At 44.2% G+C, this 243684-nt stretch overlaps 5 protein-coding genes across 10 annotated transcripts; 2 read left to right on the top strand and 3 right to left on the bottom strand.

Annotated features, from left to right (window-relative positions):
• Nucleotides 1-3534: 3534 nt before the first annotated feature.
• On the top strand, nt 3535-35392 carry cib3 (calcium and integrin binding family member 3). The gene is made up of 6 exons (XM_043720858.2): nt 3535-3816; nt 17823-17857; nt 26701-26812; nt 31392-31539; nt 32898-33093; nt 33832-35392. The coding sequence occupies exons 1-6, from the start codon at nt 3766-3768 to the stop codon at nt 33851-33853; spliced, it is 564 nt and encodes a 187-aa protein (XP_043576793.1). The 5' UTR covers nt 3535-3765; the 3' UTR covers nt 33854-35392.
• Nucleotides 35393-44654: 9262 nt separating this feature from the next.
• Nucleotides 44655-89278, bottom strand: LOC122565077 (uncharacterized). 2 transcript variants are annotated; one of them, XM_043720710.2, is made up of 6 exons: nt 89170-89278; nt 72385-72517; nt 62726-62815; nt 60601-60766; nt 57324-57695; nt 44655-47244 (listed from the first exon to the last, which is right to left on the bottom strand). In XM_043720710.2, exons 2-6 carry the CDS (start codon nt 72498-72500, stop codon nt 45127-45129), a joined length of 2862 nt encoding a protein of 953 aa, XP_043576645.2. In that variant the 5' UTR covers nt 72501-72517; nt 89170-89278; the 3' UTR covers nt 44655-45126. The 2 variants fall into 2 exon arrangements, with proteins under 2 accessions (XP_043576645.2, XP_087832377.1); XM_087976251.1 differs by lacking the exon at nt 89170-89278 and adding an exon at nt 78618-78634.
• Nucleotides 89279-98742: 9464 nt separating this feature from the next.
• Nucleotides 98743-121184, bottom strand: LOC122565163 (ras-related protein Rab-8A). The gene is made up of 8 exons (XM_043720864.2): nt 120900-121184; nt 116909-116969; nt 114814-114874; nt 114050-114127; nt 112954-113043; nt 106896-106961; nt 104616-104666; nt 98743-102748 (listed from the first exon to the last, which is right to left on the bottom strand). Exons 1-8 carry the CDS (start codon nt 121021-121023, stop codon nt 102656-102658), a joined length of 624 nt encoding a protein of 207 aa, XP_043576799.1. The 5' UTR covers nt 121024-121184; the 3' UTR covers nt 98743-102655.
• A 60-nt stretch (nt 121185-121244) lies between these two features.
• On the top strand, nt 121245-208256 carry LOC122565162 (uncharacterized). 5 transcript variants are annotated; one of them, XR_015751877.1, is made up of 15 exons: nt 121245-121407; nt 122483-122910; nt 134071-134423; nt 140806-140935; nt 141228-141352; nt 147588-147794; nt 153155-153540; nt 154500-154707; nt 159891-160467; nt 165042-165162; nt 182669-182767; nt 191027-191122; nt 191371-191468; nt 192020-192189; nt 196380-196498. XR_015751877.1 is itself a non-coding variant. In XM_043720862.2 (15 exons), the coding sequence occupies exons 2-14, from the start codon at nt 122507-122509 to the stop codon at nt 196495-196497; spliced, it is 2847 nt and encodes a 948-aa protein (XP_043576797.2). In that variant the 5' UTR covers nt 121247-121407; nt 122483-122506; the 3' UTR covers nt 196498-196517; nt 206841-208256. The 5 variants fall into 5 exon arrangements, 4 of the variants coding, with proteins under 4 accessions (XP_043576797.2, XP_043576794.2, XP_043576795.2 ...); XM_043720862.2 differs by lacking the exon at nt 192020-192189 and adding an exon at nt 206841-208256 and having other exon boundaries at nt 121247-121407; nt 154500-154632; nt 196380-196517; XM_043720859.2 differs by lacking the exon at nt 192020-192189 and adding an exon at nt 206841-208256 and having other exon boundaries at nt 121248-121407; nt 196380-196517.
• Nucleotides 208257-213998: 5742 nt separating this feature from the next.
• Nucleotides 213999-238760, bottom strand: LOC122565164 (tetraspanin-3-like; the record flags this gene model as incomplete). Its single annotated transcript, XM_087975926.1, has 6 exons — nt 213999-214602; nt 214879-214962; nt 224203-224355; nt 227188-227289; nt 228550-228624; nt 238563-238760. Coding segments are annotated over 6 exons (696 nt in total), but the record flags the coding sequence as incomplete, so codon positions are not given.
• Between the last annotated feature and the right edge of the window lie 4924 nt (nt 238761-243684).

Raw genomic sequence — 243684 nt, 5'->3', positions numbered from 1 at the left:
GAGATGAATTGCTTCAATATCTGAAAATTACGCTAATTGTCCAATCAGTGAATATTCCCTCTTCTGATCTTCTCGGTATTTTTAATCAACCTGTTCACTTCTGGAGCATGTGGGACCTGAACCCAGGCCTCCTGGCTCAGAGGTAGGGATACTACTACTTCATCACCAGATCTTTAGTTCTGAGGGAAGGTCATAGAATCATATAATCATAGAATCCCTATAGTGCAGAAGCAGAGCATTTGGCTCATTGACTCCACACCAACCCTCCGAAGAGCATCCCACCCAGACCAAACCTCCCCCCCCACCCCCAACTCTATTGCTATAATCTTGCATTTCCCATGGCTAATCCACCTAACCCATACATACCTGGACACTATGGACAATTTAGCGTGGCCAATCCACCTAACCTGCGTCGTTGATGAAGCAGTTAAGTATGGTTAAGCCTGGGACACTACCCTGAAGAATTCCTGAAGAGATGTCTCAGCATGGACTTGAACTCTTGGCCTCAGTTCAGACACGGAGTCCTGGCCTCAGCTCTTACCCGGTGTGGCTCTGTCCCGGCTCAGTGTGGCAGTCCCCCAGGCCGGCGTGGCAGCCTGGTGTGGCCATCTGTCCATGGCCCAATGTGGCAGACATTCGGCCCAGCATGGCCTCAGCATTGACTTCCAGCCTTGATGATTCCAGAGCAGTCTCCGGAACCTTGAGGTGAAGCCCAGCACAATCTGGAGTCAAGGCCTGGAGTAGACTAGAGGTTAGGGGCCAGCGTGGACGAGGTTGGAAGGACTGTTATTCTGAATTTCTTTATTTTTCTAATTTATACCTACAATCTGTAATGCTGGACCTTTATAAATCGGAGAAAGTGAGGACTGCAGATGCTGGACATCAGAGTTGAGAGTGTGGTGCTGGAAAAGCACAGCAGGTCAGGCAGCATCCGAAGAACAGGAGAATAGACATTTCGGGCAAGAGTCCTTCATCAGGAATTCCGTTGCCCGAAACATCGATTCTCCTGCTCCTTGGATGCTGCCTGACCTGCTGTGCTTTTCCAGCAGCACACTGTGGATTTTTAAAATTCCTTTATTTTTCTAAAATTTTTACCTTACAAGACATTGGTTAGGCCACTTTTGGAATATTGCACACAATTCTGGTCTCTTTCCTATGAGAAGGATGTTGTGAAACTTGAAAGTGTCCAGAAAAGATTTACAAGGATGTTGCCAGGGTTAGAGGATTTGAGCTATAGGGAGAGGCTATGTAGGCTGGGGCTGTTTTCCCTGGAGTGTCGGAGGCTGAGGGGTGACCTTATAGAGATTTATAAAATCATGAGGGGCATGGATAGGGTAAATAGACAAAGTCTTTTCCTTGGGGTGGGGGAGTTCAGAACTAGAGGGTGTAGGTTTAGGGTGGGAGGAAAAGATATAAAAGAGACCTAAGGTGCAACTTTTTCACGCAGAGGATGATACGTGTATGGAACGAGCTGCCAGAGGAAGTGGTGGAGACTAGTACAATTGCAACATTTTAAAAGGCATCTGGATGAGTATATGAATAGGAAGGGTTTGGAGGGATATGGACCAAGTGCAGGTGGGTGAGACTAGATTGAGTTGGGATATCTGGTCGGCATGGACGGGTTGGACTGAAGGGTCTGTTTCCATGCCATACGTCTCAATGACTCTATAATATCAGCATTGATTTTTTAAAAAGCTGTAAGACAGAAAATAGGCAGTTGTGGAAAATTGGTTATTTTTCAGACTCAGGCATGGTTGACAGTGGTTTCCCACCACCCCCCACCCTACCCCAAAAGGAATCTTTAGAGTTCTAACTGGTCCACAACAAGAAAATTGTGTCCAATTCTAGCCACCATGCTTCCATTGGGATGTGAGGGTCCTTGGAAAGGTGCAAATGACCACAATGGCTCCCAGGATGGAAGGAGTTTAGTAACAGGATCAAGTCAGAGAAACTTGAATTATTCTCCTTGCAACAAAGAAGTTTGGGTGAGATTTGGGAGAAGTGTGCAAAAGTTTGAACAGGCTTAGACAACAGATAAACCAAAACTGTTCTAACTGGCTAGTGGCACAAAGACTAGAAGACACAAATTTAAGGTTTTGGACAAAACATACAATGGAATATGAGGGAAGAACACTGTGCCACCAACACGTTCACTTGTAGCTCATGTTACACACATCTAAAGCCAAGACAGCTAGACAGTAATATTCCAACAATATTCCAATTCATTATTTACAAGGATCTGACATTAACTATCTGTATACTCCTAGCTCTGAGACTGTACCCATCCGTGGCAGTTACTATGGTACTGAATGTGATCACAAGGAGTCCACAAAAGGTAAAACAAAGTCTAAAATTTGCCTCCAATAACTCAAAGCCCCATTGGAAACAATAAAAGTCTAGTATTTGTGTCCAGAACACAAGAGATGGGACTGGTATCTGTAGTTGCTGCCTGCTGAATACACTGATGTCTGTAGCCAGTCAGTGCTACTTGTGCTATTCATTGGCTGGTTTAACACAATGAATGTTAATGATCTGCATTGCACTGCCTATCAATCACAGAATCCTTACAGCAGAGAAGAAGGCCATTTGGCCCATCATGTCTGTGTTTGGTGCTAGACGTGGAGCTGATAAATGATTTCAAAAGTAAATTGATTGAGCATTTTGAGGACAGTAAACTAGCAGCCTGTAGGGATAGATCAGGGGACTGGCACAGACCAGATTGCATTCCAGAGAACTGGCAGGAACTTGATAAGGCATGCAACTATAAATGATTCCATGACTCCATGTATGTCTAGGTGCAGTTTCAATGCAAAATAATATTGGACAGGTCAAGTCTACTCAATGAACCTTTCCTGAATTATGACCATGACTTTCTGGAATACTTAAAGCATCAATGTATTCAGTAATCTCCTCCCGGTACCTCTCAAAGTAAGTTTGTGGAGGACATCCTGACCACAGTTATAAAAGACTGTCCATTCCCCTCTTGACTGCAGCTTGAACAAAGACTTTCAGCTCATCATTAAAGAATGCCACCATCAGTTCTGTCCCTCCTTCAGTGCAGTTCAGGTTTTACAGCCTGAATTACATCTTCTTTAACAGAGGTATTAGTTGTCCTTAACCATTATCCTGGTCTCTGTATTACCTGTTCATAGGTCAAGAGGTGAGCAGCCAATGAATAGCACAAGTAGCACTGACTGGCTACAGACATCAGTGTATTCAGCAGGCAGCAACTACAGATACCAGTCCCATCTCTTGTGTTCTGGACACAAATACTAGACTTTTATTGTTTCCAATGGGGCTTTGAGTTATTGGAGGCAAATTTTAGACTTTGTTTTACCTTTTGTGGACTCCTTGTGATCACATTCAGTATCATAGTAACTGCCACGGATGGGTACAGTCTCAGAGCTAGGAGTATACAGATAGTTAATGTCAGATCCTTGTAAATAATGAATTGGAATATTGTTGGAATATTACTGTCTAGCTGTCTTGGCTTTAGATGTGTGTAACATGAGCTACAAGTGAACGTGTTGGTGGCACAGTGAGAGGTATGTACACAGGGTCAGCCAGATCACATGCTTTGAGTCAAAGCTTTTTATACAAAAGAATGGATGAAATGATGCCATTATCATTCAGCATTAGCAGGCCAATGACGGCAGCAACCTGATCATGCGGTGAGCTCCATCCTTGTGTTTCTTTCATATCTCAACATCGAAAGAAGAGCAGGGAACCGGGAGGTCGTAAACAGTTCATGTACACCCTGAAAACATGGGCAACAAACAGACCATCTTCACAGCTCAACAGCTTGATGCCTATCAGGTAGGAAAATGCCCACTTTTCCTATCGTGGTCCTGTCACCTGTAGCTTACTGTAGTGATTGGAATGAGGTCAGCCAGGTGGACCTCATAGAATGAGTTCTCTGATTGGACCAGATTAACAGCTCCAATAGGGAGATGTGGCTGACTGATAAGAATCAGAATGACAAAAGTTCTGTTCTCTCAGAGCTGGCTCAGTGTCAAGGACCCTCCATCTGGAAATAGTCATAGAGATGTACAACATGGAAACAGACCCTTCGGTCCAAATCGTCCATGCCAACCAGATATCCCAACCGAATCTAGTCCCACCTGCCAGCACCTGGCCCATATCCCTTCAAATCCTTCCTATTTATATACCCATCCAAATGCTTTTTAAATGTTGCAATTGTACTAGCCTTCACCACTTCCTCTGGCAGCTCATTCCATACATGTACCACCCTTTGCATGAAAAAGTTGCCCCTTAGGTCTCTTTTATAACTTTCCCCTCTCACCCTAAACGTATGCCTTCTAGTTCTGGACTCCCCCGCCCCAGAGAAGAGATATTATCTATTTATCCTATCCATGCCCCTCATGACTTAATAAACCTCTATAAGGTCACCCCTCAGCCTCCGACGCTCCAGAGAAAACAGTCCCGGCCTGTTCAGCCTCTCCCTATAGCTCAAATCCTCCAGCCCTGGCAGCGTCCTTGTAAATCTTTTCTGAACACTGCCAAGTTTCACAACATCTTTCCGATAGGAAGGAGACCAGAATTGCACATAATATTCTAAAAGTGGCCTAACCAATTTCCTGTACAGCCGCAACATGACCTTCCAACTCCTGTACTCAATACTCTGACCAACAAAGGAAAGCATACCAAACGCCTTCTTCACTATCCTATCTACGTGCGACTCCACTTTCAAGGAGCTATGAACCTGCACTCCAAGGTCTCTTTGTTCAGTAACACTCTTCCAGGACCTTGCTGTTAAGTGTTTAAGTCCTGCTAAGATTTGCTTCCCCAAAATGCAGCACCACACGTTTATGTAAAGAGTGACTTGGTGATGGGATACCAGCCTTTGTGGAGTTATTTCACTTATGCCTCAAATGCATATCGAAAGATTATTTTTGATAAGTTGAGGGTTTTAATCTCTGCCATTCTTTCAAGCAGAGAATTCCAGGAGCTCACTACTGAGTGAAACAGTTTCTCCTCATCACTGCCTAACCCCCACTCCTAAACCTTCTACCAATTACTTTCAATCTGTGACCCTTCCCATTTGTTCTAGTTTAGCCCTTCTTAATTTTTATACATCTCAGTTAAATCTCCACTCCACCATGTCTGTTCCCAAGAAAAGCCTATTTGATTTTCCCTCACCACAAAATTTTCCATTCTTGGCCACACCTGCAGCCTTTCTATGGCAATCATTTACTGTATTCCTTTTCTTTTATCCTATTTTCCAACACTAACTTCCAGGGAGCTCAGGCTTTGTTTGCACCACCTTTCCCTTTTAAGGCACTACAACTTGACTGTGTTCAAAATGCCTCTTCTTTGAAGATAGCCCATTGGCTGGATAAATTGCAGCTGACCAATCAATTTATTCAGCCCAGGTTCTTACTTACCCCATTGAGGTTGGCTGTTTCCCTCGTTTCATCATTTTCACTCAGGATTGTACTTCATATCATAATGTTTATGAAAAGGACAATGTTCGCTGTCCCCTAAATATCCTTCTACCGGCACTTGATTATCCTCAATTTATTTTTGTCAAGTGTCCATCTGATTTCATTTTGAAATCATTAATTTTCTCCAATCCCACTACTCTCACACACAGTGAGTTCCAGGTCATTGACCATGTGGTGTTTAATGCTTCGTCCTGAATCTTTGGCTAAAATCTTAAATCTGCACACCACCCCCACCCCCCCCAACCCTTGTCCCATCAACTATTGGAAACAACTTTTCTTTCTTTGTCTTATATAAACTAGCCATGTTTATTTACTCCTCTAAAATCTCCTTAACCCAGAACTAAGGGGTCACAGTCCAAGGATACAGGGTACGAGATCAGGACAAATTTCTTCACCTCAGTGGTTAGCCTGTGGGAGTTCTCTGCCACAGAAAGCAATTGATGGCAACTCATTATATGCTTCAAAGAGGAAATAGATATAGTTCTTGGAGCTGAAGGGATCAAGGGGTATGGAGTCAAAACAGGAACAGGGCACTACATTGTAGAGTTAGCCATGATCACATTGAATGGCAGAGTAGGCCTGAAGGGCCAAGTGGCCTCTTCCCGATCCTGCTTCAGTAAAAGTCAATCTCCACTGTGCCTCCCTTCCCATTTTTGGTTGCTTAAACAACAGGAATGGCAAGCTAGTTATTTGTTACTGACCTGTGGACTTAGGAAGCAAACAGGATCTTACAAAGGGAGTTTGACACAAGCTCATTGAAATAACTGCACAGAGACCAGTATCCTGTCACCAAATCACCCTTTATTTACACGTACATGATACACTGGTTGTGACCAGCCAGTTCAGAGTCAGTCCCTCAAATCAGGAGATTCTCTGAATCTCTTGTTTGTTTTTTTTTTGAGACTGATATCCTGTCACCAAGTCCCCCTTTATTTACACATAAAGAGTCCATGACACTGAGCCAGCTCTCAGAGCGAACAGGATGTCTGACACTCCTGTTTATTTATTTTTTCTTTTCAGGATGAAAGACACTTTCTTTTTTCCCCCCCATTTTACCGCCTGACAGCGGTAATGCTTATTTTTCCCCAGCAACCATGTTGCTTGTGTGCAGGTGTTGGACGTAGTGGAAAAACGTGTGTAACTCTAATCTCCTGTTTATTTTTTTTTTATTTCCCTTAATCCTCTATTTATTTTTTCTTTCCTTTTTATCTTTTTTTTTAATTTAACCCCCACACTACCACCTAAGTGCGGTAGTGCTTATTTTTTCCCCAGCACCCATGGTGTGTGTGTGCAGGTGTGAGACACAGTGAAAGACACAAAGTGCACGAATCTTTATTCAAATTCCGCCACCAGGAAGATAGGAAAACACCCGGGTGGCCAGTGACAAACACTGCCCTTCACATCAAAGGGCAGTGCTGTGTGATCAAAACAGTGAAGGGGAGGGTAGGGACTAAATCAAGATAGAGTTGGAGGGAGAAATGTTGCACTCCACTCCCTGCGGCACCCACCTCTCCCTGAACAACTCCAGGGTGTTGGTGGACACCATGTGCTCCTTCTCCAAGGACACCCGGGCTCTAACGTAACCGCGGAAGAGGGGCAGGCAGTCGGCCCTAACAACCCCTCCACGGCCCGCTGCCTGGACCTGTTGATGGCCAGTTTGGCCAGGCCCAGGAGCAGACCCACGAGGAGGTCTTCAGACCTGCACTCCCTCCTCCGTACCGGGTACCCAAAGATCAGGAGCTTGGGACTGAAATGCAACCAAAAGCAGAGGAGGAGGTTTTTCAGAAAATCAAAAGGGAGTGCAAACACCCACACCCAATATACACGTGGTCCACAGACTCCACAGCGCCACAGAACAAGCAGTTGGGCTGGGAGTCCGTGAACCACCGCAACCTGCGGTTGCAGGGGACTGCTGCGTGCAGAAAATCTCCTGTTTATCTTTTTTCCATGGTGTGTATCACTCCTGTTCTTTTTTTTTATCGCCTGTTTATTTTTTTTATTTTTTCTTCTTCGTTTTTTTCTTTTTTTTTAACCCCCACACTACCACCTAATTGTGGTGGTGCTTATAAGACTTCTGTTTATTTTTTTGTTTTTTAAATTTTTTTTAAACCCCCACACTACCACCTAAGTGCGGTAGTGCTTATTTTTAATTAGCACCCATGGTGTGTGTGTATACATGTGAGACACAGTGAAAGACACAAAGTGCACGAATCTTTATTCACATTCCACCACCAGGAAGATAGGAAAACACCCGGGTGGCCAGTGACAAACACTACCCTTCACATCAAAGGGCAGTGCTGTGTGATCAAAACAGTGAAAGGGAGGGTAGGGACTAAATCAAAATAGAGTTGGAGGGAGAAATGATGCACTCCACTCCCTGCAGCGCCCACCTCTCCCTGAACAACTCCAGGGTGTTGGTGGACACCGCGTGCTCCTTCTCCAAGGACACCCGGGCCCAATGTAACCGCGGAAGAGGGGCAGGCACCTGTTTATTTATTTGTTTTTTTCTTTTCTTTGGCCAGTGACAAGCACTGCCCTTCCCATCAAAGGGCAGTGCTACAAATCTTTCTTTAATTTTTTTTTCTTTTTTTTTTAATCCCCCACACTACCACCTAAGTGCGGTAGTGCTTATTTTTTTCCCCAGCACCCATGGTGTGTGTGTGCAGGTGTGAGACACAGTGAAAGACACAAAGTGCACGAATCTTTATTCAAATTCCACCACCAGGAAGATAGGAAAACACCCGAGTGGCCAGTGACAAGCACTGCCCTTCACATCAAAGGGCAGTGCTGTGTGATCAAAACAGTGAAGGGGAGGGTAGGGACTAAATCAAAATAGAGTTGGAGGGAGAAATGATGCACTCCACTCCCTGTGGCACCCACCTCTCCCTGAACAACTCCAGGGTGTTGGAGGACACCGCGTGCTCCTTCTCCAAGGACACCCGGGCCCTAACGTAACCGCGGAAGAGGGGCAGGCACCTGTTTATTTTTTTTTCTTTCTTTTTTTTTAATTTAACCCCCACACTACCACCTAAGTGCAGTAGTGCTTATTATTTTTTTTTCCCCAGCACCCATGGTGTGTGTGTGCAGGTGTGAGACACAGTGAAAGACACAAAGTGCACGAATCTTTATTCAATTTCCACCACCAGGCAGATAGGAAAACACCCGGGTGGCCAGTGACAAGCACTGCCCTTCACATCAAAGGGCAGTGCTGTGTGATCAAAACAGTGAAGGGGGGGGTAGGGACTAAATCAAAATAGAATTGGAGGGAGAAATGATGCATTCCACTCCCTGCGGCGCCCACCTCTCCCTGAACAACTCCAGGGTGTTGGTTGACACCGCGTGCTCCTTCTCCAAGGACACCCGGGCCCTAACGTAACCGCGGAAGAGGGGCAGGCACCTGTTTATTTTTTTTATTTTTTTTCCTTTTCTTTTCTTTTTTTTTCTCTTTTTTTTAAAAATTTAACCCCCACACTACCACCTAAGTGCGGTAGTGCTTATTTTATCCCCAGCACCCATGGTGTGTGTGTGCAGGTGTGAGACACAGTGAAAGACACAAAGTGCACCAATCTTTATTCAATTTCCACCACCAGGAAGATAGGAAAACACCCGGGTGGCCAGTGACAAACACTGCCCTTCACATCAGAGGGCAGTGCTGTGTGATCAAAACAGTGAAGGGGAGGGTAGGGACTAAATCAAAATAGAATTGGAGGGAGAAATGATGCACTCCACTCCCTGCGGCGCCCACCTCTCCCTGAACAACTCCAGGGTGTTGGTGGACACCGCGTGCTCCTTCTCCAAGGACACCCGGGCCCTAACGTAACCGCGGAAGAGGGGCAGGCAACCAGAATTCCTTGATTGGCACAAATTAACAACCCTAATCTTATCGTCAATGAGATCCACCTGGTTCTAAACACTATACCTTCCCCCACCCCACCCTTCTGCCCTCAAGTCTGGGGATGTAGGCCTGTTCTTTCTCATGTAGCTTCTCCTGGAACTGTTTTGCTCTTCCATCCAGAGCATTTCCTCCTCTTCTGGCAGTAACAGTATTGAGGCTGCATTCGTCTTGGACTCTGAGGTTTCTTCGATGTTAGACAGAGTGGGAGAACCCACAATTTCTGACAGGCCTTCTAGCTGGTCTGAGGGGCCAGTTATGCGTTGCTTTTGCTCCATTTGCATGATAGCAGCTTTCAGGTGATCCACATGTTTGTTCAGGCATACCTCACCTACCTGAACTTCATATGTTATGGGGCCTGACCTCGCACTGAGCTCTCCTCATACGCAAACAGAGCCATTTCCACGGTTTCTTCATCCTCTGATTAGAGGAAGCATATGTCCAGCATTGGCGTTCCTGCTGCTGTTTTATTGTCCCCGTCCCAAGTCCAGGGATATCGGCATTAACCTTGTGCTGTCTCTTCTCCCCATCAGCAACTCTGCTGGAAATGTCCCATTAGTTGCGTGAGGGGTGATGCTATAATCTAACAGGAACCGAGACAGTGTGGCATTGAGTAAAGCTGTAGGCTGTTTCTTTAAGCCTGCCTTCAATGTTTGGACTGCCCTTTTCTCCAGACCATTGGACAATGGATGGTATGGAGCTGTCTGAACATGCCGAATACCATGCAACTTTAGGAAGAACTCTCATTCCCTGCTGGTAAATGGCATTCCACTGCCAGTGATCAATACTTCCATGTATTGCAAATGATACTAGCAGCTTTTCAATTGTCATCCCCGAGTTTGCCAACTTTGAATGGGCATCCACAATGACCAGGAACATTGAGCCCATGAAAGGGCTGCCATTGTCAACATATAACTAAGACGAGGGCTTACTTGGCCATTCCCACGAATGTTGGGGCACCGGTGGCAATTTTTGTTGGCACTCTGGGCACTGCCCCACCAACGCAGCAATGTTAGCCACCAATCCTGGCCAGCAGGCATAACTTCTTGCCAACATCTTCATTTTGGAGAGCCCTCGGTGACCCTGGTGGAGTTCAGCCAGTATCTGGCAGTGACCTTTACCTTGAGGCAATGACCCTTGCTCCCCACAGTACTTTGCTGTCCTCTACAGTGATCTGGTCTCGCCAAGTCCAGAAAGGTTTCAATTGTGGTTGTGGTGGCTCCTCTGTTTTTCCCCATTACAGTCAGCTGTTTTAGTTTTGCCAGCATGGAATCTTTGTGTCCACAGTCAGCTATTATCAGTGACTAGAAGCATGTCCATAAAGTATCGAATCAGAAGGGACTTTGCATTAACCAAAAGCATTAGCCACTTGGTCTCATGGGCGGTGTTCCAACTTGTACTTGTATGCACTGAGAATAAGGGCCCAATGCTGAATTCCATCAGAAAGTATGGGTGGCACCGCATTGTCTTCTTTAAGTGGTCCTAGCAGGGGTTTGCGGTCTATTACCATGGCAATTTCACATCTGTAAAGGTGTTGGTGGAACTTTCCCACACCAAAGATGACCGACAAACCTTTCTCCATCTAGGTGTATTAGCATTCAGCAGCAGCCAATCTGGGCAGCATATGCTATTGAGCGTTCCTCTGCCAGTGAGCCAAAACTGCCCTGATATCATAAGGGGAGGCATCATATATCAGTAAGACCTCTTGCTTTGGATTTTAGTGGGCCAACACCTTCAATGACGATAGCAGCTTTTTCACTTCCCCTAACGGCTAATTAGAGTCATGGAGACGTACAGCACAGGGACAGACTCTTGGTCCAACTTGTCCATGCCAAACAGATTCTCCATTAGTCTATCCCATTTGCCAGCATTTGACCATATTCCTCTAAACCCTTCCTACTCATACCCATCTGGATGCCTTTTAAAATGTTGTAATTGTACCAGCCTCATTCCACACACACACACACATACATACATCCCTCTGTATAGAAAAAGATGCCCCTTAGGTCCCTTTTAAATCTTTTCCTTCTCACATTTAAACTTGTGCCCTCTAGATTTGGACTCCCCCCCCCAACTTCAGGGGAAAGACCTTGGCTGTACACCCTCTTAATGCCCCTTGTGATTTTATGAACTTCTATGAGGTCATCTGTCAACCTTCAATGCTCCAGGAAAGGTAGTCCCAGTTGACTCATCTTCTGCCCATAGCTCAAATGCTCTATCTCTGGAAACATCTTTGTAAATAGTTTCTGAACCCTTTTCAAGTTTCACAACATCCTTCCTATAGCAGGGAGATCAGAATTGCACACAGTTTTCCAAAACTGGCCTCACCAATGTCCTGTACAGCCATAACATAACCTCCCAACTCCTGTACTCACTGAATGCACCGATGGAATCAATAAAGGCAAGCAGACCAAATACAGCCTTTGTTGCTCTATCTACCTGCGACTCCACTTTCAAGAATCTATGAACCTGCACTCCAAGATTTCTTTGTTCAGCAACACTTGCCAGGATATTACCATTAAGTGTGTAAGTCCTGTCCTGACTTTCCTTTCCAAAATTCATTTATCTAAATTAAACTCCATCTGCCACTCCTCGGCCCATCAGTCCATCTGATCAAGGTCTGGTTGTACTCTGAGGTAACCTTCTTTGCTGTTCACTGCACCTCCAATTTTGATGTCATCTGCAAACTTACTAACCATACCTCCTATTTTCACATCCAAATCATTTATATAAAATGATTAAAAAGTAGCTGACACAGCACTGATCTTGTGGCACCCCACTGGTCACAGGCCAGCAGTCTGGCAAGCAATCCGCCACAACATTCTATTGCTTACCTTCGAGCCAATTTTCTATCCAAATGGCTAATCTAGCCTTTATAACCAGTCTGCCATGTGGAACCTGGTCAAATACTTCACTGAAGTCCAAATAGGGAATGTCCACCACTCTGCCTTCATCAATTTTCGTCACTTCTTAAAAAACTCAATCAAGTTAGCGAGGCGCTATTTTCCACGCACAAAGCCAGGTTGACAATCCATAATCAGTCCTTGCCTTTCCAAATACATGTACATCCTGTCTCAGAATCCCCTCCAACAACTTAACCATCACTGATGTCAGGCTCACTGGTCTATAGTTCCCTGGTTTGACTTTCCACTGTTCTTAAATAATGGCACCATGTTAGCCAACCTCCAGTCTCCCAGCACCTCACCTGTGGCTACTGATGATTACAAATATCTAAGCAAGGGGCCCAGCAATCACTTCCCTAGCTTACCACAAAGAGTTCTGGGGTACACCTGATCAAGTCCTGGGGATTTATCCATCTTTTTTGCATTTTCAAGCTATCACTATTTGTTTCCCCAAGTTCTTCCATAACTTTTTCCACAGTGAACACTGATGTGAAATACTCGTGAAACACCCATCCCCTGCAGTTCTACACACAGGCTGCCTTGCTGATCTTTAAGGGGCCCTATCCTCTCCCAGTCCTTAATGTAGTCATAGAATCCCTTTGGATTCTCCTAACCCTATCTGCCTGAAGCTATCTCATGTCACCTTTTTGCCCTCCTGATTTCCCTTTTAAATATGCTCTGACTGTCTTTCTACTCTTGGGTGGCACGATGGCTCAGTGGTTAGCACTGCTGCCTCACAGCGCCAGGGACCCAGGTTCAATTTCTACCTCAGGCAACTGTCTGTGTAGAGTATGCACTCCCTGTGTCTGTGTGGGTTTCCTCCGGGTGCTCCAGTTTCCTCCCACAGTCCAAAGATATGCAGGTTAGGTGAATTGGCCATGCTAAATTGCCCGTAGTGTTAGGTGCATTTGTCAGGGGTGAATGTCGGGGAATGGGTCTTGGTGAGTTGCTCTTCAGAGGATCAGTGTGGACTTGTTGGGCTGAAGGGCCTGTTTCCACAGTGTAGGGAATCTAATCTAATCTTCTAGGGATTCACTCGATCTCTGTTATGTATACCTGACCTGCGTTTCCTTCTTTTTTTCTTGGCCAGAGCCTCAATTTATCTGATCATCCAATATTCCTAACCTCTACCAGCCTTGCCCTTATACTAACAGGAATGTACTATCTCTCATTATGTCATTTTTTTGAAGGCTTCCCACTTTCCAGCCATCCCTTTACCTGCAAATATCTGCTACCAATCAACTTTTGAAAGTTCTTGCTGGAGACCATCAAAATTGTCCTTCCTCTAATTTAGAACTCTAACTTTTAGATGAGGTCTTCTTGGCTATGTGAGGATTTTCAAGGCTGACCCTTTTTCAATGGCCAATGTAAGGGTGCCAAGATAGAGGTCAGATTACATATGAATTTTCTGTAATAATTCACCAACCCATGGAAAGACCTAAGCTCTGGTTCAGATGTGGGAGCTAGGGCACATTTGATCACTGTCACTTTATTCTCCAATAGGTGTAACCAGTTTTGTCGACTCTGTGACCTGTTATGGTCCAGGCCAGATCCCCTCAAAATATTTCAAGAAAGCAGTCCAGACCCTAACTTTGCAAGGTGTTTTAAGCAGGTGTAACGTGGATATCCCAGGAGAGAAGCAGCTGGTCAAACACAGGATCTTACAGGAAAGAGGACCAGCTACCTTGTGTCCATCAGCTTCAAAACTGCCTGACTGCTTTCAGTGAATGGGAGAAAGTGAGGACTGCAGATGCTGGAGATCAGTGTCTGATTAGATTAGATTACTTACAGTGTGGAAACAGGCCCTTCAGCCCAACAAGTCCACACCGACCCGCCGAAGCGCAACCCACCCATACCCCTACATTTACCCCTTACCTAACACTACGGGCAATTTAGCATGACCAATGCACATCTTTGGACTGTGGGAGGAAACCGGAGCACCCGGAGGAAACCCATGCAGACACGGGGAGAACGTGCAAACTCCACACAGTCAGTCGCCTGAGGCGGGAATTGAACCCGGGTCTCTGGCGCTGTGAGGCAGCAGTGCTAACCACTGAGGAGCAGGAGAATCAATGTTTCGGGCAAGGAAATTCAGGAATTTCTGATGAAGGGCTCTTGCCTGAATTGTCGATTCTCCTGCTCTTTGGATGCTGCCTGACTTGCTGTGTTTTTCCAGCACCACCCTCTCGCCACTGCTTTCAGTGAATAGCCAGACTAAAACCAAACCAAACCACAGTAAAGCTGTGCTGGGAGAACTGGCCACTCCCCTTTCATTGTACAAGTGCTTTTTCCCCAAAAAAACCTGAAAGCTTTTCCTGAGGCAGTATGTGTTAGCTATAATTAAACTGGCCCTAAAACCCTTCAACTTAGACTTTTCAGAGTATGTGTCTTTTATGACCTCTCTAAACAAAAAAACCACCAAGGACAACATAACCTTGTTAAAGGAGCAGCATCGTCCTATACGCAAGTCGGTCACTTGGGACACCAGGAACGCACACTTCTCTTCTCAGGCGTGTGCCCTCCTGGGAGAAGCATTTATACACTCTGTCCGCGTTCTCCAAATGCTCTTTATTGCTTATTTACCATTTATCATTTACCATCCAGATAAATGGTAACCTAGGGTGCCCTTGTAAAATGTTCTTCATCGTCTGCTGGAAAAGAGCACAGGCTGATGCGACCCCAAATGGCAGCCTTGTATATTGGTACACACCCATATGGGTCTCAATTGTGGCATACTTCTGGGATGAAAATGTGTTGCTGGAAAAGCGCAGCAAGTCAGGTAGCATCCAAGGAACAGGAGAATCGACGTTTCAGGAATCCTGAAGAAGGGCTTATGCCCGAAACGTCGATTCTCCTGTTCCTTGGATTCTGCCTGACCTGCTGTGCTTTTCCAGCACACATTTTCAGCTCTGATCTCCAGCATCTGCAGCCCTCACTTTCTTCTCGCATACTTCTGGAACTCAATCTAGTTGCAATTGTAGATAGGCATGGCTCATGTCTCGCTTCATGAAGAACTACCACTTTTGTGTACAAGTCCTCTATGTGAGGGATTGGGTATTTATCCAGCTACAAGAAGCTGTTTAACATTTGCTTAAATTGCCCACAAAGGCAAACCAACCCATTGGGTGTCACAATTGGAAATGTGTTGCTGGAAAAGCGCAGCAGGTCAGGCAGCATCTAGGGAACAGGAGAATCGACGTTTCGGGCATTAGCCCTTCTTCAGGAAATTGTCACAATTGGTACAACTGGTGCTGCCCTTTTCACAAACTACACTGGTTTGATGATTCCTTCATTTTCCAGCCTCTTTATTTCTGCCTCTACTTTTGCCCAGAAGGCAAATGGCACTGGGTGGGCCTTTCAAAAATCACGGAATTACGTCCTGGTCAACGTATAAAGTGGCTTTGGCCCCTTTGATAGTCCCTGGTCTTTCCTGAAAACGCCTGGGTATTTCACTAGGATTTCATTCAGGCAGCCATTTTATAATCAAAAAATGTTGAGCCAATCAAGGTGAATCTTTCTTAACCAATTCTGCCCCAATAGGCTTGGGCCAGAGCGTCTTAGAGAGAATCAGTGATAACTCCACTAACTGCTTCTCATAGGAGACCGGAACTGAAGTCATACACTTAATCTGTAACGGTTCCCCATTGTATGTTCTCAGTCTGGCTGAAATCTTGGGCATACTTAAGGGTTGGAGTCCAGAGTGAATCTTGTCAAAGACCACTTCTGCAAACACTGAATGAGCTACATCATTATCAACCTCCATGAGAACCAGGTGACCATTTAACCATACCTTAATTTTAACTGAGTCTGATTTGGATGTTGCTAAGCAATTTAACTGCACCATCCTACATGTAGGCGGACTTTTCAGGGTGTACATTCTCCTGGATGCTAGCCTCTAAGTTCTCTTACTTAAGTCAGACCTTGCAGGACTCCTTTGCTGTACAATGGCTTGTCAGGACAGATCCTGAAGAACCTTTTAGCCATTTGTCAGAGGGTTGGTTTTATTGTGGAGTTTTGATGTGGGCTGACCAAGGGTCCCTCTGCTCTGAATGTGCCCTGCGTGATGTTATGCAGTTGCCTTCACCCAAGCTCAATCGGATCGATGAGGTGATTGACTTCCATTGGGACGCCCTGTAGCCCGCACGTTCTACTTGCTGCATTTTCTAATGACAAGGCCAGTTGCAGTGACCATTTGAAGTCCAGTCAGACTTCAGCTAGAAGACACTTCTGCATGGTTACATTAATCCCGCAGACCAAATGGTCTCTCAGCATTTTATTCAGGCTTAACCCACAATCACACGCCTCTGCCACTCATCTTAAATTTCGTCAAAAATCCTGATACGGATTTCCCAGCCGAATAAAACCGATAGCATCTCAGAATTGGAAGAGGTTTGGGGCTATAACATTCCTTAACCAAATCTGTCAACTCTTGGAAGGTTTCAGTGTCTGGTGCCTCTGGGAAAGTTAAGCCCCCAGAATCAAAAATGCTGGGGTCTGCGAGCGGTCAGAGGGATTACTTGCTGGTTTTCGTCTGCCCCAATGTCACTTGCCCAGAAAAACATATCGCATTCTTTCCACCTAATGGCTCCAGTCTTCAATAGCAAGATCTAATGAGTTAAGCTTCCCAAATAAAAGCATGATGCCAGAAATGCTTACCCCCAACTCAAAGACGATTGCAGCCAGCAAATGTTCTTCAGGCATGTACTGATTCTCCTGTTGCCACTGAAATAACTGCATGGAGGCCAATCTCCCATCATCCTTTATTTATATGTGTACAGCACATTGGCTGTGACCAGCTAGCTTGGAGTCAGTCTATCTGAATCTCCTGTTTATAGCTGTATGCCAGAGCTCCATGATTGGGGTTGTTAACCTGGGTCAGTGAGATCCACCTGGTTCCAATCACTACACCTAGCAAAAATAAAAGCAAATTGTGTGCTGGAGTTAAACTTGCGAAACAGGAAGCCCCCAGGGTTTGTTACTTGAATGGCCATTCAGTGTATCCAAACAGTGTCAAAGTGGTAATAAACAAAGCATTAAAACAAGAACAAATAAAGATTTTTAGGTTTCTAAACCAGTTGGGTTCCCTGAAATTATGCTGGAGAGTGTCTGACATTGTCTACATTTCTTGTAAATGTGACCTAGGAGACTGGAGATTGTGCTTTTTTTTAAATTCATGGGAGGGAATGTCTAAAAGGCATATAAATCACCTAAAGGTATAAAGCTGCAATATTCTTGCCTCAACCTCAGAGAGGAAAATGATTGTATGTGTTAGCTCTGTGCCAGTGACTATTTTAAATTATTGTTCCCTCATTATTGCCACTGTATCCAGAGGAAATAATCTTTCCTCAGTCACTGCATCAAAACCTCCCCTGCTCCTGTGTGGTTCGGCCCTAACTTTCCTCAGAGCTTCCCCTTCCTGGTGTTAAGAGAGTTGTTACTCTGCAATAAATGTTTAAAAGATTCTCCAGAATCCAAATCCATGATATCATGTTCATTGTCATTCATTGATTGTGGATTGACGATTTTATTTTAATAGCATGTTCAATATCTTCTTTTTTAAAGGATTGTACCTTTTTCACACGGAAAGAAATCCTGAGGTGAGTAGTGCGCATCAGTTACCTGTGCTAGCGCTGGCTGTCAGCATCTGAAACTGCTTCTTGTGTCTGTGTCCTCAAACACAGGCATCTATCCAACTACTGCTCCTGCCTTAACCAGTTAGTGTCAGTACATGAGAGGTGATATAAGGAACTGTCAGCCCCAGTTCCCAGTGGTGTCAGTCAATAACATGGGTATGGAGAAACTCCTTGGGTCATGGCAGAAAGGTAGGAGAAAGCAGAATGTTGGAGCAGGAATCATAGAATCCCTACAGTGTGGAAGCAGGCCCTTCAGCCCAACAGGTCCACACCCACCCTCTGAAGAGTAACCCATCCAGATCCATTCCCTTAACCTATTATCCTATATTTTACCCCTGACTAATGCACCTAACCTTCACAATTTAGCATGACTAATTCACCCTAACCTGTTCATCTTTGTGACCATGGGAGGAAACCAGAGCACCCTAAGGAAACCCACACAGACACTGGGAGAATGTACAAACTCGACACACAGACAGTCGCCTGAGGCTGGATTCGAACCCATGTCCCTAGCGCTGTGAGGCAGTAGTGCTAACCACTAAGCCACTGTGCCCAGGAGAGGTGAAGGCTGTTAGTTGCCTTATGATCTAATGTGGTCTGAAGGAATGCTTGAGACCTGATGGATTGAAAGAATACTTGATGGATATATTAATTGAGTTAATTTGGTTTAAGTTGCTTGTACACATATGGAAGCTCATAACGTGAGATTTATGGAGTGTAGCTGACTGAAATAAAGCTCTGACATTACAGTGTGGACTTGAATTCTGTTTGAATGCAGTTATCTTTTGGAGTATAACATTGGTAGCAGAGGATGGTTGAGTCAAAATATCAAGTCTTAGGATATGATTATCCATCTTTTTTATGAAAATGAGTCTCATGACCAGGGAAGAATAAGGTTGCAGTGGAGACATGGGTTTACTGAAGAGGAAACAATGTATGGCCTTGCTTTTTTTTAGAACTGGAGCTTGATGGTTTAGTAATGATTGGATAGATTGATAATGAGTTGGAGGGTAGGGTGGTAGTTTGCTAATGATGAATTCAGAGATACATGTGTGAATATGAAATAATAGTTATAAATACAGCAGCAGAAAGCTTTTTTAAGCAAAGGAACGTGAAAGGAACCATCAATAGTAGACAAAAAGGTTCAAACGATTTTGGCAATTCAGCCAAACCATAATTTATCATTTGCACGAGTGTGGGCTGCACATGGTAAGAGTTTGTTGAAAATGGTGGGAACATTTTGTCCATATCAATGAAGTTTTGGTGGAATCCTCAGTTCCAGTAGTAATAAGTGATCAGCCCCTGGCTTGTGAAAAGTCAACAATTAGAGGGTTTTTTTTCAGAGCATTTGAATGCACTGCATACAGATAGAAATGCTTTTACTAAACCAAAGTCTCAAAGAATTCAGCAAGCCTTAAGGTGAGGATATTGGAAACCATTTTCAACTGGGATATATGGTTAATTATGGGAGACAGGAACTCAAAAATTGGAGAGGTCAGGGGTGAGTGGTAAAGATGGAAATCAGAATGTTCAGGTTCGCTGTTCAAGTTTGCTTGGTATGGATTTCAAATTTGCAGATTCTGAAGGAGTTATGGCCGATAGTGAAATTCCACATTCCTCACATATCTGAATGTTACACAACCACAAAGGTTAAACTGCCACAGTTGACAGTGTGCCTGATGATGGACAGATCAGTTCTGATATCAATAGGAGGACATCAGTTCCAAAGGAGAATACCAAAGTCAAAAATCTACCAGGAGGGACTAGTAAAAAGAGAGATGAGATTATTATGAGCAGGCGGGATGAGGGGTATGGGGTTAGGCTCATGGATTGGGAATATGAAGTACAAAGATGGAAGGCAAGAAAGCATAGTGTAAGCTCAAATAGTGTGTTTGAGCAATGAACATAGGAAAAGATGTGGAAGAAACTGTTGAAAGAAATCCTATTAATGGAGGGGGAGGGTGGCCAAACAGTAACAATCCAGAAAGAGATAGAAGGAACAGTAGAGGGGAAGTTGGAACGGGACAAGAAATGCAGTGCAAATCAGTGAGTGATTGATAAAAGCAGAAGAGAAGCAATGATGATTGCACAAGGAATGAAGTGACTATACCAGTAAGCTTCTATTCTTTGTTTTAATGTAATTACTTAATCAACTATAATATAAGACAGGCTCAAGTAGCGAGTGTAAAATTAAAGCCAAAATTGATGATTTATCTTAATTACAGTCATTCCACTTAATTAATCAGATATAGAGAAAAGGGTAGATTGAACAGAAAGGGTTAGCAACATAGCCAAATGTCATGTATGGAGGGAAGAATTACAAAGAACCACTTCCATGAACTCCCTGTAACACAAAGTGACTCCTGCCTGGGTCTTTTTCTTAGACTGTGGAGAAATATTTATGATTCCTTTCCAGATCCTCTGGAATTAACCTCTCATAATTCTGATAGCCTAAACTTTCTCAGTTTTAGCAACTTGAAGAGTTTGGATAGAAATCTTCTGGCTTGAAATCTCCACAGACTAGAAACCATTTCAGCTCAGGTCAATGGTTCTTCTGCACTATTAGCTTGATTCTCCTGCTTGGAGAAAATTGTTCTTTCTTCTGAAGTGAGCTCCTGATTCTCTGAACTGAACTCAAATGCTAGAACTAACAGCTTTCTGCTCTGTTATAAACTCAACAGTCATTAACATCACCTCCACTAACAATATGAGGGCTCTTCCAGACACTTATGGAATCATAGAGTCATAGAGACGTACATGGAAACAGACCCTTCGGCCCAACCCGTCCATGCCGACCAGATATCCTAACCCAATTTAGTCCCACCTGCTTGCACCTGGCCCATATCCCTCCAAATTGTCTGCAGTCACATCATTTCTTGGAATGGATGCAGCTTGGTCACCATTCCAAATGACCTTCCAACCTATTCAAAAAATTACTTTCATAAGAACTGACTGTCTTCCATCCACCTCTAGTTTAAAATCCAAATCCTAAAGCATATCTAATTAACCTATCAGTAGAATATTCACTTTATTTTCATGGCATAGACTAGAATCCCTACAATATGAAAACAGGCTATTAAGCCCAACGAGTCCACGCCAACCCTCTGAACAGTATCACACCTAGACACATTCCCCTACTTTATATTTACCCCCGACTAATGCACCTAACCTACTCTCCCTGAACACTATGGGAATTTTAGCATGGCCAATACACCTAAGCAGCATGTTTTTGGATTGTGGGAGGAAACCCACACAGACACAGGGAGAATGTGCAAACTCCACGCAGACAGTCACCCAAGGCTGGAATCGAACCCGGGTACTGGGCGCTGTGAGGCAGCAATACTGACCACTGAGCCAACATGCTGCATGTCTGCTAACTTCACTCAAGTCTGTGTGGCACTGTATTAAATACCAATTTTATCAAATATTGAAAGTCCATGTACAGCACTTCAACAGCATTACACTCATCAATAACGTCTGTTTCCTCAAAGAGAAACTTACAGCAAGTTAGATAAACATGGCTTTATATTAAGAAATTCTTGTTGACTTATCAACAAACCAGCACTCTTTCTTTTGTAGTGTAAATTGTACTTTTGTATTTGTTCATGGGATGTGGGCTTCACTAGCTGGGCCAGCATTTGTTGCCCATCCTTAGTTGTTCTGACTGTGCCTTGTAGATGATGGCTTGCCTTTGGAGTGGTAGGTGAGTTAAGTGCTGCAGTATTCCTAGCCTCTGATCTGTCCTTATAGCTACTGTATCTATTTGGCTGGTCCAATTTAGTTTGGTCACTCCAAGGATATTGATGTTGGGAGATGCCAATGAATGTCAAAGGGTGGATTCTTTCATGTTGGAGATTGTGCTAGAGAATGACAAATGTGATATGCCACTTGTCAGTCCAAACCTGTTTCATTGATCAAGACAGGAAATGTTTAAGGTTGCGGACATGGTGCCAATTAAGTGGGCTGCTTTGTCCTAGATGGTGTCAAGTTTCTTAAATGTTATTGGAGCGACACTCTTCCAGGCAAATGGGGAATATTCCACTACACTCCTGACCTGAGCCTTGTAGATGGTGGACAGGCTTTGGGTAGTTGGGAAGTGAGTTGCTCATTGCAAATTTAGCTTTTGTGCATTTGTTCTAATGGGTGCAAGACAATCTGCTTTTACTTCAGCTCAATCTGCCTCTGAAAAACAGATCATAGAATCATAAATCATAGAATCCCTGCAGTGTGGAAGCTGACTATTTGGCTTTTCGAGTTGACACTGACCCTCCAAAGAGCATCCCACCCAGACCCACTTTGTCCCTACAACCCCATATTTCCCATGGCTAGCCCACCTAGCTTATACACTAGGTGGAATAGCCGTGTTAAATTGCCCATAAACTGCAGATCTTTGGATTGTTGGAGGAAACTGGAGCACCCAGACGAAAGTCATGCAGACACTGGGAGAAGGTGCAAACTCCACACACGACAGTCACCCAAGGGTGGAAATTGAACTCAGGTCCCTGGCACTGAGGTAGCAGTGCTAACCATTGATCTCATCGAAGTTCTGAAGAAGATTTGTAGCGCAGGTTGTTGACTTGATTGCTGAGCTGGTAATTTTGTTTGCAGACGTTTCGTCTCCATTCCAGGTAACATCGTCAGTGCGCCTCTGGTGGAGTGTTGGTGCTCTGTCTGTAACAGGGCCAAAATTATTCCCTCTGGTCCTGGGTTCTCCCACAAGGAGAAACAATCTTTCCATATCCACCCTGTCTAATCCTGTAAGAATCCTGTATGTTTCAATAAAGTCATCTCTCATTCTCCCACCAATGAGTATAGGCCCAATCTACTCAACCTCTCCTCATTAGACAGTCCCCTCATTAGATCAGTCGAGTGAAAACAGCATTAACGTTGATTTCACCAGTTTTCAAACCGCCCCTCCCACACCTCATCCCAGATCCAACCCTCCAACCGGGCACTGCCCTCCTGAACTGTCCCACCTGTCCATCTTCCTTCCCACCTATCTGCTCCACCCTCCCCACTGACCTATCATTATCACCACCTATCTGCATCTACCTATCACCTTCTCAGTTACTCCTCCCCCCCAACCCCCAGCCCTACCTCCCAGTGGAGTGCCACAAGGATCGGTGCTGGGTCCACTACTTTTCATCATTTATATAAATCATTTGGATGTAAGCATAAGAGGTATAGTTAATAAGTTTGCAGATGACACCAAAATTAGAGGTGTAGTAGACAGCGAAGAAGGTTACCTCAGATTACAATGGGATCTTGATCAGATAGGCCATTTGGGCTGAGAAGTGGCAGATGGAGTTTAATTTAGATAAATGTGAGGTGCTGCATTTTGGGAAAACAAATCTTAGCTGGACTTATACACTTAATTGTAAGGTCCTGGGGAGTGTTGCTGAACAAGGAGACCTTGGAGTGCAGGTTCATAGTTTCCTGAAAGTGGAGTTGCAGGAAGATAGGATAGTGAAGGCGGCGTTTGGTACGCTTTCCTTTATTGGTCAGAGTATTGAGTACAGAAGTTGGGAGGTCATGTTGCAGCTGTACAGGACATTGGTTAGGCCATTTTTGGAATATTGCAAACAATTCTAGTATCCTTCCTAGCGGAAGGATGTTGTGGAACTTGAAAGGGTTCAGAAAAGATTTACAAGAATGTTGCCAGGAATGGAAGATTTGAGCTATAGGGAGAGGCTGAATAGGCTAGAGCAGTTTTCCCTGGAGCGTTGGAGGCTGAGGGGTGACCTTACAGAGGTTTACAAAATTATGAGGGGCATGGATAGGATAAATAGACAAAGTCTTTTCCCTGGGGCGGGGAGTCCAGAACTAGAGGTCATAGGTTTAGGGTGAGAGGGGAAAGATATAAAAGAGACCTAAGGGCAACTTTTTCACACAGAAGACGGTGCATGTCTGGAATGAGCTGCCAGAAGAAGTGGTGAAGGCTGGTACAATCACAACATTTAAGAGGCATTTGGATGGGTATATGAATAGGAAGGATGTAGAGGGATGTGGGCCAAATGCTGGCAAATGGGACTAGATTAGGTTAGGATATCTGGTCAACATGGACGAGTTGGACCGAAGGGTCTGTTTCCGTGCTGTACATCTCTATGACTCTGTGATCTCCCCCCCACCCCACCCCCTCCAATTTGTCTCTCAGCGCTCCCCACTCATATTCCTGATGAAGGGCTTATGCCCAAAATGTCAATTCTCCTGCTCAAAAGCTGCCTGACCTGCTGTACTTTTCTAGCACCACACCTTTTGACTCCTACTCTCCGGCATCTGCAGTCCTCACTTTCTCTTTCATACTCTCTCTCTCTTTCTCTCTCAAACAATATCCCATGTAAAGACTGCCACAAACATTACATAGGGCAAACTAGAAGAAAACTAACCATCAGGGCACACGAACACAAAGTAGCCACCAAGAGACATGATCAACTATCACTTGTGTCCACACACACTGACGAAGAAGGACACCAATTTGACTGGGACAACGTATCCATCCCGGGGCAAGCCAAACAAAGACATGCACGGGAATTCCTGGAGTCAGGGCACTCAATGTGGAACTCCATTAACAAACATATAGAGTTAGACCTTATATACCAAATATTAACAAACATGTAGAGTTAGACCCTATATACCAAATATTAACAAACATGTAGAGTTAGACCTTACATACCAAATATTAACAAACATCTAGAGTTAGACCCCATGTACCAACCATTCAGAAACAAAACTGGAAATGATACTACCCACTTCAGCAAACCCAGCCACATCAATAGCAAGTGGGACGGAACACCAACGCTTCACTGGATGATGATGATGTTACCTTGTACGGTGAAGGAACATCTGCAAACAAACGTACCAGCTCAGTGAGCACATTAACAACCACACTGATCTCATCTCAGTTTCATTTCCACCATTTTCCTTCTGTAGGCATTGCCTTGTTGGGTAGTTTCTGAAACTCTTTTACTTGAAAAGTATCAAACTGCAGAAATGTAGTTTTTAGATTAAATAAACTGCACACCAGTCAATATGTACAAAAAAAGAGCAAAGGAGGTTTTGAAGATGACCTTTCCGGTTGTGGGGAGCTTTGTTGTCAGTTGGCATTATTGTGACATTTCAGCAGTTTTGCTACTGAACTGTCACAATTACATCATTTCACTGAGAGATATGGTGGATGCAGCAATTCTGGAATTTCTTGGACAGTGCGGTCACCCCAATGATGAGTATCATCTGTACGGAATAAAGGTGATGTGCAAATTACGTCATCTCATTTTGCACTTTATTTGTGAAGTGACTTGGCATAATGACTGATGTCATCAGTGATGTGTATCTCTGCGTAGTGATTCTTGCAAAGGATAATACCACAGTATTGGCTTTCAAAGACCTAATATTATTCATAAAACCATAAGAAATAGGAGCAAAAGTAGGCCATTCAGTCCATCGAATCTATTCTGCCATTCAGTGAGATCATAGCTGGTTTAATAATCCTCAACTTCATTTTCCTGCCTTTTCTCCATAACCCTTGATTACCTTATGGATTAAACGTCTACTTACCTCACTCTTGAATTTACTTAATGACCTGGCTTCAGCAGTCCACTGCCGTAAAGAGTTCCTCAGATTCACTACTCTTTGAGAGAAGATATTCTTCCTCATCTCAGTTTTAAATGTGTAATCCCTTAATCTGAGATTATGCCCTTGGTCCTAGACTCTCCCACAAGGGGCAAACAAAATCTCCACAGCTACTCTGTCAAGTCCTCTAAGAATCTTGTATGTTTCAACTCAATTTCCTCTTATTCTTCTATATTCCAATAAGTACAGGCCAAACCAACTCAACTTCCTGTCATACGACAGTCACTCCATATTTAGTATCAGCATGGTGAACCTTCTCTGGACGGACTCCTTGGTCAATTTATGGAGAATAAGGAACAAAGTGAAGTAAAGGGTGGAGATATCTCTGCTGCTGTGGTTTGGTAACAGGATGTGAGCTCACTACAATTTCACACTCACACCGCTGGCACGGTGGCTCAGTGGTTAGCACTGCTGCCTCACAGTGTCAGGGACCCAGGTTTGGTTCCCGCCTCAGCTGACTGTATGAAGTTTGCACATTCTCCCCGTGTCTGCATGAGTTTCCTCCGGGTGCTCCGGTTTCCTCCCACAGTCCAAAGATGTGCAGGTCAGGTGAATTGCCCATAGTATTAGGTGCATTAGTCAGGGGTAAATGTAGGGGAATGGGTCTGGGTGGGTTACTCTTCGGAGGGTTGGTGTGGGCTTGTTGGGCCGTAGGGCCTGTTTCCATACTGTAGGGAATCTAATCTAATCCATTTTGGGATCGACTGACTGGGATCAAGTGCTGCCTATAATGGGGAGTCTGTTGAGAGGCTCCTCCTAAAAGATGCTTTTTATCAAATAATTAGCAGTAACTTGTGATGCTATCTAAAACCAGGACTGTTTTGTACCTTGGTTTGTAAAGTTCTGTGTTTGGAATCGTAGGGGTGGCAAGGCAAGTCAATGAAGGAGTGACAGCCAAACTCCTTTTTTTGGTCTTTTTATTAAAATGTTGAGCACCTCTTTCTCTCTCTCTCTCTCTGTCTGTCTGTCTCTCTCTCTGTCTCTGCCTCTCTCTCTGTCTCTCTCTCTCTCTCTCTGTCTGTCTCTCTCTCTCTCTGTCTCTGTCTCTCTCTGTCTGTCTGTCTGTTTCTCTCTCTCTCTGCCTCTCTCTCTGTCTCTCTCTGTCTGTCTGTCTCTCTCTGTCTCTGTCTGTCTGTCTCTCTCTCGCTCTCTCTGTCTTTCTGTCTCTCTCGTTGCAGGTTGTTCCACCGCTACCGAGACCTGGCTCCACATCTAGTACCACTTGATTACAAGGATAACCCTGATGTAACCATCCCCTATGAGCTGATTGGCAGCATGCCAGAACTGAAGGTAGCCAGAGTGCAGGAAACCGCAACTTGTGCCAACAGTACTCTCACTGGCCCACAATGAATAATTCAGCCTGTACTAATTGACAGGAGACTTTGAGTATTTTTCCAGCAACATGACACCCATCAATGACTGGGAGACATGGTCAAAAATGTAACACATCCTCTGTCTGTCAGGAGGTGGAAGTTGAGATGAATATCAGAGCAGTTCATTTACTGGTCATGTGTGTGCATTGCATTCAGTTGGAATGCTTTCCATTTATCAATTCATTTGTCCATTTATTAAAATTGCATCAGGTTCAGGCCTTAAAAAACCCAACACTTTCAAACTGCTTTGAATTCCAAACAGCCTGACACAACGTCAGTATTTATTGTTCACCCATAATTCTCCTTCAAGCTCAGTGGTTTACTTGGACATTTCTTGGGGTCAGTTAGGAGTTAACCACATTACTATGGAGCTGGAATCAAATGTAGGCCAGACTAGATAAGGACAGCATAATTCATTTCAAAACCGACAACAGTCAATCAGATGTGGGCTTTCCAATAATCCAATAGTTTCATGATCATGACAATTCCAGAGTTATTCATGAATTGAATTTAAATTCCCACCAGCTGCTGTAATCAGATTTGAACTCATACCTGAAGCATAGAAACATAGAAACTGGGAGCACGAGTAGGCCATTTGGTCCTTTGAGCCTGCTGTATTCTTCAATATGATCATAACTGACCCTCTATCTCAATGCCAAATTCCCACTTTCTCCCTAAACCCTTGATCCCCTTAAAATCTAGAACTTTGCCCGTCTCGCAAATTTGAATGCGGAATACAGGGCTAAAGGCGGGATTCTTGGCAGTCTGGAGGAACAGAGGGATCTTGGGGTCCATGTCCATAGATCCCCCAAAGTTGCCACCCAAGTTGACAGGGTTGTTAAGAAGGCCTATGGTGTGTTGGCTTTCATTAGCAAGGGGGTTGAATTTAAGAACCGTGAGGTTATGCTGCAGCGCTATAAACCCTAGTTAGACCATACCTGGAATATTGTGTTCAGCCTCATTAGAGGAAAGATGTGGAAGCTTTAGAGAGGGTGCAGAGGAGATTTACCAGGATACTGCCTGAACTGGAGGGCATGTCTTATGAAGGAAGGTTGAGGGAGCTAGGCTTTTCTCATTGGACCAAAGAAGGATGAGCGGTGACTTGATAGAGGTGTACAAGATGTTGAGAGGCATAGATAGAGTGGATAGCCAGAAACCTTTTCCTGACACAGTAATGGCTATCATGAGGGGGCATAATTTTAAGGTAATTTGAGGAAGGTTTAGGGGAGATGTCAGAGGTAGGTTCTTTACACAGAGAGTGGTGGGTGCGTGGAATGCACTGCTAGTGGTGGTAGTAGAGTCAAATTCATTAGGGATATTTAAGTCACTCTTGGATAGGAACATGGAGGATAGTACAATGAAGAGTACTATGTCGGTTAAAAGGCCGGCACAACATCGAGGACTGAAAGGCCTGTACTGTGATGTATTGTTATTTGTCCTATGTTCTATATTTATCTATCACTTTCAAAGTTTGTGTGAAGATTTGTAGCTCGGGTGCTTGTTGCTGTGGTTCTGTTCGCCGAGCTGGAAGTTTTTGTTACAAACGTTTCGTCCCCTGATTAGGCGACATGATCAGTGCTTGGGAGCCTCCTGCGAAGCGCTTCTTTGATGTTTCCTCCGGTGTTTATAGTGGTCTGTCCCTGCCGCTTCCGGTTGTCAGTTTCAGCTGTCCGCTGTAGTGGTTGGTATATTGGGTCCAGGTCGATGTGTTTGTTGATGGAGTTTGTGGATGAATGCACTCCATCAACAAAAACGTCGACCTGGACCCAATATACCAACCACTACAGCGGACAGCTGAAACTGACAACCAGAAGCGGCAGGGACAGACCACTATAAACACCGGAGGAAACATCAAAGAAGCGCTTCGCAGGAGGCTCCCAAGCACTGGTGATGTCGCCTAGTCAGGGGACGAAACGTTTGCAACAAAAACTTCCAGCTCGGCGAACAGAACCACAGCATGTATCACTTTCTTTAATGTATTCAGTGACTTGATCTCCACAGCCTTCTGTGGGAGAAGAATTCCATAGGTTCACTACTCTTTGGGTGAAGAAATCTTTCTTCATTTCAGTCCTAAATGGTCTACTCCACACCCTGAGACTGTGTTGCATGGTTCTAGACTCCCCAACAGAGAAAACATTCTCCCTTCATCTAGTCTGTCCAGCCAATTTAGGGTTTTATATGTTTCAATCAGATCCCCTCTCATCATTCTAAGCTCTAGTGAATACAGGCCCAGTCAAACCAATCTCTCCTCATAGGACAGTCCTGGTATTAGCCTGATGAACCTCCACTACACTCCCCCTATGGCAAGGATATCCTCTCTCAGGTAGGACGTAATACTCCAGGTGTGGACTCCATAACCCTGTATTACTGCAGTAAGTAATCCTACTCCTGAACTCAAATCCCCTTGCAATGATAGCTAATTTACCTTCCTAATTGCTTGTTGCACTTGCTCATTTACTTTCATTGTCTGGTGTACAGGGAACAGGTATTTCCCTCCCCACCCCACCTGCGTTCCACAGAAACCATTCCCTCCATGACTCCCTTGTTAGGTCCACGTCCCCCCACCAATCCACCCTCTATATCCGGCACCTTTCCTTGCCATTGATGAGGTGTAAAACCTGTGCGCACACCTGCCTCCTAACCTCCATTCAAGACCCGAAAAGATCGTGTCAAATCCGGCAGAGATTTTCCTGCACATCCAAACACCTCATCCACTGTGTTCGTTGCTCTCGATGTGGACTCCACTACATCGGGGAGACAGAATGCCAACTCGCAGAGCGGTTCAGTGACCATCTCTGGGACACACTCACCAAACGACTCATCGCCCTGTAGTCAACTACGTCAACTCCCCCTCACACTCTTCCAAGGACACACAAGTTCTGGGCCTCCTCCACTGCCAAATCCTAACCACTTGACAAGTGGAGGAAGAATGCCTCATCTTTTGCCTCGGAGCCTTACAACCACATGGCATCAACATTGACTTCACCAGTTTCCAAATCTCCCATCCCCCCCACCTCATCCCAGGTTCAACCCTTCAACGGCACCACCCTCTTGACCTGTCCTATCTGTCTATCTTCCTTCTCACCTATCCGCTCCAACCTCCCCACTGACCTATCACAATTGCCTCCTACCTGCAAACACCTATTACTATCCCACTTACCTTTCCCTCCCCAATCCCACCTCCTTATTTGTCTCTCAGCCCCCCCCTTCTGCTGCACAATGCTGATGAAGGCTTATGTCAGAAATGTCAACTCTCCTGCTCCTCAGATGCTGCCTGACCTGCTGTGCTTTTTCCAGCACTGCATATTTTGACTCTGACTCTCCAGCATCTGCAGTCCTCACTTTATTCTGGTATGCAAGATCACCCAGATCCTTTTGTACTTCCACACTTTTCAATAGATCACCATTTTAGAAGTACTCTCCTTTTCTGTTTCTCACACCAAAGTATAACTTCATATTTAACTGCATTAGACCTATGTTTGTCCACTAACCCAACTTCACCTTCAAGCCTCCTCAAAGAATGTTAGAGCCAGGCATCTAGATTATAAATCTAGTAATATTGCTACTAATTTCTCCAAAGATAAAACCCAAGAAAACAAAAACAAATTGAATAAAAAAAACAGGTAGTTCTCCTATAATGCTGTAGTTGCATTCCAGTGAAACCTCACTTATTAGGATTTGGAGGTGCCAGTGTTGGACTGGGGTGTACAAAGTTAAAAATCACACACCAGGTTATAGTCCAACAGGTTTAATTGGAAGCACTAGCTTTCAGAGCGCTGATGAAGGAACAGCGCTCCGAAAGCTAGTGCTTCCAATTAAATCTGTTGGACTATAACATGGTGTGTGATTTTAACTCCCTTATTAGAAAATGGTTTGATATAAATAATGGGGCCTGTGGGAAAAGTGAGGTTAGGGGGTAGATTGGCAAAAGATGTCACTGTCAATCGCTCAAAAATCATCCAAAAGTCTAACGCAAAGTATAGCACAGCCCTGAATGAAGATTGAAATCATATTTATTAACAAGACAAGAGTCAATTTAACACAGTACATTTAAGAAAAGTAAGGAAGCTGCTCTCTGTACAGTACCTCGCACATAAGACCTCGCACATGTGCAGAATGGCATGGAGATTTTGGCGCGAACATTGGCACATGCGCAAAACAAAGCGCACGAGCCAATCCCGCTGGAATAGCGCTATTGCGAACGGAGGTAAGCGTTCTCGAAAATACCATCCCCTAATTCTTCAGTGACCGTTCTAGCCAAACGCGCATCATCCCAGAACTACCTGCAGCTTGAAATCCTTTAAGTCTTTCACAGCCGACCAACCATTGTAACACCATCTGAACCCACCACGTACAAACCAATCTGAACTATTTTACCAGCAATGAGTGGGTCCAGTTACTCAGTGTGTTTCTCTGTCACGTCCTTCGCCTAAACCTCAAACCTGATGTCATGGTCCTGACGGAGAAATTTTACCAGCACTATTTTGTAACTGCAGGATAATCCATTCCGCCAGAGGATTGCAGAGGTGTTCTCCGAGGACAATGAGGGAAATATGACTTTGGATGACTTTCTGGATATGTTCTCTGTACTAAGTGAAATGGCCCCACGTGATCTAAAGGCATGTTATGCATTTAAGATTTATGGTGAGTTTGGGCTTGATTCTGATAGTAGGAGGCTTTCTCTTCTTGCTTTGCTGATGTAAGATTTTCCAACTCTCTGTTCTGTTCTGGAAACTCAGTTGGTGTAGGGTGAAACTGAAGGCAGTCTTTACTCAGTCTTATGTTTACTTGCAGAATGGAACATGACAAGCTCACACATCCAAACTCAGCCACACCACTATTTCCATACGTGTCTCTACACTAGAAACAGGTGAAGACCCAGTGAATGCACTCCATATTTACATGGACTTTGATGCGCAATTAACATTAGGGCTGTTGTGACTCAGTAGTAGTGTCCCTACCTCTAGATCAGGAGGCATGAGTTCAAAGTCCAACCAGTTGAGTAGGAAATATCTACACAATGAGCAGACTGTATTTGGTCTCAAGGACTGTTCCATCAGGAGCTTCACACCAGCACACTTTTGGAAAAGTCAACTGATGGAACAGAGTCTCTAGGAACTCCAGAAATGGTTTGCGAAAAGAAACCTCTTGAATGACAGGTTCCATTGGACCTTTTGGAATGCTACCCTCTTGGAACATTCTGGTGCCAGCCGGGTTAAATTGTGAGGGCAGGTTGGTTAGACTTCGCTTGTCTATCCTTCATTATAGAATGTCAAGGGAGAATCTTATGGTGTAAGGCAAGGATGTTCATATTCGAGTCTCTGCTGGGTGATCTAATGGAGCTATTAAAGGTGACTAAAGGGTTAGAGAGAAATTATCCTCTACTGAGCTGTCCAAAAAGTGTGGCAACCACTTTAAACTTGAACATAGTTCTAAGGTGTGATGTTTAGAAACCAGAATTTATACAGTATCCAGTGGAAATCTGACTACTGACTCAGTGCATTGGGGCAACGGGGCTGCTTCTCCCAGGCCTGTGGCTATTCATTGTCCTCCATTTGGTGGCGGAAGGGAGTGAGAGGCTTCTGCATACTACCCTCCGTCTAAAATTCTACCTCACAGTTTCCAATAACATGATTCAACGTAGAGTTAAGATCAATTGTAGAAAAAATGAGAGAGGAAATTAAAGAAGTATTTATGCAGCGAGATGCAGTAACTGAGAGATTTGTGGGTACTGACTCAATGGTAACTTTCAAATGGGAATTCGATAAATACTTAGGAGAAATTTGAAGAGCGATGTAGGAAGATTGGGGGAGCAGGACTATTTGGACCACTCTTTAAAAAAGCAGATAGAGGGGAAGAATAAGCTCCTTCTTTACTACCAGGTGCTCCTGCTGTTTAGGCCGCTGGAGTCATTTTGACCAGGTCACCTCTCAATGCGCTGCAGCTATGATCTTGCATGAAGGTGAGTTGACAATTGAAGCTGATTTCTTTTAAACACTTAGATTTTAACAACGATAATTTTATCTGCAAATCGGATTTGGAGAAGACGTTGCTCAAACTAACTCGAAATGAGCTGACACCAGAGGAAGTGAATCTGGTCTGTGAGAAGGTTCTAGATGAATCAGATCTGGACAATGATGGTAAACTCTCGCTGGAAGATTTTCAGCACATGATCATCCGGGCACCTGATTTCCTCAGGTAACACGTGGTTACACACAGTCTGTGTCGGGCAACTTGAAATTCAAACTCATGAGGGGTGTCTACAATTGGGTCAATTCAAGTTGGTGGGATCAGTTCTAGCTCTGATTCTCTGCACTGGTCTTTGCTTGAGAGCAGTTGCTCACTGCTCTTTTGAGACTGTGCTGTGTAAGTGTTCTTCACTTGTATTGCTTTGGAGGCAGACTGCCGGAGTATTGGACACAAGAATACTTACTAACTCTTATCAAAGTGATTACTTTATACAGTAATCAACTAGGCCACTTCATCAGTAATAAGATTGTAGCCAAAGGGGGCTGAGAGTTAACTGGGAGGGGAACGTGGAGCTGAGGGGAAGGTAGCTGGGAAGGTGATAGGCCATAGAGGAGGGAAGAGCGGATAGGTGGGAAGGAAGATGGACAGGTAGGACAGTTCAGGAGGGTGGTGCTGAGTTGGAAAGTTGGATCTGGGATAAGCTGAGGGGAGGGGAAATGAGGAAACTGGTTAAATCCACATTGATCTCGTGTGATTGGATGATCCCAAGGTGGATGAAGAGCTTATACTCGAAATGTTGATTCACCTGCTCCTTGGATGCTAACTGAACGGCTGTGCTTTTCCAGCACCACACTCTTTGACTCTGGTTACTTTATAGTTGAGTTGAAATACACAGCCTCATTGAGTTTTCCTGTTAACAACATAGCAACGAGTCTGAATGAGATTGATGTTTTTATTTTCTTTCAGCACTTTCCACATTCGAATCTGAGGCGCTCGGACCAGAATAAGCAGTGTCACCTGCAAACTGCAAAGTTGTTTCAATGTCCCTCTTAAACCCATTGAGAGTGATATGGTCAGACATGGGGAGCCACCAGGAACAGTTCAACATCTCCTACCTTAGCAAGACTGGCCAAGAGGTCGATCAGCATATTTACACTGTGCTCATGCTAGCTCTTTGATTCGGGCTGAGTATTTCAATTCACTTTCCCCATCCAATCCTGTGCACTTTTCTGTTCTTCCTTTCCAGATCCTTACCTGATTCCTTTGGAAATGTTGTCTAGTCTCTGCCTCAATAGCTCTTGTGGTAGAGGATTCCCTATCCTAATATTCCTTCTGCATGGATTGGCCCCATTGATATCCCTCTTCAGTCTTCCAGGGAGAGTTCACAGGCTGTGAAATCCAAGGGGGCAACTCTTTACAAGCTGAATATTGCTGATGATGAGACCATCTCAGTTTTGGTTTGGAATGGTGAGCTAAAGGTGAGAATTGAACTTTGAGCAGCAGCTTATTTTGGAAAGATGAAAAGGGCAAACCGATGTTTGTTTGTGGGACCTGGCCTGGAAAGATAATTGCACATTAGTTATTGCCCTATGAACTTGACAGACAGTTTGGCACCAGAATGTGTTTGACGTTGAATTGGCAAATCAAAGGCAGATTGCTGCTGGCCAGCCAATCACAGAGAATGGTGGTAAAAGAAAGGAGAGAAAAGAAGGGTGAGCTAGTTGTGATTGGGGTTTTGAAGCTGTGAGTGTGTTGCCATATTTTGCTCTGTCTCCCTCTTCTGGATTTCGCTGCAGTTCATAGAATCATAGAATCCCTACAGTGTGGAAACAGGCCATTTGGCCCAACAAATCTACACCGATCCTCCGAAGAGTATCCCACCCCTACCCTATTACTCTACATTTATCCTTGACTAATGCACCCAAGCTACTCATCCCTGAGCAAACTCTGGACAACTTAACGTGGCCAATAGACAATAGACCTAACCTTTGGAGTGTGGGAGCAAACTGGAGCACTCGGAGGAAACCCACATAGACAGTTGCCTGAGGCTGGATTCGAACTCAGGTCCCTGACGCTGTGAGGCAGTAGTTCTAGCCACTGAGCCACAATTTGTTTTTTTGTTGGTTGTTCCAATAAGAAAATATCCATGCAGAACTGGATGAATAATCCTGTAAGGCTCTCGAACCTGTTTGCATGAATTGGTGACTTCAGAATTCAAGCAAGACTTATAGTTTACTTGCCTGTGAACAACTCCTTTAACCTTGAATTCTCTGAAACTGTCAAACAGGCAAATTATAATTCTTCATTTTTTTATTTAAATTTATCCCTTAATTGTATCTGTCAGTACGAGTGAGGCTTCTGGTTAAAGAATATTGGACTTGAGATCATAGATATGAAGCAGATTGCCTTGTTGTTCATTTGTGTTCTGCTAAAGTTACATTATTAATAATAAATTATTAACTTCTGTTACGTTATGAACTTTGTGTCTGATATCTGTTATTCTTAAAGTTTGGTTAAGAAAACTTGAGTGATTGGGGTAATTGAATGTTTTAAGTTTTACTCTGTTCCAAATCCAGGGATAGGGAGGATAGTTTGATTTGGCTTGTTATCCCAGTGTTGTAGTACTGAATAAAAATACATTTTTGCTAAAACATCTCAGCTTGCTCTCATGAGGACATATATAGATAGATACAGATATAGCAGGCCATGCAGCCCTTCACATCTGCTCCACCATGCAGTGAGGTCTTGGCTGATCTGATTGTTACTTAAATCTGCATTCTGATAAACTTTCACACCATCTCTCCCCCTCCTCTCCCATTGCTTACCAAGAAGCAATCTACCTCTGCCTTAATGACCAAGGACTCTGCTTCTGCCACATTTTCAGGAAGAGAGTTCCAAAGGACCATAACCCTCCAAGAGAAAATGGTTTTCTTAATCTTTGACGTTGATTTTTAAACTAGGTCTTGACTCACCCATAGGGGGAAGCATCCTCTCCATGTGTACTCTGTCAACATCTTCCAGGATTGTATATGTTTCTATCAAGTTACATCTTACCCTTCTGAACTTCAGTGGATGCAAGCTCAGCCTGTCTACCTTTCCTTAAGCAAACCCATCTGATCCAGATATTAGTCTAGAAAACCTTCTCTGAATTAACTCCAACATATTTACATCTTTCCTCAAATAAGATGACCAATGTTATACACAGGGTTTATACAATTAATGATCGGGCCTTGGGTTGTGTTGTAGAACAGAGGGACCTAGGGATTTAGGTACATAAATCTTTGAGGTTTGTGTCAAGGTGGTTAAGAATGCATTTAGCACGCTTGCCTTCATTGCTATGGGACGTCATGTTGGGGATATACAGGACATTGGTGAGGCTGCTTCTGGCATACAGTGTCCACTTTTGGTCACCCAGTTATAGGAAGGATGTTATTAAACTGGAGAGGGTTCCGAAGAGATTTACCTGGCTGTTGTCAGGTATGGAAGGTTTGAGTTATAAAGAAAGGCTGGGTAGGCTGGACGCTGTTCACTGGAACATAAAAGATTGAGAGGTGACCTTACAGAAGTTCATAAAATAATGAAGGGTATAAATTGAGTTAAGGGTAGTTATCTTTTTCCCTAGGATGGGGGATTTCAAGACTAGGGGCATGTTTGTTTTTTACACAAAGGGTGGTTTGTGTGTAGAATGAATTTCCTGAGACATTTGGATAAGTACATGAAAAGTAAAGGTTTGAAGGGATATAGGCCAGGAGCAGGCGGGTAGGATTAATTTAGTTTGGGATTTCATTTGACATGGACTGGTTGGACTGAAGTGACTGTTTCCGTGCTGTATGACTCTATGTAGTCTCAACTGTATAATTAAAGAATACCCTCCCTACTTCTGTATTCACTTCACCTAAGCAATAAATAATAATGTGCTATTAGTTTTCCTGATTAGTTGCTGTACCTTTTGCATTCAGGCATCAGGATACCCAGATCTCTTTGCATCTCAGAGTTTTGCAATCTCTCACCATTGAGATAATATGCTCCTTTTTTATTCTTCCTGTCAAAATGGACAAGTTCACATTTTCCTAAGAGAGAAAATGCTGGAAAATCTCAGCAAGTCTGGCAGCATTTGTAAGGAGAGAAAAGAGCTCACGTTTCAAATCTAACTGACCCTTTGTCAAAGCTAAAAAAAAGGGAGAAATAGGGAGGTATTTATACTGGGCTGAGAGAAGGTGAGTCATGGCTCCAGAAACAAAGGTAATAATAAAGAGATGATAATGGCAGTGCATAGAGAAATTATAGGGAGATTAGGAGCTGTGAATGACCAAGGTTGAAGCCAGTGCTGTGTGACAAAATATGTGGGGGATGGGTGAAGCAGAGGCAAAATGGAAAACAGGGAGAAGAGGAGAGGAAAAAGGTGATGAAAGAGAGGGGAGCGAGAGAAGGAGAGACAATCAAGAAATAAGAGGTACAGAACAGTGAAAAAAATATTTAAAAAAGAAATAAAATAAATGAAATAAAATTATGGAGCAGAATGAAAACAGAGGGGTCGAGATGGGATAATCATCTGAAGTTGTTGAATTCAATGTTGAGACCAGCAGGCTGTAATGTGCCTAGTCGGGAGATGCGATGCTGTTACTCCAGTTAGCATTGAGCTTCACTGGAACATTGCAGCAGGCCCAGGACAGACATGTGGCTATGGGAGCAGGATTGTCTTGAAGTGGCAAGCCACGGGAAGGTCCGGGACCTGATTGCGTACAGACCGAAGGTGCTCAGCAAAGTGATCACCCAGTCGGCGTTTTGTCTCTCCGATATAGAGGAGACCACATTGGGAGCAACGAATGCAATAGACCAAATTGAAAGACCAAACAAGTGAAACGCTGCTTATTCTGAAATGAGTGTCTGGGGCCTTGGATGGTGAGCATGGAAGAGGTAAAGGGGCAGGTGTTGCACCTTCTGCGATTGCATGGGAAGGTGCTGTGTGTGATGGGAGAGGTGTTAGGTGTGCTGGAGGAGGGGACTAGGTTGTCCTGGAGGGAACAATCTCTGCGGAATGCAGACAGGGGGAGGGAAGGGAAGATGCGTTTAGTGGTGGCGTTGTGTTGGAGTTGGCAAAAATGGTGGAGGATTATTCTTTGCATGTGAAAGGTGAGAACAAGAGGGACCCTATCCTTGTTCTGGGAGGGGGTGAGGGTCATGACGCGGGAGATGGACCGCACGCTGTCGAGAGCCCTGTCGACAGCTGTAGGTGGGAAGCCACGGTTGGAGAAGAAGGAGCACATATTAAGAGCACCACTTTGGAAAGTGGCCTCATCGGAACAATTGCAGCGGAGGCGAAGGAGCTGAGAGAAAGGGATAGAGTCCTTACAGGACGTAGGGTGAGAAGAGTTGTAGTCCAGATAGATGTGGGAGTCAGTGGGCTTGTAATAGATATTAGTGGATAGACTATTGCCAGAAATGGAGCCAGAAAGGTCAAGGAAAGGAAGGCAAGTGTCGGAGATGGACCAGGTGAAGGTGATGGAGGGATGGAAACTGGAAGCGAAGTTTATGGATTTTTCCAGGTCAGGACGAGAGCATGTAGTTGCACCGAAATAGTCATCGATGTACCGATAAAGCAGTTGTGGGAGGGGACCCGGGTAGGCTTGGAACAAGAAATGTTCCACATAGCCCATGAAAAGGCAGGCATAGCTCGGACCCATGCGGGTACCCATTGCTACACCTTTGATTTGGAGAAAATGGGATGAGTTGAAGGAGAAGTTGTTGAGAGAGAGAACAAGTTCAGCCAGGCGGAGGAGAGTGGTGGTGGATGGAGATTGTTAGGGCCTCTTTTTGAGAAAGAAGCGAAGAGCTTTCAAGCCGTCTTGGTGTGGGATGGAGGTGTAAAGAGATTGCATATCCATGGTGAATAGAAGGTGGTTAGGGCCTGCGAATTCTACTCCATCTTTACCCACTCATTTAACCTATCTGTATCTATTTGTATCCTACTTCTCTTCACAAATTGCTTTCCAAATGCGCTTGTGTCATCAGTGACCATATCTTCTGTCCCTTCATCTAATTTATATTTTTGTAGAAACAGTTGAGGTCCAGGCATCAATCCCTGCAGCACACCACTTGTTTCATCTTGTCAACTTGAAAAAGACCCATTTGTACCTATGGTGTGAGTGTAACAGGAAGTTATCTATCTATCTATCTATGCTACTCTCTATACAATGAGCTTTTATTTTCTGCAATTGCATTTTATTTGGTACCTTCTGGAAGTCTAATTTCAGTTCCTCTTCATCCAAGGCATGTGTTATCTCCTCAAAGAATTCCAACAGTATTTTACCTTGTTCTTCCAATTTAATTCTTTCCAGTCTCCCAGTGCAGCTTGTTATTCGAGTTAAACACCAATGTTTCTTTCTGACGGCGTCATCCTCCCCAGTATCTCACTCCCCCAAACCTTTCTGAGAAATATTCACACACTGGACTAGGGGATGATGGAGGGTTTGGGGAGTGGAGATGCGGGGCAATGGGAGTGGAGACCTGACCATGGTCTTGACGCAGGATCAGGGGTCGGCTCTGGGAGATGATTCAGACTCGAGCCAGAGGATTGGGCCCTACACAAGACCTAGCGTCCAACATTAACACAGGTCTTGCACTGACTCTTAGTTTTATGGAATCTTCTGCTCATGGTGTTAAGACATAAACCTTGTGCAATGATTTTCTACAAACCTTTGTTCATTATTGAATACACTCTGGTTATCAGTGAGATTTGACCCCGTGAGTTGGATTCAGGACTTCAGGAGCTCTTTGAGTGGACTGCTGTGGGCCTGGGAGAGGGGAGGAGGGTAAAGACTGATGGGAAGGGCCATTTTAATTTATTACTTGATCATTCGTCCCACGTAAACCCAGCCTCCAACTTGATAAAGAGAAGTGAAGAGATTAAATTGGCTCCTGGAGATTTTTGAGTATTGGATAAATTCAGACGATGAACTCAGTTGTTTACAGCACTGAAGTAGGCCATTCAGCCCATTGTGTCTACACTAATCAACAAAAATCTGACAACACTAATTTTCTAGCTCTTGACCCTTAGCCCTGGAGGCTGTGGGAAAACAGGCAAATATCTAATTACTTCTTAAAGTCTTGAGAGTTTCTGACTAAATCACCCTTTCAGATAGTGAGTTCCAGACTCCCAACATTCTCTTCTTAGCCTTCCAGCTCTTACCTTAAATCTATGCCCCATAGTCATTGCTCTCTCGATCAAGGGGAAAGGTTTCTTCCTTTCTAGCCTATCTACGCTCCTTAATTTTGTACAGCAATCACGTCCCCCCTCAATCTCCTCTGCTCAAAGGGAATCCTCTCCGGTTTGTCCAGACTCTCCACATATCTGAAATTCTCCAGCCCGGCCAACATCCTGGTAGATCTTATCTGCACCTTCTCCAGTGAAATCACATCCCTGCTATAAAGTTGATTTCAGAACTGCGCACAATACTCTAGCTGTGGCCCAACCAACATTTTATACAGTTCCATCATAACCTTCCTACTCTTAAAACCTGTGCCTCGACTAATAAAAGCAAGTATACCATGTGTCTTCCTAACAATATTATCCAGTTGACATGATACATTAAGGGACAGTGTACATGCACACCAAGGTCCCTCGATCCTCTATGCTTCTGGGGTCCTATCATTCATCATGTATTACCTTATTTTGCTAATGCTATTAAAGTGCCTCACCTCTGGAGGTTTACCTAATTTTAAGCTGCCCAGACTGGTCAGAACCTCCTGTCTGTCTGTGCCAATTTATTTAAGTATATCACAGTTCTTCATGATTTTGATACTGACATCATCCCTGTCACCAGTGAATACTGACACAAAATGTTCATTTAGAACCCTATCTACACCTTCCTGCTCAATGTACAAATGACCATTTTAGCCCTGAAGGAGTTCTACTTTTTCCCTTGATATCCTTTTACCAAGATAGGTGGAGAGACAGGTAGTGTTGAGAAAGTGGGGAGGCTGCCAAAGCCCTTGGGCAAAGAAGTGGCAGATGGAATATAAGGTGGCAAAGTGTGAGGTTATGTGAGGAATAAAGGCACAGAGTATTTTCTAAATGGGGAAAGGCTTCGGAAAACTGAAGCACACAGGGACTTGGGGGTTCTGGTTTAGGATTCTCTTAAGGTTAACAGACAAGTTCAGTTGGCAAATAGAAAGGCAAATACAATGTTAACATTAATTTCAAGAGAGCTAGAATACAAAAGCAGTGATTTGCTGCTAAGGCTGTATTGGTCAAACCACATTTGGAATATTGTGAGCAGGTTGGGCCCTCCTACATCTAAGGATAGATATGCTGGCATTTGAGGGTGCTGAGAGGAGATTTACAAGAATGATCCCAGGAATTAAGGGCTTGTCATATGAGAAGCAGTTGAGGACTCTGGGTCTGTACTCGATGAAGGGAGATCTCATTAAAATTTACAGAATACTGATAGGCCTGGACAGGATGGACATGAGTAGGAGAGACTAGGATCCAAGGGCACAGCCTTACAGTGAAGAGATAACCCTTTAGAACTGGGGTGAAGAGTTTCTTCAGCCAGAGGATGATGAACCTGTGGAACTCATTGCCGCAGAGGGCCACAGAGGTCGTGTCATTGAGTGTATTTAAGACAGAGATAGATAGGTTCTTGACCGGTAAGGAGATAAAAGATTATGGGGGAGATGGCAGGAGAAACGGGATTGAGAAACATATCAGCCAAGGTCAAATGGCAGAGCAGACTCAATGGGCTGAATGGCCTAATTCAGCTCCTATATCTTATTTTCTTACCCTTCAATGTATTGGTGAAACAATTTAGGATTTTCCTTTATTGTACCTGACAGTATCCTTCCATGTCCCCCCTTTAGCTCTTCTAATCTTCATTTTATGTTCCCTTCCTGCTCCTTGGATGCTGCCTGACCTGCTGTGCTTTTCCAGCACCACACTCTCGACTCTAATCTCCAGCATCTGCAGTCCTCACTTTCTCCCATTCAGCCCCTTGAGTCTGCTCCACCCTTCAATAGTTCATCGCTGATCCAACACTCCTCATGTCCATTTTTCTCCTGCTGTTTACGGCTATCCTCCTGATTATTTACCACCATACCAACTTTCATGTCATCTTCTAATGTCTTGATCACCACCAGCCCCCCCCCCCAACTACATTTAAGTCCAAATCATTAACATAAATCACAAACAGCTCAAATGCTGAACCTTGTGGAACCCCATTGGAAACAGTCTTCCAGTCACAGAAACAACCCTCTACCCTCTGCATCCTGCCTCTCAGCCAATTTTTGATCCAATATGTCACTTTGCCTTGGAGCAGGAGTAGGTCATTCAGTCCTTGGAGCTTGTTCTGCATTTCAGTATGACTATGGCTGATCCTCTACATCAATGTCATATTCACACTCTCTCCCCATAAAATGTATCTAGCTCTTTCTTGAATATAATCAGTGACCAAATCCACCCCACCAAACCCTACCACCACTCCCTCACCCTCCAGCCTTCTGTGGTAGAGAATTGCACAGGTTCACTACCTGTATCCTGAAACAGGGCCCCTTGGTTCTGTACTCTCCAATCTGGGATGGCATCCTCCCTGCATCTGTCCAGCTCTGTTAGATTTTTATCAATCAGATCCCTCTCATCCTTTGAGACTTTAGTGAATACTATTGAACAAATCTCTTCAGACAGGACAGCCCTGTTATCCCCAGTATCAGTCCAGTGAATCTCTGCTGCAATCCCTCTGTGGCAAGCATATTCTTTCTTCGGTAAGGAGACCAAAACTATACACATGGCCTCCCACTTTCTTGGCCAGTCTGTCAAGAGCAACCCTATGAAAAACCTCATTCTAGTCCACATTATTAGACTCGGCAAAATTCCTGCTTACTCCCCAAAAACATTTGATCAAACTTTTCAAGCACAATCTTCCCTTAACAAATCCATGCTGACCATCCCTCATTAGTCAGTGTTTCTCTAAATGTGATATATTCTGCCCCTCAGAATTCTTTCTAATGATTGCCCCATCACTGAGCTTAGACAGGTGAAGTGGCTAGAGCTCAGCTTTTACGGCATAGTCAGTTAGAACATAGAACATTACAGCGCAGTACAGGCCTTTCGGCCCTCGATGTTGTGCTGACCTGTGGAACCAATCTGAAGCCCATCTAACCTATACTATTCCATTTTCATCCATATGTTTATTCAATGACCATTTAAACACCCTTAAAGTTGGCAAGTCTACTACTATTGCAGGCAGGACGTTCTGCACCCCTAATAGTCTCTGAGTAAAGAAACTACCTCTGACATCTGTCCTATATCAATCACCCCTCAATTTAAAGCTATGCCTCCTCATGCTAGTCATTACCATCTGAGGAAAAAGGCTCTCACACTCTAGCCTATCTAACCCTCTGATTATCTTATATGTCTCAATTAAGTCACCTCTCAACCTTCTCTCTAGCGAAAACAGCCTAAAGTCCCTTAGTCTTTCCTCATAAGACCCTTCCCTCCATACCAGGTAACATCCTAGTAAATGTCCTCTGAACCTTTTCCAAAGCTTCCACATCCTTCCTATAGCTCACACCACACCAAGTCATCTTACCTCTCTAGGAGTGATACCTCTGAATGTTTTTCTGATTAACTTGATTATTATACTCCTCCACCAAGAGTCTCTACATTGAGCCACCACTCTCACCACGAGAGGATTTTCTGCACAAATCCTCATATCTGGTCTGCTCTTGCGTAAAGTCAAAAATCGAAACTGCTCAGTTTAAGAATGAATATAGATGTCACTCAAAGGCAGGGTGAACTGACAATTAGTTCTGCTTTTGGATGAAGTTAGGTTTGACAAAGTCACCTCCAAAAATGCTCGAGTCCATTATAACTCTAAGCCTCAGTGTGATTTGGACAAGCTGAGTGAATGAGCAAATGTATGGCAGATACAGTATAAGTTGGATAAATGTGTCGTTATCTACTTTGAGAGCCAAAAACAGGAAGTTAGATTACTATCTGAATGGTGATAGATTGGGAAGTGCAATGAGACCTGGTGTTCTTGTACACCAGTCACTGAAGGTAACCATGTAGATGCAGCTGGTAGTCAAGAAGGCAAATGTATCATTTGCTTTCATAGTCAAAAGATTCAAGTACAGGAGCAGGTACATCTTGCTGCAATTGTACAGAGACTTGGTGGGACCACACTTGGAGTGTTGTATGCAGTCCTGGTTTCTTTATCTGAGGATGGTTGTTCTGGCTGTGGAGGGAATGCAAAAAAAAGGTTTACTGGATTGACTCCTGGGATGGCAGGACTGACGTATGAAGTGTGACTAGATTAGTGTGACTATATTCATTAGAGGGGCATCTCATAGAAACCTATAAAACTGTCACCATGTATATGTAGATGGAGGTTCCCACTGACTGGTGAGTCCAGAACTAGGGATCATAGTCAGAATTTCCTTTAATTTTCTTACTGCGTGCACAGGTTTCCTAACAATGGGAAGTCAATGTTTCAATCGGCATGCGTGGAACATTGGAGAGGCTGTGTGCATACACAGCCTGAAAATTCATTGTCTCAGGATACGGGATTGGTGTTTTCACAAAGGAGTAAGATATAGTTCTTAGAGCTAAAGGGATCAAAGAATACAGGGAGAAAATGGGAACGGGGACAGGGTTCGATGATTGGCCATGATCGTACTGAATGGTGGGACAGGCTTGAAGGGTTGAATGGCCGCCTTCTGCTCCTATTTCTTATATTTCTGTGCTTCATTATTTAATAGTTCTCATTGAAATCAGAAACACAATGAGATTGATTGGACTCACAAATGACAACTTTATTTTTAAATGGAAACAGTGAGTTATCATTTTATCATCACATTTAACAATGTGGATGGTTGGAGCTTTCTATCCCTCTGAGACTCATGGATTTATATCATAAAAATCCCAGTCCCCAGGTCATTGAATCTAATCCCACTCTCAGCTCTTCCCTTTCACCAAATAAAAGCAAAATACTGAAAAGTCATATGGGATTGGAACCCTTCACTCTGTTATTCTCTCCATAGACACTGCCAGAGGTTCTCTGGTGCATCCTGTTTTTATTTTAGATTTCACCAGGTCAGTGAGACCTGTCCCCAGGTTCCTTTCAAGAGGGATATAAGGCAGCAAGTGGGAGGCAGGTTAATGGCAAGCTACAATAATCCAGAATTTGTTTCGGGACTGGCTTAAATAATTTTAAAGGCAGAAATCTTTTATCAGTAACTTTACATCTTCACAATCTTTTGGCTGGGTTAATATCCAGGAGCATATGGAGGAGGAGTCATATATTCTATAGGAAGATCAAAGCTGCCACTTTCCTGTTCTCCCTCAGTCAGCAACTGAGCACCTTTCACTGTCTCCTTCTCACCAAACTGCATTGAACAGATTGTGGGTTTGTGGGGCTGACCTTGTGGTAGGGACTGACCCTGTGATAGGTCCTGATCACGTGTGATCCTGGGAGAGTGACGAGAGTTGTTTCGTGTTGGGAAAGGCAGGTCATCGCCATTCACAGTTGAAGGGGAGTCACCTGGATATTTCATGTTAATATTGTGATCAATGGGATCTCTCTGGGGAGGGATTGGCCTGGGGTTAGGCTGATCAGTGGGCTGACTCTGAGGAGGGATCAGCCTGGGGTTGGAGTGATCAATGGGCTGTCTCTGGGGAGAGATCGGCCTGGGGTTGGAGTGATCAATGGGCTCTCTCTGGGGAGGGATTGGCCTGGGGTTAGGCTGATCAGTGGGCTGTCTCTGGGGAGGGATTGGCCTGGGGTTGGAGTGATCAATGGGCTCTCTCTGGGGAGGGATCGGCCTGGGGTTAGAGTGATCAGTGGGCTGTCTCTGGGGAGGGATTGGCCTGGGGTTAGGCTGATCAGTGGGCTGTCTCTGAGGACGGATCAGCCTGTGGTTAGAGTGATCAGTGGGCTGTCTCTGGGGAGGGATTGGCCTGGGGTTGAAGTGATCAATGGGCTCACTCTGGGGAGGGATTGACCTGGGGTTAGAGTGATCAGTGGGCTGTCTCTGGGGAGGGATTGGCCTGGGGTTGGAGTGATCAATGGGCTCTCCCTGGGGAGGGATCGGCCTGGGGTTAGAGTGATCAGTGGGCTGTCTCTGGGGAGGGATTGGCCTGGGGTTGGAGTGATCAATGGGCTCTTCCTGGGGAGGGATCGGCCTGGGGTTAGAGTGATCAATGGGCTGTCTCTGGGGAGGGATTGGCCTGGGGTTGGAGTGATCAATGGGCTGTCTCTGGGGAGGGATTGGCCTGGGGTTAGGCTGATCAGTGGGCTGTCTCTGGGGAGGGATTGGCCTGGGGTTAGGCTGATCAGTGGGCTGTCTCTGGGGAGGGATTGGCCTGGTGTTGGTGTGATCAGTGGGCTGTCTCTGGGGAGGGATCGGCCTGGGGTTGGAGTGATCAGTGGGCTCTCTCTGGGGAGTGATCGGCCTGGGGTTGGAGTGATCAGTGGGCTCTCTCTGGGGAGGGATCGGCCTGGGGTTGGAGTGATCAGTGGGCTGTCTTGAGGGGGGTATGAACCTGGGGTTGGAGTGATCGGTGGGCTGTCTCTGGGGAGGGATTGGCCTGGGGTTAGGCTGATCAGTGGACTGTCTTGGGGGTGGTATTGGCCTGGGTTTAGGGTAATCAGTGAGCTGTCTCTGGGGAGGGATAGGTCTTGGGTTGGAGTGGTCAGTGGGCTGTCTCTGGGCAGAGATAGGCCTGCGGTTGGAGTGGTCAGTGGGCTGACTCTGGGGAGAGATGGGCCTGGGGTTGGAGTGGTCAGTGGCCTGTCTCTGGGGAGAGATGGGCCTGGAGTTAGGGTGATCAGTGGGCTGTCTCTGGGGAGAGATGGGCCTGGGGTTAGGGTGATCAGTGGGCTGTCTCTGGGGAGAGATGGGCCTGGGGTTAGGGTGATCAGTGGGCTGTCTCTGGGGAGGGATTGGCCTGGGGTTAGGGTGATCAGTGGGCTGTCTCTGGGGAGAGATGGGCCTGGGGTTAGGGTGATCAGTGGGCTGTCTCTGGGGAGAGATGGGCCTGGGGTTAGGGTGATCAGTGGGCTGTCTCTGGGGAGGGATTGGCCTGGGGTTAGGGTGATCAGTGGGCTGTCTCTGGGGAGAGATGGGCCTGGGGTTAGGGTGATCAGTGGGCTGTCTCTGGGGAGAGATGGGCCTGGGGTTAGGGTGATCAATGGGCTGCCTCTGGGGAGGGATTGGCCTGGGGTTAGGGTGATCAGTGGGCTGTCTTGGAGGAGGAATGAGGTTAGACTGTCTGCTGTTGAGGTTATCATTGTCTTGATGCTTAAATTCAGTATTTGAATGACAGTTTGTTGTATCAGGGCTGCTGGGCTGATTTCTTGGATTCTGGGGATCAGAAGCAGGTACCTGAAATAAAAAAGACAATCCATTAATTTACTGACATTTCCTGAACAAAGGTTTCTTTTCAGTCTGACACAGGCCGATGATCAGTGAGAAAACTGATACGTTGGCAGTAAGGTGCAGATTAGAGACAGTTCACCCACTAACTCTCCTGATGTTGAGGCTCCAGCATTGTCAGGTGACAGCTGCTGTTTACTGACTAGAAGTGTCACCTGAATGGTCTCCTTTCCTCTCTTCTACAGAACCCAATAGGATTCTCCAAACACTATCAGGCCAAGAAAACACTTTTGAACTCTAGTCATTGCTGCAAGTGTTGTTGTGAGGGGACGGTGGATTCAGGCAGAATATATTCACACAAAGACAGAAGGGGAATAGAACCTTTGGCCTCTCCTCAACGGGATTACAGTTCGGTTTTGACCCAAAACACTTTTCCCACACATTTCGCAAAGAAAATGTTGCGCTTAGACAATGATTGGATGTCCAGAAGCACTTTGCTGGTAAGTGAATTCTATTTGAAGAGTTGTCAGCATTGTAATTTGAGCAACACATCGGTCCTGACAGACAACAAGGTACTAATGACAGGATAGTCTGTTGCTGTGATGGCGATGGAGGGCTAGGTATTGTCTCAGGAGATTCAAAGAGAAGAAATGTGTAGAACCATAGGGAAAAGGTGGAGGAGTGGAACTGATTGAGTCACTCTTGCAGAGGGACAGCCCAGACAAGATGGGCTGAATGTGTTGCATGCATTCTAGGATTGTATGTATTTGCACACGGAGAGAAATGAGGTGGTGAACAAGTAAAAAAAACAGAAACTGGAGAGAGTGGGGAGAGTGCAGAGAGAGAAAAACAGAAGTTAACTTTCAACAAGGTTAAAAGGGGCCATGAAATGTCTTTAGCAAATAGAGTCAAGGAGAATTCCAAGGTTTTTATATGCATATATTAGAAGAAAGAGGGTAGCAAGGGAAAGAGTAGGTCCACTCAAGGACAAAGGAGGGAAGTTATAGGTGGAGCCACAGGAAGTGGGAGAAATCCTTAATGAATAATTTGTATCGATACTGACCAAGGAGAAGAACATGGCTGATGTTGAGATCAGGGATGAATGTGTGAAAACTCTAGAGAATGTTAATATATTAAAGGAGGAGGTTTTGGGTATCCTAACTTGCATTAAGCTAAACAAGTCCACAGGGCCAGCTGGGATCTATTCCAGGTTACTATGAAAGGCAAGAAAAGGGTGGCATGGTGGCTCAGTGGTTAGCATTGCTGCCTCACTGTGCCACGGGCCTGGGTTCGATTCCTGCCTCAGGCAACTGTCTGTGTGGAGTTTGCACATTCTCCCCGTGTCTGCGTGGGTTTCCTCCGGGTGCTCCGGTTTCCTCCCACAGTCCAAAGATGTGCAGGTCAGATGAATTGGCCATGCTAAATTATCCATAGTGTTAGGTACATTAGTCAGGGGTATATATAGGGCAGGGGAATGGGTCTGGGTGGGTTAGTCTTCGGAAGGCTGGTGTGGACTTGTTGGGCCGAAGGGTCTGTTTCCATACTGTAGGGAATCTAATCTAAAGAAATAGCTAGGGCATTAGCGGATATCTTCACATCCTCATTAACCACAGGCAAGGTTCCAGAGGACTGGAGATTAGCCAGTGTTGTTTAAGAAAGGAAGCAAGGATAATCCATGGTGGTGAGCCTGACATCTACGTGGGGAAGCTTTTGGAGAAGACATTGAGAGACAAGATGTAAACACATTTGGAAGAAAATGGACTAGTTAGTGATAGGCAGCGTGGTTTTGTACAGGAAAGGTCATGTCTCACCAACCTGATTGGATTTTTTGAAGAGGTGACAAAGATAATTGATAAAGGGCTATGGATGTAGTTTATATAGACTTTAGTTAGGGATTTAATAAAGTCCCCCATGGCAGGTTGGTACAAAATCTAACATCACATGGGATTCAGGGTGGGCTGGCTAGATGGATACAAAGCTGGCTTGGTCATAGAAGACAGAGAGTAGCAGTGGAAGGGTGTTTTTTTAGGATGGAGAGTGGTAACTAGTGGTGTTCCACAGGGATCAGTCTTAGGTTTTCTGTTGTCTGTAGTATATATATAAATGATCTGGAGGAAAATGTGGGTGGTCTGATTAGTAAGTTTGCAGATGACACAAAGATTGGGGGAGTTGCTGATAGTGAAGATTGTGAAAGGATTTAACAGGATGTAGATAGTTTGGCGACTTGTGCACAGAAATGGCAGATGGAGTTTAATCCGGAAAAATGTGAGATGATGCATTTTGGAGGATCAAATGTAGGTGTGAATTATACTGTAAATGGGATAACCTTTTGGAACATTACTATACAGATGGATCTGGGTGTGCAGGTCCACAGTTCCCTCAAAATGGGAACACAGGTGGCCAAGGTGATTAAGAAGGTATATGACCTGCTTGCCTCCATCGGCTGGGGCATGTGATACAAGAGTTGGCAAACCATGTTGCAGTTATATAAAATCCTTGTTAGGCCGCTTTTGGAGTATAGTGTGCAGTTTTGGTCGCTACACTACCAGAAGGATATGGAAGCTTTGGAGAGTGAGTGCAGGATGTTGCCTGGTCTCGAGGGTATTGGCTATGAGGAAAAGTTAAAATGACCAGGAATCCTTTCACTGGAAAGATGGAGGCTGAGAGGAGACCTGATAGAGGTCTACACAATTGAGAGACATAGATAGGGTGGATGGTCATGAGGCTTTTTCCCAGGGTTGAAATTTCAATTACAAGGGGGTACAGGTTCAAGATGAGAGGGGGAGTTTAAGGGAGATGCACGAGGGAAGTTATTCACACAGTGTGGGAGAAGTCTGGAACGCATCATCAGAAGAGGTGGTGGAAGCAGGCGTGTTGGTGACATGTAAGAGGCATCTGGTTGGTTACATGATCAGGGAGGGTAAAGAGGGATATGGACCAAATAGGGGCAGAAGATTTGTTTTTTTATTTAGTTAGAGCATGATGATCTGCACAGGCTTGGAGGGCCGAAGGGCCTATTCTGTGCTGTATTTCTCTTTTGTGCTTTTGTCAATGTCATTCTGGTTCTCCATCGAGACACTGGCATGGCTGTTCAGAATTTCCGGCAGTTTCCATGTTTATTTCAGATTTCCAATATCTGCAATGTTTAGCTTTCGAGTTTTAATGACCAGATAATTTGTTTCTGGGTAAGAATTGGGTGAGGCAATGTGGTGAAGCTGTCTTCAAACAGTGTTACAGGAAAATTAGCATCATCCTGACAGGACAGAGTAACATCTCATTGCAAACTATGCCTCACTGAGAATGTAGCACTCCCTCACTACAGAATGAGATTCTGCTCTCAAGCCTTGGGAGATCAAATCATAAGGAAAAAATATCCAGTTAATAGGAAGTCTCTGTGCAGCACTGATGTACAGAAGGATCTTGGGTTTCAAGTTCATAGCTCCCTGAAAGTGGCCATGCAAGTAGATCGGGTGGTAAAGTAGGTATGTGGCAAGCTTGCCAATTATTGTTTGGGGAATTGAGTACAAGAGTCAGGATGTCTCTTTGTAAACGTTTGGTTAGGCCACAGAAAGTATTATGTTCAATTCAGGAAGGCTTTGGAAAGGGTACAGGAAAACTTTACCAGGATGCTGCCTGGACTAGAGGGTATGAGCTACAAGGAGAGGCTAGAAACACTCAGGTTCTTTCCTCTGGAGTGGCGGAGGCTGAGGGGTGACTTGATAGAAATTTACAAAATTATGAGATGCAAAGATAGAGTCGACGGTCAAAATCCTTATCCAAGGATTTTTGGAAAATTACAAGCAATGTATCCACTATCTCAGCAGCTACTTCTTTTAGAATTCCGGGTTGCAAATCCTTTATTATAATTTCCCCTTTCTCAGACTGTAAGGGACCTGCATTCCTTTCGCTAACCTTTTTCTCTTCACATGTTTTGCAATCAGTTTGTATGTTCTTTGTACTTTATTGTCCCTCTTTAATCAATCCCCTGGTCTTTCATGACTGGATTCTAAATTGCTTTCAATCCTCAGATCTGCTGCCCTTTTTGGCCAATTTGTATTCCTTCCCGAATCTGTACTAGCCCTTATTTCCATGTCTAGCCATGACTAGGCCACTTTCTGATTTTATTTTTGCCCCAGACAGGAATCAACAATTGTTGCAGTTCATCCATGCACTCTTTAGATGTTTGTCATGGCCTATTTGTGTCATCCCCTTAAATAACTTACTCCAATTGTTTGGAGATAACGAGGTCGGACTATAAAACAGGAAGGTAAAAACAATGACTGCAGATGCTGGAAACCAGATTCTGGATCAGTGGTGCTGGAAGAGCACAGCAATTCAGGCAGCATCCGAGGACAGGCAAAATCGACGTTTCGGGCAAAAGCCCTTCATCAGGAATAAAGGAAGAGAGCCTGAAGCGTGGAGAGATAAGCTAGAGGAGGGTGGGGGTGGGGATAGAGTAGCATAGAGTACAATAGGTCAGTGGGGGAGGAGATGAAGGTGATAGGTCAGGGAGGAGAGGGTGGAGTGGATAGGTGGAAAAGGAGCTGTGCAGGTCGGACAAGTCCGGACAAGTCAAGGGGACAGTGTTGAACTGGAGGTTAGAAACTAGGATGAGGTGGGGGAAGGGGAAATGAGAAAGCTGTTGAAGTCCACATTGATGCCCTGGGGTTGAAGTGTTCCGAGGCGGAAGATGAGGTGTTCTTCTTCCATGCGTCTGGTGGTGAGGGAGCGGCGGTGGAGGAGGCCCAGCACCTCCATATCCTCGGCAGAGTGGGAGGGGGAGTTGAAATGTTGGGCCACGGGGCGGTTTGGTTGATTGGTGCGGGTGTCTCGGAGATGTTCCCTAAAGCGCTCTGCTAGGAGGTGCCCAGTCTCCCTAATGTAGAGGAGACCGCATCGGGAGCAACGGATACAATAAATGATGTTAGTGGATTTGCAGGTAAAACTTTGATGGATGTGGAAGGCTCCTGTAGGGCCTTGGATGGAGGTGAGGGAGGAGGTGTGGGCACAGGTTTTACAGTTCCTGCGGTGGCAGGGGAAAGTTCCAGGATGGGAGGGTGGGTCGTAGGGGGGGGCCATGACCTGACCAGGTAGTCACAGAGGGAACGGTCTTTGCGGAAGGCGGAGAGGGGTGGGAGGGAAATATATCCCTGGTGGTATGGTCTGTTTGGAGGTGGCAGAAATGTCGGTGGATGATTTGGCTTATGCGAAGGTTGGTAGGGTGGAAGGTGAGCACCAGGGGCGTTCTGTCCTTGTTGCAGTTGGAGGGGTTGGGTCTGAGGGCGGAGGTGCGAGATGTGGACGAGATGCGTTGGAGGGCATCTTTAACCACGTGGGAAGGGAAATTGCGGTCTCTAAAGAAGGAGGCCATCTAGTTTGTTCTATGGTGGAACTGGTCCTCCTGGGAGCAGATACGGCGGAGGCGGAGGAATTGGGAATACGGGATGGCATTTTTGCAAGAGATAGGGTGGGAAGAGGTGTAATCCAGGTAGCTGTGGGAGTCGGTGGGTTTGTAGAAAATGTCAGTGTCAAGTTGGTCGTCACTGATAGAGATGGAGAGGTCCAGGAAGGGGAGGGAGGTGTCAGAGATGGTCCAGGTAAATTTAAGGTCAGGGTGGAATGTGTTGGTGAAGTTGATGAATTGCTCAACCTCCTCACGGGAGCACGGGTTGGCGCCAATGCAGTCATCAATGTAGCGGAGGAAGAGGTGGGGAGTGGTGCCGGTGTAATTACGGAAGATCAACTGCTCTACGTAGCAAACAAAGAGACAGGCATAGCTGGGGCCCATACGTGTGCCCATGGCTACCCCTTTGGTCTGGAGGAAGTGGGAAGATTCAAAGGAGAAATTGTTAAGGGTGAGGACCAGTTCGGCCAAACGAATGAGAGTGTCGGTGGAAGGGTACTGTTGGGAACGTCTGGAGAGGAAAAAACGGAGGGCTTGGAGGCCCTGGTCATGGCGGATGGAGGTGTAGAGGGATTGGATATCCATGGTGAAGATGAGGCATTGGGGGCCGGGGAAACGGAAGTCTTGGAGGAGGTGGAGGGCGTGGGTGGTGTCTCGAACGTATGTGGGGAGTTCCTGGACTATGGGGGATAGGACAGTGGCGAGGTAGGTAGAGATGAGTTCAGTGGGGCAGGAGCATGCTGAGACAATGGGTCGGCCAGGGTGGTCAGGCAAGCCTCCCTCCCCTTCCTGGACCTCTCCATCTCCATTAGTGACGACCGACTTGACACTGACATTTTCTACAAACCCACTGACTCCCACAGCTACCTGGATTATACCTCTTCCCACCCTATCTCTTGCAAAAATGCCATCCCGTATTCCCAATTCCTCTGCCTCCGCCGTATCTGCTCCCAGGAGGACCATTTCCATCATAGAACAAACCAGATGGCCTCCTTCTTTAGAGACCGCAATTTCCCTTCCCACGTGGTTAAAGATGCCCTCCAACGCATCTCATCCACATCCCGCACCTCCGCAACCCCTCCAGATCCAACCCCTCCAACCGCAACAAGGACATAACACCCCTGGTGCTCACCTTCCACCCTACCAACCTTCGGATAAACCAAATCATCCGCTGACATTTCCGCCACCTCCAAACAGACCCTATCACCAGGGATATATTTCCCTCCCCACCCCTCTCCGCCTTCCACAAAGACCGTTCCCTCCGTGACTATCTGGTCAGGTCCACGCCCCCCTACGACCCACCCTCCCATCCTGGCACTTTCCCCTGCCACCGCAGGAACTGTAAAACCTGTGCCCACACCTCCTCCCTCACCTCCATCCAAGGCCCTAAAGGAGCCGTTGCTCCCGATGCGGTCTCCTCTACATTGGGGAGACTGGGCGCCTCCGAGCAGAGCGTTTTAGGGAACATCTCCGAGACACCCGCACCAATCAACCAAACCGCCCCGTGGCCCAACATTTCAACTCCCCCTCCCACTCTGCCGAGGATATGGAGGTGCTTGGCCTCCTCCACCGCCGCTCCCTCACCACCAGACGCCTGGAGGAAGAACACCTCATCTTCCGCCTCGGAACACTTCAACCCCAGGGCATCAATGTGGACTTCAACAGCTTCCTCATTTCCCCTTCCCCCACCTCATCCTAGTTTCTAACCTCCAGTTCAACACTGTCCTCTTGACTTGTCCGGAATTGTCCGACCTGCCCAGCTCCTTTTCCACCTATCCACTCCACCCTCTCCTCCCTGACCTATCACCTTCATCTCCTCCCCCACTGACCTATTGTACTCTATGCTACTCTATCCCCACCCCCACCCTCCTCTAGCTTATCTCTCCACGCTTCAGGCTCTCTTCCTTTATTCCTGATGAAGGGCTTTTGCCCGAAACGTCGATTTTGCCTGTCCTCGGATGCTGCCTGAATTGCTGTGCTCTTCCAGCACCACTGATATAAAACAGGAAGGTCTTACTGCAAGTCTACAGAGCATTGGTGAAACTTGACTCAGAAACTTAACTGAGCTTTTTGAGGATGCAACCAAGAAAATGGATGTTGTCTACTTGGATTTTAGTGAGGCCTTCAACAAGGATCTGCATTGTAGATTGGTTGAAACAAACTTGCTTTGCTCCCATTCCAATGTTGAAATCTCTGAAAAATGGATGTGAACCTTTCTCTTGCCATTTCACTCTGCCCAAAAATTTCTGAGACTTCCACATAAGAGACAGAACAAAACGTCTGAGAAATTCTCCTCATTTTTAGAAGCAATTCATTCATGGGACGTGGCAAGGCTGGCATTTGTTATCCATTCCTTATTTCCCATGATCAGAGAGGCTGGCCCGGCTTTTCCAGAGAGCAGTCAAGAGTGAGCTGCAATACTGACAGTCTGGATTAGAGAAGGATGGAGATTTCCTTCCCTAAAAGGGTACTAGTGAACCAGATGCGTTTTTACAACAATTGATAATAGTTTCATGGCCATCTGGAATAGCTTTCAATTCCATATTTATTAATTAAATTTAAATTTCACCAACCTTGCGATTTGATCTAGTGTCTCCAGAGCATTAGCCTGAGCCACTGAGTTGCTAGTCCAGTGATCTTCCCACTCACGGCCATCCCTGTCACTCATTGACCAGACATAGAAATGAGGTGGCAGAGGGAATTACAGTCCTCCACTCTCAGGATGCTTGCAGTGGGAGCTTGCTGCTGGAACCCTACTCAGATAAGAAGAGCTGAGGGGCATAGGAAGTTCAGGACTAGCCTGAAGATAAATCACCTTCATCTGAATATGGAGGCCAACTTTATGGTCAATTAAATGGCCAATATTATCCTCCAGGAGTTTCTTGACCTCTTTGGGCAAAGTCAGCGCAAAGTCCTGCCAGATTTGTCCTACCTAAATGCAACACTTAACATTTATCTAAATTAAACTCTATTTGGTAATCCTCGGCCCATTGGCCCATCTGATCAAGATCCCTTAGATAACCTTCTTTACTGTCCACTATACCACTAATTTTGGCATTATCTGCTAACTTACTAACCATACCTCCTCTATTGTCATCCATTTATATAATTGACAAATAATAGTGGACCCAGCGCCGATCCCTGCGGAACACTGTCACAGGACTCCAGTCAGAAAAATCTCTCCAACATTATTCTCCGTCTGTGACTGTCAACAATGTTGTATCCAGTTAGCTAGCTCCCGTTGGATCCCATGTGTAATAACTTTACTAACAAGTCTACAATGCAGAACCTTGTCAAAGATCTTACTAAAGTCCATGTAGACAACATCCATTGCACTGACTTCATCCATCTTCTTGGTTACATCATCAAAAAACTCAGTCAAGTTTTGAGTCATGATTTCCCATGTACAAAGCCATGGTGACTACTGCTAGAGAACAAATCATCATAGAATTCCTACAGTGTGGAAACAGGCCATTTGTCCTGACAAGTCCACACCGACCCTCCAAAGAGTATCCCACTCAGACCCAATTCTCTACATTTCCGCTAACTAATGCACCTAGCCTACACAACCCTAAACACTATGGGCAATTTAGCTTGGCCAATACACCTAACCCACACAGACACAGGGAGAATGTGCAAACTCCACACAGACAGTTGCCCGAGGCTAGAATTGAACCTGGGTGCCTAGTGCTGTGAGGCAGCAGTGCTAACTACTGAGCTGCTGTGCCACCCATATCAGTTCTTGTCTCTCCAAATGCATGTAAATCCTATATCTCAGAATCCCTTCCAACAACTTGCCACCATTGATGTCAGACTCACCAGTCTATAGTTCCCAGGCTTTTCCTTGCAATCAAGTAAACATTAGCACTCTCCAATCTTCTGGCACCTCACCCACGTTTGTAGATGATACAAATCTCTCAGCTGGGGGCCCCATAATTTCTCCCCTAGCTTCTCACAGTATCCTGAAATACATTTTATCAGGTGCTGGAGATTTATCTACCTTTATGCACTTTAAGACCAGCATTTCCTCTATTGTAAGATGGACTGTTTTCAAGACATCAGTATTTATTTCCCGAGTTCCCTAGCTTCCATGTCTTTCTCCACAGTAAAAGCCAATGTGAAATATTTGTTTAGTATCTCTCCCATCTGTGGGATAGACAGCCTTGTTGCTCATTAACGAATCCTACTCTCTTTCTCTCTTTCTAGTTGCTCTTTTGCCCTTAATGTTTTCGTAGAATCTCTTTGGATTATCCTTAACCTTATCTGCTAAGGTTCTCTCATATCCCCTTTTTGCCCTTCTGATTTCCCTCTTGAGTACTGCATTTACACTCCTCAAGAGATTCACTTGATCCCAGATGTCTATATATGCCTCCTTCTTAATCTTGATGAGAGCCTCAACGTTTCTAGTTATCCAGTGATTCCTGCTCCTACCAGACTTGCCCTTCATTCTAACAGGAGCATACAGTCCTGAACTCTCAATCTCACTTTTGAAAGCCACCTACTTGCCAGTCATCTCTTTGCCCCCTAACAGTTTACCCCAATCAACTTTGAAAGTTCCTGTCTAATACCGTCAAAATTGGCCAATCGAAGTTCCCAGTCGAAACCTCAGAGGAGGTAACTGTTCCAGACCAGATATCTAAACCAAATCCATTGAGTGTGAGAATAAGATTTGAGCAGAACTTACAGCAGGAATGGGCTCCTGCTCCTTAGAGGAGGCAGTCAGCTGGCTGAATGAAAGGTCAAGTGTCTTCACTGGCAGCAGAGGAGGCTGATCACTAGAGAAGTCTCCAGTCTCTGGTGTTGGTTTCGAGTTGGTGACTCCTCGGCGTGGAAGTGGAAGAGGAGGCAAATTCTGACCGTCTCCTCTTGGGGGTAATGGAGGGCCACAGAACACTTGGTTTGATTGGTTAGGAGTCCACCTGTCAGGAGCAGAGTCTGAGGGCACTGGATCAGAGCTCCCAACTGAGGAATGTGAATGACGATTCGGTGAGCTCTGTGCCTCCATTGTGGGAACAAAAATACACAACTCTTCATAACGGACAGTGGACTGGCTCAGCTGCAAAAGAAGAGATTACAGTTACATGCAGGAGAACATCTGACAATCCTTGACCAACATCTACACCCAAGAGCACAGAATCCCAACTTGCTGCCCGTGAGGGCCCCCTCTCATTGAGAAGAATCCCTGTAAGAAGGCTCAGTGAGTTCACACTATCTGCTATCACATGGTCAAACTGCAGCAAGATCCAAGTCCAAAGATGTGCAGGTTAGTTGAATTGGCCATGCTAAATTGCCAATGGTGTTTAGGGATGTGTAGGTTAGGTGCATTCGTTAGGGGGACATGTAAAGTAATAGGGTAGGGGGATGTGTCCGGGTGGGATACTTTTCGGAGGGTTGGTGTGGACTTGTTGGGCCAAATGGCCTGTTTCCACTCTGTAGGAATTCTATGAACAAAAGATCAGAAAAGAGTCAGCGCACCTGATGTGCACACTCATTTACACTCTCTCTTTAATTTGCAACACAGTTCTCTATAGAAACGCTACTCATGTGACCATATTTAAACAGGAAATGGAACTCAAGAGAGTGGACACTGAGAGACCAGAGGGGGTTAGTTAGGTCAGCCTGGGGAGGGGAGACTGGGCAGGGGAGACTGGTGTGGGAGAGTGTGCAGATGAGACCAGGGGCTGGGTGGGGGAGGGGAAGCTAGACAAGGGAATCTCCTCCCACAGCAGCAATGCTCATGTTAATGGCGTGTTCAGTCAGCCTCGGCCCTACCCCTGCTCTTTATTCATTGCTGGGATTTGAGCTAATCACAGGGCCTAGCCTACATTATAAACAGGCCAGCATGGACATCAATTTGTCCAGTCTCACTCATTGATTCATTAATATTGTTCAGAATGCCATTTGTAAAACCACAGGATTGTTACAGTGCAGAGGGAGGCCATTCAGCCCATCATACCCATGCCAGCTCATGAAATGACTATTCTTTGTGCTATTCTTCCCATAACATCTCACTCAGGCACTGGAAGACCCGACTGACTCTGCCACCAAACTTGCAGGCAGTGTGTTTCAGACACCAACCACTTGCTCTTGGATAAAGACCTATCAAACATCACTACTGCGTCTTTCACCAATTACATTTAATCTGTGATCTCACATCCTCGATTCCTTTTTGAGTGGGAACAGTTTTTCTGGATCTACTCTGTCCAGGATCCTCAGCATTGTGAACACCTTGTCCCAACTTCCTCTTCTCCAAGGGAAATTACCCCAGCTTTTCCAATCTATCCAGGTAACTGAAATTCTTCTTCCCTATTACCATTCCTGCCAACCTCTTCTGCAGTCTACCCTGCATCAGGGCCACACAGTGATTCAGTGGTTAGCACTGCTGCCTCACATTGCCATGGGCCCTGAGTTCAATTCCAGCCTGGGGATGGGGTGGGCAACTGTCTGTGTGGGCTTCCTCTGAATGCTCTGGTTTCCTTCCACCACCCAAGGATGTGCAGATTAGGGTGGATTGGCCATTGGAAATGCAATGTTTACAGTAATGAGGTGAGTCTGGCTGGGATACTCTTCGGAGAGTCGGTGTGAGCTCAATGGGCCCCTTTCCGCACTGTAAGGATTTTATGATTCTCTCACTTGCCTTCACATCCTTCTGGAAGTGCAGTCCCTGAAACTGTACTCCCACTGAAAACAAACCAGTGTCTTATATAAGGTTAGCACAATTTGTACTTCAAATTCCTATTAATAACATTTGGGATATCGTACACTTTCTGTAGAGTTCCCTCAACCTATCCTGCCACCAGTAATGACTGATACCCATGTACTGTCAGGTCCCCATGCTTTACACCCACTTTCTAATTGTACTTTGTATTGAATATTGTATCCCCAAGTTCTCCCTATCCAAGTCTCCCTACGAAATCTCACACGGTCTGCACTGAACTTTATCTGCCACATGTCTGCCCACTTCACCAACTTTTCAATGACTGTTTGAAATTCCTCACTGCCCTCTTCACAGTTTATAATACTTCCTATTGTATTGTATCATCAACAATTTCTAAATCTGTTCCCTGTTTCCCAAGATGTTGGGCGTTAAGATTTGTTCTTGACTGATATTGCTTTAGCAATTCCTTCAAAAATGTTCCAGAGCACCCCTGTTAACAAGCAAGGCACCAAACACCCAGCCTGAACTGACAAACAGATCACCCAACTATAACACCATTGGGGTAGGAGGGGAAATGTCATAGTTTGGTTAAAGTAGGGGAATTTTATTAGCTGATTTTTATTACAACAGCGTAACAGTGTGGCCCATAATGTGACTGTCACTATCTCAGCGTGAATGTGCATATCTCTGTCACAGTGTTGATATGACAGTGCATCTGACAGAGTTATTGTGAACAGTGTGACTCAGTCACCTTGACAGTGTTTGTGAATGTCTCTGTTACAGTGTGTGTGACTATCCCTGTGACTGTGTGATAGTGTGTGACCCTGTCCCTATCACAGTGTGTGTGACTCTATCTCTGTTAGTGTGTGTGTTTGTCTGTCTCTGTGCATGTGACAGTGTGTGATCCTGTCCCTGTGACTGTGATAGTGTATGTGATCCTGTCCCTGTGACCACGTGACAGTGTGTGTGACTCTGTCTCTATTAGTGTGTATGTCTCTGGCTCTGTGAATGTGACAGTGTGTGTGAGACCCTGTCTCTGTGACAGTGTCTGTGATCCTGTCCCTGAGACTGTGTGACAGCGTGTGTGACTCTGTCTCTGTGACAGTGTGTGTGATCCTGTCCCTGTGACTGTGTGTGTGACTCCAACCCTGTGTGACACAGAGTTGCTTAGATCGGGATTCACCTGAAGTGGGCTCAGAATTATGTTACAATGCATTGTGACAATTAACAGTGATAAAGTCAGGTTTGTATTATTACTAATTCAGGAAATGAATGGCCCTGGCGGGGCAGGCCAAACCCCTACCTGTTCACAAGGTATGGTCAGGCATTCAGTGTAGGGGTCAATGGGAAACTGAGAGTGGTAGTTGACCAAATCCTGCAGTGAATTGTGGAATATTGACTCTCCTGTGATGTTGTACTGTCCATCTGCCGTTACATCAATGATAAAATGACGGCATCGATCAAATGCTCTGGAATAGACACAAGCAGAGAGGGTTAAAAAAATCCGTTCACTCCAGCTTATTAGTGACTGAGTAAAGAACATAATCAGCAACAAAGTGAAAAAGCCTCAAAGATCAGTTGTTGCAAAAACCCAAGGGAGGGGGAGATCAACAACCATGTCAGGGTGAATGGCAACCATTGTGAGGAATCTTTTTTGCAACGTCCCATCCTCATTTCTTGCATACTCTTGATGCGTTAGTACTCTGCCTCTGTCTATGGCTGTATGATAATTTTACAGCTTGAGTCTAGATTTTGCATTCTTGCAGGTCCAAATGCCTTCTTTAAAATAGAACTCTTCAAAAGTGTAGTGTTTTGACACTAATCCTGTGTGTACATATGGGATAAAGGATTCAGTAATTGACAAGGTTTTAAAGGATCATAACGCCAGAAATTTGGAAATCTGAACTTTGTGGGCTTTTTAAAAAGACTTATCAAGTCTAAATGATTGCAGCTGCAAGTTCAGTAGCTGCCAGGAGGGAAAGGGAAATCTCTTTGTCACACCCAACAAAGTGTCAGGGAAACCTCAAAGTGTTGGATTTGAAAGGAGGAAATAGATTACAGACTGAACTATAATCTACTGGGCGCTATCTCAGACTATGTACGCAATGGAAGAAAAGACTTGTATGTTGGGATCCATTCAGTCTGAACAAGAGATGTGATTTGTATTTTTTACCTTTCAAGGAATCAAACAAAAGACAAGTGTTAAAAGTCTTTTCAATCCTGGTCTTTTTATGCGAGTGGACAAAGGAGTGCTAGGGAGCCGAAGGATTTATTTGCACTCGCTTTGGTTCAAATGATAGTGTGCTATGAAGGTCACAGTCCAAGAACCATTGACTTATCACCCCTACATTACAGGTCAAGGAATCTATCGCTCTGGATGCTAGAAGCCAGCTAGCCTCCAAGCCAATTAAGAGAAAACTGAGCAAAAAAATTTCAATCACTCTGCAAAAGGCAGGGATCACAAAAACCGCTGCTCAAAGATAAAATTGACTGCTTGGCTATTAACATTGTACTGACTACTCTTCATGAACATTCCTGATGAAGGGTTCCGGCCCGAAATGTCAAATTTCCTGCTCCTCGGACCTGCTGTGCTTTTCCAGCAACACACTCTCAACACTAGTCTTCACAAACAACCCAGAGAGTAAACTGCATTTTCTTTGTCTTTTCAGAGATCACTGAATTCCTATGTGTGTGTGCGCCCATTACATTATTCTTTTTCTCACATTTCATGACCAATAAACTCAAGCTCTGTTAACTGAAGAAAATCTGGTTAAATTGGCTTCTTTCAAGATCTAAGTTCATCTTGGTCTGGGCGAAAAGTGTCCACACTGGAGGAAACTTTTCAAATTAATGTTGTTCAACCAATTGAGGGGGCAAGCGAATGAAGAAGGGGAATCAGTTCAACTCTCCTCAACTGGGAGTTTGACAATTTGGGCTATTCTGTCTGGAGTCATAATGATATGGGAGTCTTGCCCCGGGGTGTGCTCATAACAGTATGAACAGGAAGAGACCAGCAGGTTTTCCTGTTCAGTTAAAATGTAGCTTCTCAATATTTTAATGCTCTGTACCCAATCCTCCACCATTTTTTAAAAACCTCATCCAACAGAAATCTCAGTCCTGAAGTTTTTAATTGACCCTCAACCTTAATGGCATTCTGGGGATGGTTAGGGATAGGGCGTTCCAGATTTCTACTGCCCATTAGGTGATGCAGGGCTTCCTGGGATTGGCTCAGATCAGCCTGCGCAAGGATCAGGTTTGGTGTCCGTCGTGACATAGCTCATAGCTTACCGAGATCTTACTGCTCCACCCAGCACCCACTAACCTCCACCATGTTCCCAGTTGCTGAGTTGTTGGGGGTTGGGAGTGGGGGAGGCGGCTGGAGATGTGGGTCTCAGGTCAGGGAGATGGGGGTCTCAGTTCCTTGTTACCTGTATGAGAGACTAAATCCAATCCGACTCTCACCAACACGGATGAGGAAACAGCCCTGAGGTTTATCCTTCAGCAAGTGTTCAGCTTCTCTGTCAGCGAAACAGATGGTTAATACATGGACAATACAGAGTTAACAAATGACTAACACACGGACAATATAGGGTTAATACACTGTAACACGATTGTGGCAGGGGGAGGATTGGAGTGTTGAGGGATGGGAGTGGAGGGGAGGAGATTGATGTTGGGGAGAGGACGGGGTCTGTTCAGGGAGAGGAGGAGTGGTGAGGATGAGGAGGGGGAGTTTTGGGAGAAGGTGTGTTGGGGCACTTGGAGGAGGGGAAGTGTTGGGAGAAGGGGGGGTTGGCTGTTAGAGGGGGAAGGGTAAGTGTTGGAGGAGAGTTGCAGGAGTGTTCTGGGAGGCGGAGAGAAAGGGTAGTTGAGGGTGGGGGATTGCGGGGAACTTTGGGACTGGGTGTGATTGAAGGAAGGGAGCAGGAGTCTTGAAGAAGTGGTGGGGAGAGAGTGTGAGGGACGGGAGAGGGAGTGTTGAGGGAAGGGGAGTGTTGGGGGGTGGGGAATGTTGAGTGGGAGGTGTGGGGATGGTCAGCAGTGAGTTGGGAGGCTTAGATTGTGTTCCTTCCCTGGCACTATCCAAACTCATTGCTTCCAAATGGATCAGAGCCAGTCAGAGACAGGGAGACAGTGTGAGTGATACCAGGGGTCCAGAAGATCTGGGTTCATATCCAAACTGCCCTGGAGATGGGACATAACATGACTAAATATTCAAAATAACTCTCAGCTAATGACAGATTTAATTCTGATCATGGTGCACTAAGTTGTCTCACGAGTATTTCCCAGTTCGTTAATAAATGCCTGTTTTACATAATCAGCTTCCCCTCTGCATCCTCACCACCCCTCCTCTCCATGAACACACCCCGTCCTCTTCCCCCACACCAATCTCCACCTCTCCCCTCCCCCAACACACCCTCTTCCCTGCCCTACACTCCTACTCCCCTCCCACCCCTCAACATACATTCACCCCCCTCCCAATCGTGTTACTGTGTATTAACCCTATACGGGCTGACAAATGTGATGCTGGAAGAAGGGCTTATGCCCGAAATGTCGATTCTCCTGGTCCTTGGATGCTGCCTGACCTGCTGCGCTTTTCCAGCAACACATTTTTCAGCTCTGATCTCCAGTATCTGCAGTCCTCACTTTCTCCTGGTTGATATTAACCCTATACGGTGTGTAAATTGCTTTTATAAACTTATGTAACACCGCACGACAGAGAGTCAAAATTAGATCATTTGGCCTAACTAGTCAGCTCCACAATGTGATCATGGCAGATGGCTGCGTGTCCCTGGGTAGGATAAAAGGCAGCACCATGCACCTGACCATTAGCCCTGGGTCACTCTGCAGAGACTTCATTAAAATCATTCAAGTTCCAGCGAAAACCAAATCTGCAGATTTAAGGAACTCTGAACTGGGCCCATAATGCTCCAAAGTTCAAAGTATATGTGAATGTATACACAGTGTAGGTTACGAAGGAGATATCGGAATGAGGGGTGTATCACAGTGAGGGATATATCACAGTGAGGGTATATCACAATGAGGAGTACATCACAGTGAGGGGCATATAATAGTGAGGAGTATAGCACAGTGAGGGATATATCACGGTGAGGGTATATCACAGTAAGGGGATACCACAGTGAGGGGTATATCACAGTGAGGGGTACATCACAGTGAGGGGTATATCAGTGAGAGTATATCACAGTGAGGAGTCAGTCACAGTGAGGGGTATACCACAGTGAGAGGTATATCACAGTGAGGGTATATCATAGTGTGGGGTATAACAGTGAGAGTATATCGCAGTGAGAGTATATCGCAGTGAGGTGTAGATCACCGTGAGGGGTATATCACAGTCAGGGGTATATCACAGTGAGGGGTATATCACAGTGTGGGGTATATCACAGTGAGAATATATCACAGTGAGGAGTCAGTCACAGTGAGGGATATATCACAGTGAGGAGTCTGTCACAGTCAGGGGTATATCACCATGAGGAGTATATCACCGTGAGGGGTATATCACAGTGAGGAGTATATCACCATGAGGGGTATATCACAGTGAGGAGTATATCACCGTGAGGAGTATATCACAGTGAGGAGTATATCACTGTGAGGGGTACACCACCATGAGGGATATATCACAGTGAGGATTATATCACAGAGAGGTGTATATCACCATGAGGGGTATATCACAGTGAGGAGTATATCACCGTGAGGAGTATATCACAGTGAGGAGTATATCACCGTGAGGGGTATATCACCGTGAGGAGTATATCACAGTGAGGAGTAAATCACTATGAGGGATATATCACAGTGAGGATTATATCACAGAGAGGAGTACATCACCATGAGGGGTATATCACAGTGAGGAGTATATCACCGTGAGGAGTATATCACAGTGAGGATTATATCACAATGAGGGTGCTATCACAGTGAGGAGTATATTACAGTGAGGAGTATATCACAGTGAGGGGTATATCACAGTGAGGAGTATATCACCGTGAGGGCATATCATAGGGTGGCACGATGGCTCAGTGGTTAGCACTGCTGCATCCCAGTGCCAGGGACTGAGGTTTCATTCCCACCTCAGGCAACTGTCTGTGTGGAGTTTCCACATTCTCCCCGTGTCCGTGTGGGTTTCCTCCGGGTGCTCCGGTTTACTCCCACAGTCCAAAGATGTACAGGTCAGGTAAATTGGCCATGCTAAATTGCCCATAGTGTTAGGTGCATTAGTCAGGGGTAAATATGGGGAATGGGTCTGGGTTGGTTTCTCTTCAGAGGGTTGATATGGACTTATTGGGTCGAAGGGCCTGTTTCCATACAGAAGGGGAAATCTAATCTAATCACAGTGAGGAGTATATCGTGATGAGAGGTATATCACAGAGAGAGGTATACCACAATGAGGGGGATATCAGAGTTGAGTGTATATCACTGTGAGGGGTATACCATGGTGACGGCACATCCAAGTGAGGAGTATATCACAGTGAGGAGTATATCACAGTGAGGAGTATATCACCGTGAGGAGGATATCACAGTGAGGAGTATATCACCGTGAGGAGGATATCACAGTGAGGAGTATATCGCGGTGAGGAGTATATCGCGGTGAGGAGTATATCGCGGTGAGGAGTATATCACAGTGAGGGTGCTATCACATTGAGGAGTATATCACAGTGAGGAGTATATCACAGTGAGGAGTATATCAACGTGAGGACTATATCACCGTGAGGAGTATATCACAGGGAGGAGTATATCACCGTGAGGAGTATATCACCGTGAAGAGTATATCATAATGAGGAGTACATCACAGTGAGGAGTACATCACCGTGAGGAGCATATTACAGTGAGGGTGCTATCACAGTGAGAGTGCTATTACAGTGAGAAGAATATCACAGTGAGGAGTATATCACCATGAAGAGTATATCACAGTGAGGAGTATATCACAGTAAGGGTGCTATCACAGTGAGGAGTATATCACAGTGAGGAGTAAATCACCATGAGGTGGATATCAGAGTGAGGCGTATATCACAGTAAGGGTGCTATCACCATGAGGAGTATATCACAGTGAGGAGTATATCACAGTGAGGGTAGAATCACAGTGAGGAGTATATTACCGTGAGGAGTATATCACAGTGAGGATTATATCACCGTGAGGAGTATATCACCGTGAGGAGTATATCACAATGAGAGTGCTATCACAGTGAGGCGTATATCACAGTGAGGGTGCTATCACCGTGAGGATTATATCACCGTGAGGAGTATATCACAATGAGGAGTATATCACAGTGAGGGTGCTATCACAGTGAGGAGTATATCACAGTCAGGGTGCTATCACAGTAAGGATGCTATCACAGTGAGGAGTATATCACAGTGAGGAGTATATCACCCCTGTGGAGTATATCACTGTGAGGAGTACAACACAGTGAGGAGTATATCACAGTGAAAGTATATAACAGTGAGGAGTATATAACAGTGAGGAGTATATCACCGTGAGGAGAAAATCACAGTGAGGTGTGTATCACCATGAGGAGTATATCACAGTGAGGAGTATATCACAGTGAGGAGTATATCACCCTGTCGAGTATATCACCGTGAGCAGTAAATCGCAGTGAGGAGTGTATCACAGTGAGGAGTATATCATAGTGATGGTGCTGACAGTGAGGAGTATATCAGAGTGAGGAGTATATCACCGTGAGGAGTATATCACCGTGAGGAGTATATCACAGTGAGGAGTCTATCACCATGAGGAGTATATCACAGTGAGGAGTATATCACAGTGAGGAGTGTATCACAGTGAGGAGTATATCACCGTGAGGAGTATATCACAGAGAGGAGTATATCACAGTGAGGATTATATCACAGTGAGGTGTGTATCACCGTGAGGAGTATATCACAGTGAGGAGTATATCACAGTGAGGAGTATATCACCCTGTGGAGTATATCACCGTGAGCAGTAAATCGCAGTGAGGAGTGTATCACAGTGAGGAGTATATCACCGTGAGGAGTATATCACCGTGAGGAGTATATCACAATGAGAGTGCTATCACAGTGAGGCGTATATCACAGTGAGGGTGCTATCACCGTGAGGAGTATATCACAATGAGGAGTATATCACAGTGAGGGTGCTATCACAGTGAGGAGTATATCACAGTGAGGAGTATATCACCCCTGTGGAGTATATCACTGTGAGGAGTACAACACAGTGAGGAGTATATCACAGTGAGAGTATATAACAGTGAGGAGTATATAACAGTGAGGAGTATATCACCGTGAGGAGAAAATCACAGTGAGGTGTGTATCACCGTGAGGAGTATATCACAGTGAGGAGATATCACAGTGAGGAGTATATCACCCTGTGGAGTATATCACCGTGAGCAGTAAATCGCAGTGAGGAGTGTATCACAGTGAGGAGTATATCATAGTGATGGTGCTGACAGTGAGGAGTATATCAGAGTGAGGAGTATATCACCGTGAGGAGTATATCACCGTGAGGAGTATATCACAGTGAGGAGTCTATCACCGTGAGGAGTATATCACAGTGAGGAGTATATCACAGTGAGGAGTATATCACAGTGAGGAGTCTATCACCGTGAGGAGTATATCACAGAGAGGAGTATATCACAGTGAGGATTATATCACAGTGAGGGTGCTATCACTGTGAGGGTGCTATCATTCTGAAGGTGCTAACACAGAGAGGAGTATATCACCATGAGGATTATATCACAGTGAGGATTATATCACAGTGAGGAGTATAACACCGTGAGGAGTATATCACAGTGAGGAATATATCACAGTGAGGAGTATATCGCCGTGAGGAGTATATCACAGTGAGGAGTATATCACAGTGAGGCGTATATCACCTTCAGGGTGCTATCACAGTGAGGAGTATATCACAGTAAGGAGTATATCACAGTGAGGAGTATATCACTGTGAGGAGTATATTGCCATGAGGAGTATATCACAGTGAGGAGTATATCACAGTGAGGAGTATATCACCGTGAGGAGTATATCACCTTCAGGGTGCCTCACAGTGAGGAGTATATCACCTTCAGGGTGCCTCACAGTGAGGAGTATATCACAGTGAGGTGTATATCGCCATGAGGAGTATATCACAGTGAGGATTATATCACAGTGAGGAGTATATCACAGTGAGGAGTATATCACAGTGAGGTGTATATCACCGTGAGGAGTATATCATAGTGAGGGTGCTATCACTGTGAGGGTGCTATCACAGTGAGGAGTATGTCACCGTGAGGAGTATGTCACCGTGAGGAGTATATCACCGTGAGGATTATATCACAGTGGGGAGTATATCACAGTGAGGAGTATATCACAGTGTGGAGTATATCACCGTGCGGAGTATATCACTGTGAGGAGTATATCACTGTGAGGAGTATATCACCACGAGGAGTATATGACCGTGCAGATTATATCATAGTGAGGAGTATATCACCGTGCGGATTATATCACAGTGAGGAGTATATCACAATGAGGAGTATATCACTGTGATGGGGCAATCACAGCGAGGGGTAGATTACCGTGAGGAGTATATCACAGTGAGGTGTATATCACAGTGAGGAGTACATTACAGTGAGGAGTACATCACAGTGAGGAGTATATCACAGTTAGGGTGCTATCATAGTAAGGATGCTATCACAATGAGGAGTATATCACAGTGAGGAGTAGATCACCTTGCGGAGTATATCACTGTGAGGAGTAGATCACCGTGAGGAGTATATCGCAGTGAGGAGTATATCGCAGTGAGGAGTATATCACAGGAATATATGACAGTGAGGGTGCGATTACAGTGAGTGTGCTGTCACGATGAGGCCTATATCACAGTGAGGAGTATATCACCGTGAGGAGTATATCACCAAGAGGATTATATCACAGTGAGGATTATATCATAGTGAGGAGTATATCAACGTGAGGAGTGTATCACCATGATGATTATATCACAGTGAGGATTATATCACAGTGAGGAGTATATCACCGTGAGGATTATATCACCGTGAGGAGTATATCACAGTGAGGAGTATTTCACCGTGTGGAGTATATCACAATGAGGAGTATATCACAGTTAGGGTGCTATCACAGTAAGGATGCTATCACAGTGTGAAGTATATCACAGTGAGGAGTAGATCACCTTGCGGAGTATATCTCTGTGAGGAGTATATCGCAGTGAGGAGTATATCACAATGAGGAGTATTTCACAGTGAAGAATATATCACAGTGAAGAGTATATGACAGTGAGCGTGCTATGACAGTGAGGGGTATATCACAGTGAGGAGTATATCAGAGTGAGGAGTATATCACAGTGTGGGTATATCATGGTGAGGGTATAGAGAAACCTCGAATATCTGAATATCGGATTATCCGATGGTGATCTCGAGGTTCCCATAGAAACGTTACAACAAACATGTGTTTCCAAACACTGATTGTTCCAACGCCTTTTGCTTACAGTGATTAAAAGTGATCTCGGCTTACTGAAATGTTGTCGAGAACATACGTGGACATCGATAGGAACCCAGGTACCGTCTCCAACTGACTGACCTCACTCCCTCTCTCTCTCCCCACACTTTCCCTGGAGTTCTACACAGGGGTGTACCCTAAACTCTCCTTCCCCAAATAATGTCTCTAACAATGTCCTGTACAGGAGAAAGGTGGAACCGGCCAAAATGTTGCAGTAAAACGATGTGTGTGTGTGCACGCGCGCATGTGTGCACTACTTGGAGACTCAACCACCCCCCCCCTCCCAACCCCCCCCAAAGGCAGCAGCAGCAGCAGTCTTGTTGTTGGTGTCCAGTCTCGGTGCCCCGGAGACAGGATGGGGGTGGACAGGGTTGGGTGCGAGTGGGGAGGCAGTGTTGAATGGGGTTGGGGGTGCAGGCAGGGGTCAGGCAGTGTTGGATGGGTTTGGGGAGGCAGACGGTGTTGGAAGGGGGCAGGGGGTGGACTGTGGTGGTGTTGGATGGGGATTGGGGAAGTGCAGGGGACGGGGGGACAGTGTTGGCCTGGGTTGGGGGGTGGACGGGGTGAACAGGGAGGTGGGGTTGGATAGGGTTGGGGTGCGGGCAGGGGGTGTTGGATGACGTTGGGGCTGGCGGGCAGGGGGACTCATGCGCGGTGTGCTGCTGCCTTGTCTCCTGGACGGGGAGCGGACTTAACAGAAAACTCCAAGCCCCAGAGGAAAGGCATTGAGTCAATTAGCCAAGTAATCAATTTTCCGGACGAAATAATGCCTGCCCGTCTCGTTCAGATAATCGAGGTTCCCCTGTAAATCACTGTGAGGGTACATTGCAGTGAGGAGTATACCACAATGAGGGGTATATATCAGCGAGGGTATCTCAGAGTGAGGGGTATCTCAGAGTGAGGATGCTATCACAGTGAGGAGTATATCACAGTGAGGAGTATATCACAGTGAGGAGTATATCACAGTGTGGTATGTATCATGGTGAGGGCTATATCACAGTCAGGGGTATATCACAGTGAGGAGTATATCACAGTCAGGAGTATATCACAGTGAGGAGTGTATCACAGTGAGGAGTATATCACAATGAGGGAGTATATCACAGTGAGGGGTATATCACAGTGAGGGGTATATCACCGTGAGGGTACGTCACAGTGAGGAGTATATCATGGTGAGGATTATATCACGTTGAGGAGTATATCACAGTGAGAGGTATATCACAGTGAGGGTACATCTCAGTGAGGAGTATATCATGGTAAGGAGTATATCACAGTGAGAGGTATATCACAGTTAGGGGTATATCACAGTGAGAGGTATATCACAGTGAGAGGTGTATCACAGTGAGGAGTATATCACAGTGAGGAGTATATCACCGTGAGGATTATATCACCATGAGGAGTATATCACAGTGAGGAGTATTTCACCGTAAGGGGTATATCATAGTGAGGAGCATATCACAATGAGGAGTATATCACAGTGAGGATGCTATTACAGTGAGGAGTATATCACAGTGAGGAGTATATCACAGTGAGGAGTAGATCACAGTGAGGAGTATATCACAGTGAGGGTGATATCACAGTAAGGATGCTATCACAGTGAGGAGTATATCACAGTGAGGAGTATATCACAGTGAGGAGCATTTCACAGTGAGGAATAGATCACCTTGAGGAATATATCACTGTAAGGAGTAGATCACCGTGAGGAGTATATCTCCGTGAGGAGTATATCGCAGTGAGGGGTATATCACAGTGAGAGGTATATCACAGTGAGAGGTGTATCACAGTGAGAGGTGTATCACAGTGAGGAGTATATCACAGTGAGGCGTATATCACAGTGAGGAGTATATCACCGTGAGGAGTATATCACAGTGAGAGGTATATCACAGTAAGGAGTATGTCACAGTCAGGGGTATATCACAGTCAGGAGTATATCACAGTGAGGAGTACATCAATGTGAGGGCATATCACAGTGAGGGTAATATCACAGTGAGGGGTATATTATGATGAGGTGTACATCACAGTGAGAGGTATATCACAGTGAGGGTAATCTCAGTGAGGAGTATATCACGGTGAGGAGTATATCACAGTGAGGGGTATATCACAGTGAGACCTATATCACAGTGAGACATATATCACAGTGAGAGGTGTACCACAGTGAGGGGTATATCACAGTGAGGGGATATCACAGTGAGGGGATATCACAGTGAGAGGTGCATCACAGTGAGGAATATATCACAGTGAGGGGATATCACAGTGAGAGGTGCATCACTGTGAGGAATATATCACAGTGAGGGGATATCACAGTGAGGAGTATATCACAGTGAGGGGTATATCACAGTGAGGGGTATATCACAGTGAGGACTATATCACCATGAGGAGTATATCACAGTCAGGGGTATATCACAGTGAGGGGTATATCACAGTGAGGAGTATATCACAGTCAGGGGTATATCACAGTGAGGGGCATATGACAGTGAGGGATACATCATGGTGAGAGGTACATCATGGTGAGGGATATATCACCGTGAGGATATATCACTCTACTGTGCCTTTTATATGGTAAACGTGATCCTGGAATAATTCCCAGGCGCTTCCTGCTGTTGACCTCTGTTGTGCCAAGACTCACCTCCGGGTGATGATGCCATAGAACCAGTCTGGCACTGTGCCGCCTCTCATCAGCTTTGCAGCTTGCGTTGTGGTGAACCAGGTGATGGCAGCTTTCCGAGTCACAGTCCTATCCATCGCAGTGACTTTGGCTACTGTCAGATCACAAAAGGGACAGACCATCACTCTTTCAGGTGACCTAGCCACTTTACCTGTCAGCGCAACTGCTCTGCAGTGTCCAGCATTGCCCCAACTTTCTGCCCATGCCCAAGGCCTCACCTCTGATGTACATGGCTCTACCATAACACAAGAGGGTCTAAATCATGTGAGGTGGGGGTTACCTGGGAGACCCTGCCCTTTCGGCTGTGGCCACTGTTTGTTCAGATCATTTCTGTTTTATATGCTCATGGGATATGGACATTGCCCATTCCGAAATGCCCAGGAGAAGGTGGTGGTGAACTGCCTTCTTGAACGGCTGTGGTCCAGCTGCTGTGGGTTGACCCACAATGCCTTTTGGGACGGAATTCCAGGATGTTTGACCCAGCGACACTGAAGGAATGGCGACACATTTCCAAGTCAGGAAGGTGAGTGGTTTGGAGGGAAACTTGAAGGCAGTGGTGTTCCCATGTATCTTCTGTCCTTGTTTTCTGGATGGAAGAGGTCGTGGGTCTGCAAGGTGCTGCCTGGGGATCTTTGGTGAATTTATTAACTGCTGTCTCCTGTCACCTGACCACCTAAACACCCAGGTCCCTCTGCTCCTCTATCTCTTTAGAATTATACCCTCTATTTTATATTGCCTTTTAACATTCTCCCTTCCAAAATTCATCACCTCCTTTATCTTTCTCCCCTTTGGCCCACTCCACCAACTGCTCAAAGTCCTTTTGGAGTTCCACATTGTCCTCTTCATGTTGTACAATTCTTTCAGGTTGAGTCTTCAAACTTTGAAAATGTCCCCTACACATCAGATCCAGTCATTGATACGTATGAGAAAAAGCAAGCGTCCCAGTACTGACCCCTGGGAAATTCCACTACAAATCTTCCTCCAGCCCAAAACATTTCCAATGACTATTACTTTCAGTTTCCTATTACTCAGCTAAATTTTGTATTCATATTTTCACTGTCGCTTTTACACCAGAATCTACAACTTCCTTCACAAATCTGTTGTGTAGCAGTTAACACAAAATTAGGTATTACCTTCACCAAGCCTTTCTGTTAACTACTCAAAACATTCCAGCAAGTTACTTAAATGCCATTTCCCCTTTGGGTTCCCCAAAGCCTGTCTGTCATCTCCAAGGCACAAGTCAGTACTGATGGAATACTCCCTGAATGGGCGCAACTCCAATACCATCAAGAAGTTTGACACCATCCAGGACAAAGCTGCCTGCTAGACTCGCACTATGTCCACAAACTCCCTCCACCACTGATGCTTAGTAGCAGTGTTTAACATTTGCAAGATGTACTGCAGAATTTCACCAAAACTCCTTCGGCAGTATCATCTGAACTCACGATCGTGGCCATCTCAAAGGACGATGGCAGCAGATACATGAAAACGCCACAATCTGCAAGTTCCCCTCCAAGTCACTCACCATCCTGACTTAAAAAGATAACACTGTCCCTTCAGTGCCACTGGCTCAAAATTTGGAACTCCAGCCCTAAGGGCTTTGTGGGTCTACCTCCAGCACAAAGTCTGCAGCGGTTTAAGAAGGCAATTTACCACCACCTTGTCAAGGCCAGCAAATTTCAGACAATAAATACTGGTCAGCCAGCAGCATCCACATCCACAAGTGAAAACAACTGACCAACTGTGGTCGAACTCTACACAGAGCACATTGAACAATAGGTATGATCAAGGGTCATCTCCCCAGTTCCTCAGCAAACCTTTGCTGTTGGTCACCAAATTACATTAAAATGATAACGTGCCTTCAGATGTCCATCACTGTCTTAGTTAAAAATCACACAACACGAGGTTATGGTCCAACAGATTTAATTGGAAGCACACTAGCTTTCGGAGCGACGCTCCTTCATCAGGTGATTGTGGAGGGCTCGATCGTAACACAGAATTTATAGCAAAAATTTGCAGTGTGATGTAACTGAAATTATACATTGAAGAATTGATTGTCTGTTAAACCTTTCATCTGTTAGAATACAGTGATAGTTTCACTTCTTTCATGTGTAAATCACAAAACCCTTTTTTTTAAGTTGCATTCTTGGGTTAGCTGTTAACAATGGTGATAGCTAGACAATGTGTTGAAGGTGTTAGCCCCCTGTGTTCTCTGTCTATGACCTGATGTTTAGATTGATTCCAATCTAAAAAGTGAAATAACAGAGTTTTACATAAATTCATGCAGTTTTTGAGCTCAGAGTTCGACATGAATCTATGTGGTTTTTGAGCAAAGTGCAATGTAACTTTGTACCAAAAAAATTCACCACACACAATATATATGTGTGCATATGGGTCTTTGTCTGTCTGTGTGTGTGTCTGTCTCGGGTGGGGGTTGTGAGTGTGAGAAAGTGTGTGTGTGTGTGTGTGTGCGAGTGTGTGTGTGTAGTGAGTGCAGAGTGTCTTAAGTCTGTGAGGGGGTGTATGTGTGGGAGTCTGTGTGTCTATAAGGGTGTGTGTGGGTGTCTGTGTGCGCGTCTGTGTGTATCTGTGTCCGTGTGCATGTGAGTGTGTGTGTGTGTGTGTAGGAATATCTGTGTGTGTGTGTGTAGTGCAATGGTGATCACCTGTAATGTGACATGAACCCAAGGTCCCGGTTGAGGCCCTCCCTATGGGTACCGAACTTAGCTATCAGCTTCAGCTCGGCCACTTTCCTCTGCTGCCTGTCCTGAAGTCCACCTTGGAGGATGGTCACCCGAAGGTCTGAGGCTGAATGTCCTGGACCACTGAAGTGTTCCCCAACTGGGAGGGAACCCTCCTGTCTGTTGATTGTTGTGCGGTGCCCATTCATCCGTTGTCGTAGCCTTTGCTCAGTTATTCTGAGAAGTTTTCCAATAGCATTAAAGTTATATCAATTCTTCTTTCTTTTGTTTGTATTTTAACTGTAGGGTAAGATTTCAAGTTGGTGGTTTGACCGATTGAATTGCATCCGGAACACAACGCCTTACACTTTCCTTTAAAAATAAGAAAAGGCTGTGGTCTAGACTATCCTCTTAGTCTATTTTGAAGGGGTTTGGTCTGGTCCACATTGGTGATTATTGGAAACTTTGCAACCAACCCTGCCCTTGTTACTCGGTAGGACTGAATTTAGTAAGCATTAGAACTCAAATTCAGCATCATGGAACTGTCTGTTCCCTGCATTTACAATGTTTACAGCTTGCTACATTGTACAGTATAGAAGAGGATTTCACCACAATTGAAGCTTCCTTTGGAGTCTGCCCAACTCATTTACAACATAAGAATAGGCGTTCAGCCACCTTTTAAAATAAAAGGGAAGGCACTGATGATTGAGATGAAGAGTTTTTATTTTTAATTCAGTGAAATATGAAGCTATGGAATCCTCTTTCATAGAGGAATGTTGAAGTCCAGTCATTCTGTATGTCTGAAGTAGAGATTGACAGATCATTAAATCTGACAGTTCACCTGCATTGCGCCTTCCTTCCAGCACAAAGTTCTGCTTGGATTTGTGACACCCATAAAGTTAAAAATGTACATTTGGTCCCCAGTGTCCAAATCATTGCTAAACATCTGAGGCTGAAGTACTAATCCTTGTGATACCCCACAGGTCACAGCCTGCCAACGTGCCAAAAACTTATTTATTCTACTGTCTGTTTTCTAGCTGTTGCCAATCATTAATCCATGGCAGAACATTACTTCCTACATTGAGTGTTTTAATTTTGCTAATTGATTTATTCTGGGGGCATTTTATCAAAAGCCTTTTGAAAAGCCAATATATGCTATGTCCATCAACTTCTCTTCATCAATTCTGTTCGTGACATGCTGAAAAACTCTGATAGGAGATAATCACCAATGCATCCACTATTACCATAGCTACTTCTTTCAACATTCTGGGATGTAGAACATCAAGGCCTGGGGACTTAGCAACCTTCAGTCCCATTAGTTTCTCCAACACAATCTTCTAACTAACATTAATTTCTTCTAAGTCCTCCATTGTCCATTGGATTTTTAATACACACATATCCTATTCTTCCTTTCTTTATTGCTATTTCTGGGAACTTCATATGCCTTTTTTTAACCTTGTACAATCTTTAAGTTCCTTTGTTAGCCACAGTTAACTGACATTTTTTGGGGGTTTTGTGGCTTTAAGGAATGTGGTAAACTATATAATAACTATTTATAAATAAAGGCTATCCATTGCTTATGTACCATCATACAAAGTTTTGTCCCAGTCTATTCCAACCTCTTACCTTCCTTTGTTCAAATTTAACTCCCTGACTTCAGAGTGGACTAATTCTCTTTCAAAAATAATGTAAAATTCTATCGTCTCCGTCATTGCTAAAAGTTATTTATCAAAAAGATTTTTAGTAGCCCTTTTTCATTACAGAATGCCAGGTCTAAAACATAATTACAGAATCACAAGAATTGTCACAGTGCAGATGGAGGCTATTTGACCCATTGTGCCAATCTCCTGCTTTCACCCAAATTCCTGCGCATTATTTCTAATCCAACAATCATCCGAGACCCTCTTGAATGCTTCAATTGAACTTGCCTCCACCACATTTCCAGGCAGTGCACTCCACTCTAACTATTTGTCGTGTGAAAAATGTTTTTCTCAGATCACTGTTGCTTTGTTTGCACATCACTTTAAATCTATGCCAGCCCCCACCCTCATTTTTGTTCCTTTTACAAGTTTAAACAGATTTACACTATCTATTCTATCTCGCCTGCTCATGATTTTGAAAACCTCAATTAAATCTCCTCTCAGCCTTCTTCTCTCCAAGGAGATTAGTCCCAACATCTTTAATCTATCTGCAGAACTGAAATTTCTCATCCCTGGGACCATTCTCGCTTCTGCTTTCTCTCTAATGCATTCACATCTTTCCTGTATATAATATTCCAGCCCGGGTGTAATAAATATCTTGTACAAGTTCAACATCACCTCCTAGCTTGTTCTTTAATCGGTTGCTCAATGTGTTGCTCTAGAAAAATATTCCAGAAATTCTTCAGGTTACTAGCATGGTATTTAACCACTCAATGTGTTGGCTGAGGCAGACTGGGGAACTACCTTCTACCAAAGGAAAGAAAACCTACTTTACTGTTGTTCGTCAAATAAATGCCAAGGACTCACGTTCAGGCGGAGAACTCAAGCAAACACCCTGTCACTGACCACATTAATTACTTCTCAGAAATGTCACAATATTTTAAAGTCTTGTTCAGAATTGTTCAAATGCCCGAAGAACAGAACCTATTATCTTCTCCCTTCTCCTCAACAACTTCCCCCATCCTCAAAAACAGACGGAAATGAAAAATGTCCAATCTGATGGATTAAAAAAAAATCATTCAGGAGATGTGGGTGTCACTGGCTGGGCCAGCATTGAATGTCCATCCCTAATTTCCATAGGGAAGGTGGTGGTAAGCTGCCTTCTTGTACAGCTGCAGTCTATTAGGTGTGGGAATACCACAGTGCTGTTAGGGAGGGAGATTCAGAATGGTGATATATTTCCAAGGGAGTGGCTTGGAGTAAACATGCAGGCGGTGGTGTTTGTATGTATCTGCTGTCTTTGTCCTTCGAGATGGAAGGAGTTTGAAGGTGCTGTAGAAGGAGCATCAATGAATTTCTGTGGAGTATCTTATAGATGGTACACACAGCTGTTACTGAGTGTCGGTGGTGGAGGGAGTGAATGGTTGTGGATGTGGTGCCAATCAAACAGACTGCTTTGTCATGGATGGTGTCAACATCCCGCCATGTTGTGGCACATTTCCATCACACGCCTGACTTGAGCCTTGTAGATGGAGAACAGGCTTGGAGGAAGCAGCAGGTGGGTTACTTCCTAAACAATTCCCCGCGTCTAATCTGTTCTTCGAACCAATGTCATATATGGCTAGCCCAGTCAATTTCTGATCAATGGAACTCCCCAGGATATTGATCATGCTGCTAATGCAGTTGATGGTCAAAAGATTTTGATTAGGTTTTCTGCAGAGATCCAACAATAATATTGATCTTCCTATGTGCCAGGTATGATTCTAACCAGTGGAGAGTTTTCCCTTAGGTACCCTTGACTCCAGATTTTCAAGGGCGCCTGATGCTACACTCAGTCGAATGCAGCCTTGATGTCAAGGGCTGTCACACTCACCTCATCTTTGGAATTCAGCTCTTTTGTCCAGGTTTGAACCAAGGTTGCATTGAGGTTAGGCCCTGGAAGAACCAAACTGGGTGTCAGTGAGTAGGTCGTTGCTGAGAATGTGCTGCTTGATAGCACTATTGATTATTCCCTTTCATCTCTTTACTGATGATAGGAAGAGACTGACTGGATAGATTTGTCCATGTGGAAATGATGTGCCAGGGTTGACAGCACTGGGCCTGCTGTTCCAGTCTCTAGTGCCTGAAGTATGCCAGTATATCAACCCAGTTTGATTCCTTCTTGAGTTTTCTGCTGTGGTTTGTGACAAGTGTGTCGAATTTGCGAGAGCGGTCAAGCACATTTAGTAACATTCCAAAAGTTTGATGATTACTTAGACTCGATTTTACATTTCAGATGAATTAATTACATTTAAATTCCCCTCATGTCAGGGTGGGAATTGAACCCATGGCTGCAGAGGTCTACCTGGGTTGCTGAAGTATGACTCCTGTGACATTACCACTGCCCACACAAGTCATTAGGTTGGCTTACCACCATCTTCTCAAGAACAATTTTAGGGATGGGGAATAAATATAGGTCTTGGCAGCAATGCCCACTTGTCTTGAACAAACAAAAAGTATCTTGCTTGCATGATCTAATTTCCTTTAATCACAAGATTACCTATAATTACTCACCATTCATGCTGAACTATCATCGTTCTCCCCTTTATGATTCTTGCTATGACTATGAGAATGTATGAGAGAATTAAAGGTATGATACAGGCTTCATTTGTAAACCAGTCCGTACAAATAGTCAGTCATTCCAGTTCTTCCTTCAAAAGTCGAACAACCTTTAAACCACGGTGATGGCGTTTCCTGTTTAGATGAACATTAAATCCCCAGCAGGTACTTCCCACTTTAAAATTACAGCAGCATTTTATTTCAAAATGTCAAACCAATCACTCGTGGTCGATATTTGTTATTAATGTCTTCCTAGACTTTATCAGAGCCTGCTTCAGGATTAATTAAGTCCTAAAGAAGAGTTACACCCGCAACGTCAACTTCTCCACCTCCTAACGATGCCTGGCTTTTCCAGCCTTCTGCCTGTCTATTCAGGATTAATTACATCCCCCAATGTAGTGCCAGCTGCACATTTTGAAATTTGCACTTCCAGTTTCTGAGTGGAAATCCTTGATGTAAATAGTGATCTCAGCACCAAACCCCAAGGAAAATGGAGGGGGTTCTCCTCTATCCTGTTTGTGGCTCATCCCTTTCCACTTGGAGTCAGTCTGGACCTTTCCTCTGCATTGGCGATTCACCAGGAATATTGCCTGAGATGGAGCATTTCAGTTAAGGAGAGATCTGGATGAGCGCAGTTTGTTACCTTTGGAGCAGAGAAGGTTGAGAGGGGACCTGACCAAGGTGTGTAAGATTATGAGCGGCTTTCAGGGGGTGTGTGGAAAGGAGCTGGTCTCCTTAGTTGAATAACAAAGGGACATTGTTTTAAAGTGAAAGATAGAGGTTTAGAAGGGATTACAGGACGATCATTTTGCCCAGAGGGTGGTGGGAGTCTGGAAATGCATTGCTTGGGATGGTAGGTGAGGCGGAAAACTTCACAACCTTTAAAAAGTATGTGGATGAGCACTTGATGAATCATAACATTAAAAACTATGGGCCTAATACAAAAAAAAGGGGACTAGTATAGCTATATCAGTGCATGGCTGGATGGGCTGAAGGCCCTTCTCTGTAGTGTATGGCTCCATGACTATGACCATTTCCTACCAAATTTCCATCTTGACCATTGCTTTTTATTGTTTTGTAGCCAGCTTGCTATTTGCCATCTTTATTCTCAGGCTGTGGGTGACATTACCAAGTCAGATTGTATTGCCTAATCCAGGCTGCTCCAATTCCATTGCATGTTGATTGGGAGTTGCAATAGTCACAGAGTGAAAGAGCTTGACAATTTACATTCCAGTTAATGGTTTCAGTCAGGTTACATCACCAGCTCTCATCTATCCTGTGGAGCTGAGATTTTCTTCTCTCTTGCTTGTAGATCATCATCCCTTTCCACCTGAAATCAGTCTGGAACTAACCATGAGACAATCCAAAACAGGAACAGCAGTCAGCCATTCAGTCGCTTGAGCCTGCTCCTCTATTCAATAGAATCCTGGCTGATCCGACATTCCTCACATCCACTTTCCTGCCTTTTCCCTTTAACCCTTGATTCCCTGACTGATCAAGAGTCTACCTGTCTCAGCCTTAAATATACACAAGGACTCTGTCCCCACAGCTCCCTGTAGCAAGGAGCACCAAAGACTCACAATCCTCGGAGAGAAGGAATGCCTTCTCAGCTCAAGTCCTAAATTGGTGCCTCTTCGTTCTGAGACTATGTTCTCTAGTTGTAGACTCACTTTGTGTGGGCAGGTCATATCTTACTAACTTGATTCAATGTTTTGAGGAGGTAACAAAGATGATTGAAGTGGGTAGAGCAGTGAATGCTGTCTACATGGATCTAACTAAGGCTTTTGACAAAGGTCCCTCATGACAGGCTCATCCAGAAGCAGGCATGGGATCCACAGTGACTTGGCCCCGTGGTTTCAGAATTGGCTTGCCCATAGAAGAGGGAGTAGTGGGGGAAGGGTGTTTTTCTGGCTGGAGGTCTGTGACGAGTGGTGTTCCACTGGAATCCATATTGGGCCCTCTGCTGTTTGTGATTTATATAAATGAGTTGGATGAAAATGTAAATGGGTGGGTTAGTAAGTTTGCAGATGAGACAAAGATCGGTGGAGTTGTGAATAGTGTGGAAGGTTGTCAAAAAATACAGATATAGATTTAGATCAGTTGCAAATTTGGCAGATTTAGCTTTAGCTGTCTCAGTTTTGCCAGGGCCCGATCCATTTGTGTCCAAAGTCTGATATTGTCAGCTGTGACTGCAAATATGTCCAGAAAATTTAAAACCATTACAGACTCTTAATGATGGTAAATGTTGCACTTTGGGAGATCAAATGTTAAGGAAACATATAGTTAATGACAACACCCTGAACAGCATTGATATACAGAGGAATCTTGAGATTCAAGTCATATTCCCTGAAAGCAGCCACACAAGTAGATAGGGTGGTAAAGAAGGCGTATGGCATGCTTTATTGGCCAGGGAATTGATTACAAGAGTCAGGATGTCATGTTGTAAGTTTTATAAGACTTTGGTTAGGCCAAAGTTAGAGTATTTTCTGGTTGCTACATTACAGGAAGGATGTGGAGACTTTGGAAGGGGTGCAAAAGAGGTTTCCAGGATGCTGCCTGGGATTAGAGGGTATGAGCTATAAGGAGAGGCTAGAAAAACATGGGGTTTTTTTCTGGATTAGTGAAGGCTGAGGGGAAACTTAATAGAAGTCTATAAAATTATGAGTTGCATAGATAGGGTTGATGGTCAGAATCTTTTTCCCAGAGTTGAAATGTCTAAAACTAGAGGATATGCATTTAAAGTGAGAGGGGGAAACTTCATAGGAGATGTGAGGGGCAAGTTTTTTTCCAGAGAGGGGTAGGAGTCTGGAATGCACTGTCAGGGGTGGTGATGGTGAAGGCAGATATGATAGGGGTTTTTAAGAGACTTCTAGATAAGCAAATGAATATGCAATGAATGAAAAGAAATGGACCAAAGGCAGGCACGAAATATTAGTTTAATTTGCCGTCATGTTTGGCTGTATTGTTTTTGTGCTGTATTGTTCTATGTTCAATGTTATTTGTCAGCCAGGGCTCCCTGATTGGACCAGCTTAATAGTTCCAATCAGGGAACTCATATTCTGTGGCCATGCCTCTTACCCATATAGGGCCATTCCCATGGTTCCTACAACAAACTTTGTCCCCTGAAGTAAACTGTCTCTCTTGCTTAGTGGAATTGTGTACCTGGCATTGATGTTCCTGACGCCATTTCACCCTTCCCCCACTCCAGATCCAGGGAGCTCAGATTTAACCTGGTGTGGAGTCTTCTCCCCAGTAGCAACTCTGCTGGAATATCCCTGTAGTTGCATGGGAGATGGTGCTATAATCAAATAGGAACTGGGACAGTTTTAAATCAAGCCAAGCTGTAAGCTGTTTCATGAAACCTCCCTTCAAAGTTTTGACAGCTTTTTCTCCCAGACCATTGGATGGTGGATGGTATGGAGCTGAGCTTATACATCAGATACCATTCAACTTTAGAGCATACTCGAATTCCCTGCCAGTAAAATAAAAAGATGCGCACATTTTTTTCCCTTTGTTGCTATGTTTAATGGATGAACTCTCTGCATCTCCAACCACTTTGAGTGGGCATCCACAACGACTAAGAATATTGAGCCCATGAAAGGACCTGCATAGTCAATGTAGCCAAGTCTAGGGTTTGCCCAGCCATTCCCACAAATGTTGGGAGTCCAGGCAGTATTTTTTGTCCTTTTTGCATTGCGCCATCAATGCGCCTCTGTCTGCAAACCATCCTGGCCACCAGACATAACCTCTCACCAACATCTTCATTTTGGAAATCTCTGGATGACCCTGGTGGAAGTCAGCCAGTATCTGGCAGCGACCTTTGCTTGGGATAAACACTCTTGCTTCCTATAATAATATGCCGTCCTCTACTGTGATCTGGTCTCTCTGGGTCCAAAGAGGTTTCAGTTCTGGCTGTGATGGCCTTTTGGTTTCCCCCATCACCACCAGCTGTCTCAGTTTTGCCAGGTCCAGATCCTCCTGCATCCAAAGTCTGATATTGTCAGCTGTGACTGCAAGTGTGTTCAGAAAATTTAAAGCTATTACGAACTCTTACAGTGATGGTGCATCTACCAGTGGGAGACAACTCAATGCATCCGCAGTCACTACTTGGCCTCCCAGATGGTCTTCCAACTTGTAATTAGATGGGCTTAATATTAGAGCCCATCACTGAATTTAGCCTGAAGCTATGGGTGACACTGCCTTGTCCGCTTTAAGTAGACCTAGCAGAGGTTTGTGGTCCATTATTATTAACAAATTTACATTTGCAAGTTATTGGTGGAACTTTCTGACTCCAAATATGACTTCCAAACCTTCCTTCTCTATCTGGATGTACTTACACTCTGCGTTAGCATACACTATTGGGTGTTCCTCCCAATGGAGACATGTATGGCCTAATACTACCACGATGCTGTGTGGGGAGGCATAGCATGTCAATAACAGATCATAGATGGAAATGTGTTGCTGGAAAAGCGCAGCAGGTCAGGCAGCATCTAGGGAACAGGAGAATCGACGTTTCGGGCATTAGTCCTTCTTCAGGAATGCCCGAAACGTCGATTCTCCTGTTCCCTAGATGCTGCCTGACCTGCTGCGCTTTTCCAGCAACACATTTCCATCTCTGATCTCCAGCATCTGCAGACCTCACTTTCTCCTCAAAAATAACAGATCATAGTTTGCCAACACCTTACAGGATAATAGCTGTTTCTTCTCTTCCCTGAAAACAATGGCTTGGCTATGCGACCATCTCCAAGACTGAGTTGATGCAAAAGGGGCCAAGATGGTGGCCAGGTTGTATATGAACTTTCAATACTAATTCCCTAGCTGGAGGAAAGAACTAAGCTCCAGTTTAGACGTGGGACTGAGCACCTTTGGTCACTCACTTTATCTTCTAATGGATTTAGCCCAGTCTTGTCGACTTTGGAGCCCAATTAGGTCACCTGGAACACACATTTTTTTCTTCTAAGATGTATGCCCGGCCAGAAAAAAATGTCTTAGGACTATGTCCAAGTTCTCTAAGTGCTCCTTATTGGTCTTTCCTGTTATTAGCATATCACCTAGATAAATGGCGAACTGAGGTAGATCTTGTAAAATGCTTTCCATCATCCTTTGAAAAATTGCTGATGATATCCCAAATGGCAATCTCGTATATTGGTACAAACTCTTATGGATATTAATTGTAGCATACCTCTGGGAATCTTCATCTAATCTCAAATACAAGTACGCACGGCTTATGACCAGTTTCATAAGGGACTGCCCTTTTCCCAGCTTTCCGTACAAGTACTTTATGCGAGGGATTGGGTATTTGTCCATCTGTGAGAAACAGTTTACCATTTGTTTAAAATCCGCACAAAGGCGAACTGACCTGTTGTGCTTCACTTTTGGTACAAATGGTGATTCCTTTGTTATCCAGTCTTCTGATTTCGGCTTCTAGTTTTACCTGGAAGGCAAATAGCACTGGGCGGGCCTTGCAGAATCGTGGAATTGCTTCCTGGTCAACATGTTAGATGGCCTTGCCTCCTTTGATAGTCCCTAGATCTTCCTGTAAACTTCCAGGTATTCAATTCACTCAGGCAGCCATTTTTGAATCGAAAAATGTTGAGCCAACCCGTGTGAATCTTTCACAACTAATTCCATCCCATCAAGCTTAGGCCAAGCCTTTTACTATAATCAGTGTGAACTGGACCAGCTGCTTCTCCTAAGAGACCGGAACCGAATTTGTACCCTTAATCTGTAAAGGTTCCCTGGTATTGTTTTGCTGTGTAGCCAAGGTCTTGTGCAAATGTAAGAGTTAGAGTCCAGAGTGAATCTTGATAAAGACTGGTTCTGCAATCACTGAAATGGCCGCGCCAGTATCTACGTTTATTTGAACTGACCGACCAGTTAACCAGATGTCTATTTTAATTGGTTCTGATTTTGATGTTGCTAAGCAATTTAACTGTTCCAATTCAGATGTCGATGTGCTTTCCAGGGTATGCACTCTCCTGGATACTGGGCTATAGGTTCTCTTACTTAACTTAGGTCGACTGGGACTCTTTCTGTCTTGAGTCTGCAGGCAGCAACTACAATGGCTTGCCGGCCTGGATCTTGAAGAAAATTTTAACTGTTTGGCAAGGCTTGGCTTTGTTTTGTGGTCTTGCTGTGGGTTGAGCTAGAGTCCCATTGCGATATGTCCTGAGTGAGGCTGTGCAATTGCTTTCACTCAAGTCATATTCCCCAAGCTCAGTTGGACCAGCGAGGGTTTCCACTTCCACTATCCTGCAACTCATATGCTCCACTCGCTGCATTTTCCAATGATAAAGCCAATTGTAGTGTAATTGACCAGAATCTGATCTGAGGTGAGTAACTGAGCTCCAGTCTCTCCAAAGTCTGTCTACCATGAACAAACACAAGTCAGGGGAATGATGGAATACTCTCCAATAACTATTCAGGAAAAGCAGCCTGCTTTAACTGTCATCCCATCCACCAACTTCAACATGCACTTCCTCCACCTCCAATACATGCAGTGCGTACAATCTGGAAAATGCAGCTTCCTGAAATAGCTCCACCCAAACCCATGACCTCAGAAATCTAGAACAAAAGTATTAGACCCATGATTACTGTTGGTTCACTGTCATGGGATCAAAGTTCTGGAACTTCATTCCTAACAGCATTGCACGTGGCCTGCATTGATGGACTCCAGAGGTTGAAGAAGGTAGCTCACCCCATCTTCTCTGGGGTAATCATGATATGCAAAAAATGCTAATCCAGCTAGTGATAAAAGAATCATAGAATATTGACTCCCCACCCCAGTATGAACATAGGAACAAGAGTAGGCCATTCAGACCCTTGAGCCTGTTCCACATTGAATGCGATTGTTGACCATTTATGGCCTACCTCCATATATCTGCCACATATCTATAGTATAAACCAAACGGTATAGAAGCAGAATTAGGCCATTTGGCCCATTGACTACTTTCTCAATCTCACTCTCCTGCCTTCTCCCTGTATTCATTGATCCCTGTACCAGTCATTAACCTATGTATCTCTGTCCTAATGTCTTGGCCTCCACGGCCTTCTGAAACAATGAGTTCCATGGATTCACCACTATTTGGCTGAAGATATTCCTTCTCATCCCAGTTCTAAAGGGTTGCCCACTTCACTGTAAGGCTGTGCCTTTGGACCCTAGTCTTTCCTATTCGCGAAAACATCCTCTCCATGAGCACTCTGTCCAGGCCTTTGAGTATTCTGCAAGTTTCAATCAGATCTCTCTAATACTTCTAAACCTCATTGTGAACAGACCCAGCGTCCTCAACTACTCCTCATATGATAAGCCCTTCATCGCTGGGATCATTCTTGTAAATTTCCTCTGGGCCCCCTCCAAGGCCAGTACATCCTTCTCTAGATATAGGGCCCAAAACTGCTCACAGTATTCTAAATGCAGTCTGACTAGAGCCTAGTACAGACTTACCAGCACATCTCTGCTCTTGCCCTCTTGAAATTAATTAAATTTACCTTCCTTACTGCCAAATGAACCCGCATGTTAATCTTAAGAGAATCCTGAACTATGATTCCTAAATCCCTTTGAGCTTCAGATTTCCAAAGTGTTTTCCTATTTAGAAAATAGTTTATGCCTCTGTCCTGTTCTTCAACCTTCGATGATGTTGTGGCTTTAAAGATTATTTTATCCTTATATTTTGAAGACGGGTTGTAAGGCAGCGGCTTTGAACACTCTGGGTTAATGTAAACAGATTGGGAGGCCCTGAGGTTTTTTTTTTAAATGCAGTGTTAATGGTGTGGCCAGCTCTGTCAGATCAGGATTTCTGAACAGCATCAGAAGCTATTGGGGTCTCAACAGAATTGGAGGTTTCAGTGAATGTCTCCTAGCTGCTACAATCTCTGAATTTTCTCTTGATGTTTTTTTCCTCCTGGATTGGAGAACTGCATGTGAGAATCTGTGTCTGAATTTTCCTTTTTTGCAAAGGGATGTGTTTATGGGATGTTACCATATTGGAACAGTTAATTAGTAATAGTTACTGAGTCTTATTATTCTGTTTAATTTTCCAATAGAGTTAAGCTATTCTAAATTCTTCTTTCTTTGGTTGTGTTTTAACTACAGTGTTTAAATAAATTGTTTTGCTTAATATCGAGTAGTTTGACCAGTCGCATTGCATCTGGAACAGACACTTTATATTCGCCTTTCAAATAAGAAAATATTAGGATCGAGGCTAACTTCTTAAAATCTTTTGAGGGAGTCTGATCTGGTCCATAAGACTACCAAAGTGCATAACCTCACACATTCCTGCACTGTATTCCATCTGTGATTTATTTACTCACTCTCCTAGCCTGACCAGGTCCTTGTGCAGCCTCCCTGCCCCCTCTCCTGTCCCTCTATTTTTGTGTCATCTGCAGACTTAGCAACAATGTCCTCAGTTTCTTTTTACAGATCGTTAATGTATAATGTGAAGAGTCGCGGTCCCAACACTGAACCCTGCGAATTTCTCTAGTCACCAGCTGCCATCCTGAAAAAAAAACTCCTTTATTCCCATTCTCTGCCAGTCAGTCAATCCTGTATCCATGCTAGTACCTTTCCTGTAACACCTAACACATATACCTCTGTAAATCTCACAAGACTTTTCACTTAATGGACATTTGAATATACAAGCAGTACATGACTTGGGGCCATTCATTAAGATCATGACTGCACTGATTTTAACTTCAACTCTATATTCCTGTGTATTCCCCAATAATCTTTCATCCCTTTGATCATCAAGAATGTATGCACCTCTTCATTAAAGATATTTTAAGATCCACTGCCTTTTGAGGAAGAGAATTCCAATCTCACAACCCTCAGAGAGAAAAACAAAATGCTTCCTCATTCACATCTGTCTTAAGTGGACAATTTTAAATGATGATCCCTAGTTCTAGATTCTGCCAGAAGAGAAACTATTCTTTTAATATTCACCTGATTCTGTTCCCTTGCAAAGATATATCTTACAAAGTCACCTCTGATTTTTGGAAATTCCAGGTGGTACAATGTCCAGTGCCTCCTCATAAAGCTATCTGCTCATTGCAGGTGTAGTAAACCTTCTTTGAACTGTTTCCTATGCACAACATCCTTCCATAAGTACACTGATCAGTATGGTTTTGGTCTGGTGTTTTTTAAATTCATTCACAGAATGAGGGTGTCGCTGGCTAGGCCAGCATTTATTGCCCATCCCTAATTGCCCAGAGGGCAGTTGAGAGTCAACCACATTGCTCTGAGTGTGGAATCACATAAAGGCCAAACTAAGTAAGGATGGCAAATTTCATTCCCTGAAGGACATTAACAAGCCAAATGGATTTTTGTAATAATCAACAATGTTTTCATGGTCATCAGTCGATTGTTAATTCCAGATTTTTTTTATTGAATTCAAATTCCAACATTTGCCATGGGGGATTTCTAAACCAGGTCCACAGAACATTATCCAAGCTTCCGATTAATAATCGAGTGATGATGCCACTGGGTCCTCTCCTCCTATTGATGCTTTCTGGATTCAATCACTCTAAGGTTTAATTTACTTTGGTAATTTTCAAGTTTAAGCTTTCCATAACTTGTTGAAAATTCCAAATCAGACACCTGGTTAGACATTCCACTGATCTATGACTCGAGGCTATCACTGGCAGTTAGTTATTTGAAGCTCTGTATAATCATTTCCCTGATTAAACCTGCCTTGAATGCCTCCTGATTGGGTTATGTGGACCTCAGTGAGACGAGTCCCCTTTGTTAAAACGTAAAGTTTAAATTCATTCAAGTCCAATCTGTTAGATGATTCTCAAGAACCAGATGATATTTCCATAATAACATCACTAACCTTCACAGCATTACCCTCGGCCAGGGTTCAAATCTTTTTCTCCCAGTCCTGAAGCTGCTCACCTGTCCCCATCTGGTCAGTTGTGTTTACCGAACCCTCTGGATTCTGTTCTGATGTTTAACCATACCACGGTGTCAGTGTCTGCATTTACCTGTGGGTGGAACTCTATTCAGGTGCTATGACTCACACCAGGAAAGAATAGATCCAATCTTTTCCACATTTAGACTGAGTAAGCACTGAAAGAATTAACTGTTGCAATGCCCCACTGTCTGGGAGGAAAGCTGATCAGCATTTTCAAAAGTAATTTCCTCCAGCAGCTCTGTTAATTAGCCTGTTGAGGAAAATAGAGCTGAAAATGTGTTGCTGGAAAAGGAACATCCAAGGAACAGGAGAATCGACGTTTCGGGCATAAGCCCAAGAACGCCTCATCTTCCGCCTCGGAACACTTCAACCCCAGGGCATCAATGTGGACTTCAACAGTTTCCTCATTTCCCCATCCCCCACCTCACCCCAGCTCCAAACTTACAGCTCAGCACTGTCCCCATGACTTGTCCTACCTGCCTATTTTCCTTTCCGCCTATCCACTCCACCTTCTCTCTGACCTATCACTTTCATTCCCACCCCCATTCACCCGTTGTACTCTTTGCTACCTTCCCCCACCCTCCTCCCTCCTGACCTATCACCTCCATCCCCACCCCCATTCACCTATTGTACTCTATGCTATTGTCTCCCCACCTCCCCCCCCTCTCATTTATCTCTCCACTCTGCAGGCACTCTGCCTCTATTCCTGATGAAGGGCTTTTGCCCAAAACGTCGATTTTCCTGCTCCTCGGGTGCTGCCTGACCTGCTGTGCTTTTCCAGCACCTCTCTAATCTAGAATCTAATTTCCAGCATCTGCAGTCCTTGCTTTTACCAACAGCAATGTGTACTATTGACATGATATAGTGCAGAAAATCACCAACCCCTGGAAGGAGAAGGGAAGCAGATATATCCGAATACCACAATCTTCAATTCTCCTCCAAATGATTCACCATTCTGACTTGGAAACATATTGTTGTTTTTCCTGTGTGTCAAAATTCTGATTTCCCTCTCTAAAAGCATTGAACGCATACCTACACCAAATGGACTGCAGTGATTCAAGAAGGATGAGGGCAAGTATGGGCAGGCAGTCAATGCTGGTGCAGCCAGTGAAGCTAACAACTTTGAATGAATGATTAAAACTATGCAACTCTGGTCATGTCATTGCAGAAAATATCTAATTGCTCTTGCAAGAGGACACAGGAGATTTATGAGAATATTGCCAGGAGTAGAAAATTGCAGCTATGAGGAAAAATTAAGCAAGTTAGAATTATTGTCCCTTGAATAGAGAAGGCTGAGTGCAGATTTGATTGACATTTGAGATACAGCGGATAGGAAGGGCTTATTTCCCTTTGCAGATATGATAAATTGATTTGTAGAAGGATCACAGGTGAGAAGTGAAAATATGTTTGTCACTCAGTAGAATCATAGGATCCTTACAGTGTGGAAGACCATTGGGCCCATTGAGTGCACACTGACCTTCCATGCATAATCCTGCCCAAACTCATCCCCTCACCCTATCTCTGTAACTCCTATTATCCATAGCTAATCTACTTTACCTGCACATCCTGGAGACTATAGGCAATTTAACATGACCAATCCACCTAACCTGCACATCTTTGGATTGTGGGAGGAAAGTGGAGCACCCAAAGGAAGCCTATGCAGACATGGGGAGAATGTGCAAACTTCACACAGACAGTCGCCCGAGGATGCGATTGAACCAAGGTCCCTGGTTCTATCAGGTAACAGCACAAACCACTGAGCCACCACCAGCGGGCGCATAACGCAATGCCTGAAAGGTTAGTAGAGGCAGATATCCTGAACATGCTTAAAAAGGAGCCTGGAAATTGACTCCATGTCCCATTTAACATGGACCATGTGCTGGAAGATTTGGGTAGGTTGGGTGCCTCATTTTTCAGCCAGCACAATGAGCAATGACCTCCTTCTGTGGTGTAATTTTCTACATTTTCTAAATATTTGAAGAGGAAAAACATGCAGCGATGTGGTGTGCAGGCAACACACAGTATGTAAATTAATTCCTCGGAGGGCCAGTACAGACACAACGAGTCAAATGGCCTCAGAGCATAAGAGCAGGAGGTGGTCATTTAGCCTTCAGTCGAACCATACTCAGTTTTCCTTTGTAAATCTATCATAATGAGTAGGGTGATTTTTTAAAAAAAGTTTCATTGAGATCTGTCTCTGGATTAAATGTTTTTAAAATACAAAACACTGGTACCAAGTTACCATAGAGCAGTGTTTTTAGAGCAGTAAGATGGTGTTATTTTCTGGGCCTGTAGATAGTTAAGGTGCAAAGATGTGCACTTTCTGTCGGATGTGGGATATTACGGAGAAATTCCATGTTATCGATGATTAAGGAAGTGTGTTTGGTTGCGAATCCTATTGGAATGCATGGATAGGTTGGAATAGCAGTGAGAGGCAATGAAGAATTTACAGGAGCTAGGGGGTGTGATGGATGGCAGGAAGACAGAAAAACCGCAGATACAGTCGGGCAGATGGGTTGCCTCTAGGGAAGGTAGGAGGAGTAGGCAGGTAGTGTAGGAATCTGGCTATCCCCATCTCAAACAGGTATGCTGTTTTGGAAAATGTAGGGGGTGATAGACTCTCAGGGAAATGTAGTACTGAAAGCTATGTTTCTGGTATCGAGACTGGCTCTAATGTAACGAGAGGTACATCAGGTTCCAAGCGATTAATTGTGGTAGGAGACTTTCTAGTCAGAGGCACAGACAGATATTTCTGTGGCTAGCAACGAGGTATCAGAATGATGTGTCTTCTCCAGGGGCCTGCGTCAAGGATGTCTCAGAGACCGTGCAGTACCTTCTCAAAGGGGAAGAGAGACCAGCAGGAGGTCGTTGTACACATTGGAACCAATGACACAGAACAAGGACAAGTTTCTGAGGAGAGAATATAGGAAATTAGGCAGGATGTTTAAAAGTAAGTCCTCGAGGGAAGTATTATCAGGGTTATTCCTGGTGTCACATGCTAGTGAGAGTAGGAATAGGAGGATAGATCAGATGCATGCATGGCTGAGGAACTGGTGCATGGATACACATTTTTGGATCACTCAAATCTCTTCTGCTGTATAAGTGACCTGTATAAGGAGGACTGGTTGCATGTGAATTGGAAGAGAACTAATATAGGGGATTTAAACGAGCAAGGTAGGGGGTGTGGGGTGTGGCAGCTGGTGGTGGTGGGCAGATGGGGGAGCTGGAGAAAAGGGATCAGTGTGAGGCTGGTGTGGTTTGGCAAAGAAGCAACTCAAATAGTCAAAGCAGGCAGGAGCAAAGCAGAGAACGAGGTAAGACTGATAAACTGCATTTATTTCAATGCAAGAGGCCTGACAGGTAACGCAGATGAACTCAGGGCATGGTTGGGAACATGGGACTGTGATATCATGGCTCTGATAGAGATATGGCTCAGGGATGGACAGGACTGGCAGCTTAAAGTTCCACGGTATAGATGCGATAGGAAGGATAGAAAGGAGGGCAAGAGAGATGGGGAAGTGGCATTTTTATTAGGGATAACATTCCAGCTGTACTTGGGGCGGACATTCCAGAGAGTATGTCCAGTGAAGTTATTTGGGTGGAACTCAGAAATAAGAAAGGGATAATCACCTTACTGGGATTGCACTATAGACCCCCCCAATAGTCAGCAGGAAATTGAGAAACAAATTTGTGAGGAGATCTCAGTTATCTGTAAGAATAGTAGGGTAGTTATGATAGGAAATTTTACATTTCCAAACATAGACAGGGACTACATTGTGTTAAGGGAAAGGATGGAGAGGAATTTATTAAGCGCGTACAAGAAAATTTTCTGATTCAGTGTGTGGATGTACTTATTGGAGATGGGGCAAAACTTGATCTACCTTGGGAAATAAGGCAGGGCAGGTGACTGAAGTGTCAGTGGGGGAGCACTTTGGGGCCAGTGACAATAATTCTATTAAATTTAATATAGTTATGGCAAAGGATAAACCTGATCTAAAAGTTAAGAGTTCTAAACTGGAGAGTGCCAACTTTGACAATATTAGGCAAGAACTTTCAAAAGTTGATTGGGCACTGATATTCACAGGTAAAGAGATGGCTGGAAAGTGGGAAGGTTTCAAAAATGAGATAACAAGAATCCAGGGACAGTATATCCCTACTCGGGTGAAAGACAGGGCTGGTAGATATAGGAAATGTTGGATGACTAGAGAAAATGAGGTTCTGGCCAAGAAAAAGAGTGAAACATACATTAAGTATAGACAGCAGCATTGAGTGAATCCCTAAAGTGTAAGGGCAGTAGGCATATATTTAAGAAGGAAATCAGGATGGGAGAAAAGGGGACATGTGATACCTTTGGCTAATAGGGTTAAGGAGAATTGAAAGGGTTTCTACAAATACATTAGGGATAAAAGGGTAACTAGGGAGGGAATAGAGCCCCTTAAAGATTATCAAGGCGGCCTATCTATGGAACTGGAGAAGATGGATGAGATACTGAATGAGTATTTTACATGTGTTTCCTTGGAAATGGATATGGAACTTAAGCAAATGAATAGTGATATCTTGAAAAGTGTACATATTGCAGGGAAAGTGTTGCTGAACGTGGATAAATCCCTGGCATGAAATCAGTTACACCTTAGAACTTTGGGGGAAGCGAGGGATGTGATTGCTGAGCCCTTTGCTGAGATATTTGTATCATCAGTAGCCACAGGTGAGGTGCTGGAAGATGGAAGTTGGCTAACACAGTGTCATTATTTCAGAAAGGTCGTAACGAAAAGCCGGGGAACTGTAGACCGGTGAGCCTGACGTCGGTGGTGGGCAAGTTGTTGAAGAGGATTTTGAGGGATAGGATTTACATATATTTGGAAATACAAGGACTGATTTGGGATGGTCAGCATGCCTTTGTGCATGGCAAATTGTGCCTAACTTGATGAGTGTTTTGAAGAAGTGACAAAGAGGATTGAAGAAGGCAGAGTGGTGGACATGATCTATATGGACTTCAGTAAGATGTTCAACAAGGATCCTCATGGTAGACTGGTTTATAAAGTTAGATCTCATGGAATATAGGGAGAACTAGCTATTTGGATACAGAATTGGCATGAAGGCCGGAGACAGAGAATGGTGGTGAAGGGTAGCTTTTTGGACTGGAGGTCTGTGATGAGTGGTGTGCTGCAGGGATGGGTATTGGGTCCACTGCTTTTTATCATTATATAAATGATTTAGGTATGAAAATAGGAAGTATGATTAGTAAATTTGCAGATGACACCAAAATTGATGGTGTTGTGGACAGCAAAGAAGGTTACCTCAGAGTACAATGGGATCTTGATCAGATGGGCCAATGAGTGGCAGATAGAGTTTAAACCAGAGCTGCTACATTTTGGTAGGACAAATCAGGGCAGTGCTTACACACTTAATGGTAAGGTCCTGTGGAGAGTTAACCTTGTGGTGCAGGTTCATAGTTCCTTGAAAATGGAGTCACAAGTTGACAGGGTAGTGAAGAAGGCATTTGGTATGTTTGCCTTTATTGGTCAGTACATTCAGTGTACTGGCCACTTTTGGAATATTGTTTCAATTCTGGTCTTCCTTCTACAAGAAAGATGTTATGAAACTTGAAAGAGTTTGGAAAAGATTTACAAGGACGCTGTCAGGATTGGTGGGTTTGAGCTTTAGGATGAGGCTGAATAGGCTGGGGCTATTTTCCCAGAGCAATGGCGGGTGAGAGCATGACCTTATAGAAGTTTATAAAATCATGAGGGGCATGGATAGGGTGAATATCAATGTCTTTCCCCCAGGGTGGGGAGAGAAGACCATAGGTTTAAGGTGAGAGAGGAAAGATTTAAAAGTACCTAAGAGGCAGCTTTTTCATACAGAGGGTAATGCATGTATGGAATGAGGTGCCAGAAGAAGTGGTGGAGCCTGTCACAATTAATACATTTAAAAGCAAATGGGTAGGTATTTGAATAGGAAGGGTTGAAAAGGGATATAACAGCAACAACAAGAAAGAATATAGAAAAAAGATTGAGTGCTTAGCAGCACATTATAAAAACAACAATCTTTCCATCAATTTCAACGAAACAAAGGAGCTGGTCATTGTCTTCTAAAAACGAAGTGGAAAGAATGCTCCTGCCCGCATCAATGGTGCTGGAGTAGAGATAGTTGAGAGAGTCAAGTTGCAGGGGGTGATGATCAACAATCTGTCCTGGTGTATCCATGTTAATGCAATGGTCAAGGAAGCACACAACATCTCTACTTCCTCAGGAGGTTAAGGAAATGTCCACAAGGATCTTCACAATTTTTATAGATGCGCCACAGAAAGCAGCCTATTTGGATGCATCATAGTGTGGTACAGCTTCCCAAGACCATAAGACACGCTGGAGAATTGCGAACATAGCCCAGTTGATCATGCAAACCAGCCTTCAATCCACTGACTCCATCTATACTTCCCACTGCCTCGGGAAAGCAATCAACATAATTGAAGACCCCTCCAGCCTGCTTATATGCTCTTCCAACCTCTTCTGTTGGACAGTAGAAAAGTTTGAACACGTACAAATTCATTCAAGAATAGCATTTTCCCTGCTGTTATCAGATTTTTTAACATTAGAAATGTTAATTCTAATCTCTCTGCACCTTGATATGTATGTACCTGTCAGGCAGGGAGGAAATTGTCGAGCAACAGAGCTGTTGTTTACTAAAGAAGTTAAAGCTCTTGTCAAGAGAAAGAAGGCTTACATTAGGATGAGATGTGAAGGCTCAGTTAGGGCACTTGAAAGTTGCAAGTTGGCCTGGAAAGATCTGGCGGGACGGTGGCTCAGTGGTTAGCATTGCTGCCTCACAGCACCAGGGACTTGTGGTAACAGCCAGTGTGGAATTTGCACATTCTCCCGGTGTCTACGGTTTCCTCCCACAGTCCAAAGACGTGCAGCTTAGGTGAAATGGCCATCTTAAATTGTCCATAGTGTTCAGGGATGTGTAGGTTAGGTGTCTTAGTCAGGGGTAAATGTAGGGGAATGGGTCTGGGTGGCTTACTCTTCAGAGGGTCAGTGTGGACTTGTTGGGCCAAAAAGCCTGTTTCCACACTGTAGGGATTCTATGGAAATTCCATGGACCTAGAGTAAAAGCCAAGAAGAGACAGGAGGGGACATAAGAAGTTGTTGGCAGATAGAATCAAGGAAAACCCTAAGGCTTTCTATGGGTATATCAGGAGTAATACAATTACTATGGTAAGGTTAGGATTAATCAAGGATAGTAGCATGAAGTTGTGTGTTGATTCAGAGGAGATGGGGATGCACTAATGAGTATTTTTCGCCAATTTTCTGCTGGAAATACACAACGTTGTCGAGAAGAATTCTGAGATACAGGCTAATAGGTTAGGTGGGATTGAGGCTCACCAAGAGGAGGTATTAGCAATTCAAGAAAGTGTGAAAATAAGTAAGTCCCCTGGGCTGGATTGGATTTATCCTAGGATTCTCTGGGAAGCCAGGGAGGAGATTGCAGAGCCTTTGATCTTCATGTCATCATTGTCTACAGTTGTGCCAGAAGACTGGAGAATAGCAAATATCATTCCTTTCTCAAGAAGGGGAGTAGAGACAACCTTCGTAATTATAGACCAGTGAGCCTTACTTCAATTGTAGATAAAGTGTTGGAAAAGGTTATAAGAGATAGGATTTATAATCATCCAGAAAGGAATAAGTTGATTAGGGATAGTCAACACAGTTTTGTGAAGGGTAGATCATGCCTCACAAACCTTATTGAGTTTGAGAAGGTGACCAAACAGGTGGATGAGAGTAAAGCAGTTGATGTGGCATATATGGATTTCAATAAGGTTCCCCATGGTAGGCTATTGCACAAAATACGGAGGCATGGGATTGAGGATGACTTAGCATCTTGGCTAGCTGAAAGACCGAGGGTGGTGGCTGATGGGAAATGTTAATCCTGGAGTTCAAATACTACTGGTGTACCGCAAGGATCTGCTTTTTGTCATTTTTATAAGTCACCTGGATTAAGTTATAGAAGAATGGGTTAGTAAATTTGCAGATGACATTAAGGTCGGTGGAATTGTGAATAGTACTGAATGCTATTGTAGGTTAGAGAGATATGGATAAGTTGCAGAGATGGCAAATGGAGTTTAATGCGGAAAAGTCTGAGGTGATTCACTTTGAAAGGAGCAACAGGAATAAAGAGTCCTGGGCTAATGCTAAGATTCTTGGTAGTGTAGATGAGCAGAGAGCACAGATCCCTGAAAATGGCCAACCAGGTCGATAGGGTTGTTAAGAAAGCATATGGTGTGCTAGCTTTTATTAGTAGAGAAATTGACTTTTGGAGCCATGAGGTCACGCTGAAGCTGTACAAAACTCTGGTTCAGCCACATGTGACAGTTCTAGTCACCGCATATAGGAAGGATGTGGAAACTTTGGAAAGAGTTCAGAGAAATTTACTAGAATGTTGCCTGGTACGGAAGGAAGATCTTATGAGGAAAGGCTGAAGGACTTGAGGCAGTTTTTGAGAGAGAGAAGATTGAGCGGTGACTTAATTGAGACATAAGATAACCATAGGTTTAGATAGGATGGACAGCAAGAGCTTTTTACCTAAGATGGTGATGGCTAGCACAAAGGGATATAGCTTTAAATTGAGGGGTGATAGATATAGATATAGTTTCTTTACTCAAACTAGTAGAGACATGGAAGGTACTGCCTGCAACAGTTGTAGACTCACCAATTTTAAAGGGCATTTAAATGGCCATTGGATAGACATGGATGAAAATAGAAGTGTAAGTTACATGGACTTCAGATTGGATTCACAGGTCAGCACAACATCGAGGGCTGCAGGGCCTGTACTGTGCTGTAATGTTCTATGTTCTCTGCAGCTGTAACACTATTCTGCACTCTGCTCTGCCCTGATGCACTTTATGGTACGATCTGCCTGTATAGTACACAAAACAACACTTTGTACTGTCTTTTGGTAAATGCGACAAGAATCAATAAAGCATTCAATGCAACTGCTCTTACCCTCTTTCAGACTGGTGAACAGCACTATTTACTGTACCATATTTAATGTTCCCACATACTGCTGGATATATGTATTTCAGCAACCATCTTTGTTTAAATGAGTTAACCTCAGTTAAGAATAATATCTCTAGCTTGGTTTATATGTTGCGAAATGTTTAATAATAAACTTAAATCCATTCCTTTACCAATTTCAAACTTATGGATTTTCTAATAATATTTTTGAAATTAGCAATAGTATCTTGAAACTGGCAAGAATGGATTAATGCAGTTGTACAGATCTCAATGGGAGGTAGAAAGTGTAACTGCTAGTTTAATGGGAATCACTCAAATGTAGGCATCATGACTGGGATCTAAATCCCCAGCAGGTCCTTTATGACAAGTTCAGAACTAGTGATGTTCAGGTATTATTGCCAGGATTCTGATTCAGCACCCATTCTGCCACCTTGGAAATCACATACTTCAATAACTACTCAATTGCAAGAGCAGACAATCCTGCTTTTTAAAGACTCACATTTTAATTTAATTAAAACTCCACTTTTATCTATAAATCCAGCAACTTCAGGAAGTACAGAAGAATTATAAAGTGGCTTCATTTCAAAGTAAAGCTATTTACATGGTCACCTGAAACAATGCAGCCTCCCATCCCTTCAAACCAAATGAATCTTGGACACCTTTAACACAAGGAATGTTTGAAGGAAATATAGGAACAATGATTCTGAAACAGGTACAATCATATCCACATTCAATCTAGCTGCATCTTCCTAAATACTGTGTTTCAATTGTGATCGTTCAAACTGACAAGAGGAAGGGCACTCTATAATCTGCAGCCCACACACTGTCTTAACTCACACAGGCCACACCTCGGGGGGTCTGGGTATGAAGCACAATAGCATCATCAGCGCCATGTCAGAATGTGGATCATCTTAACTGTTATGACAGTATAGAAGACAGAGCAGAATACTGGAATGATGAGATTCCCACTCCTGCCTCTAGTCAAGCTACAGCCAATGGAATCACAAAAGACTCAGTCAGGTCAAGTCAAGGCTCATCTTCCCAATTATAACCACACTGCCACAAACTACCTAGCTGCCTCGGGGTGGGTCCCTTATGATATTTGACTGTATTGAAACACTGGCCATGTGGGTGGAGGGTTGCCTCTGCAATATCTCCCATCAATACTAGCCAGCACTTTTGAAAGAACTTAAGGTACTGTTAGTTTTACACAAAGCTGACCAGTTAGAATTTTTGCTGACGAGGGTTAGAGACAATGCAGAATCTGTTGATCAAATGCCAACATTTTATCCACAAACTCCACTTCTCAACAGGTTTTACAGTTTCACCCCATGTGGTCCCTCAGAATGACCTTGTGCACTGTATTCATGGTCTTGAAGAGACATATTTGCAATATAGCAGAAGTGTATTTTACTGGGCCAGGGGAGCTGTTAATTCTGTAATTGCTTCAGTACCACAGTCACCCTGGACAATAAAAGCATGAAAATCTAACAACTTTGAGCCACACAGCATTGAACACTGAAGTTCAGAACAAAATATATCCACACAAGAAAATAAACACATAACAACCTTTCTTAATTTAAAATTAAAAAAAAATAAAATCTTCAGTTTGAGAGTTGAAGAGAACAGTGGTGAATGAAGAGATCGTTGGGGTCTGGAGGCCGCTTTCATAGGCGAGGCAGTATGGCGCTTTGTGTTGTGGAGCTCAGGGTCATTCGGAGGTCAGCACCAGCGAGATTCTGGAGACTGCGATCACAAACAGTTCAAAAATAGAATTTCACATACATCAAATGAATAAAGAATCTTTTCCTTCCAACTGATACTCAACAGCCATGAATCACCTGCCATTACTCAGGAAAATATTAAAATAACTTGCAAAAAGAAAAAAATTGAAACTGGAAACAGGGCTTTCCACAAATTGTTGAAAAGCATAGCTTCAGAGGCATTCCTCACATCCCTAAAGGGCTAGGGTTCTCAGTTTCATACTGGGCCGTTACATTTGACCCCAATATTCATACAGAAAGAAAGTAAACGTGCATGTGTCAGAGTCAGTGCATCCCTGTGGGATTGAGTTAGACAGGAAAACTTTTTAGTTGAAAATAGACTTTGTGGGAGGTACCCACTGTACATTTATAGTGCCATGTGGCAGGGGATTCTGGTGAAGTCATCAGACTGGCTGTTTAAACCTGTGTCATGATTTGCACATGGCCACATTTCAAAATGGTTTCATTTTTCTGATAGAATTAAGTGGGTGGGTTCTCACTCCTTCGTCCATTGAGCTACACAAAGTGCTTAGTAACATTCACAAAAGACATTCAGGTCTGTCTGAGTTCAGCAACTGTTGAATGAGCCTACAACGGATACTGAGAAAGTGCAGTCAACACACAGGTGGATTGTACACAGTGATATCAATGGTTGGCCACTTCTGTCCCATCCTCCTTCACTGTTGTCTGTGCAGTAACCATGCACCACTCAAGAAAGAACATCTTCCAATGTAGCAATGATGTTGGATTTTAACCTCGAGGATTAGAGAAGTCCAAATATTTTGTTCAAAAGGCTCGGAATTATCCATCTATTCCCTTTATTCCTCGTTTTCCCTTCTAGTTTGGAAGCAGCAACTTAACACAAGGACACATACACCTCCTTGATCTGTATTGGGGGCAAGAGAAGACAGCAAAGATCGGAAGAGAATTGGTTTCCTTTCATTGCTTTTTTTCTAAAAAAGAAAGCAATATTCCAGGAATTAAAGTCTTTAAAACCTTTCTCCTTTTGTCTACCGAGCAGCATCTTAGCTACACCCCAGCTGTAAGGGAACTTCAAACAAATACTTCCATGTTAAAGGACTAATAATAATAGTATCATCAGCAAGTTCTGGTACAATTGACTGTCCAGTACTTACGTTTATACAGTGATAGTCACAAACAGGGACTGGCTCAAGAATGGATAGTGCAAGAGGCAAATCTACTGGTATACTCCAATCCACAGATCTCTCCTGTTCCACAAATACTAAAGGAGATGACAGCCATTAATCATTGCTCATCAACTAAAAGTGCATTTAACCTCCCTGAGGGGTTTGACTATTTCAGTACTCAAGTTTGAGCATTATGCATAAGCTGAATTAATAGGACCTGCTTACTGTGCTTTAAGTCTCTAATTCATTAAACTAGACGTTTGGAACTGGTAAATTAATAACTACTCTGCTTACAGTAGTGGCATGATTTAGACAGCACAGACTCCCATCAGTTTAAGCATTAACATCGAAATACTATTCAAAATATGGTTTAGCCGGCTCCATTGGTCAAGGCGCTCTAAGAAAACAAAAACTACCAGATGAACGAGGCTTCTTCAATAAATTCATGGCTATTGCACATCAGCAAGTTAAAAAAAAGGATATTACCATATCCTGTCCCATCCTGTTCCCTTTTGCATTCCACCCTCCATTTCATTCTTGGAGACATTCTTTCTCAGACAACATTGGGGAACCAGACAGTTTGCAGCAGTAATTATCCTAATTCTCTGTTCTGCCTTCTGATTTCAGGCCATTTCTATCCAATCCAGTTTAACAATTAAAACTGGCACAGGCTTGTAGCATTACCACAGCAAATACAAGGAAGTGACGAGTGGAGTCTATCCAAGGTTTGTTGTCAAAGTCTAGTCTGCTGTACACAGTGATGCAGACTAATTGCCTCTGTTAAACTGAAGGTACTACATCCACAACTACACTTGGCAACTGCTTCAATCTGATCCAGAACAACTCTGCTGCATGTAGTACATCACCACCATAGGGAGGGAGCTACTTAGGGAAATCTGCCTTTAGGTTTGAAAATTGACATTTGGGCTGCTCAATCCTTTGCACAACCATTAACATCTCCAAGGTACACATATGATAAAGAAGTTCAATTACTGACAGAACAAAAAGTCCAATCACTGGGACGCACTGGCAAGTACAGAGCATTGTGTGAAGCCATGACAACAGGAATTGCAGCATATTGCACAGCGAGATCAATGGAAATGCCAGAGCATCTACACAACACAAGATTTGTAGGAGAAACCAAAAGAAAGGAAAGCCAGAGGGGAACACAGGAAATGGGAAAATTAGGATTCCAAACAATCACAGCCCGTTAGATTGGAAATCAGTAAATTGGGGGGGGAGAGGGGGGGGGGGGGTTCCCATCAGAAGATTCTGACTCGCCCATTTCCACTCCTGAGGTAATCATCAGACAGATCCTAAAAACTAACAAAAAAAAATTCTCAGCTGCTTGATCTCTTCAGGCCTTCAATAGCACAACAGGCTTCTCCAGAGCAAGTGTCCGTCTATCCAGGAAAAGCTCAGAGCGTGCACACTCCACTTCAAGTCAGTGAGAAATTGGGCTGTTTTTTTAAGGCAATGTTCATTACAGGAGAAGACAACGGAAGAAGTTGCTCTTTTTCTGCTGTTCGGAGGTGATTCGTACACCTTGATTGCTGCCTTGGGGACTATTGCCTTCCTGTATTTAAGGAAAAGGGAAGGAAAGCAAAATGTCATTACATTGCATCCCACCATGTCTCAGCTTAACAAATTCACACTGTTACACAGCAAACATTTTAAGTGCTTTATTTTCTATACGAGTCACATCCTCACCTGCATGTAATCCAGTGTAGCTACGCTGGCACCACCCCACATCTTTTCCTCCGCCACATCGATGACTGTATCGGCACTACCTCATGCTCCCACGAGGAGGTTGAAAGTTCATCCACTTTACTAACACCTTTCACCCCGACCTCAAATTTACCTGGACCGTCTCAGACTCCTCCCTCCCCTTCCTAGACCACTCCAATTCTATCTCGGGCGACCACTTAACACAGACATTTATTATAAACCGACAGACTCCCACAGCTACCTAGACTACACCTCCTCCCACCCTGCCCCCTGTAAAAATGCCATCCCATATTCCCAATTCCTTCGCCTCCGCCGCATCTGCTCCCAGGAGGACTAATTCCAATACCAAGCAACCCAGATGGCCTCCTTCTTCAAAGACTGCAATTTCCCCTCAGACATGGTTGATGATGCTCTCCACCGCATCTCCTCCACTTCCCGCTCCTCTGCCCTTGAATACGTGGGCGGCACGGTGGCACAGCGATTAGTACTGCTGCCTCACAGCGCCAGAGACCCGGGTTCAATTCCCGCCTCAGGCGATTGACTGTGTGGAGTTTGCATGTTCTCCCCGTGTCTGCGTGGGTTTCCTCCGGGTGCTCCGGTTTCCTCCCACAGTCCAAAGATGTGCAGGTCAGGTGAATTGGCCATGCTAAATTGCCCGTAGTGTTAGGTAAGGGGTAAATGTAGAGGTATGGGTGGGTTGCGCTTCGGCGGGGCGGTGTGGACTTGTTGGGCCGAAGGGCCTGTTTCCACACTAAGTAATCTAATCTAATCTAAACCCCGCCCCTCCAATCGCCACCAGGACAGAACCCCACTGGTCCTCACCTACCACCCCACCACATCGTATCATCCTTCGTCATTTCCGCCACCTCCAAAGAGACCCCACCACCAAGGATATATTTCCCTCCCCTCCCCTATCAGTGTTCCGGAAAGACCACTCCCTCCGCGACTCTCTCGTCAAGTCCACACCCCCCCACCAACCCAACCTCCACTCCCGGCACCTTCCCCTGCAACCGCAAGAAATGCAAAACTTGCGCCCTCATCTCCCCCTCTCCGGCCTATCACCCTCACCTTAACCTCCTTCCACCTATCGCATTCCCAACGCCCCTCCACCAAGTCCCTCCTCCCCACCTTTTATCTTAGCCAGCTTGGCACACCTTCCTCATTCCTGAAGAAGGGCTTATGCCCGAAACGTCGATTCTGCTGCTCCTTGGATGCTGCCTAACCTGCTGCGCTTTTCCAGCAACACATTTTTCAGCCTCATATTGACTCCTTGTCTATCACAAAAGCATAACTTAAACACTGTTTTCATCCTTCAACAGTTTCTTCTTCCTTCTAACTCATCCAGCCCTACGATCCTTTGAAGTCTCTGCCCTCTTATCCATCACCCCATCCCTAATTCTGTGTCACCAAGAGGAACTGTGCCTTCCAGAGCTTGGATTGTAGGTTCTAGAATGGTCTCCTTAAACCAGTCTAGGTTATGCAAGTGTTATTAAACTGACCTTGTATCTCCTCTGCATTGTGGTTAATCTTTCTAAATACATGAGTGATGTGACCAATTGCAAGTTTTACAATTGCTTGCTGATACGCTTATTTTGACTTCCAACTCTCAGTCACCCAGTCCTACTCACATGTAGCTGCCTATTCTAAAATAGACATGATCTTAAAACTTCAACTTACTGGTTCAGAAGAGAAAATATCAGACTTGAGATACTCACCAGTTTCTTGTCCATTTTTGTTTTGATGTCTCTGGCAAGTGTGAAAAACGCCTGAAACAGTAAACATTGGGATCATCAATTGTCCATTCAGAGAAAGGAAATTAAAGGAGACCATAACAGGAGAGTTAACAGCTCTCTGGCACTGTCCACTGCAATCTTACATTCATTCAGATGGCCGATTAGACTATGGTTACCTCAAGGTTTACAGAATAAATCACTCACATGAACTACTTCACTATCATAGTGCTTGCACCTTTCGAATCACCTCATTTCTGCTCTGCTACTTATTTTTCTGTCACCATTCATGATGTCTTGCCTTCTCCCAAACTTAAGTGTCCTCCACAATTCTAGGCAGTCGCCTACCTTACCAACTCCCCTGAACAGACCAAGTTGCTATCTATTCCAACATAAGTCACGTGGTCTGGAGAACCTTTCCCAAAGCCTGTTCATCAGCTACAAGGCACAAGTCAGGAGCGTGATAGAATATCCTCCACTTGCCTGGGTGCAGCTCCAACACTCAAGAAGGACAAAGCAGCCAGTTGGTTGGTAGCACATCCACAAGTATCCACTTGCTCATATCAACAGAGATACACTGCAACTTTGGGGTTCCTGGGCATCAGCCTCTAATACTTCCCACTTCCTCTCTTCCCCCTTTGATTATGTTCCTTAATGCCCAAACATCTCTTTGCTCCAGACATTCCCTCCCTCCAATCCTTATTTAAAACACAGTTGTTTCTGATTAAGGGAATTAAAATGAAATGAGGACTGGGAACTGGGTGGCTAGATTAGCATGAAGGATATTAAGGAAACATTGTATAAATCATAATCTAATCAATCAAAGGGCGACTTTATGAAAGGGAAATCGCACTTAACAAATTTACTAGAGATTTCAGAGTAAGTCTCAACCAGAGTGGATAGAGGGGAACCAGAAGATGTGTTGTATTTGGGCTTCTAGAAGGCATTTGACAAGGCAAAACCTCACAAAAGGTTAGGTCATGACAGCCTATGGCATTCAGGGCAATATATTGACATGGACAGAAAACAATGAGGATATGGGGCTCTTTTTCAAGTTGGCAACCTGTACCCAATGGAGTTCCACAGGCATCAATGCTCGGAGTGCAACTGTTTACAATATATATTAATGACTTTGAGAACAGAAGCAAATGCACTGTAGCCAAATCTGCAGATGACAAAAACAAAAGACAAATTGCAAGATGGTTACAAACAGTTTACAGAGGTGATGGGTTAAGTAAGTGAACAAAAAGTTGGCAAATGGAGTACAATGTGGGAAAATGTGAAGTTGTTCATTTTGGGATGGGCAAAAGAATCGAGTTTTATTTAAATAGAGAAAAACTGCAGAAAGCTGCAACACAAAGGGACTTGTACATGAAATATAAAGCTCGCACACAGGTACAGCAGATAATCAGGAAGACTAATGACATGTTGGCCTTTATTCCAAGGAGTTTGGAGTACAAAATTCAGAACATCTTATGGCAACTGCACAAGGTGCTAGTGAGTCCTCATCTGGAGTATTGGGCAATTTTAGTCCCCTTATTTAAGCATAGATACTATTTCATTGGAGGCAGTTCATAGGAGGTTTGGTGGACTAATCCCTGGTATGGAGGGATTGTCTTATGAGCAAAGTTTAACAGGTTGGGACTCCTCTCACTGGAATTTAGAAGAATGCAAGGTGATCTAATTGAAGCATACAGGATTCTTAATGTCTCCCCTTATGAGTGCGTCTCGGACCACAGGGCATTGTCTCAGAATAAAGGAGCACCAATTTAAGACTGAGGTGAATTTCTTCTGAGGGTTGTCATTGGAATTCCTTTCCACAGAGAGCTGTGAGGGCAGTGTATATGCAAGGCTGAGATAGAGAGATTGGAGATCAGTTAGGAAATCAAGGGTTATGGGGAGAGGCACAGTGACTGACAGACACTGGTTCCAAGTGAGAACTGATTGGGCAAACGTGACCTGCCTTGCTGCACAAATTGCTGGCAAGTTTCCAAGCTGGTCTGGTTATTAGTCAGCAATTCAGGTCCAGAAGGACGAAGTGGAGGGCAGTTCCCAAACCAAGATTTGTTGGTGATCAGACTGTGGCCTGACAATAAGAGCATCAGGCAGTATAAATTCAACATGGGGTCATTTGATCAGGGAGCTTTGGGGGAAAAAAAATTGGTGCTTCAACAAAGCTGTCGGCAGGGATGGGTCAGCCCAGGGTTTCATTAGAAGTAGAAAACATTGAGTACACTTGACTATTGAATAACAATTGATACTTACATTTTCCACATTGATATTTGCTTTCGCGCTGGTCTCCATGAATTTGATTCCATAGTCACTGGCTAACTGAAAGAGAAAACAAAAAAATAACCCAACAGAATGGCACAATGTGTGGAGAAGAAAATGATGGAATGGACAAAGGACTGACTTTAATATAATCTCAGTAGGGACCGTTCATGAGCTGGATAGTTGTTGCCTAGTACGCAAGTTAGCTCACGGAGCTGAAAGGTTTGTTTTCAGATGTTTTGTCACCATGACTAGTTAACATAATCAGTGAGCCTCTGGTGAAGCGCTATGGTATGTCCTCTCTCTCTATTTATAGATCTTGGTTTCTTAACGTGGGTGATGTCTTCCAAGGGAAGATAGATGGGATCTAAGTCAATGGGTTGTTGCCTGATTACTTGATGATCTAGCAATTTATTTCAACTTGTACTCAGAAATCCATCCATAAATTGTTCCTCAGCTTTTATCTTCACCACTTCATCCAGGGAAATTCTTGAATAAGTCACGGGTTTACTGTGTGTAAAGAAGAAACTTGCCACTCCTAAACTTACTCTATTGGTTGATCTCATGCTACTGCCTTCACCCACCAACCCTGCTCCAGTTTTGCAATTTATTTTTAAAGCAGGATGTTTGATTTACCTTTCTCTCCTGACTCACTGCCTGAAGTCAGGTTGTTGGCTCTTTGCTTGCTGATGCTTCGCTGACCTGTTTTTGTTTTGGTGGTGGTGTGCGTGCCATTGCTTTCCACACTCAGGGATAGGCAATGATGCAGATCCCAACTCTTCTTTAACCAAAATGTGATCGAAACCATTCCACTGGCTGTTATTGGAACCACGTGCCAGTTAGCTGAGCTAACCATCACCCTCCAAAATATCTTATATTTCTCTAGGATGTCTTTCTGGCCTGAAATCTGCAGTTTTTCCTCAAACTTAACATCAAACAACTGCAAATCCTGATGGTTTGGATGTACCTAGCTTAGATGATGAGGTCATTGCCATCACCCAAATGTGCTAGCAAATAAGAACATGCCCGATGTCAGTTTGAATGGTAAGGAAAAGTAAGGTGGTGTGCTGTTGCTGATGTGTGGCATTAAATCAACTGGAACTGGATCTACGTAGACAGCAGTGACTTCAGCTAGCCATTTTGATCAGATTTTTTGAACCCCCCACACCCCCAGCCTTCATTCCTCAAAATTTGGGAGAGGTAATGGTGTAGCAGTAATGTTACTAGATTAGCAATCCAGAGGCTTTGGGGACATAGTGTTCAAATTATGGCAGCAGTTGGAAGAATTTAGTTACATAAAGAAATCTGGTAATTAAGGCTTGTCTCAGTGATTGTGACCATGACAATTATAACAAATACTCTAAATCCCATCTGGTTTACTTATGCTCTCTAGGGAAGGAAGTCTCATCAGTGTTCTCATCAGTGCGGCCTTTACATGACTCCAGATACACGGTTATACGGTTGATGTTCACTTCCTAAATGGCTGAGCAAGTCAGTCAGTTCATCAGCAATAAGGAGCGGGCACCAAATGCTGATGTCATGATAGAATAGAAATGAAGTTAAAAAGACATTAATGCTCCACACTTCACACTAATTCACTAGAACCACAACTGGAGTACATTCACTGTCTTATCTTTTATTATTTCATGAGATGTGGGCATTGCTGGCTGGGCAGCGGTCATTGCTGAACCCTAATGCCCTGAAGGTCGTGAGGAGCTGCTTTTTTGAATCACTGTATTCCATTTGGCATAGGTAGACCCACAATATTGATAGGAGGGAGTTCCAGGATTCTGACCTAGGGACACAACAATATGTTTCAAAGTCTAGATGGTTATCGACTTGGAGGTGGTGGTATTCCCTTGTATCCACCGGGCTGGTCCTTCTGGATAGTAGTGATTGTAGATTTGGAAGATGGAGTCTTGATGAATTACAACTTATCACCGAAATAACTAAGTGGTTGCAGCTGTCCACAAATCTCCTCTCTCCGTGACTCCAGCCTTGCCCCATGCCCAATGCAACCACTTACACTTTGACTGCTCAGCATTTACCATCCATCTGTGCATCATGAATTCCCCTTTATTCTAGTGGGGTTATCAGTCATTCTGAGGTGCCAGTTAGTCATAAATCAGAAACTATTTTTTCCAGTGTGCTTGAAGAATGGGGAGGGAAAGAGATGGTGTGGCTGTGATATTAGCCAACTGACAACATTCAATTCTGATTTACTGCCAACAGTGTCCAGTGCCAATTTGGTAAAATGGAAGTGAATTGACCGAAATAGTTCCTGCACCAAGTACAAGTGCATTCACACAAGTGGGGGGGGGGAGAGAAGGTCTTGATTCTTCAACTTCATAGAAAATGTTATTTCCTCATAGAAAATAAACGAACAAATTGTTAGGCAATTCATACCCACTGTGTTGGACTTTTCACATCACTAAATCAAGAGAATTAGACATGGCGTAGTCAGTTCAGAAAAGTTAGTAAATTTTGAATGAAAGAACGGTAATTGACAACTATTTTAAGTCAACCATAAGAATCCCGTGATGTAGTTAACTTTAGACAATAAAACCTTGAGACATAGGCTGAATGGCCTAATTTTTGCTTCTATCGAGTCTACTCTGTCATTCAGTTATAGCTGATCGGTTTTTCAACTCTGTTTTAAATATACTCAATGACCTGGCCTCCAAAGTCTTCTGTGACAATGAATTCCACAGATTCACCACTATCTGGATAAAAATGGTTCTCCTTAACTCAGTTTTAAAGGTCTTATCTTTACTCTAAGGCTGTGCCTTTGGGTTCTCATCTCTCCTGCCAATGGAAACATCTTCCCAACATCCACTCTGTCCAGGCCATTCAGTATCCTGAAAGTTTCAATCAGATCCCCCCCTCATCCTTTTAAACTCCATTGAGTATAGACCCAGAGTTCTCAAACATTTCTCATATGTTAAACTTTCATTCCTGGGATCGTTCTTGTGAACCTCCTCTGGACCTCCAGGGGCAATACATCTTTCCTGAGGTACAGAGGCCCAAAATTGCTCACAATACTCTAAACGCGGTCTGACCAAAGCCTTATAAAGCCTCAGAAATACATCCCTGCTTTTATATCCCAGTCCTCTCGAGGTGAATGACAAGTTAAGGCTACAAAGTTAACCTGCAAGCTTACCTTAAGAGAATTCTGGACTAGAAGTACCAAATGCCTTTGCACTTCAGATTTCTGAATTTTAGAAAACAGACCATGCCTCTATTCTTCCTACCAAAGAGAATGACCTCACACTTACCCATGTTATACTCCATCTGTCACTTCTTTGCCCACTCTCCTAACCTAAATCTTACTGCAGCTTCCCCATCTCCTCAATACTACTTGCCCCCCCACCTATCTTTGCATCATCTGCAAACCTAGCCATAATTTACTCAATTCCTTCATCTAGATCATTAATATATAAAAAGTGAAAAGTTCTGGATGCAGGTTTGCTCGCTGAGCTGGAAGGTTCAGTTGCAGGTGTTCATTGAGTACCAGTTTTTGTATACACTGTATACGTGATTTTCCTCTGCTGTCTGTAGCTCCTCCATGTTGTAATGTGTGGTGGCTCGTTAAAAAATAATGTTCTAATGCAGCTTCAATTGTGGATGTTGGGATGATTGCTTCTGTAGTTGAGTATTTGCTCAGTATGGGTTGTTTTCCTGTAGATGCTGGTTTGAAGTTTCCCATTGGCTGTTCGCTCTATTGCGACATCTAGGAATTGCAGCTTCTTGTTGTTTTCCTCCTCTTTAGTGAATTTTATGCCTGTAAGGGTATTATTGATGGTCTTGAAGGTTTCCTCTAATTTGTTTCGTTGCCAAACAAGTAGACAAAGGTGTCAATGACGTAGCGGACCCAAAGTTTGGGTTGGATGGTTGGCAGAGCTGTTTGTTAGAGTCACTGCATTACTGCCTCTGCTAAGAACCCTGCTATCGGAGATTCCATGAGTGTTCTGTTGGTTTCTCTGTAGGTGAAGTGGGTGATAAGGCATAGGTTCACTAGCTTGACAAATTTGTCCTTGCTGATGAAGTTGGTAGTGTTTGGTGCATGCATCTTTGGTTCTTCTTATAGTGTAGTGTAAAAATGAAAAGTCGCAACACCAACCCTCGTGGAACACACTAATCACCAGCTTCCATCCGGAGAAGGACCCTTTTATCCCCATTCTCTGTCTTCTTCCAGACAGCCAACATTCTACCCATGTTAGCACCTGTCCTCTAACATCATGGGCCCTAGTCTTATTTGACAGTCTCTTGTATGACACCTTATTAAAAGCCCTTCTGGAAGTCCAGATAGATAACATCTATTGGCTCTCCTTGGTCTAACCTGTTCATTACCTCCTCAAAGGATTCTAACAAATTTGTAAGGCATAACCTGCCCTTGATGAAACCATGCTGACTTTGCCCTATTTTTATCATGCACTTCCAAGTATTCAGAAATCTCATTCTTCATAATGGACTCCAAAATCTTACTGACTACGAGAAAGTCAAGACTGCAGATGCTGGAGATCAGAGTCAAAAAGTGTGGCGCTGGAAAAGCACAGCATGTCAGGCAGCATCTGAGGAGCAGGAGAGTCAATGTTTCGGGCATAAGCCCTCCATTCCTGTTTTTCTAGCACTTCTCCTTGGTGAAGTGCATTTCTGCTCCCTGACTCTCGAATTTTTGGGATATTACTCATGTCTTCCACTGTGAAGACTGACACAAAGCATTTATTCAGTTCCTCTGCCATTTCTTTGTTCCACATTACTACTTCTCCAGTGTCATTTTCCACTGGTCCAAAGCCAACTTTTGCCTCTCTTTTGTCCTTCATATATCTAAAGAAACTTTTGGCAATCTTTTTTAACATTACTGGGTGGCTTACCCTCATATTTAATCTTCTCCCTCCTTATTTCTTTCTTTGTTGTCCTCTGTTGGTTTCTTGTAGGCTTCACAATCCTCTGCCCTTCACCACATTATACGTTCTTTTGCTTTCATGCTGTCCCTGCCTTCCCTGATCAGCTATGGTTGCCTCATTCTCTCTTTAGTATGCTTCGCTTTCCTTGCAATGAATTTTTAGTGCCTCTCTTGAATTACTCTAGAAACTCCTGCCATTTTAGTATGAACGGAAGACTAATTAGATCATCACTGCTGCTCTGCAGTGACTTTCACTGAAACAAACCGTAACAATTTGGTCTTTAGTATTCACTTTTGAATGGCACCAGAGACAGATGTTAAGGCAAACAACAATATCATCACATTCAGTTCAAAATGTCAGACTGTTCTTGGATTATAGGCTGGTCAGATATTTCCCTGCATAGGCCCAAGATGCTGTGATGATGCTGGCACTTAAACAGGTTAATTTGTCTTGGTTTTTTTGAAGAAAGGTTGTAAGGCAGAGACAGCAAATTGATTATGGCAGATCTCATGAGTAAACAGCTCAGGAGGCCTTGGCTTATTTTTAAAAAAAAAAGCAGCCTGAATGGCCGTGCCCAGCTCTCTCAGATACAAATTTCTGGGTTTTGTCTTTTTCAGTAGCATCAGAAGATATGAAAGAGAGTTGGAAGCTTCAGTGAATGTCTCTTGGCTGCTACTTTCTCTCAATGTTATCTTGATGTTTTTTTTCCTCTTGGATTGGAGAATTACTTCTGAGAATCTGTGTCTCAATTTTCCTTTTTAGCAACGGGTGTGTTTATTGGATGTTACTATGTTGGAACAATTCATTAGTAATAGTACTGTATCTATTATTCTGTTAAGTTATTCTAAATTCCTCTCTCTTTGGTTGTGTTGTAACTACAATGCTTAAATAAGTTTTGTTTTGCTTAACATAGAGTAGTTTGACCAGTTGACACTTTGAGACACTTTGCTTGCCTTTAAAAAAAGGAAAATTTAGGATCTAGTCTACCTTCTCAAAGTATTTTTTGAGGGGGGCTGATTTGGTCCATAACAATGCTCAAGCTCAATCATGGAGTAGCAACCATTCTACCTTACATCCAAGAAAATATTTGACAAAAGCTTAAGTTCTTCGAAGTCAGCTATCCTTAAAAGTTCTGGTAATCATACCTTCTCTCCACGTTCTTTGCTGACTTGCCTCTTTTCATTCACATCACACTTGTTCCCAAGGATCATTTTCTCTACGTCAGCTGAGGCGTGCTGGAATAAAAGACAGAAAAGCAACTAAAGTGAAAAGGAGAAAATCTAATTCAGCACAAATCCTCGCATCATTCACAATCATGATTCAGCACCTACAATCCTCCCAGCTATGTTATGTCTTACTTCACTCCACAAGTTTGCATGGTCAAATCCTCTCAAGCACCACACAGGGTAACATTAACTTAGTCCCATTGGCAAAAATAAATACAAACTGATGCAAGGTGATACTTTCAATGAGCCAAGTGACTCAAAATGATTATTAGAAGATCTTGATGAATACTTGATCTCTAAGAACATATTTCTCAACAAGTAATCTTGAACAAAATATTGTGGAAAAGGGCAAACAGCCAAACTCCTCATGCCAATCTCTCTATATCACATTGTTTAATAGGAAAAGCTTCTCATATCCAAGTGCCTAAGGTATACTATTGTTTAAGCAATTCACGGTGACCATCTCTTCCTTTAAAGGTCAGAGAACATTACATCAATGGAGATGCTTCAAAGAGATGATGTGAACATGAATAAACTAATATGTAAAGATATAGTTCCTGTTGGAAGAGAAGTAGTGGGAAGATAAAAAAAATTGAGCATTTGCATGAATTTGCAATAAAAAAAAGACATCTTGTCCTGACTTAGATTGAGATTACTGTTGTCACCCTGTAACACCTTGCACTCATTTCTCAAAACTCAAGGAAGTTACAATCCAGAACAAATGGCTGAGATTATAAAAAAAAGATACAGAGTTTCAAAGGGATTGTTAGCCAGGACATTGAAAATACACCCCTTTTCTTATCTGATAAGGTCCACAGGAATTTCTATAACTCATTCGAGTGGACAGACTTTAAACGTCTAGTATGAGAAGTCTAATATGTCCAAAACGAAAAAGAGTGGTACTGTTGAAGTACAGTACTGTGCCTAGACCATCCACTTGAATTGGGGGATTTGAAACCAAGATCTTTCCAGATTTAAAAGATTCAGCAGATGTATGTCTATTTGGAAAACATACCTCTTCGATATTCCGGATCCAGTTCTTGATGTTATCAAAGGATTTGTCATTTGTGATATCATACACCAACATGATTCCCTGCCAAAGCATAAGTGTTAACTCATTGAGTGAAAGGCCTCAAACTTTCATTAGCACTCATCACAGGCCCGTGGTGACAAGCAGAGTACAACTGATACTTAGCATCTCATACAGCAATAATGGACAGCTTCAGAAGAATATTATACACCTAGATCTAAACACAGAAACACTCTCATATCTCACCCCGTTGTGCAAGGGTCTCTCAGTACAAATTAATGGCCATTCAAGTTTGGAAATAAAATTAATGTTTAACTTTAGACTAGATTAGATTACCTACAGTGTGGAAACAGGCCCTTCAGCCCAACAAGTCCACAGATCCTCCGATGATTAACCATCCAGACCCATTTCCCTCTGACTAATCCACCTAACACTATGGGCAATTTAGCATGGCCAATTCACCTGACCTGCAAGTCTTTGGACTGTGGGAGGAAACCGGAGCACCCGGAGGAAACCCACGCAGACACTGGGAGCATGTGCAAACTCCACACAAACACAGTCACCAGAGACTGGAATCGAACCTGGAACCCTGGTGCTGAGGGGCCGCCCTATGAACTTTGAACAGTATCCCATTCTTCATTACGTACATAAACAGCATATAGTAATTTACCCGTCACCATGCCTTCCCATCATTCTGTACAGCGTCAGGGTTAATAATATATGAAGTTGACATGCCAGTGACAGCTTACCATGGCCCCTCGGTAGTATGCAGTGGTGATTGTTCGAAAGCGTTCCTGTCCAGCTGTGTCCCTAGGAGATTTGAACAGTTTTAGTTCCATTCTTTTGATCTTTGTCAACTTTTCCATAAACTTTTTAACAACATCACATTTTTCCTTTCCTTTGTCTTTTACAAACAAACATCTCAGACACTTCTAAAACAATTGCCCTGAGAGATTATCAAGCACCTTACTGATTAAACTGCCACACGCTCCCTTTATTCAAGTCACAAATGGGATTAGGTGGTGTCTTAGTGTGTTTTCATCACACTGCTATCTCAGTCTCAAGGGTAGGATTTAACTAAAACTGCATGGCTGAATGCTTCCATTTCCAATTTGTGAGGCGCCCAAGTATAAGATGCTAGAACAATATTACGTACAGCTACTACTTACTGCATCTATTTAGAGTGGGCTGTTACAGATTTTATCAAATGCCACATATATAATTTTTCATATGCACACACATAAACAAGTGACCCACTCCCAGAAGAAAGCACTCTCTTCAAAGTGAAGATGTTCATTTGGCCAAATCACAAACCACAATTAATCCAGTTTGATTGGGCAATACAGAAGATATTTCTTATCAGGGAGTTCAAAGCTAAATGCTATATGATTAGGAATTAATAGATCCAGTCGGAAACTGAGGAGAAACACCTTTAATTCAGCAAGGTACAACGACCCTCAAATGTGCACTTGCCCAGGTAGGACCACTCTGCTGGTTCAAACAAACAGCAGTACCTATTCCCAGCTTCATTGGTGAGACTATCTAATTGGACAAATGCTCCAGAGATTGGGCAATATGAATGAAATCAGTTAGGAAAGATTAAGGTTGGTTCCAATTCTGCACAATATCATCTATCATGCGGATAGTCAGTCTTGTGACTTACACACTGAATGCCCAAGAACACCTCTTCTTGGGTTCACTCCACTGGACACTTCAGACTGCCATCCTTTCTATAGGTTCACAACCCACAACATTTCCTTTTTAGAAGTTGAACAGTTGCTTTCTAACCATAGTGTTTTAAATTCTGTAACTTGCCAAGTCTTTAACAGTCAACACTTCACATTGCACCGTTTGTCAAGGATATAAAGCAGCATCCAACCACTTCGCACAGCAGATTAGAACCAGCTCCTACACATTGCACATTTCTCTAGATAAAATGAATAGCAGGTGTTTAGATGCTGGCAAATGGGACTAGATTTATTTAGGCTATCTCGTCGGTGTGGATGAGTTGGACCAAAGGGTCTGTTTCCATGCTATACATCTCTATGACCCTATGCAAATGTTGCTTAAATGTTTCTGAAACTTTGGAATGCTCTACTCCAGAGAGCTGTGGATGCTCAGGCTCTGAGTATATTCATGGCAAAGATCAATACTTTTTCAGATACTAAGGCAATTCAAGAAATCTGGGTTAATGTGGAAAGATGCAGCTAAAGGTATGCCACAACCAGACTGAACAACGAAGCAAGTTCAAGCAGCTGACTGGTCTACAGCTATTGCCACTGGTTACATTTTTTTCATAACTTCAGGACATCCCAATGAAGTACTTTTGTAATACAGTCACTTATTTCACTGGAAACAACCAATATAGTTTTCTTTCAGACCAAGCCTTTGGAGATTCCTCCACCTTGCGACACAATGCCATTCTATTATTGCATTTCCTAGATTTTTCCATTCCCCACTCAGAAGTATATTGGGAGACTGCCTATATTAAAAAGGGATTAGATAATTACAAGTTGCTTTCAAGACAGCTTACAGTCTGATTGTTCAAAGAGAGCTTCTTTTGGCTATAGTTCAAAGTGCTATTATAGAGAATATCAAAAAGTCACCAAATGAAAACAGTCCTTTGGTAACCACTGACCTTACAATGATCCACACTGTGGATTAGTCTTTTTCAAATCAGCTGACTGCAGTTTTATCACAGAGAGAACCAGAAGTTTAAATGTCTTCCTTATAAAAAGACTCGATTTCAATACAGATGCAATCAACAAAATATAGAAACACTGAAGACAGGAGCAATAGTTCCTTCCCACACCATTCAAAATCATCATCAAGCAGCATCCTCACCATATCTGCAGTTTGATTTTTTTTCCATCCAATTCAATTGTTCGGATTTTAAAATCAATACCTGAAAAGAACAGGAAACAAAATGTTAAGGGCAAGGGGGAGGGGGGGGGCACTTCATTTCAATTTGTTATCTGATCCATAACCTCAGTCACAGAACTAAAACAGAGAATGGAGATCTGAAATAAATAGCAGTGTTAGATAAACTCAGGTTGGGTAGTACCTGCGGAGAGAAAAACAAGAGTTAATGCTTTGAGTCCAGTGACACTTCATCAGAACTGGCTTGTAGACTCTTAAATCGTGGAAATACTTCAGTTTCATGTGCACTTTGGTCAGCAAGCACCAATCTACAACTATCTGTTCACTGTCATTATGTCTTCTCTCCCCTCCTCCCACTCCAAACGGACGATGTGTTGTTTCCTGTTTGGCAGTGAGACACACCATTGACAGAACAATCACTTAATATGCACCACCAAAACCTTTTTCCCCCCAGACCTATCCACCACCTCCTCCCACTATTGCATAAATGCTGCCCCCTCCATATTTCATGTCAGTTCTGATGAAGAATCATCGAGAGGGGAGTTTGCACATTCTCCCCGTGTCTGCGTGGGTTTCCTCCGGGTGCTCCGGTTTCCTCCCACAGTGCAAAGATGTGCAGGTCAGGTGAATTAGCCGTGCTAAATTGTCCCATAGTGCTGGGGGAATTAGTCAGAGGGAAATGGGTCTGGCCTGGTTACTCTTCGGAGGGTTGGTGTGGACTGGTTGGGCCGAAGGGCCTGTTTCCACACTGTAGGGAACCTAACCTAATCATTCAAAATGTTAGCTTGCTCTCTCTACACGGATGCAGCCTGATCCGCTGTGATTTCCAGCATTTTTAATTTTCAGTGCCTATCTATTCTAGCCTGATTTTCCACAGCCTAATATGCAATGGCATTTCAAATGGTCATCTAACTACAGCTTAAATATTGAGATAGTTCCAGCCTCTACACACTCTTTCCCAATAGGTGAAAAAGAAAACTGTCCTTAATTTGTTACGTCTCACTGGGATATCACACTTCAATTTAGCTGCTATTCTCAGAGTCACCATAACAGCTGAAAATGTTTGTAAAGGTACACAAAATCCTTCAATATATCTGTCACTTATACCAGGTTGATTGAAACCTTGAACTCGGTTTCTGCACTTCACGAGAATGACTATTTATTGCAAATAAGTAGATTTTAGTTACTGGTAAACAATTAGAATCATAGAATCCCTGCAATGTGACCCAACAAGTCTACACCCACACTCCAAAGAGTATCCCACCCAGACTCACCCCCCCACCACACTTTACATTTCCCCTAACTAATGCATGCCTGAACACCATGGGCAATTTCGCATGGCCAATTCACCTAACTTGCACATCTTTGGACTATGAGAGGAAACACATGCTGACACGGGGAAAATGTGCAAACTCTGCACAGACAGTCACCTGAGGCTGGAATCGAACCCGGGGCCCTGGTGCTGCGAGGTAGAAATGCTAACCACTGAGTCACCGTGCTGCCTGACGACACATAACTCTACCATTTAAAACTCTAACTCCCTTCATGCACAAAGTAAAAGGATGCAACAGAAAGAAGGAAAACATGGATAAGGCAGTTCAATAGACTCTCTTCACAGAGTTTGTTGATATAGGGGCAGCACGGTGGCTCAGTGGTTAGCACTGCTGCCTTACAGCACCAAGGACCTGGGTTAGATTCCAGCCTATGGCGACTGTCTGTGTGGAGTTTGCACATTCTCCCCACATCTGTGCGGGTTTCCTCCCACAGTGCAAAGATGTGCAGGTCAGGTGAATTGGCCATGTTAAATTGTCTATAGTGTTAGGTGCATTAGTTAGCGGGAAATGGGTCCAGACTAAAGGGATTCTACGATTACAAACTTTCTAAAAACCAAAAGAACTGCAGATGCTGCAAATCAGAAACAAAAACCTGAAACTGTTGGAAAAGCTCAGCAGATCTGGCAGCATCCATGGAGAGAAATTAGAGTTAACGTTTCAGGGCGAGTGACCCTTCCTCATATTTACTTGATCTGAAACGTTAACTCTGATTTCTCTCCACAGATGCTGCCAGATCTGTTAAGCTTTTCCAGCATTTTCTGTTGTTGCCTCTCCACTTTCTAAATGCCTCTAGAATGACTGGTGTTCTGACCTCTCATTACCTACCACAAGCTTCCCTTTGCTTCCTCATCCCATCTTGTACATTCTTTGACATAGAGTGTTCTTTGGACTTAGTTGTCCCACTGCTCATTTTTACTGGAACACATAGTTCCTGCACACTCTAGTTCCATTTTGAAAAGGTTCACACTTTAGTAACTTCTCCCGTTCCATTTTGTCCAGATCCTATCTTAGTATTAAAACTGACCTGTCCAATTCAGAATCTTTATTTCTGGCCCATCTTTGTCCTTTTCCATGACTGTCTTAAATCTTTTACCACGTTAAGGTAATCATAAAAGGTAAAGTCACCATACTCCCAGCATACTACAGGGTTGCTCTCTGGCCAATTGAGCCAACCAACTGAGCACCCTCAACCCGTCTGCCTTATTCACAAGACTACTTGCAGTAAAACAAATGCCATTAGCTTTGTTGAATTCCCTAATGTCTTAACTTCTTGCCTGTCTGGCATGACTGCTCTACATTTTTTTCTGTGCAACACCACTCCATTTTCCATTCTCTTGTAAATTTAGTTCAAACCTCCACCAACACCTCAGCAAACCACTCTGCAATGGTGTTGGTCTCTTGTGGCTCAGGTGCAACTCACATTAATACAGGTTCCAGCTTCCCCATAGACAGACCCATCAATTCAAGATTCTAAAGCCCTCTCTCGTCCTCCAAATTTTCTAGCACACATTCATCCATTCTACCTGCTATTCCTCTTTTCACTAGTGCATGGCACTAGATGTAATCCAGAAATTACAACCTTTGAGGCCCTGTTTTTCAATCTGCTACTTAGCTCGCTAAACTTTTGTTGCAGAACCTTATCCTTCTACTCATGCCACCTGCACCAATGTGAACCACAATCTCTGATAGTGCACTCTACCCCTCCAGAACAGCTTACAGAAGTGGCATCTCAAACCTGGACCCAGGGAAGCACAATACCATCCTGGAGTCACATCTATGGCCGCAGAAACGTCAGCATACTCACTATTGAGTCTCCTAGTGCTACAGCTTTTATTTTCTGTCTGTTCCTCCTTTGGGCCACTCAGCTCAGAATGCACTCCCTCAAAGAGCTACAACTCTCAACATTTCCAACATAGAAAATTTGTTCTAGAGATACACTCGGAGGATCTGCTAACTACCTGGCTGCTTCCCTTCTTCTGACATCCATTCCTTCCCTGACTGCACTTAAGCTAAGGGATATATCTAGACAAAGTTTCACAGCTTTCAGCCTCATGATGCACCATAGTGTCTCCATTTGACGTTCAAGCTTCAAAACCAGTATTCAAGCCTATAACACTGGCAGCAAACCCTCACATGCAAACTAGATTGCCAGGAGTGTCTTTCACTTCTCACATGCTGAGGCTGTACAGCATACTATCTATATAAACCACCCCACAGCAGGAAACTTTATCATGGTACACATCCAAGGAACTTAAATATAGCTTGTAGGTTCTACACATTTGTTTGAAATATAACATTGCGCTTTCAACGCAGAAAAAGAGTAATAGAAGAGAGTGTCCAGGAATGAAAGAAGTCACCACTGTCAGGACTAAGGTGTAAGAGTGGCAGGATGCGGACAATTATCCCCAAAGCGTTGATAGCACTTGTGAGAAATATCCAGTTTCCAGAGGCGGTAATCTGGCAGGCTGGTCCTCATAGCCCCAGAGCCGAGGAGGTGTTGGACAGACAGGTGAAAGTGGGGGGCGAAGGACGCCATAGTCTGCGGCCTCTCCATCCCGGAACCAGCCACTAAACCCCACAGAGTCGGCCCTCCCCGGGCCGCGGCTCCCCATACTCCGTACCGATGGTGGAGATGAATGTGGTATTGAAAGCGTCCTCTGAGAAGCGGAAGAGCACACAAGTCTTGCCGACGCCGCTATCGCCGATCAGCAACAATTTGAAGAGATAGTCGTAGGTCTTCGCCATGGCCGCCTCCCGCGCCCCGCTCCGCCGGAAGTCCCGCCTCCCAGCCGCTCATTGGCCCATATCGGACAGATTCCACGACTGATTGGGCAATAAAGCAGACCACGCCCTCTGTCCGGATAGCTAATGGTCAAGCCCCCTGTCAATCACGAACGGCCTCCACCCCCTTCGCTCTGACAACCGTTTCCGCCGGGAACAGTCAGCCTCGGCAGCCTCTCAGCTGGTGCCGAGTACAGACCCCCGCCTTCGGATCACTCCCTGTGAACTTTGGGGTGAATGGAAATATCGAGGAGCCTGGAGGACAGGCTCGTCCTCCCGCAGTCACGGAGCAGCGCCTGTTGTCTCCTCCGAGCGCCCCGTCTCTGAGGTTCCGGAAGTGAGGTCACGGTGAGATGAGCGTCTGGCCTGTTTGTGCGAACCGGAGCGGGGGGCCTGGGGCCGTGGGCCGAGACACTACAAGCCGAGACCTGGGCCTGTGCCCGGGTGTCTCTCCCCCTTCCCCTCCCCGGCAGGGAGGAGTAACCGACCCCAGGGGTCAGTGAGGACCGCCACCCCCTCAAGGCACACACACACACACACACACACACGCCGCACCATCATTTGAGGGCACGGTGAGGGCCCACACACACAAACCTCTTGCCCGGAGTGAGCGGCTGCTGAGGAATACACTCTTCCTCTGGCCCAGAGTGAGGAATCCCCCTCTCCCAGAGAGAGGCACCGATGAAGACGCCCTCTCCCTTTCCGGGGGTTATTGATCAGAGTCCTTTCTGAGATTGTATTTATTTTTTAAAAACTGTAATCAAGTGTCATCAGAGCTTCAACGGGCGGTATGTGAAGTAGTCTCATATTGTGCCCTTGAAATGTTTGAAGTGCCCGATATGTTAGAATTCTGATGTCCTAGGCATGGGATCTAAACAATGTGAACCCAGATTATAACTCAGTGTAAATGAGAAATTGTTAATATGGGATCCTCCTTTCAGCCTAGTTGAAGGTTGTACCATCAGTCTTGAAAGACCTCCTCTCTCTGTTTCCTTCCCTCATCTTTTCAACCTCCTCTTTCCCTTCCAAACCCTTGAAATGTCCATTTTTTTAAATTAGCAACTTGGTTATCTTTCCAATTAGAATTTTTGTTTGGTTCAATATCCATTTTTTTCTATTACACCTCTGAAATTCTTTTGACAATTTGTTCTGTGCTATACGTGACATGCGCCAGGTTGTAAGTGCTGTGCTACCTAGACAAAACATTAAAGAAGGTTGGAGTTTATTTTTCTGTAATTTATACATGCGAGTATGTTAAATGAATTATAGCTGTGTACCTCTTCCTGCAGTGAGATGTTCACAGACGACAGCTATCATATCCTTGCAAAGCTGAACAGTGTGAAGGAGTGTGCTGAACAAAGAGTTTGTATCATAGTGACCATTACTATTTCTTACTAAGGTTTTGATTTTTTTTGTGTTAAAGGGCCTAGTATTCTGTTGTGCTCTCATGGCAATGGAACCAGAAGCAGAGTCACCAGAGATCCCATTTGCTGCCAACACAGATGAAGAATCTACAGGAAAGGCCACAGTGACTAGTTTGGACAGTTCATGCCCCTCAACGTTCAATGGCATTATCCAGGAAAACAGGGTGCATTCAACCCCAGAGGTAAAAGGACCTGAGGCTGCTCAGTGGCCAGAGTATTTGAACTCTGAGCATTCCTGCTTTTCAGCAGAGCTCAAGCTTGCTTTGCAAAGTGATCGGCATCTGGTGCGGAGTTATACTTACACTAGTGAAGACTCTTCGAGTGCTGGTGATTCATCTCCATCTTCCAGTACTAACCTCGCTGAATCTGATGAGTTGTCATCAGAGAAGAATGAAGGGAGGATGACCCTGTGGGCAGGAAGCTACAGGTATGAACTTAACAGATGATAAAACAGAACAGGGCAGTGAACTGTCTCCTCTGGGGGCAGGTTCAGGGAGTAGAACAACCAGAGAACTGGATGCATCGGGATCAGAGCTTAGCTCAGAAAAATATTGCCCGGTCTAACGATTGTATCCAGTTTTTCATGACAGTCCATTACACAGGGCCCTTTGGAATGTAAAGCAGGAAAATCCTGATAGAGAAAAGTGACTTGTCCTGAGAGAGTGCATGCACCTGCTAAGACGATTATCGGTCAGATATGTTGTACAAGGGTATGTGGACACCTACTGACATTGCTGCGAGGGTTGTTGATTGTCTTTTTCTATTTCCTTGTGTAATGAGTGTTACTGGACAGGTCAACATTTACTGGAAAAGCACAGCATGTCAGGCAGCATCCAAGGAGCAAGAAAACTGACGTTTCGGGCAAAAGCCCTTCATCAGGAATGAGCTCATGCTGCCTGACCTCCTGTGCTTTTCCAGCATCACTCTAATCTTGACTTTGATCTCTGCTATCTGCCGTCCTTAACTTGTCCTAGGTCAACATTTACTGCTAATCCCCAAATAACTTTGAGAAGTTGATAATGAACTGTTTTTTGAATCACTGCAGTCCTTGAGGTGTAGATATGCTCACAATGCTGATAGGGAGGAAGTTCCATTGTTTTGACTCCTAACCACAAAAGCAGGGTGATAATAGTTCTAATTCAGTGTTTTGCGCTGCTGGAGGGGGAGCTTCCAGGTGGTGATTTTGCTGTACATCTGCCCTTTTCCTTCCAGGTCACGCTTCTTTAAAAGATGGCCCACAGTCAGAGATCCAGTTAATACTCATAGGAACTGTTTGAATCTCACGGTGGCAGATGGTGGAATTTCAATATTAAATATTTGGAATTAAAAGTGTATTTTTGACAATGAAACCATTTTCGATTGTCATAAAAACTCATTGTACCTTACTGTTTCCTAGGGATTGAAATTTGTTTGTCAAGGACTTTACCTGGCTACATATAACTCCAGACCCTCTTTGATATTTAAATACCATTTCTGAAAAGGCCTAGCAAGTCTTCCAGTTGTATCAAATCTTGTCTCAGTAATGAAATGAATTTAGATGGCCCGTCCCACACTGGAAATAAGTGGCAAACCCGAGCCATATTGACCTGTTATCACACCTGGGACTAATGCAAAAATTGGGAAGCTGTCTTACAGACAAGTCAAGCAACATCCTAACCTTCACACAGAATCATACCATACAAGCTATGCCCCATAGATCACCATCCTTGGGTAGGACAGGCCCAGTAGAGATGATGGCATAATGGTATACAGTTACGAGGGAGTTGCTTTAGGAGACCTCCATATTGACTCAGTCTCATGGTATCGGGCCAAATGTGCTGATTACCACATATCTATCCCCTTGGTTGAAATATCAGTACTCTTCCATGTTGAACACCAATTGGAAAGAGGACTGAAGTTGACAAGAGTGCAGTATATAGTCTGGTGGGGACTTTCAGTTACTTTCATGTCTGTTTCCAAAAGTGATTCAGAAACATCAATAATGACTGAGCTGGTAGAGTCCTAAAGAACAATGCTGCTAGATTTGGGGATCTATTAATGAAGGAACCAACATGAGAAGCTAATGTTCTTGACTTCATCCTCCTCTCTGCCTGCCAAAGATACATCTGTCCATGACTGTACTGGTAGACATGTCCACAAAACAGTCCTTCCACTGAGGATTGAGGATCACCTCCATCCTGCTAAATAGGACACATTTTGCCAACCCAAAAGTTGACATCACTGAGAGACTGTGCAATAGAATTATATTCACTTATAATTTGTAACCTAATGATGTGAGATGTTGCATTTTGGTACACAAACAAGGATAGGGCTTATACAATCATTAGTAGGGTTTGGGTAGTGTTGTAGAACAGAGAGACCAAGGCATTGAGGTGCAGAGTTATTTGAAGTTTATATCACATATAGACGGGGTGGTTAAAAAGGAGTTTGAAGCACTTATATTCATTGTCAAAGAGTGTAGTGCTGGAAAAGCACAGCTGGTCAGGCAGCATCTGAGAAGCAGGAGGATCGACGTTTCGGGCAAAAGCCCTTCATCAGGAATGTGCTGGTCGCCCAGTTATATGAAGGATATGATGAAGCTGGAGAGGATTCAGAAGAGATTTATGTTGCCAGGTCTGGAAAGTTTGAGTTGTAAAGAAAGGCTGGGACTTTTTTCACTGGAGGGTAGGAGGTTGAGGGGCAACCTTTTGGAAGTTTATAAAATATTGAGGGGTATAAATAGAATTAATAGTAGTTTTCTTCCCCCTAGGAGGAAGAATTTCAAGATTGGGGTCACATTTTTAAAGTGAAAAGGGAGAGACTTTAAAAAGACATGAGGGACAAATCTTTTACAAAGAATATGGTTTGTGTGTGGAATTGATGTCCAGAGGAAATGTTGGATGTGGGTACAATTACAATGTTTAAAAGGCATTTTGATAAGTATGTGAATAGGGAAGGTTTAGAGGGATATGGGCCAGGAGTAGGCAGGTGGGACTAGTTTGGTGTGGGATTGTGGTTGGCATGGACTGGTTGGACTGAATGGTCTGTTTCTGTGCTGTAGGACTCTGACTATTTTACCATTACCATCAAGCCAGGAGGTCAATCCTGGTTCAATGGAGACTGCAGTATGGCATGCTAGGAGCAGCACCAGGCAAACTTGAAAGAGGTGCTAGCCTGATGAAGAAACAACATAAGAGCACTTGCGTGCCAAACAGCATAAGCAGCAAGTGATAGAGCTAAGTGATTTCAGAACAAGCCGATTAGATTGAAGTTCTGCAGTTCAACCACATCTGGTTATAAATGATTACAATTAAATATTGCAGTGTAAAAGTTGACTACACAAATATCCCCATCCTTCATGATGGGGGAGCCCAGAACCTCAGTGGACAACACAAAGCTGAAGCATGTGGAAGCCTTCATTCTTTCAGTCAGTGAATCAAACTGTGTTCATTCATTCATTGAATCTAAATGCTTTCATTCATTCAATGAAACAAATGTCACTCATTCGTTGAGATGTATCAAACTGTATTCTTTCAGTCAGCCAAAAATGCCATCCAGATAATCTATCTTGGCTTCTCCTGAAATTTCCAGCTTCACATGTCTAGTTTTCATCCAGTTTGGTTCAATCCATGCGATATCAAATAGAAGGCAATAGATATTGTAAAGGTCATAGGATCTGGCAACATTCCAGCAATAGTACAGTAGACTTGAGTTCCAGAAATAACCATACACTGAACCAATCTGTTCTAGTCCTGATACACCTTGGCTCTTTCTTGGAAAATTACCTGAGTATATCCTGTCATATCCAGCCTAGGTGTGTGTGGCTCCTTTTTTCAATTCACTGATGGAAAATAGGCATTGATGGATGGGCCAGCAGTTGACCCTCTGCAGTTGCCTTTGAGAAGTGCTGTTGTGGAGGTATTCATGTTGGACAAAGTTTAAAAATCATACAACACCAGGTTACAGTCCAACAGGTTTATTTGGAAGTACAAGCTTTCGGAACACTGCTCCTTCATCAGGTAGCTTAGCAGAGTAGGATTATAGAGCGCAGAATTTACAGCAAAAGGTGTAAATACACTGATGCAATATAGTAAACAAACCTAGATTGCTGTTAAGTCTTCAATGTGACTTGAAAGAAGTTCTGGGCTTTACATGTGAATGAATGGAAACCTGCAGCTCATTTTAAAAGATGAAAGACTTAATAGCGATCTAGGTTTGTTCAATATCTTGCATCAATGTCTGACACTGATCTTTTGCTATAAATTCTGTGTCCTATGATTCTACTCCATTAGCTACCTGATGAAGGAGGAGCGCTCTGAAAGCTTGTACCTGTACTTTCAAATAAACCTGTTGGACTATAATCTGGTGTTGTGTGGCCTTTGAGAAGATGGTGAGCTGCCATCATAAACTGCTGCAGTCCATGTGCTATAAACTGGCGCAAATGCTGTGAGGGAAGGAATTCCAGGATTTTGATCCAATGACACTGAAGGAACAACAATATATTTCCAAGTCAGAGTGGTAAGAGGCTTGGAGGGGACCTTTCAGGTGGTGGTGTTCCAATACTGCATAGTCCTTCTAGATGGAAATGATTGTGGGTATAGAAGGATCTTTGGCAAATTTTTGCTGTGCATCTTGTAGACATTACATGCTACTACTAAACTTTGGAGGGAATGGATCTGCCAGTCAAGGAGATTGCTTTGTCCAGGGGTGATATCAAGCACCCTCAGTGGTGTTGGAGCTGCATCCATCCAGACAAGCGGGGAGTATTCCTTTACATTAGGCTTGTGTCTTGTAGATGGTGGGCAGGCTTTGAGGATTCGGGAGGGAAACGTTCTGACCTGCTCTTGTAGCCACTGTCTTTATATGGGGAAATCCAGTTTAGTTTCTGGTCAATGGTAATCCCTAGTATGTTGATAGTAAGGAAATTTAGCGATGGTAGTGTCATTGAATGTCATGATCTCTTATTAGTGATGCTCATTGCCTGGCATTTATGTGGCCTGAATTTGACTGGCCACTTGTTAGCTTAAGCCTGGATGATTGCTGTCCACCTCTTACTGCATTTGAATGTGGACTATTTCAGTATCTGAGGAGTTCTGAATGTTGTTAAGTCATTGAACATCTGAGCTCTAGCAACACTCCAGCTTCACATTACCCAGGACAAAGCAGCACATTTGAATGATACCATGTCTGCCACCTGAACATTCCCTCCTGCGTGCAGAAAAAAATCACCCTTTTATGGACCGGTGAGGGTGAGGTCAGAACTAAATGTATCACTATCATATATGCTTAATACTGAAAAAAATATAACCAAGCAGTTACTGTCATGTCTACTGTATGTCAGAGCTCAATCTCAGGTTTAAGTTCACTCATTTGCTGTTCATGCCACTAATATTGACTACAATATTTTCCCCATACTGTAACTAATGTATGCAGCCTTAAAATGGAGGTTCTGTACTGATTTGCAAAAAGTTTATTAGCTAAACATTTCTTTGACAGGTTTAAAGCTGTTCTCTTTCTTCTCTCTTCTCCCTCCGCGTGTGCCAAATCTTCAGTTTTTCCCACTCCTTGATCCTGAGTCTGAGAAAGAAGTTTGCCTCTTAAAAGCCAGAACTTTGCAAAGCACTCGAGGTTTGGTCTTGCCAATGCCTCTACAGCTTTAACAAGTGTTCCCTGTTTTTGTACTCTAGCTCCATTTCAAGAAGTACCAATATTCTATTTGCTTTCCTAATCACTTGCCAGACCTACATACTGTAGCTTTTAACATTCAATTAAGTCAAGCCTCTTTGCAGCATTCTACAGTCTCTCTTCAGTTAAATATTAGTCAGTGTGTCTATTCTCCCCACTGAATTTGTATAATCAATAGTCACAGGTGAGGTGCCAGAAGACTAGAGGTTGGCTAACGTGGTTCCACTATTTAAGAAAGGTGGTAAGGAAAAGCCAGGAACCTATAGACCGATGAGCCTGACAACAGTGGTGGGCACGTTGTTGGAGGGAATCCTGAGGGACAAGATTTGCATGTATTTGGAAAGGTATGACTGATTAGGGATAGTAAACATGACTTTGTACTTGGGAAATCATATCTCATTAACTTGACTGAGTTTTTTGAAGAAGTAACATAGAGGATTAATGAGGGCAGAGTGGTGGATGTGATCTATACAGGCGTTCAGCAAGATTCCTAAAGGTAGACTGGTTGGCAAAGTTAGATCACATGGAGTACAGGGAGAACTAGCCATTTGGATAGAGAACTGGCTTGAAGATAGAAGACAGAAGGTGGTGAAAGGTAACTTTTCAGACTGGAGTCCTGTGACCAGAGGTGTGCTACAAGGATTGGTGCTGGGTCCACTACTTTTTGTCTTTTAATCTAAGTGATTGGGATGTGAACATAGGAGGTATAGCGAGTCATGAAAATGAACTTTCCAGCTCAGCAAGTAAACTTGCATCCATAGGAGGTATAGTTAGTAAGTTTGCGGACAACACCAAAATTGGAGCTGTAGAGAACAGCAAAGAAGGTTACCTCAGTACAATGGGATCTTGATCTGGTAGGCCAATGGGCTGAGGAGTGGCAGATGGAGTTTAACTTAGATAAATGCGAGATGCTGCATTTTGGAAAAGCAAATCGGAGCAGGACTTATACACTTAATGGTAAGGTTCGAGGGAGTGTTGCTGAACAAAGAAACCTTGGAGTGCAGATTCACAACTCCGTGAAAGTGAGAGTCGCAGATAGATAGGATAGTGAAGAAGGTGTTTGGTATGCTTGCCTTTATTGGTCAGAGTATTGCGTATTGGAATTGGGTGGTCATGTTGCATCGCTATAGGTCATTGGTAAGGCCACTTTTGGAATAGTGTGTGCAATTCTGGTTTCCCTACTATAGGAATGATGTTGTGAAACTTGAAAGGATTCAGAAAAGATTTACAGGCATGTTGCCAGGGTTGGAGGGTTTGAGCTACAGGGAGAGGCTAAATAGGCTGGAGTTGTTTTCCCTGGAGCATCGGAGGCTGAGGAGTGACCTTCTAGAGATTTATAAAATCATGAGAGGCATGGATAGGATAATTTCCGAGGTTTTTTCCCTGGGGTGAGGGAGTCCAGAACTAGGGGGCATAGGTTTAGGGTGAGAGGGGAAAGATTTAAAAGGGACCTAAGGGGCAACCTTTTCAGGCAGGGGGTGGTGCATGTATGGCATGGACTGCCAGAGGAAGTGGTGGAGGCTGGTACAATTGCAACATTTAAAAGGCCATCTGGTAGTGTTTATGAATAGGAAGGGTTTAGAGGGATATGGGCCAAGTGCTGGCAAATGGGAGTACATTAGCTTGGGATACCTGGTCAGCATAGGCGATTTGGACTGAAGGGTCTGTTTCCGTGCTGTACATCTCTATGACTCTAAGTGGCCACTCTCACATTTTCCTACATATCAAGTGCCAATGTTTTCATTTAATCTATCTGCAGCCCTTCACATACTCCTTGAAACTTCCTCATGATTTATATCTCTACCCATTTCTCTATCTTAAGTTTACCTGCAATAGATTTGGTCCCTTCATCCAAATTGTTAATAATTGAATAAATAGTTGAGACCTCAGCACTCATCCCTAAGGAACTCCACCACTCTCAATTTGTCAACTTGAAAATGACCCATTTACTTTGGCTGTCTGCTTATTGTTAGTTTATGTCCTGCGTTTAGCAGCTTCAGCCAGGAAACCTGCTGTTATTCGTCATGACAGTAATCTATCTAGCATCAGTCTCTCACATCCACTGTACTTCAACTGTAACTACGCTGTGACATCAATCATTCAATTGTGTTTATGTCAACCCCTACTTTGATGTCATCCACTTTGCGCTAGGAGTGATGTCTTCAACTTTTCAGCTCCAGTTAAATGGCTGAAATTTCCTTTTTCTGTGTTTCAACTTTTACACTTCTTTTAGCTCTTTTCAATTTCAAACGCTCCTTCATTGGTCTTATGGTCCATACATGGGACATTTTTAGCATCCGCATTGTAAAGACCTCCGTTTTCTTCAACAGATTGTTACTTATTCTCCAGGTTTCTAAGGCATTCAGCAAAGTGGATAGTATATAGCAGCTTTTGTGTTCCTTCCAATTCCAAACTTGAGTTTTCTTGTTGGTAACACAACTTGTATCTTCTCAAAATACTATCTCCATCCTCCTGCCATCACTCTATCGTCTTATCATTTGTCCTAAGTAGGTAAACCTGTCTACATATTTCATTGTGATGCCGTTCACTCCAATTTCACTATTGTTTCTTTCTAACTACCATTAGTTTTGTTTTGGAATTGTGTTCATACTGAATCCATATTCCAAACTTTGTGAAGTTTTACTTGAACTGAGGTTCTGCAAGTAGCACTGTCAGTATACTGGAATTTTATTTTTTTTGCCTCTAATGTTTACCCTTGTAAATACTTCTGAGTTTAACTGTACACACAACACATATGCAATAATTGTGGTAATAGTGCACAGTTGTCATTCCTCTCTTCACTTGAGACCTGTTGGTTAGTCAATCGTTCAACCTCAGAGCCATGAGCTCTTACCTAGTGATGTTTTACAGGGCATCTTACGAAATGCTTTGTAATAGAGGGCCCCTACTGATTCCCCATTATCCACGCTAATTGTTACATTCTCAAAGAACTTAACATATTTGTCAATCTGCATTTCCCTTTGTAAAATCATGTTGGCAGCACTTGCTTGCATTTTGATTTTTCAGATATTCTGCTCTTTCAGTGGAAATATGATATTATGTGGATCAATATACAGAAAATTAGCTTAAAGTATGGGGATCTTACTGGTCCTAAAAAAAAAGACAAGTGCTCATTTTGTTTAATGAATGAACACCTATTTCAGCATTTTAAACATTGGATTGAATTATCAAAGAAACAGTCCTGCATTTACAAAACTGCAATAATCAGTTCAGGTCATCTAATTATACGTCAGTATTGAATCAATTTTCCTCTTGTTACAGTGATTGTTTGGTTGCGGCATTTATTTTCAACGATCATTTCCCTATAATAACGTTATTGCTTACGTAACCATTTAAATTTCATCCCATAGACTATCTTTCTCTCTAATGATCAATCAAGAAAACAGATTCTTGCAAAATGTGCTGCTGGATGGAATAACCAAAATCTCTACTTACAATAGTAAATATTTTTAATTAAATTCAGGTGACATGTAAATCAGATCCTGTAGGTAGTGTCATGCAATACCTTTAAAAGCAGCAAGGCCATTTTAAATATTATTTAATTGTCCAACATGTTAACTGTAAAATGGCCAGGCTATAATGTGGTTTCACTTCCTTGAGCCCAACATCTGTAATCAAGGATTTCTATCATTTGTCCTTAATGATTCCAGCACTTCCCAATTATGTATGTTAGACTAACTTGTGCATAGTTTTCTGCTTTCTAACCTCCTTTCTTGATTAGAGTTGTTAATTTTGTAGTCTTCCACTTTACTGGGAGCTTTCCAGAATCAAGGGAATTTTGGAAAATATGACTGACCTATCCCCATCTCCTCAACTACTTTCATATGGCATTGGTACCAGTACTGGGGGGGAGACGATAAGCTTCCTTTGAACTGCACTGGGATCCGTGTCCTGTCAAATTGAGTAACTTCAGCTTGAGAGAAGACTTTGCCAACCAGTGGAGGGATCCAAGTGTGGGAAATGGCTAGGTCAGTTTAGGATATCTGGTTAGCATGGGCTAGTTGGACCGAAGGGTCTGTTTTTATGCTATACATCTCTGATTTTAAATGAAAGGACAAGGCAGTATTGAAGGTTAATGATACAGATAATGATAATCAGATTAACACAGGAAGGGAGAGAGTGGGCAAACGTAAGAGTGTGCCAACAGCTAGCCAGAGAAGGAAACATGGTAGAAAGGCAGATTTTCTCTACAATTGCTGTGTGCATTCGGTTAACAAAATTGATTAATTGATGGCATGAATAAAAGTGAATGAGTATGATGTGGTCACTACTAGATTGCATGGTGACTAATTCAGTGAAATGTTATGACGCAGGGTAAACAGTTCTGTTAATTTGAACCAGGCGCGCAAAAAAGCTCGCCTCACCTTGTAATCTGTTAAAGTATGAGTGACCAAGAACTACAAAAATCCTTCTATGGAAAGGAAAAAATGTAACTCCGAGAAACACAAGAAAATTAAATACTAACTATCTACACGGTAATCCTCCTTTGTCTGATCATGTTATCTACCTTCCACTCTACAATAAGATACTGATTTGATAAAACCCCCTGATTAGATTTACAAATAGAATCAAATTTCAAATCCAGCCAGTTGTCGCTGTTCCCTTGGTATCTTCATATGTACTTTCCTGGGTCTTTTTTTCGGTCTTCTGCTTTACAAATTTCATGTGGAAAGGTACCTTTCAGAAATGGGCTGTGCAGGCCGTATCTTCATTGGTATTCTTTGCCGCTCAGGCTAACTGTTCAAAATACCCGATTTTATATACCCCAAAACATTGAGCTGTCGCATTGGTTTGATTTCATCAAAACATTAAAATTCAAATTTGATTGGATTTTGGTATCTTGAGACATAATTTAAAGTGATTGGCCAAATTTGAATTTGTTGTGTACCATGGCAACACAGCTCCACCTATTTGTTTCACAACCAAATGTTACATTTTTACATTTTTCAGCACATGTTGTGCCTCTGTAGGTCCGTGCCAGCTTCCACTGTCTTAAAGGTACAGTATACCTACACCTTAATAACAGTAATGACCAACACAAGGTAATTAAGGAGACGAAGTGGAAAGGAAAGAGAAGGGGTGAACAGTATCAGAACCACATTGAGAAATAATCTTGGCTCAGGAGATCAAGAAATAGAATTGCTTTGGGTGGAATTTAGAAACAGCAAGGCAAATAAAATTACTGCCACGAATAGCTTACAGGTCAAAAACAAGTAATCACACTATGAGAAATAGTGCCCATTCAGTACTGTAACAATTGTGGGTGATTTTAGTCTTCATGTGAATAGGACAAATTAAATTGGGAAAGATTATAGAAAATATTGGGATAGGTTTTTTAAATAAAATTTTGTTGAACCAAAAGGTGACTAGGTAATTAGATGAGCTAACATGTAATAAGACTGATCTCTTACCAAAGAGTGCTGTAGGCAACAGTGATCGAATATAATCGGATTTTACTTTCAGTTTGCTGGTGAGAAACTTGGGTTTGAAACTGGTATCTGACATTTAATTGTCTTTATTTAGTTTATGAAGAGGACATTGGCTGAAATGAACTGGCAAAATAGGTAGAAAAGTAAGATGGTAGAGGAATCATGGCAGGCATCTTAAGGAGATTTTTCATGATAGTTAACAGCTATCTGAAAAGAAAGAACACTGCAAGGATGAACTGTCGATGACTAAGGATTGTTATGGAAGGTGTGAAATTGAAATAAACTATTCAATATTGCAAAAGTTAATGGAATGTCAGAATGTTGGGAAAGTATTGGGAGAAAACTAGAGAGAAAATCAGATAATAGTTTCTACAAGGTAATAAAGAGAAAATCTGAGGGGAATATTAGTCTAAATTGTGAGTTTGAATTTTGTGTAGATGACTGTGTATGATGATTTGACATTATGTCTCTAGGTCCTCAGATGACAACCCCTCAACGAGAGATGGAGAAGAGCAGCCTCAGTATGATAGGGCTGGACCTGCCTCATCCTCCCGGACCCGAGTGGCCAAGACCATTCAATCCAGCTCCAATGTGAAATGGGTGAACTCGTCATCGCGAAAGGTGCCCAGAATAAAGAAATGTCAGCGGACTCAAAAACAGAAGGAGCAGATACAGCGGGTGCGCAGAGCAAGGGAGGCAGTAATTCGCAGGAAGTGTGCCCCTCAATGGATTGGCAGCTCCAGTGATGGGGATTCCAGCAGTAATTCTGAGCTCGATGAAGTCGTCGCCTGTGACAGTAGCCAGGCCAGCCATCGGAATCCTCTTGGTATATGACCTTAATCTGGGAATGGCAGAGGCAGGCAAGGGAGTTGTGGATCCTGTGGGACCAAGATTGGGCAGGCTATAGTTTGCAAAGCACTGTTTTTCCCTCTGTGTTAAAGGCCAGTTCCATTTTATTTGAAAGGACCTCTCTATTTCAGAGATCCAATCAACTCTATGCAAAGAAATGTCCCAATTCACTTTGGATCTTTGATCATATTAAATTCATGATTTGTCACCACTAAATCATGAACCAGGGAAAAAAATTATTTATTGTTTTGTAAATTCGAGAGAATAAAGGGCCGGTTTATTCTTCTAAAACAATCCCTTGGGACAATTACTTAGATGAGAGGAGCAAAGACACAAACTTCATTTGGGGGTGACACAAAGGTAGGTAGGAAAGCAGGAGTCTGCAGACTGATGTAAATAGGTTGTGTGAGCGGGCAAACAACTGACAGATGGAATGTAATGTAGGGAAAATGTGAAGATGTGTATTTTGGCAGGAGGAATAAAGAAAAATGTATTGCTTAAATGGAGAAATCTGAGGTGCAGCAGGATCTAGGTGTTCTGAATAAATTCTAAAAAGTTAGTATATAGGTGCAGAGTGTAATCAAGCCTAATGGGATACTATCCATTATTGCAAGAAGCACTGAATGTAAAAGTAAAGATATTATGCTTCTGTTATTCAGGACAATGATAAGAACACATCTCAAGTACTGCATGCATAGAGTCATAGGGTTGTGCAGCATGGAAACAGACCCTTTGGTCAAACCCGTCTATGCTGACCAGATATCCCAACCCAATCTAGTCCCACCTGCCAGCACCCGGCCCATATCCCTCCAAATCTTTCCTATTCATATACCATCCAAATGCCTCTTAAATGTTGCAATTGTACCAGCCTCCACCATATCCTCTGGCAGCTCAGTCCATACACGTACCACCCTCTGCATTGAAAAGTTGTCCCTTGGGTCTCTTTTATATCTTTCCCCTCTCACCCTAAACCTATGCCCTCTAGTTCTCGACTCCCTGACCTCAGGGAAAAGACTTTGTCTATTTATCCTATCTGTGCCCCTCATAATTTTGTAAACCTCTATAAGGTCACCCCTCAGCCTCTGACGCTCCAGGGAAAACAGCCCCAGCCTGTTCAGCCTCTCCCTGTAGCTCAGGTCCTCCAATCCTGGCAACATCCTTGTAAAATCTTTTCTGAACCCTTTCAAGTTCCACAACATCTTTCAGATAGGAAGGAGACCAGAATTGCATGCAATATTCCAACAGTGGAGAAAGTGAGGTCTGCAGATGCTGGAGATCAGAGATGGAAATGTGTTGCTGGAAAAGCGCAGCAGGTCAGGCAGCATCTAGGGAACAGGAGAATCGACGTTTCAGGCATTAGCCCTTCTTCAGGAATAAGGGCTAATGCCCGAAACGTCGATTCTCCTGTTCCCTAGATGCTGCCTGACCTGCTGCGCTTTTCCAGCAACACATTTCCATATTCCAACAGTGGCCTAACAAATGTCCTGTACCTCCCAACTCCTGTACTCAATACTCTGACCAATAAAAGAAAGCATACCAAACGCCGCCTTCACTATCCTAACTACCTGTGACTGTCTTTATAAGGAGCTATGAACTTGCACTCCAAGGTCTCTTTGTTCAGCAACACTCCCTCGGACCTTACCATTAAGTGCATAAGTCCTGCTAAGATTTGCTTTCCCAAAATGCAGCACCTCGCATTTATCTGACTTAAACTCCATCTGCCACTTCTTAGCCCATTGGCCCATCTAATTAGAGGCAGTTAAAATACCTGGAATGAATGGGTTGTCTGATGGGAAAAGGTTGGACCGACTGGGCTAGTTTCCACTGGAGTTCAGAAGAATGAGGGTGACTTGTTTGAATGGACTGGTCTCGACAAGGTCGATGTGGAAAGGGTGTTTCCTCTTGTGGGTCAGTCCAGAGCAAGGGGACGCTGTTTTAAAATTAAAAGGCACCCTTTTAGAACAGTGATGTGAATTTTTTGCTGAGTCTTCTGTGACTTAGGATTTCTGCCGCAGAAGGCAATGGTAGTGGAGTCATTGAATAATTTAAAACAGTAGATTCTTGATAGGTATGGGAATCAAAGGTTATTGAACAATTCGAAATTGAAACAAAACACATTAGCCATGATGTTACTGAATGGTGGAGCAGACTTGAAGGATCAAATTGTATGCTTCTATACCTAATTTGTATGCATGAAATTCCCTCCCTATCAGGAACCAGTATGGTGATCCTTTGTTAAATGTTAGCAGCAGAATTATTGGTGCGCACAGTGACTCAGTGGTTAGCACTACTGCCTCACAGTGCTAGAGACCCAAGTTTGATTCCACCCATAGATGATTGTGTGGAGTTTGCACATTCTCCCCCTGTCTGCATGGGTTTACCCCACATGCTCCAGTTTCCTCCCACTGTCCAAAGATGTGCAGGTCAGGTGGATTGGCCATGCTAAATTGCCCATAGTATCTCGGGATGGGCACACTAGGGGGGTTAGCCATGAGAAATGGAGGGTTAAAGGGATAGGGGAGGGGGTGGATCTGGGTGGGATGATGCTGCAGAATCGGTGTGGACTCGATGGGCTGAATGTCCTGTTTCCACACTGTAAGGATTCAGTGATGCAATTCAATGATATTCAATCGTGATCAGCTTCCTGACTAGCACACTTCTGCTCTACCATTACCAGAAAGCCGGCCTATCAGCACTGGTTCAATGAAAAGTGCAGGAGTGTATTCTTATAAATACATGCCAAGCAGTGGAAACAGTTTGTTATAGTGGTAAATAATCACACAAACTGAACTGATCTAAGTTCTGCAGTTCTGTCATATCTGTGGTAAATAATTGAACAATTAACAGAAGGAGGAGGCTTCACAAAAATCCCCATCCTCATCTATGGGGGAGCCCAATGCAGTGGAAAAGGCAAGGCTGAAGTATTTACATCGATCTTCAGCCAGAAGTGCTGAATGGCTGATCTATCTTGTTCCTCCTTAGCTTCACAGCAGCACAGGTATCAGTCTTCAGCAAAGTCAGTTCACTTCACATGAGATCCGGCGATGGCTGAAAACACTGGATGCTGCAAAGGCTTTGGGCCCTGACAGCATTCTGGCAATACTACTGAAAACAAGTGCATCAGAACTAGTCATACGTTGAACCAATCTATTCCAGTACAATTACAATGGTGGCATATACCATGCAATGCGGAAGATTGCCCAGGTATGTTCTATACACAAAAAAAGTGTAAATCCATCCTGCCCATAGGTCTACTCTTACTAATCAGCAAAATGATTGAAGGAGTCATTGACAGTGCTATTATGCTGAATATGCTAACTGATGGTCAATACAGATTTTACCAGGGCCACTCAGCACCTGGCGTCATAACTTTGGCCCAAAAGATCTGAACTGTAAAGTTGAGATGAGAATGACTGTGCTTGACGCCAAGGCTGCATTTGTCTTGAGTATGGCATCACAGCTCTAGAACACTGAAGTCAGTGGGAATCGGAGGGAAAATGCTTCTTGGTTGTTGTTGCGTTGAACACAGAAAGAAAGTTGGTTGTTAAAGATCCGTCATCTCAAGCTCACCATATCTCTACAGAAGTTCTTAGGGTAGAATCCTAAGCAACTCCTCTTCAGTTGCTTCAGCTTCCCTTCATCTTAAGGTCAAAATGGGGATGTTCACTGGTGATTGAACCATTCATGACTCCTCAGATACTGAAGCAGTCCATGTCCAAATGTGGCAAGACCTGGATAATATCTAGATTTGAATTGACAAGTGGGTAGTAACATTTGTACCATGCAAGTAACAGGTAATGTCCATCTTCAATAAGAGAATCTAACTACCTTGATGTTCAATAGTTTTACCATTCTGAGTCCCTCACTATCAACATTCTGGGGAGTTCTTTTGACCAGAAGCTGAATTGAATAAGCCGTATATAAATGATTTGAATGTGAACAAAGGTATAGTTAGTAGGTTTGCAGTTGACACCAAAATTGGAGGTATAATGGACAGCAAAGAGTACAACAGGGTCTTGATCAGCTGAGGAGTTTAATTTTGATAAATATGAGGTGCTGCATCTTGGAAAAGCAAATCAGAGCCAGGACATTGGTTAGGCCACTTTTGGAATATTCCATGCAATTCTGGTCTCCTTCCTATTGGAAGAATGTTGTGAAACGTAAGGGTTCAGAAAAGATTTACAAGGATGTGGCCAGGTTTGCAGGATTTGAGCTCGAGGGAGAGGTTGAATAGGCTGGGGCGGTTTTCCCTGGAGCGTCAGATGCTGAGGAATGACCTTATAGAGGTTTATAAAATCATGTGGGACATGGATAGGACAAATAGACAAGGTCCTTTTCCTAGGGTGTGGGAGTCCAGAACTAGAGGGCATAAGTTTAGGGTGAGAGGGAAAAAACTTCAAAGAGACTTAAGGGCAACTTTTTCATGCAGAGGGTGGTGCATTGAAAGGAATGAGATGCCAGAGGATGTGGTGGAGGCTGGTGCAATTACAACATTTTAAAAGGCACTTGGATGGGTGTATGAATAGGAAGGGTTTAGAGGAATATGGGCCAAATGCTGGCAAATGGGACTAGATTAGGTTAGGATATTTGGTCGGCATGAACAAGTTGGACGGAAAGGTTTCGTTTATGTACTGTACATCTCTATAACTCTGACTGTATAAACACTGTGGCTATAAGAACAGGTCAGATGCCAGCAATTCTGATGTGAGTAAGACTTTCCATTTCCCCAGTGCCTCTGCTCCGTCTACCAGGCAGTGGAAGAATGTGTTGGAATCATCCCTACTTACCTCGATGGTGCATTCAAGAGCAATTCTGGATCAGTGGTGCTGGAAGAGCACAGCAATTCAGGCAGCATCCGACGAGCAGCAAAATCGACGTTTCGGGCAAAAGCCCTTCATCATTTTGCTGCTCGTCGGATGCTGCCTGAATTGCTGTGCTCTTCCAGCACTACTGATCCAGAATCTGGTTTCCAGCATCTGCAGTCATTGTTTTTACCTCATTCAAGAGCAATGTCTTTCCCCTGGTATGATGAAGATATAGAACTAAATATCACAAGTAGTTGGTTGTGGTAGCCATTGTAGATACGTTTAAGGCCACCCTTATTAAATGTAAGAGTCAGAATAGCACAGGAGAAAGTGAGGTCTGCAGATGCTGGAGATCAAAGTTGAAACTTTATTGCTGGAACAGCACAGCAGGTCAGGCAGCATCCAGGGAACAGGAGATTCTGTTCCCTGGATGCTGCCTGACCTGCTGTGCTGTTCCAGCAATAAAGTTTCAGAATAGCACAGTCCAGACAGAGGCCATTCAGCTGATCAAGTCTGTACTGAATCTTTCAAAGAACATTGCAGATAGTCTCCTTGCCCTCTCAAGAATTTCCCCTCCAATCCTCTTGTAAAGGCTCAAACAAAAAGTATTTATCACGATATCACCTGTACATTCCAGATCCTAACCATTCTGCTTTTAAAAAAGTGTTTTCATCATGTTGCCTTTGGTTCTTTTGCCAATTGGCTTAAATCTCTGAACTCTGACTTTTTTTTATCCTTAATCCCCTCAGATGTTTGTCTTGGTTTACTCTAAGCCTTTCATGATTTTGAATATCTGTGTCAATGTTCTTTGACTTCTCTGGTCTACAGAGAGTAAGTCTAACATTTCCAGTCTCTCTGCAGAACTGTAATTTTCATCCCTGGCACCACTCCATTAAATCTCTTCTGTAATGTCTTGAAAGCATTCACATCTTTCGCAGAATTAAGCATCGTGGTCCAGCTGGAACCGTTTGTTTTATGGGAATAAAAGGATTTGTAGATAAGGTTGCAAAATGCCCAGTTGGAGGATGAGTACTGGAAAGAGCCTAATGAGCTCTATGTACTTTCAGCACTGGATGCAGAGATGTCCTGAGGGTGTTCACACACACTGATCATTAGGGTGGTTGCTGTTATGGAGATCGGTGTGGAAATTTAAAATGACCATTTAAAATGGATAGGAAAGGTTTAAGAAGATGTGGGCCAAATGCAAGGAAATGGGGTTAGCGTGAATGGACATTTTGGTTGGCATGGACCAGTTTGGGCTGAAGGGTCAGTCTCCATGCTGTACGACTCTCACTCGACGTGGTCATGGCTCTTGAACTAAATGGAGCTCTGCCAAAATGGAGGTCCTTGGAGATTATTCACAGAACTGTGATAAACTGCTGAGATTTTTAAAAACGTTGATAGGACATAGGCAGGCCTACAGTCTGCTTCAGCTGGAACAAGTCTATACATTAATCTGATTCAGGGACTAGACATCTAGCCAACAGAGCTAATTGGTTATAGTTAACCCATACAAATCAACAAACTGTATGAAATCTTTTTTTCTCTCCGTAGACCCAATGGATGAAGATGATGTTTTGGTCATTGAGCCTCTGACCAGTTCCACTTTGCCAGTTAGTGAAGAAGTGAACATCACATCCAGTGATAGTGAGGTGGAGATCATCAACGTTGTAGATGATGAAAGGTAAGGCGGCAGCAAAGCCTATCTCCCTTCCTGAATGTGATGTGGGCAATGCTTTCCATCAGCTACTTGAGGAAATGTGTTTTAATACAGGGTTCTGCTAAGGCAATGACTGCTTTAAATTATGGTTATTTGCAACCGTATGCCTGTCATGTGGTGGAACAGTTGTGTGTTGAATTCAGTCCCAGTGCTTGTTTTCATGTCAGCTTGTGCACCTCCATGTTTGTAGGATTTGCAGTAGGAAATGTAAGATTCTCTTGTGCACTGTTGTTGTGATTCTGTTGCATCTGTGCAGGCCCTCCGTGTCGGGAACGTGGATTGGCCACACTGTAAAGAAACCAGCAAGTTCCAGGCTCCAGGCTCCACCTGGACACCACACCACCTCTGCAGAGGTTGTAGACCTTACACTCGATGATAATGGTAAAAATTTGACTTTTTAAAAATTTATTACTTTCACATATTTATCACTTCTACTTTTCCAATCTCCCTGTCAGTCACAAACTGGCAAGGAATTTTGCTTCTAACTTTTTCCCCAGCTAAAATTTTCCACTTTGCTGCTAATTATACTGACATCCCAGTGAGACAGACTTTGGTCTGTATTCACATTGACTGGAGTTTGGTAGGGAGAATTTAGAAACAATGACTTCAGAAGATATTTGCAGGCAAATGTACCTTTGTTTCCATTGAGTTGGTTCCAAAGTCTCACTTTTTATTGTGCCCTCCTTATAGAGCATGTTTTGAGCAATTAGTTTTTGAACTGTTAATTTCTTTGCTTTAAACAAAAAACAGGTTTTCATTTACATAGCACCTTTACAACAAAATAGTGCACAACAGTTGTACCTTGCAGATTGATGATCCTGATCAGATCATTGTTTGTTGCATATTGTGCAAACTAACAAGTGGGATTATATTCTGGGATTGAAAAGTGCAAGTCTACCTGCAATAATCCTGGAAGAGTAAAGGTACCTCAAAAACACTAAGCAACAGGTGACGATCTTTCACTGCCGCTGTGTAGTAGCATCACAAGTGGTATTCCTTAATGAAAGAATGCTGCTTTCAGACTGAAAGGACCTTCTCTCTGCCTCACAAATGTACCATGCGCATCCTTCAGCACTGCTGCTGCTGCTTGTACATCTTCAATGATATTTTCCTTTTAGTACAGTATTACCCATGCTCTATATTACTGATTAATGAAAGGTATGACTTTTTTAAAAAAAGTACATTTAAATACCATTTTTGTTATTTGATTTTGAAATAGAGACATACAGGCTTTGGTGATTTATTGTGAAAGATTTTTATTTTTGAAAATTAGTCTAGACAGTCCTTTCAGAAAAGTCACCAAATCTAGTTTAGTTTGATTTGATTTATTGTAGTCTCACATATTGTAGTTTGGACTACTAATGGAATTTTTTTTCTGGGTTGGTTTACAACAGGTGGAATAAAAACAGCATGTTTTCAGTTTAGAGTAATCAGGACAGTTCGAAAGAGATCTGACTCTGATAAGAAGCAAGTTTAATAAAGAAGATTTTTAAGAGAATTAAGGGAATATTTTACCTCAGTAGAGTAGATTAGGTTGTGAAACTTCCAGACCGCGAATGCTTGGGCCAAGTTTGCAGGAGCTATTCCTATAGGGTGAGCTTCACTTGAATAGTGCCCTGGTGAATTCAGTAATGAAATGTAGAGTGAGCTTTAAACCAATTACAGGCAGGGAGGGTTCTGGAAGGGGAATATGTAGGCTTCCAGAGCAAAAGTATACAGAAGCATTGCAGGGCAACTGACCATGACAGTCCTGGAAATTTGGTGGTGGGCTCATGGTCCAGAATGTGAGCTGAGAAAATGTCTGAGAATTGGCGCACACCCTCTGCAAGGTAATGGTTGGCATGCCAGATGATAACACCACTCCTATCAGCAAAGTCAGAGTTAGACCAGAGAAAATCATAGAAAATTTAACACTTGCCCTTCCACCTCATCCTTCCTCACTGTCCAAGGCCCCAGACTTGCCTGGGTCTAGCACCAATTTATTTGGACTCTGTTGATCTAATCTACTGAATTCATTACTCAAAATGTGGCCTCCTTTACTTTCGTGAGACCTAACACATACTGGGTGACCACTTAGCAGAACACCTCAGCATTGTTCATACGTATGATCCTGACCTTCCAATTGCTTTCTATTTCAATAAATTATTTTACTCCCGTGCTAATATTTCCATTCTGGATCTGCAACTGTGTTTTATAGATTCAGACTGTGTAGGAAAGGCCTCTCAGCCAATCGAGTCTGCATTGACATAACTACCAGTAAAAGTCCGCGAATTCCAATTTCCAGTACTTGTCCCATTTCCTTGAATGTTATGATATTTGAAGTACTCATCCCAATATTTTTTAAATGTTGTAACGTTTCTGGCCTCCACTACCTTCCCAGGCAGTGCATTCCAGATTCCCACCTCCCGCTGAGTGAAAAAGCTTTTTCCCAAATCCTCCCTGAATCTCCTGCCCCTTGTCTAAAACTATGCCCCCTCATCATTGACCCCTCAAAAAGGGGAACAGCTGCTCTCCATTCACCCTGCCCATACCCCTCAATCTTGTACATCGCAATCATGTCCCCTCCTCAGTATTCTCTAAAGCAAACAATCCAAACCTTTCTAGTCAATTGCCCCAAACCAGGCAACATCCTGCTGAACCTCCTCTATACCCCCTCTAGTGCTGTCACATCTTCCTGCAGTGAGGTAACCAGAACTGCACACAACACTCCAGTTGTGGCCTGACCAAAGCTCTGTACAACTCCAACATTACCTCTTTGCTTTTATGTCATGAGTGATGAAAACAAGTGTTCCATATGCCGCCTTAACTATCCTATTCACTTTCCTTGCTGACTTTAGGGATCAGTAAATAACTAACCCCAGATCCCTCTGTTTCTCTAAGGTATCCAGTGTCCTGCCATTCATTAACTACTGCCTCATAGTTTCTTCTTCCAAAGTGCATCACCTTGCACTTAACAGGGTTAGATAAAGTCTGCCCATCTGACTAATCCATCTATATCTCCCTGTAACCACCTTCACTATTATCCACTCTACCAGAAGAGTCATCTCCAAATTTGCTTAACGTTCCCCCTACACTTTCATCTATATAATTATGTATGTAACAAACAATAAAGGTCCCAGTACTGATTCTTGTGGTACATCGTCGGACACTGGCTTTTAGTCACTCAAACAGCCTTCTGTCCTATTACTAAGTCAGTTTCTGAACCAACTCACCGAGTTTCCCTCAATTCCATGTACTTCAACCTTCTCAATCAGTCTCCCATGTGGGACATTGTCTAAAGTTTTGCATCAGCTGAACTTCCCTCATGCACTTGATCACATCTTCAAGCAATTCTAACAAATTTGTTAGGTATGATCTACCTCAGACAAAGCAATGCTGACTATCCCCAATGAACCCATGCCTTTCCCCAAGTGAATATTAAGTTGGTACTTCAGAATTTTCTTGAATAGTTTCCTTCGACTGAATTGAAACTCACCGGTCTGTAATTTCCTGGTTCATATCTACCACCCCTCTTAAAAAGTCCTCTTGTACTTCCCCCACTGGCAAGACAGGAATTAAACATTTGTTTCAGTGAAGCTCAGTGCGAGCTGAAGGAACGCACCTCATTTTCCACTGAGGCACTTTACAGCTTTAAGGTCTTGATATTGAGTTCAAAACCTTGAGAACCTAACTCTGTCCTTCATTTTTGATTATAGTGCCCCCACCTGCTGTGTCTTGTTGGTTTTAACAGAGCAGATTCATTTTCTCCTTTTCACATCTATCATTTACAACTATTTTGCATCTCAGTCACTTCTTTACTGCCTTTAGCAGTCCCTTTGTATTTTGCTTTGGGCAAATTCACCACCTGTTTTATTCACTCCCCCCCACTCCCTCTCTCAATGAATGGCAAAAAAATATCAATTCCCAGTCCCTTTCAGTTCTAAAGAAGCATCATATTCAACTCAGACTTTACCTTTTCCTGTCTTCACTGTTGCAGCCAGATCTGCTGAGTTTCTACTGTATATTTTTATTTTATTTTCATATTTCCAGCATCTTCATTTCGCTTTTCTTAGGGGACTGAATGCATGCTGATTGGAGTAGTCTATAACCCCCTCTCAGTATGTATTCTATTAAACGGAATATATCAGGTGACAATGAGGGCCGTTAAATAAAGGCAGCACATTAATCATGGATGACTTTAATCTTCGTGTAAATTTAAAATCTCAAATTAGCAGAGATAGCTAAGGGGAGGAATTCTGAGTGTTTTTGGAACAGTATTCTGAAACAATGTGTTATGGATCCAGCTAGGGATCAAGCTATTTTGGAACAAACAGAGTGCTAGAGAAACTCAGCAGGTCTGCCCACACCTGTGGAGAGAAAACAGTTAATGTTTTGGGTCTAGTGGCCCCCCCCCTTCAAAACCAATTTAAAACTGCTAGTGGGTAATACTGATGTCAATCATTAAAAGATCCTCTAGGAAATAATGACCGTATATTGGTAGAATTTAGCATTCAGAAAGTGAGAAAAATGAGATAGAAACAACTATGCTGAACCTAAATAAAGGTAATTACATAGGAATGAGGGCGACATTGGCTGGAGTGAATCGGGAAAGGAGTTTTAACAGAAAAGATAGATGAGCAATAATAGCAGACATTTAAGGACTTCATGAAAGGAAGATCATGCCTGACAATGTTATTTGAGTTCTTTTGAGGAGGTAATGAGTAGGCTAAAGAGGGAAAGGCAAACCAGGAGAAAGGGTAGGGGAACTGGAGATCGGCAATAAAAGCTGGCCAGTCAGCAAAGTCCATGTCCCATGAGTGAATAAAGAAAAAATATACTTTTAATTTTCAAAAATTTGACAAGGTATTAGACATATGTTTATTTATAAGATATGATCCCATGTTGAGGGTAATATGTTAGCATGGACAGACGACATATGAGGGAGGCATTTTCAGGATGACCGACTGTAACCCATGGAATGCCATAGTGTCAGTGCTGGAGCCACACTTATATACAATGTATGTTAATGATTTGATTGAGAGAAGAGATGGTACAAGTAGTTCTTCAATATCATAATGGTTGTGTTCTTGCGCAACCCTGCGTTGCGTCGAATTTGTGTTAATGAAACACACATGTTATGGCAGAACGACCTATACTATGGTCATGACACATAAATAGGAGGGAATGCAATTAGCAAATATGATACAAAGAGTCTGCAGAGGGATGTAGACAAGTGAAGTGAATGGGTTAAAAATTTGGCACTTAGTATATAATGTGGGAAAATGTGAGGTTATGCACTTCAGCAGGAAGGATAGAGGAGTTGAAGATTATTTAAATGGTAAAAGCTTGCAGCAAGCTACAGCTGAGAGAGATTGGGGGTCCTTTAGCACAAAGACTAGCATCCCGGGTCATTGAGAAGGCAAATGGAATGTTGCCTTTATTTTGAAGGTAAGTTTTGATAAAACTGTACAGATCGCTAGTCAAACCACAGCTGGAATACTATGAAGTATTCATTCCCCTTATCTAAGGACAGATATACTGGCATTGGAGGCAGTCAAGAGAAGGTCTGTTACTTTGATTTTAGGTATGGAGGGATTTTATTGTGAGCTCATTACCTCTTCTGATTCTTATTAATTTTTGTTTTCTTTTGCTTTTGTTTACAAAACTTCTGCTCTGTTGTTCAAAGAAACTCCACAGCTTTGTGTGCCTGTTTCAGTGACTATCCCCTTAACTAAAATTTTAAAACTATATAATCAATGAAGCCAGGTCTCACTCTAGTATCTGACCTGTCCTGGAGTGTCATCAACTGGGAATAACGTAAGCAACTATTGATAAATATTGTCCAGGGATTTGTGAAGGTTTGTAGCTCAGATTGAGGTTTAGGGTGTAGGTTTGTTCGCTGAGCTGTAGATTTGATATCCATTTGGATATCAAACCTACAGCTCAGCGAGCAAACCTATACCCTAAATTGTCCAGGGAGTTTGGCAAGAATTTATTTTGAATTGTGCATGAGAGGACAGATGCGATCTTAATTTTATGTACTATCCAAATTAAGGCACTTGTAATCATGAGATTCTTCTTCAGAATGATACTGTAGGCCAATTTTTAGTTGCGTGTTGAAGTCTCTGGCATGGGATTGGAACCCACAGCCTGAGGCCAGGTTGCTATCACTAAATGATACCAACTTTTCACTGGTAATCAGGCTGGACCTACTTGAATGAGTTGATAAGGTTGGCAATTAATCTCTATCTCTAGCTGTTGTATTATTGAAGTGTATGATATTGGGTATAGTGTTAATCCAGAATGTATGTGGACATAACCACTTGTGAATCTGGCAAAGGCAGATTCAGGAATACAAAAATGTAATTTACTTGTGGTTTTGTTATTTAAGTTCTCAGTTTACAGTTGATTAATATTTCTAACATGTGATACACTGTAAGAAATGCTTGGTTTTGGGGGGTTTGGGGAGAAAGAGCGTGGACTTATTGCCTAACTTATCAGGGAAGTGGAATTTGTTCACTGAGATTCAGCAGGGTGGATCTCTAATTCAATTCTAAACCTATTTGTTGAAGCAAGTGAGCACGCTATTTCAAAATGTGCTATTTCATACTTTATTCCGTTCTCATTGTTGTGACAGATACACTAACTATGTTGGGTGATCTCCCTCCTGATGACTCCCTCAGTAGTCCTGAAATTGTACAGCCAGGTTTGGCGAAAGACCCATCAACAGGAGTGTCTCCGGCAGTTAACATCTCTGCAACAAATGTACCATGTGCATCCTTCAGCACTGCCGCTGCTGCTTGTACATCCACCGTCACTTTAGCAGCTTCCCACATGGTATCAGGTATCGTATCCAGTTTTGAACTTTGTGTCTCTGGTTTGTTGTGCCACCCTACGCCAAACAGTGCCCATCTCTCCTTGTAGCAGTATTTCATCACTGTTCACTCTTTCTCTCTATATAATTAATCTCCCTGTTTGAATGCTGTATGTTCACCTCACTCAAAATTAGCCTGTATTTGATTCTTTGCTATTGCTGCTCTAACGAACCATTCAGAAGTCCTTGAGTGGTTAGTGTAGCTCTTGGCACATCTCCTCCTGTGTTATTTAAGTATGTCAGCATGCAATTCTTTCTTTTGGAAAAAAGCTTCCACTCTGCACTTCTAACTATAATTACAAAAAGAGATGTCCTCTCTGGCATTGGTATTTGACTAGCAGTTTAATTCCAAATGTACTTTTCCACCTGAAAAAACCTGTTTTATTACAAAGTATGATAAAAGTGACAAATACAATTGGTTCTGGTATGGTGTGATAGTTCTGTTCTCGTGCGCTCTTGTATTATGAGAAAATTTGCACAATAGCCGTGCCATTTAAGCTAATGGAGCTGGAATCGCGTTATAGGTGATACGGAAAGTTTGCGGTTCTACAAATAATGCGTTAAATTTTTTAATCATGTCAAAGCCAATTCATGTTGAAGAAACGCACATTATAGCACAACTGACTGTACTGAAAATACTCTGGTCAGGCAGCATCTGAAAGAGCAGTAAAGTTAACATTTCACATCTGAGACCTTTTGTTAAAACTGGGTAAGAAAGAGAGATATATTAGGTTTCAGCAAGTAAAAGGAGGAAGAAAGAATGAGAGGTGTGACTATGGGATGTAAGTAATCGCGAATGTGGTGCTACTGTTCAAGAAAGGTGGTAAGGACAAGACCAGTGAGCCTGATTTGGTGGTGGGCAAGTTGTTGGAGGGAATCCTGAGGGGCAGGATATACCTGAATTTGGAAAAGCAAGGACTTGTTAGGGATAGTCAACATGGCTTTGTGCATGGGAAATCATGTCTCTCAAACTTGACCGAGGTTTCTTGAAGAAGTAACAAAGAGGATTGATGAGGGCAGAGTGGTAGACGTGATCTATGTGGACTTCAGTAAGGTGTTTGACAAGGTTCCCCCAGGAGACTGGTTAGCAAGGATAGAACTCATGGAATACAGGGAGAATTAGCCATTTGGATACAGAACTGGCTCAAAGGTAGAAAACAGAGGGTGGTGTTGGAGGGTTGTTTTTCAGACTGGAGGCTTGTGACCAGTGGAGGACCACAAGGATCGGTGCTGAGTCCCCTAATTTTTATCATTTATATAAATGAATTGGATGTGAGCATAAGAGGTATAGTTAGTAAGTTTGCAGATAACACTAAAATTGAAGGTGTAATAGATAGCGAAGAAGGTTACCTCAGATTACAACAGGATCTTGACCAGATGGGCCAGTGGCTGAGAAGTGGCAGATAAAGCTAATTTAGATAAATGCGAGGTGCTGCATTTTGGGAAAGCAAATCTTAGCAGCACTTAAACATTTAATGGTAAGGTCCTAGGGAATGTTACTGAACAAAGAGACCTTGGAGTGCAGGTTCATGGCTCCTTGAAAGTGAACTCGCTGGTAGCTAGGATAATGAAGAAGGCGTTTGGTATGCTTTCTTTTATTGGTCAGAGTATTGAGTACAGGAATTGGGAAGTCATGTTGCGGTTGTATGGGGCATTGGTTAGGCCACTGTTGGAATATTGCTTGCAATTCTGGTCTCCTTCCTATCAGAAAATGTTGTGAAACTTGAAAGGGTTCAGAAAAGATTTTACAATGATGTTGCCAGGGTTGGAGGGATTGAGCTACAGGGAGAGGCTGAACAGGCTGGGGCTGTTTTCCCTGGAGCGTCGGAGGCTGAGGGGTGACTTTATAGAGGTTTATAAAATCATGAGGGGTATGGATAGGATAAAAGAATGTTTTTTTTTCCCTGGGGAGGGGGAGTCCAGAGCTAGAGGGCATAGGTTTAGGGTGAGGGGAAAGATAGAAAAGAGACCTAAGGGGCAACTTTTTCACGCAGAGGATGGTACGTGTATGGAATGAGCTGCCAGAGGATGTGGTGGAGGCTGGTACAATTGCAACATTTAAGAGGCATTTGGGTGGGTATATGAAAAGGAAGGGTTTGGAGGGATATGGGCTGGATGCTGGCAGTTGGGACTAGATTGGATTGGGATATCTGGTCAGCATGGACCGGTTGGACTGAAGGGTCTGTTAGGTAAAAACAATGACTGCAGATGCTGGAAACCAGATTCTGGATTAGTGGTGCAGGAAGAGCTCAGCAATTCAGGCAGCATCCGAGGAGCAGTAAAATCGACGTTTCAGGCAAAAGCCCTTCATCAGGATTAAAGGCAGAGAGCCTGAAGCGTGGAGAGATAAGCTAGAGGAGGGTGGGGGTGGGGAAAAAGTAGCATAGAGTACAATAGGTGAGTGGGGGAGGAGATGAAGGTGATAGGTTAGGGAGGAGAGGGTGGAGTGAATAGGTGGAAAAGGAGCGAGGCAGGTCAGACAAGTCCGAACAGGTCAAGGGGACAGTGCGGGCTGGAAGCTTGAAAGTAGGATGAGGTGGGGGAAGGGGAAATGAGGAAGCTGTTGAAGTCCACATTGATGCCCTGGGGTTGAAGTGTTCCGAGGCGGAAGATGAGGCGTTCTTCCTCCAGGCGTCTGGTGGTGAGGGAGCGGAGGTGAAGGAGGCCCAGGACCTCCATATCCTCGGCAGAGTGGGAGGGGGAGTTGAAATGTTGGGCCACGGGGCGGTTTGGTTGATTGGTGCGGGTGTCTCGGAGATGTTCCCTAAAGCGCTCTGCTAGGAGGCGCCCAGTCTCCCCAATGTAGAGGAGACCGCATCGGGAGCAACGGATACAATAAATGATATTAGTGGATGTGCAGGTAAAACTTTGATGGATGTGGAAGGTTCCTTTTAGGGCCTTGGATGGAGGTGAGGGAGGAGGTGTGGGCGCAGGTTTTGCAATTCCTGCGGTGGCATGGGAAGGTGCCAGGATGGGAGGGTGTGTTATAGGGGGGGCGTGGACCTGACCAGGTAGTCACGGAGGGAACGGTCTTTGCGGAAGGCGGAAAGGGGTGGGGAGGGAAATATATCCCTGGTGGTGGGGTCTTTTTGGAGGTGGCGGAAATGTCGGCGGATGATTCGATTTGGGGCGTTCTATCCTTGTTACAGTTGGAGGGGTGGGGTCTGAGGGCGGAGGTGCGGGATGTGGACGAGATGCGTTGGAGGGCATCTTTAACCACGTGGGAGGGGAAATTGTAGTCTCTAAAGAAGGAGGCCATCTGGTGTGTTCTGTGGTGGAACTGGTCCTCCTGGGAGCAGATGAGGCGGAGGAATTGGGAATACGGGATGGCATTTTTGCAAGAGATAGGGTGGGAAGAGGTGTAATCCAGGTAGCTGTGGGAGTCGGTGGGTTTGTAAAAAATGTCAGTGTCAAGTCGGTCGTCGCTAATGGAGATGGAGAGGTCCAGGAAGGGGAGGGAGGTGTCAGAGATGGTCCAGGTAAATTTAAGGTCAGGGTGGAATGTGTTGGTGAAGTTGATGAATTGCTCAACCTCCTCGCGGGAGCACGAGGTGGCGCCGATGCAGTCATCAATGTAGCAGAGGAAGAGGTGGGAAGTGGTGCAGGTGTAGTTACGGAAGATCAACTGTTCTACGTAGCCAACAAAGAGACAGGCATAGCTGGGGCCCATACGTGTGCCCATGGCTGCCCCTTTGGTTTGGAGGAAGTGGGACGATTCGAAGGAGAAATTGTTAAGGGTGAGGACCAGTTCGGCCAAATGAATGAGTGTGTTGATGGAAGGGTGCTGTTGGGGACGTCAGGAGAGGGAAAAATCGAGGGCGTGGAGGCCCTGGTCATGGCGGATGGAGGTGTAGAGGGATTGGATATCCATGGTGAAGATGAAGCGTTGGGGACCGGGGAATCGGAAGTCTTGGAGGCGGTGGAGGGGGTGGGTGGTGTCTCGAACATATGTGGGGAGTTCCTCGACTGGGGGGGGGATTGGACAGTGTCGAGGTAGGTAGAAATGAGTTCAGTGGGGCAGGAGCATGCTGAGACAATGCATCGGCCAGGGTTGTCAGGCTTGTGGATCTTGGGAAGGAGGTAGTCCGGGAACCCCGCACTGCCCGGTTCTATGAGATTGGAAGCTGTGGGTGGGAGATCTCCTGAGGTGATGAGGTTCTGTATGGCTTGGGAGATGATGGTTTGGTGATGGGGGGTGGGGTCATGGTCGAGGGAGCGGTAGGAAGAGGTGTCCTCGAGTTGGCTTTTGGCTTCAGCGGTGTAGAGATCAGTGCGCCCCCTTTATCCGCTGGCTTGATGGTGAGGTTGGGATTGGAGCAGAGGGATTGGAGGGCTGTGTGTTGTGAGGGTGAGAGGTTGGAGTGGGGGAGTGTGGCTAGTCCTTTGGGTTGCGGCATGTCCTCGTTCCGTTGTCAAAGGACTAGCCACGCTACCATACATCAAGAACATCTCTGAAATGACAGCCAGACTACTGCGACCACTAGGACTTATAACAGCACACAAACCAACAGCCACACTCAGACAACAACTCACCAGAACGAAGGACCCGATACCCAGCATGAGCAAAACTAATGTAGTGTACAAAATCCCATGCAAGGACTGCACAAAACACTATATAGGACAAACAGGAAGACAGCTAACGATCCGCATCCACGAACATCAACTAGCCACGAAACGACACGACCAGCTATCCCTAGTAGCCACACACGTAGACGACAAGCAACATGAATTTGACTGGGACAACACTACCATTATAGGGCAAGCGAAACAAAGAACAGCCAGGGAATTCCTAGAAGCATGGCACTCATCCACAAACTCCATCAACAAACACACCGACCTGGACCCAATATACCGGCCACTACAGCGGACAGCTGAAACTGACAACCGGAAGCGGCAGGGACAGGCCACTATAAATGCCGGAGGAAACACCACAGAAGCGCTTCACAGGAGGCTCCCAAGCACTGAGGATGTCACCTAGACAGGGGACGAAACGTTTGCAACAAAAACTTCCAGCTCGGCTGGAAGTGCTGAATGGCCTACTGGATTATGCCTCTGCAGCTATCAGTGTTTGCCATTACAGATCACAGGACTGAATTGCAGTCTAAATTTTAGGGACTGTGGTAGTAGCTAACACAGTAGTGAATGATTCACATCCCTGATAGTGGATCATGTTATGGCTCATTCAGGAAGTGAAGCCGTTGATTTCTCTGAAGTAAAAATGTGAAATCTTGTGACTCTCTCTGCATTTTTTTTTTTGCTTTCCCCTCGACATTGTGATTGACTCCTCCTTTCCATACATGCTATATTAATTAATATTTTTTCTTATATAGGAGAGAGGGCAGTGACCTCTGTCAGTGCAATGTCACCATCTTGCCAACTTCAGAGAGCCTCGAAATATAGTGCCTGCTGCTCCCAGCGCTGTCGATGCAGTTCTGCCAGACTGGGCTCTCACCGGCCCTGCCCTGCCCACTCGTACTTCCAGCAGTATCACACTGAGCAGGTGCAGGGCCAGCCATACCAAGCCCAGCCTTCTCAGCCTCACCATCTTCATTCCCACAACCAATTCCTCAATCAGAGCCATCAATCATGGACCCACCAACCTCACCCCCACTTCCCACCACCAGAATTCCAGCACGTCCAACCAACCAGATCACAGTCTGTGATCAGCGGTACCAACATACGAGGAGGGGAGATTCCAGCCACGCAGGGGAATCAGGTAAGCACTTATCTAGTCAAGCCTGGAAAGAATGGAAAGGTGCTATGTAAAAACCTGAGAAGTTGTGATTTAATTCCTAGGAATGTTCTTCCCTCGTCCTTGTGACAATTCAATCTTCCAACTGCAACTCAGTCTTTAATAACATTTCCATTTGGGGGAATGTTATTTAATGCATAGGGTTGCCTGGAAACTAGAACTCTATCACCAACAATGGACATAGCAAAATTGTACTTTAATGACACTATCATGTCCTGTCCTTTAGAATCATAGAGATGTGCAGCATGGAAACAGACCCTCCGGTCCAACACATCCATGCCAACCAGATATCCTAACCTAATCTAGTCCCATTTGCCAACACTTGGCCCATATCCCTCTAAGCCCTTCTTATTCATATACCCATCCAGATGCCTTTTAAATGCTGTAATTGTACCAGCCTCCTCCACTTCCTCTGGCAGCTCATTCCATATCACCCTCTGCGCGAAAAAGTTGTCCCTTTTATATCTTTCCCCTCTTACCCTAAACCTATGCCCTCTAGTTCTGGATTTCCCCACCTCAGGGAAAATATCTTGTCTAGTTACCCAATCCATGCACCACGTGATTTTATGAACCTTTATGAGAAAGCCTTGTTAATAAAATTCACCTGTAATTTGTGACATTCCTGAAGCCATGACTTCAGTTGCAGTGAAAGGATTGACCTAAGTTGGCATCACCCTCCTCTTCAAATTCTGCTCGAGTCAGTTGATTTATTGGAGGACAGATATCTCCTCTTGAGGATTGTTTGCGCGCACACGTTACTCTAGTCAAAAGGTGATCGATGAGGGTGTCTAATATAACAATGGTGCCACAGCCACCTTGGTAAAGGATATTTGTTGTGCCATTCGTGTGAATATTGAAATTGAGTATCTGGTACTGTTACCTTGTGCTGCCTCCACTGATTGTTTTCCTTACTATAACTTTAGGCTTCTTCATGTGATCTCACTAACCTAGACGAAGATACTGATGGTGTTGAAGGTGCCCAGAAGAGCAGTGCCCAGACACCATCTTGGCATGCCCATAATTCTGAAGAGATGGAAGTGAATGGAAGCCATTCTGGTACAGCCCAGCCCAGGGTCTTGCAGACACCGACTGTTTTGTCACCGACCATTTGGCACACTCCCCCAAACGAGGGTAATAGCAGCCAGGCCGCCTCAGGGCAGTACAGCACAGTTCATTCACCTAACTTTGTTGCTTCAGCGTTTTGGCGGCAGTCCACCATCCAACTGAGTGAGATTCGGAGAAACCAGACAGCAGTTGAAATCCAGGGTCACCAAGGAAATAGTGCACCTCACCAGTCCCCCAGTCACCCATCTCTTTCATTAGGGTGTATGTATAACATGCCTCTTTCTGTTTCTCACAGGTACATTCAGTTGGGACTAGTAAAGTTGTAGGGTTTAGCTTCTGGACTTAAGGAGTGTAAAAGCTCAAACAGGCCATTCTGTCCATTCCATCTTCTTTTGACAGCCAATTAATTCCACTCGAGTTATTAATAGTTTAAGTTATTATTTGGCATTACTTAAATATCCCACAGAGTTCTCATTCTCCATTAACTCCCCATATCCTTTAATATATGCTCGTTCTCCTCTTGCCCTTGACTCCCAAACTTCTACTTTTTCATCATATACTTGAATATTCCTGTCTTTTCTTTTCTCCCCAAACAGTAATTTTATTTCTTGTTAAATGTATTCATGGACTCAGCATTAACAATCAGAAAATTTGAAATTCTAACTCTTTTCTAACCACACGTCTTTTAATGTCTTGCAGTTCTTTCGCAGGCTTTTCCCCTGCCTTGAGCTATCACTAATCAGTGGAAATATTTAATCAGTCACGACTTGGATTTTTAAAAAAATTTGCAAGAGTTTTATCAAGTCATGTCTTGACCTGTTATTGCCAATGATAAAGCCCTAATTTTCCCAGTCTTTTGCCATACTACAGACCCTTCTATCAAGTGCTGTTAGACTGCGCTGTATCCATTTTTTTCATCTTTTTCAGGGAGGGCCCAGAATTGTGCATAATCTTCACTGGTTCCAGACTGGGATCCTGTACAAGTTGAAAGCTCCTTGTGGTTTTGTACATTTGGTATAAATCTGGAGTTTCATGTATGGTCTTATCACCTCATACTACACCCTTTAAATGCCCTGATAATTCAGAGGCATCTGTGGTTGAAATATCTTTTGAAAATCTCCCCATATCAATTTGTACTCCATTTATCAACCTCTCAGATAAAGGAACTGAAAGTGATATCACCCACCACAACAAACCAAGACAAGATAAATAGAAAGCGCTTCATCGGAGGCTCACTGATGTTACCTAGCATGGTGACAAAACTTCCGAGAACAAATCTACCAGCTCAGTGAGCAACTTAAAACCTAAGCTACAAATTTTCTCCAAAATCGCAATCATCATCTTTATCTACGTCCCTCGTGATTTTAAAAGGTCTATAAGATCATCCCTCTGTCTCCTATGCTCCGGGGGGTAAAAACATCCTAGCCTATCCTGCTTCTCCTTATAATTCAAACTCTCCAGTCTCGGATACATCCTTGTAAAATCTTCTTTGCACCCTTTTCAGTTTAACAGCATCCTTCTTATAGCAGGGTGACCAGAATTGTACACCATTCTTCAAATTTGCCTTACCAATATCTTGTACAACCGCAACATGATGCCCCAACTCCTGTACTTAGTGCTCTCACTGATGAGAGCAAGCACACCAAATACCTTTTCCACCACCCTGTCTACCTGATGCCACTTTCAAAGAACGATGTCCCTACGCCCCAAAGTCTCTCTGTTGGACAACACTTCCCGGGGCACTACCATTATAAGTCCTGCCCTGGTTTGTCTTAACAAAATGAAACCCTTTGCAGTTGTATATACGTAACCTCATTTGGTGTTTCTCTAATCGCAGTGCCCTCTGCATCTATGAAAACTGAGATTCAGTCTTTACTTAGAATCTCTGCTATTCTTTCCATCTCTACTACAAGCTTGATTGCCCAGTGACTATCATGTTCTGTTTAATATACCTGTAGAAGGCATTTTTAATCTTGATTTTTGAGGGAGAATGCACTTGAATTGGAGGCAATTTAGCAGAAGTTCTCTAGACTGATTCTTAGGTAGTCTGATGATAACAGGCTGTGTAAATTGGACCTACAATTTCTGGAGTTCGGGAGAGGTGAACTCATAGAAATGTACACAATTCTGAATGGATGTGATTAGGTAGCTACAAAGAGGAGAAATCTAGAACATAAAGAATCAAGAGATAAGGGGCTCGTTATTTTTGCTCAAATGAGGCAAAATATCTTAACTCCATGGCTGTGGGTCTGTAGAATTCTCTACCATGGATGATTGGGATTGCTCCATCGATGGTGATGCTGAGAGATATGTGGGCAGAAAGTAACATTGAAGCTGGGCTGTGATTGTATTAAATGGCAGAGCAAATGTGTGGACTACTTCTGTCCCTGTTTCTGATATTCTTTTGAAAGGATTATGGAAAACCGAGCTTTAGTTGAGTTAAAATTTATAATGTCCAGAATGGAATACTACTTTTGCATAATTTAATCCCTTATTGTTGTAATTTATGAATTTGTTTGTCCACAAACATTAGCTTCAATATCGCATTCAAGCGTTTGATGTGTTGTTCTGAATTCTTATTAATGTGACTAACAAACTGAAAGGATTCTGCATTAACTGTTTTCTATTTAAATTCTGAGCATTTCAGTGATGCAATGCTCCTCCTTGTCCTTTCCTAACACTGAGTCATAGAGATGTACAGCACAGAAACAGACCCTTCAATCCAACTCTTCCATGCCAACCAGATATTTATATTAATCTAGTCCCATTTCTCGAACCTTTCCTGTTCATGTACCCACCCAGATGCCTTTTAAATGTTGTATTTGTACCAGCCTCCACCACTTCCTCTGACCGCTCATTCCCCATGCAGATGCTGTCCTCTTTGTGAAAAGGTTGAGCCCTACGTTCCTTTTAAATCTTTCCTCTTTCGCCTTAAACCTTTGTCTTCCAGATTTGGACTCGCTGAAGTACTCTGGGGAAAAGACCATGGCTCTAACCCTGTCCATGCCAATCACGATGTTATAAACCTGTACAAGATCACCCCTCAGCCTTTTGCGCACCAGGGAAAATAGCTCCAGCTTAGTCAGCCCCTCTCTATAGCTCAAACTGTCCAACCCTAGTAATGTGTAAATTTTGTCCAAGCTCTATCAAGTTTCACAACATCTTTCCTATAGCGGGGAGGTCAGAATTGAAAGAGTATCCCAAAAGTGACTTCATTAATGTCCTGTACAGCTGCAACATCACCTCTCTATTTCTGTATTCAATGCAGTGACCCTGAAAGTTATTCTCGGGCATGTTTCAGTGTCAGTTCTCACCTAGTTGGTGCCACGTTTCAGTTAGTGCTGATGAACCACGATCTATTTTAATCACTGATTTTGGTTCAGGGTTCTTACTTGGTTCACTGTTTCCTTTATTGTTTCTGCTCTGAGTGTGTTATGATATGGTGCCTGGTCAGTTGATGCTGCTAGAGGGGATGAAGCACAAATTTAAGCAAATTGATGCCCCATTTTGTTCCACAAGCTAATTAATTAACTCTCAAGTCAATTAAAGTTCCCTTAATGGCTTTTTCTTTCCGGAGGGCCTGTGAGGTTTAGAGTAACGTTCCTGAGTAGACTCTGCCTCTTTTTCCAATGACTTTAAATTTCCAGTGGTAATATAAGGACATTTTTTCCGTCAAAGTGGTCAGGAACTGAAAAGCACGGCTGGAGTGTGACAGAGACACAAGTTTCGCTTGAGGCATTTCCTCAAATTACCCTTTCATTTTCCTTGCTCAAATAAGCTTACGTTTAGAGAGCACTTTTCACCATTAGGTGTTTTAAACCATGTAACAACTCAAGAAGTTTTTTTTTTAAATATAGTCATTTTGGCAGCAGTCAGTTTACACACAGCAAGCTCCAATGAGGAGCAATGTGATAGCAGTTTAGTAATGTTCTAGTGAAGTTGATTTGAGGAATAAGTATTGGCAAGAACACTAGAGATAATTCACCTGCTCCTCTTCAAAATATTGCCATATTTTATGTCCAGCAGTTCTCATCAGTGCACACTTTTTAGCCTAGTATCCTTCTGCTAAATCTGTAACTTCTCTTCCCCATGGCTCATTTATCCTCCTTGAGGTGTCCAGGACAGACTTTTGTACTCCAGATGGTGCCTGACTGGTCTCTTTGCAATTGAAAGACAACTTGATCCTTGAAATAAAAGCCAATGTTGTATTAGTGTTTGCATCTAAACCAGCCACTAATTACAATGACGGTGACAGTGCAGGTTCAGTTCTTGTACTGGTTGAGGTCACCATGAAGGCCCTGCACTCTCTTTCTACACCCCCACACCACCCACCCCGCCCAAAATGTGAGGTATGGTGATCCACAGGTTAAACTCCCCACCAGTCATGTCTCTATAATGAGAGAACATTACTGTACATTTTACCCCTGACTAATGCACCTAACCTACACATCCCTGAACACTCTGGGCGATTTAGCATGGCCAATTCACCTAAGCTGCACATGTTTGGATTGTGGGAGGAAATCCACGGAGACAAACTCCACACAGACAGTTCCCCGAGGCTGGAATTGAACCTGGGTTCATGTCACTGTGAAGCATCAGTGCTAACCAGTGAGCCACCATACCACAAGGACTAGAGCAAATAGATTTGGGGAAGTAAAAACAGGACGTACTGGAGCAATGTAGCAGGCCTGGCAACATCCACGCAGAAAGAAACAAAGTTATGAATTCACTATAGCTTTTCTCCAAAGCGTCTCACGCACTTTTAAAAAAAATTCAGATTTCCCCTTGCCCCTCAGTATTTTGCTTTTATTATAGTCAGGTTGTGGAAGATAGTTCCGCTTTTAGGCGCTCCCAGAATTTGTGGCCATCAATATAAAATAGTCACCAAAATCCTGATTATTCATGCAGTCTAGAAAGACTGTAATGAAAACGTTGTTCAGTTTCTTTTTGCTAGTGCAGATTTCTGATCGATCTAGCTGGAACTAGTTTGACAGGGTAATGTTTACATATTTTAGATATGTTTCATTTCAGAATTAGTGACAGTATTTCCAACAAGCAGATCATTTGTTCTTTGGGTTGGTGCTGACAGAGTGGGCTGAATGGCATCCTTCCGCGCTCTAACAATTCTTTAGAATTTTCTGAAATGTATTGCTTGTTCTGTGTAATGTAATGAAGCAGATTTAGAACTTTGATGTTTGATGAATCAATGTAATTTACTCTACTGAATCTACCTTTTTGCTTCCTTTTAGATTCTGCGTTCTCAAGAGCTTTAGCTCGTCCCACACCCACTACTCAGGCAGTAAGTCTGTCCTGTCAGCCTCCCACATCAACCAGTTATCCCATTGCACGGCCAGTGCCATCTTATCATACCCGCATGCAACCTGGACTCTCAACAACATACAGACCGACTGCTTCCCAACAGCTTCCACCTATGCCAACTTCTCAGCAGCCAGTGCCACCTCTACACATGGTACCATTTCAGCAGCCACCCCTAGCAGCTCCTCCTCTGCTAATGAACACTCCATTAGTGCCAGCTAGTACCCCACAGCAACAGCAGCAGCAACAATGCTCTGTGTATCAGCAGCAACAACAGTGCTCGGTTTATCAGCAGCAGCAACAGCAGTGCTCTGTGTATCAGCAGCAACAACAGTGTTCAGTCTATCAGCAACAGCAGCAATGCTCTGTGTACCAGTACCAACAACAGCAACAGTGCTCTGTATATCAGCAACAGCAGCAGTGCTCAGTCTATCAGCAGCAACAACAGTGTTCGGTGTACCAGCAAAGGGGCCCCGAAATCCAAAGAAACCACTGGATGGAGACAGTCCGGTAAGTTTTAACTTGCTTAATATTGTGTGAACATATTTCTCCTCTCATGATGCTGCAGAGTAGCACCAGTCCTCGAGTCACAGGGACTGACTAGGGAATGAGAAATCATTCTGTTCTGTGAACTGAAGAAAAGATGCTGAACTAAATGCTCGAGAAACTCAGCAGTTCTGACAGCATCTGTGGAGAAAGAAACAGAATTACTGTTTCAAGTCTAGAGTCGAAGAGTGCGGTGCTGGAAAACCGCAGCAAGTGAATCGACATTTCGGAAGGGCTTATGCTCAAAACATCAATTTTCCTGCTCCTCGGATGCTGCCTGGCTGGCTGGCTGTGCTTTTCCAGCACCACACTCTCAATTCTGATCTCCAACATCTGCAGTCCTCACTTTCTTCCTGTTTTAAGTCCAAGACTACTACTGAACTGGTACTAAACTTGCTAACTTTCTCCCACACTTTGTCTTTATTTTAGATCTGCAGCAAATGCAGTTTTTACTTTTATTATTGCCTAATAATAAAGATTCTCTCAGACCATTAATTATTCTGAGACACCAGTGAATCAATTGCCTGCATGATTCCTCCTTGCGGTAAATTTCAAAATAACCTGATTCATAGGTTTATTTGCTTTATTTATTGGAAATGACTGGAACTAAGACTTTCCAAAATTACTGGAACTAAGAACAAATTAATATAATAACCATCACTAGGGAAGACGTGCTAGGGAGACTAATGGGGTTGAAGACTTTCTCTGGACTTAATGAGATGCATCCTAAGATATTGAAGGCAGTAGTTACAGAGATGGTGAATGCACTAGCAGTAATCTTCCAGGAATCCTTAGATTCTGGATAAGTCTTAGAGCATTCGAAAGATGCCAATGTAGCACCTTTAGTTTAGAAAGGAAGGAGACAAAGTGCAGGTAACTGTAGTCCAGTTAGCTGAACATCGATTATTGAGAAAAACTCTAACATTATCATTTGGGACGGTGGCTCAGTGGTTAGCACTGCTGCTTCACAGGGCTTGGGACCCGGGTTCAATTCCCGCCTTGGGCAACTGTCTGTGTGGAGTTTGCGCATTCTCCCCCTTGTCTGCGTGGGTTTCCTCCGGGTGCTCCGGTTTCCTCCCACAATCCAAAGATGTGCAGGTCAGGTGAATTGGCCATGCTAAATTGCCCGTAGCGTTAGGTGCCTTAGTCTGGGGTAAATGTAGGGGAATGGTTCTGGGTGGGTTGCTATTTGGAGGGTCAGTGTGGACTTGTTGGGCCAAAGGGCCTGTTTCCACAGTGTATGGAATCTAATTTAATCTAATCATAACAGGTGTAGTTGTACAGCATCAAGAAATACATAAATCAAACAAAGTCAGCAAGATGTCATGAAGGGGAAATTATGCCTGATAAATCACCTAGAATTCTTTATGGAGGTAATAGATGAAATAGATAAAGGAGAAGCAATGGATGTATTATTTCGAGTTTTCAGAAAGTGTTCGAAAAGGTACCACTAAGAGGCTCAAGAAGATACAAGCCCCTGATGTTGGAGATGATGATATTAGCATGGACAGAGGATTGGCTGAATAATAGAAAACAGAGATGGGATGAGGGAGGCATTTTCAGGATAGCAATCTGTAAGTAGTTGTATGCTGCAGGTATTCGTGTTGGGGCCACAATAATTTACAATATATGGTAATGATTTGGATGAGGAAAGTGAATCTGCTATCACTAAGTTTGCGGTGGGTGGTGAGGATGGCACAAACCATCATAAAGAGATATAGAGTGATATCATAAAGTGAAATGAGTGAGCAAAAATGTGGTGCAGAGAATATAATGTCGGGAAGTGTGAACTTATGCTCTTTGGACGGAAGAATGGAGGATCTGAATATTATTTGAATGGAGAAAAACTGTGGGAATTTGGGATTCCTCATCCATAAATAGCATCCAAGTTCAATGAATAATAGAGAAGGCAAATAGAATTTTAACTTATTTAAAAGGAAATGGAGTATAAAAGTATGGAGGTTTTGACAAAACTAAACAAAGCACTAGGAGAAAGTGAGGACTGCAGATGCTGGAGATCAGAGCTTAAAAATGTGTTGCTGGAAAAGCGCAGCAGGTCAGGCAGCATCCAAGGAACAGGAGAATCGACGTTTCGGGCATAAGCCCTTCTTCCTGAAGAAGGGCTTATGCCCGAAACGTCGATTCTCCTGTTCCTTTGCTGCCTGACCTGCTGCGTTTTTCCAGCAACACATTTTTAAACAAAGAACCAGTCAGACTACAGCTGGGCTATTGTAAAGTATTGATCTCCTTAACTAAAGAAAGATAGTATAATCATAAAATCTCTACAGTGTAGAAAGAGCCATTTGAAGGATTTTTGAGTATGCACCAACCCTCTAAAGAGCATCCCACTCAGGCCCAGCCCCACCCCATCTGTGTAACTCCACATTTACCATGGCTCGCCCACCTAGCCTGCACGTCTCTGGGCACTATGGAGAACTTAGCATTGCCAGTCCACCAAACCTGCACATCTTTGGACTGTGGGAGGAAACCAGAGTACCAGATGGAAACCCGTGCAGACACTGGGAACTCAACATAGACCGTCCCAAGGCTGGAATTGAACCTGGGACTCTGGTGATGTGAGGCAGCAATGCTAACCACTGAGCCATTGTACCACCCTAAAAATATACTTGCATTAGAGGCAATCCAAAGAAGGTGCACCAGACTGATACCACGTATGAAGGGACAGTTTTATGAATAGATTTTTAACAATTCATTTATAGGATGAGGGCATTGCTGGCTAGGCCAGCATTTATTGCAACCCTAATTAGCGTGGGTCTCGAGACAAGTGTAATTCGGATGGTAATTTAGTAGACCATATGGGTTTTTCCAACAATTGACAGTTGTTTAATGGTCCTCATTAGACTCTTAATCCAAATTCCACCATCTGCCTTGGCAGGATTTAAACCCACACCCTCAGACCATTACCTCGGTCTCTGGGTTAACAGTGCAGTGACATTACTACTAGGCTGTTGTCTCCCCTTGCATGAGGAGAGGTTGAGTAGTTTGGGCCTGTACTCATTGGAACATAGAAGAATGAGAGGCGACCTTATTGAGACAGGAACTTAATAGGGTAAGGTTGTAGAAAGGTTGTTTCCCCTGGTGGGCTATTCTAGGACCTAGGACCAAAGATCTTAGAGTAAGACCATAAGAACTAGGAGCAGGAGTAGGCAATTCAGCCCCTTGAACCTACTTTACTATTTGATGTGATCATGGCTGATCTCATCCCAGCATCAGCACCACCTCCTTGCCTATTCTCAGAACATTTCTACCCATTGCACATTTAAGAATGAGATAGGGAAGAATTTCTTCTGGTGGGGTGATGTATCTATGGAATTCTTTCTTGCAGAGGATAGTAGAAGCTGGTTCATTAAAAATCTGCCAGGAGAGAACTTAAACAGTAAGGGAATCCAGGGGGAAGGCAGGAAAACTGCTTTGAGTATTATCAGGTAAGCCGTGATCTCATTGAATGGCAGAGCGGACTCTGGCTGAATGGCTGCCTTCTCCTCCTACATCTTAGAATAGAATATTGTTTATTGTCACGTGTGCTCCATTGTACAAGTACAGTAGGGCACCATCTTAGGTACAATTACCTCAGTACAAATCTTGGATACAAAAGAGGAATAAAAAGTAGTTGCATTACTTTAGAGTTTCCAAAATAATTTACAAATAAGACATTGTTAAAAGATTGACTTCACAGCCAGCTAAAAAAGTTTCAAATAAACATTACATTGTAGCAGCTCAGCACAGTGCCTCCACACATGGTCTGACCTGTGCCAAACCCCAGTCCAACAGCCAATCCCACTCTGCTTCAAGTCCGCTCTGTGCCTGCACTCAGCTACTCCAAGGTAAGGAGCAGGACTGCCTCCCCCACGCCAGTCTCTGCCAGGGGCTCCCTTTCTCACATGCTGCTCCAAGGCTCAAAGCCTGTACCTGCCGCTGTTCCAGGATTCACCTCCTGGGCTCAGGGGAGAGTGGGATTTAAAAAAAAGGGAACAGGCGGAGCTGAGGAGCTCTGACAGAAGCATCATACTATGCAGCCAAGTTGCCGATGTACTTGTCTCACTTGCTTTACTCACAGAATGGATGTAAAGTGTGACATTTGATCTCTGATCATTGTACTATTCATGACTACATCAATAAAGTTCCACGTGACTGAATAATATCTCTGGACTTGGCTTGCTTTTAGCTGTTTTCTGTTGATGATGTGATTTGCATCTTGCTGGTTCCTAGCTATGATAGCCCCTAATTGCAATGCCAATACCTCACCACACCTGCCCCAATGCTGCATGTTCCAATCCTCCCTCAGATGAGACTATCACCCTTTCTGAATTTTGACCTTGCCCCCTCGAGCCAGGGGATATTCATCTCACTGATGAATGTTTGTTTGAGTGAGGAATTGTCAAAGACTCGATGCTGGCTGGATGGCAGTTGGTAATTTCTGTGGAAACTCATTTGAGCACTGAATTCTCCCAAAAACAGTCCTATGATGAGAACTGGACCTTTTGATGTAATTTTTTAAAATTTTCATGACTTCACAGGGAAGAAAGGGTGACATCCAACTTCCCCCAATACCATTCTGGACATGTCCACCTACACCGATACCAGTTGGTGCCACCCAGACTGCATCTGATTTCCATGGCGACACCCTCCATTCCTGTGGTAAGTTGGAGTGAATGCATCTTTATATTTCTTAATTTAAATTATGCTTTTAAAATAATTTGATCTAATTAAATTATCCATATCTACTACTAATTTTACCAGCTCCTCTTTATTCTGTTTGCTGTTTCTTTTTAAAATTTTATGCAGGTTCAGTTTTCAGAAATTTTGTTTTGGAAAATTTTCGGTATGACTTGGATCTATTCATTGAAAGATGCATATGTTCATCAGGAGTCAGGCTAACTTTCTAACAAGAAAAATCCCAAGCAGGGAATTGTGACAGGATTTCCATTGTCACTGCGGTCAAAGAGAAGCAACTTTGTAGTACAGCAGTACTTAAGTAGAGAACAAGCAAATACTTTCAAGTGACCGAAGGAACAGCCTCGAATAATGGCTCTGAACCCTGTTTGGTGTTGTTTGTTTCTGATCCAGGTTTCTCACTCTCAAACTGAACGTTAAATTCTAACAAGTTAGAATCATGAGCTCTTAGGGGATCTTTTACTCTGAGGTCATTTATTAAACCTGCCTTATTACGCATTACCAGATCCAACATAGCCTGGTTCCCAGCTGCCTCCATGACACATTTTTTAAGGAGAGCTATCTATAAGACCATAAGACATAGGAGCGGAAGTAAGGCCATTCGGCCCATCGAGTCCACTCCGCCATTTAATCATGGCTGACGGGCATTTCAACTCCACTTACCCGTATTCTCCCCGTAGCCCTTAATTCCTGTATGAATTTTTTGTCATAGTTGCTGTTTCCAGTTTGATTAACCAATCAACATGAAGATGAAAGTCACCCATGATTATTGCATGTATTATTTTACATGCTGCAATTATTAGTTGACTTATACCCTTTCCCACAGTGTGATTAGTGTTTGGGAGTCTGTACGCTACCCTTACCAGTGTCTTCTCTCTCTTCCCTCTACCCAAATTAACTTTACATCATCTGAGCCTAGATCATTACTCACAACTGTCTTCATTTCATCTCTTATTAACAGTGGTATGCCACCACCTTTTCCATCCCTACTGTCTTTCTGAAAGGTCAATTATTCATGAATGTTAAGTTCCCCGTTCTGATCTCCTTGTAACTATGTCACCATAATGACGACTAGATCATACCCATTTATCTCCATATGTAAGGTCAGATGGTCTGTCTTATTCTGAATGCTTTGTCCATTCGGATACAAAGATTTTATAGGCTTGTCTTTTAGCAATTTTTAATCATCCTAATATTTCTCTGCACTGTGGTCCCATTTTCCTCTCACCTAGATTACCCTGTCTACTGTTTTTGCATTTAACTGTAATTTTTAATTACCATCCTTGTTTCTCTTTCCTTTGTCACCCTGCTCAGGTTCCCACTACCTTGGCTCTCTAGTTTGAACCCGTCCTAACCCTAGCAGATACTCATCCTAGGATATAGGTGCAGATGTGACCTATACAGTTTGTACGAGATTTACCAGTCTTAATGTTCCAGGAGTCGGAAGCCCCTTTCTCCAGCCACGTATTAATCTGATGCATTCTGCTGTTTCTATTGTAACTGGCACATGGAATCTACAGGACTTCTATGAAGATGTAACTGGAGTTGAGTGAGAGTTAAAAGTAGAATGAGCTACTACAGCTGTTATTTTCTGTGAACGTTCTAATCCTGACGGGATTGTATAGAGTCGATACAGAAGGGTTTTTTTTTCCCTGGTGGAGGAGACCAGAACAGGGAACACAATTTAAGAAAGACATCTCCCTTCCAAGTCTGACTGAAGGATATGATTTTTTTCTCTTCGAGCATAAACTGTAGGCCACTCAGTCCAGTGAGTCTGCCTTGCAATTCATTGAGATCATGGATGATCTGAGAATCCTGAACTCCACTGTTCCCCATACCATAAGACTGTAAGACCATAAGATATTGGAGCAGAAGTTGGGCCATTCAGCCCATTGAGCCTGCTCCACCATTCAATCACGGCTGATAAGTTTTTAAACCCCATTCTCCCGCTTTCTCCCTGTAACCCTTGATTCCCTTGACAATCAGAACCTATTTACCTCAGTCATAAACATTACTCGATGATCTGGGCTGCCACAGCCTTTTGTGGCTGTGAATTCCAGAGATTCACCACCTACTGGCTGAAGAAGTTTCTCCTTATCTCTGTTCTAAAAGGTCTTCCCTTTACTGTGCCCTCAAGTCCTAGTCTCTCCTAGCAATGGAACCATCTTCCCAACATTCAGTCTGTGCAGGCCATTCAGTTTTCTATAAGTTTGAATAAGATCCCCTTATCCTTCTAAACTCCATTGAGTATAGATGCAGAGACCTCAAACATTCCTCGTATGTTAAGTATTTCATTCCTGAGACCGTTCTTGTGAACCTCCTCTGAACATGCTCCAGGGTCAGTACATCCTTCCTGAGATATGGGGTGCAAAACTGTGCACAGTACTCTAAATATGGTTGGATCAGATTCTTACAGAACCTCAGAAGTACATCCCTACTTTATATTCAAGTCCACTCAAAATAAACACCATCGTTGCATTTGCCTTCCTAACTTCTGACTCAACCTGCAAGTTTACCTTGAGAGAATCCTGGATTAGAACTCCAAGTCTCTTTGCAAATCAGACTTCTGAATTTTCTCCCCAGTTAGAAAATAGTCCATGCCTCCATTCTTCCTACCAAGGCGTTTGACCTCACACTTTGCCACATTGTACTCCATCTGTCACTTCTGTGCCCACTCTCCTAACCTGTCTAAATCCTTCTGCAGCCTCCCCACTACCTCAATGCGACCTGTCCCTCTACCTATCTTTGTATCATCTGGCCTAGGTTCCTTCACCTAGATTGTTAATATATAGTGAAAAGTTGTGGTCCAACACTGAGTCTTGCGGAATGCTACTTGTCCCCAGCTGCCATCCTGAGAAGGACCCTTTTATCCCCACTCTCTGCTTTCTGCCAGACAGCCAAGCTTCTATCCACCTTACCTGTAACACAATGGGCTCTTCTCTTACTCAATTGCCTCCTGTGTGGCACCTTGTCAAAGGCTGCCTTGAAATCCAGATTGATAACATCTGTTGGCTCTCCTTAGTCTAACTTGCTCGTTACTTTCTCAAAGAATTCTAGCAGATTAGTCAGGCATGACCTCCCCTTGATGAAACCATGCTGACTTTGTGCTCTTTTACCATACACTTCCAAGTATTCAGAAATCTCATCCTTCACAATGGGTTCCAGGATCTTACCCCTGACCGATGTTAGATGAATCGATTTGTAATTTTTCGTCATTCGCTTTACTCCCTGTTAAATGGGTGTGTTACGTTAGCGATTTTCCCAGTCCTCTGGGATTCTCCCTGACTCTTGCGACTCCCAAAAGATCACCACTAAAGCCTCCACTATCTCTTCAGCCATCTCCCTTAGAACTCTGGGGTGTAGTCTATCTGGTCCAGGTGATTTATGCACCTTCAGGCCATTCAGTTCTTCTAACACTGTCTCCTTGGTGATGGACACCATACTCAGCTCTTCCCCCTCACTCTCTTGAATGTTTGGGATATTACTTGTATCCTCCACTGTGAAGACTGACGAAAAGTAATTATTCAGTTCCTCAGCTGTTTCCTTCTTTCCCCTCTACTATATCTCCAGCATCATTTTCTAGCAGTTCAATGTCCACTTTTGTCTCTTTTTTGCCCTTTATATATCGAAAGAAACTCTTGCAGTCTTCCTTTATATTACTGGCCATCTTACCCCCATATTTAATCTTCTCCCTCCTTACCTTTTTTGGTTGCTATTTGTGAGCTTCCCAATCCTCTGGTTTCCCACTGTCTTTCACCACATTATATGCTTTCTCTTTTGCTTTTATGCTATCCCTGATTTCCCTAGTCAGCCATGGTTGCCTCATTCTCCCTGTACCATGCTAACTTTTCCTCGGGATGAATCTCTGCAGTGTCTCCTGATTTACTCCCAGAAACTCCTGCCATTTCTGTTCCATTGTCTTTTCTGCTGCATCCTCTCCCAGTTTATTCTACTCAGCTCCTCTCTCATACCTCTGTAGTTGCCTTTATTCAGCTATCATACCGTTAACTTTGATTCTATCTTCTCTCTGTCAAATTGCAGAGTAAATTCAATCATATTATGATCACTACCCCCAAAAAGTTCCTTCACCTTAAGCTCCCTTATCAAGTCTGCCTCATTGCATAACATTAAATCCAGTATTGCCTGTTCCCGAGGGGGCTCCACTGCAAACTGCTCCAAAAAGCCATCTCGTTGACACTCCACAAACTCCTTTTCTTGCAATCTATTACCAACCTGATTTTCCCCTTCCACCTGCATATTGAAATCCCACTATAACTTTGCCTTTCCTACGCATCTTTTCTATCTCCTGGTGTATTTTGCACCCAGCTCCTGGCTTCTGTTTGGAAGCCTTTACATAACTCCAACTATGTTTTTTCACCTTTGCAGTTCCTCAACTCTACCCACACAGATTCTACACCATCTAACCCTGCTTTGTTTCTTGCTATTGACGTCATTTCATTCCTTGCTAATAAGGCAACCCACCCCTTTTCCCACCTGCCTATTTTTTTCGATAGGATGTATATCCTTGAATATTCAGCTCCCAATCCTGATCCCCCTTGCAGCCTCTTCTCCATGATGCCCACCACATCATACGTGCCAATTTTGATCTGCGTCCCAAGCTCATTTACCTTATTCCCTAAACAGTGTGCATTCAGATCAAATATCTTCAGTCCTGTATTAACGGTATCCTTCTTCTCATTGTCATTCGTTTGCCCAGCATGCTTTGTCTGCTAACCCTTTCCAAACACAGTCCTATTTGAGTGTGTGCACTTTGATAACCGCTCCTGTGTTCTGCACTCTTTCTTCCTCCTTTATTTTGAGCTTTCTAATTTCTCCTGTAATGTAACCCTCCACCCCCATGTAGTTTAAAACTCTTCTGCAGCCCTAGTTATGCAATTCGCGAGACTCTGGTCCCAGCGCGGTTCAGATGAAGACCGGCCCATCAGAACAGGCCCTTTCTTCCCCTTCATGTGCCAATGACCCATGAATTCAAACTCATTTCTCCCACACCAATCTTTCAGATAAGCATTTGCCTTCTTAATATATTGACTCTGTGCCAATTAACTTGTGGCTCAGGTAGTAATTATTATCTCTTTTTCATTCTGCTTTTTAATTTAGCTCCTTGTTGTTCATACTCCTTTAGCAGAACTTTTGCCCTAGTTTTAGCTATATTGTTGGTAGCTACGTGGACCATGAACACTAGATCTTTACCCTCCCACTCCACTTTCCACTGCAGCCAAAGATGAGATATCCCAAACTTGAGCACCAGGCAGGCAACATAGCCTTTGGGACTCTCGATCCTGGCCACAGAAAACAGTGTCTATGCCTCGAACTATACCGCTTGTATCCATTACTGATTTTAAAATCTGTCATCTCAACCTTGTATATACTTAACCACCCAGCCTCAAGAGCTCTCTGTGGTAAAGAATTCCATAGATTCATTGCCCCTTTAGAGAAGACATTTCCCCTCATCTCTGTCTTACATGGGTGACTCCTTACTCTAGGATTATATCCTAAACCTTCCCACAAGGGGAAACAACCCCTCATTCTCTACACCATCAAGCTCCCTGAGAATGTAGTATGATTCAATTAGGTCTCCTCACATTCTTCTAAACTCCATTGAGTGTAGGCACACCATACTTAGCCTTTCATCATAAGAAAATCACTGCAAAGCCAGAATCAACTTAGTGAAACTTCTCTGAACTCTCTGCCAATATATGCTTCCTTGGGTAAGAGATGAAAACTGTTCACAATATTCCACAATGTGGAGGTGCTGGTGTTGGATTGGGATGGACAAAATCAGATCACACAATGTCAGTTATAGTCCAACCGGTTCATTTGAAACCACAAGCTTTCAGAGTCTCGCTTCTTCAGTTAGCTGGTGAGTGAGATAAGTTTGGCACAGAATTTATAACTAAAAGGTCAAAGGGTCATATAACTGATGCGACTGTATTGAACAAACCCAGGTGGCTGTTAAGTCTTTAATCAGTAAGCGTGGAGATGCAGGTTTTGACCGATTTAATATGTAAATCCCAGAATTTCTTTGAAGTCACTGCCCTGCGATAGCTTGAGGTTTTAATCCAAATAAACATGACATCTTGGGTCAGACGATGTATTTTAGGTGCAAGGCCAGTTTCCAGTCACCATCCTATAACTCATCCACGACCACAATGTCTTCACCTTTGACAACCAGTTCTTCATCAGACACACAGAACAGCCATGGGGATCAAATTTGCCAATATTTTCATGTACAAATTCAAAGAAGAGTTCTTTACTGCAGAGGACCTCCGACCAATGCTTTACACCAGATACATTGACGACATTTTTCTTACTTTGAACTCATGATGAGGAATCCCGGAAACAACTACATAGTGATATCAGCAAGTTTCATCCCACTACCAGACTTGCCATGGACTCCTCTTTGGAACCAGTGTCATTCTTTGACACGTGCATCTCCATCAGGGATGGACACTTCAGTACCTCAAGGTCGCAGATAACCTCACGATGCTGCTCTTCTCTAGTTTCCACCCTAAACACATTAAAACAGCCATCCCCGACAGACAAGTCCTACGCATACACAAGGTCTGTTCAGATGAGGAACGTGACGGACACCAGAAGACTTTGAAGGGCACCTTCAAGGACAGGATACGATGTTCAGGGCATCAGTTGCCAGTTCTGAAGTGCCACGGTGAAAAACTGTAATGAGCTCTTTAGGAGACAGACGCTGATACAACTGATAGGATATCATTCCTTGTCTAGTACTTCCTGGGAGTGGAGAGACTACTACATGTTGTTTGCAGCCTACAACACTTTATCAATGAAGATGAGCACCTCGCCAAGATCGTCCCTACGCCTCTACTACTTGCCTTCAAACAGGCCATTATTCGTAGTGAACTATTCAGTCTTCAGGACAGCATCGACCGCAATACCATACAACCATGTCACGGCAACCACTGCAACCTGTGTCATTGTGTCAACATGGAAATTACCATTACACACGGGGACTCCATCCACCACATGCATGGTAGATATGTGATTTGGCCAACATTGTTTATCTCCTACATGGCAGGCAAAGATCCCCTGAGGCATGGTACATGAGTGAAACCATGCAGGCACTACACCAAATGACGAATGGACACTGCGCAACAACCGCCATTCAGGGATGCCCTTTCCCAGTGAGGAGACGCTTTAGCTTTCAAGGACATTCAGCCTCTCAGATCTTCGGATGACCGTTCTCCAAGGCTGACCTCAGGATACACAGCAATGCAGAGTTGCCAAGCAGAGGGTGATAGCCAAATTCGGTACCCATGAGGATGGCCTCAACCAGGATCTTGGGTTCATGTCATACTACAGGTGACCTCCCCATTCGATCTCCCCTCTCCCCCACCCTCTTCCCCCACTGCCCGAGGGGTGCATTTGTATTTGCTGATACATTCTATTTTGTTGGAAAAGCACGTAATCTCTGGACAGTCACTCAATGTAGCATTTTGTATATTCCTACTTTGGAAATAAAACCAGTCTGACTCCAGATTGAGACACAGGCTCGAAACAAGGCTTCACACCTAAATACGTTGTCTGACCTGAGATGTCACCTTTATACAGAGGTACCTCAATTTTTCCAAATATCGAATTATTCAAATATTGGATTATCTGAAGAAGATTTAAAGATTTAAAGGCAAGTGTATTCGGTTTACCTGTGCTGAAGAACGTGAAAGCACTGGCAAAAACAAACACAAGCAGCTCAAGCATCAGTGATTAGATTTTTTTTATAAGTTAAGGGTTGTTGCACAGCCCTTTGCAAAAGTTAGTGTTTTACAGTATTCCAGTTACTTTACTGGGCCATTCATTTTTAAAAAATGGCCATGAATGTAAATGCACGTGCGAGGCATTTACATTCTGTCTTTCTATCGTGGGACTGAGTTCCTGGAAATTGACAAATGCTCTTGTGATCGCAGAAGCTGTTTGGGGCCTTGTTTAATGCTGTGATTTGATAAGCAGTATTTATGTGCTGGTAAATCCTTCTCATTTTAACCTGTAACTTATAGACTGCAAGGATTAGTTTGTTTAAATGGCAGACCATTAAAATTATAGATTTAAACAAATTCTCCGGTTGAGCACACCGTCAGACCAGTATAACTTCCCCTGTTTATGGTAAAATCGATTATCCGAATAATCAATTAGCTGAAAGAAATAGTGCCCGCCCATCTCGTGCGGATAATCGCGATTCCTCTGTACTGATGAGACCTCAAGTTATCTTAGGGCAGCGACTTGAAAGAAATTCTGGGATTTACACATTAATCACTCAAAACCTGCATCTCCATTCTAAATGATTAAAGACTTATAGCCATCTAGGTTTCTCCAATACATGCATGTCAGTTGTATGACCCTTTGGTCTTTTTACTTATAAAATCTGTGTCTGATGTATTCTCTTTCACTAGCTACCTGAAGAAGAAGCAGGGCTCCCTAAGCCTGTGATTTCAAATAAACCTGTTGCACTTAGCCCACTGTGATTTTTGACACAATATTCTAGGTATAGTTGAGTTAATGACTTGTATAGTCTTGCAAGGCTTCCCTGTTTTTGTACTCCAAAGGCTTCTGTTTATTCCCTGCTGAACTTGTATACTATTTTTGTGGTTTATGAATGAGAACTTCCAAAACCCCTGTGCTTCAGCTTTATGCAGTTTTGTCTTGAATATTCAGCTCCCCTATTCTTCCTGTCAACGTGAATAACCACCTATCTTCCCACATTATATTTCATCTGCCAAGTTTATGTCCACTCACTTCAGGCATCATGAGACTCTGTGTCATTCTCACCACTTGCTTTACTACCTATATTTATGTGGTTGCAATCTCAGGATTGTTAATCTGTGGCATTCTCTCCCTTGGAAAGCATTGAAGGCTGGGTTGTCATCTCACTCCGACTTGAATAAATTCAGACTTTTTATGGGCCGGAGTCCAGGGATTCAGGGCTACGAAGAAAGTGGAGTTGAGGTCACAACCAAGTGAGCCATGATTGAGTGGTAAAGGGCTGAAAGGAGCAAGAATAGGCCAGAGTTGTGACTGGTCTCTCTTTATAATACTGCCACTTCCACCGTGTTCCCACCACTAGTGTCTTTCTTTTCTTTGCTGCCTGAACTTGTAATGCAGGTCAATCTGAGCATAACAAAAACAAATCAAGCAATAGGGTTTAATATTTAAAGATAAAAATATCCAAGTTCTTTTGATTCTGAGATGGACTTCACTTACAGTAGTTGACGTGTACTTTTGGAATATTAAAAGAAAGATTTAGAGGCACTCTAGAGATTGCAAATATGATTTACAGAGATATTCCCAGTGAGAAGTTTTCCTGTTTGTGGTGAACAGACTTGGGAGTTTTTTCTGTTAATAAGAACATTTAAGGAAATAAATATAAAATCCTACCAAGTTCTGAGGAAGGGTCACTGGACCTGAAACATTAACTTTGATTACTCTTCACAAATGCTACCAAACCTGCTGAGCTTTTCCAGCAATTTCTGCTTCCAAATTCTGTTTCAACTGAGTCTTTATTGTTTTTGGGGAAGGGGACCATCAGTATGAATAGTCATCAAGAAATCCAACATTTAAGGTCCTGCATAAAATTGACTCAGTTAAAGTTCAGTATCTTTAATGAAATGAAGTAGCAACAGTATTTTAATTTAACATTGAGTTTCAGTTCAATATTGTTTGCGATAGACCTCCTGTATCCTCTGCCTCCTTGCAATGTTTCCCATCTTCGGCACTCGGTCTCCCTGGCTGCCTTCTAGTTCTTGTCCCCTCCCTGATCCCTCCTTATTGCTTCCTCACCCCAGCTCTGTGATTCACCCACTCTATTACCTTTAAAATCTCCTGTGCCCACTTTCTCCTGGCTGTCTTTCTGAACTTGCACAGTGAAGCCTTGGACTCTACCTACTGATAGATCTTGGCCAGTGTAAGTCGTTCAGCCTGCATTGGCCAATGCCTGTCACTAGGTGGACCCTGGTGAATTAAAATCTCTTCATAATCCGTAATAGCTATTGATATTTTTACACTTTATTTCACTTTCAAGCTATTTCACCTATGAACCTAGGAATTATAATTGTATCCCATTTCAATTTAATGTTGTAAAGTCATTTCCTCTCAGAAGTTACTTTGAAAGTTATTTCACCTTGGAATACACAATGTTACACATGTACAGTGCAGTCTTTCAACATGTTTTCTGTGAGGGAAACCTGCCTGCAGGAACTGAACTCTGGTTTGCACGTTTATTCCTACTTAAATTTGAGCTTTTCAGAAACATAATCACATAATCATTCCTGATGAAGGGCTCCGGCCCGAAACGTCGATTTTCCTGCTCCTTGGATGCTCCCTGATGTGCTGTGCTTTTCCAGCACCACTCTCTAATCTTGACTATAACCTGTCCACCCCAGTGCATATGGTGAGTGTGATGGAGAGCTTGATACAAAGGCTACGAAGATTCCATGTTCAGAGAGGCAGTAGCATTGGCTGTCTATCTAATTGGATAAACAAATGTACAAAATACAAACGGTGGAATAAAAATGATCCCTTTGGCACAGCCAACCCATATCAGCATTTTGCCTGAAAATGAGCAAATAATTTGATCTAATTAAGCTATATGTTATAATCCCAGCTGATGGTATTACCGAATAAGTCAGATCTCCGAATGGAATCTGGCTTGATAGATTATACTGCTTTATTTTTAGTTAACATGGTCTTTCACTGAAACATAATCGCGAGTCCACAGAATCTCTTTAACAACAGGAGAGGTTTATGATACATGAGCCATAAAACATCAAATTATCAAGATATAAATTGGTTAAAAGAAATGTAAGTCTTAAAACAATCAGCAAAACACCATTTTGACTTATTTCCAGAGTTTACAGAGAATTCAAATCTAGTGAATTTACCCCTCTATATCAATATTTAAGTTTGATACAACTGGTTCTCCTCAGTTCTTTGTTGAGAAGTGTGAAATCATCTGTATTAAGAAAGTGAGAGCTCAGATTTTCTTAGCTCTGTGCAATCTGCAGATTTCTAACGAAAAGACTCTTAAGTGTTACATAAATTAAACTTTTCCATTCCAGTAACTGTGCTTTCCCTGAACTATTCTATTCTATTTTCTAGGAAATCAACTATTTTTGCCTCTGAACTGACTTAAAATCTTTGTTTATAAATCTAATATTGATCCCTCCTTATCTTGATCCAAAAGCAAACTCATGGCCTCTAATGTCATAGATCTAGCACATATTAAGCAGTCTTCCGTTTAACCCTCCAAGGGATCCCTGCTGTCTGGCACATACTGGAGTAGGTCACTATCCTGGTAGGACTATCCAATCTAGTTTTTGTTTTAAACCCTTCTGAAAAGTAGCCAACCCCATATTCCACTCTTTTTAAAATCATAACTCAAATTATATTAGCATGTTTTATTCTTGTGTACAAATTATGCATCTTGAATCACACTTGTACCTACACTTCCAAGAATGAAAATGGATCCTTAAGAGAGACTCTCGTTTCCCATCACAAAAAATCTTTTATACAATTATTTATGTTATTACACTAACAGTAATAATAATCTTGACATAAACATTCACCAGGTTTCATGAAAACCATCATTTTAATAAGGCCATTTCCATCTTGGTGTGCAACTTCCTGAATATGTGTTCCTTTTAAAGAATCAGCTAGAACGTTGCCCAGATGTATGAAAGATCTTTAAATTGTATGGTTGGCAGATTAACTGGCAAAGACAGAATTGATGAAAAAATGAACTGCTTGTACTGCTTGGAGATCCTAGAACTAGGAGGCAGAGTTTGAGAATTGGGAAAGATGTTAGGAAGCACTTCTAAACACAAAAGATGGTCCATGTTTTGGAACTCTCTTCCACAAATGGCAATGGATGTGAGATCAGTTGTAAATTTCAAATCTGAGGTAGATGCTTTTTTTTTTGTTAAGCAAAGGTATTAACGGAAATGGGTCAAAGGTAGGCATATGGAGTTAGGCCACAGATTAGCCATGATATCATTGAATAGCAGAACAGGCTTGAAGATCTGAATGGCATATTCCTGTTCTTGTGTTCCTATTAAATTTCACCAAAGGGACTGCAAATTGTTTCCTGACATTTCCCAAAACAAATCAAAGGGTTGTGATTCATCTAAAGGAAAGTTTCTCCCACATTGTTCATGACATAGGTTTCAAATTGATTCAATACAATTCTCAATGTCTCTTTCTCTATCATTGAATACTTCTGTAGACATGTATTTAGTTTTCTTTTCAAAAAAATAGCTGACAGGTCATTTGCCAATTTTGCCAACTTGTAGTCAAACAACACCCACACCAATGTCACGAGAGTTGACAGCCAGTTTAAATGGCTTCTTGTAATATAGTGCTGCCAAAGTGCGTGTAGTTAACAGCACAGTTTTCATTTTGTTGGACTCGTGACATTTTTGTATCTATTCAAATTTTTTACTTCAGTTAAACAAATTTGAGAAACACACAAAGCTGAAGTTTGGAACAAACCAAAGATGAAATCCACTCATGCCAAACACATCACACAATTTCACATTTCATCCGAGACATGGGAAAATCCAAAATAACTCTTCCTTTTACTTCACTAGGTGCTACATGGCGTTATCTTACAGTGTGGTCCAAACAAGTCACTTTTAGACAAATCTGGAAGCAATATTTTTGTAGTCAATTAACATAAATGTTCTTCCCAGCTTAGGCTAAATACAGCCAAGTCATTGATGTGAATGATACAGTTGACTTCACTGGATTATTGGAACATTGCATTCATCTTTTATTCTAAGTGGCATGATTTTAAATTGATAAAGTTCTTCTGTTATTATAAACCCGATATTTCACTGGCTCTATCATTCGGCAGAACTGGGCAAAATTCTTTTAGGAAATCAATTTTGATGATTTGTACATGTCCAATTCTTTAAATATTCTCCTCCAATCTTTGAGTAGGATACGGGTTTGCTTTTGTTACCACATTGACTACGTGATAATCAGAGCAAAAGTTCTGTGACACAACTTGTTTCAGAACCATCATTGGACATTGTTATTGTCCATCTCTTCCCTCACTTGAGTTAATTTCTCTGGATTGAATCTGCAAGGATATATTTCTGGAGTTAACACATCCAAAAAGTCAGCATCCTGAACATCCAAAGATGTTTTTCTGAACTATTAACACACATCGGTTTTTTGAGTGCTTATTAGCATTTGTAGGTCACTTCAGTAGTTTATTTGAAGGAAAAGTATTGTGGTACCTAACCTGAGTGCCTCCATATTATCTCTCCATATATCTGTATACGGAATTGGTTTGTAAACTGTATGTATACCCTCATTTAATACTTTGTCCTTCATAAATCCCTCTGGACAAATCGTCTCATCAGCCAGCATCAGTTACTGTCTTGCTGCAGAGTCTGTCCATTATTGGTTTATTTTCTTGAGTTGAAACATAAAGAATTCTCAAATCTCCATTTAAGATGAAATGTTCAGAACCTCCAGTGATTCTCTCTTTAAGTATTGAAAGAGAACATTTCATGCATTTCTGGAGTCATCTCTCCATTTTCTTTATAGTTTAATGCCACATTTTCTCTTTGTACTTGCGCTAATTTTAATATCTATTTCCTTTCCTGATGCCCCTTTTATGAAGATTCCTTTGGTGTTCCTAAAATTGCAATTGGTCTCATTTTACTGCTAGCAATTGGCTTTGATATGTCCAATCTTGTTATAATAGAAGCATTTTATTTAATTAAGCACTTTTTTTAGCTCTAGACTTTCTCATTTATTACTTTGACACCCTTCTATTTATTCTATAATGTATTCCATCTGCAGATGTTCGATTCCTGCAATTTTGTACGTTTTCATCTGACCATATCCTCCTCCATGTGTGCCATATCATGGTTGTTAGAAGTGCTGCTTCTCTGACTTTCAAGACTGCACACTGTTCTAATTTTATTTTAGATTTGCAGGAATGCTATTTCTGAATTATTCAGTAATCCAAATGTTTCTCTAACTTCAGCAATTTTAAACCATTGATCCCACATTTCTACTTATCTTACAAATTCTTCAAATGTCGGTTTAGACATTTCTTGCATTGATAAGTTTCAGGAAGAAACCAATAGGCGTGGAATTTTATTTTATAACCGTTTCATTTCTGAGACTGTTCTTTTGACAAGTCTACGTAAACCGACAACTGCAGATTAATATGTAATTATGTCACTTCATGTATAATAATTGGAGTCAATAGAGCTAATAATATCAACTAACCTAGCAATCAGCTTTGAGAAGTCCAGTTCGATGTTAGAGTATACTTGCTAAGTTATGTTGACAATCCCACCAGTTAATTTTGTTTCTTTCTCTGGGGAAAGCTGCTAACAATTCTAAACATTGCATAAGCAGTTCAGATGCATCTTGCAAGAAACACAACTCACTTGAAGCAATTGGAAAGCTAGGGAGCATCCCACCCTGTGCACCTATCAGCAGAATATTTGAATGGATGATTAAATTAGGTTAGATTATGTATTGTCACTTTATAGCTAGCAAATCTCCCCGATGCTGTTCCTTGGTCCACAGATACACTGTTAGGGGCTGGAAGAGCCGTACATTTCACATTTTAAAGTACTTTGAAAGGACTGTGAGGAATGGAGAAGTGTGTGCTTCCAGATAATAGTGCTTCCCTCAGTCAGCTTGGGTGGATGAAAAAGATGTTCCTTTCATGAATAAACTGAATAAGTAGCTGGAGAATAAACTTTTCAGTTTCACTGTCCGTTTGATTGAGGTGTCAGTTTAAAGGTAAGGGCCAGAATGTATAACGTGTGGAAAATTTAAAATGCTATGTGAATTTTGTTCATCAGATATTTTCAACTGTCCATCTTAAATGAAAATCAGTTGAACTTTGAACAGACCAATTCAACAGAATTTCCATTGATGGTTTTATACTGGTAGCTTTTGCAGGTCTAGGTAATCAAAAATGATGGAACTATTCAGGATAAAGTTTGCTTGCTATAAAGATCGATTTGGAGATGCCGGTGTTGGACTGGGGTGTACAAAGTTAAAAATCACACAACACCAGGTTATAGTCCAACAGGTTTAATTGGAAGCACTAGCTTTCGGAGCGACGCTTCTTCCACTAGCTTTCGGAAGTGAAACTATCACTGTATTCTAACAGATGAAAGGCTTAACAGACAATCAATTTTTCAATGTACAATTTCAGTTACATCACACTGTAAATTTTTGCTATAAATTCTGTGTTAGGATTAAGCCCTCCACTATCACCTGATGAAGGAGCGTCGCTCCGAAAGCTAGTGTGCTTCCAGTTAAACCTGTTGGACTGTAACTTGGTGTTGTGTGATTTTTAACTTTATAAAGATCGAGTAATACAAGTTTCAAAGTGGAGTTTAAGTGTGTAATATATTGTATCTCATAAACAAACAGTGGTCCTTGCATTTGTTAACTGTTATAATCCTCAAGTTTGTTAACTTAATATATTTGAAATTCCAGTGACCAACTGAAAAGATCACAAACAAGATTTCAAAAGTATTTAAGATGTTTTCCGACTTTTATTGTAATAAAACAAAGTATAAAAGCAAAAGGTGGCATGGTGGGTCAGTGGTTAGCATGGCTGCCTCACAGCGCCAGGGACCCGGGTTCGATTACAGCATTGTATGTTCGGAGTTTCCAATTCTCCCTATGTCTGCATGGGTTTCTTCTGGGCGCTCTGGTTTCCCCTCTCAACCCAAAGATGTGCAGGTTAGGTGAATTGGCCATGCTAGATTGCCCATAGTGTTCAGGAATATGTAGGCTAGTTGTATTAGTCAGGGGTAAATGCAGAGTAATAGGGTCTGGGTGGGTTGCCCTTTGGACTTGTTAGGCCAAATGACCTGTTTCCACACTGTAGGGATTCTGTGAAAAGCAATATTGCATCAGCAGTACATAGACAACTTGTGCTTTAAACTGTGGAAAGATCCTGCAAGTAACTTTTTCAACGACACACAATCTCCCTCTAGATTTATACTTTACCCTTTTCCTTAAATGGACATCTCATTTTTGAGGAATCAGTCGAAAGCTTTTCTCAGCCTTGCTTCCTTTTTTTTCTTTCCAACTGGATAACTTTTAATCCTCCAAGCTGACTGGTTCTACCCTCTAGCTCGAGCTGGGTAATTCTTCCATCTAGCTAAAGCTAAGTGAATCTTCTGATCCCATTTGCATCCTTGTGAATGACTCGAGTGACTAGATGTCTCTTCCATTTGTTGGATGTGATGCTCAACCTGTTTGGCTGCATTGTGATTATACTTTCCTTGGCCTTCCAAGTCCTGGAGTGGCACTTGTACCTTGAGCTTCTGCAAGTTTACTGATCGTCCCTCCTACATTCAAACATAAATTGTTTATCTACGTCATGAGCAACAAGCGCCCCAACGCTGATCCTTGCAGGACCCCATTGGACACAGGCTTGCTGTCACAAACACATCTTTTGACCATCACCCTCTTCTTCCTGTCACTCAGCTAATTCTGGATCCAATTAACCAAATTTCCTTGGACCCTGAGGGCTGTTAGATATCCTGTCAATATTCCATGTGGAACCTTACCAAAAGCTTTGCTGAAGACCCAAATAGGTAACATAAAAACCATTGCCTTAACTACACACCTTATTAACTCTTTGAATTTTCAATCAAGTTGATCAGACATGACCTCCCCTTAACAAAACTATGCTGGCTGTCCTTGGCTAATCCCTGCCTCTCCAAGTGCAGGCTAATTCTGCCCCTCAGAAGTGATTTCAATAGTTTCCCCACAACTGAGGTGAGTCGGACCTCGACCATAGTTTTCTGGTTTATCCCTTGCTCTCTTCTTGAATAACAGTACCATGATGGTTGTCCTCCAGTCCTCCTGTGGCAAAGCAAAATCTTAATTAAGAAATTTTAAGAAAGAAATATGGAAATCTGTGGAGAAAGAACAGTTACCATTTCCTGTTGATAATTCTATTTTCCTTTTCTTAGATCCAGCCAGATCCACTGAAGATTTCCAGCATTTTACTGCTATTTATATTTGATTTTGATTTCCTGGTTCTAGTTTGAAAATACAATCAATTTTATATCTATTGACCCTTTGTTCTTTATTTTTAAACCAATAAAAACCACCCGTTCCTTTTTGTAATTCTTTTGTACATATTTTTGTGAGTTGCTACTTTATTATCACGCCTTAATCTGTCTTTTTTAAATGAGGGAAGAAAATCTAGTTCTGGTCTTTTGTATTTCTATTTTCTCATACCTGATAACAGTCTAATGAAGTATACTTTCTCTAAGTTCCAATAACCTTCCAATAGTTAATTCCGAAGCTGCATACCATATTTGAACGGAACGCTTCCTAATGTTTTAGCTGATTGTTTTGTGTGTTAGCTATGTGCCTGTGAAGCATTAAGGAATTTACAGTGGCTTTCCCTTTCTCTCTGTGCTAGGTGATGCCTGATATCTTCATGCACCCACATCTACAGGTGTTTCCTCATCATGGTCTGCGGGGGATGCAAAGTCATGTCACCATGCACAGGGGTTACCAGGTAAAGACCTTCTGTTAGAGGTTCAGCTCATGGAGACCGCTTTAAAACAATTGTGATTAAATGAGTATCTTTATCACGTGTATATTGTGTCTTTACTGCATACAAATAAGGAACGAGAGCAGGTCACTCAGTCCTTTTGAGCCTGCTCTGCTGTTCAGTAAGATCTTGATTGACCTATAACAAAGAACAATGCAGCCTAGGAACAGGTCCTTGGGCCTGCCAAGCCTGCGCCAACATATTTTGCCCTTCCATATTAAAACTGTCTTCACTGACAGGATCAGTATCCCTCTGTTCCCTTCCTGTTCATGTATTTGCCCAGGTGCTGCTTGAATGCTGCTATTGTCTGCTTCCACCACCACTTCTGGCAGTGCACTCCAGACACTCGCTACCCTTTGTGTGAAAAACGTGCCTCGCACGTCGCTTTTAAACTCTCACCTCCCTCACACCTTGACCCCTCCACTCTTTTGGGGGGGGAGGGGGGTAGCCTCATGCTTTCTACTCTTTCCATGCCATTCACGATCTTAAATTTCTATCAGGTCACCCCCTCAATCTCCTGCATTGCAGGGAGAACAAACCCGGTCTCTCCAACCTTTCTTCACAGGTAAAATCCCCCCTACCAGGCAACATCCTGGTAAACCTTTTCCTTATCCTCTCCAAAGCATCCACATTTTCTTGGTACGCAATATTCCAAGTGTGGCCTAACTAAAGTTCTATGAAATTGCAGCATAATGTGCCTAATACTGAATGCCCCTTCCAATGAAGGCCAGCATGCCATAACCTTTTTCACTAACTTCTCTACGTTAGTGGAGTTCTGTGGAGCCGCATACCCAGATTCCTCTGCAAATCAACACTCAATGGTTCTGCCATTCACTCTGTGATTTCCACCTGTACTTGACCTTCCAAATTGTGTCACCTCACGTTTGTCCGGATAAAACTCCATCCGACATTTTTCTGCCTGTGCCGCAAACTGATCTATATGATCTGATTTTAACCTAAACTCTATATTCCTACATTTTCCTCCTGATAATCTTTCCTTTCCTTTGGTAATCATGACTCTATTTACTTCTGCCTTAAAAATATCTTAAAGATTTTGCATCCGTTGCTTTTTGAAGAAGGGAATTCCACAGACTGACAACGCTCTGAGAGAACATTGTTTCCTCATCTCTCTGTTTAATGGGTGACTCCTTATTTTTAAACTATGATCCTTAATTCTAGATCGTCCCAGCATCCATTCCATTAAGTACCCTCAGGATCTTTTATTTTTCAATTAAGTCACCTCTGATTTTTCTAAACTTCAGAGGTTCGAGGGTCTCGCCTCATAGTTGTAGAGATCTACAGCACAGATAACGGACTTTCATCCCATTGTGTTCACAACAGTCTAGCCTTTCTTCATGGTGGTCTACTCATTCTGGATATTAATCTAGTAAATGTTTTCTGAACTGCTTATAACATATTAACATCCCTTCATAAGTACAGCAATCAGCACTGTACTCCAAATGCAGTCTTAACAATGCCTTATATAACTGAAGCATAAGTTCTTTACTCTTGTGTTCAGTTTCCCTCGCAATAAAAAATGGCATTCTATTAATTTTCTAATAGTGCACTTCTCTAAATACAGGATTTCCGGTTATTTTTTTCGTTAAAGACTGCAACAACATCAAAACTTGTCTTTCTAGCAGAGCCCATAAAGCAGCTCATGATTGAATTGGGTTTGAAATACCAATCTTACCAAGTGTTTGGATTGTTTGGTGGAAGCAGTGCCACTATATGTGATCACTTCCTAGGTAGTTTTTCTACCAGTCTGTGGCGGGCATGCATTATCTTAGTTTTCAAAGCTTTATAGAAATACTTCTTCAGTGAGGTGAGGTTCTGTGGTTTGTTTGTCTGTGCACCTTTGCAGCTGTTGTTGCAAGTTGCTTTTGTTCACCTGGAGTGACCACTCGTGACACAACTATTTATCTGGTTCCCAAGTTGGCAGCTTTTTCATCCTTAGCAGTTCCTTAATGTTATCATAATTTTTGTTGATCTGATCTTGGTCATTTATGTGTGTTCCCAAAACACTAACAGCTGCTTCCAGCTGCTGTTGATTTGAAGGTTGACCGGTGGCATTTTACCATCAACAACTTGAGTTTTCTTTGGAGATTGGCATTATTTCCAAGTCTGAGCCTCAGTTGTTTGCAGTTCTTAGCAGATGCCAGTTTCCACACATCTTGCTCTCTATGCGGATGGGGCTTGGGGTGGGGGATTGTTAGTACATGTTTAATGGTTGTCTTTTTGATGAAACAGCATATATCAGCTTGGAATACAGTGTCCTGTGGTCTGTCAAGGACTCCCCTCCTCTCATCAAGATGGTGATCAGACATCTTTTATATTGCTCTGTGGGTGATGAATCAATCTGATGCCAGAGTTGAGATCCTGGGGGTATCCTTGTATTTTTTACTTTGCCTGCTTAAAGATAATGCTGCTGGCTGATGTAATCCAGTGAGTGCAAAGTCTCAAAAGAAGTCTGCATTACTGTTGTATTTCCCTACACTTTGACCCCCACAACATCATCCCCCATAGTCAGCTCCTGTCTTTGCAGTGAGGTTACCCCCCATCATAATGAACTTGTCCTGTGGCACATTTACAATAGTTGTGTCCAGGTTCTCATAGAATTTGTCTTCACTATCCTCTGGTTAGTCATGGTTGGAGCGTATGCACTGATTATTGCATGCATGTTCTTAAGAAATAACCGTAGAATCATGAAGTTATTTATGACCCTAGGGAGAGTGTTTAGACCTTCCAATCACCTTGATAGCAACGCCAACATCTGTCTTTCACCTGTCTCTCTTTGGCTTGTCAAACCAGAAGAATGTAGCCTGCAGGTAACTTTAACTGGCTCTCCCCTGTTAGGCGAGTTTTGCTTTAAACTCAGTGTTGCAATATCGTATTGTAATCATTCCCTGCCAAACAGAGAAGCTCTGGGTTTAGGAAGTGTTGATTTTTTTCTTTCCCAGATCAATTTGTATTTCGAAAGAGCTAAGAACAGTTTTCGTATCTTTTCCTTTGTCTTGTCTGCAATATATATGGCTTGTGAGTGAATATGAAAGAAGTGCATTTTGGAATCCAACAGGATCTGTATTTATATCCTGGGAGATTTTGTATATACAGAGTTTATTACAGTGAGGATGGATTGCACACGGCCAACCCCACTCTCTTGGCTCTGAGCATTTATTTCCAGTGGTTTGACAAGTTGAGATGGCTGAAGGTGTTAACACCAGTGGATGATCTACACCACTTTCTGTGCCCATGAAGTTTACAGCTGTCCAAGCTTGGCAATATTTGATTGCCAGTAAGGGGATGTTGTTTCCTCTGCTACTGTTTTGTTCTGGACTGAGGAAAAGCGGTTGGAGGTGGGTGTGGAGAAATAATGATGGGGAATAAGGAAATGGCAAAGAAGTTGAAAAAATATTTTGCTGCAGACTTTATATTAGAAGACATTAATAGTATTCTTAAGGTACTAAACAGTCAAGGGCAATAGAGGGACAGAAATAAGTACAATAACAATCACTTGAGGAAAAAGTATGGGAGAAACCAATGGGGCTGAATGCTGATCACTCCCCTGGACCTGATGAGATGCATCCCAGATATTAAAGGGAGTGGTTATTGTTATAATCCCAGCTGAAGTTATTACTGGACAAATTAGATCCCAGATGGAAATCAAGCTTGATAGATTTTTTTTTGGTTTGAACAAGGTGCTTTCTCACTGAAATATATGCACGCAATGTTGCAGATTTAGTTTTAACATTAAAACATAGTTTATAATGTAAAGCAAATTAAGGTAAAACAGAATAAACAAAACTATTTACATAAAACATGTAAAGATTTTGAAATACACAGTAAAACTACAATCCAATTAATTCCAAAATGCGACCCTTTATAGTACTCACACTGGAAAGATTTCCCTTCTGTATTGCTCTACTAGGGTTTAATTTAACTATAGCTTCAACTCCTAGTCAATAGAATAGGGTAGCTTCTTTTTGGAGTATTCGTATAACTCAGCTCAAACTTTCTGTGTCAAATAATTCCTTCAGGGTTTTAACCAAATTATTCTGATCTGGAACTTGTACTAAATGTCTTGCACTGACAATTCCAAATGATCAAAAACTATTGTTTTACACATGTGGCTTCAGCTAAGAGCCCTGCAGAACGGCTCAAGCTCAAATTAAATTAAAACTCTTTCTCCTCCAGCTAATTTCCCCCGATCAAAACCAAGTAATCAATCCCAGACCTTCTAAATTGGAGTGTATTTCACAACTGTGTGCATTGTTCACTCATGAAATTCATCCCAAGGTAAACAAAAACTCATTATTTTCCAGGAAATCTATCTTTCTTGCTGTCTTTGTCAAAAAAAATGATCATGGCTACAGCAATACTTGCAAGTTAATCAGTAAACCCCTTCACACGCACAACCCATATGCTTCTACTTAAATTTTAAAAAAGCTCAAAAATAAATAATAAAATATGTAAAAAATCACACACCTTATATCACAATACAAAAACAGTGGATAGGCGATGGCCTCATGGTCATCACTAGGTCACTAGTGTTTTAAACGGGAGACCCAAATACTGAGGACTTGGGTTTGAATGCCACCATGGCAGATGGTGGAATTTGAAACTCTTACTTCCAGATTATTATTAGATTATGCTGCACAATGGCAAAGTGGTTAGAACTGTTGCTACACAATGCCAGGGGCACTGATTCTATTCCAGCCTTGGCCGACTGCCTGTGTGGTGTTTGCATACGGTCCCCGTGTCTGTGTGATTTCCTCCGGATGCCCCAGTTTCCCCCTATGGTCCAACGATGTGCAGGTTAGGTGGATTGGCCAAGCTAAATTGCCCGTAGTGTTCAGGGATGTACAAGGTAGGTGGATTAGCCATGGGAAATGTAGGGATATAAGGATCCGGTGGTCTGGGGTGGGATGCTCTTCAGAGAGTCGGTGTGGACTTGATGGGTGAAATGACCTGCTTCCACACTGTGTGGGGATTCTATGATTTCTATGATAATGATGATCATAAAACCTTTGCTGATTGTTGGAAAAATCTATCTGATTCAATTATGTCCTTTAGGAAAGGAAATCTGCCACCCTTACCTGGTCTGGTGTATACGTCTCCAGCCCCTCAGCAATGTGATTTACTCTTAACTGCCCTCTGGGCAATTAAGGATGGGCAATAAATGCTGGTCCAACTAGTGACGCCTGTATACCATGAATGAATTAAGAAAAAATGCAATGATAAAATTTCTTTCGAGTATCCTTAGATTCTGGAAAGTCCCTGCGTCATATCCCAGCAGCACCAATATCTCTACGTACTTCACCACAAAAAAAACTGATGTAAATGGATATGGTTTGGAGGTACTGGGGTGGACAAAGTTAAAAAGCACACAGCACCAGGTTATAGTCCAACAGGTTTATTTGAAAGCACTAGCTTTCGGAGTGCTGCTCCTTCATCGGCTGGTTGTGGAATACTCAATTTTTAGCACACGTTTACAGTGTGATGCATTATAATTGAAAAAGACCTGGGTTGTTTCAGTCACTCATCTTTTAGAAAGACCATGTTGGTTTTAGCTCTTTCATATATAAAACCCAGAACTTTTTTAAAAGTTACATTCTCAAGTGAAGTTTAACAATAAGTGCCATGTCAGCTCAGATAATGCATTGAAGGTGTGAGGTGCCCTGTGTGAGGCTCTCTGTGCCCCAATGTTCAGACTGATGCTATTTCTTAAAAAAAAGTATGCAATCTTGCATGGATTAATGCAGTTTTTGAGCAAAATAAGAAGTAATTCTGCAAGTACAAATTCACCCCACAACTTGTGTGTGTGTGTGTGTGTGTGTGTTTTTAAAGGGGTATAAGTTTTGTGAAATACAGGATCTGTTCAGATGAGGAGGAATGTAATGGACACTTGAAAGTACTCAAGGATGCCCTCATAAGAACGAGTACAATGCTCAACTCATCGACCACCAGTTCCAACATGCCACAGCAAGGAACCATAATGACCTCCTCAGGAGACAGACAGTAGCTGCCAACCGACAGGGTACCCTTCATTGTCCCGTACTTCCCAGGACCCAAAAAACCACGCCATGTTCTTCGTGATCTGCAACACATTATCAATGAGGATGAGCACCTCGTCAAGACCTTCCCCACACCTCCACTTCTTGCCTTTTAAACAGCCACCAAACCTCAAACAGATCACTGTCCGTGACAAACTGCCCGGCTTTCAGGACAACACCATACAACCCTGTCATGGCAGATGCTGCAAGACGTGTCAGAGTGTTGACATGGATACCACCATTTCGCATGGGGACAACACTCTCCATGTATGTGGCAGATAGTCATGTGACTCGGCCAAAGTGTCTATTGCCTAAACTGCAGGCAAGGATATCCTGAGGAGTGGTACACTGGTGAGACTGAGCAGAAGCTACTGCAATGGATGAATGGGCACCGCACGACAATCACCAGCCAGGAGTGTTTCCTCCCAGTCGTTGAACACTTCAGCGGTTCAGGGCATTCAGTCTCTGACCTTCGGGTGACCATCCTCCAAGGCAGACTTCGGGACAGGAAACAACGCAAAGTGGCCGAGCAGAGGCTGATAGCTAAGTTCAGTACCCATGAGGATGGCCTCAACCAGGACCTGGGGGTCATGTCATACTACAGGTGACCCCATTGCATGGTACACACACAGACACACATAAAATTTCTCATGCACCACCTCTCTCTCTCTCTTTCTCTCACACTCACACATACACACACCCCCTCTCACAGCCTTATACTCTTTTGCACTCATACACATACTCTGTCTGTGTGTCTCTCTCTCTCTCACAGACACCTCCCTCCCCCCCCCCCCCCCCCCCCACCACCACCAACACACACGCACATATAAAAAGTTTGTGGGGTGAATTTGTACTTGCAGAATTACATTTTATTTTGCTCAAAAACTGCATTAATCCATCCATGTAAGATTCTGTAAATCCCTTTTTTTAGAAGTAGGATCAGCCTGAACATTGGGGCACAGACAGCCTCACACAGGGCACCTCGCACCTTCAGTGCATTATCTGAGCTGACATGGCACTTATTGTTAAACTTCACTTGAGAATATAGCTTTTAAAAAGAAGTTCTGGGATTTACATATGAAAGAACTGAAACCAACATGGTCTTTCTAAAAGGTGAGAGATTTAACAAACAATCCAGGTCTTTTTCAATATATAATTTCAGTTACATCACACTGTAGACCTTTGCTATAAATTCTGTGTCTTATGATCTTATTCTGCACAAGCACCTGATGAAGGAGCAGCTCTCCAAAAGCTAGTGCTTCCACATAAGCCTGTTGGGCTATAACCTGGTGTTCTGTGATTTTTAACGATATAGGTGTAGTGGAATAAGGAACAAAGAACTACTGAATTATTGTATCCAACTTGGGTATACCTTCTTCACTACACTCTCTTGACAGTTATTAAATATGCTGCTGAACACCTCTGTACTGTTTCATACTTGGAATATTCTTTCATTGATCCCAATTTTGCAACTTTGCCTGAGTCCAATTAACTCATGAGAATCAGTCACAGAGTGAACAAAAAGGGTTAGATAAAGAGAGAGTTTACTTCTGCATAATGCCATTTACAATCTCAGCATGTTCCAAATGATTTTCTTTTCTACATAGTGAATGTGGTAACAAAAGGCATATGGCAGATGATTTATGCAAACAAGATCCCACAGACATGTTCATGACAGGTCACCTAAAATGCTGTATAACTATTTTACATTTCAGTGAGAAACATCTCTGAGATAAATGACCAGATAATCTGTTCTAATAATTGTTGGTTGAAAACCAATAAAGGCCAACCTTTATTTTTACTCCTCTGCTGTTTGAGTAGATTCTGAGATCCTTTAGCTGAGAAGACTGTTTTGGCCTAGTGTATTATCTCCTCAGCAGTGCTCTGTGGTGTAAGCTTGGACAACAGGCTTATTTTTCTGAACTCTAGTCTTTCTGAATCAGCTGTATGTGACACCCAGTGAACCTCAGCCAGTATGTGAGTTGATTGGGCAGTATCTGCACCTAAATGCCTAAGCAATAGTTCTGGTTGCCTTACTTCTTCAATGTAGTAACTTAGACATTGAGATTCAAATGGGTGAGTAGTTACACACCATGTCTGAATAGACTGACTGACCGTCTGGATGCTACTGCTTTGAGTTGCTTTGTGACATGATCCCTTTCATTTTGAGGACCTGCTGCACCTGGAGGATCAATTCAGTGACTTAAACCATGGAGCATCGCAAAGCACCATTGAAAGATACACCTTCCTACACAAGTATGAAAAGGTGAGGTTTTTTTTTTCCCAGCTAACCTTTGCCCATAGCAATCATCTTCTCAAGGTATCTCTCCGGGTTCTAAGAACTATTAATTTGAAGCTAATTGTGCCAAGCTAGTGAATTGGAACTTTGTGACCACAGTCTCTTTTCCAATTGCCTGTCTCAAAATATGGTCTTAAAGCTCTTCTGTATTTGGCAGCATTGGGATTAATATTGCATTAGTCTGTTCATTTCACTCGACAAATTTGATATTGCAGAGGACACTGGAGACCTGTGAGGAAGGGAAGGAGGCAGCTGAGGTGGAAGAGAAATGCACAATATGTCTGTCACCTTTAGAGGAAGGAGAAGATGTCAGGTGAGAAACCTCAGCAGAAGTCGAAGTTGTCACTGCATCCACCTATACCTAATTTAACTAACCCCTTAAAAATTTGAATGACATTATTCTTGGGAGTTTAGAAGACTGAGAGACAAAGGTGTAGACTACTCAATCTCTCTCTATGTAGGAGAGTCCCCTCATACGTGCAAGTCAAGTGAGCCTTTGTGGCACTCACTCTTGGGTGAGGAAACCACAATTGTATACATACTCCAGGTGTGGTCTCACCAGTACCTTTTGTATAATACTCTCATACTCTGATCCCTTTGTATTAGGAACCAGTTGCTTTCCTAACTGCTGAATATTGATTTTTGTAAGTCTTGTACAAGGAAACATCCAAATCCATCTGCTGGCATTTCCCATTCTCCCATAATTTTAAAAAGTACTACTTTGATTTTCCTTCCAAAGGGAATAACGTCACCCTTATACAAATTTTCTGTATATCTTGCCATGTTCTTCCTCATTCATTTAACCTATTTCTATCCTTTTGTAACCTGACTCTGTCCGGGTCCTATCTACCTTTGTATTATTAGTAAACTTGCACTTTGATCTGGTGACCGTGAAGGAGCAGTAATTCATTTCCAAGTCAGGATGCTGAGTAGCTTGGAGATAAGCTTGCAGGTGGCAGTGTCCCATCTTGCTGCTTCCTTGACCCTCTAGATGCTAGAGATTCAGATTTGGAAGGTGCAGTTGAAGGAGCTTGGTGAGTTATTGCCATGATTCTTGCTGATGTTACCCGCTGCGGTGATATGTTGAAGTTTGCCATGCTATTGTCATATCTTTTAATCTGTTTCCCCAGTCTGTCTTAGCTATCTTGTTTCTGCAACCATGTGATGGCTGTTAGATCAAGCTTATATCTAAGTTATTAATTCACTTATCAACTTGCGTAGGCTTTACATAATTTGCTGTATTGTGCCATTAGCTTCAACTTATTTCTACTTCTCCCTGACCTTCTGTTAGCTTACTGTCCCTTTTTGACCCATTCTGCTTATTTTTAACCAAATCATTTCTCTTCTTTGCAGGTTTGGCGTTTCTCTTCATGCTTGTAAATTTATACGTAGCAGAATCCTTTCCACACTTCCCCTTCACCCTATCCATTTTCTGATATAAAACCCTGTCTGCTGTCTTCGCTATTAGATTGACCAGGACACTAACACTGGGTCACTTTCATGCATCACTTATATGCAGTTCCTTGGGTTTCATCACTGTTCTGATGTCATTTTGTTCCAATTTAGAATATTCTCTTTAGATTTCCCAGTGTTAGATTGGCCTACCCCATTAATGCTCATCTCTTCTGTTCATCCTTACAAACATTTTTGTGCTGAAATGTTTACTTTGGTCTCAAGCTTACGAAACGTCAGACTGAGGCTTGCTTTTTGAGATGTAGAATCCTCCTGAGTTGAATTTGTGCTTGGAAATCTTTCCAAATCTTACAATCAAAATCTCCCCACGAGCTAATTGACACAATTGGTCAATAAGATTAAGCAGGTAAATGCGTGGCTCAGTGATTACTGTGGGAGAAATGGGTTTGAATTCATGAGACATTGGCACCAGTAGTGGGAAAACGAGAACTGTTCCGATGGGGCGATCTTCATCTGAACCGTGGTGGGACCAGAGTCCTAGTGAATTGCATAACTAGGGTTCTTGATGGGGGAGGGAGTTCAATTATAGGGGAACATAGAAAACCCAAATTAAAGGAGGAGGTAAGATTGCAGAACTCTGGAGAGGTTATTAAAGTCTCCAGCACAGGCACAAATAGGACAGTGTGTTTGGAAAGGGTTAGCAACCAAACTTCAAACACTCTGGACAAATGAATGACAGTGAGAAGAGTGCCGATTAATACAGGACTAAAGGTGTTGGATCTGAAAGTACGCAGTATAAGGAATAAGGTAAATGAGCTTGGGGTGCAGATTGAAATTGGCAAGTATGATGTGTTAGGCATCACGGAGATGTGACTTCAAGGGGATCAGGATTGGGAGCTGAACATGAAAGATATATATATATCCTATCAACAAGATAGGGAGGTGGGCAGAGGGGGTGGGGTTGCCTTATTAGTAAGAAATGAAATGAAATCAATAGCAAGAAATGAAGTTGGGTCAGAATCTGTGTGGGTACAGCTGAGGAACCACAAAGGTGAAAAAAAAAACATAGTTGGAGTTATGTGGGTTGAGTGTGTTGCTTTTGCACAGCAGGTCAGGCAGCATACAAGGAGCAGGAAAATCTGCCTGAACCGCTGTGCTTTTCCAGCAACACACACTCAACTTTGATCTCCAGCATCTGCAGACCTCACTGTCCCATAGTTGGAGTTATGTAGAGGCCTCCAAACAGTAGTCAGGAGCTGGGTGCAAGATATACCAGGAAATAGAAAAGATGTGTAGGAAAGGCAAAGTTACAGTGATCATGTGGGATTTCAGTATGCAGGAGGACTGGGAAAATCAGGTTGGTAGTGGATTGCACTTAAAAGGAATTGGTGGAATGTCTACGAGATGGCTTTTTGGAGCAGCTTGTGGTGGAACCCCCTCAGGAACAGGCAATACTGGATTTAATGTGCTATGAGGCAGACTTGATAAGGGAGCTTAAGGTAAAGGAACCCTTAGGAGGCAATGATCATTGAATTTACTCTGTAGTTTGAGAGGAAGAAGATAGAATCAGAGATATTGAATGTCAATTGAGCAAAGGCAACTACAGAGGCATGAGGGAGGAGCTGACCAGAATTGACTGGGAGAGGAACCTAGCAGGAAAGACAGTGGAACAGCAATGGCAGGAGTTTCTGGGAATAATTCAGGAGGCATAGCAGAGATTCGTCCCGAGGAAAAAAAAGCATGGTACAGGGAGGATGAGGCAACCATCGTTGACCAGGGAAGTCAGGGATCGCATCAAAGCAAAAGAGAAAGCATGTCATGTGGTGAAGGACAGTGGGAAACCAGAGGATTGGGAAGCTTGCCAACCAAGAGCAACAAAAAAAAAAGAAATAAGGAGGGAAAAGATTAAATATGAGGGTAAGCTAGCCAGTAATGTAAAGGAAAACTGCAAGAATTTCTTTAGATATATAAAAGGCAAAAGAGAGTCAAAAGTGAACATTGGGCTGCTGGAAAATGTTGCTGGAGAGATAGTAGTGGGGAAACAAGGAAATGACTGAGGAACTGAATAATTACTTTGTGTCAGTCTTCTCATTGGAAGACATAATATCCCAAAAATTTGAGAGTGAGGGGGCAGAGCTGATTATGGTGGCCATCACCAAGGAGAAGGTGTTAGAAAAACTGGTTTGAAGGTGGATACATTATCTGGACCAGATGACTACACCCCAGAGTTCTGAATGAAGTAGCTGAATAGATAGTGGAGGCTTTACTGATGATCTTTCGAGAATTGCTATAGTCCGGGAGGGTCCCTTTGGATCGGACTGAACATGTCACCCCTGTTTAAAAAGCGAGTAAGGCAAAAGATGGAAAATTACAGACTGATTTGCCTAATCTCTATCCTGGTTAAGATCCTGGAATTCATCGTGAAGAATGAGATTTCTGAATATTTGGAAGTTTATGGTAAAATAGGCCAAAGTCACCATTGTTTCATCAATCTGCTAGAATTCTTTGAGGAAGTAACAAGCAGGTTCGACTCAGGAGAGCCAATGGATGTTATCTATGTGGACTTCAAGAACGCCTTTGATAAGGTGTCGCACAGGAGTAAGATAAGGGACAATGGTGTTAGAGGCAAGGTGCTAGCGTGGATTGAATCATGGCTGCCTGGTATAAAGCAGAGAGTGGGGATAAAAGGATGTTTCTCAGGATGGCAGCCGGTGACAAGTGGTGTTCCACAAGGCTCAGTGTTGGGACCACAACTTTTCGTTTTATACATTAATGATCTAGATGAAGGAACTGAGGGCATACTGACGATGTTTGCAGACAATATAAAGAGAGGTAGACGGACAGGTAACATTGAGGAGGCGGGGAGTCTGCAGAATAATTTTGACAGATTAGGAAAGTGGGCAAAGAAGTCCTGTACATCGTGGGAACGTGTGAGGTCATGGACTTTGGTAGGAAGAATAGAGGCATGGGCTATTTTCTAAATGGGGAGAAAATTCAGAAATCTGATTTGCAAAGAGACTTGGGAGTTCTAGTCCAGGATTCTCTCAAGGTAAACTTGCAGGTTGAGTCAGACGTTAGGAAGGCAAATCAATGATGGCATTTATTTGGAGAGGACTTGAATATAAAAGTAGGGATGTACTTCCCAGGCTCTGGTGAGACCATGTTTGGAGTATTGTGCGCAGTTTTGGATCCCATATCTCAGGAAGGACGTACTGGCCCTGGACCGTGTTCAGAGGAGATTCACGAGAACAGTTCCAGGAATGAAAAGTTTAGCATATGAGGAATGTTTGAGGACTCCTGGTCTATATTTGGAGATTATAAGAACGAGGAGGTGGATCGAATTGAAACATACAGAATACAGAATGGCCTGGACAGAGTGGATGTTGGGAAGATGTTTCCATTGATAGGAGAGACTAGGGCCCGAGGGCACTGCCTTAGAGTAAAGGGAAGACCCATGAGAACTGAGATAAATCGAAACGTCTTCAGCCAGAGAGTGATGAATCTATGGAACTCATTGCCACAGAAAGCTGTGGAAGCCAGGTCACTGAGTCTCTTTAAGACTGAGATAGATAGTTCTTGATTGTCAAGGGGATCAAGGGTTACAGGTAGAAAGTGGGAAAATGTGGTTGAGAAATATCAGCCATGATTGAATAGCAGTGCAAACTCTGTGGGCTGAATGGCCTAATTTCTGCTGCTGTATCTTATGGGCTTATATTGGTGGGGAATTCAATTTGTGAATGGTCAGTAGCATCACAGATAATGGTTACCGAGATGCCAGGCCATTCCTAACACTGTTAACTCTTCATTGCAGGCGTCTCCCATGCATGCACCTCTTCCACCAGATTTGTGTGGACCAATGGTTGGCCACCAGTAAGAAGTGTCCCATTTGTCGAGTGGACATTGAAGCCCAGCTTCCTGTTGACACCTAACTGCCTGGAAACAACAGAAGGTAAAATTGTGCGATTGTGTGGTACAAAATCTTCAGCTGCCAGTGCAGACCTAGAAGATAGTAAGATAGAAGAGAGATTTGACAGGAGAGTAAGGGTGATAGTGTAGAATAATAAAGGACCCACAGGAAATGTGTGTGTGTGTATGTGTGAGAGAGAGAGAGAATATCAGATTGCCTTGTTTATTGTTAAGGGACAACTTATATTCTGCAGTATTCAATTAAAATTGCACAATTGTGTGATTACAAAGTTTGGGTCTCCCTTAGATACTCAAGTGTTAGTCACTTCTATAAGCATTTCAAGCATCTGCTACTACTCAACAACATCTAACCACCAGTGTTGCTCAGGGGCAGTGTGGAGATGAGAAATTCAGAAAGGCCCAAGGGTAGAGCTTTGGATGATGCCAGAAGTAATGCTAGGGGAGCAGGAATGAGGCAATCGCTGATGATTCTTCAGCCATTCTTAGATTATTGAGAATGGACCAGGTGAGAGCAGTGTCACCCAACTGGAGGAGAGTGGCAGGGGATTGCAGGGTGATGGTGTGGTCACCATGTCAAAGGCTTCAGACAGGTCAGAGAAAGGAAAGTTTACCTTTGTCCCAGAGTTGCACGCAGGATGTCATTCACAATTAAGCTCAGTCTTTAGAAACAGCATGAATTCTTAATTAAAGCTCCTTCCTAATGAACCTGCTGATTTGTCAACTTCAGTTGAGCCTGCTTTACCTAACGTGGCTTGCAGAGAAAGTTCCAGGTTTTTAATCACTGTGTGAATAAGTATTTTCCGACATTTTCATCAATAGTCTAAAGTTACTGTAAAGTTACTGTCTATTATCTTGTTCTGGACTTGCTACCAATGCAAATTAGGTCCTCTCTATCAACTTTTTCTTCATTTAAACACCCCTTAGATCATCCATTTAATCTTCTATACGAGCCTTGTTTCTGAAGTCAGTTTGTTTCCTGAGGTGCACTGCCCATGAAATAAGTAACCATCCAAATGGGGCTTAACTAGAGCTTTATGTAACTTAATGTAACTTTCAACCCTTTGTATTCCATTTGAAATAAAAGCTAACATTCCAAAACTTTTTAAACCCATCAAATGCAATCAGTTGAGCTATTGCAAAATGTCTTGTGCCTGATCTCTGCCAGGAGTGAGCAACACATCCCACACGATATTCCATTTAGCTTTATATCACATATAAGTCATTAATCATTCTTTGTTCTGGTTGCTGCTAGATGTGAAAGAACAGCCGGTTCTTTCCTGCAGATTGTGCTCCCCTTGTTCACAGGGCAAAGACAAACTCTCAGGCACTGGCTCCACCTCAGAAGCCAGGGATCCCGTCCAAAGCCAAGCAGGTTAGGTGAATTGGCCATGCTAAATTGCCTGTAGTGTTAGGTAAGGGGTAAATGTAGGGGTATGGGTGGGTTGCGCTTCGGCAGGTCGGTGTGGACTTGTTGGGCCGAAGGGTCTGTTTCCACACTGTAATGTAATGTAATCTAATCTAAAATGTGGTTACAAAATAGTGTAGAAACAAAGAAGAGAGATTGACCATCAAAACCATCAAAGCTTTTCTTAAACTTCCACTGAGAAGAACTCTTAGCATTTGTCATTTAGCATTAACCTAGAGTGTTCAGAAGGCCAAAACAGAAGTTGCTGGAGAAACTCAGCATGTCTGGCAGCATCTGTGTCAAGAAAGCAGAGTTAGTGTTTCGGGTCCAGTCTACTCCGCCACTCAAAGATGGCTGATACGTTTCTCAACCCCATCCTCTGCCTTCTCACGATAACCCTTGATCCCCTTACTAATCATGAACCTATTTAATAGGTTCTGATGAAGGATCATCTATGCTTGAAATGTTAGCTTGCTCTCTCTCAATGGATGCTGCCTGAACCACTGATCTTCAGCATTTTAACATTTTCAGTACAGATTTCAGCATCTGTAGTAATTTGCTCCTGCATGAACCTATCTATCTCTTACCTTAAATACACTCAATGGTTTGGCATCACAGCTCTCTGCAGCAGAGTTCCACTGATTACTCGCTTTCTGGATGAAGAAATTCCTCATCTCTGTTCTAAAGGGTCAACCCTTCTCCCTGAGGCTGTGCCCTCAAACCTAGTATCTTCTACTATTGAAAACATCCTCTCCAAGTCCTCGCTCTCCGTGCCTCTCAGTATCCTGTCAGTTTCAATCTGATCCTCTCTCATCCTTCTAAACTCCATCGAGTACAGACCCAAAGTTCTCAACACCTCCTCCTATAACGAGCTCTTCATTCCCAGGCTGATTCATGTAAACTTCCTCTGGGCACACTCTTAAGTTACACCACATTCTTCCTTAGCTACATGGTCCCAAACTGTTCGAAATATTCTAAATGCGGTCTCTTATTACAGCCTCAGCAGTAAACTTTGCTGTTGTATTCTAGCCCCCTTGAAATGATTGCAACATTGCATTTGTCTTCCTAACTGCCAGCTGAACCTGTATGTTACCCTTAGGAGAAACCTGAACTCGGACTCCCAACTTCCTTTGTGCTTCAGATTTCTGAAGCCTGTCCCCATTTAGAAAATAGTCAACGCCTGTATTCTTCCTATCAAGGCACATAATCTCAAACTTTGCCACATTGTATTCCATCTGCTACTTCTTTGCCACTTGCTTGGCATTTCAAGGTCCTCCTGCAGCCTCCCCGCTTCCTCAACACTGCCTGTCCCTCCACCTATCTTTATGTCATGTCCACAGATCCTTAAGGCAACAGAGTCAGTGGTTAAGAAAGCTATGAAATACTGTGTTCACTTCTGGTCTCCCTGCTTATAGGAAAGATGTTGTGAAACTTGAAAGGGTTCAGAAAAGATTTACAAGGATGTTGCCAGGGTTGGAGGGTTTGAGCTATAGGGAGAGGGTGAATAGGCTGGGGCTGTTTGCCCTGGAGCATCAAAGGCTGAGGGGTGACCTTATAGAGGATTGTTTAAAAACAAAACATGAGGCATGGACAGGGGGAATAGACAAGGTCTTTTTTTCCCTCGAGTAGAGGACTGCAAAACTACAGAGCATTAGTTTAAGGTAAGATGGGAAAGATCTAAATGGGACCTGAGGGGCAACTTTTTCCACGCAAAGAAAGCATGTATCAAATGAGCTGCCAGAGGAAGTGGATACAATTACAGTACACCATTTAAAAAACATTGAATGGGTATATAAACAGGAAGGCTTTACATGGATATGGGCCAAATGCTGGTAAATGGGATTAGATCAGTTTAGGCTATATGGACGGTACGGACAATTTAGACTGAAGTTGCTGTACTATATAACTATATCACTGTATGACTTGACTGTTAAAGGCATTGAATAAAAACTGCAGGGAATTTCCAGCATCCACAGTTCTTTGGTATTTTGCAGGGAGTTTACGTAGAGCTGTATGAGATCTTCATTAGCTGGAGTACTGTGTATAGTTCTGGTCACCACACCACACCATAGAGAGGATATGAGGGGTGCAAAGGAAATTCACCAGGATGTTGCCTGAGCTGAAGTCATTAAGCTATGAAACAAGACGAGATAGGCTGGGGTTGCTTTCCTTAAAGTAGAGAAGGCCGAGTGAGGATGTAATTAGGGTGTACAAATTCAGGGGCATTGCTTGGGAGGATTGGAAGAAACCTTTCCCTTAGTTGAAAGTTCAATAATAGGTGTCGCAGATTTATGGTAAAGGCAGGAGGTTTACAGGACATGGGAGGATTTTTATTTTCCCCTGAGGGTGGTGGAGACCTGGAACCTTCTGCCTGGAAACTGGAACCATCACAACAGCTAAGTATTTAGATGAACACTGGGCCTGTACCCAGTGCTGGACGTGATGGCCAAAGGGTCTGGCGTGGACGTGATGGCCAAAGGGTCTGTTTCCATGCTGTAAAACTGCTACATCACCGACTTGTGAGAAAGGTTAAAACTCATGGAATAAAACGAACAGTAGCAACAATGGTACACAATTGGCTCAGTGATGGAAACTGTAATACTCAATGGATATATTTTGGACTGGAGAAAAGTTTGTAGTAGAATTCACCAAGAGAATGGTGTTGAGATCTTTGCTTTTCCTGGTGCATATTAATGATCTCAATCTTGGTGTGCAGGGATCAATTTCAGCATTGAGCATGATACAGAATTTGAAAGCATGCTGGTGCAAGGACAGTGTAGAACTTCAAAACAACATAGACAAAGGTGGCATAATGGCTCAGTGGTTAGCACTGCAGCCTCACAGCGCCAGGGATCCGGCTTCAGTTCCAGCCTTGGTCGCCTGTCTGTGGAGTTTACGTATTCTCCTTGTGTCTGCGTGGGTATGCTTCAGGGGCTCCAGTTTCCTCTCAGTCAGGAAGGGTTTGGAGGAATATGGGCTGGTTGCTGCTAGGTGGGACTCGATTGGGTTGGGATATCTGCTCAGCATGGGCGGGTTGGACTGAAGGGTCTGTTTCCATGCTGTACATCTCTGACTCTATGTGCAGGTTAGGTGAATTGGTTGTGCTAAATTGCTCCATAGTGTCCAGCGAAGTTTAACTTGGGTGGATTAGCCACTGTAAATGCAGGGTTATGAGAACAGGGTGGGGCTTGTTCTTGGGGTTCGGTGCAGACTATGGGCCAAATGGCCTCTTTCCACATTGTAGGGATTCTCTGATTCTAGTTGACAGTGGTGTATTGGTGGCAGGTGAAGTTCAAAGCAGAGAAGGGTGAGGAAGAACATGGACAGCTAATTTAAAACAGGGGCTAAAATACAATCAAGTGCATGAGCAGAGGGATCTGAGTGGATGTCTGTATAGATCATAGAAGATGGTTAATAAAGCATGTAGTGTCCTGGGCTTTATTAATAGGGGCATAGAGTACAAGAGCAAGGAGATGATGCTGAACTTAACTCTAGATGCCTATTAGTCCTCCCCTCAGATATTGAGGAAGGAGGTGAACACTTTGGAGAGAGTGCAGAAGAGGTTTACAAAGATAGTTCCAGGGAAGAAAGACTTCAGTTATGAAGATAGATCAATGACATTGGAACTATTTGACTTGGAGAGAGAAAACTAACAGGAAATCCGATAGACGTTTTCAAAATCGTGATGGGTCTGGACATTGGATAGGGACAAACCGTTGCTGCTCAATTGAGACAGTGAAAGAGTAGCTAGGGAGAGAATATGTCCCCTTAAAGATCAGCATGGTTCTGGATATAGGTTTGCTCGCTGACCTGAAAGGTTTGGTTTCAGACATTTTGTCATCACACTAGGTAACATCAGTGAGCCTCCAAATGAAGCACTGGTGGTATGGCCTGCTTTTTATTTGTGTGTTTAGGTTTCCTTGGGTCGGTGATATCATTTCCTGTGGTGATGTGATTTCCTGTTTTTCTCAGCGGAGTGGCCAAATGGGATTGAAGTTAACGTGTTTATTGATAGAGTTCTGGTTAGAATGCCATGCTTCTAGGAATTCTTGCATGTGGCTCTGTTTGGCTTGTCCTAGGATGGATGTGTTGTCCCAAGAACTGTAACAAACACTACATTGGACAAACAGCAGAAAACTAGCCAGCAGGATACGTGTACATCAACTAGCCACAAAAAGACATGACCCTCTCTCACTAGTATCCTTACATACGGATGAGGAAGGACACCACTTCAACTGGGACAACACATCTATCCTAGGACAAGCCAAACAGAGACGCACAAGAATTCCTAGAAACATGGCATTCCAACCGGAACTCTATCAACGAACACCTTGACTTGGATCCCATTTACCACCCCCTGCAAAAAAGAACAGGAAATGACATCGCCGCAGGAAATGATGTCACCGACCCAAGGAAACCTAAACACACAAATACAAAGCAGACCATACCACAATGCTTCATCCGGAGGCTCACTGATGATGTTACCTAGTATGGTGACAAAACGTCTGGAAATGAACCTCCCAGCTCCGCGAGCAAACCTACATCCAGAACCTCAACCTGAGCTACAAATCATCACAAAACTCACTATCAGCATGGTTGTCTGTGTAGAGCCATGGGAGATAGGGGAGTTCTTTTTTTAATGAATATTTCTCCTCTGTGTTCATTGAGGAGAGAATCGTGGATGCTAAGAAAATAAGGGTAGCAAGTGGGAATGTTTTGGACTGCATGCATATTACCAGAGAGGAGGCATTTGCAGCCTTAAAATGCATTATAGTGGATAAATCCCCTGGGCCTGATCAAGTCCATCCTCCAGACATTGTGGGAGGTGAGGGAAGAAATTGCAGAGGGCCTTGCAGAGATTTTACTTCATCTTTAGCCACTGGTGAAGTTCTGGAAGACTAGGATGGCTTATGTTGTTCCATTATTTAAGAAAAGTAACAAAGACAAGCCAGGGAACTACAAGCCAGTGAACCTGACAAGTTGTTGGAGAGGATGCTGATGGACAGGATCGACCAGCATTTGGACAGTCAGCATGAATTTGTACATGGGAAGTAATGTCTGACAAATCTTTTAAGATTCTTCGAAGAGGTAACCAAAAGGATAGATGAGGGTAGAGTAGTGGATGTTGTCTATATGGACTGTAGTAAGGCCTTTGACGAGGTCCTGTACAGCAGGCTAGTCATGAAGATTAGGTTGCAAAGGATCCAGGGAAAGCTCGCTAATTGGATTCAAAATTGGCTCGATGGTAGGAAGCAGAGGGTGATGGTTGAAGGTTGTTTCTCGGACTGGAGGCCTGTGACTAGTGGTGTGCCACAGGGGTCAGTGTTGGGATCTTGTTATTTGTTATTTACATAAATGATGCGAATAAACAAGGCATGATTAGTAAGTTTGTGAATGATGCAGAATTAGGAGGTATCACTGATAGTGAGGAAAGTTATTGAAAATTACAGAGGGATCTTGATCAGATGGGAAAGTGGGCTGAGAATTGGCAAATGCAGTTCAATACAGATAAGTGTGAGGTGTTGCACTTTGGAAAGGCAAAGCAATCTAGGATTTGTACAGTAAATGGTAAGGCCCTGATGAGTGTTGTAGAAGAGGGATCTTTGAGTACAAGTACATAGTTCTTTGAAAGTGGTGTCACAAGTAGGTGAAGGAAGCATTTAGCATGCTGGCCTTCATTGGCTGAGGCACTGAGTATAGGAGTTGGGACATTGTTACAGTTGTAAAATTTGACCTACTCTTGGGAAAAAGGCAGGGCAGGTGACTGAGTTGTCAGTGGGGGAGCATTTTGGGGCCAGCGACCATAATTCTATTAGTTTTAAAATAGTGATGGAAAAGGATAGATCAGATCTAAAAGTTGAAGTTCTAAAGAGAGAGGCTAATTTTGATGGTATCAGGCAAGAACTTTCAAAAGCTGACTGGGGGCAGATCTTTGCAGGTAAAGGGACAGCTGGAAAATGGGAAGCCTTCAAAAATGAGATAAGAGAGTCCAGAGACAGTATATTCCTGTTTGGGTGAAAGGAAAGGCTGCTAGGTGTAGGGAAAGCTGCATGATGAGAGAAATTGAGGGTTTGGTGAAGAAAAAGAAGGACATATGTCAGGTATAGACAGGATAGATCGAGTGAATCCTTGGAGTATAAAGGCAGTAGGAGTATACTTAAGAGGGAAATCAGGAGGGCAAAAAGGGGACATGAGAGCGCTTTGGCAGATAGGAGAATCAAAAGGGTTTTTACAAATACATTAAAAATAAAAGGGTAACGAGGGAGAGAATAGGGCCCCTCAAAGATCAGCAAGGCAGCCTTTGTATGGAGACGAAGGAGATGGGGGAGATATTAAATAAGTATTTTGCATCAGTGTTTACTGTGGAAAAGGACATGGAAGCTACAAAATGTAGGGAAATAGATGGTGACATCTTGAAAAATGTCCATATTACAGAGGAAGAAGTGCTGGATGTCTTGAAACTGGTAAAGTGGATAAATTCCTAGGACCTGAACAGGTGTACCCTAGAACTCTGTGGGAAGCTAGAGAAGTGATTGCTGGGCCTATTGCAGAGATATTTGTATCATCGATAGTCACTGGTGAGGTGCCGGAAGACTGGAGGTTGGCTAACGTGGTGCCACTGTTTAAGAAGGGTGGTAAGGACAAGCCAGGGCACTATAGACCAGTGAGCCTGAAGTCGTGGAAGGCAATTTATTGGATGGAATCCTAAGGAACAGGATTTACATGTATTTGGAAAGGCAAGGACAGATCAGGGATAGTCAGTATTGCTTTGTGCCTGGGAAATCATGTCTCTCAAACTTGATTCAGTTTTTTGAAGAAGTAACAAAGACGACTGATGATGGCAGAGCAGTAGATGTGATCTATGTGTACTTCAGTAAGGCGTTTGACAAGGTTCCCCATGGGAGACTGGTTCGCAAGGTTAGATCTCATGGAATACAGGGAGAACTAGCCATTTGGATACAGAGCTGGCTCGAAGGTAGAAGACAGAGAGGATAGTGGTGGAGGGTTGTTTTTCAGACTGGAGGCCTGTGACCAGTGGAGTGCCACGAGGATCGGTGCTGGGTCTTCTACTTTTCATTATTTATATAAATGATTTGGATGTGAGCATAAGAGATATAGTTAGTAAGTTTGCAGATGACACCAAAATTGGAGGTGTAGTGGACAGCGAAGAAGGTTACCTCAGATTACAACGGGACCTTGATCAGATGGGCCAATGGGCTGAGAAGTGGCAGATGGAGTTTAATTTAGATAAATGTGAAGTGCTGCATTTTGGGAAAGCAAATCTTAGCAGGACTTACACCCTTAACGGTAAGGTCCTAGGGATGTTGCTGAACAAAGGGACCTTGGAGTGCAGGTTCATAGCTCCTTATAAAGACAGTCACAGGTAGTTAGGATAGTGAACAAGGCATTTGGTATGCTTTCCTTTATTGGTCAGAGCATTGAATATAGGAATTGGGAGGTCATGCTGCAGCTGTACAGGACATCGGTTAGGCCACTTTTGGAATATTGCGTGCAGTTCTGGTCTCCTTCTTATTGGAAGGATGTTGTGAAACTTGAAAGGGTTCAGAAAACATTTAAAAGGATGTTGCCAGGTTTGGAGGATTTGAGCTAGAGGGAGAGGTGAATAGGCTAGGGCTGTTTTACCTGGAGCATTGGAGGCTGAGGGGTGACCTTGCAGAGGTTTATAAAATCATGAGGGACAAAGTCTTTTCCCTGGGGTGGAGGGTCCAGAACTCAAGGGCATAGGTTTAGGTTGAGTGGGGAAAAATATAAAAGACCTAAGGGGCAATTTTTTCATTCAGGTGGTGGTGTGTGTGCGGAATGAGCTGACAGAGGAAGTGGTGGAAGCTAGTATAATTGCAACATTTAAAAGGCATCTGGATGGGTACGTGAATAGGAAGGGTTTGGAGGGATATGGGCTGGGTGCTGGCAGGGCAGACTAGATTGGGTTGGGATATCTGGTCAGCATGGACAGGTTGGACCGAAGGGTCTCTTTCCATGCTGTACATGTCTGTAACTCTAAGTTATTGGTGAGGCTGCAATTGGAGTATTGTGTACAATTTTGGGCACCCTGTTATAAGGAAGGACAGAGTTAGACTGAAAAGAGTGCAAAGAAGATTTTCGAGGATGTTGTCAGGACCAGTAGGCCTGAGTAATAGGGAGAGGTTGGCCAGGATAGGACTTTATTCCTTGGACGTAGGAGAATGAGGGGTGACCTTATTGAGTTGTATAAAATCATGAGGGGTGTTGAAGGGATGAAAGCATATAGTCTTTTCCCTTGGGATGGCGAATCAAAAACTGGGAGCATAGTTTTAAGATGAGAGGAGAAAGATTTAAAAAGGACCTGAGGGGCAACTTCATGCAGCAAGTGGTGTGTATATGGGATGGGCTGCCAGAGAAAGTGATTTGAGGCAGGTACAATAGCAACATTTGAAAAACATTTGGACAGGTACCTGGATGGGAAAGGTTTAGAGGGGTATGGACCAAATGTGGACAATTGGAAGGATCTGTTTGGGCCAAAGGGTGCTGGATCACTCTGACTCTGTTGGGAGGGCACAAATATAAAGTGATTTGCAAATGTAATGTGAGAGATTCAAGTCTGGGATGAACTACCTGATGGCTATCTAATGGAGGTATTTGAAATTCTGAAGGTCTTTGAAGGTGTACGACACTATATACAGAGACGATTTGTAAAGGATTCTACAACTTGGGCTAATAATGAGAGTTTGGCTAATAATTGTGGTAGAAAAGTTTCTTTTCTCAGGTAGAATATGAAGCTCTCTTCTGGTGGGTTAGCATGGATTGATTTGGGCTGAATGGCCTATTTCTGTGCTGTAAATGTTATATAAATTCACCCTGAGAGAAATGATTAACCCATTGATGAAAGGAGTGCCAAGATCCTGAAACTGGTTAAGCCTAACATGTACATTTGTGTTCTAGGATTTGGTGTCAAGTTCCCTGATTATTCTGGACTTTGGGAATTTAAATCTGGAAACTGTATGGAGTCCTCAGCTTGTGCTGACTGGATTCGAAGGTATCAAACAATATTTGGACCCAGGTGTTCTCTGCCAATGTTAATCCTGACATACATTGTGCTCCTGAAATACCAGCATCTCATCCACAACGAAAGGGCCATTGCCTTAAACAATCAAAACTCGCTGTTTTGACCAGAGAGCATTTCCACCTCAGCCTCGCATGGGAACAGAAGAAATTCCAAACCCAAGATCAGACCAAAGGATACTGAGATACACTCTATTGCTATTGTCCATAAGAGCTTTTTCTGATCATCGGCGGTTACCAGGCTGTGTAACTCTGCACTGACCGGAGTTTTAAATGTCCCCTCCGAAATAAACATCAGGCTGTAATGCAAAGAGTTAAATGGATTCCACCTCTGATGCAGGAGGTATTTAGTGTTGTGTGATTGATGCTGGATTGGAGAGTGTGTGCATTAGTTATCCAGAGTATTGTAAAGACACAGATTGTCCCTCCTCCAAGGAAGGAGGAGGAAAGCCATCATGAATTTACAGACTGAGGGGGAAGGACTGGCGTACATAATTGCACGTGGACCACGACAACATGCATATAATTCAGCGTAATTGTTACACTTGACTGAAAGTCTGCCCTCCAATTCCTGCTCACCGAAGGTATAGGAATACCACAGGATCAAGGCGATGTTGACAGACCAGAGAATATCGCAGGTGTGAATTCCCCACTCACGGCAGACCAGTGCTGGAGATTCCTGGAGACTCATCCGCATGCAAGGATTTTGACAAATTAATACTTTGCTGTCTTGTTACATTTATCTGTCTATCCTCAGCAACAGCGGGGTGATTAGGGAAGTTGCACTGTATCCATAGAGATGGACAGAAACACAGCTCATTATTTCATTGGTCCACCTTACAGCCTTAGCTAACCACGGTAATCCAAAGGCTAGAACCAAGGGTCACTGGTGTCCTCCACAACCCTCCCTGAAATTGATCCCGGGGTCATCTGTAGCATTCTGACCCCAGTCTCCCACCCTCCCTCAGCCCCGCTACGGACACTGATCCTGGGATCTCTGTGAACCCCAGGGTTGATTGAATGTATAAAATCTCCACAGATTACATATGAAATTGGAGCTCCTGCTAGATTGGAACCTGATCTGAACTGAGACCTCCAGTGTTTGCTATTCCACGATGCTTCTGAAAAGGACAGCCAATGGTGGCCACTCTGGGAGATGGTAGCTTCAACCTAAATCCGGAGTGCGAGAACAATGTGAATGAATCAGTGAGTGTTCCTGGAGGAACCAGACAACTGAAAGTGACCCTGCAGTTCATGGCCCAGGTGTTGGTCCCAGTAAAAAGGGGGAGGTATCTGTATTGACAGTCATACTAATCACAGAATGTCAATCACTTATAGGTCTAAAAATGTGCAGCGCCTGCAGTCTTCCAGAGGGCACGTTAGATTTTCTGAGATGACAGTGCGGAGTCTTGTTCCATGTACTGTGTAGTCCCTGTAGGTAGTGTGTGTTGTAATCAGCATTATGTTTTTGCATAACATCATTTTAAAAAATGAATGTGTCATGTGTAATTATTCATGAAACTTCTCATAAAGTACAAAGTGATTTTAAGATCAAGGACCAGTGTTGGGAACACCACTGTTTACAATTTACACTAAAGTTTTGACTTTGGAATTAGAAGCACAATTTCTAAATTTGCAAATGGAATCAAATTATGGATGGGAATAGTCAGGAATGGAGATTACTGCAGCAAATTATTTAAGTTTATATCCTTACATGTGAATAATTGGCAGTTGGAGTTCAACACAGAGAAATGTGACACCATGCATTTTGGTTGGATGAATCACATTGTTGCCGGCAGATAGCATCGCCTTAGCAGAATTAGCAGCGAAGTGGCAGATAAAACTGAGTACTGAAAAGCGAGAGGTGCAGTTTGGTAGAAAGGATAAGGATAGCCAAATATAGAGTTAACAGCACCATTCTTAGAACTGTACAGGAACAGAGCACACTGTGGGTTTGTTTACATTGGTCTTTGAATATGACAGTTACATTGAGAGAGTAGTTAGCAAAGCAGTGAATACAAGATCTTGGTTTCTGTCAATTGAGGCATTGAGAACAAAAGGATGGCTTTGCTGAATCTTTATAAATACCTGGTTAGGCCCCTGTTGGAGCATTATATCCAGTTCTGGTCTCTTAAGGGAAGATAAGAAAGGGTGCAGAGGAGAGTTACCAGAATGGCTGTAGGGAGGGAGATTTTAGTCACAAAGTTAGTTTGGAAATGCTGGGGTTGTTCTCATTGAAGGAGTTTGAGGACACTTGCCAAGGTGTAGTAGATATTGACATGTTTAGCTAAGGGAGTCAGGAAAAGCCTCTTTCCACTAGCTGATGGTGCACAAACCCTGGAGACATGTTTAAGACCAAAATGTGGGACTTACATTATTGTGTTACATTGTTACTGCAATGGTTCCATCCTTCCCTCTCCTCTTACTAAAAAAAAAAGGAGAAAGGGAGAGATTGAGAGGGGCTGTTAGTAAGTTTGTTGTAACCAAGAAGGTACTTGGTCCATTTGTAAAGCTTGTAGGTAGCCAGTTAATTGGAAACTATCAACAAAATAGTTTGAGAGGAGCTGCTGTGTGATGGCAGTGCTGCTGCTTTGTATAAGTCTGGGCTTAGGTGAATACTGGGCTTCAGTGAGTAAGGTGAAGGCAAGGTAAGATTCTTTTATCTTTCTTAGTGTAAAGGAACAGAGATGGCAGTTAGAGCAATAGTGTGCTCCTCCTGCCAAATGTGGGGGGGGATCAGGGAGGAGGAGAATGTCTCTGATGACGTTGTGTACATGAAGGTGCTCTCACACACCGTGATTGGTTGGAGTGGCAGTTGCATACACTGAGGAGCGTACGGCGGCAGAGAGTGTGATAGACATGAGTTACAGGGAGGTGGTCACACCACAGGTTCAGTCAAGGAGATAGGTGACCACCAGGCAAAACAAGCAGGTAGTGCTGGAGCCTCCTGTGGCTATTCCCCTCTCTAACAGATATACTGTTTTGGATACTATTGCAGGGGATAGCCTCTCCAGGAGTATAACAGGAGCAGCCAAGCCTGTGGCACACCAACTGGCTCTTCTGTAGAGCAGGGTCGAGCAAGATCCATGTGAGCGATAGTAGGGGCAGTTAGGGGCACAGACAGGTGTTTCTGTGACTACAGTTGAGATTCCAGGATGGTATTACCAGGATTGAGGACATCTCTGAGCAGTTGCAGGAAACTTTTAAGGGGAGGAGGGTAAGTAGCCAGACAGAGGTAGAAAGAGGGATGCGGTCCTGTGAAGTGAGTACAGAGAATTAGGGAAGAGAGAAAAGCAGGACCTAGAGGGTAGTAATCTCAGGGTTATGACTAGTGCCACATGCTAGTGAGGCAAGGAATAAAAATGAGAGATGAATGCATGGCTAAGGAGCTGGTGCAGGGGTTGGGCTTTCATGTTCTTGGATCATTGGGGCCTCTGCTAGGCAGGGGTGACCTGTACAAGAGGGACAGGGGATCTAATATCATTGCAGAAAGCTCTGCTACTTTTACTTGGGAGGGTTTAAACTCGAGAGGCATGGGGCTGGGAAACAGAGTAGCAGGTCAACAAGTGGAGGGATTGAGGGGCTGGTAATTTCAGAACCAGTAAACTGGAAAGAAAGGACAGTCAGAGACAGGTAAATGAACACAATGGTGCTAATGATCTGAAGTGCATTTATTTCAACACAAAGAGTATAAGTAAGGCAGATGAGCTTCAAGCATAGATTAGTACATGGGGCGATGATGTTGTGGCCATTACAGAGACTTGGTTGAGGGAGGGACAGGACTGGCTGTGCAACATGCCGAAGTTTTGTTGTTGAACTTGAGATAGGGAGGTAAGAGGGGGAGGAGTACCATTACTAATCAGGGAGAATGTCACATCCACCCTCAGAGAGGGCATACGGGAGTGCTCAAGTGCTGAGGCAATATGGGTAGAGCTCAAAAGTAAGGTTGGTCTGATCAGTCTGATAGGATTATACAATAAGCCCTCCAACAATATAGCCACCAAGACACTGAGGAACAAATATGTAGGCAGATTATGAAAAGATGCAATAGCAAAGGGTTGCCATGGTGGGTGACTTTAACTTCCCCAGTATTGACTGGGACTCCCTTACTGCAAGAGGCCTAGACAGGGCAGAATTTAAGTCGATCCAAGAGGGCTTCTTGAAACAATATGTGGCCTGCCCAACTGGAGGAGGGGCCATACTGGACTTTGTATTGGCTAGTGAGTCTGTCCAGGTGACTGACCTTACAGTGGGAAAGCATATTGGAAACTGTGAAGTCAGGATCTTGTGGGAAGGTAATAAATTGGGGAGGGCTAATTACATCAGTATTTAGGCAGGAGCTAGGGAGTGTTAATTGGGAACAACTGTTAACAAGCAAGTCCACACTTGACACGTGGGAGTTGTTTAAAGACCTACTGATCAGAGTTCAGGACCAGCACATTCCAGTAAGGAGGAAGAACAGGGATGGCAAGGTAAGGCACCCTTGGATAACGAGGGAGGTTGTGAATTTAATCCAAAGGAAAAAGAAGCAAATGTAAGGCTTAGTGAGCTAAAGTCGGAGAGTCTGTGAGGAATATAAAGAAACCAGGAAAGAACTCTAGCTGGGAATTAGGAGAGCAAGGGGCCATGAAATAGTCTTGGCAAGTAGGGTCACAGAGAATCGTAAGGCATTCTATATATACATACATTTTTAAAAAGAGGATAACTAGGGAGAAGATAGGACTACTCAAAGATAAAGGAGGGAACTTGTGCTTGGAGGTAGATGATATGGGCCAGATCCCAAGTGAGTACTTTGGGTCTGTATTCACCTAGGTGGAAGATAGGATTAGTGCAAGGCATGCTAGGTTTTTTGAGATCAAGAAAGGTGTGGTGTTAGGTTTCTTGAAGAGCATTAAGGTGGCTAGATCCCCAGGGCCTGATGGGCTGTATCCCAGGTTATTGAGGAGGAGACTGCTGGGGCCTTGACTGAGGTTTTTGTGTTGTGGCTAGCCACTGGAGAGTTCAGTGTAGGATGGCAAGTAGCAAATGTTCTTCCTCTTTCAAGAAAGGAAATAGCCAGTGGTTGTGGTCATGCTAATGGCATAGATGGAATAAAGGAGTGGTGGAGGCTGAGGGGAGACTTGATGGAAATCTATAAAATTGAGAGAGTCATCTCTTTCCTAGAGTTGAAATGTCTCATTCTGGGGGGGGCATGCATTTAAGGTGAGAAGGGGGCAAGATCTTTACATAGAGAGATGCAGCTTGACCAGATCCAACCTTAAGAGGGGAAAGGGAGAGTGCATAAGGTCATCAGCATTCACAATGTTCCAGGACTGGTGGTGAAAATAGGACCACAGCAGATACATATTTCAGAATACAAAGTGATGGAGTAGTTTAAGAATTTATTTTTCCATGTTACCTAACAATTTCTTATTCTTGCCAACACAGTGCTGTCTATTACACATGTGGGGAGTAAACATTGAACAGTTCAGGTGCTTCTTCGAGGTTCATATGAGCACAGTTTATAAAAGTTTTCTTTAATAGTTACAACTTACTGGCATTATGGCGGCAAAGGCCACAGTAAAATATTTTTGGGGGAACTGACAGTTGTACTCCAGTGCAGAAACTTGATATTGTCTCAAGAGACAGTTAAGGATGTCTGAAAGGTTTACCAAGAAGGCAGGGTGTGATGGGGAAGCATTGATGTGACAGTGACCATTCCCATTCTTTAATTAGGTTACCCTGTGTGATATTATGTGCCTCTCATTTCTTAATCAAGTCACCCCTTATGTCATTGTTAGTTTGTGCTTTGGCACTGAAATTGCTGGTCCTGACTTGCATACTAAAATAAATCTAAATTTTTGCTCCTTTAATGTTGAGAACTCCCAGGCCAATCCCCTTTCAACTTTATTCTGCTGGGTCTGTCCTCATGGTGGGACAGGGCATACCCATGAATGGTGATGGATGTGCCCATCACAGACATCTTGGCCAGTCAATACTGGATGGTAAATCTGGTTTTACGCTTGTTGTACTTTTGCTGTTGGATACAAATCAAGTAGTTTGCTAGATTTTATTAACGGGCAGGCAAGAGGTAAGGATGATACTGCAGATCTGGAATCACTTATTGGCTAGACTTAATAAAGTTGGCAAATATCCATCCCCAAAGAAGATGAGTGCAGTGGGCAGGTTTTGAATGTCTTCATTGCTAAGTTTGCTTTTTAAATTCTAGATTTATTTGAAATTCACCAACTGCTGTGTTGGAATTTGACTCCTGAAGGTACAAATTCAACTTGAAGGTAGTCAGGATCAGAAACAAAGTAAACCAAATGATAAACTCTCTTCAGGAAGTAAAAGGAAAATGGGATTGGCGAAGGAGTAACCGTGATGATTAAGGAGAAAAGAACATTTGGGTTGCAGATGGCTTTGGTACAGTTTGTGACGTAGCTCTGGCAAAACAATCCTCAGCACTACTGCGGCTGACATTTCCTGTAATGCTTCGTAGTTCCTGTGTTCATTGTGACCAGAATTACCTGGAATCAATCCCTGCCACCACCACCCACAACATCAAAAATTCAATTATTCTGTCTAAGAACAGTAGAAATGAATTCTACCAAGTTCAGTCTGCATAAACACCATCTTTTCTGAATAGATTTTAAGAGTCATAATGATGCACAGGAGACCATTTGGTTCATCAAGTTAATATCTGCTCTCTGTGGAGTAATTCAGCCAGTCTTATTCCTCTATCCTACCTCATCTTTTATGTTTATTGCCTTCAAATATCTAATTTCCCTTGATTGCTTCCACTTTTACTACCTCAAGATAACATTTCCACATCATTATCACCTGCCACATTTTCAAAACAATTCTTCCTCACATTCACTGTACCTTAAATCTGTATCCTCTACCTTTTATTCCAACTTGTGAAGCTGGAGATTATTATTGTAAGATTCCAGATGGCATTGTGGAAATGACATCTAAAATCTGATTACTAACACCAAGTGATGGAAGCCATTAAACACAATGAGAATTAACATGAATGATCAACAAGAGCTGCAAATCTCAATTAAAATGTACATTTTTATTCGCTGCTTAGTTTGAAATGAAAATACATGTTACATTAAGCCAAGCGATGATACCACCTAATATCCACAGGTCATAGCTGTTAGCTTGTGTGAAAGTACTGTGCCATGAGGTAGCTTGTTCTAGTTTTAGACAAACAGATTACAGAATTCTGGGTGCTCAGGTGAATTAGTTGAAAACTGCGTTTCTTGTGCAGTTTCAGTGGGGGTCACTTTCCAGCATAGGGAGGAGGGTTGGGTGATGAAGATGAGGGGAGTGTCTCAAAACATGGGAGTGTGACTGAATGACAGAAGTAACTGGATTGGAGGCTTCCTTACTGGTTGGGGGAGTAGAATGTTGAACTAGAGAGGTTGATTCAATGGGTGAAAAGGTGGCACTGTCTCTCTCAAACAATTAGTAAATAAGTGTTTTTTATTTGTGCATGGCGCTGTTTGATATTCAAGGTTTGTTTGATTTTATTTGCATGGATTAGTGACAGACAATCAGCAACCGTCCTGTACTAGGAGAAGTTGTCAGTATTTAAAAGCTGGTATTGAGTAGGATCAGAGTTCGTCAGCAGACAGATGATCAGTGCTCCCAGGCTCTGAAAACAGAAACAAACCTTCAATAGATGAATGAAAACATTTCAAACAGATATTCTGATACAGGCACTCCAATCAGGTTCAGCACTAAGATTAATCCCGGACTCCCCGTGTCAGCACCCAGTTTAGCCCCAGACTCCCTGTGTCACTCCATTTTGTTTCTGGTTACCTTCCAACCATTGCAGCAAAGAGGTGGGCATTAAGCCCATCTGACCCATGCCAGATTTACTGCACAGCAGCCCAATCTTTACTGTTCTCCTAAACTAGCCAAGGATTACCTGTAAAAAGCACACAGCAATAACCCAGGCTAACGTGAACAGGAATATCCATCGAAGCTCATCACGGAGGGTGTAGAGGCAGCCCTTAGATTTAGAAAACACAGATTAATGTTACATTGCAATGGAAACCTGGTTTGTTAAAATCACAGCTATCTCAGTAGCAGCTTAAGAGTACAATCACCATCCTTTTAATTAGTTAATGGAGAACTCTTGATACTGAACATAGTGGATATTTTCTAAACAACCTGTTCAGACATATCATTAAACCTCTCTGGAACAGACAGTACTTTAACCTAGGCCTCCAAGTTCAGAGATATAGACAATAGTGGTTTTTGGGTTAGAATCATATGGGGTGTGGTGGGACTGATTGTTGTAGAACTTGTTCCCAAATACCACTCAGTAATGTGCAATTTTAATTCCCTCTCAATTAACTAATGCTGAATCTGTACGCATGACCCAGTTTTCATAGAACATAGAAAAGTACAGCATAGAACAGGCCCTTCGGCCCACAATGTTGTGCTGAAGATTATGCTTAATCTAAAGTAAAATAACCTAACCTACAAACACTTCAATTCACTGCTGTCCATGTGCATGTCCAGCAGTGGCTTAAAGTGTCCCTAATGACTCTGCTTCCACTACCGCTGCTGGCAACACATTCCATGCATTCACAATTCTCTGCATAAAGAACCTACCTCTGACATCTCCTTCATACCTTCCTCCTAATATCTTAAAACTATGATCCCTCGTGCCAGTCAATCCTGCCCTGGGGAAAAGTCTCTGGCTATTGACTCTATCCATGCTCATTACCTTGTATACTTCGATCAGGCCACCTCTCTTCCTCCTCCTCTTCAGAGAGAATAGTCCAAGCTTAGTCAACCTCTCTTGGTAAGACAAGCCCTCCAGTCCAGGCAGCATCCTGGTAAACCTTCTTTGCACCCGCTCTAAAGCTATAGTAGGGCAACCAGAACTGGATACAATATTCTAAATCTGGTCTCACCAGGGACTTGTAGAGCTGCAGCAAAACCTCGCGGCTCTTAAACTCGATCCCCCTGTTAATGAAAGCCAAACACCATATGTTTTCTTAACAACCCTAGCCACTTGGGTGGCAACTTTGAGGGATCTATGCATTTGAACAGCAAGATCCCGCTATTCCTCCACACTGCCAAGAATCCTGTCTGTAACCCTATATTGAGCATTCAAGTTCAACCTTCCAAAATTCATCACTTCGCATTTACCCAGGTTGAACTCCATCTGCCATTTCTCAGCCCAGCTCTGCATCCTATGTTGTGCTGCAGCCTGCTAATAGCCCTCGATGTTATCAACGGCACCTCCAACCTTTGTGTCGTCGGCAAATTTACTAACTCACCCCTCAATCTCTTCATCCAAGTCATTTATAAAAACTACAAACAGCAGAGTCCTGCAGAACACCATTCACCACTGGCCTCCAGGCAGAATACTTTCCATCTACAACCACTCTGCCTTCTGTCAGCCAACCAATTCTGCATCCAGACAGCCAAATTTCCCTGTATCCCATACCTCCTGACTTTATGAATGAGCCTACCATGGGGAACTTTATCAAATGCCTTACTGAAGTCCATATACATCACATCCACTGCTCGACCTGTCTCATCACCTCCTCAAAGAACTCTAAGATTTGTGAGGCATGACCTGCCCCTCACAAAGCCATGCTGACCGTCTTTAATCACATTATGCTTTTCCAAATAAATCCTATCCCTCAGAATTCTTTCCAAGACTTTGCTGACCACAGTTATAAGACTGACTAGTCAGTAATTGCCATGGATTTCCCTATCCCCTTTCTTGAAAACAGGAACATTTGCCTCCTTCCAATCCTCTGGTACGACTTCCGTGGAGAGTGAGGAAGCAAAGATCTTCCCCAGTGGCTTAGCAACCTCCTTTCTCGCTTCCTAGAGCAACCTGGGTAATTCTGGTCAGGACCTGGGGACTTATCAATCTTAATGTTTGCCAAAATTTCCAGCACATCAACTTCATCAATCTTGTTCTGTTCAAGCCTGTTTCCCAGCTCCTCAAAGTTTTCATTCACAACAAGGTCCCTTAGTGAAAACCGAAGCAAAGCTTCCCCTATCTGCTCAAACTCCACGCACAAGTTCCCTACGCTATCCCTGACTGGCCCTACCTTCTCCCTGATCATTTTCTTATTCCTCACATACGAGTAAAATGCCTTTGGGTTCTCCCTAATACTTCCTGGCAAGTCTTTTTCGTGCCCCCTCCTGGCTCTCCTCAGTCCATTACTGAGCTCCTTTCTAGTAAGCCTGTAATCCTCTAAAGCTGTGCTAGATTCTTGCTTACGTAAGCTGCCTTCTTCCTGTTGACAAGAAGCTCCTCTGTTCTCGACAGCCAAGGCTCCTTAACCTTACCCCTTCTCGACTGTCTCAAAGGATTTGTGCTTCACTCGCAACTGTGCCTTAAACTGCCCTTTCTGTGGAACAATTGCTACCAATCCATACTTCCCAACTCCTGATTGATAGCGTCATAATTTCCTTTTCCCCAATTAAATATCTTCCTTTGGTAACTGCTCCTTTCCCTCTCCAAGGCTAAGGTAAATGTGAGGCAGTTGTGGTCATTGTTACCAAAGTATTCTCCCATCGCGAGATCTGACACCTGTCCTGGCTCATTGCCGAGCACCAAATCCAAAATTGCCTCTCCCCTTGTCAGTCTGTCTACATACTGAGTAAGGAAACCCTCATGAACACACCTGACAAAACTGCTTCATCCAAACCATCTGCACTAAGGAGGTTCCAGTCGATATCAGGAAAGTTGAAGTCACCCATAACAACAACCCTGCTACATCTGCATTTTTCCAAAATTTGCCAGCCTATGAGCTCTTCAAACTCCCTACAGCTATTAGGGGGTCTGTGGAAAACCCCAGTGAGGTGACTGCTCCCTTGCTGTTCCTAACTTCCACCCATACTGACTCAGTAGCCAAACTTTCTCAACAACCTTCGTTCCTGTAGCTGTGATGCACTCTCTGATTAGCAATGCTACATCCCCTCCTCTTTTTTCCACCCTCCCTGTTCTTTTTAAATGTTCTAAACCCTGGAACATCTAGCAACCATTCCTGCCCCTGTGAAACCCACATCTTCGTTATGGCCATTACATCATAGTCCCAAGTACTGATTCTTGCTCTAAGTTCATCACTCTTATTTCTGACACTCCTTGTGTTAAAGCACACACTTTAACCGATCCCTTTGTTCCTTCGCACGAATAACATTCCTGAAACATTCATTACATCCTGTCACTTCCTCATATATAACTCACACCCAGGATATTTGCGCCCCTCCGGTTCAGGTGCAACCTGTCCTTCTTGTACAGGTCCCACCTTCCCCAGAAGGTATTCCAATGGTCTAAATATCTGAAGCCCTCCCTCCTGCACCAGCTGCACAGCCATGTGTTAAGCTGCACTCACTGCCTGTTCCTCACCTGGATTTTCAGGGAACATCTGTTTAGCAACATGCAGTCCTCTAAGTATCTTCAGAACTGTTTAGTTTCATTTGAACTCTGCAAAGTGCAGTTGTCCTATCCCCAGTAATCATCTGTTAAACTGTGAATTATGGGTCTGTCCGCAATAATCACAGTTCTTAAAAAAAACTTTAGTAAAGTATGAAGATTTATAATATATTTTGCAAAATTTTCAATATCCATCAAAGTACCAACACACAGTATCACATTATTCCCATTTACCACTTTGTACCAACCTGTCACAACAGTACATCTCTTCATAATTATGCAGAACCACAAACACAGGTAGTACATCATTACTAGGGGAAAGTGAGGACTGTAGATGCTGGGGATCAGAGCTTAAAAATGTGTTGCTGGAAAAGCGCAGCAGGTCAGGCAGCATCAAAGGAGCAGGAGAATCAACGTTTCGGGCATAAGCCCTTCTTCAGGAATGAGGAGAGTGTGCCAAGCAGGCTAAGATAAAAGGTAGGGAGGAGGGACTTGGGGGAGGGGCGTTGGTAATAGGATAGGTGGAAGGAGGTGAGGGTGAGGGTGATAGGCTGGAGAGGGGGTGGGGGCAGAGAGGTCGGAAAGAAGATGGCAGGTCAAGAAGGTGGTGCTGAGTCCGAGTGTTGGGACTGAGAAAAGGTGGGGGGAGGGGAAATGAGGAAGCTGGAGAAATCTACATTCATCCCGTGTGACTGGAGGGTTCCTAGGCAAAAGATGAGTCGCTCTCCTCCAGGTGTCGTGTTGCCATGGTCTGGCGATGGAGGCAGCCAAGGACCTGCATGTCCTTCGCAGAGTGGGAGGGGGAATTAAAGTGTTCAGCCACGGGGCGGTTGGGTTGGTTGGTGCGGGTGTCCCAGAGGTGTTCTCTGAAACGTTCCGCAAGTAGGCGGCCTGTCTCCCCAATGTATAGGAGGCCACATCGGATGCAGTAAATGATGTGTGTCGAGGTGCAGGTGAATTTCTGATGGATATTGAAAGATCCCTTGGGGCCTTGGAGGGAAGTGAGGGGGGAGGTGTGGGCGCAAGTTTTGCATATTTTGCGGTTGCAGGGGAAGGTGTTGGGAGTGGAGGTTGGGATGGTGGGGTGTGGACCTGACGAGGGAGTCGCGGAGGGAGTGGTCTTTCCGGAACACTGATAGGGGTGGAGAGGGAAATATATCCTTGGTGGTGGGGTCCGTTTGGAGGTGGCGGAAATGACGAAGGATGATCCGATGTATCTGGAGGTTGGTGGGGTGGTAGGTGAGGACTAGTGGGGTTCTGTCCTGGTGGCGATTAGAGGGGCGGGGTTCAAGGGCAAAGGAGCAGGAAGTGGAGGAGATGCGGTGGAGAGCATCATCGACCACGTCGGAGGGGAAATTGTGGTCTTTGAAGGAGGCCATCTGGGTTGTTCGGTATTGGAATTGGTCCTCCTGGGAGCAGATGTGGTGAAGACAAAGGAATTGGGAATATGGGATAGCGTTTTTACAGGGGGCAGAGTGGGAAGAGGTGTAATCTAGGTCGCTGTGGGAGTCAGTCGGTTTATAGTATACGTTGTGTTGAGTCTGTCGTCCGAGATAGAGATGGAGAGGTCTAGGAAGGGAAGGGAGGAGTCTGAGACGGTCAAGGTAAATTTGAGGTCGGGGTGGAAGGTGTTAGTAAAGTGGATGAACTGTTCAACCTCCTCGTGGGAGCATGAGGTAGCGCCGATACAGTCATCAATGTAGCGGAGGAAAAGGTGGGGGGTGGTGCCAGTGTAGCTGCGGAAGATGGACTGTTCCACATATCCAACGAAGAGGAGAAAGTGAGGACTGCAGATGCTGGAGATCAGAGCTGAAAATGTGTTGCTGGAAAAGCGCAGCAGGTCAGGCAGCATCCAAGGAACAGGAGAATCGACGTTACGCCCGAAACGTTGATTCTCCTGTTTCTTGGATGCTGCCTGACCTGCTGCGCCATATCCAACGAAGAGGCAGGCTTAGCTGGGGCCCATGCGGGTGCCCATGGCTACTCCTTTGGTTTGGAGGAAGTGAGAGGATTGGAAGGAGAAGTTAAGAGTGAGGACCAGTTCAGTCAGTCGAAGGAGAATGTCAATGGAAGGGTACTGGTTGGTTCGGCAGGAAAGGAAGAAGCGGAGGGCTTAGAGGCCTTTGTGATGGAGGTGTATAGGGACTGGATGTCCATGGTGAAGATAAGGCATTGGGGACCGGGGAAGCAAAAATCATGGAGGAGGTGGAGGGCGTGGGTGGTGTCCCGAACGTAGGTGGGGAGTTCTTGGACTAAGGGGGACAGGACCATGTTGAGGTATGCAGAGATGAGTTCGGTGGGGCAGGAGCAGGCTGAGACAATGGCTCGGCCGGGACAGTCAGGTTTGTGGATTTTGGGCAGGAGGTAGAAACGGGCAGTACGGGGTTGTGGGACTATGAGGTTGGAGGCGGTGGATGGGAGATTCCCTGAGGTGATGAGGTTATGGATGGTCTGGGAGATGATGGTTTGGTGGTGGGAGGTGGGGTCCTGGTCAAGGGGGCATTAGGAGTTGGTGTCCGCGAGCTGGCGTTTAGCCTTAGCAATATAAAGATCGGTGCGTCAAACTACTACCGCGCCCCCCTTGTCTGCCGGTTTGATGGTGAGGTTGGGGTTTGAATGGAGGGAGTGGAAGGCTACACGTTCCGAGGGCGAGAGGTTGGAGTGGATGAGAGGGGTGGAGAGGTTGAGGCGGTCAATGTCACAGCGGCAGTTGGCTATAAAGAGATCGAGGGCGGGTAAGAGGCCAGCACGGAGTGTCCAAGTGGATGGGGTGTGTTGGAGGCGGAAGAAGGGGTTGTCAGAGGGTGGGCAAGAATCCTAGTTGAAGAATTGTTCGACGTCACGCCGCATGTTGAACTTGTTAATCCGGGAGCATAAGGGGATGAAGGTGAGGCCTCTGCTGAGGACTGATCTTTCATCCTCAGAGAGGGGGAGGTCTGGCGGGATGGTGAAAATACGGCAGGGCTGGGAGCGAGGACCTGGTGTAGGGCTGGAGCTAAGCGCGGGGATTGGCGAGGGGGCAGGGATCGGTGAGGGGGCAGGGATCGGTGCGGGGGCGGAGACACATTCGGCGTGGTCGGTGTGTAGGTTCCAACCTCTCACCCTCGGAACAGTCCATCTTCCGCAGCTACACTGGCACCACCCCCCACCTTTTCCTCTGCTACTCTGATGACTGTATCGGCACTGCCTCGTGCTCCCACGAGGGGGTTGAACAGTTCATCCACTTTACTAACACCTTCCACCCCGACCTCAAATTTACCTGGACCGTCTCAGACTCCTCCCTTCCCTTCCTAGACCTCTCCATCTCTATCTTGGACGACCGACGCAACACGGACGTATACTAGAAACCGACTGACTCTCACAGCTACCTAGATTACACCTCTTCCCATCCTGCCCCCTGTAAAAACGCCATCCCATATTCCCAATTCCTTCGCTGCATCTGCTCCCAGGAGGACCAATTCCAATACCGAACAACCCAGATGGCCTCCTTCTTCAAAGGCCGCAATTTCCCCTCAGACGTGGTTGACGATGCTCTCCACCGCATCTCCTCCACTTCCCGCTCCTCCGCCCTTGAACCCCGCCCCTCCAATCGCCACCAGGACAGAACCCCACTGGTCCTCACCTACCACCCCACCAACCTCCAGATACATCGGATCATCCTTCGTTATTTCCGCCACCTCCAAACAGACCCCACCACCAAGGATATATTTCCCTCCCCACCCCTATCAGCGTTCCGGAAAGACCACTCCCTCCGCGACTCCCTCGTCAGGTCCACACACCCCACCATCCCACCGCCACTCCCGGCACCTTCCCCTGCAACCGCAAAAAATGCAAAACTTGCGCCCACACCTCCCCCCTCACTTCCCTCCAAGGGATCCTTCCATATCCATCACAAATTCACCTGCACCTCCACACACATCATTTACTGCATCCGCTGCATCCGATGTGGCCTCCTATACATTGGGGAGACAGGCCGCCTACTTGCGGAACGTTTCAGGGAACACCTCTGGGACACCCGCACCAACCAACTCAACTGGCCCGTGGCTGAACACGAATTCCCCCTCCCACTCCGCCAAGGACATGCAGGCCCTCGGCCTCCTCCATCGCCAGACCATGGCAACATGACGCCTGGAGGAAGAGCGACTCAACTTCTGCCTAGGAACCGTCCAACCACAAGGGATGAATGTAGATTTCTCCAGCTTCCTCATTTCCCCTCCCCCCACCTTTTCTCAGTCCCAATCCTCACTCAGCACCGCCTTCTTGACCTGCAATCTTCTTCCCGACCTCTCCTCCCCCACCCCCTCTCCGGCCTATCACCCTCACCTAAACCTCCTTCCACCTATCGCATTACCAACGCCCCTCCCCCAAGTCCCTCCTCCCTACCTTTTATCTTAGCCTGCTTGGCACACCCTCCTCATTCCTGAAGAAGGGCTTATGCCCGAAACGTCGATTCTCCTTCTCCTTTGATGCAGCTGCGCTTTTCCAGAAACACATTTATAAGTATATCATTACTGCTTACTTGGAAAAGAGGGTTCATTAGATTGATTCCAGAGTTGAGAGGGTTGGCTTATGAGGAGAGATTGAGTAGACTGGGACTATACATATTTGAGGAGAAAGTGAGGTCTGCAGATGCTGGAGATCAAAGTTGAAACTTTATTGCTGGAACAGCACAGCAGGTCAGGCAGCATCCAGGGAACAGGAGATTCGACGTTTCGGGCACAGGCCCTTCTTCAGGAATGAGCAGAGAGTGTTCAGCAGGAGAAGATAAAAGGTAGGGAGGAGGGACTTGGAGGAGGGGCGTTGGAAATGTGATAGGTGGAAAGAGGTCAAGGTGAGGGTGATAGGTCGGAGTAGGATGGAGGCGGAGAGGTCAAGAAGAAGACTGCAGGTCAGGAAGGCGGTGTCGGGCTGGAGGGATCCGGCTGAGACAAGGTGGGGGGAGGGGGGATGAAGAAACTGGTGAAGTCCAAGTTCATCCCCTGCGGTTGGAGGGTTCCCAGTCGGAAGATAAGACGCTCCTCCTCCGACCTATCACCCTCACCTTGACCTCTTTCCACCTATCACATTTCCAACGCCCCTCCTCCAAGTCCCTCCTCCCTACCTTTTATCTTCTCCTGCTGAACACTCTCTGCTCATTCCTGAAGAAGGGCATGTGCCCGAAACGTCGAATCTCCCGTTCCCTGGATGCTGCCTGACCTGCTGTGCTGTTCCAGCAATAAAGTTTCAACACTATACATATTTGAACTTAGTAGAATTGGGGGGGGGGGGGGGGGGGAGGGAAATCTGATGGAAACAGGGAGGATGTTTCCGCTGGCAGGTGAATCTAGAACTTGGAGGCATAAACTCAAAACAAGGGGGAGCAGGAGGAAGGACTTATTTACCCTGTGAATCAGTTGAGGCTACCTTGTTGAATGTTTTTAAGGCAAAGATAGGTTTTTGAAAACAAAAGGAATTAAAGATTAAAGGTTATGGTGAGTGGGCAGGTAAGTGGAGCTGAGACCATGAAAAGATAAGCCAAATTCTTACTGAATGGTGGAACAGGCTTGAGGGGCCAATGGCCTACTCCTGCTCCTATTTCTTATGTTCTTATTCGCCATCTCGGTGCAATGTGTTCCATACCCAGCTTGCACCAAGTCCAGCAATGACATCCCTGACCAGAGTAGAAAAAGGCAAATTATGCACTGCACAGTAAGGACTTGGGCAGTGTGGGACTGCAGTCGAGTGAGGCGATGGCTGAGTGAGCTACTGACTATGTATACTGCTCGAAATTCAGTCATTAACACCTGTGGAAACTGCACAGTTTAGTTGGTCACAAGTTGGCCAATGTCATGCTCCCACCTCTGTATAAAGCAGTTCTGGCTCCTCGATATCCCCAGTACAGATTGTAAGATTCCTGGCACAGCAGCTGATGGGAACACTGTTATTCCCGCTGTGAATGAACCATGGAAACTGAGTCCAGTCGGTGTAATTCTTCACTCCACAACACTGGTTCTGGAATTGAGCAAATCACAGAGTCATCATATCAACAGCGCAGCAAAGACTGCAAAAGATTGACAGAGGCTAGGCAGCAGACCCAGAGAGGAGGGCAGGGGCCCAGGGATTGGGGGCCGAAGACGCAGGGATTTGGGGGGTGGGGACCAGGGGCGGACCCAGGGAGAGGGGCTGTGGAGCTGTTGGGTGGCAGACCCAGGGAAAGGTGTGGGACTCAGGTGGCACATAAGGACATGATGTTCTAGAGATATAAATACTCTTGTGCACATGGATTGAGATAGAGATTGTCCCCACGACCCATCTCCTCCCGCATTTTCCAAAAGAACCCAAGCTCTCTTCACATCAGCCGACACGGTGTACACCCCAATCAATTCTTCAAGAGTCTGGGGGAAAGTAAGTTATTGTCTTTACATAGACTGCAGTTTGCTCCAATCTTGGCATAAACTTGTGGAAGCAACGAACGTGGAAGCCAAAAGGTTCCTCAAAGCCACAAAGTTAAAACTCAAAACAATTTCAGAAAATACGAAAAAAGGGTTGAAAGGTTGTGCATTCTTGAGAGAGTGGGGATCGAGGGGGGAGGTAAACAAGGAGAGAGCTAGGAATCAATATGCTGCTACAGACACTGACTAGTGTTGAATGGGAGAAAGTGAGGACTGCAGATGTTGGAGAGTCAGAGTTAATAAAGTGTGGTGCTGGAAAAGCGCAGCAGGTCAGGCAGCATCCGAGGAGCAGGAGAATCAACATTTCGGGCATAAGACCTTCATTAAGAATGAGACTCGTCAGTCAGGAGCTGAGAGATAAATGGGAGGGGTGGTGGGGTTGGGTTAGCTGAGAAAGCAATATGTGGATGAAGGTGAGGGAGAAGGTTATAGGTCAGAGAGGGCATGCAGTAGATAAATGGGAAAGGCGATGGAAAGGTCAAGAGGGCGGTGCCAAGTTGGAGGCTTGGGACTGGGATAATGGGGGAGAGGAAATGAGGAAGCTGTTGAAATCCACATTATCCTATGTGGGTGCAGGGTCCCAAGGTGGAATGTGAGATGTTCTTCCTCCAGGCGTCAGGTGGTAATGGGCTTGGTGGTGGAGGCGGCCCAGGGCCTGCATGTCTTTGACGGAGTGGGAGGGGGAGTTGAAGTGTTCAGCCACAGTGCGGTGATTGGTGAGTGAGGGTGTCCCAGAGATGTTCTCTGAAATGATCCGCAAGAAGGCATCCTGTCTCCCCAATGTAGAGGAGACCACAATGGATGCAATAGATGACACTGGGAGAGGTGCAGGTGAATTTCTGACGGATATAGAAAGATCTTTTGTGGCCTTGGACAGAGGTGAGGGGAGTGGTGTGGGGGCGCAGGTCTCTCACTTCCTGCAGTGGCAGGGAAAGGTGCGAGGAGTGGGGTGTGGGGTGCGGACCTGACGAGGGAGTCACGGAGGGAATGGTCTCTCCGGAACGCTTTAGGGGTGGGGAGGGAAATATCTCTGTGGTGGTGGGGTCTGTTTGGAGGTGGCGGAGGACGATGCAGTGTATGCAGAGGTTGTGGGGTGGAAGGTGAGGACAGTGGGGTGGGGTTCAGGGGCGGTGGTGTGTGAAGTGGAGGAGACGCACTGGAGGGCATCGTCAACAATGTGGGAAGGGAAGTTGTGACCTTGGAAGGAGGCGACCATCTGGGACTTTCTAAGGTGGAATTGGTCATCCTGGGAACAGATGTGGCAGAGTCAGAGAAATTGGAAATGTTCAACCTTTTTTTTATATTTTCTGCAATTGTTTTGAGTTTTAACTTTTTGGCATGAATCACTTAGGTTTGTTGCTTCCACAGTTTATTCCAAGATTGGAGCAAGCTGCAGTCTATGTAGAGACAATAATTTGCTTTCCCCCAGACTCTTGAATAATTGATTGGAATGTACACAGGGTCGGCCGATGTTAAGAGAACTTGGGTTCTTTTGGAAAATGCGAGAGGAGATAGAGATTGTCCCCACGATCTTTCTCAATCCGTGTGGATTGGAGGGGGCAGGGAAGTCAGAAGCACCAGCTGAGACTCTTGGCAGAAAAGGAGGAGATTGTGTTGACTGCAGACAGGAACCGTACAATAGATGATGCTGCAAGAGATGAGGGAGTGTTGGCAAACACAATGAGCAACTGGATAAAGAGAGTCTGATTGAAATTGTAACCAAAACTGTAACTGGACATAGTCAGACTAACACTCTGGGTCCTGTGTCGAGAGTGGGAGGGGGAATTGAATTATTTGGCCACGGGGCGGTGGGATTAGTTGGTGCAGGTGTCCCAGAGATGTTCTCTGAAGCACTCTGCAAGTAGATGTCCTCTACTCCCCCCTCCCACTCTGCCAAGGACATGCAGGTCCTGGGCCACCTCCATCGCCAAACCCTCATCACCTGATGCCTGGAGGAAGAATGCCTCATCTTCTGCCTTGAAACCCTGCAACCACGTGGGATAAATGTGGATTTCACCAGTTTCCTCATTTTCCCCCCCTCATTCAACCTTTCAACTCAGCACTGCCCTCACAACCTGTCCATCTTCCTTCACACCTATCTGCTCCACCCTCCTCTCTGACCTATCACCATTACCCCCCACCTCCGTTTACCTTTCGCACCATCAGCTACCTTCCCCTCAGCTCACAAGCCTCATTTCTGATGAAGGGCTCTTGTCCAAAACATTGATTCTCCTGCTCCTCGGGTGCTGCCTGACCTGCTGTGCTTTTCCAGCACCACACTCTCGACTCAGATCTGCAGTATCTGCAGTCCTCACTTTCTCCTACTCTGACTCCTATGTCCAGTTTTGGTTAGAGTACACTCTAGACAGGAGTCTTTTCTCTGAAATCTCACCTGCTGCTGTAGCCGGTCCACTGCTCTACTCTCGAACGTGGAGTTGTTACCAGTATAGTTCTTGAAGATCTCATTAAAATGATCCAGGTCAGTAGTGTCTACCTAGCAAAAAAATGAAAAGCACAAGAAACAAAGAGCTGGAGACTTACTCTGGAAGAGGGAAAGAGAGAAAGACACAACGAGACGTCGATCTAAACACAAGCTGGAGTTGGTCTTTGACAACGTCAGCATGTGCTGAATGAAGTGCTTCACAATCAATGCAGTTTCTTTGAAGACAAAATCAAAATTCTGCAGAAGCTGAAAAAGTGAAAATGTTGGAAATACTCAGCAGGTCATACAGCACTTGTGCAGAAAAAAAGAGTTAATGTTGCTGGTCGATGATTTCGTTTCATCGATAATTTAGAAATCGAATCAAAATTGAAACCCGACAGTGTGGGAACAGGCCATTTGGCCCAACAAATCCACACTGACCCTCCAAAGAGTATCCCACCCAGACCATTCCCCTATCCTATAACTCTACATTTACCCCTGACTAATGCACTTAACTTACACATTGCTGAACACTGTGGGCAATTTAGCATGGCCAATTCACCCCAACCTGCACATCTTTGGACTGAGGGGGGAAACCGGAGCGCCGAGAGGAAGCCCACACAGACATGGGGAGAATGTGCAAACTCCACACAAACAAACAGTCGCCTGAGGCTGGAATTGAACCCAGGTACCTGGCGCTGAGAGACAGCAGTGCTAACCACTGAACTAACGTGCCATCACTTATAATGTAGGAACATGTGCATACAAGCCTGCAAAAACAGCAGTGTTATAAATATCAATTTGTTTTCATTGATACTTGAGAGATAAATATCAGCCAGACCACCAGAGAAAATGCGTCTATTTTTTCTTTTAATAATGCTGAATGTTGTTTACATCACATCTGGTTTTACAGATTACCTAAAAGGACAGGACAGGACTGCATCCCCAACCCACATCTCTCCCCTCCTCCCGCTACATATCCCCTCTCTCCCCCCCCCCCCCCCCCCCACACACACACACAAACAGCGCAGTGTTTCTTCAGTACAGTGTTGTGCTGTGCTGGGAATCCTAGGCTGAGCACTCTAAGCTCTTGACTGGAATGTGAACACAACTTCTGGCTCAACCTGAGACCAAGGCCAAAGGTGACACTGGAAGTTCAGTCCCACATTGACTTTGCTGGACAGTCACAACCAGAGGAACTGTGCCTCAAACTGTAACAATCACAGCCTTTGATCACAGAGAAGGTTGGTTCAATCTCTGGCCAGCTCCCTCAACACTCCCTACAATGACAGTGAAACCAACATGATTATTTGAAAACAACCGCATACTCACTTGAACACTGTTGATGTATCCGAGGGTCCCTGTCGTGACTTCCAGAATAAACAGAATCAGGATTAAGTACAGGAACTATTAAAGAAAATGATGGAGAGAGAGGACAATGTTTATTTTACAGATGGAAATAGTCATACTGAATATTAAATGTTCTAAGACAAAAACAAAGAGCCTTGAACACAATTCCCTTTCAACTCAATTGTTTAAAAAAAAAACTAGAAAACCTTCTCCATCCCTTTGTTACTACTCCAAACAGGAGAGCTCTGCGATGTATGTAACACTGGTTTCTCTTGCACCACCTCACAGACTCACTGGAGCTCATCTGCAACCAATCTGAAGTCTGCTGTTCACTAAGGTTCAACTCCATCTATGTTGACCTCTCTTTTAGTTGCCCTCTGGGAGAGATGACTGCAGCTTTTCAGCTCTGAAAACACTTTTTACAGGTCACTTTGCTCTTGCAGATTCAAGTAACTCTTTGGTACCTCTAGGGGAGGCAGCGGTGAATTGGTAATGTCCCTGGACTAGCAATCCAAAACTCAGGCTAACGTTCTGGGGACCTGGGTTCAAATCTCACCATGACACAGAGTGAAATTCAAATTCAAGTAAAAAGTCTTGAATTTAAAAAGTAACCTAATGATAACAATTGTCAAGAAAATTCAACTGGTTCACTTTTACATTTAGGGAATGAAATCTATCTTACTTGATCCCGGCCTACAGGTAACTCCAGACCCACAGCAATGTGGTTGACTCTTAACTGCTCTCAGAAACAGCCCACACAAGTCTCCCAGTTCAAGTGTGAGACAGCCCACATCACATGAACAAAGGGAGAACTGTCTCGCGGTATGTAAATTTAATGCTTAGATGTCTTAGCATCAGCATTACAAGGTCCTCGATTTGCTTCTGTGGGTCTTCACCTGAGACACTCAGCAAAATGGGCTTCTGAGGAAGGGTCACTTGACCCTAAACGTTAACTGATTTCTCTCCACGGATACTGTCAGACCTGCTGAGCTTTTCCAGCAATTTCTGTTTTTGTTTCTGATTTATAGCGTCTGCAGTTCTTTTGGCTTTTATTTGGATAGAATACAGCACCTTATGAGCTTTACACTTGTTACATCAAGTTTTCTACTGTTAACAAATATCTTTCATTTTTATAAAAAGAACTTCTATCTCTTATCCTTCTAATTTCCACATTGCACCTGCCATCTTGTGTTCTAGAAGCCTAGAAAATGGGAGAACTGGGCAACTCAGGCCTATGAGTCTGCTCTGCCACTCAATAGGATCATGGCTGATCATTCAACTCAGTCCCCTGTCCCTGCTTTCTCCACGTTTCCTTTGATCTCTTCAGTCTGAAGAATTATATCTAATCTCTTCTTGAAAATATTCAATGTTTTGGCTTCAACTGCTTTCAGTGGCAGAGAATTCCACACAGGCTTCCTAGTTTCCGGGTGAAGAAATTCTTCACTCCTCAAAGCCTAACCTGTATCCAGTTTCTGGACTCCTCAGTCATTAGGCACATCCTTCCCACATTTACCCTGTCAAGTCTTGTTAACATTTTATAGGTTTCTACAAAACGATGCCCTCTTCCTTCTAAACACCAATGAATATAGAGTCATAGAGACGTGCTGCACGGAAACAGACCCTTCGATCCAACTCTTCCATGCTGACCAGATATCCTAAATTAATCTCGTGCCTTTTACCAGCACTTGGCCCATAACCCTCTAAACCCTTCTTAATCATGTACCCATCCAGATGCCCTTTAAATGTTGTAATTGTACAGCCTTCACTACCTCATTCCACACACACACCACTCTCTACATGAACAAGTTGGCCCTTAGGTCCCTTTTAAATCTTTCTCCCCTCACCGTAAACCTAAGCCCTTTGGTTTTGGACTTCCCTATCCTGGGGAAAAGACCTTGTCTATTTACCCTATCTCGGCCCCTCATGAAGTTCTGTAACATCAGCCTCTGATGTTCCAGGGAAAATAGCCCCAGCCTATTCAGCCTCTCCTTGTATTTCAAACCCTCCAACCCTGCACCATCCTTTAATTCTTTTCTGAACTCTGAAATTTCACAACATCCTTCCTGTGGCAGGGAGATCAGAATTGAACACAGTATTCCAAAAGTTGCCTAACCAACATAGAAGCAAATTATTGCAGATGCTGGAATCTGTACCGAAAACAAAAAATGCTGGAGATCACAGCGGGGCAGGCAGCATCCATGGAGAGACAGCAAGCTAACGTACCAAGTCTGGATGACTTCTTCAGAACTGACATGAAGTACGGAGGGGGCAGAGTGGCTAGCACTCCCCCAGGACTCCAGCCGCACGCTATTGCAGCACATGCAGACCTAATGCCCTATCCTATCCCTGTAATCCTGCACTTCCCATAGCTAATCCACCTAGTCTGCACATCCCTGGGTGATTTAGCATGGCCAATCCACCTAACCTGTCTATCTTTGTACAGTGGGAGGAAACCAGAGTACCTGGGGATGGAATCGAAGCCAGGACCCTGGTGCTATGAGGCAGCAGTGCTAACCACTGAGCCACCGTGCCGCCTCATAAATCAAAGTGTGGAAACAGGCCATTTGGCTCTCACCAACTCCACACCAATCCTCCAAAGAGTAACCCACCCAGACCCATTCCCCCGACTAATGCACCTAACCTACACACTCCTGAACACTGTGAGCAATTTAGCATGGCCAATTACCTAGCCTGCACATCTTTGGACTGTGGAAGGAAACTGGAGCACCCAGAAGAAATCCACATGGACTTGGGGAGAATGTGCAAACTCCACACAGTCACCAGAAAGTGGAATCGAACCCGGTTCCCTGGAGAGGTGAAGCAGCAGTGCTGGCCACTGTGCCACACTGTGGCATACCAGACAACATCCTAGTAAATCTCCTCTGAACCTTCTCCAATGCTTCCACATCCTTCGTATAATAGTGACCAGAACTGTACCAAGTGCAGCTACACCAGAGTTTTGTACAGCTGCAGCATGACCTTGTGGCTCCGAAACTCAATCCCTCTACCAATAAAAGCTAACACACCGTATGCCTTCTTAACAACCTTATCACCCTGGGTGGCAACTTTCAGGGATCTATGTACATGGACACAAATCTCTCTGCTCACCTACACTACCAAGAATCTTACCTTTAACCCAGTACTCTGCATTCCTGTTGCTCCGTTCAAAGTGATTCACCTCTCACTTTTCTGTAATAATATCCATTTGCCACCTCTCAGTCCAGCTCTGCAGCTTATCTATATCTCTCTGTAACCTGCAACACCCTTCAGCACTATCCACAACTCCACCGACCTTAGCGCTATCCTTCTACGCCCTCATCCTGGTCATTTATAAAAATGACAAACAGCAGTGGTCCTAAGACAGATCCTTGCTGTACACCACTAGTAACTGAACTCCAGGATGAACATTTCCCATCAACCACCACCCTGTCCTCTTCCAACCAGCCAACTTCTGATCCAAACCGCTAAATCACCCTCAATCCCATGCTTCTGTACTTTGTGCAATAACCTCCCATGGAGAACCTTAAACGCCTTACTGAAACCCATTTACACGTTGTTGTGGTTCTGTTCGCCGAGCTGGGAATTTGTGTTGCAGACGTTTCGTCCCGTCTAGGTGACATCCTCAGTGCCTGGTAGCCTCCCGTGAAGCGCTTCTGTGATGTTTCCTCCGGCATTCATAGTGGTGTGTCTCTGCTGCTTCCGGTTATCCGTTCCAGCTGTCCGCTGCAGTGGCCGGTATATTGGGTCCAGGTCGATGTGTTTGTTGATAGAATCTGTGGATGAGTGCCATGCCTCTAGGAATTCCCTGGCTGTTCTCTGTTTGGCTGGTCCTATAATAGTAGTGTTGTCCCAGTCGAACTCATGTTGCTTGTCATCCGCGTGTGTGGCTACTAAGGATAGCTGGTCATGTCGTTTCGTGGCTAGTTGGTGTTCATGGATACGGATCGTTAGCTGTCTTCCCGTTTGTCCTATGTAGTGTTTTGTGCAGTCCTTGCATGGGATTTTGTATACTACGTTGGTTTTGCTCATGCTGGGTATCGGGTCCTTTGTCCTGGTGAGTTGTTGTCTGAGGGTGGCTGTTGGTTTGTGTGCTGTTATGAGTCCTAGTGGTCGCAGTAGTCTGGCTGTCAGTTCAGAAATGTTCTTGATGTATGGTAACGTGGCTAGTCCTTTGGGTTGTGGCATGTCCTCATTCCATTGTCTTTCCCTTAGGCATCTGTTGATGAAATTGCGGGGGTATCCTTTTTTGGCAAATACATTGTATAGGTGTTCTTCTTCCTCTTTTTGCAGTTCTGGTGTACTGCAGTGTGTTGTGGCCCTTTTGAACAGTGTCTTGATGCAACTTCTTGTGTGTGTGTTGGGGTGGTTGCTTTCATAGTTCAGGATTTGGTCTGTGTGTGTGGCTTTCCTGTATACCTTTGTGGTGAATTCTCCGTTTGGAGTTCTCTGTACCATCACGTCTAGGAATGGGAGTTGGTTGTCCTTTTCTTCCTCTCTAGTGAATCGGATTCCTGTGAGTGTGGCGTTGATGATCCGGTGTGTGTTCTCTATTTCTGTGTTTTTAATGATTACAAAGGTATCATCCACATATCTGACCCAGAGTTTGGGTTGAATTTGCGGTCAGACTGTCTGTTCTAACCTTTGCATTACAGCTTCTGCTAGGAGTCCAGAGATGGGTGAGCCCATGGATGTGCCGTTGATTTGTTCATATATTTGGTTGTTGAATGTGAAGTGTGTTGTGAGGCACAGGTCCAGTAGTTTGAGTATGCAGTCTTTGTTGATAGGTTCCCCATCTTATTGTCTGTTTTGTATGTCCAGCAGGTTGGCTATTGTTTCTCTGGCTACGGTTTTGTCCATTTTGAACCCATTTCTGCCATATACCCCATATTTCCAAATTATACTGCATCTACTATGTATTTGCCCACTCACTAAACTCACTCGCTCAAAATGACATAAGCTTCTCTGCATCCTCTTCACAGCTCACCCACCAACCAAGCTTGGTGTCATCAGCAAAATGGAGATATTACATTTATTTCCCTCATCAAAATAATCAATAACATATTGTGAATAGTTGGCTGTCCAAGCACTGAACCCTGTGGTACCACAGTAGTCATTGCTGCCATTCAGAAAAAGACCCATGCATTCCGATTTTGTTTTCTGTTTGTTTTCTCTATCCATGCGAGTACATCACCCCTATCCCATGCCTTTGAACCTTACATATTAACCTCTTACATGAGATCTTACCATAAGCCTCTAAAAATCCAAGGAAACCACATCCCCAATGGCTTCCCCTTAGAAATTCTTCTAGTTACATCCTCAAAATTCCTGGAGATTCATCAAGCATAATATTCCTTTTGCAAATTCAAGATGACCCAATCCAATCCTCTCACTGTTTTCCAATGCGCTGCCATTAAGTCTTCTACATTGGACTTTAGCGTTTTTGTACCAGCCTCCACCACTTTCTCTGGTAGCTCACTCCATTCATGTACCAACCCTGCATGAAAAAATTGCCTCTTAGATTCCTTATAAATCTTTAAACTGTCACCTTACACTTACGCCTTCTAACTTTGGACTCCCAAACATACCATGGGAAAAGACCTTGGCTATTCACCCAATCCCCTCATGATTTTATAAGGTCACCCCTCAGCCTCTGACACTCCACGGAAAACAGCCCCAGCCTATTCATCCTCTCCCTATAGCTCAAACCCTCCAACCCTGGCAACATTGTTGGCAATCTTTTCTGAACCCTTTCAAGTTTCTCAACATCTTTTCTAAAGCTAGGAAACCAAAATTAAATGCAGTATTCCAAACATGGCCTAACCAATGTCTTATAGAGCCACAACTCGGCCTTCCAACTCCTAGACTCAATGCTCTGACCAATAAAGGCAAGTGTACCAAACAATTTCTTCACTATCCTGTCCACCTACAACTCCACTTTCAAGGAACTATGAAAGGTCCCAAATGCACTTCAAGGTCTCTTTGTTCTATAACACTCCCCAGGACCTTACCATTAAGTGTACAAGTCCTGCTCTGGTTTGCCCTACCAAAATGCAGCACCTCACATTCACCTGAACAGCAATGGGACCACCATCCCTTCATGGGACAGGTGCATATTTGCTAATGCCATTCATGGGGATTTAAACCAAGTTGGCATGGGAATGGGATATGCAGTGGTGCTGCGCAGAAGAACGTAAAAGAGAAACATGTATTTTGCGTTTCAAATAATATGCCAATAATTGATGACAAGGAATCTATGGCAGATGAAGACCGAGAAACAATCATTATCACTGAAGAGATAGTGTTGGGCAAGTTAATGGGGCTAAAGGTAGAAAAGTCTTCCGGCCCTGATGGAATACATCCCAAGGTATTAAAAGAGATGACGGGGAAATAGCAAATGCACTCGTGGTAATTTACCAAACTTCAGTGGACTCTGGGGCAGTTCTGGCAGATTGTAAAACAGCAATGTGACTCCACTGTTTAAAAATGATGGACAAAAGGTGGTTAACTATAGGCATGTTAGCTTAACTTCTGTAGTGGGGAAAATGCTCAAATCTGTCATCAAAGAAGAAATAGTGAGACATCTGGAGAGACATTGTTCCATCAGGCAGACACAGTGTAGGTTCATGAAACGCAGGTCATGCTTAACTAATTTACTGGAATTCTTTGAGGACATTGAGGGCAGTGGACCTGGTGTATCTGGATTTCCGAAGGGCATTTGACAAGGTGCCACACAAATGGCTGCTGCATAAGATGAAAGTACACAGTGTTACCGGTCACTTACTGGCATGGATAGAAGATTGGTTAACAGAAAGCAAAGAGTACGGATAAATGGATGTTTTTCTGGTTGGCGATCAGAAGCTAATTATATCCCTTAGATACCAGTTGTTTGCAATTTACATAAATGATTTAGAGTTGGGTACCAAGTGTACTGTGTCAAAGTTCACAGATGACATTAAAATGAGTGGTAGAGCAAAGTCTGCAGAGGGATACAGATAGGTTAAGTGAGTGGGCAAGGGTCTGGCAGATGGAGTACAATGTTGGTAAATGTGAGGTCATCAATTTTGGTAGGAATAACAGTAAAATGGACTATTATTTAAATACTAAAAATTGCAGCATGGTGCTATGCAGAGGGTCCTGGGTGTCGTTGAATCACAATGGGTTGGTTTGCAGGTAGTTAAGGCAAATGCAATATTGTTCTTCATTGTTAGAAGGATGGAGTTTAAAAATGGAGAGGTTATACTGCAACTGTATAGAGCCCTGGTGAGGCCACACCTTAAGTACTGTGTACAGCTTTGGTTCACTTGATTGATTCTGGAATTCAGAAGGTTGGCTTCTGAGGAGAGATTGCGCAGACTGGGACTATACTCATTGACATTTAGAAGACTGAAGGCGGCATCTTACAGAAACATATAAAATTATGAAGGGAACAGATAAGATAGAAGCATGGAGGTTGTTTCCACCAGCAGGTAAAACTAGAACTAGGGGACATGGTATTAAATCTGCTCCCCCTTATTTTGAGGCTAAGGTGAGGAAGAACTTCTTCACCCGAAGGGTTGTGAATCTGTGAAGCAATTGAAGCTACCTCACAATGTTTTTAAGGCAAAGAAAGATAGATTTCTGAACAGTAAAAGACTTAAAGGTTCAGGTGAGCAGGCAGGTTAAGTGGAGCTGAGTGCACAAAAACATCAGCCATGATCTTACTGAATGGTGGAGCAGGCTTGATGGGCCAAATGGCCTACTCTTATTTCTTTTGTTCCTATGTAGCACACAGCATATACAGTCAAGTTTAACACAAGGGTTCTCAGCAAGGCTAGATGGCATTTGCTTTAATGCAAGAAGGCTTGCAAGTAAGGTAGATGAGTTGAGTGCGCTCATTAGATATCATTGTTATCACAGACATGGTTGAAGCAGGGGAATACCAGCAGCTCAATATTCTGGGGTACCGAAACTTCAGGAAAGATAGGTGTGAGTGTAAAAGAAAAGGCGGTGTTGCAATATTGGTTGAGGAATCAGTTACTGAAATAAGGATGGATGATGTCAAAGGAGGTTACTGAATTGAGGTCATATGGGTAGAACTTAACAAAACGGGACAATCACATTGGTGGAGGTGCACTACAAACCCTAAACAAGTTGGTGAGAAATAGAAAGACAGAAACATAAAAATAATTGGGTAATAATGGTAGAGGATTCCTGATATTAACTGGGATAGACAAAGCGTGAAAGGTTTAGAGGAATTTGAAATGTATCTAGGAAAGCCTTTAAACAATCATGTATGAAATGTGACAGCAGCGCTGTACCTGATTTTAAGGAAATGAAGAGCATTTAGTGACAATGACTATAACTCAATAAGGTAATCATGGAAAGAAATAAAAATAGACCAGTTTTGAACTGGGGGCAGCCAATTTTAATAGAAGAGGGGAATTGGCCAAGGTGGAGTGAAAGCAGCTACTTGTAAGAAAATCCACATTGAAGTAATGGGAGTTTTAAAAAAAAATAGCGAAAATGCAGGGCCAACCTTCTTCTGTAAAACAAAAAGAGAACTCTGGATGTCAAGAAATGTACAGGATTGGATAAGAAGGGGAAGTTTATGGTAGATAATAAGAGTTTAGAACGGAGCAGAGAAGGATGAGGGGGACCTGACTGAGGCATAAAATTATGAGGGTAAACAGTAAGAAATCTTTTCCCTCTTGTAGATAACCAGGGTGCAATCACTAAAGGTAAAAGTAGGAGGTTTAGAAGCAACTTAAGAATTTTTCACCCAGAGGGCGTTAGGTATCTGGAACACACAGTCTTGAAGTGTGGTAGAAGTGGGAACCATTTCAACATGAGAAATGATTAAGATCACCTGAAGAGCCATAGTATGCAAGTGCTGGAAAACTGAACCAGAGTAGACTGGTGCTTGATGATCAGTCTGTGCTGTAAAACTCTCGCTCTGACAAGAAACAAGAGCTGCAAATCATATTGAACCAAATCAGCATTGGACTTTCAGGGACTAAGTTCAATATTCACTGATCAATAACCATATTCACTCAGAGGTCAGAATGAATGCTCAGTCACAGTGTGTAGGTTTATAATACTAACCTGACACCGCCAATACGAAGAGTTCAGTAATATCTTTCATAATTCTAAGAGTTCAGTTATAGCAGATAGTTGCAGTTTACTCCCCTGTTGTGTCATAGAGTCACAGGCAACTCATTCATGCCAATCAGGTATTCCAAAATTAGCTAGTACAATTTGACAGCGTTTGGCCCATATCTCTCCAACTCCTTCCTATCCATGCACCTGTCCAAAAGTCTTAAATGGTGTGATTGTGCTTACCTCTATCACTTCCTCTGGCAGCTCATTCCACACATGCACCACCCTCTGAAAAACTTATCCCTCAGGTCCCTTTTAAAATCTTTTGCTTCCCACCTTAAACCTATGCCCTCTAGTTTTAGGCTCCCCTACTCTGTGGAAAAGACCTTGGTTATTCACTTTATCTATGCCACTCATGATTTGTAAACCTCAATAAGATCACCCCTCAGCCTCCAAAGCTCCAAGGAAATAAGTCCCAGCTCATCTACTGTCTCCTTTATAACTCAAACCTTTCAGTCCCAGCAACATTAGAATCATAGAATCCTTAGTGTGGAAACAGGCCACTTGGCCAAGTCCACACAAACCCTCCGAACAGTATCCCACCCAGAGCCATTCCCCTACCGTATTACTCTACATTTACCCTGAACTAATGCACCTAAGCTCCACTTTCCTGAACACTATGTGTAATTTCGTACATCCAATTCATCTAACCTGCACATCTTTGGACAGTGGGGGGAAACCCACGCAGACACAGGGAGAATGCGCAAACACCGCACAGACAGTTGCCCGAGGCTGGAATCAAACCCAGTTCCCTGGTGTTGTGAGACAGTAGTGCTATCTTTCCTATAACAGGGTGACCAGAATTGTACACAGTACTCCAGAAGTGATTCTGGAATTTCCAAGCGTCCAGCTGTACTCACTGTTCCCTGTCGGCAACGACTCTGATTGATGATGAAGCACATTCCAATTATCCCGGTGAGGGCGAGCAATGCAGCAACTGCAAAGCTGAGGCCGGTGGGCAGCAGAAGATAATCATTTCCAATGAAATGTTGGTATCTCCTGTCAATAAACAGGAAGAAGATCCCCCCGATGACTGGCACAACAGAACTGCCCTGGGGGGGGAAGAGAGAGAGAACAGGCGCATGAGGACACACAAGCAGGAACAGCTTTGGGGAGGAGAGTAACAAGGTGGGGGGGGGGGGGGGGGGGGGGGGGGAGGGGAGAAAGACGGGGGGAGGGGAGGAAGACAGGGGGGGGAAGAGAGGAAGACGGGGGGGGGGAGAGGAAGACGGGGGGAGGGGGGGGGGGAGGAAGACGGGGGGGGGGGGAGAGGAAGACGGGGGGGGGGGGGAGAGGAAGTCGGGGGGGGGGGGGAGAGGAAGTCGGGGGGGGGGGGGGAGAGGAAGACGGGGGGGGGAGAGAGGAAGACGGGGGGGGGGGAGAGGAAGACGGGGGGGGGGGAGAGGAAGACGGGGGGGGGAGAGAGGAAGACGGTGGGGGGGGGAGAGGAAGACGGGGGGGGGGGGGGGGAGAGGAAGACGGGGGGGGGGGGGGGAGAGGAAGACGGGGGGGGGGGGAGAGGAAGACGGGGGGGGGGGGAGAGGAAGACGGGGGGGGGGGGAGAGGAAGACGGGGGGGGGGGGAGAGGAAGACGGGGGGGGGGGGAGAGGAAGACGGGGGGGGGGGGAGAGGAAGACGGGGGGGGGAGAAGGAAGACGGGGGGGAGAAGGAAGACGGGGGGGAGAAGGAAGACGGGGGGGGGAGAAGGAAGACGGGGGGGGGGGAGAAAGACGGGGGGGGGGGGGGAGAGGAAGACGGGGGGAGGGGAGAGGAAGACGGGGGGAGGGGAGAAGGAAGACGGGGGGGGGAGAAGGAAGACGGGGGGGGGAGAAGGAAGACGGGGGGGAGAAGGAAGACGGGGGGGGGAGAAGGAAGACGGGGGGGGAGAAGGAAGACGGGGGGGGGGGGAGAGGAAGACGGGGGGGGGGGGGGGGAGAGGAAGACGGGGGGGGGGAGAGGAAGACGGGGGGGGGGGGGGAGAGGAAGACGGGGGGGGGGGGGGGAGGAAGACGGGGGGGGGGAGAGGAAGACGGGGGGAGGTGTGAGAGGAAGACGGGGGGGGGGGGGGGAGAGAGGAAGACGGGGGGGGGAGAAGGAAGACGGGGGGGGGAGAAGGAAGACGGGGGGGGGAGAAGGAAGACGGGGGGGGGGGAAGAGAGGAAGACGGGTGGGGGGGAGAGAAAGACGGGGGGAGGTGTGAGAGGAAGACGGGGGGGGGGGGGGGGAGAGAGGAAGACGGGGGGGGGGGGAAGAGGAAGACGGGGGGAGGGGAGAGGAAGACGGGGGGAGGGGAGAAGGAAGACGGGGGGAGGGGAGAAGGAAGACGGGGGGGGAGAAGGAAGACGGGGGGGGAGAAGGAAGACGGGGGGGAGAAGGAAGACGGGGGGGAGAAGGAAGACGGGGGAGAGAAGGAAGACGGGGGGGAGAAGGAAGACGGGGGGGAGAAGGAAGACGGGGGGGAGAAGGAAGACGGGGGGGGAGAAGGAAGACAGGGGGGGAGAAGGAAGACGGGGGGGGAGAAGGAAGACGGGGGGGGAGAAGGAAGACGGGGGGGGGGGGTGGGGGAGAGGAAGACGGGGGGGGGGGGAGAGGAAGACGGGGGGGGAGAGGAAGACGGGGGGGGGGGGGAGAGAAGGAAGACGGGGGGGGGAGAAGGAAGACGGGGGGGGAGAAGGAAGACGGGGGGGGAGAAGGAAGACGGGGGGGGAGAGAAGGAAGACGGGGGGGGGGGAAGAGAGGAAGACGGGGGGGGGGGGAGAGAAAGACGGGGGGAGGTGTGAGAGGAAGACGGGGGGGGGGGGGGGAGAGAGGAAGACGGGGGGGGGGGAGAGGAAGACGGGGGGAGGGGAGAGGAAGACGGGGGGAGGGGAGAAGGAAGACGGGGGGAGGGGAGAAGGAAGACGGGGGGAGGGGAGAAGGAAGACGGGGGGGGAGAAGGAAGACGGGGGGGGGAGAAGGAAGACGGGGGGGAGAAGGAAGACGGGGGGGAGAAGGAAGACGGGGGGGAGAAGGAAGACGGGGGGGGAGAAGGAAGACGGGGGGGGGGGTGGGGGAGAGGAAGACGGGGGGGGGGGGGAGAGGAAGACGGGGGGGGAGAGGAAGACGGGGGGGGGGGGGGAGAAGGAAGACGGGGGGGGGAGAAGGAAGACGGGGGGGGAGAAGGAAGACGGGGGGGGAGAAGGAAGACGGGGGGGGGGAGAAGGAAGACGGGGGGGGGGGAGAAGGAAGACGCGGGGGGAGAAGGAAGACGGGGGGGGAGAAGGAAGACGGGGGAGGGCGAGGAAGACGGGGGAGGGCGAGGAAGACGGGGGAGGGCGAGGAAGACGGGGGAGGGCGAGGAAGACGGGGGAGGGCGAGGAAGACGGGGGAGGGCGAGGAAGACGGGGGAGGGCGAGGAAGACGGGGGAGGGCGAGGAAGACGGGGGAGGGCGAGGAAGACGGGGGAGGGCGAGGAAGACGGGGGAGGGCGAGGAAGACGGGGGAGGGCGAGGAAGACGGGGGAGGGCGAGGAAGACGGGGGAGGGCGAGGAAGACGGGGGAAAGGGGGGTGAGAATGGGGGGAGGGGGGTGAGGACGGGGGCGGGGGGTGGGGTGAGGACGGGGGCGGGGGGTGGGGTGAGGAAGACGGGGGGGGCGAGGAAGACGGCGGGGGCGAGGAAGACGGCGGGGGCGAGGAAGACGGGGGGGGCGAGGAAGACGGGGGGGGCGAGGAAGACGGGGGGGGCGAGGAAGACGGGGGGGGCGAGGAAGACGGGGGGTGGGCGAGGAAGACGGGGGTGGCGAGGAAGACGGGGGGGGGGTGCGAGGAAAACGGGGGGGCGAGGAAGACGGGGGAAAGGGGGGTGAGAATGTGGGGGAAAGGGGGGTGAGAATGGGGGGAGGGGGGTGAGGACGGGGGCGGGGGGTGGGGTGAGGACGGGGGCGGGGGGTGGGGTGAGGAAGACGGGGGGGGCGAGGAAGACGGCGGGGGCGAGGAAGACGGGGGGGGCGAGGAAGACGGGGGGGGGTGCGAGGAAAACGGGGGGGCGAGGAAGACGGGGGAAAGGGGGGTGAGAATGGGGGGGGGAGGGGGTTGAGAATGGGGGGGGAGGGGGTTGAGAATGGGGGGGAGGGGTTTGAGAATGGGGGGGGTGAGAATGGGGGGAGGGGGGTGAGAATGGGGGGAGGGGGGTGAGAATGGGGGAAGGGGGGTGAGAATGGGGGGAGGGGGGTGAGAATGGGGGGGAGGGGGGTGAGAATGGGGGGGAGGGGGGTGAGAATGGGGGGGAGGGGGGTGAGAATGGGGGGGAGGGGGGTGAGAATGGGGGGGAGGGGGGTGAGAATGGGGGGGAGGGGGGTGAGAATGGGGGGGAGGGGGGTGAGAATGGGGGGGAGGGGGGTGAGAATGGGGGGGAGGGGGGTGAGAATGGGGGGGAGGGGGGTGAGAATGGGGGGGAGGGGGGTGAGAATGGGGGGGAGGGGGGTGAGAATGGGGGGGAGGGGGGTGAGAATGGGGGGGAGGGGGGTGAGAATGGGGGGGAGGGGGGTGAGAATGGGGGGGAGGGGGGTGAGAATGGGGGGGAGGGGGGTGAGAATGGGGGGGAGGGGGGTGAGAATGGGGGGGAGGGGGGTGAGAATGGGGGGGAGGGGGGTGAGAATGGGGGGGAGGGGGGTGAGAATGGGGGGAGGGGGGTGAGAATGGGGGGAGGGGGGTGAGAATGGGGGGAGGGGGGTGAGAATGGGGGGAGGGGGGTGAGAATGGGGGGAGGGGGTGAGAATGGGGGGAGGGGGGTGAGAATGGGGGGAGGGGGGTGAGAATTGGGGGAGGGGGGTGAGAATTGGGGGAGGGGGTGAGAATGGGGGGAGGGGGGTGAGAATGGGGGGAGGGGGGTGAGAATGGGGGGAGGGGGGTGAGAATGGGGGGAGGGGGGTGAGAATGGGGGGAGGGGGGTGAGAATGGGGGGAGGGGGGTGAGAATGGGGGGATGGGGTGAGAATGGGGGGGAGGGGGTGAGAATGGGGGGGAGGGGGGTCAGAATGGGGGGGAGGGGGTCAGAATGGGGGGGAGGGGGTCAGAATGGGGGGGAGGGGGTCAGAATGGGGGGGAGGGGGTCAGAATGGGGGGGGAGGGGGGCGAGAATGGGGGGAAAGGAAAGGGGGTGAGAATGGGGGGAAAGGAAAGGGGGTGAGAATGGGGGGGGGGAAAGGGGGTGAGAATGGGGAGGAAGGGGGTGAGAATGGGGGGGAGGGGGGAGAATGGGGGGGAAGGGGTGAGAATGGGGGGGGAAGTGGGGTGAGAATTGGGGGGAAGTGGGGTGAGAATGGGGGGCAAGTGGGGTGAGAATGGGAGAAGGGGGGGTGAGAATGGGGGGAAGGGGGGTGAGAATGGGGGGGAACGGGGGTGAGATTGGGGGGGAAGGGGGTGAGAATGGGGGGGAAGGGGGGTGAGAATGGGGGAAAGGGGGGTGAGAATGGGGGAAAGGGGGGTGAGAATGGGGGGAAGGGGGGTGAGAATGGGGGGAAGGGGGGTGAGAATGGGGGAAAGGGGGGTGAGAATGGGGGAAAGGGGGTGAGAATGGGGGGTTGTGGGGCGAGGTTGTGGGGCGAGAATGGGGGGTTGTGGGGCGAGGTTGTGGGGCGAGAATGGGGGGCGAGAATGGGGGGAAGGGGGTGAGAATGGGGGGAAGGGGGTGAGAATGGGGGGAAGGGGGTGAGAATGGGGGGAAGGGGGTGAGAATGGGGGGAAGGGCTGAGAATGGGGGGAAGGGGGTGAGAATGGGGGGAAGGGGGTGAGAATGCGGGAAGGGGGTGAGAATGCGGGAAGGGGGTGAGAATGGGGGAAGGGGTGAGAATGAGGGGAAGGGGGTGAGAATGGGGGTGGGGAAGGGGATGAGAATGGGTGTGGGGAAGGGGGTGAGAATGGGGGTGGGGAAGGGGGTGAGAATGGGGGTGGGGAGGGGGGTGAGAATGGGGGTGGAGAAGGGGGTGAGAATGGGGGTGGGGA

This window comes from Chiloscyllium plagiosum, unplaced genomic scaffold (assembly GCF_037043375.1).
Source record: "Chiloscyllium plagiosum isolate Xiang-an unplaced genomic scaffold, Cpla_swu_hap1 HiC_scaffold_28, whole genome shotgun sequence".
Lineage (NCBI taxonomy): Eukaryota > Metazoa > Chordata > Chondrichthyes > Orectolobiformes > Hemiscylliidae > Chiloscyllium > Chiloscyllium plagiosum.
Note: the sequence above shows the minus strand (reverse complement) of the source record. Positions and strands in the feature narration are given on the sequence as shown.

Coding starts and splice junctions, on each gene's coding strand:
- LOC122565077 (XM_043720710.2), bottom strand. CDS start 72,500: ATGGATAGGACTGTGACTCGGAAAGCTGCCATCACCTGGTTCACCACA. Junction 60,767..62,725: donor GGATTTAGTCTCTCATACAG/GTAACAAGGAAC, acceptor TGTCTATTCCAG/AGCATTTGATCGATGCCGTC. Junction 47,245..57,323: donor AGCAGGAGCCCATTCCTGCT/GTAAGTTCTGCT, acceptor TTTTTATTTCAG/GTACCTGCTTCTGATCCCCA.
- cib3 (XM_043720858.2), top strand. CDS start 3,766: ATGGGCAACAAACAGACCATCTTCACAGCTCAACAGCTTGATGCCTAT. Junction 26,813..31,391: donor GCAGCATGCCAGAACTGAAG/GTAGCCAGAGTG, acceptor TTGTAACTGCAG/GATAATCCATTCCGCCAGAG. Junction 31,540..32,897: donor TTATGCATTTAAGATTTATG/GTGAGTTTGGGC, acceptor TTAAACACTTAG/ATTTTAACAACGATAATTTT.
- LOC122565162 (XM_087976168.1), top strand. CDS start 122,507: ATGGCAATGGAACCAGAAGCAGAGTCACCAGAGATCCCATTTGCTGCC. Junction 122,911..134,070: donor CTGTGGGCAGGAAGCTACAG/GTATGAACTTAA, acceptor TTATGTCTCTAG/GTCCTCAGATGACAACCCCT. Junction 140,936..141,227: donor AACGTTGTAGATGATGAAAG/GTAAGGCGGCAG, acceptor GCATCTGTGCAG/GCCCTCCGTGTCGGGAACGT.
- LOC122565163 (XM_043720864.2), bottom strand. CDS start 121,023: ATGGCGAAGACCTACGACTATCTCTTCAAATTGTTGCTGATCGGCGAT. Junction 113,044..114,049: donor GGATCCGGAATATCGAAGAG/GTATGTTTTCCA, acceptor CTTTTATTCCAG/CACGCCTCAGCTGACGTAGA. Junction 106,962..112,953: donor GCAAAGAACGTGGAGAGAAG/GTATGATTACCA, acceptor TTTCTCTTTCAG/TTAGCCAGTGACTATGGAAT.